The 243793-nt window shown below is 40.0% G+C and overlaps 16 protein-coding genes and 5 long non-coding RNA genes across 48 annotated transcripts; 9 read left to right on the plus strand and 12 right to left on the minus strand.

Annotated features, from left to right (window-relative positions):
* Window positions 1-7723: 7723 nt before the first annotated feature.
* On the minus strand, window positions 7724-49294 carry LOC116046302 (receptor activity-modifying protein 3-like). The gene is made up of 4 exons (XM_031294619.2): window positions 48842-49294; window positions 20713-20742; window positions 20142-20301; window positions 7724-9863 (listed from the first exon to the last, which is right to left on the minus strand). The coding sequence occupies exons 1-4, from the start codon at window positions 48891-48893 to the stop codon at window positions 9608-9610; spliced, it is 498 nt and encodes a 165-aa protein (XP_031150479.1). The 5' UTR covers window positions 48894-49294; the 3' UTR covers window positions 7724-9607.
* A 1875-nt stretch (window positions 49295-51169) lies between these two features.
* Window positions 51170-67025, plus strand: zmp:0000000991 (mucin-17). 2 transcript variants are annotated; one of them, XM_031294616.2, is made up of 5 exons: window positions 51170-51449; window positions 55004-55122; window positions 55298-55484; window positions 60514-60559; window positions 61278-67025. In XM_031294616.2, exons 1-5 carry the CDS (start codon window positions 51346-51348, stop codon window positions 66441-66443), a joined length of 5622 nt encoding a protein of 1873 aa, XP_031150476.1. In that variant the 5' UTR covers window positions 51170-51345; the 3' UTR covers window positions 66444-67025. The 2 variants fall into 2 exon arrangements, with proteins under 2 accessions (XP_031150476.1, XP_031150478.1); XM_031294618.2 differs by lacking the exon at window positions 55298-55484.
* A 2477-nt stretch (window positions 67026-69502) lies between these two features.
* LOC116046300 (myosin-6) lies at window positions 69503-83295 on the minus strand. The gene is made up of 39 exons (XM_031294615.2): window positions 83247-83295; window positions 83114-83160; window positions 82553-82761; window positions 82285-82428; window positions 82041-82197; window positions 81913-81940; window positions 81701-81806; window positions 81528-81620; window positions 81357-81420; window positions 81052-81150; window positions 80865-80968; window positions 80646-80784; window positions 80395-80513; window positions 80147-80296; window positions 79900-80070; window positions 79489-79798; window positions 79314-79384; window positions 79030-79235; window positions 77938-78061; window positions 77712-77848; window positions 77369-77624; window positions 77034-77276; window positions 76383-76559; window positions 76152-76297; window positions 75971-76061; window positions 75489-75878; window positions 74843-74969; window positions 74597-74715; window positions 74315-74511; window positions 73558-73741; window positions 73264-73429; window positions 73039-73163; window positions 72614-72922; window positions 71500-71703; window positions 70779-71075; window positions 70582-70686; window positions 70383-70478; window positions 70144-70278; window positions 69503-69625 (listed from the first exon to the last, which is right to left on the minus strand). Exons 3-39 carry the CDS (start codon window positions 82751-82753, stop codon window positions 69605-69607), a joined length of 5811 nt encoding a protein of 1936 aa, XP_031150475.1. The 5' UTR covers window positions 82754-82761; window positions 83114-83160; window positions 83247-83295; the 3' UTR covers window positions 69503-69604.
* Window positions 83296-99982: 16687 nt separating this feature from the next.
* Window positions 99983-116630, minus strand: slc22a17 (solute carrier family 22 member 17). 2 transcript variants are annotated; one of them, XM_031294585.2, is made up of 10 exons: window positions 116402-116630; window positions 114444-114983; window positions 109083-109186; window positions 107386-107540; window positions 106599-106764; window positions 105854-105978; window positions 104368-104473; window positions 103680-103903; window positions 102842-102953; window positions 99983-101975 (listed from the first exon to the last, which is right to left on the minus strand). In XM_031294585.2, exons 2-10 carry the CDS (start codon window positions 114918-114920, stop codon window positions 101699-101701), a joined length of 1746 nt encoding a protein of 581 aa, XP_031150445.1. In that variant the 5' UTR covers window positions 114921-114983; window positions 116402-116630; the 3' UTR covers window positions 99983-101698. The 2 variants fall into 2 exon arrangements, with proteins under 2 accessions (XP_031150445.1, XP_031150446.1); XM_031294586.2 differs by having other exon boundaries at window positions 114444-114999; window positions 116402-116614.
* A 5398-nt stretch (window positions 116631-122028) lies between these two features.
* On the minus strand, window positions 122029-125563 carry cebp1 (CCAAT/enhancer binding protein (C/EBP) 1). The gene is made up of 3 exons (XM_031294614.2): window positions 125443-125563; window positions 124305-124583; window positions 122029-124160 (listed from the first exon to the last, which is right to left on the minus strand). Exons 1-3 carry the CDS (start codon window positions 125443-125445, stop codon window positions 123855-123857), a joined length of 588 nt encoding a protein of 195 aa, XP_031150474.1. The 5' UTR covers window positions 125446-125563; the 3' UTR covers window positions 122029-123854.
* Window positions 125564-125986: 423 nt separating this feature from the next.
* On the plus strand, window positions 125987-129856 carry ngdn (neuroguidin, EIF4E binding protein). Of its 2 annotated transcripts, XR_004104099.2 has the most exons (12): window positions 125987-126086; window positions 126389-126448; window positions 126756-126827; window positions 127027-127164; window positions 127265-127349; window positions 127464-127516; window positions 127979-128090; window positions 128242-128416; window positions 128508-128661; window positions 129295-129358; window positions 129636-129705; window positions 129736-129856. XR_004104099.2 is itself a non-coding variant. In XM_031294591.2 (11 exons), exons 1-11 carry the CDS (start codon window positions 125997-125999, stop codon window positions 129653-129655), a joined length of 1023 nt encoding a protein of 340 aa, XP_031150451.1. In that variant the 5' UTR covers window positions 125987-125996; the 3' UTR covers window positions 129656-129856. The 2 variants fall into 2 exon arrangements, 1 of the variants encoding a protein (XP_031150451.1); XM_031294591.2 differs by having other exon boundaries at window positions 129636-129856.
* An 810-nt stretch (window positions 129857-130666) lies between these two features.
* pabpn1 (poly(A) binding protein, nuclear 1) lies at window positions 130667-148144 on the minus strand. 5 transcript variants are annotated; one of them, XM_035999664.1, is made up of 8 exons: window positions 147664-148144; window positions 143818-143926; window positions 142714-142781; window positions 140504-140610; window positions 139028-139115; window positions 136026-136177; window positions 130832-131056; window positions 130667-130793 (listed from the first exon to the last, which is right to left on the minus strand). In XM_035999664.1, exons 1-7 carry the CDS (start codon window positions 147796-147798, stop codon window positions 130861-130863), a joined length of 855 nt encoding a protein of 284 aa, XP_035855557.1. In that variant the 5' UTR covers window positions 147799-148144; the 3' UTR covers window positions 130667-130793; window positions 130832-130860. The 5 variants fall into 5 exon arrangements, with proteins under 5 accessions (XP_035855557.1, XP_035855561.1, XP_035855554.1 ...); XM_035999668.1 differs by having other exon boundaries at window positions 130667-130768; window positions 130812-131056; XM_035999661.1 differs by having other exon boundaries at window positions 130667-131056.
* On the plus strand, window positions 138828-139092 carry LOC116046299. The gene is made up of 2 exons (XR_004104101.1): window positions 138828-138942; window positions 139006-139092. It is a non-coding gene; the product is annotated as an uncharacterized LOC116046299 (long non-coding RNA).
* Window positions 148145-148535: 391 nt separating the features above from the next.
* Window positions 148536-168817, minus strand: zfhx2 (zinc finger homeobox 2). Of its 5 annotated transcripts, XM_031294580.2 has the most exons (7): window positions 168504-168817; window positions 166898-167057; window positions 166625-166782; window positions 159674-159832; window positions 158198-158258; window positions 153411-157582; window positions 148536-151633 (listed from the first exon to the last, which is right to left on the minus strand). In XM_031294580.2, the coding sequence occupies exons 1-7, from the start codon at window positions 168780-168782 to the stop codon at window positions 151211-151213; spliced, it is 5412 nt and encodes a 1803-aa protein (XP_031150440.2). In that variant the 5' UTR covers window positions 168783-168817; the 3' UTR covers window positions 148536-151210. The 5 variants fall into 5 exon arrangements, with proteins under 5 accessions (XP_031150440.2, XP_031150443.1, XP_031150442.1 ...); XM_031294583.2 differs by lacking the exons at window positions 166625-166782; window positions 166898-167057; window positions 168504-168817 and adding an exon at window positions 161955-162097; XM_031294582.2 differs by lacking the exons at window positions 166625-166782; window positions 166898-167057; window positions 168504-168817 and adding an exon at window positions 161387-161602.
* thtpa (thiamine triphosphatase) lies at window positions 161270-165622 on the plus strand. 14 transcript variants are annotated; one of them, XM_031294600.1, is made up of 5 exons: window positions 162740-162830; window positions 162865-162893; window positions 164193-164262; window positions 164530-165030; window positions 165154-165622. In XM_031294600.1, the coding sequence occupies exons 1-5, from the start codon at window positions 162779-162781 to the stop codon at window positions 165252-165254; spliced, it is 753 nt and encodes a 250-aa protein (XP_031150460.1). In that variant the 5' UTR covers window positions 162740-162778; the 3' UTR covers window positions 165255-165622. The 14 variants fall into 14 exon arrangements, with proteins under 14 accessions (XP_035855661.1, XP_031150464.1, XP_031150470.1 ...); XM_031294601.1 differs by having other exon boundaries at window positions 164533-165030; XM_031294605.1 differs by having other exon boundaries at window positions 162748-162830; window positions 162865-162898.
* Window positions 168392-179906, plus strand: dcaf11 (ddb1 and cul4 associated factor 11). 3 transcript variants are annotated; one of them, XM_031294588.2, is made up of 16 exons: window positions 168392-168482; window positions 170427-170661; window positions 171421-171548; window positions 172083-172201; window positions 172470-172534; window positions 172808-172908; window positions 173274-173420; window positions 174093-174147; window positions 174558-174626; window positions 174892-174949; window positions 175591-175776; window positions 176020-176173; window positions 176607-176759; window positions 177850-177956; window positions 178674-178742; window positions 178835-179906. In XM_031294588.2, the coding sequence occupies exons 2-16, from the start codon at window positions 170441-170443 to the stop codon at window positions 178853-178855; spliced, it is 1653 nt and encodes a 550-aa protein (XP_031150448.1). In that variant the 5' UTR covers window positions 168392-168482; window positions 170427-170440; the 3' UTR covers window positions 178856-179906. The 3 variants fall into 3 exon arrangements, with proteins under 3 accessions (XP_031150448.1, XP_031150447.1, XP_031150450.1); XM_031294587.2 differs by lacking the exon at window positions 168392-168482 and adding an exon at window positions 169848-170075; XM_031294590.2 differs by lacking the exon at window positions 168392-168482 and adding an exon at window positions 169848-170075 and having other exon boundaries at window positions 178674-179906.
* A 635-nt stretch (window positions 179907-180541) lies between these two features.
* LOC116046294 (fat storage-inducing transmembrane protein 1) lies at window positions 180542-184649 on the plus strand. The gene is made up of 2 exons (XM_031294593.2): window positions 180542-181730; window positions 182708-184649. Exons 1-2 carry the CDS (start codon window positions 181444-181446, stop codon window positions 183378-183380), a joined length of 960 nt encoding a protein of 319 aa, XP_031150453.1. The 5' UTR covers window positions 180542-181443; the 3' UTR covers window positions 183381-184649.
* On the minus strand, window positions 183565-190540 carry psme1 (proteasome activator subunit 1). The gene is made up of 12 exons (XM_031294599.2): window positions 190307-190540; window positions 190136-190181; window positions 189800-189832; window positions 189638-189700; window positions 189292-189393; window positions 187509-187575; window positions 186523-186620; window positions 186111-186179; window positions 185925-185992; window positions 185073-185127; window positions 184525-184611; window positions 183565-183799 (listed from the first exon to the last, which is right to left on the minus strand). The coding sequence occupies exons 2-12, from the start codon at window positions 190172-190174 to the stop codon at window positions 183719-183721; spliced, it is 762 nt and encodes a 253-aa protein (XP_031150459.1). The 5' UTR covers window positions 190175-190181; window positions 190307-190540; the 3' UTR covers window positions 183565-183718.
* Window positions 190541-194922: 4382 nt separating this feature from the next.
* Window positions 194923-205675, plus strand: pck2 (phosphoenolpyruvate carboxykinase 2 (mitochondrial)). Its single transcript, XM_031294566.2, has 11 exons — window positions 194923-195320; window positions 200676-200888; window positions 201007-201191; window positions 202025-202095; window positions 202347-202482; window positions 202596-202783; window positions 203131-203293; window positions 203402-203617; window positions 204630-204767; window positions 204873-204968; window positions 205118-205675. The coding sequence occupies exons 1-11, from the start codon at window positions 195289-195291 to the stop codon at window positions 205585-205587; spliced, it is 1908 nt and encodes a 635-aa protein (XP_031150426.1). The 5' UTR covers window positions 194923-195288; the 3' UTR covers window positions 205588-205675.
* Window positions 205676-206033: 358 nt separating this feature from the next.
* Window positions 206034-217573, minus strand: si:dkeyp-28d2.4 (sialic acid-binding Ig-like lectin 14). 2 transcript variants are annotated; one of them, XM_036006873.1, is made up of 8 exons: window positions 217389-217573; window positions 212006-212081; window positions 211413-211796; window positions 208839-209144; window positions 208485-208751; window positions 208219-208330; window positions 207963-208020; window positions 206034-207428 (listed from the first exon to the last, which is right to left on the minus strand). In XM_036006873.1, the coding sequence occupies exons 2-8, from the start codon at window positions 212079-212081 to the stop codon at window positions 207189-207191; spliced, it is 1443 nt and encodes a 480-aa protein (XP_035862766.1). In that variant the 5' UTR covers window positions 217389-217573; the 3' UTR covers window positions 206034-207188. The 2 variants fall into 2 exon arrangements, with proteins under 2 accessions (XP_035862766.1, XP_035862768.1); XM_036006875.1 differs by having other exon boundaries at window positions 207963-208002; window positions 217389-217572.
* Window positions 213238-215092, plus strand: LOC116046289. Its single transcript, XR_004104098.2, has 3 exons — window positions 213238-213344; window positions 214576-214658; window positions 214793-215092. It is a non-coding gene; the product is annotated as an uncharacterized LOC116046289 (long non-coding RNA).
* Window positions 217174-225271, plus strand: LOC118496217. The gene is made up of 2 exons (XR_004898723.1): window positions 217174-217237; window positions 225125-225271. It is a non-coding gene; the product is annotated as an uncharacterized LOC118496217 (long non-coding RNA).
* LOC116046288 lies at window positions 223325-224126 on the minus strand. Its single transcript, XR_004104097.1, has 3 exons — window positions 223972-224126; window positions 223682-223757; window positions 223325-223472 (listed from the first exon to the last, which is right to left on the minus strand). It is a non-coding gene; the product is annotated as an uncharacterized LOC116046288 (long non-coding RNA).
* On the minus strand, window positions 224767-229018 carry LOC116046286 (sialic acid-binding Ig-like lectin 7). Its single transcript, XM_031294577.2, has 8 exons — window positions 228804-229018; window positions 228587-228662; window positions 227994-228377; window positions 227407-227712; window positions 227068-227319; window positions 226773-226863; window positions 226106-226145; window positions 224767-225709 (listed from the first exon to the last, which is right to left on the minus strand). Exons 2-8 carry the CDS (start codon window positions 228660-228662, stop codon window positions 225653-225655), a joined length of 1206 nt encoding a protein of 401 aa, XP_031150437.1. The 5' UTR covers window positions 228804-229018; the 3' UTR covers window positions 224767-225652.
* Window positions 229019-238114: 9096 nt separating this feature from the next.
* On the minus strand, window positions 238115-240323 carry LOC116046329 (vascular cell adhesion protein 1-like). Its single transcript, XM_036006284.1, has 6 exons — window positions 240311-240323; window positions 239393-239599; window positions 239051-239305; window positions 238847-238928; window positions 238689-238728; window positions 238115-238579 (listed from the first exon to the last, which is right to left on the minus strand). The coding sequence occupies exons 1-6, from the start codon at window positions 240321-240323 to the stop codon at window positions 238334-238336; spliced, it is 843 nt and encodes a 280-aa protein (XP_035862177.1). The 3' UTR covers window positions 238115-238333.
* A 2174-nt stretch (window positions 240324-242497) lies between these two features.
* On the minus strand, window positions 242498-243461 carry LOC116046287. The gene is made up of 3 exons (XR_004104096.2): window positions 243332-243461; window positions 243081-243156; window positions 242498-242889 (listed from the first exon to the last, which is right to left on the minus strand). It is a non-coding gene; the product is annotated as an uncharacterized LOC116046287 (long non-coding RNA).
* Between the last annotated feature and the right edge of the window lie 332 nt (window positions 243462-243793).

A 243793-nucleotide genomic window follows, 5' to 3' on the forward strand; every position in this document is an offset into this window, starting at 1 on the left:
TTTTGGACATGTAATATTTTTTAATGTTGTTTATGACAATTTGTTTGTTATATGTCTATTGTTCATTTTATTGTTCTTGTTTTTTTTAGTTTTCTTCACATTTTTGTTACATGTTTGAAATAAATTAAATTAAAAAAAATATTGGGGGACGATGCTGTACAGGTACAGGACACACAGGCCTATATGTCTTAAATGTAATATTTTTTTTGTTTCAATTAATTTCTGAACAAATAGTTTGTTTTAAGTATCTGATGGCAGATGTCAATGAAATGGTGGAAGTTAAGAAAGTGAAAACCTGTGCTTTTTATTGGGGGCCAAATATTGTTGTTAGATGGCAGATTTTTGCCCACGAGTCACCTACCACTGCTCTACATCCTCACTAATATTATACAGTTTGTCGTAAATCTACATGGATATGCATCAAATAGATATGCTGATGTGTTTAAAATGAGACATGCATGTGCAAAACCGACAGACATTTTGACATATCTGTGCACTGGTGTGTGTAAGTTTGCAGTCAAGGGTGAGGACTGACATAATATTTTGGCTATACATTAAGCTGACATTTCATGTTCAATAGATATATATAAAAGATATATGAGTCTCAGTATTAACTTTGTCAGATGACGAAGGCTCCTCCTTGACTACAGCCAGTCCCCTCATTCTTATGCAGCATTTTAATCACATTTTATATAACAGGAACGAAGAACCATGTGCCATAGAGGGCCGACAGTCAGCAGTGCACCAGCTGATTTCACAGATTTTTTTCAGGTGGAGGGGATGAACTCATCAGTGAAATCACCTGCTGAGGTGATTGGTAGAAGAAAAACTAACTGATGGCTCTGCACAGCATATGGTTCAACATTCCTGAGTTGATTTACCCTGAGATGGGAAACTCTGAGTTTTCGGTTTCAGAACAGCTGATATGAGTTGGTTCAATCAACTCCGAGTATGTTCACGCGCGTGCACCACCACAATAAAAAGGCAGTATGAATGGAGCCATGATACTACGATTCACCATGGTAACAACCACAAACAAACGGGTCGGCGGAAATACTCATGCGCACAAACAATGAGTTTGAACATGTATTTCGTTAAAAAAGCAACAGAGAAAGAATTGTTGTGGGAGAATCACAGTTAAAGGACAGTTCCGGCGCAAAACGAACCTAGGGGTTATTAACTGTTGTGTACCTACTCTGTCGCTCTCTGGGACATGTTGTCATGCTAATCGAATGAGTTTGGAGCTTTAATGAGGCTACCGCGGACCGCTGGTTAGCTTACAATGCTAGTATGTAGGGCATGGGGACACTCAAATTAAATCGCTATTTAATACCACTAAAAAGGCTCGAAACATCACCACACTTGAACGTTAGCATAATTAGGGTCCCTAAATGTGAACCGAAGCATTGACAACGTTGTAAGTGTACAGATAGTTTATTAAAAAGATAGATTATAAAGACAGTCGCATTCATGTTTACTTGCGGGAGCCATCTTGAAAACCAGTCATGACTAGTCGAACGCCGTGCAACGTGGAATCTCCATAGACAGTATGGGAACTGACCCGTTCAGTTTATTTGACATTTTTGCACTGGCCTGGCGTTGAGCTTTGGGTCTCCCGGTGACCGTGTACTATGTGATGTCATTTCATTTGAACTGGCACGAGGGGGTCCCAGAGACCCGTGCTGCGGTCGAATGCGTTTGGACATGCTAATACAAAATGTAAATAAACTAACCAAGTCCCCATGACACGAAGGACAATACAAGGGTTAAGCATGTGTATGTATGAAAAAAAATACTAAGCAGAGATTCAGTAGTTTCAATATTGCAATGCTAGCAGAAAATAACCAACCAGAAATTGATATCAACCTTGAAAAGCCACAGTGCTTTGTGCCTTGCCAGCAGTTCAACCGTCACAACAGTGCAGCCCTGCGTGGAAGCATGGCACTCTCGCACTTCCTGCACCGCTTTTGGTAAAAAACGCCGGGTCAACCCACTTCCCTGTATTCTTCTGTCAACTCTGGGAAAAAAACTTTAATATCCTTCCTGCCTCCAAGACGCTGGCCATGGAGGCGGCCATCCTTGAGGGCAACTGCACTGCGATGTGTCCCCTTCACCGCAGAGTGAACTATTGTCTCCTCTGTTTGTGTCTCTAAACCCTGTTGTTTTGCCTCTCAGAAGAAATAAAAAAACTCTTGTTTCACTTCCTGGACAGTTTCAGATGGAATAAATATTGCCTGGTATCTTGCAGTTTCTTTGTTTAGATGGAGTCCATAATGATACTGTGATTGTTTTGTGGTCATTGGGTTTGTCTTTTCCGGCTTTGTGCCTTACAATACAGACTCGACTGCAATGTCAACATCATTGACCATCACCCACTGACAGTGATGACTGCATTGTTTGACTCTGAGTTTATTTACATGATGCAATGATAAGATTTGAAACTAAATGACTGTGGTTTTTCTGTATTGTTCAAAAGGTTTACACAGACACACAGCGAAGCAGTCATGGATTCAGCTGCCTGGCTGTTTGTATAGGTCAGGATAATATTGTCTTAATAAAAGAATGTCTGTGTCTGAATGCACGTACACACATGCTTGGCCGAGTTAACTCTCCCACGCCTTCAGTGTATTGAGGTGTTTTTTGACTGAAAAAAAGTCAATGTATTATTATATATTATATAAAATCACATTTTCTCTGGAGTGTGAAAGAAGTGGCACATTCTCTGTTTTCCACTTCATCGAAGAACAGGAGAAAAGCAAGACACAGCATTTAACTAAATAAGTAATAACTAAATAGTAATGCTTAATAATTAAGTAGTGTCTGATCACTACTTAATTTAATTCACTGTCTTTCTTCACATGCTGCATTGTAATTCTAGACGTACTGTAAAAAGACAATATCTTACATCTAAAATGTCAAAATGTTTTCTTGCATATAAATGTCTTAACCCTTGTGTTGTCTTCCCTTCAACCTTGAAAATCCTTCTGACATTTGTGATGCCTTTTTTTCACAATTTGTTTTTGCTTTTTCCAACGTTTTAAATTTAAAAATGTTTTCTTCTACACATTTTCAGCGCTTATTTCTACGTCCAATATTTTCCAGAGGTGTGGACTCGAGTCATGTGACTTGGACTCGAGTCAGACTCGAGTCATGAATTTGATGACTTCAGACTCGACTTGACAAAATGTACAAAGACTTGCAACTCGACTTGGACTTTAACATCAATGACTCGTGACTTCACTTGGACTTGCACCTTTTGACTCGAGAAGACTTGCTACTTCCCACTGGGGAAGAAAATGTTCACACGGCCGCGCCGCTCTCAGTTTATCTGCATCTGTGAAAAAAATATGCACCACCTGTAAGCATGCAGAGACCACACGCGCTGCCTGCACGACATCCAATCACTGTAGTCCCACGTTGTTTTGATTCGACAGCATCTAAGCAGGCACATTGCAAGACAACCAATGAAGCACAAGCAACAACGCGCCAGTTGGCAAAATGATACCGAAGATAGTTTCGTTTGGCTATAAAAATTACGAGGTAGTCGACAAAAAAAGAGTTGCAATTTGCAAAACATGCGGGTTACAACATTACAGACGGAGCTGCCACAACGTCCAACTTTGACACCTGAAGTTGCACAAAGAAAGGTAAGTTTTGAACGAATGCTAAGCACCTTATCGGATGTATGTACCGTAACATACTAGCTGCTGCATATTTACTGTCTCAACGACACAGTAAACGCACGTCTCCCTTGCTGGTTCATGCTTACAAAAATAGGGATTTTTGAACCCTGATTATATGAGGTACATGAGTGTAGCACACTCAGATGGAAAACCTCGCCAACATCATGTCAACGTCCGTTTTAAAGTAACGTTACCATAACACAGTCACAGTAGATCCACCATTAGCCTTCCCTTTTCATATCAGGGGTTGTATTCGCAGAGATGCAATAGATTATTATAGTTATAGTGTATAGTACAGCTCTTAACTAATGGGAATATTGTTTAGCTTATTTTTGGTTTAATTTGGTTTACTTTAGTTATTTAATTTATTCAGTTATTTTGTTTTGCTATACTTTTCATGCCAACTTGCCATGGCCCCCCTAGCACCCCCTCGCGGCACCCAGGGGTCCCCGTCCCCACTTTGAAAACCACTGCTATAAAGCATATGACTTCAGTTTCTTGAGAGAAAGGGCTTTCTTATGACTTTTGAAGCAGTGAAAATATTCTTAATATTGCATACACTGAAACTGAAATGACTTGAAATGACTCGAAACTAAAATGTTAGGACTTTGGACTCGACTTGAGACTTGTTGGCTTTGACTTGTGACTCGACTCGGGACTTGCCTCATCTTTGACTCGACTTGACTCGGGACTCGAGGGCAAAGACTTGAGACTTACTTGTGACTTGCATAACAATGACTTTGTCCCACCTCTGATATTTTCTGATATAAAACAAAAATTTAAAACGGGCCAATGTGAACCGAAGTCAACACAAGGGTTAAGCAACTCTCCCTTCATCTGTTGATGATTTAGTGGATAATTTAAATGCAAAACTACAATCAGCTATTGACCATATTTCCAGGTACAAAACAATTCCTCAAAAACAAAACAGTTTTTAAAGGGTAACTTTGTTTTTTTTTCAACCTGGACCCTATTTGCTACGGTGGCCGACGGGGGCAAACGCCCTGCAACTTAAGAAAACACATGCAAATAGACTAAACACAAGCATATTAAGAAAACAACTTCATTAATTTGACAACACATGCGCAGAAACGATGCAAAAAGAAAAGCACACAAACCCCGAAAAAAGAAGCGATGCAAAAAGAAAAGCAGACATTCCCGAAAACAAATGCAACAAAAAACCGCTGCAACCAGATTACTCAACAGAGGTTCTCCAGACCTCTAGGGGAGAGCTGAGTGGAACAGCTTGATTTTCAACTCCACGGGGAGAGAGCACTAGAGTTGGCTATGGCTGCAGCCTGGAGACCTCCCGTCTCATGCCTCCCGTCCATAGACTGTATATTAAATTCATACTATTATTATTAATAATATAATATAATATATTCAACTTTTCAAAATAAAAGCTTGCATCTGGTCCGCTATGTCTTCGTACTTTGGTGTTTTGGATGTTTGTGAACTAAACAGTACGGCAATCATGCTAACGAATACAATAACTTTTTAGCAGATGTCTTACTTACAACACGTTGGAGTTAGCAAAGCAGTTTTGTGTTTATATGTGCGGGCGGGATTTATTCAGTTTGGGTCCACGGCTGGCTTACTAAACAGGAAATCCTGTCTGTTGTTTTTTTTTTGTATTTCAAGAGTGAATTGCTCCACAATATGAATAGAGATTGATCACTTATTTTGTTGGTAACCGTTGTTGTATAATCACAATATTACACTTGTGGAGACCTACACTGCAGTGATGCACCTTTCGGACCTCAAAATTAAACCCTCTCATGTAATATGGCTTAAACAATTAAACGTCAACGTTAAACGCTGATGCAGTTTTAAATGTTTTATCACCACGAGTTTACAGACACGTCTCTGCTGATTGAGTATCACCTGTGACCTGAGCCGAGACACACCCACCAAACGAGAGAAAACAGATCTCAAACATAGACTTAATATTTACAGTCTATGATCTCAAAGCAGTTGCAAGCCGTTTCACAACGGTGCACAGCGTTCTGAGATTGAACGTGTCCCGGCTCTCTCTCTCTCTCTCTCTCTCTCTCTCTCTCTCCCCCCATGGGGTCGAAAATCAAGCTGTTTCACTCAGCACTCCCCTAGAGGACTGGAGAACCTCTGTTGAGTAATCTGGTTGCAGCATTTGTTTTGTTGCATTTGTTTTCGGGAATGTCTGCTTTTCTTTCTGCATCGCTTCTTTTTTCGGGGTTTGTGTGCTTGTCTATTTGCATTTGCATTTTTCTATATTTTGTATTATGTATTTGGTTGTGTTGTGTGTATTTGTAGTGTGTTTGCTGAATGCTGCGCATGTGTTGTCAAATTAATGAAGTTGTTTTCTTAATTTGCTTGTGTTTTGTCTATTTGCATGTGTTTTCTTAAGTTGCAGGGCGATTGCCCCTGTCGGCCACCATCATTTTCATGTTTTTGTGTGACACAAGTGATGGGAACAACAATCTTTGAAATTGGTCCAGTGTTAAGCAATATCGCTGCAGTTGGCAGTGGCTAAAAAAAGCTACAATGTAAGTTATTGGGCAGTTGCGCACCTTCAATTTACGTCCGCAAAAAGTGCTTGTTTTACCATTGACAAGCTCAGATTATTGTTCCAAGTGTCTGACAACATTGTGGAAAGGATCCCTTCAGCGGTCGACCTTTTTGTTAAAGATTAAGATCCTTTTTGTTAAACATGAACATCCCCGAAATCACTATCGCCAAACCCACCAGACTCCATTTAAATAAACAATACTTTTAGCATGTATAGAGCCAGCATATTTCCACATGTAAATGGGTAAATGAAGGGTTTTTTTCAACCAATCCAGAGTGGTGATTGTTGGACAGTGGAAAGACGAACCAAGACGACTTTTATTTTGTTTATTTTGTTTCTGTCAACTTTGAATGAAGTGTATTTTACAATGATAAAATTACTGTACCATTTACCCCTGGCATTTTGCTAATTGGCAGTTGGCAAACTTGTTCACTTAGTCGTTACGGGACAAGTTAACACAGATATATCTGTACCACAGTCTCCTGTCTCATTGTTGTTTAAAAGCTGTACCACTTTTGTGGAACAGTTTATACCCCGGCAGAGGGTTGAATAAAAGTAAGTAAAAAATAAAGTAAATAAAAGCCTGCTAATATAAGATCTCTACAATGTCTTCTTCCATTTTGGACTCCCTGATTCTCAGTTCGATGGGGTTATTAGTCAACAGAACCAAAGTTTAACAGGACAACTTAGGCCTTTGTCATTCTAATTGGTTCAAGTAGTGTGATGTTCAGAATAACTGAAAACACCCGTCAACCACCAGAGCCTTTAAAAATCTGTAAATATGACACTTCATCATCATATTGAAACCCCAATCTCATTTCAAATGTGTGTTTGTCATAGGAATTGTGAGGCATTTCACTTTTCTTCTGATAATGTTGCAGAACACAGTTAATATGTATGGCTTATATAAAGTTGAGAAATTCTTAATTTCACGCTCCTATGGCACAATGCAGATTGGATAGATCAGAGATTGGATGTGTCAGCAGCTTTGGGTATTAAGTGCCAGTTTTCCGTTGTATGGTCTGATCCTACACAGACACACACATCTCATATGACACATGACATGAATTAAAAAGAGGATTTCGATAACAAGGCAGGTTTTATATGTGAGCAGGGACCGCTCAGGTGGCAGCTTCTGGATGACTTCAGAGAGGACAAATTCCAGGCGGGATTGTTTCATGGAGGAAACACCTGTAGACCTTGTGATGAATCATGACACTTACTGAATGTGGAGCATGTGAGTGTTTGTTTTAGATGACTTTGCATAAGCTCATGACCCCTGTGCTGGGCTGAAGCTCCTTCAATAGTAGCTTACACAAAAACAATGCTACTGAAAAAACTCAGAGAGTCAAGTCTTTAATTAAAGCAGGGTCCAATCCAGCACATGAATGACAGACTCTGCCATTACTGTATAGACAGGTAGTTACAGAATGTCAATAAATTGAGTGCTTGAAAAGTGGGATTTTGTTTAATGAAAATCTTGAGAATTATAACTTTAACATCAGTACTTTATTCTTTAACTGACACCAGATAAGATGCGAGGCAGGTTACTTCCTCTACTGGCAGAATCTCTTTACTGCAGTGTTCCGTTTGAATCTTTGTGTCATAATGGTCAAATCTGACCAAATGTAAGAAGGGTAGTAAAGCCAGGTGGCATTGTTGGTTTACAAATATTGTAGAAATAAGTTAATGTCATAGTAATTTAATTCTTAAATATTGTGTTATTTTATGATGCAGAGAGTACCCAAATAAATCATTTTGGGAGTTTTCTAGCAATCTGACATATACTTTTATAGTTTGTTGCTGGCATCTAAGAGGTTTATGTGTTAAGTGTTAGGCAAGGTTTTTTTTTTTTGTTTTTTTTAAATCAAATCAAGAGATACACTTTTTTGGCTGAATCAAACAGAAGTCAACAGACAGCAGCTGCCTCGCAGAAACACTCACAGATATAGGCTTAGACACATTGCATCGCAAAAAATTGAGTAAACAAAAGGCCTGTTTTCTGTGTACTTGCTTTGTGCATGCAATGAAGGCGAGCAACCACTTATTTTAAGAGAGATTTAATCAGTTCCATAGACAAAAGTGTACAGGTGAGAGCTGACAAGCAGTGCTTGGTTCAGTTTGCCTTGTGGCTGTTGAGGACTGCTGTTCAGAGAACCAATGAAGTGCGTACAATAAAACAAAGCCTTTCCCCAAAGAAATTGACTTTAAAGCATCAGTGTGTATTTCTCACTTGTCTGGGTAACGCTGGAGAGGCAATGCAGAAACAGTAGACAGCACAAACAGAGAGCATGACTGTACAGTACGAGGTCTCAATGTCAGTTCATAGTTCTTTGTTTCCATTGAGAACCCCCTCTTTGTGAGTATTAACAGTAATTTATAGAACAGTATCTGATAAGTTACACAGTTATAAAACAGTCCCATGAGGCTCAGGTATTCACACAAGAAATTTAAGTCCCAAAATGAATCATAGTGTTGCCTGGTCTTTGGGTTGCACACCAGTGTATCCGTTCCAGTGGTGACAGTCCATTCAGTAACTCAACAGTAAGATCAAACTTGCAGAATCAATATTAAGTCTAGATTTGGCTTCTTTTAAAAAAAGAATGCACCAAGATTTAGTTAATTCTCCCTCTGGTCAATTTACCCAATAACTGATGTCGAATGACCACAGTCCTCTGTGTCTTGAAGGAATAGACATTTTGGGAAATATGCTTATTCGCTGTCTTGTCGGAAGTTAAATGAGATCATTGATACCACTCTCATGCACGTACACTAAATAAGAAGCTACAGTCAGCAGCTGGTTAGTATAGCTTAGCTTAAGGCTGGAAACAACGGGAAACAGCTAGTATGGCTCTGTCCAAAGGTAACAAAATCGACCTACAGTACTAGCACCTGTAAAGCTCACCAACTGACATGTTTTATCTTGTTTGTTTAATCCTTACTAAAAACCAAAGTGTAAAAGTGACACATTGTGATTTTTCACATCATGTTCCCCCTGTTTCCATTATTTATGCTAAGCTAAGATAACCAGCTGTTGGCTCCGGCTACATATTTTCAGTGCAAGAAAAATAAGTATTTCCCAAAAATGCAACTGTGAAGTTGAACAGTTGAACATGTTGAGTCAATGTCAGAACTGTGAAAAATCACATAACATATTAAAATATGAAAGAAAATGATACTTTGTACTACCAGGCACTACTTTCCTCATTTCCACAGAAGGTTAAGGTGGTTTGCGGCGCCACTTATAGGGTAATTTGACCAACCAACCAAAACCTCTGTGCACTCCTTTGTACAGTATAGTTTTAGTGGAGAGGTTGAGATCTTGAACTCCCTCCTTCATCCGCTCTTCTCCATCCTCTTCCGTCTTCCCCTCCTCCTAAGCCAGGTTATCACTCCTCTTGCTGCACCAGACCACCAGGGCGATCATGGCCAGTGTGAGGAAAACAGGGATGAGGATGAGGAGGGTTAGCGTGTCATCCGGCGGGTCCACCCATACCACCTGGTCCATGGTGCAGTTGGAGAAAAAGTGCTTGTGTATGCGGATAATGTAGCTCTCCACCAGCGGATTGGGCCAGTAGCAGCTGACCATCTGGGACTTTGTCTCTGTGCAGACGGTGAAGAGGTGGTACTCACTGTGGAGAAAAATAGGTGAAAAAAAGGGAAAAGATTAGAAGAAAATCACCACTGACTTCTGGTTTAGCTGTAGTATTCCCAAAGGATCAAATGTGTGATTTCTGACATTTGATCTTGTTTTTTGTAAGATTCCATCCTCCCAATGTATAAAGTACTGCATGCTATTAGAATGTCTTCAGTTCCTCTGCAGAGAGCTCAGGTATTTTATGTTGAATAAAGATCTTAATTATATCACCATCTCGGTCTCCTTGAAAAATTCATTGATCAGTATAATCGGCAACTATAAAAATCGACGACACTTTTTACTTTTAAGGTACTTATATGGAGATAGTTCAAGGGATAAAATTACTGAAATGCGTATCGCAGTGGAGGTGGACAGTTAGCCATCTATTAAGACTCAAATGATCTCACTTAATATACCTCAGGTTCTCTGAAGGGCACGCAATCATTTAAAACCCTATTGCGGGTTTAGCTAGTATTAATGAAAGCATTGGAGGTTTGGTACGTAATCCATCATTGTGACTGGGGATTTACTGCCTTTTACTTTTTTTGGCCTACTACTCTCCTCTATTTCAACAGGCATTCAGGACCGTTCAGAGCCTTCATGAAGCTTTCCAGGCTTAAAACTCTGCTTTGATACATTCATTCAGCCAGCCGTAATCCCTCTTTCTCCATCCTGAATTCTCAATCCCCCAGGTCCAGATTTGTTTCTCTTGACATCCAGGAGCCATTGGTATTCTCACCCGCAGAACAGTGAATTGAGCAACAGTTATATCGTCTCCATGTATGGTCACACTGGCTCCAAATCAGCTGATGAAAAGTCTTATTTACATCATTTGGACTTAATGCTCTAAACTGTGATAACTCAAGAAGCCACAGCTGGTAAAATGCATTTTAACATCATAGTTTTATATATCTGCTCTACAAAACTTAAAAATGCAGTAACTACATCACTGTAAACCCAGATTTAGTTGTAATTAAACTTTTTAGTGGTCACTACTTATTCTTTCATGTTTTGTTAAAAACTATATTCATTACTAAATGACATTAGTTGTTTGTAATAATAAGTATGCAGTGCACAGATCATATTAAGCAGAGAAAACTAAGGATGTTAAGTTTCTGTAGGGGAGGGGCGGGGTCATTTAAACTGTTCTGCGCTGAAGCAATGCAAAGGCTCATGGGAAGAAAGAAAATATGTTCTGAACGGATTCTGTACTAGTGAAAGTGTTTTTTAATAATGTTCTGTTAATGTTTTGGGTGAGCATTTATGTTATCTGGGTTTTAGTTTAGAATGGTTGATTAGTGTTCATGTTTATCTACATTTATTGTTGCACCATGACCGAGACCCGGGGGGAGACTGATGGGGTCTGGGCAGTGAGACAACATTCAGTTTTAACCACATGATTGCAAATCAATAATTTTGTCTCCTGAGTGAGACTATCCACATAGTACAATACATGGAAATATTCAATGTTTTATGGTGATTGTTTTCCTTTCTGCTTATTTGGACAAATAAATAAAATACATTATTCTTAAAGTTATACTGTCATAAAGGAATATATATATATATATATATATGAACAAGAAGTTACTTATTTAGTAGTGATAAATAGCCTAATGTTTTATATTTATGTTTCTTTACATATTTAACTTAACATGCTTATTTCAGACGTAAAAAAAAAAGAAGTAAGTTTACTGATAATTTTTAGCAATGACTACTAATGTAAACTTGATTTGTCTCCTGCATCAACTTACCACTCTGTGTTGATACAACTTGACCTGTTAAGTTTCACCTTATGTAAAAAGTAAGACAGTTTAAGGCCTCTGGTTTTTTTTTTTTTTTTTTTTTTTTGGGTGTGTGTGTGTGTGTGTGTGTGTGTGTGTGGTGGGGACTTTGCAGGGCCTATAAAACAAAGGTAAAACCTAAATGTAAAATGCTATATAACTTTAACATTATAACGTTTAACATATCGCATTTCGAGCCACCAGCCTCTGTACCTCACATAGAAGTTAGGCTCTGACGTCAGGCTGTAGCCATTGTTTTATAAGACCTTTGCTTAGGTGCTGCAAATCCAATACACCCAGCATATTCACATATTGTGTGTATGCTGTATGGGGCATATGCCAGTGATAAGAAAAGTGTTTTGCTGAGAAAAGCATCCTGTCAAATCTGAACTCAGCAATACTATATTATTGAAATAGCAGAAGCTTACATGTTTGTGTGGAAACAAAAAAGAAAGGTTTAGCACTAGATTAATGTTGTAAGATGCAAGAAAAAGGACAAAGTCATTTTAAGTTATTGATATGTTCTATCAAAAAAATTAAAAGTTGAATAGGGATTTTTCAATGTGCATGAACACATCAAATCTTTTCTGAACATGTGATTTATGAGAAAAAAGGCAGCCAAGGGAGAGTTTGGGGAATGAAGAAAATAAAAGGATGGAGAGAGAAATAAAAAATGGAACTATCAGAGCTTTCCGGCAGAAATGATCACTATGCAGCATGCAGGACTGTAGGGAATAACAGACTTTTGAAGTTACTCCCCAGATGTAATAAGCAGCTAACATGTTTTCAAGCTGTCATCCACACACAATAATCAGCTGGGAGGGCAAATAAATAGCTTAAGAAGGTTCACTGTTGATTTACAGACTGAAGGAAGAACTTGGTATTGAATACTTTATATAACGAGACTGTCCTCCCTGAAAAATGCTCTCATAGGCTGTTAAAACGTTTATAGTGGTGGATCCCTCTAGTCCATCCATCCATCCATCTTCGTCCGCTTATCCGGTATTGGGTCGCGGGGGTAGCAGCTCCAGCAGGGGACCCCAAACTTCCCTTTCCCGAGCCACATTAACCAGCTCCGACTGGGAGATCCCGAGGTGTTCCCATGCCAGGTTGGAGATATAATCCCTCCAACTAGTCCTGGGTCTTCCCCGAGGCCTCCTCCCAGCTGGACGTGCCTGGAACACCTCCCTAGGGAGGCGCCCAGGGGGCATCCTTACCAGATGCCCGAACCACTTTAACTGGCTCCTTTCGACGCGAAGGAGCAGCGGCTCTACTCCGAGCTCCTCACGGATGACTGAGCTTCTCACCCTATCTCTAAGGGAGACGCCAGCCACCCTCCTGAGGAAACCCATTTCGGCCGCTTGTACCCTGGATCTTGTTCTTTCAGTCATGACTCCCCTAGTGGCCTCCCGTAATTATTACTGGAGAAAAGCGAGAAGTAAGTTGACGAAGTATAAGAGCGCCAAATTCCGCATAAAGAGGACTTTCTCCCATAAGATCAGGATTTGTGTCCTGTTTGAAAAAACAAAGTAAATGTTTTTTTTATTTATTTACAGAACAAATGGAACTATGTTGCGTTCTGCATCACATGCTTAGCATTGAAGTTAAGTAACGTGACGGATGATTTTAACGCAAGCCACAATCTTTTTCTAAACTTAACTAGCCTAAGTAATTTTGGTGCCTAAACATAACCAAGCTGGGACCGTTTCACACTGTTAACAATATGTTTAAAACCGCTCCCGTTACATTCTGTCGTTATATGATATGAGGACGGAAAGCGCTCCTGTTGGTTCGTATTAGAGGGCAGGAATAAACAACCTATATTGTCGTCTGGTTTGGAGGACTTGTCGTAAATAACTGTGAACATGACCACAAACACATATCCAGCACATACATGTGATACTTTGGCAAATATACATCACATTTGTGCATGCAAAACAAATACACACACAGGCAGTTATGGGTACATACAGATGCTGATTATACTGTTTAGCTGAGAGCTTATCTTTTACGCCAATGTTTAGTGTCTAATATAAGCATTTTAATGCCAAAAAAACTATGTTTTCCTCAGAATGTCATTTCATACTCCCCCTGAGACATTAAATCTCCCAGTGAAGCCCACATTAATAAAACTGCTTGGGGGTTTGTAGCTCTGGAAGGCAAGATAACCCATCACAGGCTGACAAACCGCACGTTGCATATTTCTTAATGGTGTTATATATGTATAGTGTTATATTTGAATAATGCTGCCATTCACTTTATATATGCATCCATCTCACCCATTGCGCATTCACACAACAGTCACACACATTAACACACAATAGCATAACAATCCAATGCTGCTTCTATTCCTTGACAATTGTAGCGTTTTTCATCAGATAGTTTATCCTCTGAGACTGATGGCTCTGCTAACTTGTAAACCAGATTAAATGAATTAAAAAAAACTGTCAGGTAGTGAAATTCTTGCAAATGAGGCAAAGCGAAAATGTGCTTTGCTTTCTGTCTGAACACACCTTGAAACACTTGAATTAGACTTGCATTTTGTGTACCTTTGTGCAAAGCACCACATCATTGTAGAAGAGCACTCAAAGAGCGCAGACCTCTGCCAAGGAATGCTCTATCTCACAATGTTAGTGCAGTGTGAATTTTTCCAATTATTCTGACTCCACATGAATGCATCACAAACGCCCTATCTCGCAATGTGAACTAAAGTGAAAAGGTCCACTCCAAATTTGATGGGTTCTTTCTTGGTCCATGCTTGTCACCATCTCTCCCAGAGCAGCCCAGTCGCATGGCAGTTCGTGAAATGGTAACGTTCCAATTTCGTGGTGACCACCACGAAATAAAGTAGAAAATCGTTTCCCTGTACACGAATCAATAGATCAAAATAAAGTGACCATTTCACGAACTGCCCTGAGACCGGGTTGCCATGCTACACCCTTCCAGCCAGTTTCATTAAAATCTGTCGAAAATCGACAACAGAAGTCAATTGTTCAAGCAGCAATTACAACCCATATATACTGTATGTTTATAGTGTGTGGTAGAGCGAGTGAAAAAGTGATGGGGATTAGCTCCCCGAGCAAGTACCAACTCACTCTGGAGGCGTAGACAGAGATACAAAGTGTCATCCCTGTGGGAGAGGAGCAGGAAAAGTTAACCCTCTCCTTAATTTCATGTTGTTTATGGAGCAGGAGAACCTGGAAATGAGTAGGGGGAAATGCGACTTTACCAAGCCACGACCAAGAGGACCAATCACAGTTGTTGTGGTCTGCGTTGCCAAGACGTGTAGTTACATTTTTTGAGAGGTGCACGTCAGGCTATGGCGTAGAGCAGTGGTTCTCAACCTTTTCGAGTCGCAACCCCCAGAATTATAAGGTTGGTGTTCACGACCCCCTTACCCTCTTTGACAACGAGAGAAAGTGAGCTGCAAACCGGTGTAAACTGCTGTTTCTACATGCCTCCCCCTGCTGATTTTGAGTTATTATTGTAAATGCTCTCATTAATACAAATAATGTTTTGCTTTAAATACAGTTTAGTTTTAGTAGCTAGCGCCTAACCTTGTCCAAGTGCCCCAGGCTCTGTGGATTTTTGACATTTGTGCTTTTTCTCTTTCCCTGACCCGCCTTCAAACTCCTTTCTGTGTTCCAGGACCTACTGATTTACAAATGAAGCTCTAAATATAACATGAAATGCACCAAACTCACACAGTAATGTAAAAACCTTTACCCAGTCTAGAAGATGTTATTTCATTTTTTTCTCCCCAAGCATCTGGCGACCCCCAGAAATTATCTCGCGACCCCCTTGGGGGTCCTGACCCCCAGGTTGAGAACCACTGGCGTAGGGTACGGCATAGGGTCTGTATCTTTACGTACATACGTAAGTATCTATGGCGTCTATTTAACGCAGGACCGTAAATTGGGCTTAAGGAGGAATGTGGGGTGGTTGTATGGGTCAAGGAATTGTTGTATTACAGGTTAGGAATAAACAACCAATATTGTTGTATGGTTTGGAGGACTTTTCATTTTAACCATCAACCGTCCTCCATGGCTGGTTGGCTGATACAGTTGTTAGTAACATTCTCCTGCCAGTCTTGTGAACCACATGACCCTCATTGAGGCTTGCTAATCTTAATGGTCAATAAATTGTGATTAGAAGCAGTTGGAAAAAGCTGTGACGACTTTAGAGCAGCATCTGGTCCACACAGGGAATGACCATAATTCCTAATAGTGAATATATATTATTGAAGGTCCAGAGAGACAGACACCACTCTTCCCCTCTTCCTGTGTGCTCAACATCAAGGCTAGCTACTCCCAGAGCTGTAAACCGCTCAGGGCAGAAAATCAATATGTTATTAGAGGTAAATTATTGAAGTGCATGAATGTGCATACAGTCACACACAGCCTCTTTGTGGTCTGTTTATACCCTGTATTGTGTGGTCCGACAAGCTTGTACCGGCTCATTTCTAACAATAACAGTCATGTTGGCTGAGTGTTTGGCCAGCAGCTATACTGCAGGGAGGCATGGCTCATTTGTCAGAGAGAGGAAGCTTTGCGGGGGTCGTTGCTTGTTTAAACATGAGGCCCCTTGCTCTTCCAAGCCCTGTCCTTCTCACCACTCTCTGGTTCCTCTTGTGCCTTCGCTTTCTGTCTGTCTCCCTCGCCTCTTCCAGGCTCCAAAGAAAACTGCTTCTGAGAAAGTCACTATATCCTCCTCAGTACAGTAAATGAAGAATCGTTCACAAATATACCCAAATCAATCAGTCATCTCATAAAAATGTGGACTCTTGCAGGCAGAGTTCCTGAAAAAGCCACGCTATGCTTTGTTTCCTGCTACGTTTTGGCTATAAATCAATCTTTTGTTCTTACATCACATTTGATATGTCAGACAACTCTAACAGATCTGATTAGGATTAAAGATGGTTTGGCTCTTTGAAATCCCTTCATGGTTGGACCAGCTTCAGCAGAGCAGAAATTCGGGCCAGTGTTTGATTTGATTTGAATTCAAAGTGGCAGAAACAAAAAAAAGTTTTTTAGCAAGAAACGAAAACGAGTTGAATTCTTCTAGACTTGTTTATAGGTACAAAAACTAAATTGACAGTGGCAGAAACGAGAAAACAGGAGAAAGCTTTTTGTTTTTTCGTTACCTGGATTTTGACCGCAAGTGCTCTGTGTGACGCCTTCAAAATAACAATAATAATAAAAGTTCCCTACTGCCCTCTTCGCCAGTAGTTTGACAGCCTCACCTAATTATGAAAATCTTCGAATAAAGTATGACATTTGACAGCTACAGTAGCTGGGATAATAACGAAATGGGGCACTGAATTTGATGAATTTACTGTTTATCAGACCACAAATGAGACAAGAAGCTAGCACATTCTGCGGTACCGCTGCCTGTCTCCCCGCTGTTAGCTGCTGCTCAGCACTGGGTTTAACCTGTGTCAAATTTAACCTACAAAACAAAGACTTGGTCCCACCGCTGACAGCCATACCCATAGATGACGATCATCGATCATTGCGTAAATGCAAGTTTCAGTTGCTAACCGGCCCCACAGATGTTTACCCTGACTATAACGCCTAAAGTCAACCATCTGGCTTCAGGTGCTACATGTTTGGTTGACACTATTATTCTTGATGTGGCTAATTCAATTTCCTTTAATTTATAATCACTGAAATAAGTCAGTGTGTGAATGTGTGTGAATGTGTGTAATTGTATTAATAAAAAACACTGTGTGCCTGGAAATCAGCATGGAGCTCAGACAGATTTTCCTGGGAAGAAATAATGGGTAAAAAGAAAAACATGAGAAAGCATGACTCATGAAGGAAGCAGGTGGTTCTTCTTCCTAGAACCGTTTGAATTTTCCCCGCAAATCTATGTGTCAGATGATTATTTTTGACATTGATTTCAAGCTCTCATGTATATGTGTGCTCAAGTCTCATGGCTCTCTCCCTCCCCTTTCTGGCTGTGCAGTTAAAGGGAAAACAAGTTGAATGCGAGAGGTCAAAGGTGAGTGGAAGGAATGAGGTGAAAAGCTGGATAAAGATAGATACAGATGGGTGGTCAGGGCTCAGATGCTTCTTAAAAAACAGCTCTGGTTTTGAGAAGCAAACCTCCAGCTGTTCTCCCACCCAACCAGCTGCATGAGGCTCAGATAGATTACAGTCTTCTATCTCATCAAGTGCCACTGTGTACGACTGACAACCCCTTAACTAAAACTAAAAATATAGATCACTCAGACAAGAAGACAACAGTACTTAAGAAAAGATATGTGATAACGATAAGAGCTTAAAAATATGGGTGACTTTACAATGTCCAGATATCTTTTATCTTTCACAGCTTTCTACTGGTTGTTATACAAAATGACAAATTTGCTCTGTAGTAAGCCGGACTGGGCGACTAATGTACAGTAAGGAGACCATTTAATTTTACTCTTAAACTTTGTCACACTCCTACACTACTACCACACTACTATTCTCAACATCACCACTTCATTTTGGGCAAACAGGGAGAATTAATGGGCTCTTTCCTAATGCTTTTCTCTGTTGCAGGCCAATTTTCGAGTCTGAATAATAGCGCAGAACACCAGAACCTATTTTAGAATAAAGCAAACAGGTACGGTGATTCCCATGCTGTTGAGCTAAAATCTCTTTAGAACATAAAGAACTAGGAGTGTGTGTTGCTGCTAATAATCCATTATGGGAAGAAAAAAAATCAGATTAGGCAGTGAGAAATGCCTCAAAATTAAATTATAAGTGAGCTGATTCAGTGTTTGTGGGTGTCTAAATGAATGCCTCTGCTATATGTGATGCAGACAAATGCAGAGCTATGCAAGATATAGTAGGGATGTAAACGAATATGGAGACATTCTGATACACTGATTTGCCATCAATTGACACAATTTACTACTTCCTCTCATACTACTCTCTTTTTTTAAATCAGAAAAATGGCTTGGTTTATAAACATCAGAAACAGACTTTTTCTTTTCAGCACCACAGTAACCACTTGGTTGCTCTCTGTACAGGAAGTGCTAAGGGCCAAAGCAGCTTGACTTTCCATGATGCAACATGCAAAAAAACATCTGAATTGTAAATAGTTGTATTAAATATTCAGGAGGGTTATCTGCATAACTTTGGTGTTGCACATGTGCGATTTTCACCTCATGATCCAATAGTGAAGCCTGCACCTGAGCAAATTTACAGGAGACACACGGAAGATAGGGAGCGTCTCAAAGTACATGTGTTATGGCCGAGAGAGCTTTCCGATTTTTGCTATTGTTTTTTAAAGGTCCCATGGCATGAAAATTTCACTTTATGAGGTTTTTTAACATTAATATGTATTCCCCAGCCTGCCTATGGTCCCCCAGTGGCTAGAAATGGCGATAGGTGTAAACCGAGCCCTGGGTATCCTGCTCTGCCTTTGAGAAAATGAAAGCTCAGATGGGCCGATCTGGAATCTGCTCCTTAGGTTACCTCCCCTTTCTCTGCTTTGCCCGCCCAGAGAATTTGGCCCACCCATGAGAGAGAGACATCATGGCTTTCAAACGAGCAAAGTGGCAGTTGGTCAAGGCCATACCCCCACCCTCCACCTTGCCCCCCCCTCTCTCCTCTTTAATAGCTACAGACACAGAAATGGCACATCCTAAGGAAAGCTCATTGTGGGACTGGCTCTAGTGGCTGTAATTCTGCACCAAGGCTGAATTTCGGGAAAGAGACTTCAGATACAGTATTAGGGGAATACTAAGGTCTATATAAAAGAGACTTCAGATACAGTATTAGGGGACCACTAAGGTCTATATAAAAGAGACTTCAGATACAGTATTAGGGGACCACTAAGGCCTATATAAAAGAGACTTCAGATACAGTATTAGGGGACCACTAAGGTCTATATAAAAGAGACTTCAGATACAGTATTAGGGGACCACTAAGGTCTATATAAAAGAGACTTCAGATACAGTATTAGGGGACCACTAAGGTCTATATAAAAGAGACTTCAGATACAGTATTAGGGGACCACTAAGGTCTATATAAAAGCATCCAAAGAGCACCATGTCATGGGACCTTTAAAATTGACACTTTCATTACAACTTTTATTTTCATCCGGACCTCCTCCTATTGCATGCATTTTAATATGTAATATGGTCCAATGAGCTATCATGGCCCATCTTTTGTCAAAAGCTTTTCATCACTGACACTTCAAACCAACTTTATATTCTCCTCCAATTAGTTTATTAAAGAAAATCATACAGTATGGCCCAATGCAATGCTTGTGTTTTTTCACTGTTCTATTTACACTAGGCCTATTCATTACCAACTGGACCATTAACATGTACACAGCTCACTCAGCTAAGACTTACTTCGCTCTCTCTTTTTCTCTAAGTTGGCGTTAAATTAGAAATGATGCTTCATTATTTGATTGATTTAGGTACAGGGTTAAAATACTATATTGTTTTGTATATTTTGTTTGCAGCTAAACTATGTATATATATATGGTCGTACCTGATGAAGTGTGTGAGGTTACACCAGTAGTGTGGATCTATGTGACCCATGTCCCGCTTGAATTCCTCTCCACAGACCTCCACCTCCCACTTCAGACGGGACTCATTGCAGGGTTTCCTCGGCCGGGGAGGAGTGGGCTCTATGTTGAAACTGTCAGCGGCTGAAACGACAGAAAGAAGAAAACCATTTTGGGTCACATACCCTGCTTTGTGTTGCCTCTGATAAATAGTCATGACAGTGAAGTAACTGAAATAAAACATGACAAAGACAGAAGTCCATTGTCATTTGACTTGTATTCTTGTATTATTTATGAGCTGTGTACTGCATGCATTTTTGACATTTTTCATTTTTTCATAAAGTTCTGTCCTAAAGCTGCAACCTTTTCATACTGTCTATCATAAGTTAAATTTTCACACACTAGTTCTTGGATTAGTGGAAATGTCACTAATGTCTCACTCCCACAATCTTATTTTTCTTTGTTGTGTCCTGATGTTGCTCAGTTTTCCCAAGAGACTGACATAGTTCTATCTTATTTTATATGATGGATGGATGGATGGATGAAAATGCTTACCTGACAACCCTCTCATCATCCAGGCATTGACTGTAAAGAAACAAAATAAGAAGTTATTTAGAGTGAACGGATGGCTAAACAACTCACCACACCACACAGTTATTTCTTAATTTACATATTCTGTTACATAAATTACATTTCTGCATCTCTCTGTGACCTTTGGCCCTCTCATTTTACAGTTCGAAGAGATTATCGACTGATCGAGATCAACTTCACAATCTTTGTAGGGTATCAGATCCTCTACTAGAGCTGCATTAAACTAAATCTGTTGTGTTAAGTTACTGCAAATTCAAACTTCCTATTGCTCTTGTTTCACATTAAAAGCTTTGCATAGGCAAAGCATGGGAACTTTTATTGTTAGGCAACTGCAGCTTTGGCATTGTTTTACAACCGAAGGTAGTACCGACTGTTATTGCTCGCTATAATCTCGTGAAATAAACAAGCACTTTTTTCAGCACTTAATTCCCAGTGGATCAGTTTTAACCAATGCAGGATGTAATTGCACATGGGATAACAGCCACAGTGAACTGTTAGATGAGGAGTTGCAGACAACAGGTTCTTACTACAGAGAACCAGCATCTCATCAAGGTAAGCACCTTTTACCATGCCTTCCTGTTGGATGGAAAACTAAATGCACATGGCTTGGCAAGGCACAGGTTTCCCCAACCTATTGACCTGTTGCCTGGGATCCATTGCATTCTCAGCCATGCTACTGAAGCAGCAGAACGATTCCCATCATCCTCAGCTGTACTTTGTATTCAGTGCAGATTAATGTTTGCATGCTCAACTAAGATGGTGGACATGGTAAACGGTATAGCTGCTAAACATCAGCATGTTAGCACTGTTATTGTCAGCATGCTAGCATGCTGCATTTAGCTCAAAGCACAGCTGTCTCAGTATGGCTACAGCTAGCATAGCTGCTTATTCTAATGTCTTTCACATTCAAAGGTGCCTCCTCTCGGCTGGTTCTGGGAGGACATGAGGGACTTCACTTTATGCTTTGTTTTAACTTTCCCCCAAAACTGTGTGTTATAAATGTTCACAGTCAAATGTATTACAGTACAAAAAGGCTATGTTGCCTCAGCCCAATGTTCCCTCATTTCAATGAGATTTTACCCCCATCAAAATGAAAGCCCTATGTTCCCTCATTCCACATAGCATCCCCCCTTTTAGGTAGAGCTTTTGAAAAGTAATAGTGTGTTTGGACTACAGACAGCCAACAGACAAATAGAGCATGTTCACACACAACTGTATTATGTTTTGATTGATTGGAGCAGATTATTTGTGACAGAACCAAGATCATCTCACTGATGTGTATAAAATCCTTTTGTGTGACCATTGTCATAAATGAATGAGACAAACAAAATCAATACAAATCCATTATTTGTGACATGCACTGTGTTTTCATTTGCTGCTTACCCAGCAGAGGCAAAAAACAAATAAAGATGGAACGACAATGAAAAATGACAGCTGAAGAGGGGAATCCTCATACTCTCCAATACAAAAGTGCATCTATCATACAAACTTTTTATTCCCTTTCTCTCCCCACCTTGTTCTCTGATCCAAGTTACGAGTGTCCGAGTGTGACCAAAGCTAAACGTGCCACTGCACAGGAAGGTATATCTCTCTTTGAAGTGCCATGCTTACAAAGTGTGAAAGACACCCCGCCCCGTAGGACAAAGACAAAGACCAAATTAGCGTGCTAAATATAGAAACTTTCCTGTTTGAGCAAATGGGGATGTTTTGAGGTGGTGTGTTTGTGATGGGATAAAATAATTTTACCTTGTGTGTTTGTTTTTAATACTATAGATAGATAAAGTATTTCGGTAGATTCTAGCCCTTTTTCCATGTCGATGGTTTGGTTTGAATACCTTTGAAAGGAATAGTCTGACATGTTGTGAATTTTGCGTTTTCGTTGAGAGTTAGATGATATCAATCTTCTCATCTAACTCTCTGCCAAAAGCTAATACGTGTATTACCAAAATATCAAACTATTTCTTTAATATTATAGCACAAAACTTTGTACAAATGCGTGGTTCAGGTGGAAAATGTAGATGGTAGAAATCCTAATCAATTTTTTCTGTGATTAGGGTCCTTCAACTGGAACAACTTCTTTTTTGGAAACACATTTTAAGAGCACAGATCAAATAAACTTTTTGTTTTATGGCAAAGTCCAACCTCTCAGACAGGTCGAAGATGAGCTGAATGAAAATTAGGATTTCTTCCGTCAAATTCTGTCTGTGATGTCCATTGTTTAGCGCTGTATTTTACTTTTTGGTGTCTCCACTTTCCCTCAACCCGCCTCATCTACTTGTACTGTGACTTACGTTTTCCAAAAAGCCTTGGAAAACTTTTGAAAAACTGAACTGCACTCAAAGATTTGGCAAAAAAAAGAACAAGAATGAGGAAGAACGTCCAAGACACAGAATTCCTGGAAGTGCTGTTTCAGAACAAAAGTGGTGACAAGAGTCACCCTCAGCTTTTTTAGAATAGGATAAGAATCCCCGGAGCTATCAGAGGTCACAAAGTCTAATCCATATGCATAGTTAAAAAAAAAAATCTTATCTCAAAACATTTAATCCACTTCCTGTCATCTCTTCAAGGCAGACACAGACAGAAAATCATTTCTTAAGATCACAAGAAAATATGCCCTTTGTGTCTACTAATCAATGCATCAAATCAAATATAATGGCAAGTTAAGAGCACTCTTTGAAAATTCTCCATCTCAAAACTTGGCTTTCAGCCCTCTGGTTCCCATATGTCTCCTCTTGCATTTAATTTCTCCCGACAATAAGCCCACTGCAGGCCAGTCCAAAAATAACATCTCGTATATAACATCCAACATAAATACATCTTGAGTACATAAGCTCCTGTGCGGCAGGAATCAGCAAAGCCAAACATCCCACATGCACTCTTTGATAACAAACCACTTACGATAGCACAAGCTCTGCTACAACATTATGAAACAGATTATGTGTAGATATTGTACAGCTCATTACATATGGGTGCAACACTTGATAATATGTTCCCGGTTTATTTAAGTAATAAGCAATAGCAAGAACAGAGTTGCCAGTATTTTGTTATGCATAACATTCAAATTTTAACATTTGCACAACAAAGATCTTCAAAAGGTCATTCAGTTTCCAATATTTAATCCAGATATGTATACTTCACAGGGTGGAAAAGCTTCCCAATTAGGATCTCTATTGAAATCACTAACAATAATAATCACAATGATTAAATAAGATCAAAATGTCACACATGCCACTACAGTACAGATTAAGATAACCATTGTAATTGTAATGTAAATGCATGGTAGTCATTGATTTCACTAATTTAAACATTAACAGTAACTATGTTTCGGTCTAACATTACTGATTTACGATTTTACTATAAAGTGCATGACCAAACAGTTGTAGCTCCTCAGCGGACACTGATTGGTTCGGTCCGCTGCTGTTCGGACACAAACGCATATCTTGAAGCCTGACAGGGTGTGATATGTGATCCCGCGTGATCTGGTGATATTGCGAGAATCCAGCTGCTCTGCAAGGTAAGATCAACACAGAAGCTCTGGAAATGAGACAATATCCTTACCACAGCACGTCAGCACCTATGATGAATCAATGAACAACATGTTGTTCTTACAATTTGTTTTTTGTCCGTAACAAACAAACAAGATATAACTGAGCTTTAGAGCTGCTAGTAGATGGGTTTTGTTTTGGTGAAACCCTAGCCAGCTGTTTCCCTGTTTACAGTTTTTGTGCTAAGCTAAGCTAACCTGCTGCTGGCTGTAGCTTCATATTCAGTCTTCCCATTTAACTCTCTCTAACCCTAACCCAAACCTAATCCTCTAGGCAGGAAAGCAAAGTGTACTACCCAACATATCAATATGTTGCTTTAAGTCCCATAGTCACACACATTTGAGCTTAAACTTTAAATTATTTTTTTTATAAATATTTTAAAAATATCTTGCTGCCCTCTTCTGGAAACAACATTGATGAGGGCGGTGAGTTTTTAAGTTTATTGATCCCTAGTGGGGAAATTACAATTTACACTCTTTGTTAGAAATCACTACACACAGGCCTGAAATACACACACATGCTCAGGACCTATTCATGCACAAATGGAGAGATGTCAGAGTGAGTGGGCTGCCAGTGCTGGACCAGCGCCCTGAGCGGTTGGGGGGGTACGGTGCCTTGCTCAAGAGCACCTGGCAGTGCCCAGGAGTTGAACTGGCATCTCTCCAGCTACCAATCCACACTCTGTACTGGGACTTGATCCAGCAACCCTCCGGTTCCCAACCCAAGTCCCTACGGACTGAGCTACTGCCACCCCCCAGAGCTACTGCCACCCCCTGAGCTACTGCCACCCCCCTGAACCTGCAACTGTGAAGTTGCGTACCTTATAGTCTGGATCAACGGAAGTACATTTCCAGGATAATTGCCTGACATCGGGCTCGCAGCTTTGCCCCTCACCTTCCGTTCTCTGTGTGTTGCCGTTCTCAAAATCCATACAGAGATACATTGGTAAGAGCAAATTAAGTTTACCATGTATCCAGCTAATTTAAATAGCTCACGTTACTGTATTGTATGAACAGTTAATTTAATATAGAATATTTCTTTTCAGTGAGCAAATGTTCCACCAAATCAAGTTCCTTCCCAAGACGATTGTGATAGGTTTAACAAAATGCAAACAACCCAGAGTGTTTTTTTTCTCCTATCAGAGAATGTATGTGTGGTGTAGCCAGACCTTACTCCACAGCACTGTGAAGATAGGTCTGGAAATGCGAGACCACGTCTTACAACCAAAACAATTAGCGAGTGCAGCTTTAAAATGTACATACAGCAGTGTGCATATCTGTATAGTATCTGTTTATTTGGTCTAAAAGAACAGGGCTCAAAAACGGGGAATATCACCACAAATAACAGTATTCCATTGGCATTTCTTACATAGCTATTTAGAGAGGATGAATAGCAGCAATGCAGTTTATCGGTAGCTGCCTCTCCTATCACAAACACTTACAGGCTGTGAGTTGTAGATTGTAGTAATGTCTTTTCAATTTACTGAAACCACCAGTGTCCGCCAGTTTATCTGTAGCTGCCTCTACTATCATAAACACGTATAGGCTGTGAGTTGTAGATTGTAGTAATGTCTTTTCAATTTACTGAAACCACCAGTGTCCATTCGCAGTAACTCAATGTGAAAACCGTCTTTGAATTGCATGAGCTGAGCTGTGAGAGACAGATGTGTGACATCTTTGTTCTTCATATAGCGTTTTCACTTCTTGTAAAAAATGTAAATGAAACATTCAAAAAGTAATCAATTTAACATGAATTCATTCATTCACACTCATTAAGAACGGCAATTTAATCTTGGGCTTCTATAGACAACTGAAAAGGGTGGATGGATGGTTTTCGTAGTTGTTCATTCATCTGGCCGCTCTCACTTATTTTTATTCCATTTATCAGGTTCCTCTTGACTGAGGTTCAACTTCACAGTTATGCTAATGAAGCCTTTCCTGGCCACTACGGACGCTGCTGCTCATGGATCAAGCCCATACGATTATGAAAAAGGGAAAAGGTTTCACATCATAGGAAAATTAACATTTTAATAACTTATTTAACAACATCCTCTGCTCTGGCTTTGTTGTGTCAAAGGGATGCTTTAATTTGAAAGAACATGTTTCTTATAGAGCAATAACCACTTTTAAAAAGACAGACGTGAAACTGGCATAATTAAGTCTTATTTTGTTCTTTAATGTACTGTATAAAGGAAGCAATTACCCATAGGCTTACTGCAGGATATTAATTAGATTCTCTGCATGTGGGGGTTTAAAATTAGCAAGATGCTAAAAGGCTGCAATTATTGGCTTCCCTCAAGCTTCCATATCAAATCCACAAAAAAACAACTTCCACCTGAGCAGGAAGAATCATTAAATACTTCTCGATAAGGGCGAGCTTTAAACCAAGCAATCTTTTGCACTCAACTAGAACTGTCGAGTCAACTGTAATGCAGCCTTAGCACTACATGGTAACAGCATTACACATGTGAATTATGCAGGCCAAGCAGAGCTATTATTAACTAGGAGAAAAACTATATCAAGATGTTTGAAGATGTTACACACTGGTTGACAGCGTGCCAGTCATGTATTCCCAGTTGGCACACGGTCACGCTGTATCCCCTCAGGTTGTCTAGATAAATATAGATGAGAGGATAAGATTAAGGAAAGTAGATAATTTGCCAGCACTGTCCAAACAGATTTAAAACACAGGCACAGGGAGCAGGGCATGTTTAACAACCTCTACCTTATATCACAATGTCAGGTCTGCCCCATCATCGCCATCGCAACACGAGTGCTGAAGATGGTTCGTAATAACGGTCCGATTTGTTTAGAGAGAAAACATTTTTTTGCATTTGGCTGCACTTTTTCTGCAAATGTAATTGTGAGTTTAAACACTTCGGAAGATTGCATAATGCATTCCAAACAGGATATGAAGAAGGTCTTAGCCAAATCCGTATCTATGCCTACAGCAATAATGTGTCCTGTGTTCAAAATCTAATCTCAGAAATTAAAAAGGGAAATAAATCAGATGTCCTTTTGTCTCATTCTCTTCCTGCTGTGCCATCTGTCTTCTACTTCTACCAAATGAGGTCACTGAAAATCAGCTGAGGTTTCTACAGGCACATAGGAGAGAAAAGGGGAAAAAAAGAGAGGTGAGGGTGAGGAAGAGTGGAGGAAAGGGGGAGAGAAATGCACATTGGCTTCCTTAACATCCGAAAAACATGATCTATCAATAATTGATTTATATAGAAACTTAATTTTAAGCTTGGAAACAAGGTGGTTAATGTCTGATTTAAATGTAATTTCAAAGCTAAATGCTTATTATTTGAAACCATTTTAATTTTAACTCTTTGGGCAGTTGAGAGTTTAGTAGACATGGATTTGTCCACATTTAACACTAACACAAGTTTGGTTAATAATAGAATTGGGATAAATAAACATCAATAATACAAAATTATAACTCTAAAGAGTTCACCATAACCACAGTTTGACTACTTTGGTTATTATTATTATTATTATTATTATTATTATTATTATTATTACTAGGGTTTATAGTTTGAGAGTCTCAATATATTGTTAAAATTTGTCATAAAATCCAATGAAATTGGGGTAATGTTTATTTTTTGTTATATTTTCTTTTTCTTTTGAGGTTCCTGTAGTGTTAGCAGTGATGTGGCCATGCTGGTTCTACCCCTTTGTGTGTGTTTTCTAAAATGTTTATCTTCAAAACTTTCTCTACCAGCAATTTCATTAAATAAAGGTTTGTACCTACGTACTTATTTTATGTATTTTCAAACATATGTATTTGGGTTGGTTTTTTTTACCTTGATTTAATATAAGCTATAATCTAATGAATGAATGAAATCATGTCTCAAGATGCAGAAAAATGAGTCCATGCATTTGTTACTTTTAGGATGGATTACTGCAAATCCTTATTATCAGGTGGCTCCAATAAGTCCCTTAAGACTCTCCAGTTGATCCAGCTGATCAGTACATGTGAAAAGCGCATGTACTGACAAGTAGGAAAAGATATCCTATTTCTCCCATATTAGCTTCTCTGAACTGGCTCCCTGTAAAATCCAGAATTGAATTTAAAAAGAGATCATAGTACCCAATTGCCCCACCTGAACACTGCACTACCACAATGCAGAGTTACGTGTGGTTCCTTAGAGTCTCCAAAGGTAGAATGGGAGCCAGAGCCTTCAGCTACCTTTTCTCTGAGGCTATTTTTTTATTATTTTTTTTCATGCATTGCTAGGGTAATTGTGTCTATGTTAGGAGAACATAAGGAGAGCATGTGTTTTATAGTCATACATACGTTTTAGATATGCTTACTCAACCACTAACAGGACCAAAATTGAAATGAAATGACAAACGTACAATGACAAAATTATGTACAAATAATTTATTTACAGTATATATGCCATATATTTTTATATTAACAATAAACAATGTCAACAAACTATTTCAGTCAATCAGACATTGATTTCATGGCCTTCATTAACCCTAATGAGACAGCAGCATTGGTATATTTTCATTTACAAAGCCTTGTTGGGTAAAATCCCTTCATCTGCATAATGTCCTGTCACTCATCACCAACAGCTGTTATGATCTTTGCTCCACTAGATGGCGGCTCTACCAGGTACTCAGGATTCCCTCAGGACTTGGTAGAACAACCTTCTCCTAATTTGCACCTTGGTCATGGAATAATCTTCAGAACACACTACAGCGTATTGATTTGGTCTCCCTGGGAGAGCTTAAAGCTCTGATAAAACTGTGTACCTAAAGATTGCAATTGCTACTGGAATTTGTATTTGCAGTATGCATCTGTTGTCCCTTGTCTGTCTTTAATGTGCTCTAATACCGCAAAGCACGTTGAATCGACGAAGGATGACGAGTAGCGACCGTCCGTGACACACTCAGGTCCCCACGAACAGCACTCAGCCTTTCCGCTGATTTTGTCCAGTGGCCACTCGCAGTTTTGCAACAACAAAAAACTTGCGACCCAGAAAGTTGTTTTCCCATAGGCCATAATTGTAAAAGAGATGTCTGTAAAACTGCTGCCAGGACACTTCAAACTGCAAACAAGGGTGATTGTAACTCTTTACATAGAATATTTTTAAGCCATACGTTTTTAATCTTTCTAAAACTTTTCCAAAGCCCAGAAAAAGTACATCCTTCATAATGACGTCTGGAACGTACGGAAAGGGTGAGCGCTGTTCGTAGGGGGCTGCCATTCATGGGTTTGCTCGTTCACATACCCTGAAGCATTATGGGAGAAACATTACTGCGCATATTCAGTGAGTCGCATAACACGGAAGTAAACCTGGAAGCTTAGAAACTTTTTGGTGAACACTGAGCAACTCTCATAGGAATAAACAGGGCTCCTCCATAAACGTTGTATCCCGTTCTTATAATAATAAAAAAAATAATAATAATAACAATAATGCGCTCACTGCTTGAGAGGAACATGAATAATATGAATTGATGTATTGATGATGAGTATTGATCATATATATAACTTATATATAAATCGAAGCTTGTAATACTACAATCTTGCATTTTGAGAAGCCCTATTCTTTATATTTCTTCGTCTTAGTTTGCCCCTTGATTTAATTCAAGTGGTTTGTTCTGTACCTAAATATACTACAACCGTTTAAATGTATCTGTTCCCCTTTCACCTCGTTTATGTCTTTTGGGAACCAATATGTCTGACAAGTGGAATATATATGAAAGTATGTACATAGATGCCAGCTAGGAAATGTATAGCTTTAAAATGGAAGGCGTCCAAACCCCCAGCAATAGTCCACTGGTGGAATGAACTCTCAAGCTACTTTGTTTTGGACAGAATTTATTATAATAATAAAGACAGAACCTCAGACTTTTTGAAGATATGGCAGTCTCATAGAGATTTTGATTTTATACATTTTTACATTAATGTTAGGGATTACGATAAAAGTGTTATCTGAGTGCATTTATTATGTTGTTTGATTTGTGTGTTTTGTAGTTTTGTGTTATTTAGTTTGTTTTAGTTTAATATGTTTGTTTATGATTATGGAATTTTTGTCTGTGTCCTAGTGTGAATGATCTATAATATGAATAATGAGATATATGTTTGAAATATCTTTACACTGTTTATGTAAAATATAATAAAAAAAGTTCTATGGCTGTGTGTTTCATTAACTACAGTTCTTTCTGCCAGAGCCTTGGTCAGGGGCCCTGACAGGAGCTAACCTTACATACATACTGTTGGTCGTGGGAGGAAACCGGAGCACCTGGAGGAAACCCACACAAATACGTCGAGAACATGCAGGATCTCGAAGTATTCCAAAAGTAATCCAAAGTATTTTGAAAATATATTACCTAATTTGAGTAATCTAATGGAATACACTTTCCAATGGCATTTCAGGGCATGTCCTGCCTAAGGTCAATGACGTGGATAGGAGGAGCCGGGGATCAAACCATTAGTGGATGACCCACTCTACCCACAGAGCCACAGCTGCCCCATTAGCTAACCTGTATGTCTTTGGGCTGTGGGAGGAAACCGGAGCGCCCGAAGTAAACCCAAACATACACGTGGAGAAAGGAACCATAGATGGAAAATAGAAAATGTTTTTTGTCGGGGAGACACTACAGGCAAAAACATAATTTTTCATTTTGAGGTTTTGGCCTTTTTTGCTTTCAGACTAGTGGGAAAGAAACATCCAAAATACACAATGGTGTTTATTTTACTTCACTTTGACTATTTCTATTTAAATCATGTAGATTTCCATTAAATGCACCAAAAGGTAGCATTAGATAATGCCTCAAATGCATATTTTAAACAGAAAACTTTCAGAAGCCGTGTAATAAAACAAATATTTATCTTAATGTAAAAAAAATCAACTGAGGACGTTTCATGGTGATATCTATTAGTTAAAATATTTTCACTATTCACCTGTAGTTTCTCCCCTTAATTACGAATGGCAGATTTGAATTGCAGGTAGAACTCTAGCTTTAGCTTGGGTAAGCTGGATGGGGCCTGGTTTTTCTTCCACAACACAGGGTCTTATGGAGATGGGAGGGAGCAGGGCGATCTTGAACTCCTCTCTAGACTGACGCTCGGAGTTGATAAGGGCGAGTGGGAAGCAAGTGCTCCTTGATATAATCCGGGACACACCCATGTCCTTTAATTTGTCCTCAGAGGGGGAATGAGACTTTTTGGAAACAGGGGGTAAAGATTTGGTCCTTGATATATCGCCACACTCGTATCTGTCAGCCTCTTGTTCTCATCTTTCAGACTCTTGCTATCTTCCTGGTATGCCATGAGGACGCCCTGGGATGCCTTTAATTTTTCTTTAAGCTCTCTCTTATCCCACTGACACCTTTGCAACATCTTTATTGCGTCCTCCGGCCGCCGCGCCAACATGCGCTTCAGCTTCTTAATCTCCTCCTTCTTTTTCTCCAAAAGAAGCTTTTGATTTTTCCAACAGTGCGGGGACTGGCGTTGCGTATCTGTCATCTTCCTTAGGAGGAATGTGAGAAAACTATTCTTATCATCCGCCAGTGATCTGGCGATCAGCAGCCTCGCTTTTGTTTGCTCGTTTTCCAATTCCTGCTGAAGTTCCTTGTTCTCCTGCCTGAGACACTTAAGTTCAGTCTCATATTCTTTAAGTGTCTGCTCCAGCTCTTTCTTCTTATTTGCCTGGAGGTTGAGCTTTGTTTGCTGTTGCTCTACCAGAACATTGTTGTCCTGCAGCTCTTTTTCCAACTTGTCTTTTTCAGCCACAATCTTGGTCAATATCTTCTCTACCCGCTCCTCTTCCTCTTTAGCAGATTTCATACTGGTGTCCAGTGTCGACTTTGTTTCATCCAGCTGGCTCTTCACTCTTTTCAGCTCCTTCTTCATAGAAGCACATTGATTTTCCACCCTGTCCAACTCTTTGTTCTTTGCATTTATCTCAAAAGTCTTGTCTGTGATTATATTCTCCTTTTGTTTAATTTCATCGTTCTTCTGAGGTATAATTTCCAGAACCTCAATGTACCGTTTATGCTTAAGGTCTGTTTCAGCCTTGACATTACTCATTTGGATTGATTCCATTTTTAGCCTTGTCTCTAAATCACAGATGTCTTTTCTAAGTTGTAATATTTCCGGGTCTCTGGACTCAATGTGTTCTGTGATCTCATTCTGCTTTTCTATCAGTTTATTTTTCAGCTCAACGTAGCTGCTCAGTTGGTCTTCCAGTTGTTCTCTGATTTTAAACTGCTTATTTGCCTCCTTTGTGTGGTTTTCTGATTCCGGTTTTGATATTTTGCTGCATTTTATACATCTGGTTTTCCTGTTCCTTAGACAACTTTGTGAAATAGTCGCATTCACTTTGCAAACTCTTGATCTTAATTTTATTGTGAAAATGTTCTTCTTTGTAAAGGTTATTTAGTTTTTCGTGTTTTTCAAGTTCTTTCGCTTGTTTCTTAAATTTTTCTTGTTTTTTTTCGAGTTCTGCTTCAGTCAGGGTAAGCCTTTCCACTTCTTTTTGGTTAAACATATTCATTTTTTTATCTCACTGAACTTTGTGTATGTCTTTTTGAGTTCTTCACTATGTTTAAACAGTTCTATCAGTCGGTCTATTTCTTTGACGCCATAATGTTTAGATCCTTTCAGGGTATCCACCTCATGCTGCAATGCCCCCCTCTGTTGGGTCAGCTTTTTGTTCTTCTCAAGTGTGTCATTCAACTTTTTTAGTTTTATCTCCTGTTGTCGCCACTCCTTCTCTATTTGAAATTTGTTCTCAAACTGTTTTGTCACAATTTTGAGATGCTTAATTGTCAGCTCTGACTTTTTATTTTTACGATCCCTCTCTGTCTCTAAGAACATAAAGGCAGATTTGGCCTCCTGTAGATCTTTTCTTAAGTTGCCTTGACACAGGTCCGGGCACGCATTTTATCCCACCTTATGGGCTGTGGTTGCCGTAGGCCTATATTTTACCATCAAAATGAGTCGGGCTGTGATGGGGTACTGCCCTGCTATCGCTAGCTAGGTGGACAAATTCATTCACCCAGCTTGCTGTTTTATTCACTGCGGGTTGACACAACATTAGTCTATGTTGGAATTTTAAGCTCCGGTTGATTTGAGGACTATGGTTAACTGCTCCTCAGATCTCTGAAGCTAGCCTATCTGTCAAATCTGAGTTTTCTGTTGCACGACTAAAAAAACTTTTGAACGTACACGTTCCACCAAAACAACTTTCTTCCTGAGGCTATTTTGCTGCGGCTCCGTGCTGAGCTTAGCGTCTCCCATGACAATTGTGATTGGTTTAAAGAAATGGCAATAAACCAGAGCACGTTTTTCTCCCATCCCAGAATGCTGTGTGGACTAGCCAGACCCTCCTCCGCAGCGCTGTGCAGGAAGGTCTGGCAATGCGAGACTAACACATTAGCTGAGACGTTGTTAAGTGAGCCAACAGGCTATCAAGGCTGCTTTCGTAGCTGTTATAATTCACATTAAACTGAACATTCCTGTTGATGGTGAAGTGAGACACGGTGAATGGGACTTTTTGGGAATGTTTATGTTGACGTTTTTCTCCTCATTCATCTGGTTTTCTTCTTGCACAGGCGCTGCAGTTGAGACACCTGCAAACACGATGATGCAATGTAACTAATTTGCTGTTGTCTCTACGGCTGAAGTTACTGCGTAGCAATCATAGACTGTATACAAAGATGTAGCGATAGGCACTCACCAGATCTGCTGTCATTGCCTGGATTGGAGACAGGTTCTTGCTCCACGTTTCCCCACTTTTTGCCACAGCTCATAAATTAACCCTTCTTTCAGCGGATTGATGTCTGTCTTCCAGAGGGATCAGAACTGCGTCCATGGCGACACTCTGCTATGCATGGCAACGGTCTGTTATCCTTAGCAATGGTCTGTCATTCTTAGCAACGGTCTGTTATAAAGAATTAGCAGACCGCAGAATGCCGCCAGATTCAACCAAGCCGTGTAATAAATGTAAATATTATGTAGCATCCTTATTATGAGAAAGAAAAATAGCACCAGAGTTTATATTCATATAATTTAAAGGGCAGTTAAACACAGTTTGGCATTTAAGAATTTTAACTTATTGTTTTTTTTTTAGAATAGAATTGATTAATTCAGAAAATAACAATCTGCAATTGAATAACTGCAATATGTGAAACCAAACATCATGTTTTCAAAATTGTTTGTTGGTAGTAAAAACAAACTAGCCTTTTAATCAACCATCTTTTACAAATAAATAAAAATAGTTTTTGTTGTCCAAGCAGGCCAGAAGGAAGCAAAGGAATAGAACTGATATCTTGGTTTAAAATATTGGTCAAATCAAACCTTTGTGAGGCATTGTTTTGCAGATCTTTTGCAGAAATTTGACAAAGATGTCACAATAATAAGACAACCTAAAAGAAGCTGTTCCTTTTATGTCACACAGGAAAACATTCAATAATCACTTGAATATTCCTTAGAAAGAGGGTATTTTTTTTAAAGAAGTGTCTGCTTTTAAAAGGATAAAGTTCCATCTTTCTCATTTGTTTTCTCCTCTCCATCCAGTCAAACAATGACTGAGGTTATCCAACTGAGGTCACTGGCAGATAGCTTGCTTTTAAGACATATTTTAATTCCCCTGTAGATGAATAGAAAGCATTTTAACTACAGCAGGCAGAAGCAGACTCAAAGTGAATGTCAGGTGTTGAAATGTATGATGTGCGCATAGGGAGCAAGCCGATTTAACACAATTGTACTTCTGAAAAATGCTTCAAGCAACACGTTTCTGACCATTACCAGTGTTCAACTAATTGTGAGAATTGAGCATGATGAACAAACAAAATCAAATAATTATTATAGCCTCACACACATGTTAGCACAAGTATTTCCCACATTCTTTAGAGAGGATGTTGCTGCTTATCTCCCCTCCTCCTTCTTGAGGTAGTTTATTTTCTCTTTGGATGAAAAGGATGCCAACATGTAGGGATTTCCCATCAGTTTTGTGCTCTAAACCAATATTACCCGGCCTCCTCTGCTTTTATCTTATTAATTTATGATACCAATGCTAATGTATCAAAATCAATGTGTAATAGATCATTCGTGTTGGAATAAGACACGTAGCAGCTTTAGAAAGAAAGTTGGACAGGGATAAAACAAGCTGAAGGCAGAAGCTACAGCTTTGATTTCACAAGCTTCTCAGTGGATTGATCCTCCAGCAGTAATAACTTTTTGACAGAGAGACACTGATAGACTGTTAGTCATCCCATCTGACAGGACAGCAAGGAGAGGATGTTGTTGTGATAGAAACACTGACCTGGCCAGGTAGTGTAAGGTCACAGAGCATCCCTACAAATTGTTGTTTATGGGAGCGGATCTCTGCTGGTGCAAGGTTTAAAAAAAAAGAGGAGAAAACAAACTGCTGAGTTACAATATTGGCAAGGCTCTTGTGAGGTTTCAGTGTCTGAATATATTGTGTACAACAGCATCCCCCCTGTAAATTACGCCTATGGCCTCAACCAATAATAAGCTGTTCATGTAGACATATTGTATTTATGGTCCCTGCTCTAACTCATTTATACTATACCAATAAAGGTTTTTGAAGTCCGATATATTTGTACTGACAATGCTAATTAAATTTAGTGTCACTGATCAATAGCTTATACTTTTTCAACTTTTATCCAAAAATTACTATGTTCCATTGTTATCCCCCAAAATACATTTCTTCTCACGGTTGAAAAGCCTCTGAGGCAGCATTTAGGTTATTGCAGGTAACAAAACTCTTCAATGGCACAGACAAATAAAAACTTATGAGAGTGAAATTCTTTTTTCTGTGCTCCTGAAAGACCCTCCTTCATACAGAGGGTCTATAAGCAGCTCATATTAGATATTAAAGGGACAGTTTTCACCATTTCCATGCAGTAGAAAATAGTTCCAAATGGAACAGTTGACAGTGTGGATTGTGGATTTTCCTGAGTAACTAAGACGTTGTTTTTGGAAAAAGATAAGTATCAGCAACAAGAATATCTTACAAAGACTTATCTTACAAATATCTTACAAAGACTTAAAGCTGCATTTCTTTGGCTACTTGTGGGCAGTATAACAAGCTTTAAGTCCAAAGTTTGCTCTCCTTTTTTTTTTGGTCTCTACAAACTCCTGAAGAAAATACCTGGCTTTAAGCTGCTAAATGCTCCACTATGTTGCTAGTTGCTAACTAAGTCTGTCTGCTGTTAAGTGATGGGCAGATATCATACAGTGGGTTTATCTGAGCTTTTTTGGCTGAAAACAGTGGCCTGCTGCTGCTGGAAATAATACTGATAAGAGCAGTAACAGCGAACCAAAACACATAAGTTGCGGAACCTAAAACCAAAACATTAGCCAAAAAACGCCAAAGGCTCCTTAGAGCTGCGGGTAACAGCAAATTCTTTAAGGGTTTGTCATTACGAGCACCCATGTTGCAATAAACATAGTCATTTGATCCATTGGTTATATAAACATATTGATTACTGCACCTTTTAAGTTATAATGAGTGATTTAATCCATTGTATATTAATATTATACACTACTTGTACTTCTACATGACCTGATGAAGGCCTTAATGGCTGAAATGCATAGGCATGTTTTTATGACTTAACAGCCAAGTGGTATATAAGGCTTTTTAAATCATTAACCTCTTGAGTGCCTCAGATTTCCCAAACTGAAGAGCACCAGAGGGACTTTATACACACCTGAGAGCAGCACTCCATGCAGACTGTATTGTGACTGAATATTATACACTATTTACAAAAACAGCTATACTATGTTTTTGTGTTTTCTGGATTTTCTCTACCGTATATTCTCCTAACTTGGAATGGAGCCCAATAAGCTGTATTGTAAGCTAACAGGTGACAGAAAGGTTACTGGTGCAAACTCTTGGATCAGGTCAGAAAAAACGGTAGATGACACAATCACTGTTTCTTCTGTTCTGTATGTCTCTGTCTCTCATTATCCCTCTAACTACTCCTGCAATTTCTGAGCCAACTTTGTAGCAGTCAGTGGTGATGGTACAGTGGATATGACACATGCCTTTGGTGTGGGAGATCTGAGTTCAATTCCCACTGCGACACATCAACCAATGTGTCCCTGAGCAGGACACTTAACCCCTAGTTGCTCCAGAGGTGTGCTGCCTCTGACATATGTAGCAACTGTAAGTCGCTTTGGCTAAAATCTTCAGCTAGATGACATGTAATGTACATCTTCATCCACTAGACATTTCCAGTGGGTGGTATGAAATGGAGCAATAATGTTTTTTTATAGCAATATAGAGCAAGCTGTCTAATTGGCTCTGCTTTGACAAATAATTCAACACATGTTTGCCAGCAAATACTACAAGTTTACAGATTAGGAACAACATTTTAAAGATGGATCTGTCAGCTGTCAATGACCGAGAAGACTGCTGCTTAAACAGGACATAAATCTTCATTTCTGCTCAGTCAGCCACGACTACTAGCTGTCTGCTGCTGCTGCTGCTGCTGCTGCTCTGAAGCCGCCTTGATGAAAAGCTTCAGATGTTTACCACTTTTCTGAAAAGGCCCACAGCCACAGGAGAGACACATCTTCGTCTTAGTTTTAAAGTTATTTTCTCTCACAGACAAAAGCAATCACATCCCATTTATGAGAAAACTAAGAATGTAAACTATGTGATCCGTTTCTTTTCTCACACTGTGCTCATAAAAACAAGCGTGTGGGATTTACAGTGAGCAAATGCCACAGTGATTGACAGATGGGTGATTATTATTCAGCGGGCAGCTGATGAGCCAGGTGAGGCAAACCAAAATGAATTCAGAAACTCTGAATTATTATTGTGAAGGACAAGAGAGCAGTTTGGAGAAAAAGTAAAAAATAAATAAAACAAATAGGTAAATCTAGAGGGTGAATATTACATTAAAGGCACAATATTTCATTCTTATGTTCAGTACATGTTGCCCATGGATCCCTTTCAATCCAAAACTATCACTTCTTTACTTGAAGTACAAGAGAAAGCCAGGAGGACTTTCCCTCCCCTCGCCTGAGTGGAAGCATCCAGGCTGTTTCTGTCAGAGTGGAGTCTTCCATGTGGGAGGGGGGGGATCTAGGTGTCAAGGAGGAGGGAGAGTAACGAGAAACTGGAGAATGACCCAGATGTGCAAGAGAGAGGGGAACTCTGGGTACTTGGCAAACAAAAGCAGGAAGAGGGGGAGGAGAAGAGTTGGAGTACTGGATGACCATGACGAAGACAGAAAGAAATAAAATGCCCTGGTTGAGAAGATAAGATCCATGATGGGAGACTTTCTGGAGAGAAATGCAATTTTGTAACCTATTACACAGTTTGTAGGGTAGGACTGTAACAATTAATTTATAATTGTCTATAATCGCAATTGTTTTACGTAATTGCGGTTTCTTTGTTTAACCACAATTAATTGCTAATATTAGCTAATATCCGGAAAACTATTTAATACTGTACTATTGTCAATTTTATGTTAATTTAAGAAAAAAATGCAATGTTTTTATAATAATAAAGAGGCGTGGTTTACTTTATAGGCTGTGTACCTGTGTTATTACATTATCTGTGTCACATAACAGTGATATAACCAGAAGATGTATCCTGGAATTCATTCAAAACTTTATTTTGTAATAATGTTTTTTTTTTTTTATTTGACTGAAAGAGACAATTATATTGTTAATCGCAATTATTTCTGAGACAATTAATTGTACAGCAAAATTTGGAATTGTTACAGGCCTAATGTAGGACAGGTGGTGGAGCAGGTCAGCTTGTGATTGTGGGGTTTGACAGCATGCCGTGGGTAAATATAAGGGCATTTGGGATAACGGCTCTATATAAATGCAGTCCATTTACCATGTGGAGAGGAAAATTACAGCCAAGCTTCAGCGGAATAGGCCCCTGTGGAGATAATTCATCTGTCTGTGAGCTGTCATGGCTTGTTTGTGGAAATGCTGGAGTTGCTGCACTGAAAGGCTCCTGAACTTTTTGTCTATGGTGGAGCATCTAAACGAAATAGTGTCATTACAAATATTTTAAGCGTGTTTTTGTGCAAAAGTGTATTTATATGCATAAATGAGCAGTGCAGGCTGTTGGTGACAGATAAGAAGCGCGGATGTGATTATAACACTGTGTATTGTCGGAATCAGCACGCAACTCAGGCTTTTCATCAGTATTCCCCACACAATTCTCTTCAATTTCAGTTTCAAGTATATAATTCAAAAGCATAAAAGCCAAAAATGGCCCAAAGCCTCTCTGTTTTACCAACAAAAAAATTAGCTCCGCTGGAACGCTTGCTCCAACAAAAAGCAAACATTTGTCGTTTTGAATAACATCACGTGACGGCAGGCATTCATTATCCACTTTATAGGCTTTTTAGAAAAAACACCAAATGCTTCTGGTAGCAGTCACAGTTGCATAGCTACACAAAGACAACGCTGTAAATGTAGAGGTTGAATTGAAAGGGGCCTCAGATAAAAAAACTGTTTAAACTTGAACTTGGCTTAATGAGAAATGCAGGACACCTGATTACTTTTCTGCCTCCTTTGGCCAAAATGAAACATACAATTGATGCACTCTTCCTTAAATGTCCAAACTTGTAGAAACACAGCAGCTGTAAATACTATACCCCTGTGAGCGATGCAGCCCCCACACAGCCGATCAGTTATAAATATGTCAACTTGTTCTGGCCATTAATTACAGTCCTTTGGCACAATCTTTGTGATGAAAGCCAGAGTACAGCGGAGGAATGCATTATCACTGCGACTCTGAGCAAAGAATCTCATTAGGGATGTAACGGATATATGGATGGACATATAGACAGACACATGGAGGTTGAGACTACTGAGTTCTGATGGAAAACATGTCGGGATTATCAAACCCTTTCACATCTAATTACCCAACAACTATTTTCCTTAAAAAAAAAAAAAAAAGTATATTGCATAACAAGTAATTGAGCAAAAAAAATGATTTGTTTCTGTCAGTTGTTTGGCCAGCAGTGCCAAAGAGCTGTGCCTGGGAAGCAGTCTGTCAGGACAGTGCCAACAAGCTGTTCATCTGCCATCTGAGAGGGAGAGAAAAGACAGCAGATGAGGCAAAGAGGGAGACAGAGAGGGAGGACATTTGCTATGCAGAGACAGAGCCACTGTGGCAGAGTCATAAATTTAAATTGCCACACTGGGTCAGAGACTGTGAGGACACACGGGGGTGTTTAAAGGGCATTAATGAATCTAAGACCTTCCTTGACATCTTTGTTAGGGTCTAATACCAGAGAGAACAGCAACATCACTGGAGGAGCCTTTTGTGGAAGTGTCTTTGCTCTCTTTGCTCTTCACTAATTAAAAACTAACAAAATCAAAATCTGAATCATGCTAACTTGGCTGGTCGCTCACCACTGTGTGGCAGCTGTGGGTGTATTTCTCAGAGCAAAACACAAGACACCATAAAACTGACTGAAAAATGCAATCAATTACTCATTGCAATTACAGTATACTTATTACAAATGATTCAATAGCTAAAGTTATTAGTTTAATGTATTGTTACTTTCATTAATCAGCACAACTTTGTCAAAGGTGCCTTTAAACAACTCTAACGCCGCCACACCCACACATCCCATCTTCTGTATTCCACAGGAGTAGAAACGGACAGTGGCGGCACCAGAGATTTTCTTTTGCTGGTGCTATGGGGTTGCTCGACGTTTCAGTGAGGGTGCTCTAAAATTTTAGAGTTTCCCTTGACACACATGTAAACAATACACACACACGCGTGCACAGATACGCACCCACCTCCGCCACGGTTTACTAAGCGAGCGAACAAGAGGGAGAGAGAGATTGATTTATGTTTTTTAACGAAAGTTAAAACTAAAGTTGTCGATACAACAGCACCATAAAACTCTGATTAGCCCACCGAACATATTTCAAATACCAGCCAACAAGCCGGGTTTACACAATCATTACTGCAGCTTTCATACAGTAGCTTATATTTGCAGAAAAGTAATGCAGCAGGCCAAATACACCACAGACAGTCAACCACACACATAAACACACACGCACGCATCCTCACACAGTATTCATACTTGCACACATGGTAAAAATAATGTAGTCATATCTGTATATAACAGATAAAGTCTCCACAGGTTGACGTTTAGGGAGTAAAAAATGACACTTTGCTAATGTTACACTCACTTCGCTAATCCTCACGGCTACCAAATGTTGCGTTCTTCTTCTTCTGTGTAAATACGTTACTGCAGAATTAAGGTCAAAAGGGTCTGGGCAAGGTTCAGCCCATTCTCAGCCAGCCCATTTCCAAAGGACCAACGGACGCCGCTCAAATGCCTCTGGGCGCAATTGGATAGTCCTTCAACCAATCAGACCAACGATCGTAACAGCGCCAGCGGCATCAACGGGTTGCTGCGCTTCGGTGGCCGCCATGTTGAATGTAAACAAAAAGCTGCTTGTTGTCGCTGCGCTATCGTCATCATGTAAAGCCCGCCTCAACGGTTGTGATTGGTGCCTCGATTTAGAAAAATTGGAAATGGGCTTGAATGGGCTTTTGGCAAGACTGACTTGCAGAGCAAATCCCAAATTTGCCGGAAGTTCTTCAGGATTTTCCCAGGCTAGGTTTAACAAGCAGCCAGCCTAAAGTTTAGAGCTATTTACCGACCATCAACAGCTAGTTTAACGTCAGCTGCGGTGACTTCCCGTTGTTAGCTCTCTAGATGTGCTTCAATCATCACATTGAAGCTGCAGGGTGTACAAACCCCCCAAATCTGAACTAAACCAGCTCATTCCTGAATGTAATGTTATCAGTGAGTGGATAGTCTTGCATTGCCAGACCTTCCTCCACAGCGCTGCGGAGGAGGGTCTAGCTAGTCTACACAGCATTCCGGGATGGGAGAAAAACGTGCTCTGGTTTATTGGCATTTCTTTAAACCAATCACAATCGTCATGGGCGGCGCTAAGCAGCAGACAGAGCCACGGTGCCGCTGCAAAATAGCCTCGGGAAGGAACTTGTTTTGGTGGAACATGTTTTAGTCGTTCAACAGAAAACTCAGATTGGACAGATAGTCTAGCTAGCTGTCTGGATTTATCCTGCAGAGATTTGAGGAGCAGTTAACCATAGTCCTCCTAAATCCACCGTAGTTTAAAATTCCAACACAAAGAAAGCGGAAGGTAACGGACATCCGGCTGAAAGAGGGACATCCGCAGGGCTGGACTGGCCATCTGACATACCGGCCCATAAAGAACTCCTAGCGGCCCATTGGTTAATTTTTTTATTGGCACTGGCCTGACCCAATCAAATCCAAGAACCCCCTTCCCCACTCCGGGCCGCAAATTTGCGAATCCCACTAGGGCCACGCCTCCCGGCCCTGAGGCACGAGCTGTGATAGTTATGCTGGAAGTTTAGCATCCACGTTAAAATGGACAAACGACTACAAAGCGCAAGGGAGGTGCCGAGAAATTACGGGAGAAAAAGATTAAGAATCTACAGGCGGATTCCTCAAAATGTGCCAACATTTCTGACATGTTTGGGGCTGTAGTAGCTGCTTCAACATCAGCATTACCTGAAGTAGAGGAAGGAGGAGAGGTGGCTGGCTATACAGAGAAGCAGAAACAACATCATGACAGGGAAGAAGCCGATCCGGAGGAGAGTGACCATGACAGGGCCAGGGGAGCAAGTGAGGAAAAGATGGAAGAGAGAGTAAATGACGATGTGGTAAGGAGTAGGCAAATTAACAGGGACTCTCAGGAAGGGAGGGAGGCTGTGTGTGTGTGTGTGTGTGTGTGTGTGTGTGTGTGTGTGTGTGTGTGTGTGTGTGTGTGTGTGTGTGTGTGTGTGTGTGCCTCATGTCATAACGACAACAAGCAGTTTGGCTGTAACATTAAAGTTAGTGGCTGTCAGGTAACCTAACTGTTTAAGCTTACATTGATAATGCTAGCGGTTGGCCTGTTGGGTAGCTGAAAAGTCTGTGTGATGTATAAAATCAGTGTTGATACAAGCATCAGTGTTCCTTGAATTGCTTAATTAGCTTCTCTTGTATTGGTTCTCTTCTCCAGGGCATATACTACTCTCAGCTTTATTGTAGCTTTTGGGAAGGGTTATGGTTATGGTTATTGTATTCAGCAGACACTTTTGTCCAAAGCGACAAAATATGAATCTTACAATAGTTAAAATTAACAGAAAACTGTTTTTAAAGTTGCTAAGCCAATATTAAGCAAAATAGTAATAATAACAATAATGGCAATACCATATCAAATATCAATAATAGAAAAATAAACAAATACCATACAAATCATAACTCTAAGAATTAATAAATTATTTAAGTGTAAGATCAACAGATAAGTCTTGAGACCCCTCTTGAAGGATCCAAAACTATCACATGAACGCAGAACTCTAGGCAACTCATATCAGAGAATGCACGCATATTTTAAGAGGACTGTTTGCAGGGAATCTGTCTGACCAATCATGGGGGGTGTGGGCCGTCTGGGCCAAAAATGCCAGGGCCTATTTTTTGTCCCAGTCCAGCCCTGGACATCCGGTGGAATTTCCACCAGCACCGGAGCAATCCCGGAAGTGGAACGTCGTGGATATAGACTGGTGAGTAGATAACGTTGGCAAGAACTCACAACCCCCAAGCTACCATATGCAGACCAGTCTCATCTTTTTTATTCCACACATTATTTTTCCTTGTCAAAACCTAGCACCTACATTACCCACAATGGAACACTGCAACAGACAGTTCGGTCAGAGATTAAGGTGTATTATGCTAGTGCTATGCTAATGTGGCCTCGAGCAGCTAGCCTCAAGCAGAGATCAGGAGTGGGCTACAGAAGTCAGGTGAACTCTTTCTAGCTCCACACCCTGAGATTTTTTTTTTCTTTTCATTTTCAAACTTCTTCGTAGTCTTCAGCCCCAACCTAATAATTTTTCGTACAGTCCATTACTACTGCCAAACACTAGAAAATGACTGGTCGTTCATGTTCCAAAAAACTAAACACTGCACTGTACTAGCACCAAGAACCCTGCAAATGATCTTAATGCATATGAATTCATGAATAATCCTTGTAATGTGTTTACATTGGTCTTACAGCTATTGCAGACTATTGCACAAAGGACTCTCCTTAGTTACCAAAGCACTCTCAACCCTTGACATGAGTCTGGATTTGTTTCTGAATCTAAAAGGCTGCTTGAGTGTTAATTAAAGGTTAATCTCAGCATGCTTTAAAGTATCAACCAACAATTGATTGACACAGTGCGCAGTGGATTACTGCCTAACAGGCTGGTAAACTGGAACAGATGTGAGTCATTTTCTCATCTAATTTGTCTGACAGCTTCAATTCATTGGGCTACATTGTGTCTGCCGTAGTCATTTTAACTCATTTCAGTGAAAAATTACTTTTTGGCCTCACAGAAAAAATGTAAATTAAAGGTTTTCTGATCATTAAGCGTAGCCCTTTCCTTGTCCTAATTTCAGTCTATCATGTATCATTCATTTCAGTCATCACCTTTAATTCAATGCTCAGTTTAACAGTGCTCATTACCTATTCAATCATTTGACAGAAAACCACCTCTCTGTCAGATCTCCTACAGCCTACTCTTATATAAAGAGACATCTAACTATCCTCTGCCAACTCTGCCCTCTCGCTGCTCCTTTGAGGAGCCAGGACCAGTGGATGTCGTCTTGTGCAAATGAGATCCGATAATGAGTGCTTGGTTTGTCCTTTTGCTTCTTCCTTAGACCTGTCATACAAATAAATGTGTTTTATTTGCAGCATTTTTAAGCATGAATGGTGTAATAAGAGTGATTATTGAAGCCAACTGCTTTCACATAAATAATATATACTGTACATAGACTGCATAGCTTTTATTCTTGTGCATTAAGTGGAGTATCTTACTTATTTTCTCGAGGAATCGATTGATCGTTTGGTCAATAGTGAAGAAATGTCAATTATAATTAAATAGAGCCTAAATTGACATAATTAAATAGTTTGTTTTGTCCAACCAACAGTCCAAACCCCAAATATATTCAGTTTATTTCATAGAACATTAACTAAACAGCAAATGCTTATATTTGAGAAGCTGACACCAATCAGTATTTGGCATTTTTGCTTAAAAAACGAACAATCATCAAACATAGTTACTAATGTAATGTAACATTATTTGTGGTTTGCTTCAACATAAGATCAGATGAGATCTAATCTAAAGTAATGGAAGTACATGGTAGCTTCTAGTACCTTTTCACTGACATTTTTAAATAAGGAGGGGTCAGATAGAATAGTCATAACAGATAAGCAATAAATGAATAGGCACATAAAATGTCTGCAATCTGCAGACCATATGATGCTTAGTCGCACACACTCTGTCTCTTGGAGTCAGCAAGACCTCAGCATTAGACTTTGATATGAGGATGAGCGAAGAGAAAAAGTTCAAGACCCTTCTGGTGCATGAATCTTTAACAGGTAACTGAAAGATTAATAATGCTCTTAACATGCTTCCACCGCAGTTGAGCTATATGAAGAAAGATCAAATGTAAGACGGTCTGTGAATCAGCATCACATTTTATCTGCTACAGGCTTGTTACACCAAGCCTGTTTCCAATGGTTTGTACGCTATGAGTCTAGATATGTACTGTACAATCTACTGACTAGAATAATTCATACAGTATATATTCATTTGCTATTTAGCTGTTTCTTTGTGTTTGTAAGTTCAGTGAACACCAGAGACCAGGTGCTTTTAATCTAAATTTCTAACCCAGTGAGATGGCAGGTTTTCTAAATTCTGACTGGACATCCCTCCTCTGAGTTCATGTAACCTTTGACACTTTTCAAACACGTGTAACTGTGTAGTTTAAAACATAACAATGTGTTAGTCTGTCTTGCAATTCATTGCTCCATGTCTGTTTCTCCCAGCTCCAAGCCCATTTGTTCCTACAAAAGACATAAATCTCACAAATACATACTTTAAATTTGGAAATACATGATTTTAACTGCCATAGCCATGAATTTTATTTATCACAGGCTTCACAATCTGCACAGCATATGACACCATATGTCCTTAGACCCTAGATTTGGATAAGGAAAAACTTCCTCCCACCCTTAAAAAACTTTAAGGGAGAAAAAAATGGAAGATACCTAAGGAAGAGCATCAGAGGAGCGATTCCTCTTACAGAATAGACAGACATGAAATATATGTGGTGTGTACAGAATAGACCAACATTGCAAAATTACAGTTTGGACAATCAGGATGACCAAGTTATAGTTGGATTGCATATGTACATAAACATGAAGTAAGTAAAGAATAACAATTAATAACAAACAATTTATCACATGGATCTAAGGTCCATCCTATTTACTGGAGCTGTGAACAACATTTGCATTGCATAAGAACCTAATGGGACGGGAATGATTGTTCCAGGTATTAGTCAAAGGTGTTGCCCTGGAAACTGAGTTATTGTTTGAAAAAACTGCAGATTTTGATTGTAAATAAATGTTATTTGGCAAGTGACCATGGTATAAGCGGGTTAATGCCCACGAAGGTGTCCACTATCTGATAATATATGGACCTCGGCGGGCATTAACCCTCACGTATCATAAATTCATTGTTGGATTTGAGCTTTTTATGGGATTTGGTGACAATAAGAAAAATACCACACTTTTTCTTTAGGCTGAACAAATCAAAATGTGAACTTTTCGACTGATCACATTGTTAATGCAAGTTGCACTTTGGCAAAACCAGAATTTGTGTAGACACAATCTGCCCTTTATGTCTGACTGAAAACAACACCTCACATTCTTTCATTTCACAAATGATTTGCCGTAAACTTGAAAGCATTTCATTATTGGTTTGTGCAGGTGATAAACACCATGGTGTATAACAACATCCATGTGTAAATAAACAGCACAGCATATGGACATCAGCCATGTGCATTGAACTGAGCTCAACACAGTGACATCTCACCACAGGTCTATGAATAGCATCTTACTAAAAGAATTCACAAGATTGTTATTTTTCAGATGGCAGTGGAACGGAAGACCTCAAGGCATTTTCCCTCGCTGTGAGAGTGTATGAATAGCTGTTTATTGGGGTAAGCAGATGCTTCACAGTCAGTGGAAATCACTCTTTTTTTTGCAGTGCAGATGTGGACCTTATACTCTAGTTCCTGCTGCATCCACCACACTGGCCTTAGACTGAAAGTAACTAATCAGAACAATCTCTTTGAATGCACTGTATCTGGCCTTCACCTTCTTTCTTCCCAATGGGGATCTTTGAAAGCAGCAGCTGCAGGGACATTTGTAATTTTTGACTCTCAAAACATAGATGAGTCAGTTTGATCACACATAAATCTATTTTTCTCATGTATTCCTATCATTTTAATACTGACCAAACAGAATGCTTTAAGTCACAAAAGGACCATCTAAACTTGTTTTCTGCTAGGTCGCACAGTGCTGTAGGGCCACAGCTGTTGCATGGCAGAAATCCAGGGGAGTCCAGGCTTAAGGTATTGGGCCGGACATGGACTACATCCTACTATCTACTATGTGTATAACTCTTTAAACTGGAAATAAGACTTCTTAAAGTTTCTTGCATCCATGCTTTCGTTATTTATCCACCTTTAGGTTTCTGACTCCAGAGGCGCTTGGTATACAGCAACACTACTCTAGATAAGCACCAAAGTTGGAAGTCTTTCTGAACCCAAGACCTTGAAATTGAAAACCTACAGTATATCACCTGGCTAATGCATCCACATGGGAGGAAGCCAGGTAATTTCAACCGGCGTCAGACCAGGTGGCACCAAGACCAAATATCAGCTGAAGAACTGCTCACTAAGAGCACTCAGTCTAGTTAACCAGCTCCGGGAGAAAATCGCTGTGCTGCAAATCAGCTTAATATCTGAAATCCTGGTGTACCACATAGTACTGCCTCTATTTTACTTACACTACTACAGTTATAAGAGATACCAGGGCTTAGAAAAACAACAGCAGATTATCGAGATTCATGCTTTGCTTCATCTCAATCAATACCCAGCATCACTCCAGCATCTATATGACGCAGGACACATCCACAGCATCAATACAAACATCTAAATCATGACAACAGTTTACGTTTCATCGAGTGGATTGATCAGTCACACACTTGAAACATAATTTCATACATGATTTCATCCTTGTACCACCAGCTAATGAGCCAGATTCAGAACTTCCCATTGGCCACCATATAGGTCAGGTCTGTCCACTGGGGCGTGATGGTGCAGTACTATATATTTTCCCATCTCCTCATACTTCTTAACAATCCTTACTATGTGCACTTTGCAACATGACACACTCAGGCAGTGCTAAGAGATGCATAATGTGATAGATAGAAGTGTAGAAATGTACAGTGCATATAATAGCATTCCATTATTTACTGCTGTATCAGAAATGCCATTATAGCGGGGAAAGTGGGGGGAACTGCTCAAACAGCAGGGGCTTTTGTGTGATGACAGTTCTACCAATAATTACACACTCTCCAGGTTTCACGTGATGTGCTAATTGAACCAAATGAAATAAAAATCTAATGTACTCACCCAAAATCCCAACAACAAAAAGTTTCAGTACTGCGAACTCATTTGTATCCATCACGCTGTGAGAATCCAGTCGGACTTTAGATGAAACCTCAGCTGCAGCTCCGTGGAAATGTACATTTGAATCGAACCATTGTTAAAATCATCCCAAATGTGCAAGTCCGAGCTCCGTCATGCTGTCATGAATCAGGGGGAATTAGCGAAGGATTTGGAGGTGGTGTGGGGAGGGGAGGGGAGGGGGGGGAGAGAAAGCCAGAAGAAGAAGAAGAAGAAAAAAAAAACAAAAAAAAAAAAAAAAACAAGGAAAGAATTGTGATCCCAGATGGTAATTTCTGACTGTCCTCGCGATGATCGCGGCCACTTGTGTCTGCCGGCAGGAGTCAGAGCTCAGGACCACTGTCCTGCATCCACTGTGGGAGGATGTGGGAGGAGGAGATGGTTCCTCCAAAGCACTGACACTGGATTATGTTTACTGAGTGACTGCGCACACTGAACCTCTGCCATTCTCAGCATGAACTAGAGAATGTGAGATAGGGAACTATAGTGATACATGCAGAAGACCCAACAAGGATCCGGCAACAGCACAACATTTTTTTAAAAAACGTCTTTTGTTTTTCTTATAACAGACATCTAAACACATGCATAGCCTTCACAACTAAATAAATGACGTTGTCATACTTTTGCCAATAAACATCGCATTGTAAATCATAGTGAAATAAAAGCTAATACGCCCTAACTATGATTATGTAATGATGATCTATGATCATCTGGATTAAAATGAATCTGTCAGGTTGAATCATTGAACCGCTGTTGGTTGCAGTTTTTTTTCTGTAAAACAACACTGACCTCGTCTGGTTTCCTTTTACATTGCACCTCGACCAGACAGACAAGTAACATTATTCCAACAGCTCAGATCATTTAGGCCCACAGTAAATTAAGTCGGTAGGACTCTTTTTATCCACCTGATATATATACATGTATCTCTCAAATGTTTAGCCTGAAAAAAACGACTCTTATTAAAAGCTACATATCAATATTTGTATTTGTGAGTACTATTGAACATGCAGGTTAATATCTGGGGATTTGTGGAAAAGCCTAATATAACTGTAATTTGATTGTCCAAATTCAAGGTGGAACAATTGATTAAAGAATAGGTTCACTATTTTTCAAGTCTGTCTTAAAACAGTAGTGAGGTGCCTGTATGTACATTGAAAGAGTTTGTGATTGCTGTAATCTTTCCTCCTGTTCATACTGGCCATTAAGAGATCACCTGAAATGGAAGAGAATGGGGACACACTCCACTGTCCTCCTTCTGTGTAAATGTGTATTCCACAGTGGAGGCTTCAGCAGTCTGATTTAGACAAATCAAGTCAATATATTCCAAAGTTACAATACTTTTCAGTACAGAATTACATCTTTGTGTTACTATCCCTGAACCGCAGCTCAACAAGGAAACATTGTTCAGAAACACAAAGAGGGAATTTTGTACTCAGCCTGGGTCCCACTGTAAAATGTTCCTCCCTCATTACTCACTAACAAGGCTTCCTTGCAGATAAGTTAGAAAATTCCTTCTCTATGCCAGCAGAAATGAAAGTAACAGTCTGTCAAAACAGGAAGAGGGCACTGTTGTTCCTGCAGAAACTGAGCCAAAGCTGTCGAATCAAAGTCTGACGGACATAAAACATCATCTAGCTTATTTAAGCAACAGAGAAAACTGTTGTCATCTTGTCTAAATTTTGAGTGACACAAACTCTTTTCCTGGAATAATGCACCACTTGTCAAAAAAAGTGCAAACCTCTCTTTCAAGATGTATAAATAAACATGTTAGTCGAAAATATATACACACATTTCCTTATGGCACACAGGACAAAAGCCATCAAATAAAACTTATGCACTACTAATTATGGGGTTGAGGTCTGAGGAATTGTTTGAATCAATTGTTATAAAGAATCTGAAAGCACCCAAGGCCATATTTTTTATTTGTTTTGAGATTATACTTGGTGTGTGATGCATATCTGAAACAAGTAGACCTAGGCCTATTAGAGTCATGTTGTGTTTTCATGAATTAGCACATGTGCATCTTGTGATTTGGCCTATAAAGGAATTTGTATTGGCCAATTAAGGAGCGTGTATTGGCCAACAAAGGAGTGAGTATTTAAGGTGTTGCACAAAACAAATCTGCAAACTCAGAAATTAGCTCTTTGAAGCCGATTAAAAGCTTTTTTTTAAGAGACCGATCACCACAATGCAATTGTACTGGCCAATGCAGAACGGCACTATTAATCAGCTGAAGTGTCCTGCAAAGGAAATGACCGAGGGGGGAAGTTTTCTGGAAAGGAACGCAGCCGCTCACCTGTCTGATAGGAGGTGTTGAACTTTCACCTTCACAGTGACATTGGTATGCCATGCCTGTTCACAGGTCTGTTGCTGTTAAACACACGACATTTTTAGGATGCACTGTCCTGTCAGCCCCAATAATGAAGGCTTACTGAACCGGTTAAAATACGATGTCAAGTGACGCAGGAGAGCTGGAGCTCAGACTCCGAGTTGTAGGAGGAGACACAGCTACGCCTAACAGGACAGCAAGAGCAACACGGAATACAACTGCAAGGTAGGTAAACATGTATTTAAAGGGCATTTTACCAACGACTTTGTAGCTATCCTGTATTTATTGTGCTTCTTATCAACCTGTGAAATGTTGCTACGCACTTTTTATGTCTCTGTTTGCTTGCTGGAGAGACTTTTACGTCGCGATGCGAGCTGTTCACTTGCAGGGAGAGAAACCCACGCCGAACTGCGTGTAGAATCAGTATGTTTAATGTACCAACGCGTGTATGGAAACTCTCACAGTCAAACGAAAACGTCTCACGATGCATGTCCTAGTTTTGTTAAATTCGGCATTAAGCTTTTCCATTAATTTCAACGTTTTACATTTGGTTCACCGCTCGAAACTGACCACCATATGGTGACCGTGTTTGACAGCAAAAGGAGGCGGGAATAACTTGGGAAGAAAGTTGAAGGTGGACAAAAATATGTTAACAATGCATGCGATTTTGGATAAAGCTGCTAGCGATTTGTATCAAACCTTGTCCTCTCACAAGTTGGCATCTTTTTGACTAAGGTTTGGTGTGGCCCTTTTTCTAACCCCTATACGTCACACGTCTGTGCTAGTTTACTTCCAGAGATTGAATGTAGGAAATATCCAAGTAGATTCTGAACGCAAGTTTTGGACTGGCTACTGTAGCTATTTTGTAGGCCTATCATGTCTGAATGTATTATGTAGCCTATCCTTTCCTTTTTTATAGCTACCTAACATGCACACCTGAGCCTGCATTTGTATTGGTGTAGTGTCATAAACTAAACTAACACCAAACCATGTAAACCAGCATCATAGGTTGATGTATTTTAGTTCAGTCTCAGTGGCTTAGCAGGCGAGCTCATACATGCAGATCCAGGCCTGAAGTTTAACAAAGTTACTGCCATGGATACGCAATGCTGCTGTCTGTGCATGTCTGGAGTCCTTCCTCTGTTGATCTGCACATCCTCCTGCTAATACCCTTCAAACCTATCTACTATACCCATCTATAGGCTCAAAGATGAAAAGTTCACCTGGAAGTCTGACAGACACTGTAGGTGTGGCACAGCAAACAGAACAAGTCTCATTTTGTCCTGGCCACCTTTTGTTGCCACTCATGTAGTCATTGCAATGTCATTAAATTGTTTTTTGATGAATCTTAAAAAGAAGTTCAGAGTGTAAATTAATTGCGGTAGCTGGAACATTACATTCGTTTTGTGTTCAGTTGAGCACACACCCACACTTTAGTTCAGGCTGGATCCAGGTGGTTATGTAAGTGTTTGATGGCAGATATGGGCACACACCCACAGCGAGGCTGACCTCAAGTGAAGAATATACCAACATACACTGGGCATAACAGAGCAGCCCAAAGAGCCTTACAAAGATAACAATTATTCATCAGCTTGCAAACTATCAAAACAAACTCCGACATCGTTGACATTGTCCAGAAAACATGCACCCTACATGGCTGCGGTGTTGACTAGTGGATGCAATTTGTTTAACACAGGATTAGAGGTCAATAATCACTGAGATTGATTTCACTTTTAATGTAACATTATTTTAAACAACTAAGATTTAGATTAGATTTGATTTATTTTATGTATTATGTAAAATAGAGGAAAGCAAGAAATCCTCACATTTGAGTACGTGGAACTAAAGAAAGACTTACTCCATTAATTAATTATCAAAATTGTTGTTGATTTGATTTTATGCCGATCAACTCTCTTTGTGATTCCCAACTGGTAATACTTGTACTGCAGGAGTTCCTTCTGCAGTTTCTAGGAGTTGCCTGGAAAGCTTAATCAGTAACTCAATTTAAAAAAAAAAAAAAAAAAAAAATTGAAAAAAAGAAAATAGAGCTGAACTAATAATGTAAGCAAAAATGCCAAATTTAATTGGTTCTCTAATGTAAAAATGTGCTGTTGGTCAGACTTGGGTGATGTTTATCTGTCGTGTCGGATCAACTTTGCCCAGACTAAATGTTTCAAACAACAGTGAATTTGAATTCAATGATTGCATTTCTGCTCATTTAAAGATAGTGTAATGAAATGCTTAATTACTATTATTAACAGTTCAGTTTTTTTTTATTTTTTATCCCTCGCACAAAATAGTAGAATAAATTACAACAAAAATACTAAAATAAACAACAACAAAAAAAGCTTTCGCTATTGGCCCAATTGTTATTTGAAATGTTGGTAGGTTACCTACCGGTTTACAAGCACTAATATTGGTGGGATGTGATATTAATTCTTATGTTGCCTCAGGGAGAGGCAGGACTAACAACAAAACACTCCGTACCATCTACATGGAAGGCGTGTTGGCCTTGGCACTGAAGTAGCTGTTGAAGAGCATAAAGATCTCCCTCCCTCATCATAGTTATCCTTGCTTCTCTCTCATGCCATGGCATGTCAGGCTTTTATAATAGCCTAACATAGACTAAGCTCTAATGAGGCCAGCGAGTTGCCCCTGAAGGCAAGGCGGATAAGGAGAGGTAGACTTGGTCCTTGTTATTAAGAAAGGTCGAGAAAGAAAAATCAAAATGCTTCACTTTCACTTCACTTCGCATTGTTTCGCTCATGGAAGCAGACACATTTTATAATCGGACCACAAATTATTTGCTGTATCACGTTAGACATTAGACATGAAGACAAAATCTTGTTTTACCAGCCCCTTTCAAATGATAAAACAAACAGCAATAGATTGTTGGTCAGTTAACTGTCAATTTTCCACAGAAAAGAGAGAGAGAAGACCAAACAACAAAAAAAGTACTAATTATTATAATAATAAAAAAACGAAATAAAAAAAGTTATCCGGCACTGCACCAATGGTTACATAAAGACTCTTAAAAACTGCTGAATCAGATTTCAAAATAGAGAAAGGTATCCTGGAATGTACCGTGACAGACTGTTGCTGTCATTTCATTTGTCATGTCAAACAAACAAAGGTTGCACTGACCCGTACATTCATATTTAGACAATCACCTCATCTTTGTTCTGGTGTCATCATCGTGCTCAGCCGTTGGCTTAGTAGCGTGGGTTGAGCGTTGGGTTGCAGCAGTAAATGTGCATGTTTTAGTGACTATGTGAGTGGGTGTGTTAGTTCTGTTCTCTGGCTGTAAGAGAAAGTGTAAAGTGAGCAGAGTGGAATTGTTAAATAACTACTGCTACTATCAGTGCAGCACTAGAACTGATAAATAAGGGAAGCATGGCTGTTTGAATTTCGTTTTGATGAACCTTTAGCACTATTAACTCGTAACCTCGGGCTCTAGCAATATATTTTTCACTATTTTCTGACGTCTTTACAAAATGCATTTAGGGCTTACGGTGTAGCTGTGGAGCATATGCAAGCTTCTGGAAATACACCCTTAACTCCTTGTGTTGATCATAATGATGAAATGCCCTTTAGCAAGGCGCTTACTGCCCCAGCTGCTTCAGTGTGGCACTGTACCTTGGCCTGGTGGTTTAAGGGCTGGAACCAGCCAACCTTTTGCATTTTTGCATGAGTAAAAGTCTTAATTTATTAGTTGATCGTTATAATTAATGTAAATTAATTCCATCAACTTCTCCGGTGTTTTTTTTTTTTTTTTTCAGACAACAGCAGGATGAAACATACGATGAAAGGTTCAAGCAGGAAAATCACCGTGATGATGAAACCCCAAATGAACAGCAATGTCACCCATCAGCCATCAGACAGGAAGAAACACACAAAGGTGACATGCACACACACACACACACACACACACACACACCTTACACACACCAGCCAAATGCACATTTAATATATGCAAAGTACTGTATGTCTGTGCACTGCAGTAATCTACTTAGCTTTAGGGTTAGGGTTCTATTAGGGCCAGAACATAATCCCCACTTTTGAATCTATTACAGCACTAATATTGAAGGTGGACAGACTAAGAAAGGAAGAAGCTGGTCATTGTGGTGATTCAAAGGTCCAGACCCAGAAGCCCATTGGACCCAGATTCACCTCCTGCCTCCTTTTCAGACTTTCCAGAAACCCAGGCCTTGACAAACCAGAACTAAGACTCGAGAAGAATTCAGACCCCAGTCTGCACGGGTAAGCAAGGACAGGAATAGATTTACCCTGAGACAAGTGTTAATGAATTTCAGTGCTGATTTGTAATTTACATGATGTATTCATTAGCTGCTTGTTATCTTCTTTTTTACCTTTTATTTATTCAGGGAAGGTTCTCTGAGAGGAAGGCTCTCTTTTGCAGGAATGCCCTGATCACATTCACACAGTTACTGTACACCCAAATTTATACCTGGAAGCTGTTAAGGGTAGAGGTCGACTGATTTATCGGCCGGCCGATTAATCGGCCGATTTTGGCATTTTTTTAACATAATCGGCATCGGCCAATATCCCAGTATATCAAGCCGATTAATAGGCAGGCGCATCTGCGGGCAGCCTAGTGTTAAAAACATGAATAGGCGACATTTTTTACAGCGTACCCAGACCAGCTGCCTCCAGCCCCTCCCCTTGTGAAGTCTTGCCGTGTGTCTCGCTCAGCCACTTCAGGTTCAGACGCTACCGTTAGCAGTAGCATGTTGCTGGTGTTCTTACCTTGGGATTAACTGTACTAATAAAACCGTATAAAACACCGCGGCCACACCGATAAATGTCATTTATCAGAGTCTGGTTGTTACCCCTGTCCGTGGCAGTCTCATCCACTCCTATAACGGAGCTAACTGGAGCTAGCTAACCACTAACGGAGCTAACCGCTAACAGAGCTAATCGTTGCTAACAGAGCCTTCAGTTCTCCGTGCCTGTATCCATTAACTGCATCTATGGACTTGAGCACGAATAAAACCCTTAATTTTATTAAATTGGCTGGACGAGTTTTAAATTACAACTAAGAGTTGTTTGAATGATAGAAATGTGCTGAGATAAGATCCTAATGAGTGCAACAGGACATGTAACAGTAGGATCCCCAAAACACAGATCAAACACTTCAACAAATGAACAATGATCTAACAAACAAGGTGAACAAGAACTGACTTTAGAGAGCCCTAGTCTTATGTGATTCAACAGGAGTTAGGAGGAAATAGTGTTGAGATTAATAATAACATGTCACTTTCTGTGAAGCTTGCAGATTTGTATTCTCAGAAGTTTAATAAATGCTGCTAAGTGCACTAAACTTTATTTTTTTTCATTTAAAAGTTTGACAAAGTTTATTTTCTTCTTACCTGTTTCGTTTATTTAATATATTTTTCATACATTAGTATACAAGTGTAGATTGGTGAATTGTTCAATAAATGTTTTTGTTGAGAAATTCTGTGTATATTAGTATTACATTTTATCTTTCAAATAGAGGTTTAAAAACAAGCACATATCGGCCAAAATAAATCGGCAGCATTAATCGGCAATCGGCTGACCCTGATTTCTAAAGATCGGCATCGGCCAGAGAAAACCCATATCGGTTGACCTCTAGTTAAGGGCCTTGCTCAAGAGCACCTCAGTGGTGGTAATGAGGGAGGGGCAAGTGCTGCTCTTTCACTTTTCCCATCCAGATTTATCCTGTCTATTGAACCAACGACTTCCCGGTCACAAGCTCGCTACTCTAACCTTTAGGCCTCCACTGCCCCAAATCTTAAATGAGTTTTGCCATTCCCTAAACTTTCCCAACAATGGGGTGTTGGTAAGCTGTACAGACCAATGTCCCAGAAGCTGTTTCTGAGGTCTGGAATAGGTACACCTGGCACTAATGGTTGTTTTCAGAGTTACTGAAATCTTGAAACTCTCTTTGAAAAGTATTCAGATAAAAAAGAGAAAGTTCTCTGCGCTTCTGCAGACCACAACAATCCGGTGCAACCAAGGCAGGACAAAAACGGTATAAAGTAACAAAAAATAGCCGGTGCAGCACAGCTGTCTTCTTACTTGATAGAGTTACATCTTCATCAGAGTCCTGATGAAGATGTAACTCTACATCGAAACGTTAGTCACTGTTTTGCACCTTAAGTAATAAAACTATCAAGTAAGAAGACATCTGTGTTGCACCAGCTATTTTTTGTTACTTTATCTCTTTTGAAAAATCTTTCCCAGCATTTAGTCAAACATTAACTGAACCACTGAACCCTGTCTGCATATTTAAGATTGCGACACACTATCTGAAAGCGACCTCCTTGTATAAACAGGCAAGTGCACTTAATTTTGTGACCCCTATGAATGGATCGGACATGATTGCATTCATTGTGCATTTGTCTGTCTATGAATTAACGGTGTATTTGTTTGTGTTGTAACTTAACGCTACATGCCCTGGTATCCAGTATGGGAAGATAAGAAGCTTGTACCGCCGTTTCAGGAAGCCCGACTTTACCTTCCTTACCTACCTAATCACAAATCATTTACCTGTGGGCTGATTTTTTTTTTTGCGTGACTGTGCTTCCTCAATTTAGCAATGTAAGAAAACCAGAGGACAATATAGGTTAGAAATATTTAACTCTTTCTTTATAGATAATCTGATATGACATAATAATTGCTTTTGACATTGAGCGTGGTGGAGAAGGTGTATGAGCACCTTCCCTTGAGCATATTTGCATGCTTGTAATGCAATTTGTCCCAGAGATTACATAAACCTTATCAATAGAGGTCTTTGATCAAACTGGCTTTATTGGTTCAATAGAGAACACACCCTTTTAGTGTCTGCTATCCACCTGCAGTCTTTACATACCATCCAACATGACCTTATATAGACATCTTGCACTGAGTGTGATCTTGTGTGTGTACAGTACGCCCATGAGTGATCCGTGTGCTATCATGTCCAACATAAAAAATACCTTGTAAGTGTTTTCAGAAATACTTATGAGGTGTGACTTTAATGTGCACATGTGACGGTGAGAAAACAATTTATTAAAGAGAGAGTGACAAACGGGAGAAGAATGTTGACCATCCTGTTGATCAGCATTGCTGTGACTAATGTGAGACATCCAAGCCCTCAAACGTTTCACACAAAAACATTACAGTAGAGCACAGGAAGACTGAGTGGGCCCGTGTGAAATGTGATATATTTAAAGCAGAAGTAACAAGTTTATTCAAGTTTTATAGCTGAGATATTTTATTAGTTTTTACTGTTTATTACGTCTGCAATAAAATTATGAAACCGTTTATTTCCACTTCCCCAATCTCAATATCAAACATTGCACAATTCACATCAAAGGCTAAGATATAACACTGGCGTTCTTTCCTCTGGCTTATTTTTGAGTCTCAAACAAGTAAACTGTCCATTACATATCACTGAAAGTATTTTCCTGTAAACGCGTACAACAGTACAACATAAAACGATGAATGAAAGCAACACGTCATCTAGATAATGTGTCATATTTATTGCTTACAACCTTCATTTTTGTGAATTGCATTAAACGTCTAGCAATAACAAACCTTTATTCTGCAACAAATATGTAAACCATATTCATAATTTCAGGGTTTTTTCAAGGAAACAGTCTTCAGGATTCATATGTAGGGTTTATATGTAGGGTAACCGTATCATCTTTTGCATACCGAACAGTATGTCCAATCTACAGTTAAGTGACAGGTGTAATCATAACTAGTATGCCTAATAGTTAGGGCTGGGCGGTATATCGATATTTTTCAAGCGAGAATGGGATTAGACAATGCCGTTAATGTCGATATAGTTTAATGTTGGGTTACGCAACACCTTTCTTCTGTAAAGCCGTGCCTGTGTTTTTGTATCTCTCCCTCTCCACGCAACCCTGCCCCCACTCAAATACAGGCACTCACAGGCACTCCTGCAGCAGCTCGGTCCACACCGCTGACATTTGTTTACAGTTTTCTACAGTTTTTATTGTTATCAGCACAAGCAGCTGTATATTTTGTTAAGCATGAGAGTAAAACCTGTATTTGTACCAGTGTTCCCGCTGGGAATCTTCTGTTGTGGCGGCCGCCACAGCGAAAAACTCTGAAGAGCAGTAGTTACTGCAAGTAACTTCAGTTCTATGCGTAATATCGTGTGAAACGACGACTTCTGGACATGGGTGAGAGATGTGACCCATGGCCAGATTATCATAGTTCATTAAAATGCAGCGCATTGACAATACAGACAATACATACACTAGACGTATGTAATGCCTGTGACTGCCGGTGCGCATCCAACCCGTGCTGGACCCATTCATAATGAGACAGCTGTCACTTTGTGAGTAGAGCATCCACTCTGCAGTGTAGTTCATACACGTCACTGATAAACCAGAGAATAGTACAGTAACAATCAGCTTTATGGTCAAAGAAAGTTTTTCTATCATACACAGTCCATCGCACGCTCCCTCTCTTGTGTATGAGCTCTTTCTCTCCCTCCCTCTGTTACTGTTGTTGAAAACAACAGAAGGCGCTTTCTCTGAGATAGGCCTTTTTTATTTAATATAGGCTATTTATTTGATACATTTTTCATTTACATGTTTTTTTTTTTGTTTTTTTTTACAGCTCTATATTTTCAAACAGGAAAGGATACCCTGTCTTTGCATTTTATTTTGATAAGTGTGTTTTAATAAAAGTTCTTGTGACATCTCTTATGTGGCTTTTGAATTACAATTGAACATTTAGCCCACTTTGTAAAAAATACTGAGATATATATCGTGTATCTAGCCTGGTTGACACCATACCCTTCTCCGTTGTAACTGAGAGTGGGTCTGGGAAAGGTTCATTCGCAGCTCATTTCCAAAGGGGCTTCACCAACTGACACCACTCAAATGCCTCTGGGCGCATTTGATAGTCCTTCAATCAATCGGACCAATGATCCAGGTGACGTAGCAGCGACAGCGGTATCAACAGGTTGCTGCGCTTCGGTAACCGTCATGTTGAATGTAAACAACGGCCTCAACAGTTGTGATTGGTGTAAAACCCACCTCAACAGTTGTGATTGGTGCCTCGATTTGGAAAAATTGGAAATGGGCTTGAATGGGCTCTTGGCAAGACTGACTTGCAGACCAAATCTCAAATTTGCCGGAAGTTCGTCAGGGTTTTCCCAGGCTATCGTGCATCGCTGTTCAGCTGAAAAATACCGCAATATGAGTTCTGGTCCATATGGCCCAGCCCTACTAATAGTTTTCATATCTGCTCTCTCCTGTTCTGCCAGTTTAACTGAAACACAGAGGACTGAGACTGAGAACAGCAGCTGTCAGGTAAGAACACTTTTTGTCATGTTTTAGGGCAGATGCTGGAATCATTATAATATAGAATACCATCTGAAAACAATTGTTAAATTGCACCTTACATTCCCAGTCAATCCAAAATATTCCAAAATATTCCCAATCAATACAGTACTTACAGTAGTACAGCAGTTTAAAAGCCTTATGAAGAAGTTATCTGTGAAAACATTACAAGATAATAAGTGACATTGCATACTCTTGTAAACATCAGATTGATTATTATTTTAAGCGTTATACGGACAGGGTGTGTGTGCATTTGTGTGTGTGTCCTTGGAAATCTCACGTATTTCAAAATAACCTGTTTGTCAAGGCCTGAATCTCTTAAATAGCTCCATGTTAACTGACACTTTAGCAATGATCTGGCCTCCCCAGCACACAATTTGCAATTCCGATAGCAGGCCACTGTTGCTTTCTGAAAATGACAAACAGTATTTTACTTCAGCAGGCAAGTACTTTGCATTGGTATGATATGAAGTCACATATGAAAAGAGTTAGGCTTTTATGATAACATTACACACAGCTGGTATGTGGTTACAATATGAAAACATAGTGTGGATTAATGTGAGGTCATATGAATTGTTAGATGTAAAAATTAATTTTAAAACGTTAATTTATAATGAAGATTCCAGATGTTTGGCAAAAAAATAGTTTACAATATCTGGACACTTGCAGTATTTTTTTTTTTCAACAGGTTAATGGACAAACGACTACCAAGGACTTGAGTATAACTCACAGTTTCTCAAATAGAAAGTTTGGACCACATGAGTGTAATGGCTTGCACATACTTCCATGTGGGCCGCAACCAAGGACTGGCACTAGATCCGTTGAGTTAGAAGAAGATATAAAAGACCATAAAAAGCTTGGGAAACATACTGATCTTGTGGAATTATCCAACCCTACTGGAACCATGTTGTCTTCCACTGTGGTAACAGTTCTCGCACCACACTGGAGTAGCCGACTAAGACGGACCAAAAGACCTGAGGGAAATGGCAATTCGGAAGCCCAGGGGAATTTACAAGATGTGGGAAACCGTGCGCATGAACGCTTTCAGGAGACTGTGGACGGGTTATTGACAGATGGATCGCAGGCTCAATTAAGGGTGCCATTTCTGGGTACCAGGAGGAATACAGTGGGCTGGTCAACTAAGAGTGGTCCTGCAAGCTTGGACTATGACTCTAAGAGAAAAATGATCCAGACTGTCTCTTTGGATGTAAACTCTGGAAGGATGGACAATAGAAAAATGGATGCAGGCGCTTTAAGCCATGTACCAACAACTGCATCTCTCATGTCTCCCCTCTCCCTTGACCCAAATGAACAAAGGAGGAATCCACAAACTGGTCATCAAGGAGGACTTTCATCTCCAAGCTCAAAACCAACAACAAGCAGTCTGCTTCTGTCTTTAAGAAGATTCAACTCAAATGGTAGGAACTCTAATGCAACCTCCACCCTCTCTGAGATGAATCCTTCACCTCTGAGGAGTTCGCCAAGTGATCAAGATGGAAAACTATTCACAACACACCTATCTCAACCCTTTGTCAATAATAATGGGCAAAAGAGGTCAAAGCCCCTCCACTCTCCATCGTCCTTTTCCTATAGGGCAACTGAAACTGGGCCTATCAATACCCCATCATCCTCCAATCAAAGAGAAAGAAACAAATTGGAAACCCGCTTCTTTTCAGCTTCACCCATGAACAAAGACGCCCCCTTTTCCCAACAACCTCAAATGATGAATAGAACCCAGTCCGGTCTTTTATCTTCCAAACAGGCATTTCTAAGTAGACAACCATCAGAGAGGCAAGAGAACTGCAGGAGTTTGGAGAAGAGTACAAACATATTCTCAGAGAGCTCTGACTCCTCACACAGACATTCCCCATATGACCGTTCTGCCTTCCAAATGACCCATTCCCTTCCTAGAAGGACCACCCTGACATCTACTTCCTGGTGGAAACAGGTTACTCAGGAAGGCAGTTCCCCTCTAATCCTCAATGATACAATGAACTTCAAAGAAAAACCAAACACACCCTTCAATGATAACAGAGACTTGGCCTCTTCAAGTTCAACTGACAACAAAATGTTCAGTAGTCAAATCCCCGAAAACAGAGACAACAATAACACAACGGAGTCAGTTTGCAAGGGTAACATGAACCTTTTTATGCAGACACAGGGAGGAACTTACAACCTCAAACAAAGAAATGCTGAGGATTCACCTGACCACAAATCAGACAGGTTGTCAAACAGACTTGTCAAACAGCAGTATGGCTCAAATTTAAACAACAGAGAACCACAAAAGACTCATAGTTTGCCTGGTGTTTTGTCTTGTTCTAAAATTAGCAGAGCTACAGAGCAAACAACATTGACTCACCCTAAAGACCTTAGCAGGTATGATGTAAATAGTAGTTCACTTAAAGCAAATGTAACTGAAATACCACCTACTTTGCTAAATCCCAAGAGCTCAAATACACCCACTGAGAGCAGCAGCAAATACAATAATACTCACTGTACATCCAAAACCAACAGCACCCCCACATCTTCACACAACAAGGACTCTCAAAAGTTTACCAAACCACCTCTTTCACTTGCTACCACCAATACTCTTAATAGTCAAGCTCTTCCATCTAAAACTACCTCTGGTCTACCCCTAACCACAGACACTAAAACTAGTTCCTCCTTTAACTCTCATCCAGTTTCTTCACTGACCAATATTCATGCATCATCATATACTGGCTCTTCTTCAACACCCAAATTCACCAACACAGTCAATGTCACACCGCTTGGCTTTGAAAGAAGCTATGCTTCCGTTCATAGGCCTTTCCACCCTAAAACTGTGTCCAGCCTGATATCCACAGCCAATGCTTCCTCTAAAACAAACTACAGTACAGTATCCACCAGCTCTTTTCTACCTGGCATCCATCCTGCAGCCATAACTGCCCCCAGCCCATCCCTCCTTCCTCCTCCTGTCACTCCTGCCATTGCATATTCTCCAACCACTGTCACTGTTTCCTCTCCCTTAACCCCCCCTGCCACCCCGATCATTACCAGCCCCAACTACTCAGATTCTTCCAGTCCTAATGAGGGAAGGACACGCTCAACCAGCCCAGACAGCGACCCAAAGAAACGGCACCCCCATGTAGAGGGAAAGCGAGTGAGACGAGTAACATGGGAGGACTCAGTGGATCTGAAGCCGTCTGAGCCCATCGCAGTCGAGAAGCCAGAGCCATCTAAAGTCCAGACGAGCCCTGTATCTTCCTCCCGGTCCCTGCAAAGCGTCAAAGTTCCATCCATCTTTTCCTTTCTAAGATCAAGCAGTCCAAACACATATCCTCTTTGCTCCCCCAGCCCTAAGACCTCAAGCATACAGGTAGTGAAAGGCGGGAAGTATCGATCCTTATCATCTGACTCTGTTGATTTAGCATCCAGAGAGCGAGAGACATCTAAGCAAAGACCTAGTGACACTCTGATCTTTGACCAAGGAAGACAGGACTTATTCACATCCAGACAAGAGAGGACACTTTCAGTGGAGTCTAGCACAGTTCAGTGCCGTTCTTCACCTCCTCTCTCCCTCCCTCCGGATTTTTCAAGTGGTTATAAGCTTCGATATAGCTCCCCTCCTTACTCCACTCTCATGTCTACCAGGTCAACACAGGGAGAAACTAAGACAATAATACCCAGATCACCCCTCTTCCAAAGGTCTCAGTCAGATTATACCCCACGTCTTTCCATACGTACTGATCCAGTTGCAGCCATGGCCTTGCCCATGTCCAAACCCCCTCTGTCGCCAACCAGCCTGCCCCAGCCCCTGTCTTTGCATTTCCAAAACAAAACTGCCACCCAAGGAAGTGCAATGTGTGGAGTTTCAGAAACTGATCAAATCAACAATAATCACAGCAAGAACAGCCAAGATCGCCAGAATAGTCAGATATTACTTGTCGACAACAGACTTCATAAGGCACACACCGCTTCCTCAACATGTGTAACTGAGACACTGGTTTACAGTATTAAATCTAAAGTAGATACAGCTGCCCCAAGGAACACCACACCTAAACATTTGCAACATACTGCAAACACACCAGTTTCTGTGGAGACCAAGTTAAGTCAACAGTCACACAGATTGCAGAGTAAAGACGCTACAATAGAACCACATAGTCATTCAGATCAGAGCTCCAGTGGTAGCAGCCCAACAGAGAGTCAGCCCTCTGGGGAAAGGTCTAACAGAAGAATGAAGGAAACTGTACTGGGTAAAAGCCGATTTTTATCAGTAGAGGGCAACAATGAACAAAGCCCAAGGAGAAGCCGGTTTGCATTAAAAAAAAGTGTCAGCACACCAAACTCCAGCTTGTCAAGGTCCGAGTCAGATAGGGCCAGCAAGACTAACAAAATGGACCAGGTCCTTAACAGACTGAGACAAACATTCAGCACCAGACGTTCTGATGATGATATATTGTTTCCATGGAAATGGAAGCGAGCCCTCCAAACATCTTCTGTTAGTGGATCAAGTGACGTCAGTGATATCACTGTTGAGAGTAGCAAAATGCTAGAGCAGCAGGAGCAGGAGAAAGGGATGGTGCTGAGTGACAATGAAAGGGGAACCGAGGGTACAAATAGATGGACACAAAACAGATACGCTCTCATACCACCCTCAGCTGCTGGAAGCCCAATGGCAGGAGATGAGCTTTACACCTGGTCAGACATATCAACTCCAGAAACTGAGAAAGACGAGCAAAAGGCTTGTGCAGAACACATAAAAAGTCAAGACCAACCTCATTTGATAATCCACAGCCCAACAACGTACCAATTTGACTTTGACAATGGGACAGTTAATATACCAAAAAAACAGTTCCTCTCTTGTAGAGATCCCAGTACTGGTAGGGGTCCTAACCTCTGCGCTGATTATCCTACTCAGTTCAAGAAGTCTACATCAAGCCCCAGGAGCCCGTTCTCCCCCTTCTCTTCTCTTTCCCCTGTCTCCCCTGTCTCCCCATTTACCTCACCGGATGTTACAGATGACAGTGTCTTCTACAGCCCAAAGCTACTGCGTCGCGGAGAATCCCCGTCACCATGTGAGCCGGGAGAGGGACTCAGCCTGGGGTGTTCAAGAAGAAGCCGGGCATCCACTGGTCCTCCAAGTGCAGGACAAGGACAGGAGAAGGAATGTTTGGCATCCTCCTATGCAGACTTAAAGTATGGCATTGAGCCTGGGAGGTCTTTTTCTGTGAGTTCGGTACTGTCCAGTCGACCCTCAGGGCCTGGTCGCATCTCCACTGGATCCAGGTTCATGAGTGTGGGTGACCTCACTGAATCTGCCTTGACTTGTGGAGGCACTGGCAGAGACTTGGATCAGTGGTCTGTGACTCCTGATTGGACCACAGAATATGAGTACCAGCCCAGTAAGGACTGTCGAATGTCATATTTCCCCAATGACTCTGGTAAAATGAGATCAAGATCTCTTCCTCGATCACTGACCAGGCGCTTGGCAAATTGGAGCTCAGAAGTCTCTGCTTCTCTACCTGTAACTACCACAACCTCAAAGGCAGCACGCCTTTGGAGCCCTAACATGAACACTTGTCACTTTGCATGGGATACAGAGGGTCCTCCGACCCCTCCTCCAACGCCTCCCCTGTCACCAGTGTCCAGGCGCATGTCCAAACCTTCAAGCCCTTCCTCCCCTACCTTTCCCAGCTCATCAGGAGCACCACAGCCATTGGACAGCCAGTCCTCCAGAGGGCATCTGCCCTCCAGAGGTTATAAATCCAGCCTTAGCACCTTTGATGAGTCTTCAGACAGCAGCTCAGACACGACGACAGATGATGAATATTACTTAGAAACAGGTGAAGACGAAGAAAAAGAGACAGAATTGTGAAAGCAGACCAAATGCTTTAAATCCTCCCTTCTGTCAAGTCTCTGTAATCCTGGACTTTATTATCTACCAGCACAAAGATGAGCTAACATCTATTATGTAAAGTGACCTTCTCTGCTTGGCTCCTGTTTTTTGTACTCAGCTCTCTTATTGTCACAAAGGAGACGTGAGGTCTATGGTGACAGTTTTTTGCCTGCATGATTTCCTTCTCAAAAGCAGTGGTTGCTGTCATGTTAAAAAGACATTAAATGAGCAAGCATGGTATTATCAGCATAGGTTTAAAGAGTATAATATATGTATGTGCAGTATACTGTATATGGCTGCAGATCTGCAATCTGCATTGTTTAACATGTACAGTTTGGTTTTGTGTAGTTGTTTTAATGATCAAACTTCTGTGTAAAGTTAGAATTTCAACGTAGAGCTTATCTTTAGGTTTGCATTTCATCTTGCTATTTAACAATAAGTTAATGTTGATAAATGTGTTATAAAATATATATTATCATCGGTTTTCTTCTGTTTCAAGATTGAAATGAATTGTGGTAAATGTTGTAAGCAGATTTATTTTCTTAGTGTTGCTTTGAAAAAGTTTTTTTTTTTTTTTTGAAAAAGTTTATTTTTAAATTCTGAGAGGAAAAGTAATCATACTGTATGTTAACATTTAATGTCAAACAAAGTGCTTTAAACAGTGCTTGCTCTTATTTGTACAGTGGTAATCTAAAGTCTTAATATATCTATTTTGTAAATAAATGTAATATTTCCAACAATAAATGATAATTGATTTTTGTTTGGGTTTAATACTATTTTTTGCTTAACAAATTGGACACACGCTGCTGCTGCTGCTGCTGCTGCTGCTGCTGCTTGATGTCACATTGCTTGATGTCACATTATCCAGCCTTAACCACCATGTTTTCCCATCACAGTATTGACATGCTATGTGAAAAGGTATGCTGAGTATTGGCGTGACAAACAGAAAATGTGGTCCCCGAGGCCACATTCCAGTCTGCAGGGATGTTTTCAATTGCAATATTAATCACAATACTTTGCTGGATGCTATCTACTTTAAATAGCGTCTGTCATATTCAAGTGGGTGTTCCCTCCTCCCTTTTTGTTCTTAGCTGTGGTAACACAAACTGTTATGGTGATGGTTAGATCAAACATCCATTAAACTGGGTGGATTGAGTTGTAAAATTGTTGCTGCATGTGTACAGTATGCTTGTTGGCAGTGTTCTTTGTGTCCTTGTCTTTCTCTTCTCTATGATTTTCACCAGGGAGACGTTCTCACTGACACAATACAATCTGCTTCATATTATTAGCCATGACATCAACTGGAAAGGCATAACTGCTTCACATAATGTGTCATAGTGCAATGATTTTGAGTCTGTTTTTCCATCCTATGCCATCATAGGAAAAGTGCAGCACTGATTACACTGTGCAACGGTGCAACACTTCCTCTAGCCAGCAGCCTCATCCCCAGCCCTGGGTTCTTTGAGTAAAGACTTGTTAATGGCACTAAGAGAGGTAGACGGAGAGCTTATTTTGTATTTTCTACAGTGATAAAGACAATAAGCATGGTTTGGTCTGTGGTAATGTAGCCGTACATACTTGGCTTGTATACTGAATGTATGTAAAGCCCGCAGAAATATCTGAAGTTTTTCTTGTGAAAAATCTACTCAGTTAAATTGTTATATAACAAATCCACAACCTAAAAATAAATGACACAGACATTAATTAGTATTTTACCTCATTAGATAGAAACCATTTTGAAATGCTTTAAACGTTCTATTTTTATTAGAAAAAGTAAGATTTTATTATTATTTAGAAAAATACAACGTTTCGGTCTCAGACCTTCATCAGGTAAATACGTATGGAATCTACAAAATGCACATAACGGCACCGTCGACTTCAAGGCAGCACTGCGAACGTCGACTTCAAGACACCTAACCCTAACCCTAACCATTTCCTAATCCTAGTGCTGCCTGGAAGACGACGTTGGGAGCTTAAAACACCAAACACTGTTATGCTGCAGGCTTTGCAGTATGGAATCTACAAAATACACGTAACAGCAGTATCAGCTTTTACCTAACAACCTGCCTTTTTTCTCATGGAGTCGCCATGTATTTTTTCTTTTCTTTTGCGTTTGATGTTTTGTTTATTTTATAATTTCAGCATGTAATCAATTAATATGTCACAGTTAACTTCACTCCAGCCTTATTCCACTGTATTACTGTGTAATTACACTGTGATACTTGGTCACATCCTTGAACCAAATACTTAAAGTATAGAATTTGTTGCACACTAAGACATATATTTTAGATCTAATAATTAAATCTGACTATATTTTCAAAAATGATTTTGGATCTCTGAATTATGTTTTCAACCTGTTGATGCCTATTTACCACTTCACTGGACAGATATGCTACTCTTTAAAAATAAAATAGATTTAAAAACAAAAAGATTTGATTTCATTGATATCCATTTCTATTCTTCCTCCTTTTCCCATTATTATGGAGAAATGAATACCTGTGAGAGGATCTCTTTGACCATCTAGTGGTGGCTGAGTTTAGTTCACCTCAAGTGCTGGTTTACGTATTGACGATTATGTTTTTTAGTAAAATTGTCATGTGAACGTTTGCACTATGAAATATAATATTAACAATAAAAAACGGACTTATCATTCTGCCGATAGCTTGATTATAGAGTGAAATACTGTGAGCACCTTTTTGCAGGCGTTCTGAGATTAGATGTTAACACCCATCCAACATCTTTTTTTTCTTCCAAAACCTTCATCTAGTCTTTACCAACTCATGCTGCTTAATACATCATCAGTGGTCCCAACCACTTGCAGCTGTTTTGAGCACAAACAAGGAGCAAAGGTTGAACTGTTCCGCTCTTCTCATGTCGAAACATGAAAAGCAGCTCTGTGTTGTCAGGAGGTGCTGCATGAGTTCTTATGACAGATCGCAGTGCAGGCCTCTACCTTCCATTTTTTTCCCTTGTAGTGCAGTGATTTACTTCTTAGTCATTTATTTAAGTCTTTTTCAAATACAGCAAACATGAACAACTTGGTGCATTCATTTATTCTTTATTTTGCTCATGTTGCATGGAGAATAAAGTAACTAAAATACTACAATCAAACTGTGTCCTTGAAGAGCCAGTTGAAGACTTCATTCTTCATCATGTGCTTTCTGTATAGAAAAAATGTTAGATAATCAGAATTAATTCCTCATTAACAGTGGGGAAAGAAGTATTCAGATCCTTTAGTAAAAGTACTAATACCACACTATAAAAATACTCTGTTACATGTAAAAGTCCTGCATTGAAAATGTTACTTAAGTAAAAGTATGCAAGTATTATCAGGAAAATGTACTAAAGGTTTAAAAGAAAAACTGACTTTTAGGCCTATATATTGTTGGGTAGTTAACTTTTTGCATTTTGTTTGCAAAAATCTTAATTTGGAAAGTAACTAAAGCTGTCAGATGAATGTAGTAGAGTAAAGGTACAATCTTTCCCTCTGAAATTTAGCGGAGTAGAAGTAGAAAGTGGCATGAAAGGAAAAGACTCAAGTAAAGTACAAGTACCTCAACATTTGAAAGTACAGTACTTGAGTAAATGTGGTTAGTTACATTCCACCACTGCTCATTAAAGTTACTCTCTGCATTGCGTGATTCCAAGGTGTAGTTGTTGAATCTTAATGATTACTGACCTTAGCCCCAGTGTCACGGCTCTTTGCTCTCAGCTTGTTGACCTGAGACTCGGCGATGTCAGCCCTCTCCTCGGCTTCCTCCAGCTCATGCTGCAACTTGCGCAACTTGCCCACATTTGTATTGGACTGTTCCTCCTAAAGAATCAACATGAGAGTATTGACAATTGTTATGGAGCTGGCTCATAAAGAAGTAAATGGACCATATTTCAGTAAATGATGCTGCAGTCATTTTCACTTACAGCCTCCTCTGCAGTTCGCTTGTAGGATTTCACTTTCAGTTGCAGCTTATCCACCAGGTCCTGCAGACGGCTTAGATTCTTTTTGTCCTCCTCCGTCTGTTAAAATAGTACACAAGACATAGTGCTTGCTAAAGAATGACCTCTTATCTTTTGTTGAATGTTCATCACGGAGTCATTGTGTCTGCAGCGTGTAGCCTACCTGGTAAGTGAGCTCTTTGATGCGCCTCTCGTACTTGCGGATACCTTTCACTGCGTCACTGCTTCTCTTTTGCTCCAGATCCACCTCATTTTCCAACTCTCTCACCTTGAGGATGAGGATGAGAGAGGATGGATGAAGCTTTATTGTATTGTACACTGGTATTGTGAGGCAACACCGTGGCAGTTAGAAATACTCACCCTGGCCTCCAGCTTCTGGATCTGCTTCTTGCCACCTTTCATGGCTATTTGCTCGGCTTCGTCCAGCCGGTGCTGCAGGTCTTTGATGGTTTGTTCCATGTTTTTCTTCATACGCTCCAGGTGAGAGCTGGTGTCCTGTTCCTTCTTTAGCTCCTCTGCCATCATGGCCGCATCCGTAATGGCCTTCTTCGCCTTCTCCTCAGCATTTCTGCACTCCTGCACCGCCTCCTCCGCCTCAGACTGAAGCTGAGCCGTGTCGCTCTCAAGCTTCTTCTTCTGGTTCAGCAGGCTGGTGTTCTGCACCCAATCACAGTTTTACAATGAACACTTTCAGGAAAATTAGTATGCAACGTGAATAACATGACATGATGATTTTTATTTATTTATATTAGTCTGTTTAATTTATCAAACAAACACTGAATGCAAACCCAAAATTCCAATTCCTGAGTGAAAAGGAGAACGAAGATTAATCCTATATAATCTGCCCCCCTTTCACAAAACATACATTAAAGAGCCCCTATTATGCTTTTTTTTTATTTTTCCCATCTTTAAGTGTGTTATATAGTTGTTTTAATGTTTTGATTCATAGAGTACGAATAGAGCTTTCTCTCTCTCAGACAGCACTTTTTCTCAACTGCCTGAAAAGCCTCAACCACATTCCTGTTTGAAATTCCTCAATCAGTGACATCAATGTCAATCAATAAATAATGATTTGACATACCTGAGAGTGCAGCAGCTGAACTCTCTCACTGACATCCAGCAGCTCCTGCTCAGCCAGTTTACGGCTTCTCTCGGTCTGCTCCAGCGCAGACCTCAGCTCATCGAGCTCCGCCTGCAGCAGGCTGTTACGTCTCTCCACGATGGCAATGTTCTCCTTCAGATCTTCATTGGCACGGAGAGCCTCATCCAGCTGCAGCTGCGCGTCCTAGTCAGAAATAATTTCGAAAAATCTTTAAATGCTTTATTTCAATAATCAAACAAACGCCAGCACACTGTCTAAATTGCAAAAATAAATTTAATAGCTGACGACGTTTCGGTACTAGACCATCATCAGGCAAATGGTGCTACACCATCTGGTATGATATATTATTGTTACTATAGAGAGTGTTGTATTTCATCTTATCTTATCTTATCTCTATCGATAATCATGGAAATGAGAATGATTTTTTTGTAATTTTGCCTTATTTCATGTGGAAGTTGGTGATTGGTGCAGACAGTCACATATAATAGATGGCTTCTCAGTATCACAGTAACACCATTTGCCTGATAATGGTCTAGTACTGAAATGTCAGAAGCTATTACATTTATTTTTGCAAGTTAGACAGTGTGCCAAGGGACATGGGATTTTTTTTTCTTTCTGGTGTGCACAAGATACTTTCTGGTGCACACAGGAAACCAATCTGAGTAGCAGTCAGAATAGCTGCCAAGGAGGAGGTATTCATCTTCCTGAAAACGCAACGAAATGTAGCTGATAGTGTCATCAACAAAATTAAAGATGATAAGGCAACTGTTAACTAATTTCATGCTGTGAATGTGAAATATTAACTTTAGCCACATAACGTTAGCAGTACTTTCTTCTACTTAGCCTTAGATTGGTTTCTTGTGAGCATGAGATACTTTTGCGTGCGTGACAGGTAGTTTCTCATGCGCACCAGAACATTTCTCATGCGCACAAGAAAAATAAAATTGTCCCCTTAGTATGCGGGAGTTTCGTTGCAACTTTTGACCTACTCGTCCCCCTCCAATGCACCTGTCTCACGTTATAGATGTGCAAAGTATTTTTCTGTTCTGAATAATTCAAAGTAAAAAGAAAACGTGTATAGTCTCTATGGTACCTTCAGGTGAGAATGGATTCCCTTGAGCTGCTTCTGAGCCTCTGCAGCCTGCCTGTTGGCCAGGCTCAGCTGGATCTCCATCTCATTCAGGTCTCCCTCCATCTTCTTTTTCACCCTGAGAGCCTCATTTCTGCTGCGAGTCTCAGACTCCAGGGAGCTCTGCAGGGTGTCCACCATTTTCTGATAGTTGCGCTTGGCCTGTTCCATCTCCTCGTCCTTCTCGGCCAGCTTCCGCTCAATTTCCCCCTTCACCTGATTGAACTCCAGCTGAGCTCGGAGGATCTTACTCTCCTCATGCTCGAGGGAAGCCTGTCAAAAGCAACCAATCACTGTATATCTTTCAAAGCATCAGAAAGGTACATCCAGCGAATTAATCAATGGTAAGAAATGGCATATACATCAGACAATATTTAATGTTTCTTCACCTCAGCTTCCTCCAGAGCAGATTGTATCTCCGCCTTCTCCTGCTCCAGCTGTTTACGGATCTTCTCCAGCTCGTGGATGCTCTTTCCTCCCTCACCAAGTTGTTCAGTCAGGTCAGAGATTTCCCCTATTTTGTGCATAATCATTTATTTTACTACTCTCCCAGCCTCCCCCACTGTATTCAGTGTATGTTGAAGAAAAATCATGTTTTAATTATATCTCCCTACCTTGGAGATTCTTATTTTCTCTTTTCATGGTCTCCAGATGATCCAGAGATTCTTCATAAGAGTTCTTCAGTTTGAAGATCTCAGTGCTGAGAGAACGAGCTTCTTTCTGGGAACTTTCCAGCTCACTTTGAGACTCCTCATACTTCTGCTTCCACTCAGCAAGGACCTAAATTGTACATTCAATGATGTCATGCTATTAAATAATACACGCACTCAACTTGTACATTCAGAAATGAATTCTGTACTAGGATATGCTCAGCTGGAATGAGTCCCTGTCATTTCAGACGTTATTACCTTGTCAAAGTTTCTTTGTTTCTTGTCCAGAGCTGCAGCAGCAGCATTAGATCTCTCCACATCCACCATGAGATCTTCAATCTCACCCTGAAGCCTGTGTTTGGTTTTCTCCAGGGAGGACCCTTTAGCATTAGCAGCTTCAACAGCTTCTTCTGCATCCTGTAAGCGTTGAGCAAGCTTTTTCCTAAGAGCAAACATTAAAGTATCAAATCATTACCTCACAGATAAACAGTGGTTTATTATAAGTGCTAGTACCACACTGTAAAAAAATACTCTGTTACAAGTAAAAGTCCTGCATTGAAAATGCTATTTAAGTAAAAGTACATTAGTATCATCAGGAAAATTTACTTAAAGTATTAAAAGTAAAAGTCCTCACATTTTAGAAACCGGAAACAATCAAAACAGTTTTGTCAATCAACTACAGTAAGTGTTTAATCATTTTAGCTGTACTTGTAGACCTGTATAATGTTGGGTAGTTTAATTTATAATAAAACATCATAAGTTATAAACTAAATATTAATTTGTAAAGTAACTAAAGATGTCAGATTAATGTAGTGGAGTAAAAAGTACAATATTTTTTCTCTGAAATGTAGCGGAGTAGAAGTAGAAAATGGCATGAAAAGAAAAGACTCAAGTAAAATACAAGTACCTCAAATTTGTACTTACGTACAGCACTTGGGAAAAATGTACTTAGTTACAAATGGGCATCAGGGTCAATTTTAGGAACTGTGTCAAGATGGATCTACTGAATGCTTACTTTGCTTCTTCCAGCTCCTCCATTCTCTGGATGGCATCAGTTTCGTACTTGGTTCTCCACTGAGCCACCTCGGCGTTTGCCTTGGACATGCCGCGCTGGAGCTCAGCTTTGGCCTCCTGCTCCTCCTCAAACTGCTCCCTCAACAGATCACAGTCATGTCGGGAAGACTGCACTGCATGGGCGAGTGCATTCTTGGCCTTTGGTAAAGAAACATGAGGTCAATCCTTTTGCCAGTAGACATCGGGCACTGTGTTTTAAAAGCAGTACTTCTTAAAGAGCTACCTTGACTTCTTCCTCCAGTTGTCTCTTGAGGTCTTCAATCTGCTGAGTGTAAGACTGTTTTCCTCTAGTCAGCTGAGAGATCAAAGAGCCCTTCTCGTCCATCTGCCTGGCAAACTCACCTGTAAAATAAAGGTTTGTAAGCCCCGATATCAAGCTGCACTTATTGCTATTGTGATTGTGGGGTGGGTTGCTAAAGGGTGTGTATTAGTAACAGTAAAAACAGCATTTAAATGTGAGTGTGATTACCATTTTCTGTCTGAAGCTTTGCTTTTTGCATCGAGAAGTCATTAATGATACGCTGGCCTTCCTCTGATTTCGTCTTGTATTCGCTCATTTGATCCTCCAGAGTGCGACACATTTTCTCCGAGTTGGTCTGAGTTAAAGGAGACGTATTAATATGTAAATCATAGAATGTAGTCTACATGACCCAAGCATTATTTTCTGTATATTATGTCAATACAGTTTGACATTTCGCAAAATACTCTAGCCTACTTAAATGAGAAGATCAATACCACTTTCATGTCTGAGAATCTAACGCTCTGCAAGAAAGCGAACAAACATAATGTTACTTCCCAAAATGTCAAACTGTTCTTTTTGTCGTCTGTATGGTAAATATGGAGCTAAGTCAGCAACCAGTTATCTGAGTATAGCTTAGCACAAAGATTGCAAATAGTGGGAAAAAGCTAGCTTGCCTCTTCCCATAGATAAAACAATCTTGTCTCTATGTTAAGGCAAGTTAACCAGCTGCTGGCAGTAGCTACATACTGCACAGACATGACAGTGGCAGCAATCTTCTCATACTCTCAACTTTCAGCAAGAAAGAAAATACTGCATATTTCACAAAATGTTTAAGGATGCATTCGATGAAGACTTGTTTTTTTTTTTGTCTTACTTTAGCTTTGGCAATCTGCTCCATGTTGGACACCACGTCATCCAGCTCCAGTCTGAGCTCACTCTTTTCTTTCTCCAGCTTCTGTTTGACTCTTTGCAGGTTGTCAATCTGCTCTCCCAGGTCAGCCACGCTATCTGCGCTTTTCTTTCTGAGTGCAGCAGCAGTGGCTTCATGCTGTAGAGTGGCCTCTTCAAGGTCTCTGCGCATCTTCTGAAACTCGGCCTCCCTCTTCTTGTTCATCTCGATCTGGGCAGAGGTGGCTCCTCCGGCCTCTTCCAGCCTCTCACTGATCTCTTCCAGCTCTCTGGATAAGTCGGACCTCTGTTTCTCCACCTTAGCTCTGGCAGCTCGCTCTGCCTCCAGTTCTTCCTCCAGCTCTTCAATGCGAGCCTTGAGGAAATTCATCATGATGATTACAAAGTTTAAGTTGGAATTTACAAAATGAAGATAATGCTACAGATGAAACCTGTTTGTGCAGTTACCTGTAATTCCTTCAGTTTCTTCAGGAGTTGAGCACCAATGGCCTGTTCATCCTCAAGCTTACTTAGCTGCTGGCTGATTTCAAAGTCTTTCCTACATTTAATGACAAAATGGTTTGCATTAGTAATCAGCTGTTGTCGCACAATGGACATCGTGTTTGTGGTTGTAAAAGTTTAGTTTTACTTTTTGAGCTTTTCATCCAGCTGCTGCTTGTCATTCTCCAGATCCATCAAACTTTCTTGGGTTAACTTTAAGTCCCCTTCCAATTTTCTCTTGGCTCTTTCCAGATCCATCCGCACTTTCTTCTCTTGTTCCAATGATCCTTCAAGCTAACAGACAAACAATTCCAAACATTTTCCCTATAAATTGTGTCCCCAGAACTTGAGATTTAGTCCCAAATATCATTGTACTTACATCATCGACTTGCTGCTCCAGCTTGGTTTTGGCCTTGGTCAGACAGTTGACTTTGTCCTCTTCACTCTGCAGGTCGTCAAGCGTTTGCTGGTGAGCCTCCTGAAGAGCTTTCTTCTCTTTGGTCAACTTAGCAATAATTTCATCCAAAGCTGCCATCTCTTCAGTCATGTTTTTAACCTTAGAAAACAGTTGGTGTTAAGTCAAGAATAGAAACATTCTTTTCAATGAATTCATGTAAACACTCTTTAAACCTGCAATAACTTATTTTTTGGCCACTTGTGAACACAACATTGACATATTGGAAACTTTTAAGTTGATAGCGAACTTTTTAGCATATATTTCCCTATTTATGTATCAAGCAGACACAGAGCAAAATTAAAAAGAATTTAGAGCCGTGGTGATGGCCACCTGTCAAATGTAAGTCCATTATTCGCTCTGGTTTAGGTTTCTATTCTTTATATGCTCAATGCTCCATTCATTTTACCAGCTAGCTGGTAAAATGAATCAAAACAGTAAATTTGTGAGCTATAAAACCCAAACAATGAGCTAAAAAAAGCTAAAATCTCCTTAAGAGCTGAGAAGAATGGTGGTCAGGGGATAATTCTCTGTGGGTTTGGAACTGCAAACCTACAATTATAGCAAGTTCATTACCTTGTTCTCTGTGGCATGCTTTTCCTTTTCCACTTTAGCCAGAGTCAGCTCCAGATCATCGATGTCCTTCTTGAGTTCTGAACACTCATCCTCCAGCTTTCTCTTCTTGGAAGTCAGCTCTGAATTCATCTCCTCTTCATCTTCCAGTCTCTCTGTCAGCTCTTTGGTTTTAGCCTCAAACTGGATCTTACTCTTGATTAGACCCTCACAGCGCTCCTCAGCATCTGAAAGATTGTCTTGTTCCTGCAGACAGTAGATTTTACAATTGTTGTTACTATCACATTTCCGTAAGTACATTGCTATACGTTTTAGGTCAACGGAATGACTGATCTTACAGATTGAACTTGGAGCTGCAGGTCGTTCTTCTCTTGGAGAAGGGTGACCATTTTTTCCTCCAGCTCTTTCCTGCGGGCTTCAGATTTAGCATGAGCCTCTTTGAGCTTTATAAACTCCTCCTTCATGTTTGCCATCTCCTTCTCAGTCTCGGCTGATTTCAACAGAGGTTTGATCTTGAAGTACAACCTCATCCAGGGCCAATTCTTGACAACCATGAAGGCTCGCACATTCCACTGGATCACCAGTAAGGAATCCCTGTAGACAACATCAGTAAGCTTGAATCAATGTTTCTGTACCTTGTCTTTTGTTTTTTAGATTAAATGTTGAAAGTAATGCAACAACCTTCGTTCAACAATTTTCTGGAACTCAAGTCTGGCGAGCATTCCTCTGGCTCTCGCTTGAATTCCTGTGATGATGAGAGAGAGACGATCATCTCTCATCTCCTCAAGAAGACCAAGCAGACCAGCTTTGAAGAACACCTGAAATTGAAAGACAGTTTTCCGTAACCTCTCCCTGGCACTGATATTTATTCCAACATTGAACCCTCCTCTTTATAAACAGAACCAACCTTTGTGTGTCCCAGTTTATAATGATCATGGTCAATATCCAACGTGCCCAAAAGTTTTTCTGCTCCTTTCTTATTGTCAATGAACTGTCCTTCAGGGATAGCATTAGGGTTCAGGATGCGATATCTGAAGCAGTACAACCATGACATTATTACAATTATTGAATGAATTTGCACAAAAATTACAACATCAAATAAATGACATTACACAAGCTGAGCCACTCCAGATCAAGTTCCTAATCTGGTTGGTTTATGACATCCTACCCAGCCCGTCCGACCTTTTCTGCTGGGGTCTGGCAGACACGCCGGCATGCCCACTTTGTCAGGAAAAGTTGTTGTCCAAAGACCTTGCGGGAGGGGCACAACCGGTGGCGTCCAGGTGCTTAGGGGAACAGCAGATGCCACTTGCACAGGGATTATCAGCAGCAAACCAGCTCCACCCAACAAGTAAGTAAACTGGCTCTTTGGGGAAAACCTGCACACAACACTCAAGATCATCAAAGGGCGTCTTGCCACTGCTCAGGGCTGGAAGCTGAAGGTTGACCTAGAGAGGCAGCTGAAGTTCCCAGATGCAGAGACATGGTGTCCGAAACAGCAAAGCTTGGTGTCCTGTTGGAATTGACTGTCCTCTGGCAAAACTGGACAAGGGATTGGAGAGCCTTGGGTCAGTGTTGTCACTGGTCAAGACCACAACTGCAGGGATATCACTAAATTGCCTGTGCATTGTCTTATTTAGGCAGGAGAAAAAGCTCTGGCTGTCTGACACAAGTCTGGTATTGGTGATGACTTGCTCTCAGTTTAGGGGGTCTTGACTACAACACTGCCTTTGGTCCTTGGCCAAGGAGCTTGAAGTACCAGCCAACCTTGATGGGCACAGACAGAGATATCGGGAACATCACTGATGCCACAGAAAAGGCAACAAGATGGCTGTGGATCAAGACCTGTGGACTACACACACTACCTACACAAGTTAGGACCTGATTCATCCCGGCCTGGTCGCCTAGACACTGATGTTGAGTCCAAGTGCATTGCAAGAGTTGTGAAAGAGCAATAGAATTTTTGAAAGAGCAAAACATAAACAGTGATTTTTCTTGCCTTTGTTTGAAGTCTCCATACTGGATCCTGTTGGGGAATCCCTTCCTGCAGATCCTGATTCCTTCCAGCACACCGTTACAGCGCAGCTGGTGCATGACTAGAGGATTCTCCATCGCCCCAGGAGTCTTGGTCTCATTCGGGATGATGCAGCGCACAAAGTGGGGGTGAGTTGACTTGAGATTGGTCATCAGTTTGTTTAAGTTCTCCTGTAAATGAAGACAATAATATTAACAGTTTCCATATATCAAATGTAGGACATATACCAAACCTTAGACATATTTTACCCTGTGCAGTGCAGACACAGTCTGGAAGGAAGATCCTTTCTTCTTTGCTCCCTTTCCCTTGGCTGCTGCATCTTGGGTTGTATGAAAGATGTACATATAAACATGTTATGTTCTTCTTCATTGATATTCTGGATATTTCAAAGATAAACAATTAGTTTGGTCAAAGATCCCTTACCTGCATCTGTACCAGAATATCCAGCAAACAGAACAGACAGTAACTTCAGGTTGGACTTCTGAAACAGTCCAACCACGGTCTCATTCAGTGGGTCCTTGTTCTTCACCAGCCAGTTACCGATATTGTAATCAACAATACCAGCATAGTGAACCAGGGAGAAATGAGCCTCTGGTCTCCCCTTTATTACCCTCGGCTTCTGAAAGTTGGGACTTTTACCCAGATGATTGTCATACAGTTTGGCTGTAAATGTTGCGTCACTGGCTTTTGGAAACATGCACTCCTCTTCAAGGATGGACATGATGCCCATGGGCTGAAGGAAGAAATTGATTGCAATTAGTTCAATGTAAACCTGTCACAAAGAAAAGCTTACATTTGTTACAATTCTAAAATCCAATTAGAGTCTGCACCAACCTTCTCAATGAGTTCAATGCACGCTGCCAAGTCCATACCAAAGTCAATGAATACCCACACAATGCCCTCTTTCTTGTACTCTTCTTGTTCCAGAACAAACATGTGGTGGTTGAAGAACTGCTGCAGCTTCTCATTAGTATAGTTGATGCACAGTTGCTCAAAGGTGTTGAACTAGGAAGAGCATTCAATGAGAGAAGTTAGAGAAAGTAGATTTTATTCTCACACCAAAAAAACCTTTTATACTCACGTCAAAGATCTCAAATCCAGCAATGTCTAGCACACCGATGAAGTACTGGCGAGGTTGCTTGGTTTCCAGAGATTGGTTGATTCTTATCACCATCCACAAGAACATTTTCTCATACACTGACTTGGCCAGTGCACCAATAGAGTAGTTCACCTAGATAATTGCAGCAAAAACAATTACGTTAAAAGTTAAACTCATTTTATTCTTAACCCGTGATGGATTTAACTGCAGTGCCTGTATTTTCAACTTACTTGCTGCACACTTTGCCCTTTGGTGACCCACTCGTTGCCTACTTTCACTCTTGGGTGACACAGGCCCTTGATGAGGTCAGCAGAGTTCAAGCCCATCAGATATGCCACTTTGTCTGTATCTATAATGGATTTTGTGTAGAAGAAGCATTTACAACATTGCTTTGTGTCAAAAAGGCATGCATTGGTGGTAGTTATACTCGTTTTAATCGAATAAAAGTAAACTGTTCTTTATTGTCCTGATGATCCTTTACCCTCGGTGCCGTCAGGCTCTGCCTGCTCTTCCCTCTGTTTCTGTTTGAACTTCATGTTTCCATAATGCATGATGGCACCAGTCAGCTTGTAGATGCCATTCTTCTCCTCTTGTGTGAAGCCCAGGACATCAAAAGCATCCTTAAACAATGAAATTTAAATTTAAGTTAGTTTTTAACCTTTTTGTGTGGAGTTTTTAATGAGCACTATGTTACACTTACATCGGTAGCAATCAGCTCGTCTGAATCATCAATGGATTCTACAGTTGTCACTCCTTGGGAGATGAAGGCGTAGTCATAGGGGTTGTTGGTGATTAGCAGCATATCTGTCAAAGACAAAAGTGTCAGAGTTTGTGCATGTGGCGTTGCTGTGGGGTCAAATATATTCCATGTTTCATCCAGCACTTACCCAGCAGTTCTGGTTTCTTTTGGGACAGAATCTGGTAGAAGATATGGTAGTCTCGTTCAGCCTTGAGCTGAAAAGTGACACGGGATTTCTCCAGCAGATCTGACAAAAATGACAATGGGATGATATGTTATAGTTCACATTCTAGAGGATGGTCTTGACATAGTCTTAACGTAAAGTGTCCTGAGATAACTTCTGTTATGATTTGACACTATAAATAAAATTGAATAGAATTGAATTGAATTGAATTGAATAATCCCAGGGTACTGTACTGCACAATGGAGATGTTCATGTCACACTCTGCTTACATGTCTCAATGTCAGCAGAAGCCAACTTTCCAGTGGTACCAAAGTGGATTCGAATGAATTTGCCCTGGGAGAAGCAAGAAAAGGACAATTAGAAATCTGGGTTTGGGGCACTGTTGGGCACAATATTAAATTCAGTGCCTCTTTAATAAAATGAGTAATAAGGAAACTCACAAATCTGGATGAGTTGTCATTTCTGATGGTCTTAGCGTTTCCAAAGGCCTCCAGAGCAGGATTGGCCTGAATGATTTGATCCTCCAGGGTTCCCTGCAGATTTAAAATATGCAAAATTTAGGCCAGAAAACTTAATTTATAATACTTATCATAATATGTACAATCAGACCAACCTTTTTCTCCTGAGCAGCATCCTTCTTGCCAGAAACAGCTGCAATGCTGGCAAAGTACTGGATAACTCTCTTGGTGTTTACAGTCTTTCCTGCACCAGATTCTCCACTGCCAATGCAAACAAAGGTGAACTGAACACGTCATGAACACAAAACATAATCTATATAATCTGTTCTTTAATTGGAACAAGATTTTACTTTCATGAATTACTTACGTGATAAGGACAGATTGGTTTTCTCTGTCTGCAAGATTTAAGACAATGTTCTGTTATGTTTAAATGTTGGGTGGTATAAGAGATTACATAGCGCTGCATCAGAGACATATACAAAGAGCTGAATATACCTGACAGCATGTACTGGTAGGCATTGTCAGAGATGGAGTAGATGTGAGGAGGAGCTTCACTCCTCTTTTTTCCTCTGTAGGCGTTGACCACCGCCTGCTCGTACACTGGCAGCCGCTTGTAGGGGTTGACAGTCACACAGAACAGCCCTGAGTAGGTCTTTGGACAATGACATAAAAAAGAAGTCACTTTGGACTAAAGATTTCATAATGTGGAAAGATTGGTGGATTTGTAGTCATTACTCACGTAGATCATCCATGCTGCATAACGCTCTTTGAGGTTAAACAACACAGCAGGTTCATGGAGGAAGGTGAACATCGCCATGTCCTCAATTTTATCGAACTTAGGCGGGTTCTGAGGGTGGATATCTTCCTCCTTATGGGTTACAGTCTGAAATGATTTACCACAGGGAATATCTTAATTGAAATTGCTGTAAAAGTATCAGTTTACAGTGTCACAACCAATTTCCCTCTTACAATGACAATTAGTCGCTGTAAATATCTGACATACTTACTTTTCCAAACTCAGTTTCAACAGTGACTTTGGCACCGTCTCTGGTGGTGACTACGGCTTTAACATACTCCACCTCAGGGTCAGGCACAAAACACTCCCTCTTTATATCAAAAGCTCGAGTCTGGGCCTCCAGACGCTCCTTATCTGACTTTCTTAGAAAGGAAGCAGCGGGCCCAAACTCCGCCATGAGAGCGTCGCCCATCTTGAAAGCTGTGAACAAAGAACATGGTTTAATGACATGGTCCCTGGAGAAGCACTTGTGAAACCTATAGGGTGATTTGTTGTAAGTTTATGATTGAATGCATTTCTATCGAAAATGTGCAGGACATCACAGACATTATCGTAGTTAAGTTATACAGTAAGTAGAAAACCAAACAGAATCTAAAAGACGGTAGATACCTATAAACCATGATAACAAACATTTACAATGCAAGTATATCATGTCATCATATGTCCTTTTTTAAGCCAGGGGTTCAGAAACTACCAGCAGATGTCATTTTGAGTCTTATCATTTTCATATATTCATTTTATTTTGAAAAACAAACAGCATGAAACTATTTACCTTTTTACTTTTCCTCTGCCCCTTGATATATTTGGTGTGGTGTGTCTCTAAAAAGAAATAAAAAAAAAGTCAGATTGTATTTTCAATATGTGATGTGATAGTTGAGTCGTGTGTGAAATGTAGGTATACTTACTGCAGTTGCTGTGTTCGTGTTCTTACTCTTCTTTCTGAACCCCTCTTTATATTCATCCAGGAGGCAGAACTTTGAAACCCAGGCACCATATAAGGTAGGAGGAAAAAAACAAAGGAAGCTAATTAAAGGAAAGGGAGATCTATATTTGGACCTTAAGGTCATGTAACAATTGGCCAGTGAATTAAAACACATGAGCTGGTCTTGGATCAGCATCTATTGTTATTTTAGATATTTTAGATATTTGATGTATGCAAGTTGATCTTTTTTTATTATATTAAAGAACTTTCCAACACATTTAATTGCCAGAATTGTTTATGTTAATCTAATCCTGTCTGTTCCTCAAGAAATACATATGTTTTTGTGGTAATATTATTTACAAAGTTTGAGCGTCATTAAACATTGTCCTATGTCATTTATTTTTAACCTAAGACCGCTGCACGTGCGTCTGTCACTGTTAATACAGGCCCTGTCTGTCTTCTATTGTCCTGGAGGACAAAGATAAACGTGTGAATTTCTGACTTGGATTGCTTGTTCTGATCCTTGTTTGCCTCCCAGTGGACCTCAGCTGACCCTCCTCCATCTAGTGTAACAGATTGGGTATGACAGCTGCTTGCTTGCAAAGGTTTTAGCGCCCATACTGTAGTACATACATAATCCTATGGGCCTTACAGAATACTTATCACCTTCATTATCAATCAGAACAGGCCAATGCTTTCAATAACTGTCACATTAACGAGGAGATCCTTAAATCAGGCGTTTATTGAGTGGACCACCTGAAGACCTCTTCAAGAAGCACACGTGCCCTTTTGACTTCAACAACTTCACACGTTCAACTTGACAGTTGCTGGAGTTGTCTGCACCCAGGGTACCATTCCTCAGCACATCAAGAGGCGGCGTTGAGGCTTTCATTTCCAGTTGCTTGTGGTCTTCTGCTGTCAACACTTATGATGGAGCTTCATAAGCCTTCCTATATGAGGCGCTGGCTATTGTTCAAATTGTTTCTTAGACAGATCCATATCTGTCTAGGGTGGTGGTAATAGTTAACAGACATATTCTGGGTCATAGGTGTATTGTTTTTATTTCAATCTTGTTTTTTTTAGGTATATCATTTCTGTTACATTAGAGGTCAATAATTGTTTCATAATTAAGAATTGGGTTAAAGGAGCACTCCACTAATATTTTACATGAATATCTGTTTGCTGCTTACGAGGTGTATACACAGTCAAAGCCTGTGTTTAAAGGATGTTGATGTTGCTGAGAGCTATAGGAGAAGATCAATACTACTCGTGTACGCTATGTGCTATATGACTGATTAGCCTAGCTTTGCATGAAGACTGGAAACAAGTCAAAACAGCTTGTATGGATGAGATATAACATGTCAATTGAGTAAGTTGGGAGGTGCTGGTAGGTGGATTCTGTCACCTTTGGACAGAGCCAGGCTAGCTGCTTCCCCCTGATTCCAGTCTTTATGCTAAGCTAAGCTAACTGGCTGCTTTCTGTAGTCGTTTTAATGTGCAGTCATGATAGTGGTACCGATCTTATCATCTAACTACCCGGAATAAAGCAAATAAGTGTATTTCCGAAAATGTCTCTTTCATTTCAGGAAAGACGCCATTGAGTAACACTATGAGAAGTGTAGCAGTGTGACCCAAGCTAAGTTCGACAAGTGAGGATATCTCAGTCTCTACCACATTGATTTTGACCATTATTTTTTTCAAATCTTTCAAAAAAGTCCCCAAACTGCAATACTAAATTGCTGATATTATATATCATATATTATATCATATTCTCCTATTTACAGACTCCTGAGTATTTTAAAAGGTTTCCAACTCGTTGTCTTGAAAACAAACCCGAGTGTACTGAGAGGTGTTAATGGCACATTGTTTCTTTGCTTTTGTCCTTGAGCTCAGAGATCACCACATGACATTTACAAAGCCTGAGAAATGTCTTTGGCACACTGAGATGGATCGCAAAGGCACAGTGACACATTATATCAAACTTAGACCTCACTCTTAGTGGCTCTGTCTCACTCACACACAGCCAGAGCATACCAAATATGAAAGTGCTATTATAAAATACCCTTGCATCTTCAATAGATACATCCTGTCTATTCAAACTCTGTTTGACCAAAAGAAAAGCGATGTTTGGTGATCAGCTGCTGAAAATGTTTTCCCTGTTTCCTCCTTCCTGTGTGCTTGTACCATGAGCCAATTATTAGTAAAATAAAAAAAGCATATAATAGTAAACAACATGGAGCCTCTGAATCAATGAATTCTGAGAACATCTTCACTTTCTTATATTTTTCTTGTGTTTTTTTTTTTTTTTTTTCCATGCCATTGAGAGATATCACATTAAAAGTTCAGTGTGAACAACATAACAGTTGCAGCTGTTGTTCAGCAAGCAGGTCAACATACAATATATTGGCACTAAGTGCTTCATAATACTGAAACCCCACACTCCTTCTTGTCTGGCTTTGTTTCCTTCGATTCATCCTTGAGGACAAAGATAACCCTGTGAAATAGTTAAGGGATTTGTTCTGAGCTCAAGTGAATGCACTGTTGTTTGTCCTCAGCTGTGACTTTACCAGTGTGTGTGTGTGTGTGTGTGTGTGTGTGTGTGTGTGTGTGTGTGTGTGTGTGTGTGTGTGTGTGTGTGTGTGTGTGTGTGTTTGTGTGTTTGTATTCAATTCAAGAACAATTTTCTTTTCATGTGATTAAAATATTGAAGGCAAGCTAACAGTATTTGTGAGCTATGGTCAATTATGTTTCATCAAGTGTCATACTGTACGAGGTGAAGTTACCCGTCACAAGGAAAATGTACAGCTATCTTTTAGGTGATCATTTGGGAGGGGAATTCTTGGCAAAGTGTTGAGCTCCTTCAAGACCTTTGCACTAATCAACAAAAGCAACAGAAGGCTTTCTTCATTAGGCTTCAAAGGTGAAACAAACGTATCCCTGGCAACAACTCTAAACTCAGCTGTCTTGAGTTATTGCTGCTCTTAATTTGGGTTTTGTTCTATAACCAAGACACTTGTCTTAATACTTAATACTGCCCTCTTTTGACTGTAAGATAATATCATGTGCCCCCCGGACAGTGGTGGGATGTAACTAACTACATTTACTCAATACTGTCCTTGAGTACAATTTTGAGGTACTTGTACTTTACTTGAGTATTTTCATTTCATGCTAGTTTATTCATCCAGTACACTACATTTTAGAAGCCAATATTGTACTCTTTAGTCCACTACATTTTTTTACATTAGTTATAAATTATGTAATTTGCAGATTCAGATTATTAATATACGATACAATATACATCAACTAATGAATTATGATATAATATTATAAATTGAGCTAGCAAGCTGAATATAAAAAAATGTAAACTAGCCCCACCTTTACCAGTTGCAACATTTGTGATGCTTACACATTAATGCATCAATAATTATAATTCAGTGAGATATTATTCTAAAGGGCCATTCTGCATAATAATAACTTGCTTTCGATACTTTAAGGATATTTTCATGCCAGTACTTGTACTTGTACTTTTGCTCTAAGTAAGAATTTGAATGCAGGACTTTACAGTACGGTGTACAAGATGAACTTCTATGAATATATGGATTTTTTTTGGAAAGTGAGCTAATTGAATTCACAAGCAAACCAGATGTGCTGGGATAAAGCCTGACATATGGCGCGTCTATCTCTGCTTACTTTTTTTTGCAAGAGCACTGTCGCTGCATCCGAGACAATAGTGATTGGATTAAAGAAATTTGCAAAAAAGATGATAAGCAGGAGACCAGACCATCGCTGACAGGACTACACAATCTACAGTCAACACAAGGATCAAAGCAGTTATTTCTGCACTATGCCAATTGTAAAGCTGTCTACAAGGTGAAAATGTGTCTCAGACATAATAGGAGATGACAACTACTCTTCCAAGACCTCTGCATTGCATAACAAGACCTTTTCAACACTTGATGCCCCACACCTCAGGCCTGAACCCTGAGTGGTCTGATTAGCCTTCACATAGCTTTCCCACAGCTTTTATGCTGTCTCAGTCTCAGCTGTTGTATGAAGAGTTGGCCTCTGACATCGTCTTGATCTCCTGTCATTCTTTGTGTCAGCCACCTGATAAGTCTGTCTACCACGTTCTCACTCCCAACTCGTCACATACGCCCGCTTGGCCGGGACCCTTTGGTATCACTTTTAACCGTCCTGGGTACACCTTTGACGTAATACTGCAAAGGGTTAGGTTTAGGCAAGGCAACTACTTGGTTAGGTTACATACGTAACTTAAGTTAAAGTAAGTCAACGTTGACTTATGGTTTCACACGAGACGCAAACAGCGGTCTCCTAGGTTAAAAGTTCTGGGTTTGTTTCCCTCCACCCTGACCTCCACCCTACAGTGACTTTATTGCTCTTTAATACTACGTCATTTGACAGTGCCACGGTTGAAGCCCGTTGCTGGTCTCTGTATTTTTTTCCTAGGATGGCAAAGGCGTGACCCACCCTACTCTGCCTCTGATTGGCCTTCCCTGATCCTATTATCCCTTATCCTAACCAATCTTACTCCTTATGCTGAAACCTAATTAACTTAACCAACAAAGGCAACGTGTACTAGCCATTGTAGGGCGGTCATGACTTCAGCCATCCTAGTAATTTGGCATCCGGATCGTGTCTATGGTAACACATGGTTTGGGGATTGAGAACAGATTGGTCTACCACATGTTAGCAACCTTTTAACAAAAAAAGAACCAGACCTTATCTGAATCATTAAATGATTTATTTGAAAATCTGACAAGTAATACATGTTGAAACTGGAAGGAGGAGAGGAGAGAGGGTGATGTTGGATAGCTGGGAGCTTCAGGCTGGACTCTGCAGGGGTTGTCTCTGGAAGAGAGGCTTCTGTCCCCCATGGATCCCTAAAAAAGATGGAAAAGAAGAGAGGTGTCTGGAGAAACCTATAGTTGATGGGGATGAAGGTTGCACAAACTAAATCCTAACATACAAGCTGGAAAGATATTAAATGTTGAAATGTGATTTGAATATGTACAGTGTAACCTTTACTTGCTCATGTAGTAGGTAATAGTAAGTGTATTCATTCAAATCGCGCAAGATATTTCACGATGGCTTCTGAATTTTAACAAGCAGTCGTGATGCAAATAAGGTGCTGAGCTCAGCGCTGCAGGTCTTGAATTTATTATGCAAGTAAAGGTCAAGAGAGCTGTCAAGTGCTTTGGTGAAAGTGTGTAGTCTCTCTACAAGGTGATAATGTGGTCTTATGTGACTGGAGAAAGTACAGTGACCTGTGTACTATCTTGCCCTGCACTCCAACTTTCACAGTCCACACCTAGTGATTAGAACGCTGCTCTAACCTTGAGGGCATTATTTTGCTACCAGGGTGGAATATACCAATCTTTGTTGAAATTTTCATTCTCAGCTGCCTTACACTCGCCACAACATCTCTCCTGTTGTGGTGCTGTGTTCACAGACGAAGCCAAAATGGGCTACCTGACACCAACAGCCACTTCAATCAGACTGTTGTTGCACTGACACTCGAGAATGTGAAAATGTACGATGGGTGGAGTAGTGGTGTGTCCAGCCTGACCGGGGGACCCAAGAGGGGCACTGACTTATGCAGGGGTGTGTGTGTGTGTGTGTGTGTGTGTGTGTGTGTGTGTGTGTGTGTGTGTGTGTGTGTGTGTGTGTGTGTGTGTGTGTGTGTGTGTGTGTGTGTGTGTGTGTTCTTGTTTAACTATATTCGTGGGGTCCAAAAACCGGGAATACAGTATACTTGTGGGGTCCGGACAGCTTTGTGGGGCCAAAATGCTGGACCCCACAAGTTTAAAGGGCTGTTTGAGGGTTAAGACTTGGTTTTAGGATTAGGGTTAGAATTAGGTTATGGTTAGGGTGAGGGTAAGGGTTAAGGTTAGGCATTTAGTTGTGATGGTTAAGGTTAGGGTAAGGGGCTAGGGAATGCATTATGTCAATGACGGTTCCCCACAAAGATAGTGCCACGCACTATGTGTGTGTGTGTGTGTGTGTGTGTACGTGTGTGTGTGTGTGTGTGTGTGTGTGTGTGTGTGTGTGTGTGTGTGTGTGTGTGTGTGTGTGTGTGTGTGTGTGTGTGTGGTCAGATTCTTCCGTACAACTTTCGGTCGCCTATTACTTCTGCATACTTTCAGCTACAAAAACCATTCAAATATCAAAACATTGAGCTCTTTAAGACCATTTGTGCTGTATTCAACTTGTTTCTACCATCTTTTTACATTGAAAGTCAATGGAGCAATCTTCAAATCATCTTTAGGCTTCTTCCATTTTTAAATGTTTCTCCTCCCACATACTTTAAACTACAGACGTCATTCAAACAGTTATTGGAACATAATTCAGCTTGTTGATATATTTTATAGTTTTTGTGTTATCACTGTTCAAGTTTAGTAGTTCTTTCAGGCTTTTTCTGCATTTATAATGGGTGTGTATTGCATGACTTAGACTTTTTGTTCTTCCAGACTTTTTTTTCGATGTACTGCACAATTATGTTTTTATCACTGCTTTCGCCATTCTGTACAATGACTTTTAATCACTTTTATCAACATACTATACTATGACTTTTTACACTTTTTTCGACATACTCTCCTTTGACTTTTTTTTTCATACTATACTATGACTTTTTTATCACTTTTTCCGACATACTATACTATGATATAATTAACAATTAATAATTAATAATTATAATTAACAGTTGGTAGAGCAGGCGCACATATATAGAGCTTTATTCCTTGATGCAGAAAGTTCAGGGTTCGAGTCCGACCTGTGACGGTATCCTACATGTTTCATATCTGACCTCTCCTATCCATTAAGGCGGAAATCCAAATGATCTATGAAAAATAAGTCAAAGTATAGTTTGTAGAAAAAGTCATAGTATAGTATGTTGAAAAAAGACACAGTATGTTGAAAAAAAGTATTAAAAAGTCATAGTATACTATGTTGAAGTAAGTGATAAAAAGTCATAGTATACTATGTTGAAGTAAGTGATAAAAAGTCATAGTATACTGTGTTGAAGAAAGTAATAAAAAACTCTAAGTAAAGTATATTGACAAAAGTCATACTTTACTATAGTATGTTGAAAGAAGTAAAAGAAAGTTGTGTCAAATATGTTGAAAAGTCATAGTATAGTATGTGAAAAAAGTCATAGTATAGTATGTTGAAAAAAGTCATAGTATAGTATGTGAAAAAAGTCATAGTATAGTATGTGAAAAAAGTCATAGTATAGTATGTTGAGAGATGTCATAGTATATTATGTCGAAAAAAGTGATAAAAAAGTCATAGTATGTCGAAAAAGAGATAAAAAAGTTACAGTATAGTAAGTCAAAAATAGTCATAGTATAATATGTCCAAAAAAGTTATAGTATAGTATGTCAAAAAAAGTGATAAAAAGTCATAGTATAGTATGTTGAAGGAAGTCATAGTATAGTATGTCGAAAAAGAGATAGAAAAAGTTACAGTATAGTTTGTCAAATATAGTCATAGTATAGTATGTTGAAAAAAGTGATAAAAAAGTCATAGAATAGTGTGTCGAAAAATGTCATAAAAAGTCATAGTATAGTATGTCGAAAAAATGAAAAAAAGTCATAGTAGAGTATGTGGAAATAAGTGATTAAAAAGTCAAAGTATATGTGGCTGGTTAGCTCAGTTGGTAGAGCAGGCACACATATATAGAGGTTTATTCCTTGATATAGAAGAGATAAAAAGTTACAATATAGTATGTCAAAAATAGTCATAGTGTAGTATGTCAAAAAAAAGTGATAAAAAAGTCATAGTATAGTATGTTGAAGGAAGTCATAGTATAGTATTTTCAAAAAAGAAATAGAAAAAGTTACAGTATAGTTTGTCAAAAAATAATCATAGTATAGTATGTTGAAAAAAGTGATAAAAAAGTCATACTATAGTATGTTGAAAAAAAGTCATAAAAAGTCATAGTATAGTATATTGAAAAAAAAGTGATAAAAAAGTCATGGTATAGTATGTCGAAGGAAGTCATAGTATAGTATGTCGAAAAAGAGATAAAAAGTTACAGTATAGTATGTCAAAAATAGTCATAGTATTGTATGTCGAAAAAAGTCATAGTATAGTATGTTGAAAAAAAGTGATAAAATGTCATAGTATAGTATGTCTAAAAAAGTCATAGTATAGTATGTCGAAAAAGATTAAAAAGTCAAAGTATATGTGGCTGGTTAGCTCAGTTGGTAGAGCAGGTGCAATTATAGAGGTTTATTCCTTGACGTAGAAGAGAAAAAAAAGTTACAATATAGTATTTTAAAAATAGTCATAGTATAGTATGTCCAAAAAAGTAATATTATGTCAAAAAAGTGATAAAAAGTCATAGTATAGTATGTCGAAAAAGAAATAGAAAAAGTTACAGTATAGTTTGTCAAAAATAATCATAGTATAGTATGTCGAAAAAAGTGAAAAAAAAGTCATTGTATAGTATGTGGAAATAAGTGATTAAAAAGTCAAAATATATGTGGCTGGTTAGTTCAGTTGGTAGAGCAGGCGTACATATATAGAGGTTTAATCCTTGATGTAGAAGAGATTTTAGGACTTACTATCTTGTCACTTTTTTTTAATAATTTTTTTCGATATACTATACATGACTATTTTTGACATAATGCACTTTTTTCACTTTTTTCCATACTATACTTTGACTTTTTTATCACTTTTTTTGATATACTGTACTATGACTTTTTTTGACATACTATACTATGACTTTTTTCTACATACTATACTATGACTATTTTTGACATAATATACTGTAACTTTTTTATCACTTTTTCAACATACTATACTATGACTTTGTTCAACAAACTATACTATGACTTTTTTATCACTTTTTTCAACATAATATACTATGACTTTTTTTTACTCTTTTCGACATACAATGTCTTTTTTCGACATACTATGCTATGAATTTTTCATGACATTTTACAACAAACTATACTAGACAACATACTATATAATGACATTTTTCGACATACTCTTCTCTTTTTTATATATCACACAATAGCTATTTTCGACATACTATGCTATGACTTTTTTGACATATTATACTATGACTATTTATACTATGACTATTTTTTACATATTATACTATGACTATCTTTTACATACTACACTGTAACTTTTTTATATTTTTTTCAACAAACTATACTATGACTTTGTTAACAAACTATACTATGACTTTTTTTAAAGATTAATTTAAATTTTTGGGCCTCTAATTTTGACAGGACAGATGAAGACATGAAAGGGGAGAGACTGACATGCAGCCAAGGGTCGCAGGTCAGAGTCGAGCCCGTGCCCGCTGAGTTGAGGACTAAACCTCTATATATATGGGTACCTGCTCTACCAACTGAGCTATCTGGGCACCCGATAACATGACTTTTTGTTCACTGTTTTGACATACTATAGAATAGAATAACTTTTTTTGACATACTATACTATGACTTTTTATGACATCTTTTTGACATACTATACTGTGGCTTTATTATCACTTTTTTTGATATACTGTACGATGACTTTTTTCGTCATACTATACTATGACTTTTTATGACTTTTTCTCGACATGTATGACTTTTATCACTTTTTTTGACATATTCGATGACTTTTTCATCACTTTATTCGACAAACTATACTATGACTTTTTTTGACTTGTTTCGACATACTATACCAGTACTATGACTTTTTACGACATACTACACTATGACTTTATTTAGACATACTATATTATGACTATGTTCAACAAACTATACTATGACTTTTTTAATCACTTTTTTCAACATACTATACAATGAGTTTTTTTATCACTTTTTTCGACATACTATACTATGACTTTTTCAACATACTATACTGTAACTTTTTTTTAATCACTTTTTCAACATTCTATACTATGACATATTATTGCTTTTTTCGACATACTATACTGTGACTTTTTCATGACTTTTTACAAGAAACTGTACTAGACGACATACTATGCAGTGACTTTTTTATCACTTTTTTCAACATTCTATACTACGACTTGATTTTCACTTTTTTCGACATATGACTTTGTTCAAAATACTATAACATTTTCATCCCTTTTTTCGACATACTATACTATGACTTTGTTCAATATACTATACTATGACTTTTTAAAATACTTTTTTCACTTACTATACTATGACTTTTTTATATCTTTTTTAAACATACTATACTATGATGTTTTTTATCCTTTTTTTAAACATACTACCACATTTTTTAACTTTACCAGGGCACTTTCATGACACCGCACTTTTCCCCAGACATAAAAACATTTTTTTTTTTTTTTTTTTTTTTTATTAATATTTTTGACAGACAGTACAACTTATGTCACCATCACAACTAACAAGACATCGATATCATCCACTGTCCCGTTTTATGAATACAGAAAGAAGAAAAGACAAAAAAAAAAAAAAACAACAACAAAACAAAACAAAAAAACAAACAATAGAAAACAAAACAAACAACAACCACATATGCCTTACATTACATTATTCTACCAGTCAACCGCTATATTGGATTGGATCAGATTGTTATATTCAGACAGACAACCCATCTATTGCCATCAGGAAGGAGCCCCAAACCTGATTAAAGATATCCTCTCTCCCCATAACTCTGTAAGTGACTCGCTCATACGTAGCCATTCTTGTCATTTGTTCAGCCCATTCCCTAAAACAACACAGAGTAGATGACTTCCAGTGCCTCAAAATTATTCTACATCCTGTTGTAGTAGCTAGACGTATCCATAGTCTTTGTCTTCCGGTCAGAGTGTTATTGTCTGGCAGCAGACCCAGAATACACAGAGCTGGGGTCTTGGTGAGTTGTAGTCCGAATAGATCATTCAAGAGTGTAACAACCCCATCCCACAAATGTGCATTTTATTCACAAGAATACAACATGTGTACCAGAGTACCCACTTCCTTCTCACACCTCCAACATATGTTACTGTCCTTAAGTTTTAGTTTGGCCATTTTACTGGGGGTCCAGTGGTTTCTGTTAAGTAATTTGTACTGAATAAGCTGAGATTGAGCTTCACGAGAACAGTTATGCCAGGATGCAACCAGCTTCATCCATCTATCAGCTGAGATCTGTTCGCCCACATCTTTCTCCCAGCACAGTCTCAACCCTTCCAAGTGGGGTGGACGAGCCTCCCTGAAAATCTCATAAAATTTAGAGGCTCCACATTTTTTATGTTTAGTTACCTGGACTAACTCCTGAATCCTAGTCACGGGGTCAGGATTCTTCCCCCGAGTAGCTTTAATGCAGTGCCCAATTTGTAGGAATTTCCAAAAGTCCTCTTGTGTAAGGTTATATTCTTGCTTAATTTCATCAAATGACTTCAAACCATTTTCGCTAAGCAAGTCACAAAGCAAGTTTATTCCAGCTTTTGCCCATTTCTCCCACAAAATAGGTTTTTTGCCAATTAATATTTTTTTGTTATACCAAATAGAAGATTTAGGGGTAAGATGCGGGCTACATTTTATATGTTGATGAGCACTCATCCAGGTTTCCTGTACAAAAGTCAAAACTGGGTCCTTAAAGGGTACCGGTCTTCCCATCTGAGTAAGAAACGCCTCAAAGGAGGTTGGAGCCACTAGTTCCTCTTCTATTTTAACCCAGGAAGGCACCTGCTCCGGTGAATTATTTATCTTAGCTAACTGGGAGAGTGAAAAGGCATAATGATACCACTCTATTTTAGACAGTGATAAGCCTCCACTTTCTTTAACTGCATATAATTTTGATCGATTAAAGCTTGGCTTTTTGCCTGCCCATATATAGCTCTCCACGACAGTATTGTATAGTTTCAAGAGGCTAGGGGGGAAACTTAATGGAAGCATGTACAGAATATATTGGATTTTAGGGGAAATGATCATCTTGACCAAGTTAATCCTACCTAACAAAGATATATTCAATTTAGCCCAGTTTTGTAAGAGAGGTTGAATAGCCTGAATAACCGGAGAAATGTTAGATTGCATCATTTTGTCCAATCCTGGTGTCAATTTGATCCCTAAATAGGTCAGGCCTGCTGGCATCCACTTGTACTGCCATGATTCCCTAATGTCTGGAGGACATATTTTAGAGATAGGCATGGCCTCTGACTTAGCCCAGTTAATTGTGTAGCCAGAGATTTCTGAAAATGCGTCAATAATGGAAGAGATCTTGGATACTGCTGTGTTTGGGTTACTTGTGATCAAAAGAATGTCATCAGCGTACAAAAAAAGCTTATGTACTTCACGGCCCATTTGAACCCCTTTAATGTCTTTACTTTCCCTCAATGCAATTGCCAGTGGTTCCAGAAATAAGGCAAATATCAGCGGCGACAGGGGCGAACCCTGTCTGGTGCCTCGACTAAGTTTGAATGAAGGTGACATCACACCATTAGTAATAACTGTAGCCATCGGCTCTGTATATACTAGCTGTAGCCACTGCCTAAAGGATGGACCGAAGCCGAATTTCTCCAATGTATGAAAGAGGAAAGCAAATTCAACTTTATCGAAAGCCTTCTCCGCATCTAGGGAGAAGGCAACTATGGGGTCTATATCATTCCTGGTTTTCCACATTATGTGTAATATTCTGCGGAGATTGTCAGCTGAGCACCTATTTTTCACGAACCCAACCTGATCAGCATGTACCAGACTAGGAAGCACCCTTTCCAGCCTGGCAGCAAGCACCTTGGAGATAATTTTTTCATCAACGTTAATTAACGAGATTGGACGATAGTTTCCGCAAAATTGGGGGTCTTTCCCTTTTTTATGGAGTAAAGTTATAACAGCTGATCTCATACTCGCTGGGAGTTTACCCTTACGCAAAGCATCCTGGTAGACAGCTAACAATCTTGGGGCAAGATCTTCCACAAATTTCTTATAAAAATCAGACGGAAATCCATCATTGCCAGGAGCTTTGCCTAACCGAAGACTGTGAATTGCCTGTCTAACTTCTGCTAATGTAATTTCTCCTTCCAATAGGTTTCTTTGTTCCTCTGTTAGAGTTGGAATTTTAATGGTCGAAAAAAAATCCATCAATTTCCGTTCTTCAATGTTTCCTTGCGATGTATATAATTTTTGGTAAAATATTTGAAAAACTTCATTAATCGCTTTTTTATCTGTTATCAGCTTGTTATTGTGATCAAATATGGAAGGGATTAAGTTAGAGAATCCTACCAGCTCTCTCACCTTGTTCAAAATATTTTTGATTGGAACAAAATAGTGCATATTCAACATTTTTCTGTAGATTATTGTTTAACTCATATTTTAACTTAATTAACTTGTTCCAAATTTCCCTCTCAGGGTACATAAAAACATTTTTAAAAAAAACACACACAAAAATTGTACTAGATCATCAATACCAGTCAATAGCAAATTCAATATATTTTCAGATTGGCCATGATAACTCTGATAACTTATATGCCAGAGTTTTTACAGAAATAATTAGCTCAGAGTGAATGAAACCTACTATCGGGAATTTAAAAACACACAAAAAGCTGTAAACAGGAATAATGAATAAATTATCATAACAAGATTGAAACAGATGCATCAATCACAGCCCAGTTTTATCTTATGATTACTTAACCTTTTGTGTCCCTCTAAGTATGTGATACATAATACTTGCACTAATTATGTATTATTTCACCCACCTGAAACCCATCCACTATATCTGCAGATTGATGTGCATCACTACTGTACAGTGCCAGAAACAGGTTGTGGTAACAAAAATGTGGTGAAAATGTATCATAAATCAGGAGAAATACAGTTAATTGTGAAAGATGCAGTGAAAAATAGAGTCTCTTAGGAAACCGGGAGGTTGGCAAGTATGGGTTATCGATACACAGTAGGAAAATGTGCCAAAAATGAGATAAAAGTTTCTAAGAGGCATATCATTGGGTCCTGCAGTTGGCTGTACCGTCATAAATGTACTGTACCCTGTGACAGGCGCCATCATTCTCTAACCCCGAACTAACTTTAAGCTGCTTTCAAATCCTTCACTCACTAAATAAAGGGCTCAGCTGCCTTATATCAACATTTTATCTGCACAGGCTAAACTACAGTGGCTGGCCCAACTGGCTCCATATGGAGACGCCTCCCTGATGAAGCAGGGGCAGAGCCTGATTTCAGCTACGTCTGCATCAATGCATGCTGCTACCTCCAAGATCTCTTGCAGAACAGGGGGGGGGAATTACACCTGATCATAATGAGGTAAGCAATAAGGCTGTCTTTTTCTAGTTACTTATGTTATGTTTTATGTGGCCAGTTTAGTCTTTGGTTAATATTGTGCCCGGCTGTAATGTCTCCATCTTGTGGTTCGTACAGGTACAGTCCTCATTTACACTATCAGAAACAGATTTATTGCCACAGTTAGTTTTTACTTGCATGGAATTTGCCTTGGTGTGCTTGGCGTAGGGCAATATTATATCCATATCGATATATGAGTGTTGTCTTTTCCTGGTTTTAAAGGCTACATTACAGTACAGTGATGTCATTTTCTGAAATTACCAGACTGTTCTAGCTGTTCTATTATTTGCCTTTACCCACTTAGTCATTATATCCACATTACTGATGATTATTTATCTAAAATCTCATTGTGTAAATATTTTGTGAAAGCACCAATAGTCAACACTACAATGTTGTCACAATATCGATATCAAGGTATTTGGTAAAAAATATCATATTTGATTTTCTCCATACCGCCCAGCTCTAGTTTGGTGCATACAATGAACATATGAAAAGGGAATAAACAATAGAGAAAATTACTGCAACCATCAAGAACATAAAGTTACAGACAGAAATATACAATAACAAATATGTACAATATAACAGTTTTAGAGAAGATAAGAATGCTGTAGGGTTTTGTGAAGGGTATGCAAAAATATTGATCAGGGGGAGTTCACAGTATATATAATTCAATATGCGCACAATCATTGTCTGGCAGGTTGGAATCTTCAGCTGGCACAGGAAGTACATCCTCTTGTGGTTTGTTGGATGTTCAGCTTCCACTTGAGGTCCTGGGAGATGATGGAGCCCAGGAAGCGGAAGGACTTGTTCACTTTACGTAGAAATTTCGAAGAGGAGCTTGACACCACTGTGCTGTGGCCTGTCTCACAGCACCAGACATAAACTATTTACAGGATTTCACACTTGAAACAAACTTAACGTGTTTGTGTTTTGTCTGGTGTTTTCTCGGTTTCTGCACCTCAAACTGAATTTGATAACAGCTGCATTTTTTACGGTTAGAATAACAAATGAACTTAAACTTGATGTGCAGCACAGCAGGGTTGATCCTGTCCAGAAGTGTTGAGATTTGCTGAAAGGTTGCTAATGATGCTTAACTGGACTCGTCTTTTTTGCTGGTCGTTGTCTCCTTCCTTTGGTCCTTGAGGACAAAGATAACTTGCTGACATTCCCACCAAGTGCCTCTTTTTGATTTAGGTGGAGCTCGAGAGGTACATTTAGATCCGTAGGTTAAAAAGCAACACATGCCCTGCTCATATGCTACATGTCTGACCACTGCATTGCTTTTTATTTACAGGCTCACATTCATAGTTAATGTCACCTGTGTGCTTTTGGTTATATTTCAAGTCTCATTCTCATTCTATAAAAAAAAAAAAAAAAAAACAGTAACATTGTTTATAATCTGTGCTGTTATACTACTATTCTGTCATCCTCAGCTACTCTTGGTCTCTCTTTCTACTTCTTTGTTCTTGTTGAAACACCCGGACCAGTCTGAAAACCTCTTTATTTGAAGGTAAGACGTACAGTATACTGTATCTGATGTTTTAATACTTTTTTCTCAATTTGCATTCTGTGTCACTACTACGCCCTCTGTACTTCCTTTACAGCAAAGCTTTATAAGACAAGTTCCCTCCGTTCACTTTAAATCCTCTGATAATAATAATAATAATAATAATAAAGTGCAACTGTACTGTATGTGCATGGAAAAAGTATAAACATTGAATGTGTCCGTTATGAGCATTTGCTACCAATTATTCATAGATGGGTGGTCAGCTTCAGCTCCAGGTCAGCTGGCAGATCAGATTTTCACATAGCACCAGCGGGATTTCCAAAACAGATTAGAGAGATTTAACAGCAGTTCACACTGAGATACGACCGGCCTACAGCTTCAGTGTTACGTCACCATCACATTCAAAATATCAGCAGGAATAGTGCTACTGGCAGAAATGCCTGTATGCATTTGAAATACTCTGCTAAAAATGTATTGTATAGTGTTTAGGTTTAGGTTTCCATGCCTGTAGGTCCATAGAGACTGTATGTTACTTCTGGTCAACGATGGATTTTGTGCACCGTTTAAAGAACACTATGTGCTAAGATATGTAACATAATTACCTCCCTATTTTCAGTGGCATCATCTTCTCTGCATTTAACATTGCAGACAGAAGTTCACATGTAACAACTCTTTTGAAAAAAAAAAGTCCATGTCTTGTTTCTTTGACCAGTTTTATTTTACATTAAATCAGGCTATAGAGTTAACTGCATCACATTCATCATTGAACAGATCATCAGTGTTGTCAGACATAATACTACTCGAGCCAAGTTAATCGTAGTGATTATAATTATCAGTGTATACGTGTTAGGACTTGTTGAGTGCAACATACAGAGGGGATAAAAACTACCAAAGGCTGACAGAGGAAGAAGCCGTCAGCAGAAGTGAGTATCCTTTTTTTTTTTTTTTATTTCTTTAGTGAATCCTCAACGTCAGAGTCCAAATTAAACACCTCCCGCTTCCTCTTAATATCACGCACCCACGAAAACCTAAGAAAAATTTTTTTTTTTTAAGCACTTAAACCGACATGCTTAGGTAATTCTCCCTCATGACTGAACCATTATGCAACATGGCATCAACCAGCACACTCAAAATAAAGAAGCCATGAAGAAAAATATATCCTTGGTGCGTGTTTGAGGAGTCGGGGGGGTTAATTTGGAGCTCTGGGGCCCTCTTCAGCTCCCTTTCAAACCTCATGGAGCATAATCACCGGGCCCTTTCTCCAGCATCAATAAACATTCAGGCAAAATTACGGATGAGCTCTTTCAAAACTACCACATTTAAGTGCTGACAAAATATCTGTGTGCTGGTTATACAAGCCACCATTTAAACATTTACTGTAGTTTGTTTGTACCCGTCTATTCTCTTACAGCTGAGACTGGTCATCTAGAGAGGTATTGAGTAACTATATGCTTCTGAGGAAATACAGAAAAAACAAGCCCTTCAGTGCTTCCAAACATGCAAATAGGAATGTGACAGTTTACAGCTTCACTGTTATTTGATCAGAGACATTTCAACCCAATTTAACAATATTTAGCTTAATACTTTAAAACAATGCTAGGCCTCTGGATAATTGACTGATTTTGCTTATTAACAACATAAATAAGACATAAATATTGCTGGCTCCAGGCCAGATTCAGTAACTGGATTTAACAGTTTGAACATGAACCCTTCTGTTTGAAGGCCTTCTTCCCCCCCCCCTTTCTTTTTTTGCCTCTGATCCCAATATTGATACTAGTTTATTTACGCTCATAAAACTGTCCATACATTTTGTAGATTTGGGGCAAGTTAACCACCATCATCTTTAAAAAGAATCTTTCAAAGTGCTCTGCACCGCTTCTCCACTGCAAAGCATACTGTACTGTAGTTTTCAGCCACAGATGCCCTAAGAAGTTAAAGAAACTAAGTTTTATTTACAAGGCACCCACACTCCATCGAGTCTTGCAACAAATGTTCGAGAACTGTGGTCCGTCCCTGTTTGGAGTGCCACATGGGAGACTTTTACCACAAGAGTCACAGAAAAGAGGTATACAAAGCTGACTTTTCTTTGATTTTGCACATCTTCTTCGAGCACTTCTAGTGTTGTCGTACACAGCAAACACGACAAAAGACCTTCTATGCAGGTTAAGACAAATGCTAGGAATAATTTGCGACTACTCTCTGAGCCACGTCTGGTCTGGAGTGTCAGTAGTAAGCAGCGAACAGCTCTACGACAGACGCACAGGACGACGGCGTGCAGCAGGGTATGCTGGTGTGTCACATGGTGGGGGGAGAGAGATCACCTGCCGTCTGGTCAGGAGGAGATGAAGATGAAGACTGCCCTACGTGTGTCTGTGAACATCGTGTGTCACACATCTGAATGGCAGGAAATAGAGAATGGTGAAGACAAATGGCTCGACCCAACCGCCTGTGTTTGGAATGACTAGAGGATGATATGTTAGGAAGCTTAGACAGTCTAATCACGTTCATCACTGCCCTTCATCGTCCGTCCACAATCATCTGTGCAGCCCTCGTCTCTTTCTCCTCCTCTGCATGAGCATGATGGATGTAAATCTTCTGGCTGCAACGTGGGTGATTGAAGCACAGTCCGACCTCTCTTTCAGGGATCTTTTAGGTCTCTGGGTTGGGTGTGGCTAGCAGCGGCACATTGTCCCTCCTCCTCCTGCCCAGTGGGGGGCGTCTGTACTGCTCACCGTCGGCCAGCGTCTGAGGCAGCGGCTTCCTCTTGCTCTCAGGCAGCAGCAGTATGGACAGCACGGCCAGCAGGGCCAGAGAGGAGTAGACCACGTGGTGAAGGAAGTAACCATAGTGGTTCCTCAGGTCCATGAGCGGGGAGCTGAGGCGGCCCACGCAGCCCAGGGCCAGCACTGCACCCACACAACTGCCCCTGCAGACACACACAACTTCACATTGGACACATATACACACACACACACACACATCTACCACATATATGCTAGGATTTCATTTTTCAGATTCAAAAACAGAACTCCCATTGGGTGCAGTTTAGTGTGGTTTTATTTATTTTGTATTACAAGTAAAATAGCATTCATAAAGTTTCTTATTTTAATGGTCTAATAAAATATGTACAAAAAGGGTAAACATGCCTATTGTTGCTCTGTTGTCTGTGTATGAAATTGTGTATTTCAACATTTTGGGAAATGCACTAATTTTCTTTTTTATTAAGAGTTAGATGAGAAAATGTATAATACATGGTATATCTTGTTGGTAAAGTCCATACAGAACCAAAGTGTTAAAAATTGAGTTAGCTGTCGTGACGACATGAGTGGTATCATCTTCTCATCACACTCTCGAAAAGAAAGCGAATAAGCTTTTCCAAAAATGTCAAACTAATCCTTTAAGTATGAATATATTTATTTGAGAAATATTAGGTCTTACGCAGTACTATAAATGACCTTACGTGAGGCATTTTATTCCTTTGTTTTCAAAAGAAGATACACTAAGCTGTTATGTCATTTTAAGAGAGATCTCAGTTAATCAGGATTTTTTTTTCAGATTTCTGAAAATGTCTCGTCATTACTAATAGATATTGATGGACATTTCCTCTCTCCTTCCTCACGACTCTGCATTTTTAATGTCCTGATATGTTTTGGCAGCACTAATGGACTGAGCAGGCTCTTTTCGAAAAAAAAAACTAATATCAACACATTCCACATCTCAGTTTATTTTCACAAAACTGAATGAAGAAAGACTGCTTTAACTCTTAAATCAGTGTTGCGGTGTTAGTGTTACCTGATGACGGTGGGCATGATCTCTGCAGTGAAGAGGATGCAGAGGGAGGCGGTGGCCTGGGAGGAGAAGAGACCCAGCACTGAGAAAACTGTGATGGCCGTCTCACTGAGATCTAAAAGGGGAGGAGGAAGCACAAGCATCAGTAACTATGGACTACCTTGATGAAGTGCAGCATGTCGTTTTTTTTAATTTTCTGATGATATACCATGATGCCCTGTTGATTTCCAATGTAGAACTCTGAATCATCCGTTCCCATTAACAGTAGACCCAGAGAGCAGTGAGTAGCCTCTAAGAGGTCACCTAAACACCATCAGCGCCCAGTGCTGCTGCCCCCTCGGCCTTTTGATGCATGACTAAAGCACAGCGCCTGACACAGCTTTGACTTTGCTGCCACTGCAGTGTCCTACATAAACGGAATGCCATACTCATTTTCAGCCACAAGGGGGAGACTGAGACTGAGGCAACTGGGAGTGCGTTTCTACACCACGCTGTGGAAAGACAAAGCCACCTGGAATGTATTTTTCCATGAACAGAGCTGAGCGGTTTGCCTTTAATCTATTTCATAATGCATGAAGCACGAGCCTAACATGAAGTCAGTGGTGTACAGATGATCTAATATGACCACAAAGCTGAGCTTAACATCAAATAAACTAACTTTTACCTTAGTAAGGATTTGAGGAAGCAAGGCCTTTAATCCTCATTCAAGCCTCAAATAAAGTGCAATAACGTCTGGGGAGATGAAGGAGGACTGTGTCCACCTTTTGGGCAAAGACTTTTAATAGCGTCCTTCATCTGACTCTTTGGAGAAAACAATGTCCTACAACTAAAGCCTGCTTACACTCCATGAGTCCCAGGAGGATCAAAGAGGCCAGCCCCGTCATCGTCATGGAGAGGAGCAGGATGCCACGGCGGCCGCACCTGTCTACGGTCGCCCAGAGCAACAGCCAGGCCCCACCCCCGGCGCACACAGACAGCAGGTAGGTCCAATAGAAGCTGGGGGCCGTGCCTCTGACGTCTCCTCGGAAAGAGCTGTAACAGTGACTAATGCCGTGAGAGATGAATCTGAGGGAGGAATAAAGACAAAAGAAAAAAAAAGACAAAGAGTAAGCAGTCATTATAAGAGATTTTTAAATAGAAAATTGGTTCAGAGTGGAAGAACATACAAAAAAAAATAAATCTGTCAGAACACGTTTAGGATGAAATATGAGACAGCAGCCGGTTCCTGTGAATAAAGTGCTACGCAAACGCAAAGGGCTGACTCAAAACTGCAGCATTGCTAAAAGAATGTCAAGAGTGTGTGGGATGGTGGCCGGGTTGGTTCAGTGGTAGAGCAGGCGCACATATACTGAGAGGTTTATGCCTCGACGCAGAGGTCCAGGGTTCAAATCCGACCTGTGACGATTTCCTGCATGTCTTCCCCCCCTCTCTCTCCACTTTCTCACTTTACTGTCCTGTCAAAAATTAAAAGGTGGAAAATCCCCAAAAAAAAAAAAAAAAAAAAAAAGGAGTTGTGTGGGATGACTTACGAGGTGAAGCCGAGCACACACATGTTCTTCCAGATGTTCCTGCTGTGGAAGAGCTCAGGGAAGGACAGGTGGGGGCGTGAGGAGGGGGCTGGCTCTGAATCCAGCTCTGCAGCAGGTAAACAGGACAAAACAGGATTCTTTTTTTTTAATTATTATTATTATTATTATTATTATTCGCAGCTCAACAATAGTAAAATAATCGATAGGTCACTGTCAATTGTATTTATCTGAAAAGAGACATGTACAGGAGGTCAATGTTGTTGCAATTACTTTTGGTCAAATATAGGTTGTTTAAAAGCCACTTAGAACAGTGTAGCTACACCAGGCTTAAAGGAACACGCCGACTTATTTGGACTTTAGCTTATTCACAGTAACTCCCAGAGTTAGATAAGTCCATACATACCCTTCTCATCTCCGTGTGTGTTGTAACTCTGTCTGACGCCCCCAGCGCTAGCTAAGCCTAGCACAGATCCTGGAGGTAACCGGCTCCAACTACTGCTCCGAATAAGTGACAAAATAACACCAACATGTTCCTGTTTACATGTTGTGATTTGTATAGTCACAGGGTGTACAAATAACAAGGTCACTATGCTTTTACTATCTAGTAATTGTTGACTCCATTACTCCAACTCTGAGTGAACTCCAGCTCCTCACCACAGGGCTTCAGGTGCTGCTGGCAAATCACTCCGCCCATGTAGCAGAAGTAGCAGTGCTTCGACCTTTCTGAGAATATAGTTCCCAGTGTGTATATGGTTAGAAGACGGCTGTGTCTTATGTGACCTTGTTATTTGTACACGCTGTGACTATATAAATCACAACATGTAAACAGGAAAATGTTGGCATTATTTTGTCACTTATTCGGAGCAGTAGGCTAGTTGGAACCGGTTACCTCCAGGATCTGTGCTAGGCTTAGCTAGCGGTGGGGGCGTCAGACAGAGTTACAGCACACACGGAGATGAGAAGGGTATGTATGGACTTATCTAACGCTGGGGGATACGTTGAATAAGCTGAAGTCCCAATAAGTCGGCGTGTTCCTTTAATAAAAATAGATTCTATGGTAACACTTTAACCTCCGATTTAGCATTTATTACCATAATATAAACAGTTAATAAATTATTTATAACACTATGATGTTATTATATAAAGCTAATGTCCACAAAACAAACTTAACAAGAGCAAACGCCTTACTTCCTGGGAAACATGTTTGCATATAAACTGTTGCAGAGCCCAGTGAATATCCAGCTCAGATTATTTCGTAGCTGCAGCCCATAATCCTTTATTATAATTCCATGTATCTTTAATAAATCATGAATTGGAATTGAGCATCATTACCTGCTCTTGGTAGTGGTGTGTGATAGGTACTCATGTTTTGAAATGCACTGCAATGAGTAACCCATAAATAATGAGGTTATAAGATAACACACACACACACACACACACACACACACACACACACACACACACACACACACACACACACACACACCTGTGAAGCTCTCATCGTCCCTCACATCTCTGTTGGAGTTCCTTCTCTCGGTGAAGGAGTTCATGTCTGCAGATCTCTCTGACATCAGGAGCCAGCGAGGAGACTCTGGAAACACCCCGGGAATGCTGAAGGAGAGAAAAGAAATATGTCGGTTCCACTCTTCGATCTTTATTGACCTTCACCCAGCACCAAAACTATGGTGCTCATAATTTCTCCTTCAGCATGAAAAATAACCCATGAAAGTTAGCACAATTCTTTATATCTTAATCCAGCTTTTCTTACAAACCTGCAATTGATTTCTAGTAATCAATCTCTGTCAATTTGGTTTTGAATCTGCAATGAAGGCTTATCTTGTAACAGAGGTCTCAGAGTGACTGGGGACCTTAAACAAAGTAGTCCTGATGCATTCTGACATGAACTAAAAGGCTCAGTGTGACGAGGGGATAGGAATCAATACCATCCGACAAAGCTTTCAGCGAGTCAGTTGGCATCAAGACACTTTATCAAAAGACTATCAGGTTCCTTCACTCTCATGTCCCTGCAGTCTCACAGGAAAATAAATGCACGTGCATACTTGTGTATACTATACTTAGATATTCTAATATCTAAATATGAAAAGGAAATGTGGATGATGGAGTCCCACAAATGGGAATGAAAAAGCTAAAACTGAGAATTTAAACAGAAAGGGCTTAAAAACAAATAATCATACATGTACACTAGCAAACACACACACACACACACGTACCCGTAACTGAGGAAGAGTGTTAGCGGGGCGGCGCCGGCTCCCAGCAGGCCCCTCCAGGACTGGCAGCCCAGGGCGATGGCCAGCAGCAGCAGCTCTCCGGCTACAGTCATCAGCCCGGCCAGCATGGTTACCACCAGCCTCAGAGACGGTTCACACAGCTCCAGACCTGACAGGCAAACGCATCATCAATCCTGACAAATCCTTACCTGCTAAACAAGCATGTCAGCTAGGGCTGCACCATATACCGATTTTTTATCGTCATCGCGATATCAACTGGGCACAATAAACACATCGCGAAAGGTTGCGACATATCGCGAAAGACCCTCAGAGATTTTTTGTGTTAGTTGAAAGAAAACATCAGTAGAAAACTGCACTTTAAAATGTAACTTATTTTTTTAGTGATGCCTTTTATATTCAATTCAATAAAAGAATGCTGGTATTATTTGTTTTAAATTCAACAAGCAATTTGTTGTATTCTAGCAGAATAGTGAAAGCAACGGAAATGCAGAACTGAGTACACTCTAATATGTTTATTTTGAAGTTATATCGATATCGCGATATTCAGCAACGTTATATTACGCATATTTTCTTCATATCGTGTAGCCCTAATGTCAGCATTGTCATTGTGAACATGTTAGCATGCTGACGTTAGCATTTAGCTCAAAGCATTGCTCTGCCTGACTACATGTTAGAGACACCAACATGGCTGTTAATCCTGTTTGATGGACCTTTTTCTGCTAAAAACAAATACGGTGCGTCCCTATCCCTAAAATGTTGAAATACTCACGAGTGATGTACAGAATGAGGTAGACTCCCGCACTAGCTGCCGCCAAACAGAAACGCATGACGATGAAGATGGAGGGGTACGGAGAGACACACACCAGCACCCCAAACACCACCGACAGGGTCAGACAGGTCAGCAGAGTCTTGGACCTGCCCAGCCTGCAGGGAAACAGAGACACAGTATGTCCTGAAAACCACCTGACCGACACATCCTTACACCTGTAATATTACACCAAAAATCTATTACACTTGCAGTTTTTGATACGACTATACGACTACAATAAATAAAAAAATTGGGATATTGTTAATCTACCATTCCAAAAGTGCCTTTAGTCATTTTATCATTGAAAAGAAAAGACATTTAAATATATATCAAGATGAAAAAACATGAAACCAAGATGCACAATAGAAATACATGATCATGCAAGTAGGTTCTGATTATCCAAGAGCAAAAACACTACTTCACTAGTTTAAATATTAACAGCAAGAGGGTTGAGGTCGGAAAATAGGTCTACAGTGAATAGAAGAGATAAGATACAACAGAGAACCACAGTAGGAACGGCATCATAAACCATTAATGTTGCCAACACATTCCTAGCTTTATGCCATTTGCAAATAATTTAGACAAAATGACAAATTAAACCAGATCAAAATGTTTATGAATAAAACTAATTGCCCATAATTTTAAGGCCTGATTTCTGTCAAATTAAATTTACATTTTAAGATGAATTCTAAGGACCTGCAGACAACCTGTTCAAATATGATATTACCGAAATGTATCATCAAAACTGTCAAAAAGGAAGTTGTGCTGAATCACAAAGAAAGACATAAATAAAACATATAAATGCATCTTCAAAAGGTCTGAAGCATAACTCCTGTGATGTCACTAATTGTGACTTTCAGCTGCACACAACACTTTTGTTTCCAAACTGCAGATTAGCACTGTTCCCTTTTTGTCTTTGTACATTCCCTAGGTGGCAGCATTAATTCACTAGTCTTAACAAACAGATGCTATGCTCAATTGGTCAGCAAATGAATAAGGGTTGTTAGCTGATTAAACTGGCATTCTCTCCCTCGCAATTCCCCCCAAAATTACTGCTTCCCCGACAACACAGCAGACACAGGCTGGATCCATTATGTCAATTATTAGAGGTGCTTGGGTTGTGTTTAATGCAGACTGCAGAGCATGAGGTCCTAAGCACTAGGCATATGCAAAAACTCAAACTAACATTATAAGATTGAGGAACAAAGTGATTTAACACCACAGTTTGTGGCATGCCATGACAAGAACAGTAGCTAATTTAAATAGCTCACGTTACTGTAGTGTGTGAACAGTTGACTACATTTAATATTTTATATGGCGTTTTCTTTTTGCGAGGCGCAAATGTTCCAAACAAATTCCTTACTGATACTATTCTGCAGATACAGCGTCATTGCGTCCGGACCTTGGCGCCGCCCAAGACGATTGTGATTGGTTTAAAGAAATGCACCCAGAGCGTTTCTTTCTCCTATCCCAGAATGTGTCTGTGGTGTAGCCAGACCTAACTCCACAGCACTGTGGAGATAGGTCTGGCAATGCCAGACTATTGACACAGTGACCTATTAACAGAAATCGCCTTGGGTTGTATGTTTGGTCTTTTCTGCAGATGACTGTCTAAACCACACAGCTGCAAGAAACGCTGGTGTGCGTGCGTGCATTACCTGTCAGCAGCATAGCCCAGGCCGAGACAGCCAGTCAGGACGCCCAGGATGAAACACACCTCCTCCACTGGGACCAGCCAGTACTGACCACACACCAGGTCCCACTGGACAGCACAGACACAAGAGGGAGGAAGACAGATCTGTTAGTTATTATCAGTGCAGGTAATTGCAACAACATACATGTTGGAGAACAGGAAGTCATCAGGCAGACATCACCACACATATGGAGCAACAGGAGAATAGAAGCGATAGAAATCCAGATGTGCACACACTGGAATAATGTCTTATTAATATTCCAACCAACCAAAACTTAACTCAACATTTTGACCCCAGTGCCTACCCAAATGACCTATTAGAACTGCAACTAATAATTACTGTTATCATGAATTATTCTGACCATTATTTTTGATTTAATCGATTTGTGAATTAAACGTGAGCAAAGGATGAAAAGAAGAGTGCAAGGTGAGGTCCAAAACCTAAATACATTAAATCCTTTGTCTATTACAATGATAGAAAAGAGAAAATCATTACGTATGAGAAACTACCAACTGCTTGAATGGATGGATGTGTCTAGTTTTGAAGACAACAAAAGAAGTAGAGAGAGAAGTAGACGTTCTTTGCTTCCAAAGAGAGATTAAAAAGAGAGTTTGAAGTGTGTTGCCTTCCTATCGATATTTTTTAAAGCCCTAAGCCATAATGATTGCTAGCTTGACTTACTCATGAAGAAACATGTCTCTGGCAAATTAAATTGCTTACTTAATGAATTGACTAATTAATGAGTTACTTTGATTCAAAGGAAGCCCAGTTTAATTTATTCACAGAACAAACTAATATTATGATTCATATCCAATTACTTCACAGAGATGGTGCAAGATATTTAGTGTCTGGTCCTTCCTGGATGTATTAACACTTGTTCTTTTACTGTGCGGTTTTGTGTTTTAAAAAATAATGATGTGTACACTTGGATTACAAAAGGAGATTATTGGCTGAGAGAATGACGCAGTATAAATCCTTCAGGATCCTCAGACTATAAGATACAATACAAACACAGGAGGATGTAAACTTATAATATTACTGTGTATGTGGTGATAACAATGTATTACATTCAGTAGTAGTAGTACTGGCAGCAGTATCAGTAACAGTAGTAAATAGCAACAGTAGCAGTTACTGTGCCAATTTACATAATAATAGTGCATTAACATGGAAGGTGGGCCTATTTGTTTAAAAAAGACATATCTTCTCTCCGTTCTAATCAAATCAAGCCGAGCCACTGATTTGCATTAACAGCTGAGCTCTGCTAATGTTGCTGTGTGCTGGCTGCTAAAAGCAAAATGATTTTAACGATCTAGAGAGGGAGAGCAGAGGGCTGGTGATAAAAAAGGCCTTACATAATTGGAATACATGCACAGAAACATAAAAGCCTGTCACATAATATCAGCTATTGCTGAGGCACAGAGCCACAATAGTGCGCATCAGTCGGGTAAAGGGCAGCATAGCAACCCATAGTGCTCATTCGGGTGGAATACTTTGGACAACAGGAGGAGGGTAAAATGCAAACAAACGAGTTTGTAAAACTCCTCAGACTGGTTTTGGGAATGAGGCACCAATCAGGTACATCCCTCCGGGAAGGACTGAAACCTGCAACCATTTCTTCCTTTCACATTTCAGACTGAAGCCTGTTGCTATTGTGTGGTGATCTCAACTAAGACTTTGCTAATTCATATTTTGTTGTTATTTTCACTAAATTTTTGCCATCAGACAAACCCAGGACATGATATGTTTTAGATCAGAGCGAGGTTACAGATGTTTTAGGGTTACTTTTCAGCTTGAAAGCTACAAGAATCTTAATAGAGATAGAAGAACACACACACACACACACACACACACACACACACACACGATATAGTAATTTATTGAAAAAAAACAATTCAGAAACTGTCTCTTATGTTTAATCTGACAAATCAATAGTATTCCAATAAATGGAATACTGCCATAAAGTCCTGCTTATTAATTTGCTATATTGTCCCCATGGGTAATACACCCAGGTATATATCAAATATATATCTACTACTATATAAATGCTATGACAACATTATTGAGGGTTGACAAACATATGTAATTTCATGGTACTGTATATTATCATCATACTGCCCAGCCCTAATAATGACAGGAAGTGCCTGTGCATTAGCCCTTAGATCCACAGCATAGCGATGTTAAGTGGAGTTTGTCTCTAGTGAAGTGACAGTATTTATTGATCGTGGCGGAGACGAAGCTGATCAGATGCCCTCCTGCTTCCTGCTCAGTGGACTGCCAGCTAAGCAAAGCGAAGCAGCACTGGAGGAACAGATCGTCATGACAGCAAAAAAAAAAAAAATACTTTCTGAGCTTAACCTGACTTAAGAGCCAAAATATGTCAGTCTGCTTGTCTGCCCATGTCACTCTCAGTATGTAAAATGAGGAGTGGACGGACGAGACTGTAAGCATGCTACTTACTGTATGCCTATAAGAATGCTTATGTTGCACACATGCTTTTGCTAAATGCTTCCCTTGGCAGCGTTTATGTATCCTCAGCTCGCTGCAGTGATGTGGGTGGATTACCAGCGAACTGCCCTAATACCATGGACTGGAGGGCTGGGTGTGGCTCACACAAAACAGACACACAGGCCACAGAGTGACCAGCCTGAGTGGAAAACTGTGAGCAGCCGTCTAGGCTCTATTACTGCAATTCAATGTTTTTACTATGAAATCCAACTCTGAGAGGAAATGCATGTTTGTTTTCCCACTGGTCATGCAAGTAGCATACATAGTGACACATTAATGCACCAACACAGCATTTACCTGCGTATTTATCACATTGGCTACCTGTTGTAACAAATCAAATACATGTAGGACGTGGGTTGCTTTCATGAATATGTACAGCAAGAGCAGCTTTTTCCTACAGCTAGAAATTTGAGAATTAGACCTAAATCTATAATTGCATTGAGAAACACAAGCTCCACTGGCAACTTCAATAGATTGTTTTTCTCTCATTTGGAGCAATCCTTTGATTGTGTAGTTATGAGCATATGAGGAAAAGAAACCACCTGAAATTTTTGATACGGGGTTATTTTTCAAACCTGTCAATATTCCTGGTGTTTCTTTTAGGGGACACAATGCAATTCAAAGGCAAGATAATATCACAGTGACACAATAGTCCCTCTTCCACTGTAGCTTATATTTAACCTGCCTGCCTGCTGTTTATATATAAGACAAGAAGTTACAGTTTAAAGGTTAAAAGATACAAAGTTGTGCCCAGGTGGTTTAAATCCTCAGAGCAGGGAGGCACATGGTTTGACAGTTACTGAAATGCCCACAAGCAAGACATTTTAAAAGGTCCCATGGCATGAAAATGTCACTTTATGAGTTTTTTTAACATTAATATGAGTTCCCCCAGCCTGCCTATGGTCCCCCACTGGCTAGAAATGGCAATAGGTGTAAACTGAGCCCTGGGTATCCTGCTCTGCCTTTGAGAAAATGAAAGCTCAGATGGGTTGATCTGGAATCTGCTCCTTATGACTTCATAAGGAGGAAGGTTACCTCCCCTTTCTCTGCTTTGCCCGCCCAGAGAATTTGGCCCACCCATGAGAAAGAGAGAGACATCATGGCTTGCAAACAAGCAAAGCATGGTAGTTGGTCAAGACTACACCCCCACCCTCCACTGTGCCCCCCCCCCCTCCTCCTCAATAGCATTTAAAGCTACAGACACAGAAATGGCACATCCTAAGGAAAGCTCATTGTGGGACTGGCTCTAGTGGCTGTAATTCTGCACCAAGGCTGAATTTCGGGAAAGAGACTTCAGATACAGTATTAGGGGAATACTAAGGTCTATATAAAAGAGACTTCAGATACAGTATTAGGGGACCACTAAGGTCTATATAAAAGAGACTTCAGATACAGTATTAGGGGACCACTAAGGCCTATATAAAAGAGACTTCAGATACAGTATTAGGGGACCACTAAGGTCTATATAAAAGAGACTTCAGATACAGTATTAGGGGACCACTAAGGTCTATATAAAAGAGACTTCAGATACAGTATTAGGGGACCACTAAGGCCTATATAAAAGCATTCAAAAAGCAGTACGTCATAGGACCTTTAAGGGATCATTCCTATGTTTGTATATGTTCCCATTATGTACAAATCGCTGCCAATCATATTCCAAAGCATAATAATGGTGTACATTAATTTAAGTACAATCTTTTTCTATCTCAATACCAATCAGGTTGTGAGCAGAGATTGTTCTTCCTCTGATGTGTGTAAGGAAACTTTGACCTCTTCACATTCTCTGAAATCTCTCTCCAACGGCCCTTGACGTTGACAGTGACGTAGGTAAAACACATTTCTGAATGAGTCACCGAGCATTGTCCAACCTGGCGTCCCAGCCCTACTCTCACGGTTGAATGGAAGTCTAACTAACAACTTAAAAAGGGCATTGCAAGACTCAAGATGGACAGTTTTTAAAAAGTAAGAAAACTGATGCAGCAGTCCCATATATATTGTCTTCTTCCTTGTCAAAACCTGGCGCCCACATTACCCACAATGCCACCCGTCCGTCAGAGATTTGAGTTTGTTATGCCAGTGATTTTCAAAATGGGGTCCGTGGCACTTAGCCAGGGGGTCCATGAAAAGTTTTCAGATTCATTCATTTTAATTATTTGAGCCATTTCCCTGAAGCTGAGATGAGGAGCAAACTGCAGAAGTCTGGTAAACTCACTTCTTACTAACGCCACATAAAAGACAGGTGAGTGTATGAGAGACACTATACCTAAACAGAACTTTGTTTTTGTTTTTTTTATCTAATCATGTGTAATTCTGCGGTTTAGCAGTGGTGTGTATGGAACAACAGCGAACAACGCTGTCCTGGGATTAACCTCTGACATGATCAGTCTCATATGACTACCTCAAACGTTGGTACTATGCACATTCATCATCGTCTGCACCAAACAGGAGGTTTGTGTTGGAAAATGTTATCAGGATCTCCCGAATCTCTGACGTTGGGAGTTTTCTTGAATGCACCAACAAGGAAGAGTTTTCACAACAATTCCTGTCTCCACACAACCATAACAAAACATCACTTAAAAATAAAGGCAATTAAATACTATGTTGCATTATAAACTAGCAACATCCGAGGCTCTACAAGCCACCAGGAGAAGAGGCTGCATGCTCAGCAAGACCCTCCTGTGGATAACAACTGTTTCAGCATTTTAGGGCCCACAATCCATAAATGAATAAAAAGGTAACCCTCCCACAGAAAGCCAAAACAATAAACTAGACCAGGCCCATAATTAGAGAGTTCAAGAGTATCCCAGGCCGGAGCTTTACCTCAGTAACGATGTTGTTCCTCAGCCCTTCTGTGACGTTGTAGTCCCAGCCGGCCTCGCATTCCACTACTGCTGACTGGCTGCCGTTGACATACTGCTTACACTGGGACAGGCCCCCGCTGTCCCCGTGCCTCTGCCCCTTCTCCCAGGGCAGGGAGGCGTTCAGCACCTCGGGTGATGGTAATGGCCCCGGCAGGTGGCAGTGGTGGGGAGGGGAGAGGGTGATGAGGGGGTCGGAAGAGAGCAGGAAGGCCAGGAAGAGGTTGGGCAGGATGGAGAGAGCAATCAGAACCCTCTGCTTCTTCCTGCCCAGAGCCAGCACCATCACTTCCCCCGTGGGAGGTAGCGAGGGTGGGGCAGGCAGGGAGGAGGAAGAAGGGGCTGGAGAGGAGGGAACTGGTGAGGAGGGGAGGGATGGAGGGGGAGCAGGGCACGGGGAAGGGGAGACCAGAGGTGGAGAGTCGGGGGAAGTCATCATTGGGGGGTGGGGGTTGTCGTGATGGTTGTTCCCCAGACAGAGGGGAAGAGACGTAGGAGAGCTCTGTGGAAGACAAGAACTACACAGCATTATTATTTATAGTTTAAACACCCAACACGAGACAGACATGAAGCAGGCTAAATCTTAGAGATAATGAAAAACATAACCTTTCACAATACATTTCCACAGTATGAAAAGCACAGGTATAAATAAAGTAATAAATGACAGCTGAATAACACCCATCTGCTTCAGTTTCAGGGTCCTGGTATCGTGCATACTTACAGTATCAACATCTGAATATAGTTAGATATCAGACGTATAGCCATTACTTGGCAAATTTTACTTTGACGCGTATGTGTTCACCTTAAGTACCAGCCACGTGGTATTTCCTGCCTGCTGTTTTCCTGCTTTGTGGAGTGACACCAATGTGAAAGTTCACAGTAACGTTGCATTTTGACCGACTCCAACATTTCCAGAGTAAGAGGGGGACACACTGGGTCCTTTCACAATGAGACTACACTATTTTAAATACTGAGCAAATATCTGTCCATAGATTCCTACTGAACATAAGAAATACTGTAGCATACAGGAGCAGAGTATTTACATAATCCAATTCTGTCCATCCAAAGAGTTAATTTAGTACCAGGAGTATAAGATCATACCTATACGCTTAGATCCACTGAAGAGCTGAAATGATTGCATTCACTATTTTCTTACATTTTATAGGCCAAACAATAGATAAAGAAGATTATTGTTAGTTGTAGTTCTTATTCAGACCCACTGATCTGTTTTAATACTGTTTATAAAAAAAACACTACCAATTGGTTATAGGCCTGACATAAAGCTTTATTGGCTTTGTCATTTGACAAGACCCCCAAGTCATTGCACAATGAAGAGACTCCAGTCAAAAGAGGATTTTTGTTGTCAGTAGCCTTTAAGGGTACATGGGGAGACAGAAAACAAGTATAAATAACAGTAAAGTTAAAAAAAAAGGTTGTGGGTTAAACCTCAAACAGATGGATAGAAAACCCCTGAAAGGATGGGTGTTTTTAGAGAAGAGGGAGCCCTTCCCTTTTTTTTGTATTACAGGCTGCTCTCTGTGTTCCCAGTTGAGGGCTGGAATGTGAACAGCCTGTGCTTTCCTCAGCAGCCTCCTCTGTCGGTACACATGGTGCTCCTCAAGCAGCCAGCGTTGCCGTGTTTTCCTTGCACAGGGCCAGGAAGTCTTTCCAAAAAAAAAAAAAGGAATCCCACAGGGTTATATAAGAGCTTTTACACGAGGGGGGTAAAGCCAAGGACGTGGGGGGAATGTAACAGTATGGGACTGGCTGGCCTCTGTGGAAGTACTAACACAATAACAGAGAGAGCGACAGTGTGAGGAGAATAAAATTACACCTGCCCCGGGCAGACTGGCGAATCACACAGCTGCTGATATTACAACGTCTGCCTGGCTTCAAAACCAGACGCAAACTGTTACTCACCCGTTTAAAATGTTGTCCAATGTGAGCCAAAAAGCTACTGCCCGTAGTCTCTTCCAAACCTCCAAAACATAGCGGGGGGAGAGGGGAGACTGAGTAGGGAGTACCGCATTCACTGTCTTCTTTGCGCCTCGATGCTAGTCTGCTTTGTCTGTTATATGAAAAGACATTTCTGTCCCAGAGAAGTGTAGTCTCTAATAAACACCAGCGCTGCCTTTGACACAAGCAAGGACACTGGACTCCTGTTAGCCACTTTGAGGTGAGATGATGCTAATAGACTCCTCTCCTACCGTCGCTGGTTTTTAACGTTACTGTTTTGTCCATGTTTCTGCCTGCCGACATTACACAAAATGATTAAATAAGACATGATTGTGTCCGACATCATCTTAAAGGGAAACGCGTCGTCAGTCAGCCGCCGGTCGCTGACAAAGAGCGGGTGGAAAACTGCATTAGGAGAAGCTTGTTTATAGAGACGAGCAGTTCCGCCGGTGGCAGCACACTTCGATACCAGTCGGCTAAAATCGTCAAAGCGATGTCCCCTCGTCTCACTGCTTTCAAAGATCGTATATGATGAGGTGGTAGGTCACTCAGCAATAAATTCCTGTTTCCTTTATTAATTTAGGTACATATTAGTCTTGCTGTGCCACACCTTGCTTCCCAGCGCTGCGGAGGAGGGTCTGGCTACGCCACACAGCATTCCGTGCTGGGAGAAAAACATGCTCTGGTTTATAGGCATTTCTGCAGCCACGGTGCCGCTGCAAAATAGCCTCGGGAAGGAACTAGTTTTGGTGGAACATGTGTACGGTCCTGCAACAGAAAACTCAGATTGGACAGATAGTCTAACTATCTGTCTCAATTTACCCTGCAGAGATCTGAGGAGCAGTTAACCATAGTCCTCATAAATCCACCGTAGTTTAAAATTCCAACACAAAGAAAGCAGAAGGTGACAGACATCCGGCCAAAAAGAGTGAAATCCAGCGGCGCAATCCCGGAAGTGGAACGTTGTGGATATAGAGTTATTGACTGATTCCGATAAGCCAACATTGATTATTTTTCATTTAATATTATTGTATAAAAATGGTTGTTGATTTGAAGCATTAAAATGGATAAAAACACTCAAAGTTAATATAACTTTTAGGCTCTTTAAAACAACAAAGACTCCTCTGACTCTGTTTAGGTGAAAGTGGCGACATGCAGAATTAACTAATTAGGCCTAAATAATTGTAGGTAACATTTTAACCAAAAAATGTATGTATGCTACATTCAGCTATCTCTCCTCTTTCCATTTCCACAAATAAAAAATTATCACACCTGTTTTTTAAAAACTAGGCTATATTAGATTCAACGTATCTCACGTTATCTCATAAGCTGTTCCAAATTCTTGCCCTAATCACATTGTTGTATTATTGTCTCCTGCTGTTCTCTGGCTATATATTATTGGCTATAACGAGTATTATTAGATTTGTAATGTAAATTTATTATAATCAATTCTATATCATCTATCATTATCTAATCTAAACAATTTAAACGATTTGTTTCTCTTGAGCCCACCAGACTCACATTGTTTAGGACTATTGCTTAATGTGCAGAAAGCTTCTTATTGCTTACACTATGGAAATGCTACTGATCATGCCTTGTTAATGTTAATTATTAATATATCCTATTAGATTTGGCACACTTTTTATGTTGGTTGAGCATTACATTTTTGCTCCAAAGAATCCAGTAATCTTTACAAGTGTTTTTGTGAATTTTTGCTAAGAAACCTTCATTTTCTTTCTTTCTCTTTAGATTTAAGAATCTCAGCCATTTTTAGTTTATGATTTTCATTTTAATTTTGTTCAAAATTATGGGTGGCAGGAAAAGAGGTTTAGAAAGAAAAATGGTTATGTAGGAATACTGCAGTGGCTTTTGTATGTACGTTATGTAATATATATATTTATTATCATGTTAATGAGTGAATAACTAGCCCAAAAGACAGAACCAGTCTTGGGGAAAGTAAAATGTGCTCAGAAAGACAAACTATTTGCAGTAATAGGTTTGTGCGCGCAAGCCCCTGTATTTGCACTTATCCAAGAATATACAGCAAATGCCGTGATGGTATTTGGACAGCAGAAGAAGTACACAGATTCATGGGTAGAGTGAGACATCTGTTCTTTGTAAAATATCTCTACAGAAGGTCTGCATGTAGTTCTCTGCCACATGATGGAGCCATAAATCACAGGCCACCACAAGAGACAAGTCTAATAAAGCCTACACTGTACCTCCATGGTCCAGGCTCATATGGGCTTGTTCTCGTGAATATGCAATGATTAAAGGTGCCGTAGTTAGGATTGTGAAGATCCAGGACTTAGCCAAAAAATTTGAACATCAACAACTTCTCAGTCCCTCCCCCCTTTCCGCTAAAGCCCAAAACGTTCTCCTAAGCCCCTCCCCCCACAAGGGAGAATGAATGCGTGTGCATGAGCAGTGATTGACACACAGTTAGACACCCCTCCCCCCCTGGCCATGATTGGTGCATTTGAACAGGGAGATGTGGATTTTTGCAAATGGCACTACAGGCTGTAGGTGGTGCCAGAGGAGGCGGATTTTTTTTTTTTTTATTACCTGCTTCAAGTAGTTCTACTGGAACATAGGGTCAGTTTCAGCAAATATGACAGAAAGTTAGTTTTATAAGTCTTACCTAATGCACCTTTAACATGTCATTTTGATATTTGTGAGAAATGTCACATATTGTCTACTTGGAGAACATCTCTATTCCCTCATTTATTTTCGGCCATATGTATTACTCTTTTGTCCTTTGCATTTATTAGGCCTGCCAGGGCCATCGCTACTAATTTAGCACTATAGTTTTTTTTTAGATACTTTTCCTCTCTCCCAGTATACTATTCCTGGGCATAATATTTCCACCTTGTTTTTAGGTGGAATATAATGCCAGATTTGATGGACCTAGAATGACCTACAGTTGTAACATCCTATTTCATGTACAAATACATGACCATTGGTTTCAGCCATCCATTGGGTAATGACTGCTAAGTTACACTTGATGGCACTAACACAGTGTGTTCCACTGGTGTTGCAGCAGCCAATCGTGGAATGCTTTGGCTCTATCAGTCAACACAAACATTGCTGTACATTTAAATGTTGTTAGTCATCGAGTGTTTAAACCTTCAAGAGTGCTAAGAAAATACTTCTTTTTTTTCAAACAGAAAATCCCCATTACATCTTGTATGTAATGTTAGTGTCTGCTGTCATGACAATGTGTTTGTGTTACCCACACAGAATGACCATGATGGCTGCCACTTCCCCTAAATACAAAGATAGCATCTATGTATTACAGCTTATGAACATTTGTGGTAAATTATCTACTGTATCAGAAAGTTGGATCCTGAAAATCGCTATCTGCAAAAAAAGAACAATAAAAAGTGTCATGCTTTTTTAAGCAGATGAATCACCCTCAGTTAGTCAATCATGCCATGAAAAGCAATTTACACCACTGCAGAATCTCTATCACTGCAGGGCTCTTTCTTATTGATTATGTTGGTACCATCACTGGAAGGTTTTTTGAAGGTGTGGTGGGAACCTGAAAATGAGAATGCTAATCCTCTGACCGTAGAGTTGTACTGGGCTGCCTCTTAGTTGTGAACATGTGTGAGTGTGAAGTGCGGAAGTGTTGAAATAGAGTTAAAAAGTTTATGTTTCCCATATTTGGACTTAATCTTCTGCGGTTTGTATGTTGATATATTGAATCATTCTTTGCTCTGGAAACTGAAGTCCAATTAGCTTCTCAACTACTGCCATAAAAATACCTTTAATGAACAGGAGCTATATGATTGGAGCTGCTTCACTGGGGCTGTGGTGGGGTTCATGGTCTGCTGCTGTTGGGTAACTTAGTAGGGATTAGGTGAAATACAGTCTTTCTTCACTCTGTGGAGATGTTGCAGTCCTGGGACCACAGATTGCCCCACACGATGCTGTGGGACATTTCAACAGACACGGTCAAACAAGAAGTCATTGTGTGCCGCTCAACAAATGACAGGCTGTAAGTAGCCTGTGTCACACTTTCACTCTCCTTTGTAAATGAGGAGTTCATTAGCAAAATGACACAACTCTTATGTACATTTGGAGGATAAAGTCAGTATTTATAACTAATAATCATAAACAGTTGATTGAAGTGTTAGCATTTAGCTTTTTTAGAAGGAACCTTAGTTTGACTACTATTTTATTTCAATTTTGCCTTTTATTACAAACAAAACAAGAGAGAGAAAGACAAATTCAAAAAACATATATGCGTACATATATACATATCCATATCTCAATGACCATTGGGGATGGAAAAAAGAGAAAAGTGCATTTCTATAGCTCATATGTTCAATTCCACTGATTATTATTGACTTAATTCACACATATATGCAGCCACCCTACCAATCTCTAAAGATGGGCCCCCATGTCAAACATCTCACTATGCCAGTAGAATGTGGTGTGTTTGTAGCTTGTACGTTTACATATTCTGATTATCTGTGCAGAGCTGCACTGTGTAACACATAAACAACATGGACAATAAAAACATGGATGGCATTAGTTTTGGTACCTGTTGAATCAAACAGCACAGTTAACAGTGTGTGCTAAACAAAGTAGTGTTGTAATTATTATCAGTTCAGTTTAGTGAGTTGGAATATTGAATACGAACATTATTTTACAACACAGATAGCTCTAAAATCATGTTGTAAGTGTTGAGTTTTAGTCATACACTATAATGATGACAAATGGCACGCTTTCATTGTGTAAATAGGTATAACATTTGTATAAAAGAGAGGTGACCATCTGTATTCATGTTGCCACACCAGCAATAAAAAAAGCTAGGATTAGGTTCTGAAAATACTTATTTGCAATATTTTATTATTATAGTCAACATAGAAACTAGTTATGGAAAGGGAACTGAATGTGTGTTTCTTTATTTTGAATATCACAGTCATAAGTGTTCTGATCCTTGATCTTGGGAGCCAGATGCAAAGGAGTCCCAATGCTGTTTTTGGTTATATAGTGTTGAAAATATGTAACTATGTCACTAAATGTTACAAACTATTGTTTTGGGCAAATATTTCAAGATAAAAGACTAAATGTCTGGCTTGTTGCCCCCACCCCCTCCTCTCTTTCTCCTATCTCTATGTCCCTTCACTACCATCACAGCCACAGGAAGGCCCTGGCAGCCCGAAACACTGATACTATCTCTGTGCTCCTCATCTCCGTCCTCCACTATGTCGAAATCTTGCCCATCCCACAAAGGGAAACCGCTGGTGCACAACGGTCCATGGCATGACGTCCGTTTCTGTGGGTAGACACTTATGGTAAATAGTATGGCAGGTGCACGCCATGTTCCCTGATGAAGGATGCAGTGGAGAATTAAGGAGAATAATACTGAGATTATATCACACCATTTTCTATGAGAAAGATGTGTTGTTTAGGTGCAGTGAACTGTAATCAAAGCTTGTAAAGGTTATTTCAGGAAGCAGCTTTAATATCCAAAGACATATTTAAATATATGTCGATATTTTGTTATGTTAAATTAGGATAATTTGTCATATTTTTTGTATATCAGGGATTGGCAGATATAAAAGATGTTTCATCCAAACTCAAGCAATTATTTGTTTATTTAAAGAAATGTTTTTTTTAAAGTATTGCTTTAACAATGCATTACTATAAAATCACAAAACACATTCAACAACATTACAGGTGATTTAAAACTGCGTCAACAATATTTCAAGTAATCCCATACTCATTTAGTGACAAAAGATAGAGTAATATACAGAAAGAGAGACACTCAGATTTCATTGAATCCCCTACAAACCACAGGTGGTTGTGTAACCTTGTTGGGCAACAACACTTACAATCATCTCTGACAATGACAAGAAGTGTCAGGTATGATTAGGCAATGTTTGTTGAATCAAAACATATAACAAATCTGTCTAATGCGCAGAGTGGTTTTTTTTTGTAGTTTATGTAAGGATTATGCATGTATGTGCAGATGTCTTCAGGAACTTTCAGGAAAGTCTTTTTTGGAATTTGCTCAATTTAAGTAAATGCAGCTTTCGACCTTTGGGACTTTTTGTTGGGCCCATGTGTGCAGCATTAAGGATTTTTAGATCGATGGTGCATCAAGTTCTCCCTAAAAATCCTTAACCCAGCTCACCTAGCTGTTTCACAAATCTTGATATGCACAGACTCTGTCACTCGCATAAAGTTTCTGCTCTCCAGTCTCTTCACTCACATTTTAAAATATGCAATGATATCTACATTCATAAACACCACACATCTTCGTACTTTATATTGAGACTTCAAGGTCTCTTGTTCAGGTGCTTCATTCGTTTATTCAAAGGTCCAGTGTGCAGGGCCGTAGCCACAATTTAAAAAATACTGAGGTCATGAGGATGTTCCCTTCTCACCCAGAAGAGTCTGACCACATACCAAAAATTAAGTCTATCATTTAGAATTATTTGGATTTTAAAAAATGTATTCAGTTAAATGTTTTTTGTCTGTTATTTCCCACCATGAGATGCTGTTTTAAAGCCTACTCCACACTGCCAGGAATTTAATCGACCATTTGCTAAACCTCCGTCCCGACTTAACAACCAACTATAGCAACCTATCAAGTTGTGGATGCCTCCACATGCAGAAGGTATGCATATGGGGCTGTAGTGAAACACTGTATCTTAAAAGTTTGGAGGGTGGTGTGTCTTTTTTTAGCCTTTACAAAACCAAAACCACAAGAGCGTAACCTGCAAATGTTAGCATGTTTGGCTGCTTACTACCAACAGTAGAAACCTTTTTTTTTCAAGGCATGGGGTGAACTGCATTATTAAGTGGGGTTGCAGGTTACTGGTATGTAAGAAAAATATCTGTTAAGGCTTAAAACACCCACTTTGTTTAGAAAGAGTCAAATGGAAACATTAAAAAGTCAGCTGCAGATGGCGTTAACAACCGATTTACAGGGTTTTAGCGGAAGCTTTAGCTTACACTAGCTAGCTACAGCTGATAAAATCTGCTAGCTGTTGTCATTTCAGCCCCACCAAAGACCATGGTTATCTGTTAGAAATGAGAAGCTGCCTTTGATAACTTCTGTGTGAAATTGAAGACCCATTGTTAATGGTCAAAAATGACTGCAAATTTTGTGTCTTAAATCTAAAACCCTAGAAAAAAGACATGACATCAGTGTCCTCAATGGTAGCTACAGCCCTGCCAGTGTGTTATGCTTTCCCTCTTCACAATTTTACAATATGAAACTATAACTAACCCCTTTAACACTGAGCATTACACCCCCACAAAATGCTTCATTTTTCATGTGACTTTTTTTTACAAATAGTTGCTGATCTGAAAAATCAACAAGGAGACTTGGAGGCCTGCCCATAGACACTAATGATGAATCGGATGCCTACAATTAACACTAGGAACAAATTTGGTTCTAGATACTGGAGTCCCTTGCTACTCCCTCACCAGCCCCCTGCAGATGCCGCTGGGACATGATGTGTTTGAGAGTGTCCAGCTCCTGTGTCAGCTGCCCTATCCTCATCTGCAGCTTCTGGTTTTCATCCTGCAGCTGCATGGCCCTCTGCTGGGTCAGCAGGATCCTCCTGCGAGCCTTGTCCCGGCTCTTTCTCACAGCGACGTTGTTCCTCTCGCGTCGCAGCCGGTACTCTGCACTGTCCTTGCTGATGCTCCTCTTGTTTACTGGGGCCCGCAAAGTTGGCAGGAGGAAGGAGGAGAAATCCTGGAGGTCAGAAACGCAAGTTGAAGTTGTGGGGAAGCAGGATGAGAGTGGTTTTTAATGATTTTTTTCAGAAAATGTGTAGGAATGACTTCTTTATCTATTATCCACAAATGAAAAAGCTATCTCACACACATGAAGACACACCTGCTGAGTGTTGGCGTTGCTTTGGTGGTTTGTGTTCCCCGCACTCAAGGAGTTGCTGAGACAGGAAGACATGTACGGCATGTAAGACAGTCCCATCATCTGCTCAGACATTCTGTCATCACTGCCCCCTCTCACCAGTCCCTGAGACTGGCTGTATGCCATGTCCATCTGAGTCAGCTGATTGGTTGGTGTGTTCGGGTTCAGGGTGTGGGTGTGAGCCTGACCCGGGTATGCGTTTGCCCACTCCTGGATAACAGAGGACACCCTGGTATCTGACATCTGAAAGGTGGTCGGAAGCAGAAAAAGATTAGGTTTTTTCTTTTTTTTTCAAGCTTAAATTAGTTTGTTTTTATAATTAAACAGAAACACACAAAAAAAAACACATGTACAAAAGTAACTATACAGGGGAAAGATGCAAAACAAGAACACAACACATAAAAGGCAGAGCTATTAAACTATCCAACAACATAAAACATGGTTTAATTAGCTCCAATTCAGCAAAAGGCTGCTTACACGTTATCTTCCTGGTTTATGATAATCAAAAAATATACCCTAATTCAACTCCCTGAAAGGCCTTATATTCTGCTGTATATTGTGTACTTTTACTTTTGATACTTAAAGATCATTTTGCCAATAATACCTCTGTACTTTTACTAAAGTAAGAATGCAGGACTATTATTCCTAATGGGGTAATAGTAATTAATTAGAACAATACAAAATGAAACGTTAAAATGACAGATGTAGCTGTAGCTGTAGACAGCTGAAACAATGCGTCAATTCATTGAGATTGACAGAAATGTAATCAACAACATTTTTGATGTTCAATTAATCATTTAAGCAATTTCCCAAGGTGAAAAAGCAAAAAAAATTTGCTGGTTCCTGCCTCTCTGAAAACAAGCATAAAATATACATACTTGGGTTGTGATGTATACCTTTGTTATTCTTCTCAGATATTTACAGACCAAACGATTTACCAATTAATTGAGAAAATGATTTGCAGGTTAATTGACTATGACAGTAATTGTTAGATGGAGCCCAACATTAACGCAAACCATACCTATATATGTACAGCAAAGTAAAAAATAAACTGCAGACTATATTTTTTTTACAAAGTCTAATAAAGCTATGATCTACTTACCATGACTTAGCTCTTCACAAACTCTCTGAATATTCTGCAGGTTCCTCTGACAGTTTGACTGAAACTGGTCTGAAAGACAGGAGACAGACAGGTACCTCTGTCTGATCTCACCATCACTTCTTCCTACTCCTCCTTCTCCCCTCTCTCTCTCTCTCTCTCTCTGTCTCTCTCGCTCTCTCTCTCACACACACACGCACGCGCGCGCGCACACACACGCACGCACACACACACACACACACACACACACACACACACACACACACACAGAAATGACAGTAAAGAGACAAAGAAAAGGACAATGACAGAAAGCAGGGTAGTGTGATCGTATCTCCCATCATATCTACAGATTATGTAGCCTGTGGTTTCAGGGTTTTTTAGTAGCCTAATTTAAAACAAATTTTGATACAAGGAACTTCGGCAGCTTTGAGTACCGGGTTACAATAAATAAATAACTAACTCATTATTTCATAGCTTTCCGCTCTGTGTTGACAGTGCCACTCGCTTAATTTATAACATTACAGTACAGTACAACAGTTGTTTGTTAGTAGGCTACAATGCAACACTACCAAGCTCTGTATGACCAATGTTCCTCTGCGGCTTCCGTAGATTACATTGAAAACAAAATGGCTGCCCCTGTTGACAACGTGAGTGAAAGCTTAGCATGCTGCGAGCTGCAACTTTTATTTCATCTTTCTACAATGTATGCTAATATTATAGACAAATTCCGACGATGTAACGTGTACTCGGAAACTATATTTTATACGTGAGATTGATAAAAGCAAGTGATAATACTGGTTTTGTTTTTTAATGACTTAAGTTATCCTGCTAGCCACTAGCTAACTTACCTTTTTAGTAGCATTTCTACTACGTTACCCACATTTTGCGGTGTAGATACATGGCGTTAGCAGTTTTGCATTGTATTTCTGACATGTTTACTTTCTGACAGGCTTTAATTGAAAGTGATTTGCCTGCAGCTGTACAGCTGCTGAGGAATCTCACAGAACAGGTAAGAACGGTGTGTCTGTAATATTATTGTATTATCAGTGTTTGCAAGTAGAGATATGCTGAGTCCTTTGGAAAGTATTGAAACTATACGAACCCATTTACACGCACACTTAGATCTAATGGTTACATATTACAGAATAATATTCTTGTAATCCTGTTGTTGTTTTATGTATTGATGTTGATTGATTATGAAGTGGTGGTGTGTTCCTTCCACCATGGTGTTTAGATCACGGTCACTTTGATCACAGACAGCTTGTGTAGATCTGAGTTTCCCCAGCTGAAAAACAGTGTGTCGCTTTTCTCTTTAGGTGGCCTCAGTTACAAGTCATGTCCGTGACCTGATAACAAAAGTCAAAGATGGGGCATTTAAGACATCAAAGGTGAGTGGGGACTTGAACAGGACTGCCCCCAGGTTCACTGTATCTCTGTTGGTTGTTAGAAAATGTTCACACCACGTTTTCAGGCATGTGTAACTGACAACTGAAAAGGAATACAATGTAAAATAAACTTCTCCAAGTTGAAACAAACTAAGGAATTGTCTGGTCTGACTCCTCTCTCTCTCTCTCTCTCTCCCTGCAGGGTTTGTCATTCTTGGACCTTAGGTATCACCTGCTGCTCTTTTACCTTCAAGATCTCACTCACCTGATCAGCATCAAAACAGAAGGAGGCAAAATAAAAGACAGCGAAGCCTTGAATAGACTGGTCACAGTCAGAACGGTGAGATGATTGTAGAAACGGGCCGCTCATTTGTAGTCTTATCGATCCAGCTGACAAAGCATCATATTGCTTTGCTGATTGATTGTCTTCCTGTTTTAAGGTCCTGGAGAAGATGCGACCGATTGACCACAAACTGAAGTACCAGATTGATAAACTGGTGCGCACAGCTGTCACCGGCAGTTTAGGTAAAACTGATTTTGGAATTGGTTTGTGATGCATGCATCCACCAATGATCGGATTTCCTTCCCTCGATGTTTCACAGGCTGCGGTGTATAACGATGTCTTTTGTTTGATTTCAGCTGAGAACGACCCACTGCAGCTGCGTCCTAATCCTGAAAATCTCATCAGCAAAGTAAGGGCTGAATGCCATCGTGGTCATTTGAACTCTTTTTATTTGGGTGGTCCAGTTTATCACAAATGTTTTTAACAACCTCGTGGTATCATTAATAACGCAAGGGAAATTACACTTTTTTCACTCTGTTGTTAGAACACACATTACACACAGGCCTGAAATACACACACACACACACACACACACATGCACACATGCTCAGGACCTATACATGCACAAATGGAGAGATGTCAGAGTGAGGGGGCTGCGGCTGTCCATGGAGTTGGGGGTTCGGTGCCTTGCTCAAGGAAAACTGTAATCCTAGCACCATTGTATAAATGATTTATCGCTTCAGGACATTTAATTGGTCAGGCTACCATTGATTTTAATAATTAAGAAAATACATAATAAATACATTGTAAATACTGACCATGGAGTATTGTAACTCTCTGACTGACTTTCTTTATTTGCTTCATCGACCAGTTGAGTGAATCTGAGGAGTCTGAAGGTGAAGCTGAGAATAAGACGGATAAGAAAGCAGCCCACTCTAGTGGCAGGAAATATGTACCGCCAAAGATTGCCCCAGTTCATTATGGTAATGTCATTTGTCTTTTTAAACAGGATTTTGTTTCACCGCTTGTCATAAAAATACTAATCAATATTAGTTATAATACAGCTTTAATCGCTGTGGGTCATGTGCATCAAAATAAAGACCACAAATTCTCATCTCAACCCGTGTCCTCCAGACGGTGACATGACAGAAGCAGACAAGAAGAAGGCTCAGTCGGAGCGCCAGCGGCGAGCGGCCCTCAGAAGCTCTGTGATCCAGGAGCTGAGACAGCAGTACAGCGACGCTCCGGAGGAGATCCGGGACAGACGGGACTTCCAGAGCGATCGGGAGAGCCGCGAGGAGCTACACAGGTGTTTACTTTGTGTGAACAGGTAGACACATGAAGGGCAGATACGAGTTTCCAATCAGCAATAACGTTTTGTTTTTTTTTCTTCTTCAAAGGAAAAATTATGAAGAGTCCATGATGGTGCGTCTCAACATGCCACAACGGCAGAAGAATGCCAGAAAGAGAGGCGCGATGTCCATGACCGGCCAGCTGAGCGGCATCACACACTTCAGTGACATCACAGCACTGACAGGCGGCGAGGGGGGCCAGGTGAGCTCGCAGTGACATCTTTACACCAGGAAGGGCTCATATCGCACTCGCTGAGCTGCAGGACAGGCCTATGTTAAAAATCTGAATTTCTGGCCCAGACATGAAAATCTATTTAAATCCCTCTTCAGAGGAATTTATTGAGTTGAATTATTTATATTGAATATTATTGAATTAGGGCTGCCACCAGCACATGATTAATGCTGGACAGGACACTTGTGTTGTGTTTTGAAGAAGTCTGGCACGTTGGACCTGAAGTGCTCATACTTTTGTGTATCTTGGTGACTCAGTTGTCTGGTGCTGTGCTGGCAAGTTGCACTTTATGCCTACACAGGCTTGGCATGGCATCCTACTCTGTACTGTTTCCTGTGTCAATGAACTTACTGCTGGCATAAAAAGCACTGATTTAAAGCAATGGCTGGCCAGCCTTGTGCTGCTTGCAAATGTGGAAAATTCATTCAGCTAAATGTATTAGGAAAATCCATGTGCTATGTTTAGATTTTGTACTAGACAGCACGTGAAGCCACAAAACGCTGTTGCTAACAGGCTCATAACAGGAGCATTATGGCTCGTTTCTATTTCAACCACATTGTTAATGTGACTGCTGGTTCTAACACTTTGTTTTTATTGTTTAAGGATGGGGATAGTTGTCGCCCCAAGAAAAAGAAGAAACTCATGAAGAAGAAAACGAAAAGGAGAGGTGAGAACATTTAAATATAGCAGACAGTAAAATTGAATTTCCTTTCCATTTCTTTCAAAAAAAAATATAGAAACTTAAACTCATTTCTATTACAAACTATGTAATTGTTGGTGTAATTTTGTGAGTTTACAGAAAACTATTTTAGAACCAAATGTTAATAAAGTAAAGGTGTGATTTAAAAATACTGCTAAATTGAAACCTCAATCAAGGATATGAGCTGTTATTTACATTTGTAACCCTATTTCATGTGAATAATCACCCACGTCCTTCTCTGCAGCCTTTAAGAAGCACAGATAAGACCCGAAACACGTGTCCAATGTTAGAAGACCAAATGACGAATGGAGAGGATTTCTTACCAACAGCCGTCATTTTAGTTTATACTTCAGAGTTTAGCTGATTTTGTTACCAATAAGTCAGTTGTGCTGCAGTACAAAATTCCCCACCACCTCTGCATAGTGTATCAGTTTGTGGAATAAACATTTACTGTTGACTCCTGTATTTGTATGTCACATTTTATTTATCTCCTTTAGAGGGCAGTCAATCACCTCAGACCATCAATTGGGACAGGAATGGTGGAGTAATTTTCAAGATTCCTTGTGCCATCTAATTAACCCCTTGCTAAGAGCATATGCAGCCATTCAGTTCAATCTACATGATTTCTTGAGAAGCAGCCTGATGCTAATTTAAGACGTAATCACAACCTGGTGCAGCCAGCACACCAGCCAACTGACAATTCAAATACATGTTTAGCACACGTGTCACTGGGTTACATACAGTATGATGCAGAAGTTATTTATGCATTACTGTAGACATTTCACATCACAGTAGTAAAAACCAAGTAAATAAAATTAATGGCTGAATTTATATATATTTTAGGGAACCAATAAAATTGTATGTGGATACTATTAAAGCTTCACTTAACCAGAGCAGAGGAAGCAGGGCAGAACAAGTGAGAACAAACTCACACAAGACAGTCTCATTTTTACACAATGTCTTTATTTTTTTTATTTTTTTTTTTCCTAATTACAGACTCATGGGTTAAAAATAAAAATAAAAGCAAAACATTTGTTCAAACCCACTCCCTTTCAAAAAAAAAAAAGTCTCCACACAAACCCCACCCCTGACTTTCCCCACCCTAAAATAACCATTCCGCCCACTCCATTTATTAAATTAATAATCAAAGCTGTTAGTTCGTCAGCCTTCCTCAGACAAGCCGTGACTGCACTGCGCGTCAGAGAAAGGGAGTGCCTTAAGGTCCGCACTGTACACCCCAAAAAAATACCCTTGTCTCTGGTCCTGCCTTCCTCACTCGCACGCAAATTTGCCTGCCACTCAGTATATCTGTATATAAATCATGTGTTGGATTGGCTGCCTGGTAGATGCTGTGTGTATTGCAGTGTGCTGTGGTGTATGTTGAACAGGTGTGAGTGTGTGTGTGTGTGTGTGTGTGTGTGTGTGTGTGAGAGAGAGACCAAGTGTGTGAAAAGGGACTAAAAGCATCGTCAGCGTTTGCTGTTGTAGTAAATGCCCCCTGCGGCGGGCCTGTGGTCACCCTGCCCCCCTCCCCCGCCCCCCCACACGGACAGGATGGGGTGAGTGTGCATAGCGGGAGCAGAGAGAGAGAGAGACGCTGCGGAGACAGTGGGGGGGGCCTGTGCCACCTGGGGAGGGGTCGTCAGCCTCCACTGGTCCTGAAACCTGAAACGACAAGAAGTGGTCTAATATACAGAGAGAGGACCGGGGAGGGGAAGGAGGAGAGACGGGAGACAAGGAGCACAGAGGGAGAGCGGGGGGAAAAGGGGTGGGGGGGGATGGAGGGGGTTGCACGAAATAAAAACATTGATGCCTGTCAAAAGAATAAAACGAGCTGTGGCCATGCCTGAGTTGGAGGTGACAGGTATGGAGGAGAGACGGGGAGGTGGCAGCAGGAGGAACCCCGCCCACGAGAACAAAAAAAAAAAAAATATCTATGCATGTACAATCCCATCGAACACTGAAGGACCATCACTGTCCAGAGAAAGAAAAAAAATAAAGTCACAATCCATGGTGTGATGAGCCAAAGAGGGGAGGCAGGGGGAAGAAAAGCATGAGTTATAAAATGCAGCGAGGGTAGGGGTGAGAGGTAGAAAACGGCAGATACAAGAGGGGTTGAGGGAGAGGTGGGGAGGTAATGATATACTCCAAACCACAAACTTAAAACACAACAACAAATACTCTGGCTAGTGGAAGTTTACATATGTACGGTACATTAAACAAAACAAAAAAATAATAAACAGTATATTTTCTTGATGCTGTTTTCCTCCCATGTTTGTTTTCTTTTTTTTTTTTTTTTTTTTTTTCTCTTGTTTTGGTGGTGGTGGAGGGTGAGTGGGTGGGCTGTGTTGGTGATGGTGTGAAAGCAGGAGGTCACAGCCAGACCAAAGGAGACACATCTGCAGCCTGAGATACCACCATCTTCTCTCCCCCCCCCCCCCCTTCCCTCCCCTCAAAACCAACAAAAAACAAAGAAATCTGCCACTGTATTCTTTCCCCAATGGCCAACTTATACCTTACCAGGTGTGACTGCATCAACCTCCGCACACGCACTCACACACAATCGCACACTGCGGCCAGTCAGTCTCTCTGTCCAGGAGAAGGTTTTTTTTTTTTTGTTTTTTTTTGTCTTTTTTTCCCTCTTCTGGGGTTCTCTTCTTTTATTGTTGGGGAAGGGGAGGACTTTTTTCATTCTGTGTGGGTTTTTTTTTTTTTTTAAATGGGAACAGAGAGGGGAGAGGGTTGATAGTAAGGGAGTGTCGGGGAGGGAGGGGGGTGTTTAGTAAGGGGAATACCACGATGTTGTTCGCCCTCGGCCCCTGGAAAAGAGAGAGAAAAAGAGGGTGAGTTTTTTTTCTGGCTGGCTTAAAAAGACTGACACCAATTTCCTGGTGTGATATTATATAGTATATATATGTATGTATGTGTGTGTGTGTGTATATGTGTGTGTGATTGTGGCCAGAGAAAGGGTCTGCAAACTGAAGGGGGAAAGAATATATTTATATCAAAATGAATGACACAAATGACTATATCGACATACCATCTTAACGGTATTGGGCCTTTGATCTCACCCTGTGTTGTGGTACAACAAATCAGTCTGGAAGAATAGCCTACAGTGATGAAAGAAGCTGAAAGCAGCTTTGTCAAGAGAGGAAAAGGGTTTGACTTCCAGATATTGGAATAGTGATTAGTGTGTGGGTGTGAGGGGTCAGCGAAGGCACTCTCTCTCCCTCTTTCTCTCTCTCTCTCTCTGCGAGAGCCGCCTCTGGGGTCACTGTGGGGAAAGACCTTGAGGACAAACAGCACCACACATATACCCCCAGCAAGACACAGTGCACACACACACGACAATTTGGGGGACAGGACTTACAACTGCACCATTCTTATACACTCAAAACACTGCCCGACACGTATACAGAAGACAGGCAGCAGCAAACCTTCCACACATCATGTTCTCTTTCTCACATACACACATCATTCAGTGGCAACAAACAAAAAATGTCACACTGGGTCTGAAGCCAGTGGTTGTCAGGCTAGATGCTGAGGTCAGGCTGCAGTAATGAACCCTCGTTTCTGGAAGTGAATGCTGTAAAGGTGAATCTGGGTTGGAGTATGTGTATATGTGTATATGTATATATGTATGTGTGTGTGTGTGTGTGTGTGTGTGTGTGTGTGTGTGTGTGTGTGTGTGTGTGTGTGTGTGTGTGTGTGTGTGCGCGCGTGGGGGGGGAGGAGGGAGGGGGGGGAGGGGGTTCATGTACATGCAGGGACATACACTCTACATAGGCACAGAAAAGCCAAAAGGTTCTTCCACATCATGAGTACAGTATCATCTTCTGGCTCACATCAAAATCTTGGCTTTTCACCATGCTAACTTGGGAAGATGACAATAACGATGTTAATGGATGCAATACCGGAGAAAGTACTTTTTGCAGCCATAGGCCAATTTCTTAAGTGCATGTAAACATGGACGACTCTTTATTCACAGGCTTTTAGTCAGGGTGCAAGGATTTGAGGTGGTAGACAGAGGCCACTAGTTGGCTGTGTGGTCCTTTAATGCTATTAAATCCTGGCAGACAAGGCTGTACTTTAGCCTGCACAGAAAAACACTTGCTGTGGCCTTGAGTCTTAATTCTTATAAACAATGGTAAGCCCTGCGACACTTATACGTTAACGAAACGCATCTCTTGGACTGTGATTGCATGGCCACAGCCAAGCACTGCAATCTTCCCAAGCACACAATGGGTCATGCAAAGATTTTGTGTTTTTCTTCACCATGGATGTGTTCCAACGACAAGACAAGGCACGAGTGAAAAAAAAGTGTTATTTGGTTCAGATCATAGCCCGATTCTGTTCAACTGCAGCACAGACTTAAGTATGAATTTCTAATGTAGCAACCAGACAGCCCTTCTGCTCTCCTCTGCAAGAAGCGGTCAAGGCCATTTCAAGTGGAACAACGCTGCTCACTGCATGCTATTCTCTGTGGGTGATTAGAACACATTAACCAATGCTGTTAAATAATGGAAAGATGCACTATGTGGTTATCAGTTATACTCTATACAGGGTGTTTTCTATGATTATGAGTACAGTCACAGTCAAATTACTATTGGCAACAAAAATCATTTAATGACCTAGGAACTGCCAGGTTCCATCTGACTGACGTATTATTCAAGACCGTTAACCGTTTTGTTTTTTTTAGCACAGCCTTTTGATACGAGATGTCAAATCTTACTTCCATTACGTTCACATAACTGCAAATCAGTCAGACAGAACTTTAAAGTTCAACGATCACAATAAGTCTTACCTACGCATACAAACCAACAACTTACAGCCTTCAAAATAAAATGCAAATAATGCTTGGAGTCTTCCAGCTAGTCAACTACCCATTACTATCAGCACTTTCAGCTTCTGGACACTTTAATATCAACAACCCCTCAGCTTCTCCCCAACTCTTTGTGTGCCTTGTCCTGCAGCTCGGGCCAAATCCCAGTGAGTAAACTGGCAGGGTTCGGGTTTCTTGGTATGTGTGGGAGTACACAGAGTGATTAGAGAGATTCTGACCTTGAGGTTCAGACACTTTCTCACACAAAGGAATGAATAGGGATGTAACCCTTTCCTGTGGTTATTTTAAAAAGGCAGCCTTGCTGAAATGGGAATTCATTGCCCAAATACGAGTCAAAAGCAAGGGAAAACATGAAGATAAAAAATGTCCATGTAACTGCTGCACTCTCATCTGGAAAATGTTCTTTGTTAAACATTAAGTAGTAAGCAACGGCCTGAATGTACAGATGCTTTTCAGGGATAATCAAATCAGAATCTCTCAGTCTCAAAGCTCAGTGCATGTGTGGGGAAGTTGGCATGCTGAGCAAAGTGTTTGGCACCACACCTCCTTTGTCGTCTCAACAGAAAAAAAACAAGATGGCTCCACAGGGCTTACATGCAGTTACCAGTGAAATTCTTTGTAGCCTTGATTTCTTACTGCCTACAAGGGCTAGCCAGTTTACATTTAAAAAAAGGGACGGTACAGTAGATTATGTTGTTTAATGGTCCTCAAAAGAACCTCAGATTGTTTTTTTGTATCATATCATTTATAGACAAAGTGTAGCCAAGTGTTTTAATCACATGCTGTAAAAATTTGTTTGCAGTGGCCTTGCGGTAGAAACTAGACTACAAAAGACTCACAGGGCCCCACTGCAGAGCTCTGAATTGAAGCCTATCACAACACTACATAGAAAGCCAGCAGAATCCCAGTGCACAACACTCTGATCAACACCAGGCCTATTCTGTTGTTCAATATGGATCACAAAAATGCCAGCAATGAGATAGGTTTGGAACATGTAACTGATGGGATGGAGCATTAAGCAACTGCCACAAAGCTGCAACAGAGTAAAGAAATGCTACAAGTCACTGTACTGATCTCCACGCAGCTCAAAACAACTAATGCAGTGTGTATGTACAGCCTGGGAAGAACAAACTGATGTGCACCGAGTCAGTTTGCCTAAACTGAAATGGTTATATGTGATGTGGCACGCAATGAGCCCCCCAGTCCCACAACTGATGTGATTTCTTACCTGACCACATGGCATGTAACTGTGTTTCTATTAGTCTTTATTTCTCGATAAAGTCGATAGCATGATGAAATACGATTTAAGTTCTAACAAATCTTACTCATTTGTAATCAGGATTTGAGGAATTTTAAAAGTATTTTATTTTAAAAGTAATTTTCTAAAATATATATTATTTTTTACCTCCTATCCATTGACAATGCTCTGATTGCTCTGGCCCTTCTGTACTTCAATAATAATAATACATTGTATTTGTATTACACTTTACATTTACAGCAATCTCAAAGTGCTACAGAGCATATAATATAAATTAAAAAAAGATCAAGGTCAATAAATACTTTAAAAACTCTGACATCGTACTATCCTGCCAATTTAAGTCAAGAGTGAAAAAGCAATTTATTACTAACCCCCCCCCCCCTCTTTAAGAACAACTGATAATTCTGGCTGGTCATGATGGTCTGCCTAGTCTGTCCTGCCCTTTCCTTTCGGCAAACACTGAGTGAGGTGCAGTGCATGCAGGTGCAGTGTTCTCCCCCAGTGTCACAAGTGAGGCGTCGGCGTCAGCTCACCTGAAGGCCCGTCCTCTGCCTCTGGGTGGTGTGTAGCCGCTGTAGTAGCGTGCACGTGATGAGAAGCTTCCTCCCCGTGACCGGAACCGAGCCCGTGGAAAGCCGCGGTCTGTGGTGCTGATGCCTGGTCTGTTTGTTCTCTTAGCGCCAACCTGAGGAGTCGAGAATCAAGCAAGGGAGTTCCGTTAACTAAACTCCACCCATCTTGTGGCTTTCCTCCAAACAGATTTTCAGATTTCAACAAAACTGCTTAAATTTGTGCTCATTTTAGTGAGAGATGAAGTAGATCTCATTCCAAAAATGTTAAATAACATTAATAATAATTATAAATATATTTTATAATTGAAAGGAGACTTGAATATTTGTTATTCAAGTCTCCTTTCAATTATAAAATATATTTAGGTTGCTATGTATGATTTTAATTCAGTGGTTCTAATTAGAGCTGGGCAATATATCGATATTGTGATATGAGACTAGATATCATCTTAGATTTTGGATATCGTAATATGCCATAAGTGTTGTCTTTTCCTGGTTTTAAAGGCTGTATTACAGTAAAGTGATGTCATTTTCTGAACTCACCAGACTGTTGTAACTGTTCTATTATTTGCCTTTATCCACAGTCATTATATCCACATTATTGATGATTATTTATCAAAAATCTCATTCTGTAAATAATTTGTGAAAGCACCAATAGTCAACATTACAATATCGTTGCGGTATCAATATCGCGGTATTTGGTCAAAAATATCGTGATATTTGATTTTCTCCATATCGCCCAGCCCTAGTTCCAATCATGTGCCACATTGACAAAGGCATATAAAGCCTTTCCATTCAAACACCAGCCAGCCTCAAAAACTTAGCATTTTGATACATTTGTATACACTCATTTATGGTGTAAATGTCTTTATTTATGTAAAGGAAAACAAAGGGGGCAGGGGACAATTCAAAATATAAAAATACAATGGAATATAATGCAGTTAGGCTCTTAGGCATTTTGTATGGCTTTCAAATATTTAGGTTATCCCTGCTGTGTCAACACATGTATGATTCAGTCTTCCATCTTCTTCTGTATCTTTTTTTTGGGGGAAGTAACTTCTTTAAATGTGCATGTGGCTCCTATTTAAGTGAATAATACATTCATTCATTGTATCATTATTGCTCAGCTGATATGGTTGTATCCCAGTATAGTAGGAGTGTAACGGTGCATGTATTTGTACCAGACCGGAACAGGACTTTTGGAACGGTGCTAATGTACACCGAATGCAATCTTTAACAGAAATTATTAGGCTTGTTTTGCGTGAGGAACATACTTCAATTTCCTGTTACCACACAAATATATTAAGTGGCGGACCAGAAGTTTGTTTAGTCTCCGCCCTGCACTTTGAGCGCTTTACACACACATTGCACACAGTACACTTATCCCAGCCAAGCCTCTCGCTAGCTAGCATCATGGCCAATCTAGAGAAGCCAGAGCTTGAAGACCGTTATCATTAAGGTCTCCTGTTTGGAAACAACGGACAAAAACAAGTGGAATAGACGAAAGTAGTGTACCGACATTGCTCATTAGTGATCGGGTATGTTTCTGGCACTAACATACTTGAAACAGCACCACGCGAATGAATATCACTACTACAAGGAAAAAAAACGAGCATAGTGCTTTTGTAGCAGTAGTGTTTTTATAGCAGCGGATCTACGGTCATATTCAGTTGTTGAAAACACAGGTTTATTATTTTTTATATACATTTTCAGTGGTGGAATGTAATGATGTACATTTACTCAAGTACTATACTTACGTACAAATTTGAGGTACTTGTACTTTGCGCAAGTCTTTTCTTTTCATGCCAGTTTCTACTTCTACTCCACTACATTTCAGAGAGAAATATTGTACTTGTTACTCCACTACATTCATCTGACAGATTTAGTTACTAGTTACTTAACAAATTAAGATTTTTGCCCATAAAACACATGGTTTATAAAATACAATGTTTTATCATAAATTAAACTACCCAACAATATAGCGGCCTGCAAGTCCAGCTGAAATGATTAGTACATTAAAAAACAGAACAGTTTTGATTGTTTCCAGTTTGAGGATTTTTTATTTGCATTGAGTGCTTGTACTTTTAAGTACATTTTCCTGATGATACTTACATACTTTTACTTAAAGTGCTCATATTATGCTTTTTGGCTTATCCCCTTTCCTTTATTGGGTTATCTTTTTGTGCACATTATAGGGTTATAAAGTGAAAAAGCCCAAAGTCCACCCCAAAGGGACTTACCATCTCCAACAGAAAACACTGTTCACAAACTGCTCTATTGTAATCCAGCCTTTACTTCCGTGACGAATGTACTTTGTAACACATGTTATAATGCTCACCTAGCTGCTAGCGTGCCACGCCCTCATACTCTGCAACTGACTAGCTAGCTGTACTTACTGCGCATGCGCAACTCCCAACAAAGATGGAACAGAAGTGAGATGTCTCACTCTGTAGCTAAAACAGAGAGCTCAACACACAGGGTGAAAAGAGGAGCTGCAGCAATGTGCAGTACAACAAATATATGGTGTTTTCTGAAAATTAAACCACATAAACCTATTCTGGTACAACCTCTAAATACAAATATGAACCTGAAAATGACCACAATATGAGCACTTTAAGTAACATTTTCAATGCACTTAGTATTTTTTAAAGTGTGGTATTAGTACTTTTACTGAAGTAAAGGATCTGAATACTTCTTCCACCACTGTATATTTTATTTAAATCGTTTTGAAAATCTTTATTCATTGGAGAACTTATTGGTAGAGGCACCAAAAATTCCTCTATGCAGGAAAAACACACCGATCTTGTTTACACTTAAGAGAAAATGAAACCGTCACTTTAACCCAATTCTCATTTACTCTCACAATAGTGTCACTTTTCTTGTCTTTCTGACCGACGACTGCTGAAATCTCAACATTAGAAGCTCCCAGTTGAAAAAGTAATAGTTGAAATTTCAAAACGTCTTACCTTTATCTGCCTTCCTCTGAAAAGGGACTCGTCCAAAGCCATGGCTGTCCTAACAGACTCTTTGTCTGCAAACTCAATATAGGCAAACCTGAAGAAGAAAAGAAGCAATCAACTTGACGTGGAATATGTGTACTTCTGCTCAATCTTCACTTTGATTAATAAACTTGATTCTCAACACCAATCTGACATTTCACTCAGCTTTATACGGTACCTACATTCTTGTATAACACCATAAGGCCGCATTCAGACTGCCTGCATCGGCCGTTTGACAAAAACGCAGGTCTTTCCATTCAAAAAATAAAAAAAATAAACGGCAAAAAGTTGAGTCCGACTCAACTTTTGGAAAAAAGCAACCCCACGTCACACTGCGGTGGTCAGTCATGTAACCGGCGATCAGACTTGTCTGTGTATTTTAAACTATAGTTTGAGGCGGCGTGAGAGTCCCGTACAGTAAACAGGAACCATCGCTGCCTTTATCGCTGCCACAGAAAAGTCTTAAAACATTATGAGAGTATAAAACGGAACTCAAGCACTGAACTGCCTGGGAGTTTGTGTAATAGCTGAATGTTTCCTGCAACAACAAAGCACTCGCTATGTCTCGCTCGTCTTTTCTTTCTCTCCTGTGAAATAAAGCTGCCTTCAAGTGCGGTCGGAAACGTCAACCTATGAACGATCTGATGGAAAACAGTAACTGAAATATAAAAGTCTACCTGTGCTTTGTTGGGGAGGGGGGGGGGGGGGTTTAAGAATACAACAGGACGTCACACAAATGGGCCGTTTCATTGACACCCGTAAGGGAGGGGAAGAGAGAAGGAAGACAATGTGTGTAAACCCCGGCCAAGACCGGTTCTCATCCATATAGGATTCGGAACATCTCCAAGGTCTTGACCGTACACAAGCTCCTCACACAAAACAGGCCATGTGTAAAGGACTCTGATGGCCCCTTAGGTCACTTATCCAGGGTAATGCGCAAATCACACATTTCTTCACGTCTAACAAATGTCTTATCACACAACTAAAGAAGTACTCAAATGCAAACAAAAAGCAGCAACATGCAAAGCATGACAGCACCAGTATTTTGATTCTTTATAGACATACCACTAATGTAATTTAAGAGGATCACAAACATCTAAATGGTAAAAGGAAATCAATTTCCCTGAAGGTGAATAACTTAAGTTTGTATAAAGTTAAAAGCCATTTCTGGTGGGATTTAATGCAACTTTCTTTTACCTATACAGAAGATTCTACGCGGATAGCATTTGTATTTGCTTTTTTTTTTTTTTTTTTTAACAAAAACAATCACATTCAACCATCCAGCTTTAGTGAAACTCATTTGTATTCATTTGTCCATCCAGTTTGATTGTGTCTTGTTTCTATGACAAAAGTGTGACACTGTGGAATATTTGCCACACAAGATAGTAACTTGTCATCCACCCCTCCACTGCTTGATGAAAAAATACAGTATAATGATATTACCCTTTGGGATGCCCTGTGTATTTGTCACATAGGATGGTGACTCTGTTTACTGAACCGCAGCCATGAAAGTGAGCCTCCAGCTCTTCTGCCGTGGCACCATAGTCCACCTGAAGAAAGACAGGATAAAAGGTTACACACCGAGAGAGCTGAGATACGTGAGCATGTGCACTTAAAAATCAGGATTTCATTTTTTTAATCAGCTTATGCTTTAACATTTACACGTTTGTCTATTTGGCACATCCACACATCTTGGACCAAGTTAGTAATCAAAGTTAGATTTTTATGTCACTTTTAATTAGGCCTGCACGGTATTGGAAAAAATATTTATATAATATATTTTTTTCCCCCTGCGATATATATTACGATATGAAAAAAAGACTAATTTTTACCCCTACTTAGAAATACTAAATCATTCTCAACTACTGGGGTGATTTTGTAGGGGAGTGCATATACAAAGAAAATAAAAATGAAAAAGGAAATTTTCTTATGTGAACCAGTCTTTGTTGAACTTTAATGCTTTACAAAAACCAAAGCAAGTAAGCACTGTGATTACTCTTCTGAAGTGATTTTGGAGAGGGAAATTAGGACGAAATACACTGGTTGACTGACATGACACCATTGTATTCATATAATATCAATCCAGGCTAAAGTGAATGATATTAATAATGCATGCATGTTGCTTCCTCTAAATTTCAGGTTGTGGTCGACTAGCGGGGCCTGCTTTGGTTGTTTGATAAATTGATTAAAATTGATCATGATTGTTGGTTTGCTGTGCATGCAGAGCCTGCATGTGTATCCAAGAGCACTTAAATCAGTGGAAATTACGTTATGAAACAGACTGCTGTTGTAGATTAGTGTTACGTTTCCAGCGTCGCGGCTCCGAACCATAATGTTAGTTGGGACAGACGCCTTGTTTCTTTAGGCTATGTTAGCTTTAGCCTGGCTGCTAGCTGGTAGTTCTGCGGTGAAAAATGGCCGGGATATGTCGTGATTACATTGCATTAATCGGGTGATTTAGTTTGTCTCTGCAGCGAACATAAAACACTGACTACTGGAGCTTCACTACCCATGGAGAAGCATGTGCATCACTGTGTCAGCGGCCGCTTACGGTACTTTTCTACACACGGGAGAGCCTCACTTCCCATAACAAAGTTTTTGACGCAGCACTGGACTTACTTGCCGAAGAAGAGTCTATAATGTCCAAGGTCTGGACGTTTTTATGGTAAAAAAAAAAAAAAAAAGAAAAGTTGAGTGAGTGCAGTATGCAATACTTGCAAGGTTGAAGTAATGCAAGACGGACGCCATGTCAAATCCTTTAACACCACCAATTTGATCACTCCTATGAAAAACCGTCATCCAGCACATCACAAACAGTATCAGGAGGAAGCTACTAGCAAGCAGCCTAAACGCACACAGCGGCAGCTGCAGCCCACACGTTAGCAAATGTGCGGGGAAGAGAGAGAGAGAGAGAAAAAGAGAGTGGGAGGTTTGTGTGTCGTGTGTATAAAGTTAGCAGTAACGCTATAGCTGTGAACGTAGTGGTGCAGTCTGTGTACAGTTTCTGTCTGTGAATAAATGCTACTGCTCCTCAAAACCCAAGCCGAGTTCCCACGTCTTGCATGCTAGCTTCTGGTTTAAGTAAGTGAAGGGGATTAGCCAGGCCGGCACGTTTGTTTTATGTTCCTTAGGTATTGATTTATGATCCAAACTTTTCACAGCAACTTTCATTAAGTTATACAATTGCTACAAATTATAAAAAGTAGCCTAAAACTAACACACTTAGTTACTTCAAGTCTGCAGCTCAGAAAACATATGGAGCTTAGTTGTTAGACTTTTACTTAAAAATAAAATGTGGCACTAGCATATCATTTATGAAATTATTTACTAATTTTTCAGGGGTGAATGTTCACATTTGTAAAATGACAGCCTACATTTATGGTGGAATAAAATGCTGTTCGTCTCTGTATCTACAACAAATGAGAGTAATAGGGTAAAAGTACTACAGGAGAGACTTGGTGTTCTCTTAATAAAAAATAGATGTGTATATTTTATTATGGGCAAAAATTAGTTTGAAAATATCGGCATATTGAATGTCGGCCAAAATCCAATATCGGGCATTCCTATTATTTTTCTTTGACGTCACCTAAAAAGTTGCAACAAGAAACAAGACAATGTGGCCAAAATGGCATCTATATGAGACAATTACTCACGTTTCCGACATAAATAGATCTGCCATCTGCTTCCATCTTTTCCTCGATGGACATGATGACAGGGCCGACTGCACAGGGGAGGGGGAAAAAATGGATTGATATGAGCAACAAAATATTTCAACTGAAACCAAAATATTCCCAAACAGGTGTTGTTTAAACAGCATAGTGTAAAATAGACTACATCTACCAGTGTTTCCCATCATAGGTTTTACTTGGGCGCATCGCCCAGGTAGAGTGAGACCCGCCCAGGTAGATAATATTCAAAATTCAACATTTTTTTCCCCCCAATCAACAATGTATTTTTCACACTGCACACTCTGCGTGCATGACAACGTCAACGCTTTACTTCAGACTCAGAGGCTATCATTAATAGTAACTTGCTGGTGGTGGTCATGTGTCTGATAGACTGATGTGACCAAAAATCTTTGAATTTGGTCCAGAATTGACCGAGCTACAACGTAACCTAATGGGGCAATTGTGGAGCCTTGCTTTTTGTCCAATAAAAGTGTTTTGTTCAGATTGTTACTAAAAGTGTCTGACAACATTATCGATCTCAGGACAAGACTTTTTGTCCGAAGACAGCTGTGAGGAGAGTGAAACGCGAGGCGAGAAAAAAGGCATTGAGGTAGTCTGTTGTTTCGGAGTAGGCTACAGAAATGACAGGCTCCTGTTACCTAAAAGATTTTCAATGTAATGGCTCAATATTTAAAATGATTGACAGTGTGGATGAGGTCGATATAATTGGATGGCCGCCCGTATTCATTTGAGCCAGAGTAGGCCATAGTCTATGGATGAAGTATACGGATGAAGAGCGGACGAGGGGAGGGAGAGAGAGGCTGCAGCTAACGACCTCATCCACATTGTCGAAAGATAACAGAAACCCGATAATGTTGTCAGACACATTCAGTGACAAAAAAAAAACAATCTGAGCATGTCAGTACCAAAAAAAAAAAAAAAAAAAAGTTTGGCTTGATATCAAACCGGTTTGAAAATGTTTACATCGGCAAAAAACTACTAGGGGCCATTAGTTACAAGCAGCTTGTACACAAACACAGTGACGTCAACATACAACAAAGAAGAGGTCTCCCCCTCACAAAAACACACCTGGTGGGGGGCTGAGATTCATCTGTTTCTCCACCTCGTTCTGGAGCTCCTTCAGCTTCTCTGCCTCTTCCTCCATCTCTCTCACCCGGGCTTTGATTGCCTCCAGCTCCTGAAACACAGACACAAATCTCATTAGAGCCGTCAGTCCATCATGAGCACAATACAACTCACCGAAACATTAATCACAAGTGTTATAATCACACAATGTGGATGACAGTTACGCTATGCTAACAAGTGCTTACAAACTACCAAATCTAGCCATGAAAATGTAATCAACAAATGTGAAACACTAGGGAAGATGGCACAGTAGCAAGGAGATGACAAAACGGGTGTAAGTGACGGTGCTGTCATAACATGACCTCAATCTAAAAAGCAGCAAGTGTGTGCGTTGTTTCTAGGGTTGAAACGATTCCTCGAGTAACTCGAATAATTCGATTACTAAAAATCCGCCTCGAAGCTTCGTTTATCAAGGTTACCAACGTTGTATAGCTCACGGTGTTTCCGCACGGATGACCATTACTGTCGCCAACGGGCTGACGCCAGTGTAAATAGTGAATAGTTAGTGTTACTAACTGGGGATTTCCACCGCATGCAGAACGTCTGCGGACCGGCTCCGCTGCGTACTCCGCCGTCCTTCAATACCCACCAGGTCCGGATTTGTTGCGCCACGGCTGCGGCCATAACTGACAGCTGTAGTCACGAGGACCCACGACATCTCGCAAAAAAACAGATTGTTTCCATCCAGAGGAGTAGAGGGGAAACAACTCTGTGCTGTGTTTTCAAGGTGTAGTGCAGGGAAATATGATCCGCCGTGAGCACGGTGTATTTTATTTTGAAAATTAAACGGATATTTCATTTTGTTTCTATGCTCGACTTCCTGTCCCGCACTATTATCCCCTGTGCTGAACTGCTGCGGAGCTCTCCGGCGTCCGGCAAAAATAGAAGCTCTGTGTTTCTGCTCCGGAGGGCTGCGGATCGCCAGAGTCGGAACGCAGCCGTTCTGCAGTCAGTGGAAATGTACACATTGACTTTAATGGAAACCTAATGACTCCGCTGCCGTTCCGGAGCGGATCCGCAGACGTTCCGCAACCGGTGGAAATTGGGGGTAAGAGAAGAGACAGGCTGGAGAAAACGACAGCAAGCGTCCAAAGTTTGGAATCAGTTCAAATGTAATTAAAACGAAAAATCGAACTAGCTTACCACAATAATAGCACAACGTCAATGCTTAAGCATCTCAACAGAAAACATCGAGTCTAACTTAATCATCCAACAATCTACTAGCATAAGTGTAACAGAGTTGTGTGACATTGTAATCAAATATATAAATGAAAATAGGTTGAGTATAACTAATATTTACATATAGGCCTATATACAGATCAGTCTCCGGTATAAACTTGTAGTTCTGAAAGTTAAGTTCCACAACTCAAGGTAATATTTATGTATGTTTAATTTACGCCTTAGTTTGAGGTTGTTATTGCATTTCAGAAAATGTTTTCTTTCAAAACAATGTAATATGGCACTTAATGTTTATTTTTTGAGAGATGATATTGTAAGCAATGTAGGCAATAACAATGTTGCTTTTTTCCGAAAATTAAACCAAACTATTGTATATTCTTGCTCTTCAATAAAACAAAAGTATTTTTATCCGATTACTCGATCAATCGATGGAATAATCGGTAGAATACTCAATTACTAAAATAACCGCTAGCTGCATCCCTAGTTGTTTCTGCCCAAATCAAAAAACCCACACATTTTGACTACGTCCATCTAAAAATGTACTGTCTGACTGGCCCTGACCCTTCACTCTAGTGGCAATGCCTCTAATCCTCCACATTATTTCTTTTACCATACAGCCTTAATCGGGCAGTACAGTAGCTGCCTCCTACAGCTTAAAACCAAAGTGATGAATCAGTATGGCACGCTCAGTTCATGTTTCCTGTCACTTCTCAATGACTATAAAGCCCATGTTCAAAGACAGCATTAAATGGATACAACACACAATCCAAATAACGAGTAAAACCATTTGTAAACACAAGTAGCCATAACTAATTTCAAGACATTTGTTTTGTTGTTTACCATGTACATACACAAATGTGAATGTGGTTATTTCTATTTTATAAATACAATAGTTCTAACTGACATCACCACGGGCTCATGCACCCACATAAGCATTTGCTATTAATTTATTTTGACAATGAACATGTGAATAAATAATTTGTGTATTAATCAATAAGGGAATTGATTTGCTGCAGCTCCACTACAACTGAAATTCAATTTAGACCTTTTGGGAAGTAACTGGAAATGCATTTGGGGCGGTGCCGATGATCAGGTCTGAGGACAGAAGACATAGTGAAGCCCACTATCACTGCCAAAAAATTAAATATTCCTATAGTGAATAGAGAGCTGGCTGTGTCCCCACGTGGGAGCGGACCCTCCTGTCTGACAGTGGTGCACTGCAGCACAGTGGGAGTCATTCCAGCTTCACCCAGGGCTGGTGCCTGTGCTGAAAGGATTTGAAATGTAAAGGCTCTTTGTACAACTGGGTGCAGTGACACAGACAGACCATATTAAATTCAGGTCCTCTCACCAGAGGGGGGGGGGAATGCACGGTGACACACTGCATGTGATGATAATGGCCCCATCATTTCTCAGCCCTCCAACCTTTATCTGCATGAATCATAGTCGATGTCGAGATCATGGAAGTGGTGAAAGCAATCCACGTTTACAGCAAGATTATTAAAAAATATGCCATCCGACACTGACACTATTTTTGTCGCATATTCAGTGCAAGCTTTTTCACTCCCCTCCCTTCTCCGATTCTCCTTGCTCTGGCAAAACATTGAAGGATGCAAACCCAGCCCCTCAAATACCGCAACCCCCTCCTCCTGCGTTGTATGCCGCGCTCTCACTGCCCAACTGACAGCACTACAACCTAAAAACCCACCTGGACATGCTGCATAGACATCAGGGAATATGAGTGAGTGTGCAGGTGCTGGAAAATGAAAATTGGGCCCACTAATGCTGATTGTGCATCTTGAACCATCATAAAGCTAATGCAAATCCTATGTTCCACTGATGCGCGATACCAACCGTCGTCCAAAATAAGACAAAGATAATCAGGTGCATGTCTGCCATCTCCACCCTAGCTTTGTTAAACCAGCTAGCTTGCTAGCACGTCAGTGTCCTGCTGTGGCATGCTATTAGTCTAGCTAGCAGGCAAATAGTATTTTAAGGTTTTATCTCGTGACTAGTGATTACGGCTGTCCACCGGTCATTTTAGCTGCAGCACTTGATGCTGGTGCGTGCGATAAGCTAATGTTAGCCTGCTGATGCTCGGTCATTTTTTTAGGCTCACACCGGTGCCTGAAATGCAGCAGCAGCCAGCATAATGGTGAAGGTAAATTGAATAAAATATGCAATTACCGTAAGTAGGTCGCCTTCTCAAACAGGTAGACTCGCAGAACTGCGGCTAATGGCGGCGGCCTGTCCTACCCTCGCCCCTGACTGTCTCCTGCATCTCTGTCTCGCATTTTTGAGACGAGGATTTCCGCCCCCCCCAACAGCTCGAGCTGCTCCCTGGCGCAGAGAAACTTGCGCCGCTGTTGCGCCAAGATGGCTGCCGACACCACGCATGTCACCACCCATTTATACTGCACTGCGTGAACCACAATGGCGGTTAATATCGACCTGGCAATAGCAGTAACGCACACAGCATGTGTGCCCGAGATTTCTGGAAAACTATCAAGACATTTCTTGCCTGCTATCCCTAACGTTACTCCGCTTCGGTCATAACGTGTCCTGGTATGCATGTGGGCTCTCACAGCTGAAACAATGCCCTTCACTTACCGGGTCTTCAATTGCGGCCTCTCCCTCTTCTAACCCCGGTTCTTCGTCACCGACACCCGGGTCTTCCAGCTCGGGATGTCCGGGGTCTGAATCTAGTAGGGATTCCTCCGCCAGTCCGTTACCGAACTCCGCCATCGCCCTGTTCCAACTGTACCGACGCGCCTCGTGGCCAAACCAACGTTGCAGGCCCCTACTCACGCACAAGGGGGTAGAGTGAGCGGGGCGGTGAAAAGAAAAAAACGGCGGAAAACGCCGCTTAGTAAAGTTAAAATGGGGAATAAAATGCTAGCTACAGTTCAAGCCACTACTCAAACAGCATACCACGATGAACAAGAACTGCTGTTTTACTCAATACCTTAAAGCAATGGTCCTAATTTACGACAGATAACCTAGTTTATTTACTTAAATTAGTATATAAAAAAGGCGAGGACTCTACGCGAGAGCGGCGGCTTCCCTTCAGTTCAGAAATGGAAGCCGGGGGCGGAGTCATGTATCACTGCGGGCGTAAAACTCTCAATCCTATTCGTCAGAGGATGATTCTAGACAAACCTCTTTGGTATTTAGCGCGCTCCTATTGGATAATCGCGCAGGACTTTCCGGTTCGCCAATCGCATGTGTGCTTTTAATTGGATTACGATTCTGTCAATCATATCCCTGTCAGAGGTAAGTAAACTGGCAAAGCCAATTGATCGGCAAATGAATTCCAGGCACACGAGTGTGTCACATACATTTCCTCCTCCAGTGTGACCTGAGCGACGTTTATTTAAAATATGCCACTCAGGTAAAACCGCAGCTTTGTATAATGTTTACATCAAGAATTTAAATCCTTGTCACACACAAATTAGTACAAATGCCCTGCAATCAGACAGATATGCTTTGTTGTTCAACTGATTTTATTTCTTTTTCTGTATATCAAAGAAAGCATAATGGAGACCAAACACAAAAAGGCAGGTACAAGTGAGGAGGAAAATAAGCTTAATCAAAAATCTAACAATTCATAACACTGCCACTAGTATTGTTCAATATTCATAGGAATACCATACTGTTTTTGAGCAGAGGTGGCATTTAAAATCATTATGGATCAATAATAATCAAAAACAGTGATGGGTAGTAATGATAAATCGTATAAGTAGTAGTACAGTTATAACAATAGTGATAATCAAAGTGACAATGAAACATAAATGAATAAAAAGCAGATCTCCATAAAAACCTATCTAGTTTGGACAGTGCAACACCGTGTGTGTGTGTGTGTGCGCGTGGGTGTGTAATCCCAGTCTTGAAGATCAAGCACTCCAGTCCTTGCTTTACACACAAGATACAGTTTCAAACAGGAGTACAAATTATTACTCATGAAAGGACATTTCACCCTCCTTGTTTCAAAAACCACACCAAGTGACTTCTTAATGTCGTGTTAATGGCTGTGTTCATTTGAAATGTCTGTAGCTTGTGCAAAAATTGTGGACAAGTGCAAGTGCCGTGGGATGTCCTTTACAGTTTGCATTTACGAACACCTCTCCTGCTCTCTGTCGACCTCAAGATTGCTTTTTGGTTTTTGAATGACAGAAAGCAAAGGGAGGATTACTTTGGAATATCAGTTCTTTTTTTTAATATATTTCTTTACAAAAGATGTTTTAGTTTTGCATTTTTGTTAAAACTATCAATAGTAACATTAATATACAACTTAAATTGAAGGAAAACATCTTTAGTATGTTATGTGTCCTTCAACACAGCACCATCTTCTTAGCTCTCAGTCAACACATTTAATGTTTCCCAATTTGCTTTCAAGATTTGAGTATCCATTAGTCCCTTAAGGATACTAGTAATACCCAACTTTCTCCCTTGTCAATGTTTCCAGATATGAGAGCTCATTTCACAGCACGTACATTACCAGAATTAGTAACTTTGTATCAAAACTGAACAAAACAAGGAGGAAAAAGTATGGGAAACAGCCCATTTCAAGCCCTGTTCTCTTAAAAATTTCTACAGGCTTGGCTTTTGACCTAAATAAAAATCTGTTACATCAGTTTTTTTTTTTTTTAATTGCTTCTATTGGCATTTGTATAAATATTAAAGTAAATAAAATGCCTGTCCTGTTTTTTCCTGCACAGTATTCATGGCAAAGAAAACCGTAATTTTTTACGAAATCGGGTCTGACCCTCCGTGCCAGGTGAGGATGAAATTAATTCACTAACATTATACAAGAGCTTGAATTTATATACCTGGTGGGGTTTCTTCTTAAGGCTGTCATACTTCTAACACACCCACAGTAGGTGAAAACATTTATTCCTCTTCCTCCCCCCAACAGGTTTGAAGAGCTGCATTTCAAAATGAGATATACACCATTTGGAGGGAAAGTGAAATCCACAGGATCAAAAGGAATTTGTTGTAAAAACAAGATAGTTGGTAATTATGTAATTATAGTCCTTGGCCAAGAGAATGCTGACAACTTTACAGGCAGGATTTGTTATGTTCTAGGTACAGAATATGACATTCAGAGGTTTCCCCTAAAGATGGATATAAAAGCATTTTGGAACAGAGCTCTCCTTCATTTACATACCCAGGTCTGCTTCTTGCACACTATTATGCTCACACTTAAAGCATGTTTCATTAGACTAGCAAAAATCAATTTATTTGTGATTTATATTAAGGCATCCAACATGCATTAATGTATCTTTCCATAAAAAGACACTTGCATTAGAATGCTTAAAAACATATCAAACAATGTAAAATGTGTCAAAGTGCGGTATGCCAAGATTCTACTTTCCTCAGCCTCTCTTTTTGCCCTGTCTTTTTGGATTGTCGTGAAAACTATGAACATGTAAATGGGGACAATTCAACAGCCCTATTCTCTCTAAAAGTACCTCTTTTTTTATCCCAAATGAGTGGACACAACACTCTTCAGATCACACTCCTGTAGCAAATAAAAAAAGGTGACGGCCAATACCAGTTCTTTCTCACCCAATGGTTAAGTCCAGTCATATTATATCCAAGCAATTTTTGCCCTAGAAGTGAAAGTAGGCATGATACAAACAATTCCACAGGAGAAAACAGTTATTTGTGTGATTATTTCATGTTATAATCCCAAAATGTTTCCGGGCCTACCGACAAATGGCCACTTCCAAAGAGGAAACACTTTTGCATCAGTCTTTAGGGTAGCACAGTTCAAGCGAGGCACGTTGAGTGCCTTTACAAATTATAGGAAGGTAATATATAACCACAGGCTTAGGACCAAAAATGTTTGGATAAAGTGTGTGAGGATTGAGGGAGACTTGAGATGTGTTCACCACTTATCAGACAGCAACTGAGTGAGTGCTAAGCAGCATGGAAATAGTCTGCTGTTGTACTGGAATCCAGGTGAACTCTATAGATTAACGGATTTCGAGTCAGTGAAGGTTGAGCGAGGAATAGCGGGTGCAGGGGGAGCCAACTTCAAAAACTTAAGAATATTAGCTTTCGAGGATTAGTGCTCAAATTTGTATATTAAAATCTGAGGAGCCCAAATGGGTCCAAGAATAGTCAGTGTGCAGACCAATCCTGATCTGAGTCTTTAGCTGTTGCTGGTGGCCGTCGGTGGAGGCGACTCGATAACCATCTCCCCAGAACTGGTTACCAGAGTGGAGTGAGGGACCTGTGAGCCCGGCACAACACTGCCAGGTCCACCGTTACCCGTTCCGTTCTTGTTGACGAGCGTCGTCGGCTGGCCAAAGTTAGTGGTTCTCAGGGTTGCCAGATGACGCGGGGAGAAGACGTGGGCCCTCGCTGCAGCCCGGGATTCAAAGGAGATGTTGCAGGCATCACAGCGGCCCGTCAGGGTCTCCTTTGGCACTGGCTGACCGGCCATTGGGGAAGCTTGAGGCTCAGTAACGGTCAGCTGAACAGGTTTGGGCAGGATGGGACGATTGGCTTTGAGAGCGTTGTACTGCAGGTAGCTTCCTGAACTCATGTCCACCTTTCCACCTGACAGTGGAGACTGGGAATGGGAAGTTGGGGGGGGGGTGATAGACAGGACCAGAGAGGGAATAAGTTTAATGTCGTATCATTTAAAGTTCAAATTTTGTTACAGGTTTGACTGAACCATCTGACTAATATTCAAGCCCTCTATACAATTGCTATATGCAAATCTGTATTTTGGACAGCAATATTTTGTTTTGATTATATTTGTTTTTATAAAACCTGTGTTCTTGATCAATAGTTTGAATGCTGAATGTCTGCTGCAGTGTGTTCCGGGCTCAGACACATTTAGCTTTCGAAGGAAAAAGAATGACTTAATAGTGCAGATTCTGTCACTGTAGTTGAAATCAATTTCACAATATTTTTCGGACAGAGATTTTGTATCACAATATGGCAAATGTATGCCAAATCGCATTAAATAATGAACTGTGCCCCACTGCTATGCATGTGTAGAACAAAAACAACAAGTTATTTAAATTATAGTTTGCTTGAAATAATTTCATTTCATTAAATTTGGTAAAACCTTAAAACAATAAGTGCACCATAATTAGGTTTGGTTACCTTTTTTCTGAACTTTACTCTGTGTAATAAAAACATTTATTTCAGTGGAAAAAAAACATGACAAAAACTTGTCAATTTCACCATTTTGTTATTTATTTAGAAATTTTACACACTAGACAAACTAAATCCCTTTCCCACCTCCCTCTCCCCTCCCAAACCTGTCGCTACAACCGATTAAAATCAAATCATATCATTAGGGGTGGGACAAAATATCGATACCGCTCTATATCGTTGTCCTTCGTGCGATACGAGAATCAACAAATGGCGCCAAATAGATATTTTAATTAATAAAATAAGGTGCTCTAAATAGATTTTCCTGTTCCCAGCGTCGCTACTTCATGGCTCCTCGAGGTGGCGCTCAACACATGAATAAAGGAAACATAACAAGTTAACTAATTGTGCTTAGGCTTATTATGCAAGTTGCTGCATAGCACTAAAATGCCCCCAGGTTTATTTTAAGGAAGCTGGTAAACACTGAGATTTTTCCAGATTTAAATAAAAAAAAAAAAAAAAGAAATTCTGAAATCTTCCAGGTTTATATAAAACAAGTTAAATGTGTCCGGATAGACACAAAAACAAGTTTGTCCTTCTTTAAAAGTTTAAGCACTAATGTCAAAGTTCGTATGCAAAGAAAAGTTTAGGCTTTTAAAAAGTATGAGCATAAAATGTATACAGGTTTTACAGACACAGGTTGGCTTTGTACTAAAGCACTAGAATTAGCATTTTTATGTGCTTTTTATAAAGAAATGTTTTGTTTGTGATAATGTTTCATTGTTGCTGTATAGTTCTGTAATTTTAATTTACAGACTGAAAAACTTGCAGAATTGTGCTGTTTTTCCAAGGGTGGACTTCCGTCTACACTGCAGCTCTGAGCACGAGCCCCGCTCTCTGTCAAACATGCAGAGGAGAGGACAGAGAAGCTAGCAATTACGCGCTCAGAAATTTGGCACCAATTGATATAACGTGAATCGGTACTCAGTAGTACCGAAGTAATGTGGTCGGTACTCTAAAAAAGTACAGAGTTCGGTACCAAACCCTAACCACAATATGATTCCACTTAAAGTCAATATATGATATTGAATTATTGCCCAGCCCTAGAATAAAATGTGCAAAGAAGCAATGTGATTCCAAACAAAGAAAGGTTTTCTCTTCTCAGTGACCTACCTTGCTGTGAATTGCATTAGCCTTTCTTACTGTATGAACAATAATATGATTTTGTACCAAAGACTCCTTACCATTTTCTCTTGCTGCAGCCTCCAGCGCTTCTCCTTGGCTCTGGTGTTTTGGAACCAGATCTGCACCACCTTGAGTGGCAGGTTGAGCTCGGTGCCGATTGCCTCGCACTCCATGGCGTTAGGGTGGGCACAGGTCTCGTAACAGGACTGCAGAATGGACAGCTGTAGGCAGGACAGGTGTGTGCGTGGCCTACGGCTGGATGAGTGGGGCAGAAAGCTGCTTTCTGTCGGGCTTGATTTAGCTACAACCGGGGTGGAGGGGCTGGCCACTTTGGCAGAGCTGGGGGTATTCGGGCTAACTGGTGCAATGCTGGGGGTGGGAGGAGGGGGGATGGTACGAGGAGACGTGTGTGTTGGAAGAGCCAATTGTTCTCTTGATAGAGTGTTGATCTTAATGGGGACCTTGGGGGTCCAGTAGTTGAGCCCATTCTGTTTTTGTGGCACCACTGTTGTGGCAGGAGGCCTGTTGTGGATAGGAGTTGTGGGCAGCTTGGGAACCATGCGGTTAGTGACCCCTAGTCCAGGACCCATCTCATTTTCACTGTCTTTCTCCTCATCAGTCTTTTCTTCCTCGCTTTCCTCTTCTAGCTTACGTTTCTGGGCCGGTCGTGGGGCGATAGGGATTGGATCCTTGGGTGGTGCTAAAAGAACAGGCGTGTTGACTTTGGGTGCAACTTTGACCATAGTGACGTTGCTGGTGGTTTCAAGCTTGGTCTTTGGCACTGCAGTAGTACTGCTGCTCACAGGAGAGACATTGGTAGAGGAAACAACCTCCTTGGGCTTGATAGGAACTGGGGCTATTTTTTTCACCACGGCCGGTTTTCCCAGATCCTTTACAGGCTCTCTCTCTGTCTTAATGAGGGTGCGCACAATTGGAGCAGTTGTGATGCACCCAGTATTATTTGGAGCAGGCTTGTTGGAGAAAATGGGTTTGGAAAGAGGCCAGGTAAATTTGATGAGAGGTTTTCCAACTGCTGCCAGGGTCCCATCACTGATGAATCGGACCTCACCCTTTCGTTCCCTCGCCCTCATGTTCTGGAACCAAATCTGAACAACCTTCTTTGGAAGGTGCACCCACTCTGAAATCTGTTCAAACTCATGTTTCCCAGGATTTGGGTCTTTGAAGTAGCAGCCATACAGAATGTCAAGTTGTTCAGCTTGAATGATGGTCCTTGAACGTCTCATATCCCGATACCTTTTTCCTTTGGACTTCCTCTGCTGCTGCTCCTGCTCCCTTTCCTTCTCCCTCTCCCTTTCCAATAGTGTGGCATTCATTTTCTCTGCTGCCCTCATGTAAATACTAGACTTTGTCATGTTGTTGCAGTTCACCAGACTCATACTGCTGTTGGAAGAGGACATGGAAGTAATGGGTTCAGGCTTCACCTGCACTACTACCAGACCTTTGGATGTGGGCCTCAAGCCAAGCCCATCCAGCAACTGTCCCTTCTGTGCTGCAATTTTATCAGCCAGAGATGATGAGGAAGAAGCAGATTTTGAGTTGTTTTTCCCCATGCTGAGATCCAGAGCGGACTCACAGTCACCACCATTGGACAGGTAGTGGGAAGATTGGCTGTGGGAGGAGAGAGACTGCGAGAGAAGAGAGCTGGAGAAGCGTGTGATGGTTGGCGGGTTAGGAAAGATGGGTACTTTGCTCCCATCAACCACGGTAGGAGTAAGAGAGAGGACATAGGGGCTAAGGAACTGAGTAGAAAAAGGAGCAAGGGACAGGGGAAGTGAGTGCAGAGCACTGGTTGGAATCTCAGCGTGGGACTGTGAACTCGGAGGATCCCCTTGGGCGTCCAACTCTAGATCCACATCTGGGTCCTGCCTCTCCTTCTTCACCTCCACCTCATCACGCTCAAACTCCCCTTTTCGCTTTTTCCTCTTGGCCCTCTGAGCCCCTCCGCCCTCCTCGTCTTCATACTCATCCTCTGCATCAGATAGGAACACAGTTGTGGAGCGCAAGACCTTTCCTCCAGCTGATCCCTTATCACCATGAACTTCCCACTGTGCTTCATCTTTAGCAGGGCTCTCAGGACCCTCCCTCAAAGACCCATTCTGACTTTCCTCATCAGACACAATGACAGAGGTGTAGACCTCATTTTCTGAGTCAGAAGTGAGACAGGAATCTCCCTGACCCTCCCTCCCCAAATCTTTCTGTCTGCGTTTCCCTCTTGTACTAGACAAATCTATTGCCTGACTACCTGACGCTTCAACATCATCGTCACCTTCTGCTATAATCAGTGAGCTTTCCTCGTCATCATAGTCATTGTCAGAACTTTGGGCATGCCCTGTAAATCCTGCCAAGCGTCGCAGGTGTTCCAACTCTGTCGCCCTCTGCCTCTGTTTTGCATGTCGAGCTTGGCTCAACCACCTGCGCACCTCTTCCTCAGAAAGTCCAACCTCTCTGCCCAGCGCCTCACAGTCCTCATGGGGAGGACTTGCAGCATCAGCCTCACTACGTGACTCAAAGAACGCCCAGAGAACCTCCGACTGGAACTCGGACAGCACTGGAAGGTCTGGATAAATGGATCCCATTGCATTACAATGGGGTCGAGTTTGGTTGTTAGTTAAGGCATTTGTGCTCGGACTGGATTTTGGAGTGCCAAGAGAGCCACAAGGGCTAGTGCCTGATTGTGATTTTTGAGGAGTAGAATCGGGGCTAAGTGTAAGGTTTAAATTTAAAGGACTGAGGCTTGAGTTGCTGGGCACAGACGCAGAAGGCGAGAGGTTCTTGTTGCGGAGGCTCTTGTCTGTGCCCGCTGGGGAGAGACAGAGGCTAGCTGCTTTATCACCTTCCAGGTCCAACTGATTAGTCAAGCTGTCTCCATCTGTTGTGCTATCTCCAAGTGCCTTCCCATTGTCTCCATTATTCTCAACCTTCGCTTTGCTTTCTATGTTAGGAAACTGTGCAGAATATTTACTGTCATCCTCAAGTTTATCTGTTTTAATGTTCTCTGTAGTCCAGTTATTCCTGTCCTTGATCTGATCCGAGAACTTCTCTTCAACGGTCTCATCACTGCCCTGCCTTTCCTGTTCTCTCTCACACTTTGTAGTCTGTTTTCGCTCTTCCAGGCAAGGCTGTATGTTTGTGGGAACTCCTGCAGAGGGCCACTGGTTCTGTAAGCTGTTAAGTCTTTGGGTTAGGAGGGCTTGCTGGGCTGTGCTGAGACCTACGAATGGCACACACTGGGTTAGGAGCTGGCCTTGCTGGTTATCTTGGTGCTGCTGGGTTTGGGCTTGGAGCCCATTCAAGATCAAGGGCATGACCATTTGAGGCTGAGGCACGAGCTGAGGCACGGCGGCACCAGGAGCAGCACTAGCCGCGAACAGGGAGGGGAGGAGGGAGTGCGAGAGGGTGCTGGGACTAGATGTGAGGAGGGTGAGAAAGGCTGAGACCGCCTGAGCTGAGGCCACGGGGGAGGTGAGGAGGGAGGGAGCCACTTGTGAAGTTTGAATCTGCTCTCCGTCCTTTGAAGTAGTCACCATCACAGTCCCAGGAGCAGCACAGTTGGTGGTGGTAACTAACTGACTGGTTCCACTTCCAGATGTGGTCACGACAGTGTTTAGAGCACTGGTGGCGGTACCTCCCAAACTAGCAGCATCAACTGCGCTGTTTGCAGCATGTGCGACAATTCCAGCATTCCTGCTGCGGGTCTGGTGCAAGACAGATTTCATATGGCTCTCAAGGGTGATGGCATGATTATAAGAGACTCGACATGTAGCACACTGGTAGGGTTTGTTTGATATATATGGCCGAGGCAGGACAGGAACTGAGGGGGGATCAATGTCCCCACCTTGTTTTGCAGAGCCTGATGTCATCCTCTGAATGTGGGATGCAGAGTTGTAATGAACTTTCAAGGCAGTTTTGCCGGGAAAAGTTTCCAGGCAGGCATTGCATTTGAATGACTGGGTGTTATTGTCAGCTGGCACACCATTTTTACCAACTGACTTTTCACTAGCGTCTGGGATTTCTATGTTTTCAGTTGCTCCTGTAAGTTGATTTCCCTCCTCTTCTGGCTCTGGCTCAGCTTTACCTCCCTCCCGTTCCATTATTCTCGCTTTCTCCATCTCTTTGTCTCCAAGCGTCTGGGTAGCGTCTGAACTCTCACTAGATTGGCAGGGATCTGAACGGACGTCTTCAGCGTGCTTCAGTTGTGAAGATTCAGCACCTGATTAAATAAAAAACACAGATTAACTTTTATGTTCTCGTACATGGAGGTCTAACTGATAACAGCAGTGCACATTTGCATACTGAATGTAATGTGTTTATCAGCCCATAATCAACCTTTTTACCCACCTGCAGGACACCCCACATCAGGGGCAATTTCCCCACTGTAAATGCCTCTCTTTGTTTTTCCTATATATCTATCTAATAAAGCGAGACGTATCTGTATGTATGTATATCCGTGTTTGGGGGTGTGGTTGGTGGGAATTAATCGGGTTAATTAAGTCTACTGCTAATTTACAAATAACAGTACAGTCACCAAAATACCCCCCGCGTTCCTTCTGCAAGTTATTCTGGGGTACAATTTGGTTTTGAAGAATTCTACAAGCAGCAATACCAAAGGCCAAGCAATCGGCCCGTTCTAAAACAGGCACATTTACTAGGCAGGCACTGCTACTGTAGTAGCTTTTATTTGGTCACAACACAATTCCAGTGCAACTTCTCCAGTGTTATATAGGAACATGAAGAAAAGCATGCATGTGTGTCATTAAAGTGCTATATTTTGTGACCTACTTCTCACGATTTAAATAATATTTTAGAATATTTTTTTCACACTCACCTAAAGATTTTAGAGAACTTTTGTCCTTTTCTCCTCCGCTGGCACACTGTTTTAGAACAGCCTGTTAAAAGAAAAAGGAGCGTGTCAGCTAATTCCCATAGCAAACTTAACTCTGCAACAGCTCCTTTCAGAAGAGCTGAATGCGATGTAGCTTTTGAGCTGCACAACATTTGGGCATGACTCATTGATGTGTGGTTGTATTACACATAGCAAGCTTTGCTAGCCTTTAATTTACAAATTACCCTAAAAGGCATAAATTAGGCAGTCTGATCAATTCATCCACTAATAAAAATTCTTCCATTTCTTAGCACACTAAACTGTCATAGACCTATACAAATAGTGTGTTCATTGAGGTGCTTGTTTTTTTCTAATTTGATCTCTACTCAGCAAATACCTTCACACTGACATATTTGGTAACTGGTTAGTCCAAACTATTAAATATTCAAAACTATCAAAATAATGAACACTTACACTTAAGTGCTGACTGCCAAATGTCAACCTGCACCAACAAGTCGTGAACCGAAAAACAACAGCCTTAGTCACAATTCACGCCACTAATTACTAATGTAAGGCACTGATGTTAGCTTTCATGCTAAACAATGACAACGACACTAGCTTAAAGTGATGCGGAGACATCGAACCGCACATAACTTTATCTATGGATTCATAACTATGAATTTATTGTACAAAGACACTGTAGTTCCAGGCTGGATTAAAAGCTTATGGAAGGCCTACGATCGCACGGAAGAACTTCTTGAAATGGTGCATCATTCTGCTTCTAAACAAAAAAACATTAAGTCTCCACACTGTATTCATTTGGAGATATTGAATGTGACATATAATGTACCGGACCATTTGTTTTTAGAAATCAGTGTATTTTACTTTTAAATACCAGCTGAAGAAAACACTAAGATATGAATTCTGATAAGCGCTTACCTATGTAACATATATAACATGTTCTAAACTAGTAATAAATGCTATTACCCAGTAATTACATATGGAAATGTCAAAGGATAAACATTTTTGTTTAATTACACTTCCCAATGCATACATGTAACCTGTCTACTTTCTACTTTTTTGGTAATGGTGCAAGGGTGACACATCCGGGGGATTTATAAAGTTATCCATAAGGGACCTTTTCTCATATACCATAACATATATACGACATAGGGCGGACTAAGTAACAGAAAGAAATTATAATACAGTAACGCAGCAATGAATACTAAAGCTCTTGTGTTTTTATGAGTCATTTATAATGTTGGAAGTTATGATTACGGTTCCTCTTTGCTAATGCAGTTCTACTTGCCACATCACATACTTTGCATTTACTGCAGAGCTACAGCACTGCAAGGTGTTTGATATTTTGTCCAACCACTGTATATCAGTGGGCTCATTAAACATTACACACATAATTGATGTACTACCCAAAATGAATCAACTTCTACCCTTCAGGGAGTGTAGCCTGGCCATACTTACAATGTCCAGCAGTTTGTCGACACAAGATGGAAGCACGCTGTGTTGCTCAGTGAGATGTAGAGACAGGGAAGATCTGTCTGTTTGCCCTTTTTGGCACAGGGGGCACAGCCACTCTGCCACTCCATTGCTTTCAGTGCTCACTGTCTCTCCAGACTCCTCCTAACAAACAAAAAATAGATTTTAGATAATCCTACTCGTTCTGGAGCTGTTATTATTTCACACAAATGCAGAATAGAAAAAAAGAGAAAGGAAAATGTGATGTAAGGAAGTCATTTCACCAGATCAAGAGAGGAGCTGCACCCACCAAGATAAAAGTATACCTTTACTTGTTGGTTGTACACCTTAGCTTGGTGACCAGCACTTATCATGCATTTTCTGTGTTTAACTACTTGAACCCACAATCAGAAGCCAGTGACCATACCCTTCAAAAGGCATGTGTGTCCTTTTTAGTAGTAAAACTAATCCCAGATCATTCACAGGTCTCTGAAGTTCCATTCAACATTAACTATATTTAGTAGGGACCTTCCCAACATGTTGTCTGCAAAAATGCCATTATTTAAATTACACCCTTGCAATTTAAAAGGACTATCCATCCATCCATTTTTTTTCAGTAAGTTGTACATTGCTCTGTTGAAAACTCCAGTCAAAAAATCCATCGTTTCATACTTCTTTGCAATCAAACTTTCAACAAACTGATCCGATATCACATGTGCACATGAAATGTTTTAAATGCAGAATATTTAAACTCAATCAAAATCATAGCATGCACTTCTTGACATTTTACAATGATCAAATATACAGTCCCCCCCCTCAATTTTGACCAATACAAGGAAAGTTGCCAGTACATTAAATATGATCTGAAATCATACTGCATACACTCGACGTGTATGACCAAATAACGTTGCTCCCACGCAGTTTTAAGAAGTCATAATAGATTACTAGTCTGGATGTTTACCACACAGCTTTGATGTATTTTTCTGCAAGCATTCATGATCCAAGATGCAACCAAGACTGCAAACCATGCCCATGAGGAGAAATACCAACACAGCTACAATCCTGACTTCCTCGTCAAGCCAATTAGCAAGCTAGCAGGCTTATATGACCAGATATTTCGACAAGTCTTTATCTGCAGAGTATATCATGTTTAAAATATCCTCGTCCCGAGTTTCATAATGAAAAGCCAAGATATAAGCAGATTGACGTATCTCTGCTCATAGTTGGCTAATTAATGAGCAGTCTAATTAGCTATGCCGAACAGAGACGAATCAATTAGCTAGCAAGCTAGGTTGTGAATCCCCCCCCCCTGTAACGTCGCATTACAGTCGTGTTTCTGGAAATGCTCGTTAGCTGTTAAGTTTACTGAAAATAACCCCGCAGTGATAGCCAGACACTGCTCCGAAACTGCAAAAGACAGGGCATGCGTATGCATAATCTCGTTGCTGGCTCTCGGTTAAGGCTGAACGGTCATTAAATTAATCAACAAAAGGGGGTTGAGCTAATAACAGTCGTGTCACTTTGCTAGCTAGCCTGTTAGCAGGCAGAGATAATTAACCGCTCCTCAAACTGTCTCCAACTGGCTAGTCTCTCCGCTCCCTACAAACTCTGCCTGGTCCAGGTGGGAACTGCAGCTTACACCGACCGAGTTCACCAAGGGTAGAAAATACTCTCACTAGGCATTAGATCACGAACCTCGGCCTCGAGTTATTTCCTTACCCCTCTGATTGTGGGCTGCCAATCGGGCATGTAGTGTTGCACCGCCCGCCGCCTGCTGCTCAACAGGGCAAATTGAGGCCTAGCCGGACTAAAGCCATTTAATTAATGAACGTGGGCTCCGTTTACAGATGTGTTAGAAAACACTCGCACCCCCTCCTCCCTCGCCGCCCAGCAGACCCCCTTTTGACGCGTCCTACCGTTCAAATCCATACCTTTAATACTCACGGTCCAACACATGGCCATTTAAACTACCATTTTAACAGCTTCAAGCCGTAATTGGCGAAAAAATTAAACGCTAAAAAGCTACTTGAAGCGGAGTACGTGCGCCGCTGTCGCCTCGACGATGGGGGTGGTGTAGGGAGAGCAGGCGAAAGAGAGACGAGAGGCAGAAAAAGTTTGGGATTTAATGTTGGATTTCTATAAGGGATCGGATTAGTATAGGGCACAATCCGTCGTTTGCTCGATCCTCTATTAGTCGCAGGCCACTATCCCCGCACAAATCAGCACAATTAACCGATCGCGAATGGCGTTTAATTAAGTTCAGAGCAATTAGCTAATGCGTTTTTACCTGCATGGTCGCCGCTCCAGCACGCACACACACACACACACGCTTCCTCTGTGGCTCCTCAGAAGTGAAAAGTTTTCTTGCCTGCCCCCTCTCTCTCTCTCTCTTTCTCCCTCTCTCTCTCTCTCTCTCTCTCTCTCTCTCCTGTTCTCCCCCTCCCTTCATTCGCCCTATCCCTCTCTCCTTCCCCTCTTCCCTCTAGTAAACAGACCACAGCTCCCCCCAAGGCTGATTGCTGACATTCAGAAGGGGCAGACACGGCTATCAAATCCCTTATGTAACCCCGCAGATATTAGAGATTATTAATGTATGCTGAAACGTCTATTCCAATATTGAACATTAAACATAAGAAAAGAAAAAAATGCACGGTATATAATTGTCTATACAAGTATGTCGATGCCTAGATTACATGGAAACCCCTTTAATGTGAATCCCTTCCGCGTTTTTGCATTAAAAGGTGAATAAAAAACGAGTCCCCATTCTGCCAACTTGGATTGTCACAAAGAGTGTGACGAGTTAATTAAGGCTGAATAATAGAGACATGACCGCAAAGGCTCTACTCAGCACCGTGCGCGCGAATTATGACACGCTTTCAATCAAATGATAGGTGTGGCGCACATAGTCGAGTATGTGGAATAAATATTTATGAAGCAGAGGGGATTAAAACTGCACCATCTGTATGCCCCTGCGTTACTGGGACAGGAAGTGATGTCCCTGAATACAGTGATAGGTGTCTTTAATTGCGCCTGTGCAAAATAAAATCCGCTGACGTGTAGGGGCCGGACATCCACGACCATGGTAGGGGTTGCTCCGGGCTGCTCGGATTAATGTGTCGCTCACGTTTTGAAGCCGAATTATTTGGATATAAGGACTTGACTTGTGGAGGCGTGTGAGAGTGCATTTCGCTACGTCGGTGGTGACTTTTTACAACTCTGTGGTTCAGTTAGGTGATTTTGACTTGTAGTTCATGTGTTATGAGTCAGCAGCAGTTGCTTGGGCTGAATTTTTCGTTACTGAAATAATGACACATGGGGCTGCTACTGCTATTACTGTATAGTCGTTGGTTCAACAATAACAGTTAACAGTTTTGAGTATTTACAGACAGTTTACAATTTTACAATAAGGGCTTGAAAATAAAATAATAGGCTACTAAACAGAATAACTATAACATTTGCAAAACCAACCAAGCTAAAAATGTGACAACCCTGAGTAGAGTAAATAATGGTTAAATGCAGTGGTGGGAGAAGTAAGCAGATCTTTTACTTCAGTAATAATAACACAATGTAAAACTACTCTATTCCTCGTAAAGTACTATAGTAGCAGTAGTAAAAGTACAGAAGGAGTTTATATTATTATTATTATTATTATTATTATTATTATTATATAAATACTACATGCAATTGTTATATTATTATTATTATTGTATAAATATTACATGCAATTGTTAGATTATTATTATTATTACTGGTGCATTATTGTGTAAGATGCATTTTAATGTAGCAGGTTGAAGTGAATCTAATTGTAATTTATATAATTGATGGTAGTTTTATTCATAATAATGCATCATATTTTTTATTTTGTATGTACAATTGTAATCTGCAGATCAACTTGTAACTAAAACTGTTTAATTAATCAAGTATAGTAGAAAGTACAATATCCCCTCTCAACCGTCGTTGAGAGGGGATATAGTCGTTAACTAAAAAAGTATAAAAATGGATGAACTCAAGTAAAGTACCTCAAAACTGTACTGTACTTACTGCATAGAACTTAATTAATGTACTTTTCCACCATTGGTTAATGTAAAATAATTTTTTTTAAAAGTATAAAAGAGCATTTTAGGCCCCTAACCCCACAGGACAGATGAAGACATGAAAGGGGAGAGAGAGGGGGAACGACATGCAGCAAAGGGCCGCAGGTTGGAGTTGAACCTGCGGCCGCAGGCGCCGAGGAGCAAACCCCTATACATGTGCGCCTGCTCCACCAGCCGAGCCAACCCGGCCACGATGTTGACATCTTGACTAGGCGTTACAATAAGGGATCCCTGTTACTGTGTTTAAGAGTTAAACTTTGTAAAGTGTAATATATGGCCAATGCCTTCTTACTCTCTTCTTATATAAAAACCAACACCTGCCTATTAGGTTACTTACTAAAAAGATTAATATCAGTCTTAAAGCTTGCCATATTTAGCTGGATTTGTAATCATACACTGTTGTTGGTGTTGCTCTTACTATGTCGTTTCAGATGAGCGTGGAAGTGGAAAGAAAATTTGTGTGCAATGCCGACACTCTGAAAACACTGGAGAAGATCGGGGGTACGGCTTTAATTTGTCTAACACATTTACGCATGGGTACATTTAGAGCTGAGGCGTTTAACTGATGCTGTGATCCACATCAACTTCTGAAGGACTTAATTTAATGACACTAATTGCTGTGGTTTACTCTGTAATTGAAGTAACACTGGCCATGTGTCTCTTGATAATGATGAAGTTCAATTGTCTGTATCGGTCTCGTTAGTATTTTTTATATTTATTTATCTATTTATATCATCTATCTCTCTTCATCCCACTTCTTTTACCCAGCAGTGTGTCTTTGCCAGCGTCAGTTTTGTGACCAGTACTTTGACACCCCCAAGTTTGAGCTGACTTTGAGAGACTTGTGGCTGCGTAAACGTAAAGAATGCTGGGAGCTTAAGTGCCCAACCGCAGTCAACGGGACAAAAGAGACGTCTGGAGAACAATCTAAAGCGGCAGCATTGTGTTCCCGCTACAAGGAGATAACCAATCTACCTGAAATTCAACTGAGAGTGAAAGAGGTTCTGAAAGATGTTTGTGATGACAGAGAGACAGAGACAAGCCGCTCACAGGAGGATGAGTCCTGGCTGAGCAAAATGAATCTGGTGTGCTTTGCAGAGTTTACAACAGTGCGGAGGTCATTCACTGTAGAGGAGGAGGAGGGGGTGCAGATAGATCTTGACCAAGCTGACTTTGGCTACAGTGTGGGAGAGATAGAGGTCCTAGTTCCAGAGGGAGGAGATGTGCAGTCTGCCTTAGAGAAGATCGAAAGAATGGCTGGAATGCTGGGTAAGCTCAAACCTGTCAAACTGCCCGACCCTTCATATAAATATAACACGTTTGGTATCATTAACTATATTCATCAAGTATATCATATGCCATTCTATAAATATTTGTTCTACTTCTTCACAGGTCTAACTGGAGATCAGCGAGTTGAGGGAAAAATGAATGTTTACCTTAAAAGAAATTACCCAGAGCACTATGCAAAACTACTGAGTGAACATGTTCTGTAGGACATTATTATGCACAGTCTGTAACACTTGCGCCCAAATAGATTTTAAGATGTACATAGTCATATCTGTAAAATAAGGTATTGTTTATTAGAAAGCCTCATTTTGATTAAAATGTTGTTTTTTTTAACTTAAAGACTCACTGTATCAGCACTGTAGATACCTTAATATCTCATATTTCCTGAATTAGAAACTTTAGAAAACAGAAATAGGCCTTTGAAATTAACATTTGCAGTGTGATTAATGGCAGTGTCCTAATACACCCCATGCAACAGTTATGTTTTTATCTGGCTGTATTAAGGAGTGTGTGAGAGGAGGTGTGAATACTGGAAATAAACGGTGTGCCATACTGTCGATTTACCATTACTGATCATCGTTTTGTACTGTGTTTTATTGAAAAAGACAGATGATTAGACATATTAGACACTTCCAGATAAGGAGCTGGTGACTCTGTGTTTCACCTTCAGCGCAGTGGATTTTTCTTGTTGTCTATAAACAGATGATTTAGGCGTGCAAATATGGTGGCCCCAAGTCTTGCATCATCAAGCCTCCCCCATACTCTAAGTTTCTGCAGCTCTCACTCAGTGCTAGTTTCCCAAAAAATTCGAAAAATCTTGAACATTTGTTCACATTTCAATAATTTGAACTACAAAATGGGTTAAATTGGACTAATATATCAGCTTTACGTTATAAAAACATGAAGGACTTCTCCGTTGAATTATAGCATATGTTAGGTTTGAAATCGAATAAAGATCAGCAAAGTGTTCAATGTAAGAATGATCAAAATAACCTGTTTTGCGCTGAATTAAAATTAAGTAACTTCAGCATTGCAAGTAACAAAGGTGTCCCCTTATTTTGAACTTTTTTGGCCACTCTCTCTACTGTGCAAAAATGTGCTTATGGATATCTTGTATGTAGGATGGGTAATAATGAAACCATTCAATTGATTCTGCATGATTGTGCCAGTGTCATGCCTAATACCTATCCTTTTTGTTTGTACAACAAGAGATGTATCCTGTAATCTAGTTAAAATGAGAGAATAATAGTTAAATTAAGAAAACCTTCTTTTCTTTTTTTACAATAGCAATAGTTGTTTTCTCATTTCTCAAACGGTGATGCCACTGTTATGCTGCAGAAATAGATGGGAGCACTAAATGAACCGGTTTCATTTTTGCAGCATGCTCTTGTTAAGCGAGATAGAATAAAGTATGCAGACACTGCAGGATTTTGTCTACTGCTGGGTTTTCATCTATAGAAAAAAAGACTCCGTCAGTTCATTCAAATCCTCTCGCTCATCCATTTCTGCAGTGCTGTGACCACAACATTACTTGATTCCTCCATGAGAGAGAGACTTGTAACAAAAAATGAGTTACCACTGTCACACATTGATCATCATCTTCGATTTCAGGCTGTGACCAATCAGTCGGGGGTGACGGAGGGGGTTTCTGAGAGCTTGAAATTAGCCCTCCGACGGATTGCTCTGCTGGTCTTGTCTCTACTGTACCAACAGCAGCACCTGTTGTCTGGACACCTGTGATGCGCACACACAATAACAGATTGCATACAATATAGAGTAATGTGATACATGGGTAAGGGTAGGCATTTTTAAACAGAGAGCAATTATCAGTCATTTGAGAGACACACACCCAGGCTTCTCCTGTACGTCAATGTGCGCTGTGACAGCTGGGTCCCCAAAGTCCTCGTCCTGATCGCAGGAAGACTACACTGGAGGCCAACTTCATGCACGACCACTGAGTTACACTGACAGGCCACATCTGCTCTTTTTAAACAAAATGCAGCTGCTCCCTTTATAAAAGACAAAAACAAAAAATTCAATTTTGCATGACGTTTACAGGAAACAGTAATTACAAGTAATACATACAGCATGAATGAATAAAGATATTACCAAGATGATATTCTAACACTTTTAACCTTTTGAGACCACATCACGTTAATCTTTTAAACCAAGCCTGTGTTCACCTATTTAACCCACCTTCAGCTTTGTTTTGGTATAACAGGCTGCACAGACACAGTATGTATGATTTTGAAAGCAATACAGTGCAGCCTTCATATAAACCTGTTGCTGGTAATCGTTTACAAATTATTAACGTAGAAGTGTCATGGCATTTACAAAGTGTGTACTTAGTGGGTAAACAGCCAGATCTTAAGGAATTATTAGACCAATAAGAATAGGTGAGTCAACTTTTGTCTATGTGTTCAGGGTTTAATATGCCATATTGTTTTTTAGCAAATTTATTTGGCAAAGTCAATACATACGGCCTGGGGTAAACAATAAGACAAATAAGAAACAAGGCATACATACCATATAGGTACATTAAAAGACAAAAAAAGTTAAGGAAAATAGACACGCCATTTCAATATTGGTGTAGGATTGTGTTAATCTCTCTCTCTCTCTCTCTCTCTCTCTCTCTCTCTCTCTCTCTCTCTCTCTCTCTATATATATATATATATATATATATATATATATATATATATATAATTATCTTTATTTAAAGAACACAAGTACATTAACACAACAACTGTCCATATCAGAGGTGCATAATAAAAGAATTATATAATTATATATATGTATATATAATCACCTTTTAATTTTATATATATAAAAAGTATAGAAAACGTAATACAAATTCAAACCAATGTATCATCTTCCGTGTGATACATTGGTTTGAATTTGTATTACGTATAACAAAATTGGTCTTAATTGCCTTCTTGTTTTTAGGTGTGTGCCATATTAATGGTGTTCTTGATAAAAAAAAATGTCCAACGTTTGGCTTGGAGTCCGTCCATTTCTTTTGTGAATGTGGAATTTTCCTAATTATGAAATTAACTGTACGCTGTTAATCAATGGTCTATTACGTCACAACCAACGGCCTTGCGTAAGAGTTACGTCCTACGCTCCTCTTGCAGGGTTGCAGTTCAAAGCATCATGCTCCAAGCATACAGCCACAGCTCCCTAGCTGCATAAGTCACTTCAAAACAATAATTTAACAGACGAAAAAATCACAACCAAAGTATCCTCATTTAAACACAGCTAGGAGACGAACGTTCGGTTGCTTTATAACGCTGTGCTATATGCACCGGAGGTAAATACACAGTAGCCTAACTTAGTTGACTTCACCAGGCAGTGTTAGCTAACACCATAGGCTAACACTTTGAAAAGCCCACCCACCTCAAGCGATGAACTGCACGGAGAAATCTTTATAAACTTCGGTCAGTAAAATGAATACTCACATGCTTAAGCCCTGTTGGGCTCCCAGGATAAATGGAGGGCACTGCGTCAGCCTTCAGAACCAACTTTTTGGCAAAACCCATGGACCTTTGAAAGAGATTCACGAAACAGTCGTTACTAAAATGTGCACCGCATATACGGATTTTCACTGTATTTGAAGGTCTGAAGCGTTGTCTATAAATGAAGTCCATCCATATCTGCTTCAGCAGAGGATCCCTTGGCAAATAGTGAATGGAAGCTCCTGGTTCTGGTTTGCACCCTAAAACAGCACAGTCGGACATATTTAAAGCAATTTCCAAAGTGGCCACCCCACCAAAGCTAACTGCTTTCATCCAAAGTACCTTTACTCTGTGCGGAACACTTGTGGGCACTTGTGTAATATGCATACAGTGTTTACATATTGAACCATGATTGGCTTCACGTTTTGTGATGTCACACATATCTGCATGCGGACATCGTAGCCTAACCTATTTCTAAAGCAGAGAAACACCAACATTAGCAATAGTGTAGGCTTATCACTATCAGTCGCCTGCACTTGCAGTCAAACATCGAAGAGGACGTAAGGATATGACATGATTTGAGTAAAGCGGGCCTTAAAAAAAACAATTTTGAACACAGACACAGGTGATTTCAGTTATTCTGCTCAGGTTGAAGGTGGACTGGAGCTTAGATGGGAATTTATTAGGTCACAAATCTTTTCTACCAATAAGAATGATGCTGTCATTTGTCCTTCCCTAACATGTGCATCAAAGCTAGGAGACTATCACACACACAAACCCACACAGTCCTGGGAAGAGGTCTAATCAACCAAATTAACTACCTGTGTGTTGGTGTTCAGGGCCTTTGATGTTGTGAGCCTTCGTCCATCAGCATTATTTAATGACTGGAATGGTAATAAAGGTAATGATTTACAGGTTTACACAAGAATATGCACCATGTACACACACTGTCACCACAAAAATAAATAGCTTAAAACTAGATTTTGACACAGGAACCCTTTTCAAGTTAGAGCCAGGGTGAGGTATTAATGCAGGATGTGTCATGATAAGGCATATTCCAGTTGTTATGCTGCAGTGGAGTATATTCCAAATTTTGGAGAAAAATAATCCAAATATTTACAAACAACTGTGGCTGGTGAGAGTGTGTATTTGTTTTTATTGTTTTGTGTAAAGCATGTTTTACATTGGTTTTAGTTTTTTTTTTATACGTATATGTATATAGTTAATAATAGCCATAGTTAATTGTTAAATAATAGCTAGCTGTTTTGAACTGTGTGTTATAATTTTCAGTCAGCGGAGCTGGTAGGAGCGATAGCGCGGCTGATCACGTGACGGTGAAAGGGCAGGGGCACGCGCAAGGTTTTTACACACTTTTGTAAACAACATGGCGATTCAGGGACTGGCCCCGCTAGCCACTGATTAAACACTGGGCTGTCAAACTGCAGCTGTTTTGCGTTATAAATGTAAACGTTAGACCTTGCGGAAGTTACGCGTCGTGCACATTGTTAAATTCGCACCGAAACGACAAAGAGCTGCAACGACGAGCTGTCAAGAAGAGCGCTTGACAGTCAAACGGTAGCTAATGTTACTGTTAACGTTAACGTTAAGTCGTTAGCATTCTTAGCTAGCTCAACAAAATCAACCTCTGCATCTTAATCATGATGAGCTATAACGTACAGAACAAATATGCTGGTCGATTTCTTTGCAGAACATGTGGTTTGTTGATTTGCAGAAGTGGAAGTATAATGATTTGAGCTATAATGAATTGAATTGATGTCAGTTTAGCTAATGCAGCCACCTAACTTCTGTTTTACCATTCGCTTTATCTTCATCTGTCAACACACACACACTGCATTGGTGTTTACCTGGCTTCCCCCAGGTAAACCTAAAACTGTTATTGAATTTCCAAATGATTCTCCCTGCCAGGCCCCCTTCAGTCTATGGGCTCTCAGTCCAGTTCTGGGATGTCTGGTGGAAGGGGCTCTTCCAGTGGCAACCCAGCTGATCAGCCTGAAGGAGCAGAATCAAACCAGAGCAGCAGCAGCAGCAGCAGCAGCAGCAGCCGAGGCCGCAGGACGGCTGACAGGCAGCAGGGAGACAGACAGCCAGCATCAGAGGAGGACGTTGACTTAGCTGAAGTGCTGGCTTACCTACTAAGGAGGTACATTTGGTGGATTTTGTAGTTTAACATACTGGCACTGATATTAAAACAACAAATTCCTTGTGAACGTTTCACTTCTGGGCCCAGTTTGTTGCTTTGTGATGTATTGTTTTATCCATGTGAACAATGTCTCCAACATCAAACATAACAATTCTTTTTTTGTGTCAATACAAGCTTACAGTGTTTTACCTTCCTTTCAAGAGAGCTGGCATAGCATTACAATCCAGTGCTGCCTGATACAGCTAAGAGGTGGTTGGCAATTCCCCATCCTTATTCCTGTTTAATTTGAATGCTGTTAAATTCTGGGAAATGTTTGAATATTCCTCATGTTAACAACCACTTCTAATAAAAAAATAAAAATAAATGTCAGCGCTTGTTGTAACTAATCTATGACAGTGGCAGGTCCTCTAGTAATAAGACAGAGGAAAAGTTAGAACTAGAAAGTACTGGGATCCGGAAAAGTTGGAATGACAAAGTAGCATTCTGATCCCCCATCTGTTGTGTAGTGGAGCTGCTCAGTGGAAAAAAACATTACAAGACTATAGCTTTACCCATAGCACAGTAGACCTGATGTAGGCTGGTGTCTCACCATTGGGCTGCAGCTGGACTACTTTGTTTTCTGCATTAATATTTCAAGTATTAGTAAAGTAAGATGATGATCTCTCTTCTTCACTGTAGAGGTTCAAATTCAATCAATCATTTATCAACATTTGGATTGATTGATTGATTGTTGAACTAATGTGGTGTTTGTGCGTGCAGGGGCCAGGTCCGACTGGTCCATGGCAGTGGAGCCACAGGGCTGCAGCTGGTCCAGTCCTACTCTGACTCTGATGAGGACAGCGACGGCGCCTGGGAGGGTCGGCTGGGGAACCGCTACAATCCACCAGGTAACTTACCCTGGAAATCCAGTCAAATCTAGTCAATTGTGATGTTTAGGGCTTTACTTAATATGTTGAAAAAAGAGGACCAAAACTCTACCAATTTTGGACAGAGGAAAAATGTATGGGTATGATCAGCTGGCGATAAGCTGCATCGGTCACAGATATTATCAGTACCTGGGAATAAACGGCTTAGCCTAGCTTTTGTAAAATGAATTTTATGTAGGACCTTAAATTGAATAAAGCTTAGACGTGCACAAGAAGATGAGGAATTGATTCTAATTAGAGCCCTTTCCTACCATTTGTCCATCAAATTAAACTTAAGCTCTCCTTCCCACTTGCCCCTGACCTCCATAAGAGAGACCGGACTCCCCGATGATATAGATTCGTATAAAGCTGAGATCGAACCATGTTTCTTAGTCATCGAGAGCACCACATCAACCCAAGAATCCGTTGGGAGAAGGGGAAACACATTCTGAAAGTTTGATGTCCGATAGTAATTAATATGAAAACTTGTTTTTATTTTGTGCGTTATTTTCCTAGTGGACGCCCAACCCGACACACATGAAGTGGACCAAAGTGAGATCCGAACTCAGATCATGCTGGCCACCGGCTCCTCTACCCTGAAAGGCCGACACAGTTTCACCCACATGCTAACAGAGGTCAGACTGCAGACATACAAACTCAAAGCAGCAGTAGACTAAAATGCAATTGGCACATTTCTAGCACTAAGAATGTAGCAAGATGATGATAATGATGATTACTTTTCAGCAGTTTCAGCCACACATTTCTGAAATAATTAAGAGCTCTACTTCAACTACTACTCAACGTAGATTATTTTGTCACTTTTTTCTTCCAGCTACTTTAATTCACAATTAATGTTGACCAGTTTGATGTTTTCTTTTCTGATAAACTCTTTGCTTTTTTCAGAGGGAACAAGGCAGATGTAGAGGCTCTAGTTTTTCACATGGAGAGTGCAGTCGTATCCGCACACAGTAAGTTCTATTCTATTTTACACATTTCCAATATTTCTCAACAAATTACCAGAAGGTGAGGAAGAGAAACAATTAAAAATGTATTTCATCAGAATCAGAAAAGTGGCACATAAAAACAAAACAAAAAAACGGTCTTGATGAAACATAGACTCTTGTTGTATTCCATGTGACTGATTGCTGTATTGCTGATTTGTTGTGAAAACCTACAATACACTAAACGTGAGTCCTCATGCTGTTGTCTGTTGAATGATATTGACCCTTCATCCTTCGCAGTTTTCTGCCAAACTATGTATCCCACAAGGATACGTACCAGCAGAAAGCCTTCTGTGGAGTGTACAGCGAGGATGGCAACATGTTCCTCTCTGCCTGCCAAGGTAAATAACCCGAGATCCAACATGAGAACCCAGAGGAACGGAATCAGATCTGATAATGATCCCTAGTGTTTGTTTGACCACCAAATTGTCAGGGCCATTTGGGTTATGTTGTGTCATGTCATATACAGAATGTGGTCATTGACAGACAAGTATCGTTGACTTTTGAATTCCTTTTTTTACATCTATTGATGCAAACAACAACTATCAAACATCACATCTGTTTGAAACAGAAGAATTATTAGAAAATACCAATTCTAGTAGCACTATGTCATATTCATTCTATGTCATATACAGACACGTCATGTGATAACAGCCACTCATTATCTGATTACAATATTTTTTTTTTCTTCTGTTGCTCGCTGCAGACCAGAACGTCCGCCTGTACGACACCACAAGGGGGCGCTTTCACCTACGCCGAACAGTGAAGGCTCGGGATGTGGGCTGGAGTGTTCTGGACGTCTGCTTCACCCCTGACGCACAAAATGTACTCTACTCCAGCTGGTCTGACTACAGTAAGGCTAATGGACCTGTAAGATACAATATCATGCAATCAGTCAGTGATGCTAATTAGTGTAGGGTTTTTGTTTACAAGAGGCACAGCCAGTGATCCCCCAAGAACCATCCATGTTATCCTGATTCAAATTTTACTGATGCTGCTGTGGCATCAAAAGAAATCTGACTCGAGTCCCTGTAACTTTACAATAGCATGTTGCAGGTATTCAATCTAAATGTCGTAATATGATTTTTTTTGTGTGTACCAATTCAGAAAACATGCTCTATCGCCCTCTACCCATAAATCATTGTGTTATGGCTTTGTTTCTTATCGTAGGGCTGCCGCTTGATAATTATTTTGGTCAATATTATCACCATAATTTAACACGATTACTCATTGACTTTGGAAACATCAAGCATTTATTGAACTTTTTGAAGGATTTTCTTGAACTTTTTTGAACTGATTCTTTTCTCTTTTTTTTTTTTTTTTAAATTAAGAAAAGTAACAATATATATCTGACCATGTAGTTGGTGCGACTGAACCAAATATTCTCAAGAATTGAATTTCTTTTCTTTTTTTTAATTTCAGTCTGCAAATTGGATAATCAATTGTCCTAAATACTAAAAAAACAAATAGTTTCTATATGGTGTTTTATTCATATGTTCTCTGTCTCTGTGTGTCTTTTCCACAGTTCATATGTGCAGTATAGATGGGGACAGTGAAAACCACACCGCCCTGGACCTCAAGTTAGTGTTTCCCTCATAGTAACTTATAACATTACGGAGCAGGTAATCTGTCATTCCCTACCAGCCAGCCCTCCTATCCCTTCATTACCACCTGGATGAATGATGCTGTCAGAATTTGTCACTTCAACATCCATCCTCTCGGTCTCTCTCTCTCTCTGTGTGTGTGTGTGTGTGTGTGTGTGTGTGTGTGTGTGTGTGTGTACTGGAGAGATCATTATTTCAACAATGCACCATCATTAAACTCACAGCACTCCTAACAATGGCATTATTTAAGAGGCGATGCGTGCCTTCATCAAGTTATTTGGTGTGGGATGATGACATATAGTAGGCAGTGTTGTTGTGATCCAATAATGGTGCTACTGCTGCGTTGTCACCCTACTTGTGTGTGTGTGTGCTGTTGTGCTTTGTAGTCCAGATGAGAGGAGGTTCTGTGTGTTCTCACTGGCTGCGTCCACAGATGGCAACGAGATCCTGGGAGGGTGAGTAAAGTTTGCTTTTATATTTCAAGGCAGTGACTGACAGAGTGGAAACGGGACTGACGTCTCTTTCAGAACTGTGAATTAAGTTAGCTCTTCTGGAATGGTGGAATTGGAAATACACGTGTTCTTCTTAAAGCTGGTTTTGTGAATATTTAAATTATGAGGATAAAACACCTTTATTTACTATAAAAGCACACTCAGACCAGCGAGATCAGTCACATTTAACCACTTAATTAGAATGTGTCTCTCTCCTCTCTGCTTTCAGAGCAAATGATGGCTGCCTTTACGTTTTTGATCTCGAGCAGAATAAACGAACGCTGAAGGTTAGTGTGTCTTGAGTGCGTTTGCCGTTTGTGTTTTGCTCGTGGGCCGGCTTGTAGCTGTTTCTGTGTCACATCCACCCCGGTCTGTCTGTGCCTCATGCTGCGATCAAGGTGAGCCAGACATTAGCCGACCTGAAAGTGTGCCGGCACACAAAGTTTCACGCCGCCCTGCCGTCTGTAATGTAGCAGCAGAGAGTTCATCAATGGGACAGGGGGGGTTAAACCCTCCCCCTCCTCCTCCTTCTCCCACAACCCCCCTCTGCGTAGAAGTCAGTAGCTGGCCTCTACCATCTGCTTCAACACTGTCTTATGCTTTTTCTCATTCTGTCCCTCTTATTACCTCTGCATCAGTGTGCCTGTGCTTAATCTCCCGACTTGTTCCTTTAGCCCATTTTTGCTATTTTTTTTTTTTCCAGAGATAAATCTGGTGGTGGTCTATGATTTTATAGACCAAAACTAACATCACGACTTTGTGGTACACACAACACAGACATGCAAAGCACACAGACAAAAGGCACTTTCACACAAGCATGCGAAAAGAAGAGAAGAAATCACCCAATCTTACCACACACAATCACTGGCTTGCACACACTCCTCAATGAAAACACTGCCTCTCTTTCTTCTGCGTCTCCCCTCGTCAGATTGATGCCCACGAGGATGATGTGAACGCGGTGGCGTTCGCCGACAGCTCGTCCCAGCTGCTCTTCTCCGGCAGCGACGACGCGGTGTGCAAGGTGTGGGACAGACGGACGCTGCGGGAGGACAGACCGCAGCCTGTCGGACAGCTGGCCGGTCACCGAGACGGCATCACCTTCATCCACAGCAAGGTGGGGGGGGGGGAAGAGAGGAATACTGCTGGTATTTTATCAATCTGTCAAAGACAAGTTCCCCAAAGCCTCATGGATAGTTGGATTCGACTGCTGACTGGTTGGAAGTTGATTAATTAAATGCTAACATTAGCCAATTGTAATGGGTCTTTATTCCAGTACAGTACAGTCTAAGCCTGATGTTTGTTTTCTTTTACTTTTCTAAAATGTGGTCCTCCTCCCCTTGCATGGTGACTGTGTCAGGGTGACGCACGCTATCTGATCAGCAACTCCAAGGACCAGTCCATCAAGCTCTGGGACGTCCGGAAGTTCTCGCCCAAAGAGGGGTTGGCAGCTTCCCGCCTCGCTGTCACCCAACAGAACTGGGATTACCGCTGGCAGCAGGTTCCCCAGAGAGGTGAGGGAGGAGGGGCGGACACTGGGAGATGAATGAGGAAGGAGAGGAGAAGGGAAGCTAGAAGAGGGGAGGTCTCATGTAGGAAGAAAAGAGGAGGAAATGAAGATGAAATTACGTTCTAAAGAAAGGGAGAGAGGGCCAATGACAGTGGGGTGAAACGTGAGTGTGTATGCGTGGTGAGAGTAAGGGGATATGACTATTAAAACCACGCATTGAGAAATGAGCGATTACTATTACAAGTCAAAGAGGAGGGAGGGCACAGAGGAGAGGTGAAGTGTGGGAACTCTGATAATGAGATATGGAGAACAGAGGGGAAGGGAAAAACCTGAAAATAAAAGAAATATCTTATAGATGTTTAGGATGTAAATGAACTCTGTATGTCCTGGTAAATTGTAGCAATCAGGTAAATTATGAAATTGTGTGTCCCTTTCAGCCCTGAAGAGACACAAGCTGACAGGCGACACCTCGGTGATGACCTACCGCGGTCACGGCGTTCTGCACACCCTCGTCCGCTGCCGTTTCTCTCCAGAGTTCAGCACTGGACAGAGGTTCATCTACTCCGGCTGCTCTACCGGCAAAATCATCAGTGAGTGTCACTGTGTGTGTGTGTGTGTGTGTGTGTGTGTGTGTGTGTGTGTGTGTGTGTGTGTATATATATATATATATATATATATATATATATATATATATATATACATACACACGCCCTTTTACAGTCACCGTTCCCGACCTGTCGCGCGACAATGTGCCATCAAAATGACGTAGATCTCGCTGGCGCGCCAGGATTTAAAGTGCGCGACCAGAGGTCGTGCACAACTCTATTTCTTTCAGCGGCGCACGACAAAGCGGAAACAGGAAGCATGGACGAGTTCGAGGGCAAGCTTTGCGAGCAAGTGCACCTCTACAGGCCGCTCACCATATTTATGTCTGGCGTTATTCAAAGGACGAACATTCCACCTTCTTTTTCTTCGTTTCTTTGCAAGCAGGTTCAAAAGCAGCTGTTCTTCCTCATCCATTGACTCCAATATCATCTTAGCCACTGTTGACATTGACGTCAATGCTGCTGCTGCCAGTTCTGCTTCTAGTCCGTAGAAATAGCAAAGTCGGCAGCCTTTCCTCAGTTGCGACACCTCCGTTCAGGAGAAGACTGCAACTAGTGTTGCGACCACCACGCGCAAGTATAAACAGTTTCGGCGCTCCCATGACATCACACTGTTGCGCAACAGGTCGGGAATGGCCAGTATACCGCTCGCCTTACTGTGCTTGTGTTGTTTTGTGCCTTCCACCCTAGGTGTCTGCCTCATATTGTGTAACTGCCTTGTAATGTGTCCGCACCAATTAACTCAGCTCTTTGTGTAGTTATTTTTACATGGAGAATCAATGCAGTTCTGATGTGTACGACAGTGATTAAAGGATATACAGTATGATATGTATGTATGATAAAAAAAAAAAAATTGCAGCTGCACTTTCATATGGCTCTTTGTAGTTTGGCTTATTTGAAGCTAATGTACTTGCACTTACTTCCTGTTGTCCGGAGTTTGGACCTTCAAGGTTGAAAGCACTTAATTGGAAGTCGCTTTGGATAAAAGCGTCCGCTAAATGTAATGTAATGTAATGATATTCAATACCTGCCTACAAGTTGCTAAATATGTTGAATTCTTTGTGTGTCTGTCCAGTTTATGACGTCCTGACGGGCAGCGTGGTCTCCAGACTGTCGGGCCATGACGCGTGTGTGAGGGACGTCAGCTGGCACCCGTACGAGGACAACATCGTCAGCAGCTCCGTGAGTGCTGTTAATGTAAACTGTTCAGCTGGAGTCGATGTGTAAATGTTTGTGATCATAAATAATACATTCAAAATGTTACAGAAAAATGTAGAACCGTTTTTATTGAGGGGAATTAAATCAGACACTAAGTGTTTCCTCCAGTCATGGAGTACCATGGAATTAAGAGACGTCAGAGACTTCTGGTAATAGCAGAGAATCAAATGGATCGTTTACAGAAATATATGACTGTATTTTTATATCTTGTTTCCAATGTATATTGCATTAAATTGTACTTTTTAGCAGTTTCTCACACAGGTGAAGAGAAAACCAGACTATTCATAGCTAGAAGAACATTAAATCTGAAATCTTAATGTCCTACGTTTCCCAATGTTGTCGCAGTCTACAGGGGTAAGAAATAAGGTGTCGAAACTGCAACAAAGTCTAAAAATGGCAACAAATATGAGAAAGCATTTTTAGCCAAGTAAGTGTCTGAAAAGTACTGCAAAGACAGGAAGTTTAAATTAAGTGTGAACCTATTTTAAATAAAAGAATATGTCACGGATTTCATCTTTAATGAATACAGAAGAAATAACTATTTTAAGTAAGGTTAAGAAAAGTCACAAGAATAATTGGGAACTTTAAATCGGAGCTACTGTGGGAAGCCAGTCGCAGGTGCTAACATGAAACGCATTTTGGCTCTGATCCGTCTCCTCATCCGGCTTTGTTTCTCCACAGTGGGACGGAGCGGTGCGAATGTGGGAGCACAGACAGACCCATCCGCTAGAGGAGGAGAGGGAGCGGGAGAAAGTCTGACAACAGGAGAAAGACCTTTTAGACAGCGAGAGAAGAAGAGAGACAAAGGAAAAAGATGTCGGAGGAAGTGACATCACCGCAGAAGGGGGCAGGGCCGGCCCTAACACAGGAAGGCAATACGCTCAGAAGGACTGGGAGAGACTTAAATATCTTTTAAATTCAATGCTGGATATTAATGATTACAGTTATAGCGTGGTTGTGAAGGGTTCATTTGGATGGCATTATAGCCTTACGTTGTCAAGTGCAGTGGGACGGCCTACTTTTGTTTTTGCCTCACTGTCAACAGGCCAAAGCTTTTGAATTTGGCCTGAAACACTTGTGCTGTAGCTCGAAACGCTAAGCACGGCACTTACTTAATGAGCTATTGAAATTTATTGGTAAGATAGTTATTTAGAAATCAATATTGGATATTGCAGGGAGAAACTGACAGTTATGATTCTGTATAAATGTATAGTATTTGAATGGTTCGTGCATTCAGGGAGTGTATTCAGATAGTTGTCAGTGTGCCGATTTGGACTTTCACCCTTGCTGTTATGAATAACATGAGCTGTGTCCTATTTGAGGGGCCGTCACGTTCAAAGTTCACATTTAAAGAATAAATATATTGTAATATTCCAGTACATTAATTACCAATTGCCCTAAATCATGACTCCTAAACATGCAACATGTGTCCACCACTTGGTCAGCTGTTCGTGGTCAACTTCCTATGTCGGGGAAAAATTCCAAAAGCATACCAAAACGACCAGGACGCCCCAAACACGCTGTTAGTTTTACTGTCAAACTCACAATGATTTTATATGTGAAAACCTCTTTAGATCGCTTCACGACAACCCCTGTATTCAGACACAGCGTTAGTCTGAGGTCTTCTTAATGATCCTGGGTCAACACTCAACTCTGTAAACACAAGCCCTGAGTCAATTAAAAAAAAGAGTAATTGTGTTGGCCAATATAAACCTCGGATCTGTTTATAAGATTTGAATGTGTGTGATAATATGTTGAGGTCAAGACTTAGTGAAGGGACAGGGGATGTGTGCGTGGATCAAAACTTACACACTGATCTGTATATGCAATTTTCAGGTGTTTATATCAAAGCCCATATTTCACTCTCGGACCGTTGTTTTTACAGTAACAATTAAACCTTTCAATGTATCGCAACTAAAGCTTTTCACTGAGTATTTGCTGCTGGTATTGAGAAGAAATGACTGTTTTGAAAGATCAGGCTTTAAACGTGCAAAAGTGGGGCGCGGAGAAAATGCAGCAATTTCATATCCTGTTAACGGGGAACTAAATGGACATAAGGGTACATTTGCACTTATCTAAAATATCGTCACTGAAAAGACATTACAAGAAAAGTTTGATTTTCCAGTAGCAGGTAACAGACAACTGACTATTACCTGCTACAGAAACCATAGCAGAGGCGCTTGAAGGGCATTGTAATGACAGCAATGCAGTTAAGTGGTCTAAAATTAGACCGATTCTTTGGCATGCCTGGTTTCATTTACACTTGGTGTTCCTACTTAATAGAATACCTAATACAACAACACAGCGGTGCTAATAATATATCGACTACAGTAGCAGTTTCAATGAAAAGGAAAAGATCTCAAGATCATTTATCAGGAAGAGGAGGCCACAATTTAGGAAAACTTGGCTAAATCCAGCATTTAAATAACTTAAGAAGATGCCAAAGCTTCTCCTCTTACATGTTATTATGTTGTGTTATTTATTTTTTTTAGCACACAGATAGTCTGTGTAACGTTATTTGTTTTCTTTAAGTGTAAGGATAGTCCTTACACTTAAAGAAAACAAATAACGTTTCACATATGGACTCCAGCTTCTTATTACTTCAGTTAGTATGGATTCAGAGTCTATAAAAGTAGTAGGACTGGATGTCCTGGCTTGGGAAAACAGTTCTAGTAGGTTTTACTGAGCATAAATCCCACGGAAAGACTAAATTTACTCAATTTGGCTCTGGGGTTGAAGAGGTTTAAGAGGCTCTGGCCTGAGGACTGGGCCTGGAAATAAAGAAGACAAAGTGCTGTGAGAAAGGCAGCTGTTCATGGCGCCAAATGCAGACTGGCAACAGTTTATAACTTCAATTAGTTTTGGCTCCAACAGCTGATTCTAAGAATGGAGAGACTAAAGGAGAACCAAAGAAGGAGCCAAGCGATCTATTTTATGTCAGAATGATTCTTTCCGCGGGAATAGACAAGACTTTTTTGATGCTAAATATAATTGCAGCACACCATTAAGTCTGATTGCAAAGAAATTGTTTTAAGCCATCGTGCAAAATTTGGGTTTTATGTTGATGTTTTTGTATCATCAGTTGCCATCCAATTGGACTAAATTCTTGAGGCATTGGATCATTGCTTTGAGAAGGGGGTCAGTAACAGCAGCAGCCATTACCATGTCCACACTCCGAGTCTGTGTTGTGGAGGGGGAGGGCTTCTGAGGGTGAAGGGGACAGAGGGGTTGTATTTTTATAAAGCATGTGCTATCCTGCACGCCTGACAGTGATAAAGTAGAAAGGCTCCCAGAGTAGAACTGGTGTGCCTTTTAAAGACAAAAGAAAGTGAGGCAGGATCTACCACAGGGCTCTAATTGGACACAAAGAGAGAAGAAGAGGAAAACATAGTTAGAATTCAAACTAAAACTACAAAAGGTATAATCAGGAAGACAAACGGAGAATAGGAACATGGAGGTTAAGACTGGAAACTCCTCTAATGGCTTCACACCAGAGATCAACTTGGAGAAGTTACACAAGATGGCTGCAGAGGTGATACTGCTGGGGAAATTCATCCTCAGACTCCTGGATGCTGCTCTGGTGTTTGTAACCAACGTACTGGCCAGGTTTTTAGGAAGCAAGCTGGTCAGACGGCATTTCCACCTGATGCTGTCTGCTTTGGTTCTGTTTGGTCCTGTGCTGAGTTTCTGGGTGTCAAAGTACAGCATCTTCGCTAACAGCAACCACTACCTGTACAGGTATAGTTGTGTTTCTGCTTTTGAATGGAAATCTCAAATTTATAACCTGTTGCTACTGCTGGAAATGAAACAAAATGGCTGCATGATTTTCAGTTGGACCTGCATTATAAATGCATGTATAATTTGTTATAATGAGCAACCAGCAATTATAGAGTATTATGAGACTTGACCTTATAATTCATTATAAAAATGCTTTATAATGTGTTATGATTATTGTGATAAAGCATTATGAATATTTATGAGTGCTTATATCTATACTGATCTGATATAAGCAGATTATAACACATAAGTGTGTTTATGATGCATTATAGGGACAGGCTTCATAGAAAGTGTAAACAAAATAGGATTTACACATTCTTTGTCTTACAAATGGAAAGTTGAATTTATGAGCAATAAAATGCACCTGTGCTCCATTTAGCACACTCAGGGGTTTTGCTGTTACAGCCTTACTTGGTCTGGTACGACCAGCTTATTAGCTGATTCCTCTCTACTTGTGCTGCCATGATTTAGCATGTACCTGTATCCTGACAGTGTCACTTGCCGTCATTGTTCAGTTTAGGTTCTATTATACCTATCAATAGTATGTTTACGGTACCTATCAAGCTGCACATTTCAAAGTACAGGAGTAAGTTAATACAAGTTTTTACATGAACTGAATGCCCATTAAGGCTTTTGTGAGGTTATTTAGTGCGCTTTGATGTCATTATTACTCATGTGTGAAGGCATTAGGGGAGCCATCATTCATCCTCTGTCAGAACACGTTTGTGTGGATTCGAATAGATCAACATACTTGCTACACTTGTATTTACCATCAACTATAACCATGTAGTGTTGAACTACTCTGTCTACCATGTAAAGTTCCAGTAGATCTGATTAGGATGAGGCAAAAAAAGCTGTGTTTTTTATTACATTATTGTATTGTGTTTTGAGGATTTACACAGTGACTTTTCATGTAACACTGATGTCTGCTCTTGTAGGAAGTTCCTCAAGTCCACTTGGGGTTGGACCTGCATCTTCACAGCTTCCTTCATGCTTCTCCTCTCCCTCTCAGCCCGTCACTCCCCCTCTCTCCTCCTCCGCCACCTCTCCCGGATAGGGGTGGTGGGGTTGCTGTGGTGGGGCTGTCGGCGTCTCCTGACACTGCTGGAGGATGCCGCAGGAAACTGTTACGAACCTATGATCCCTGCCCAGGATATCCAAGGCACCGCGTCCTCGCTACAGCCCCTGCTGCTCCTGCATGAAGACCAGACCAAGGCCTCCTGCCTCAGAGACAACATGGTGTGGAGAGGTTACGAAGTATCGCAGGACGTCCTCATCATCTGCTTGTGTTGCCTGCTGCTTGTGGAGGAAGTGTCTGTCTTTGGTCTTTACCTGGCCCAAGCAAAGCCTCTGCCGTGGTCCCATGATGCCCCTTTAAGGTTCATCTTCCTCCTGTGTGTGGTTCTACTTGCCTTGTGGATGTTCTTGCTACTGTGTTTGCTTGCACACTTCCCCAAGTTCCCCTCACAGCATCTAGGAGGAGCTCTAGGCTACCTGGGATGGAGAGGACTCTATCAGGGCTGGTACAGACTCACACCGAGTTGGGGCTGTCCTGGTTTGCCGGGAGAGGGACTTATTACCACCACAGACAAGGACACACAGCCTCAGTAGTGTGAAACCCCTCAGATTTTGGGGATGTGGAAAAATCTTGAAAGCTTAGGCTCAAGTTTTGGAAAGTGAAAATGGCTTCTCATTAGGGTTGTGAAGAGAATCTAGGTACAGTATATCACCTGTAAAAACCCAACACCACTACAACTTTAAATTCTCATTTGGACAAAAGAAGAGTAGACAGAAGTATCTGAATCGTGTTGCTTTATTTTGTAATCTCAACCAAAATGAATACACAGTAAGAAAAAGAAGACATTTTTGTCAGAGTGGGTGTATTGTTACATGAGTGTCATACTACACTAGTTGTATCTTGTTAGAAAGCCTGCGAGTGTGCTGGAGTCTCAGTAGATGAGAGCCTTGCCGTCTCCTCTGGGCTTCTTAATCTTATCATAGTTCTTGTTAATGATGTCAAACAGCACAGCCTGCGGGGGGAGAGATACAGAGAGAGACATCAGTGGAAATGAAGTGCGAGAAAGATATAAGAAAGATCAACGGCATGTGAGAGAGAGAGAGAGAGAGAGAGAGAGAGAGAGAGAGAGAGAGAGAGAGAGAGAGAGAGAGAGAGAGAGAGAGAGAGAGAGAGAGAGAGAGAGAGAGAGAGAGAGAGAGAGAGAGAGAGAGAGAGAGAGAGAGAGAGAGAGAGAGGCCCAGATCCAGAGCCGTGATCGTGTCAAACAACTCCTTTCATCATGTCCTGTACTGCCTTGTCCATTAACAGCATCAAACACAGGTGGACAATAGCCAGAGGAAGGAGACAAACAGTGATTAATGGATAGGAGATGGAGTGCCAATCAATTTAACACAAGCACAGCAATTAATTTAATTACCCTCCTATTAGGAAGGAATGGATTCCATTTAGCTATAGTCCCTGCTGCTGTGACACGACTGGAATATTTTAAATATGTGTGAGTAGTTGTATTCAAAGTACAGTGCATGGTTACGGCAGATGGTATATTACGTTTGATACACAAAAACAGATTTACAATTTTTAGAAGACACGTGCGCAGACTATAATCCAGTCAAATTGCATTATCAGTTGCGTGTTGACAACTTTTTTACAATTTGATTTTGACCCAAGCTCAGATTTTTCTATACGCATATATGAAATACAACTTAACCAGTAAACAACGGGGCGTAGGTATCTTACATATGTGTTGCAGATGTCCAGGACCACGAGGCGGAGCTCATAGTACTGATACTGGTCCAGCTCGTGAACCAGCTGTCTGTAGTCTCCCTGCGGCAGAAAGCACACAGCACAGAGTTCACATGCAATAAAAACATCCAGTACATGGCACATCCAGTGTGTACCCAATTTACACAGAGCAGAACGTTGTCAACAAGTCATTATTTTACACACACAAATAGAGCATACAGTGTGCAGGTGGCACACAATTATTTTTTTTTAAAAAGATTTTGGGGGCATTTTAGGCCGTTATTTGTATAGGACAGCTTAAATTTGAAAGGGGAGAAAGAAGGGGAATGACATGCAGCAAGGGACGCAGGTCGGAGTCGAACCCGCGGCTGCTGCGTTGAGGAGTAAACCTCTATACATGGGCGCCCGCTCTACCAGGTGAGCTAACCAGGCGCCCACTCATTTCTTTCATCTTAATTTATTCTATTACTATTAGTACACAGAAACACACATACGTGTATTACAGTGTACCGCTGTGACAACAGACAACATGAGATACTGACCACGTGGGATTGTTTGGAAGCTTTGGCCACAGCATCACCTCTCTCACTGTAATACCTACCAAACACAAGAAAGAGAAGGTACTTCATTCATTTATAACGGTCATAAACTGGATATATTATTGCCCAACTATCTTTAAAATCACCCTGAGTGCCTCACTAAATGTCCAAATATCTGTTATAATTGTGATATACGAAACCCCCGGTCCAATTTTAATTAAAGCAAGAGTGCAACTTTAGCTGATCAGCAGCTACTGTGGCTACAAGTGACAGTTATGGGAGAGTGCTAAATGCTAAGGCCTCATGAATAGAAAAATGCATTTTTCCAGTGTTAACCCTGTGTCCCTATGATAAATGGTCATGTATCTATTGTTCAAATATTTGTAAAAAGAAATATTTGTAAAATATTTGTCAAGTGGTGTCAAGGTGGTATTTGTGAAATATTTGTGAAAACAATTCAATTTTGAGTATTTCCACATTATAATCACAGTCTGTTCCCTTCCTGTCAAACGGTTTCAAAGCTTTGATGACTCATCCTTCACTCGGGGGCGTTTACTAATTTTATGTCCAATGAAAACGTTTTTTCAAGTTTTGACGTTCCGCCCCCATGACTATAAATCCTGCAGGTTACCCGACCGGCGAATGTAAGCGCTTTTCTAGCTTTTTGACACGTTACATTCAGCCTACTAAAAAAAGTAGTTTGGCAGTTAGTTAGAATGCTAAGCTAAAGCATTCACACCCACACAGATGAAAGAGATGACGCACCTTATTAGTGTGATTGCATCTTCAGTTCAAATTTCACCATTCAAAATAATAACAACAATCTACCACAATTTAGCCGGTTTGGGCTCTTACTTTGAAATCTGAGTTTGGAACCCCTCGATCTTGGTGCGTGTGTTGGTCAGCAGCTCAAACACTTTCTCCTGTTGGACAAACACAGATATTAAACCTAACTGGACACACAAGTGTTCAAACATCTTTTCAAGACACAACATAAAGAATCAAGTCTATTGCTTCACCAAGCCATCGCCGGTTACCAACCTGGACAGCCACTCCAAAGTTGTTACCATCTTCAATTCTAGGGATTTGGAGTTGCACCCACATTGACACCTGCCAGGGAAATCTGAATGTATTAATATCTAGTGTGACATATCAGTTTGTCATATTGTTCACAGTTATCCTTGTTATTTAAGCTCTGAGACAGCCCCATTTAAAAACACACTCAAAAGAGGGAAGATCATTTGTCACAACTACTTATGTTGAAACATGGCATGTGAGCTCCTGTCTTTGTCACTTTAAAAGCAAGCTTTGTTACATTAAATCATAAGCACTCACAGGCGTATTCCTTACATACTTTATGTTGTGCAGTGGATACGTAAAAGGTAATAACCACATTTAGACTAACTCATTTCTTGGTCTAAAAGGAAGTGAAGAGATGAATTGAGAGACTGACTGTGTTGAGCTTCTCCTTCAGTGTCTGGATCTGAGGCTTGACCTCCTGCAGGAGACTCTCCACTCGCTCGTTGCTGCAGATGGGACCACAAGGAGGCCCTGGTGGACAAAACATCCCCAAACAGTGCTTCACTTAGTACAATATATCAGAACATTCTGGTTCAGTTGGGCTTTTTGAACGTGAATAGAAAAAAATCCATGAACAATCAAAACTGGTTAACTGTTAATAATTATTTCTGGTGAATCAATCGGTAAACCACGGCATACGTGGCTTTGTGTTAAAGGTGCAGTAGGTAAGACTTATAAAATTAACTTTCATATTTGCTGAAAGTGACCCTATGTTCCAGTAGAACTACATGAAGCAGGTAATCCGGCTCCTCTGGCACCACCTACAGCCTGAAGTGCGATTTGCAAAAATCCACCGCACCCTGTTCAGATGCACCAATCAGGGCCGGGGGGGGGGGGGGGGGGGGGGGGTCTTACTGCGTGTCAATCACTGCTCATGCACACTCATTCATTCTCCCTTGTGGGGGGAGGGGCTTAGGAGACCGTTTTGGGCTTTAGTGGGAAGGGGGGAGGGCCTGAGTAGTTGTTGATGTTCAAATATTTTGGCTAAGTCCTGGATCTTCCCAATCCTACCTACGGCACCTTTAAAGTTGGACTCAATATGTTTAAATGTTCAACTATTCCATGTATTAAGAATCACTATTAGAATAGTTGACCTCTTGCAATGAGATTTGAGAAATTAAACTTTGCAAATCACAGTCCTGGCATAGAAACATTTTTACACACCAGCTTCCATTCATATTTTCTTCAGTCTACCACCTTCACCTCATTAAAGAAATGCTCATGTGCAGAAAACTGCAATCAAAGAGGAATGAAATAACAAACAGGGGTATACTTGTTTAATAGTGACTGGGTTGTACAGTGTTTGACAACCACTGCAGTATGTTTTATTATGTATTACTTCGTCACCATCATCTCTACCTGAATCTTCATCCTCTTTATCGCTGTCCTTGTCTTTCTTCCCCTCCTTCCCCTCCTTTGCCTCCTTCTGCAACATAAGAACAGAAGGCAGCAGGTCAAAGAGTTTTCACTGCCTATTAATCTCTAAGACAGCTCTCCCACATGCTTTTTTTTTCCTTGGCTAAATGGAGATGTCAAATGTTGGATTTTTTTTTCTTTGTATTAGAAATGTGACCTAGTTCCAGCAGTCCCTGCTCCCTGCACACATCCTCTGAATGAATGCACTCCAAACTGCCTCAGGTTGGTTCCCCAGAGTTGCTGTATGTAAATATTCTTTCAACCCATTTCCCCCCACATAAAACTACCGACACTGGCAGCGTTGCACTTTTCCCCCCTCTGAATCCATGTGTGCAATGTGATAGCAACTGCTAAAACAGAAGGGACATCTGTCAAAATAAGGGATACAATAAAGGCTGAAAAAAAAAAAAAAAAAAAAAAAAAAAAAAAAAAAATTATATATATATATATATATATATATATATATATATATATATATATATATATATATATATATATATATATATATGCTTTAGTGCCAATGGATTTTGTGCTGCATAGAACACCTGCAGGATACTTCTATCCCTTCTTTTGAGTACTAGTCTAATAAAAAAATAATCTGAATAGGATTGGCCAATGGCAATTAAAACACTTTTCTTTTTAGAGATCACCCAAAATAAAAGGTCCCCTCTCTGCCAATTTGTAAGGCAGTTTTTGGAAATTGCACAGCAATTGGTTGCCATGGTAACAAAGGACTCAGCTTCAGTGTTGTGTCTTCATATTATACTGTATTAAAACGCTAAGTATAAAGCCCTGACTGAGGATCTCAGTTGAGAGGCTTAATGCAGTGCTGCTAAAGAAATTCAATGGTTAGTTGGTAAATAAAATACTTAACTAAGACTCCTTATCATAAAGCCTATTACATGCATCAAATATGGCACAGCACTCCACCCTCTGAAATGTATTTAGAAATTGCCTCTTAACAAATAGCAGGTAATTAAATTAAACTAAAATTAAACCTAGTGGCAATTACTATACTCAAACAAAGACATGTCTTAATCCTCTAATACAGGGGTCTTCAATGTTTTTAGGCCAAGGACCCTTAGCTAAAATAGAGAGAGAGCAGGGACCCCCTACTACATACATTGTATAAATGATGTTGCATATTGAACTTGACTTGGATGGATGAAAATGGATGGATCAACGTTCATATATTATTTATACATCGTGTAGAGCTGGGTGATATGGAGAAAATCAAATATCACCATATTTTTGACCAAAAGGTATGAAACACATGGGTATCAGGTTATATGCAAATATGCTAAAAAGGTGAATTTAAGAAGATATGTAAAAATCGAGAAAATGCCCTTAGACCTCAAAGAGTTGATGTGTAGAACATACATGTGGAAGGCACAGTGTATCCTTAAGCTTAACTGTATCTGTGGATGGCTACCATAATGGCTACCTTACATAGTAAGCGTATCATCAATGTTGTGCAAATTAAATGTATTTATTTATTGTTTAAACGAATAGGCCGATTTATCTTTGTTAATATGTTGGATTAATGTTAAGATATATTTTCAATTTTTTTTTTTTATTAAAAAAAATAAACAATAATTTGGCAGCCCCACTGCAGTAACTCTGAGGACCCCCTAGGGGTGACGGACCCAACCAGCATGGCCCCTTCGTTGGAGTTACATGCATTTCTCAGACCCCAGGCCTCAAACCTACGTAGAGCTGGGCCTACCTCCTCCTTCTTCTTGCGTTTTGCCTCCTCTTTAACTGGGTCTGGTATTGGGATGTCCAGCGGAGCTTTCAGGGATGCCAGGTCTTCACAGCTGAAAGATGTCTGACAGAAAACATAAATGTCCTGTTACTTCTGACAACTTTTCATATATCGACACACCCTTATACACGTCATGGACTCTCAAACAGCCCATGATTTGACATCATTTCATCTAAAACAAAAAACGTCATTATAAAATAGTTTTATTGTGAAGGAGAAAGAACAGGAAGTCATATAATATAGTCATCTGTTGTTGAAGAAACCCCCCAAGGACCCCTGATTGGCTGATACAGTCACAGATTAATACCTTCAACAGCATCTGCAGCTCTTCAATCTTCTGAGGGAAATATTTGGAAACCAGCTCTTCGGCCTGTTATTAAAACAAAAATAATAATGATGTAAGACTCTATATCATTGGGAAAAACTAATTAATGTGACAGCTGGGAGTTTAGTTACTTGGATAAATTACCTCCTTGGTGAGTTTTTGGCAGAAATCATCCACCTGCAATACAGAGATAAATATGATTTAGTTATCATCGTTTTCCTTTATATTTCGACAATTTCGAACATGAAGGATCTTTGGTAAAAACTGGTCCTGTTCACACAGCTTAAAAGGCCATTTTGCAGCTATTACATGATGCTCACCTCATATGACCCAGCTGTATGTCTAGTTATCAGGACAAACACTTTTCTGAACACCTGCTAGCGCCACGGACACACCAACCGACAGTTTGAAGGGAAAGTGGGTTTAAAATGTCGCTGCATAAGTTAGCACTTTTGAAATCATGCTAGCAGTAGTGCTCACCTGTTTCTTCGACTCGAGATGAATACCCAGAGAAGCCATGTCGTCTCTGTAAGTTAGAAAAGATACTTAGAGATTATAAAAGCGTTTAAACTTCAACGAAGCTGTGATAACGAATAATAAGCTTTTTATTTGTGTAATTCAATGCCGTGCACGACACGGAACAATACTCACAGTTAGTCAGCATAAAAAGCGAAAATGAAAGTACATTTAGAGACAGTTACGTACTTTCCCCAGGTCCATGTCAAATGATTCCGTTGCATTGTGGGACCTGTAGTTTTTAGGAAGCTTCTGGAATTTAATTTCCCGTAACAAGAGCCACCGATGAGAAATGTTCTAGATAGCCTCGAAGCACAAACCTACTCACAGAAAACACTGTGTATGAAATGGCATGCTATTTCTTTAATTGTCGGTTATTGTTATCTGTTTTTGTTGTATACAGTGGTAAAGAAGGGTATGGTATCCCCAGGGCCGAAAAAGACTCAAAGCAAAAAAAAAAAAAAAAAAAAAGCTCATCCTCCTCAAATTTAAAAACACAATTTTGTATTTCCAAAGAAACAAAAGAAAAATCAACTTATGTAAAAAAAAAAAAAAAAAAAGTATTATGAAAAAATCAACGCATTTTGACATGTTTGTGCTTAGTGTAGTGTGCACAAACACCTGTTTTCCATCTATCATATGAAGCCCTTTTCCACAAGTTGTCACACATATAGTAGCTTAAATGCAATGGTTTTCATTAAATGTTTTTCTTCTGTAAGTTCTGACTGTGTCCACTAGATGATGCTGCTGTTCTAAATGGAGTACATCAAAGTGCTCTGTGGCAAACTACAGATAACAGATAATGTTAACAGTATCAGAGTAAACCTGTGAAGGTAAGCTCTACGCCATTTGTTGTGTGTGTGTGTGTGTGTGTGTTTTAAACATCTAAATCATATGCTTACATAAAAGGGTGTATGAACCAGTTAGCCTCAAAGACACAAAGATTCTTCTGTAAAATATATTAAAAATGATTGAACTGTAAAATGGAATAGAGCTTTTCTCTGTTAAAGTATTTAAATCACAATGTTGTATTTAATACAAAACAAAAGGCATAAACGGTCTAGTGAAAGTTATACAAAGACAAATCTCCACTGGTCTTTGCAATGAAACAATCCCACCACTTCATCTCAGTATTGGTCACTATAAACCTGAGGCCAAAGTGTGTCTGCTATTGCGACCATGCATGCATTCCAGTGATGTTGGGTCGGATCTGCTGTTGTACATCTGCTGCTGTGTGGGCTCTTTCATCAGGAGCTGTGTGGACCGAGCCGGGGGTGGTTGACCCAATCAGGTTAAAGCCCAATACAAATACAGGATCCTGAGTGGACAGAAAGGATGCCACAGCCTCCCATTGTAAACACAATCCAGGTTACATGCCATCATTATGCCAACATACTCTGTGTTTTACCAGATTCAGACTTTAACAAGTGAAGTCTGAATGTCTAATCACATCAGTAGATGAACAGACCCCACACAGATTAAATCACTTGGCTGAAAAATAGGTGATAGCTTGCTATTGAATCACTCTACTGACCCTCAACAGTTTTTGAGTAGAATGATAGTAGTTTCCTTTTACAGACTGCTGCATAAATCTTTGTAATGTCTGTAGTGTGTAGGATCAATGAGACACGATAAGCCATCACTCATCAGACATGCGGTATTTTTCGAAATTGGATCCAAAGGGCAAAGGGTGCACTTGTTTACAGTGCGTGGCCCATTAGTTATTGACTCTTTGATTTGATTGAGTGAGTGATTACAACTCAATGCAGAATATGTTATTCAGTTCAGGGAGGCTGTTGAGAAATACTGCGGACAAAGGTCGTGTTTCTGAACAGAAGTGGGGCAGGGAGAGATGGGAGGAGGTAAAGAGGGAGTACTTTAGGATTTGTGACCATGCTAGTGACAGTAAATGATCTCTTGGTACAGTGTTACTACAGGACTTCAACATCCCTCCACGGTTACACTCTGACCATATTAACTCAATCCATTATGACAGTATGAAGGATACAGCATGTGTGGTTTCATGTCTAAAATGCTCCCTTGCACTGAAATGTGAACACTCACACAATATTTATCACACACTGTAAACTTATTTTATATTACTGTATGTGTACTTCTTGAATATATTTTTAATTGATCATGGGTTAAGATCTATATGAAGTTGCTTGCGACAAATTGTGGCTGCTATTTCATCTGAAACACAGCAAGAAAACGTAATTAATATTCCTCATTAAGATCTACATGGTTATGGCAAGCCACAGTTTAGCTTGTTAGAAATACAGACAGCTTGCATTGCACAAGTCTCTGACTAAAAATAATTGCTAATAAAGCTAATATGGCCTTTGAAAATAGCTGATGGGAAAATGTAAAAAAGACATTGGGTTAAGAAATACAAATTCAAGGACACCTACAGTCAGCATCTGAACATAAAAGACTTAAGACTATGTAGGCCTTGGTAGAATCTGTTTCTAATTGCCTGGTACTTTTACTACAGTATTTTTGGTGCACTTTATATGTCCATCATCTTTTAAATGGAAACCATACAGTGTTCACCATTTTTTTGCTGTAATAAGAGAAATCAAAAGTATTGCCTATTAACTGAGGCTGGAACATTTGTTATCCAGCTGCCTGATTATTCAGCAGATCATTGACAGGGAAATAATGATTCTGAGGTCAGTTCCACCTTTCTTTTCTCCAAAAATGTGCACTTTTTTTCTGACATAATGTAAACTTAATGCCAGATTTGAACTTTGAGATCATTAATACACCAGAGGATAAAACTTATGATCATTGACATATTATCACATTTACTTATTGATTTAGTTATTGTGTCACATTGCATCAAGTCCTTTCTTTGTGTGTGTCATTTCATTTATGTTGTTAAATTGTGGCTGTTAAAACCAGGATGAAATATCTTAATAGGATGAAACTTGACGTCAAACAGCTACAGATGCAACAATTGTGACCTTTAACAGACAAATACGATTTTTAAAAGCCACACCTGTGCACACACAAAAAAATAACAGCACTCAAATGTCTGCCACATAGTAAAATGATTAAAGCATGTTGCAACTTTGAATGGCTTCTTTTAGTTTTTGCCAGTTGCTGGATTTCTGAAAGTTCCCTTTCATAACCATGGACTGCAGTTGTGGCTGTAGCTGAATGTGTGTGTTCTCCATGTGCTTTGGGAGTCTGTCTATCAGAGAACATGAGACATGAGTTATGTGTTATCACTCTTTATTTTGTATCTATAATCCTATGTCCAGACCCCACCCCTATACTTCCCCCCTCTCTCTCACAGCTCGTACAGTATATCTGTTTGGATGTATGTAACCCCCTCTCCCGGTTCCCAGAGAGAGAAACATTAACAGGAAAGTCACAATTTAAAAACCAGACACACTGTACTGTTAAAGTGTAGTCCTCCCACTGACTCATGTCTGAACTGTATAACGCAAACAGCAGGCTTATCAATGTTGTAAAAGTGATAATTGCAATATTATTCTAGAGGATTTACTATAAACCGTCAGTGGGCAACTTTACAGCCTCTAATGGCAGCAAGAGAGAACTGCTTGAAATTTGAGCTCTAGTACTCAAAAATTATGGAACATGATGTCCAAAATCGCAGAGTCCTAGATTCACATTTCATTTGGAGTTGGAGGAAGGGAAGATTGTCAGCTATTTGCTTAAAGATGGCCAGTTTTCGTTTGTTTTTATTCGTTGTTTAATCGTTTGACAGAAAAATAACTGGCAACTATTTTGTATTCCAGCTTCTCAGATAGATAGATAGATAGATAGATAGATATATGTAAAAAGTATTTTGTGGCTCTGAAGAGAGCTTTTGGAACAACAATCCTGATCATGTTATCTTGGAGTGGGCTCAGATAGCTCAATTTTTAACAGTCTACGTCACAAATGTATGGAGCTTGATCCATTCCAGGAACTAAATGTCTAAATATCTCAGCGTCTGCAGCTTTATATTTTCTCTTATAAATCCACCAACTTTATGAAAGCAAATCACTGAAGTGCCCATTTAAGTTATACTGAAAAGTGACTGCAACTTCCAACTCACCTTTTTCTTCTTTACTTAGCACAGAACAAACAGTACAGAATCAAAACATTACATCAGTAGCAATAATACATATATTTAAACAGTAATATTAGTGATTGGAATAAATGCAAATGCAAGATTTACATACAAAACCATAATTTAAACCACATTTTACAAAGTATGGATTGGATTTAGGATTTGAGGTCTGCATATATTTAACAAACTACAGTACAGCTTTAGGGAAGATTTGTGAATAAAGAATTTTGCAACAAAATAACTTACAACTAACCTGGATAATTTCATAGGCTACTCACTTGTTGCATTGGGTAACCATAGCTGAATAACATTGCTTTGCATTGAAGTGTAAAGACCTATAACGAGTTGTTGTATAACTGTAATTTCCCACTGGGGATCAATAAAAAGTATAAAATGAAAACGAAAATGAAGCTGAAACCTCTTTTTGGGGGGTGGGGGGATTTAAATGTGAACACTAACCATCTAGAGTCCCATTATGTGTCCCCGGTGAGATAAATCTATTTCCGTAGCGTTTCTCGTATATCCGGGTGGTGCCTTCTGCTCGATGGTGCAGCAACTCTGGAAACTTGCGTCAGCCGGGACACCCACCAGCCGGTCGGTTCGTGTTTTTTACATTGACATATATAAAAGGTTTTGGAGGTGAAAGAACACAGAAATATGGACACAACCTGCGAAGAAGTAAACTAAATTTTAAAGCAAAGCTCATCCTCCTCGAAGGCGGTGTGAGCCGGTGCCTAGTGTCATAACGTCACTTTTTAAAGCAGTAAACAAAAGTGCAAGGCGTTTGGGGACAGATATTATCTGTTCACGGTGGTCGTACACGTGCAGCAGCAACAGGACGGCGTCCAGTAAACATCAAGGTGTATCCGTGTGAATGTCCACGTTGAGCAAAGTGCAAAGTCTCCTCAGTGCTCAGATATGAGCTGCGACCACCTCTAACCACTACTGCTCCTCACTTTACCTCCGCAGCTAACTTAAATGTGCCTTTTTACACTTTTATTTTTTATAAGCTAGTTTTATTTTTGCACCGAAAATGTCCTGCATGTTGCTTGGAGTCATACGAAGGTGAGTAATTGTGACTTTCTTTCTCTGTGTCTCTCTCTCTCCCCCCATTTAAAATCGTGTTTTAGCTTAGACAATACATTTCATTTTACCTAACATAGCTAGGCTAACTAATGTTTAGAGAGCCGGCTATATGCTACACAAAATGGCTAAATTGTTTAGCCATTCATTTAAAATATGCAAATGTGTTTAAGTTTAATTAGTGAATGTCAATTAATGTAGCTGTTTTTTTTAATTTTTATTTCATACACATACAGAACGTATGTGATTTTTCTTTCTCAATGTCCCCCCCCCTCTCCCCCCATTTAAAATCTGTTTTAGCTTCGTGAACAATACATTTCATTGTACCTAATATAGCTAGGCTAGCTTGTTTAGAGAGTCGGCTATATGCTACACAAAATGGCTAAATTGTTTTGCCATTCATTTAAAATATGCAAATGTGTTTTAAGTTTAATTAGTGAATGTCATATTTATTTCATACACATACAGAACGTATTGTGGACAACATCCTGTCCTGCCTATTTAATACGAACCTCCTTTGGGATCGTTAACACAACTTTTTCTAAAGCAGAAACTTTTTTTCAAGTACAAGCTTACATAACAACATTGCATCCATTTTGACCACTTGTCAAAACAAAACTGAATACACAATTTAAAGATTTAAAAGTCATAATGGAATAAGACCTGTGGCACTATAGCATTATTGCTTTCTTTATTTTCTGTGCTGACTGCTGCCAGAAACTTGTTCGAATTGATCTCAGAAAAAGCTTTAACTCACATGACATTGAGCGAAAACTTCTGTATAGTTCTTTATAGATTAAACAACACTCCACAGCAGTACGTATCTGATTTAAAAAAAGGGCCGTCTTTCTGCATTTCTGCCTTCTCTGTCCACTTTTCCTCTCCAGGCTTTGTGATGACACCCCATCACACAGGGACTCTGGAGTCAATGTGAGCACTCCATGGCATTGTGTGTTGGCTTTTATTTTGTCATTAAGGATGCATGCGAGTGACTCGCACCATGGTTGGACATGTGAGCTAGTCACAGGGAGGCCCATGTTGCTGTGCTTTTTGTTTGTATTTCTGCTTGAGAGATAGGTAATGCATGGAGTTATCACTCCTCTATTTGCCTGAGTGTCCTGGAGCATGTTCCCGTGTATTTTTCCCTGGGTACTCACTGTACCATGTGTGAGGATAATGTATGCAACACGTGTGCATGTTCTAAGTGATTCTCTGGCTTGTCTCTGCTTCATGTGTAGACTTTGCCCTATTGACCAGGGTCAGTGTGTCTGAATGGGGAGTGCAGGCATGTCTGGCTGTGGTGTGTGAGGATTGGCTTGTTGACTTGGAGGTGTGTCGGGAGGATAAGTTGCCCAACTGGAAGCTAGAGGCAACCAGGGGAATGGATACCAGATCAGGGTTATCTGTTCCTTGACATAACTCGTTCCCCTTTATGGACAACATCCCTTATTTCAAAATTTGCACCCTTAAAAATAGAGAGTGATGTTCCCTGTTTCAATGCTGCAGAGTAGTTGCATTTAAAACGATTTCTTAAACACTGATGTCTAGATACATCTGTGCTAAATTTATTAAAGGGGGGCATGCTTCTCCTTAATCAGTTATGGGGGATGGGGTGAGGAATGTGGAGGAAGAGAGGATGAATGACTGTGGGGGGGAATTGGGAGCAAAGGCTGTCAGTGTGAAAATGCATCTTTTTTTAATGCAATGGAGGAGAACCAAAGCTGTTAATCCCATCCTATTGCTTTTACCCTTTCTTCTCTTAAAGTACTCATATTATGCGTTTTAGCTTTTCTCCTTTCTTTTTTGTGTTATATATCTTTTTTTGTGCATGTAATAGGTTTATAAAGTGAAAAAGCCCAAAGTCCACCCCAAAGGGACTTACCATCTCCAAAAGAAAACACTGTTAACAAACTGCTCCAAACAGCTCTATTGTAGTCCAGCCTTTACTTCCGTGACAAACGTGCATTGCTTTGTAACACACGTTATAATGCTCGCCTAGCTGCTAGCATGCCACGCCCTCATACTCTGCTTCTGACTGGCTAGTAGTCCTTACCTAGCTACTGCGCATGTGCGACTCCCAACAAAGATGGAATAGAAGTGAGATGTCTCACTCTGTAGCTAAAACAGAGAGCTCAACACACAGGGTGAAAAGAGGAGCTGCAGCAATGTGCAGTACAACAAAAATATGGTGTTTTTTGAAAATTAAACCATGTAAACCTATTCTGATATAACCTCTAAATACAATTATGAACCTGAAAATTAGCATAATATGAGCACTTTAAGTCAGCCACCGCCCATGCTTCAGCAAGCAAATGAATAATCAACAAACGCTTTCTTTTCATTTCAAATTCAGTCCAACTCACCTTGTTTGTTAATCACATTGGAGATAATATTCAGCTCCACCTAAATGGTTACAGTAATCAGTGGCATAATGGGGTGGATCATTGGAAGCACATGTAATTGATTTACTGCGTGGGGAGCAGAGACTGAAGTTCTGTAGAGCTGATTTAAGAGACTGGTTCATCTAATATCACAGCTAGGACTGACAAAGTGCCTTTTATTGGTCTTCTGTTGCTAAAGGCCAATCTAGGGTGTTGTGATACAGTAGCACTATTGTTCTTTCCTTTCAGCTGATCATTCATCTGTTCTGTCAAAAACTCTAAAGATCCTCTGAGAACAGACCGTTTATGCCACATGCCAGCCATGTTTCTTTTACGGAGAAGAGAAATTAAAGTGTTAAAAGTGCGTTTGATGCAGGTTTTGCTCTAGCACCACCATAATGTTGACGTTTGTGGTTTTAAGTAAAATGTCTCGATGGCCATTTGGTGGATTGCCATTTGAAATGTAGACATTAATTTCTACTTTCTGGTCATTTTGTACTTCCATCTTTACAACAAAATGCACTCTGCTTTACTTTCTTATCTTTGAGTGGTGTTCAATTATAGCATCTTTTTAGGAGAATATTAACTGTAAATAAAAATGGAGATTTTTTTTTAAACTTCCAAAAATGCAGTTGGGTCTTTTTGTTTTGTTTGCCATAAGTAGTGTTTAGTGACAAGTATTCCCTTCAGGCAACATACACATCAACAACCTCCATCATTCAGGTAGAGTAGCCCGACTGGCTAAACCTGGGGTAGCTTATTGCTTTGAGCGCATGGTAATAACTAAGGGTGGCTCAGATGAACATTTTTCCCCATTCAGATCTCTTATCTCATCCTGAGTATGGTGGGTGAACAGGAAGAGGATCCAGTCCAGAGACACTTAGATAAGAAAGCTGACTTGAAACTGCAGGCTAAAAGTAATGGAGACATGTCTCCCCTATCCCTAGTGGTAATGATGTTGTTGGCGACTACGAAAGCTACAGCCATCCCCAATTCAAGATAGATATTAAAAACTGATGAATGTAGCCAATCTATCTCTCGCTGTATGCCGAGTCTGCATTTTCAGCACAAACTGTAGTCTGTTCATGATTAATTGCCACCACATCAATGGTTAAGCAACTGTTACGGGTTAATGTCACCTGTGCAGAGGGAGTTTGAACCCTGAGGCTTGCATTAGACTGCTCTCAGCTCTTTGCCCTCTCACTGGCTGCATGTTATCGTCTTTCTCACTGTGAGCTTCTCCACGTTCTTGCTGCCCGTGCCCTTTGTACGTTCCAACCAGATTTACTTGTGGGGTCTGCATGCACTAGTAGATAAGTGTTTGTGCGTGCCCGTGTGATGCACGTATAATGGCGCACTCAGTGCAGCCAATTTGGAGCCGCGTGCCTGCACTTGACAGGATGACCCCATTGTACTTGAAACAACAAAGGATGTGATTTGTATTCAGGGTCAAATTAACCATTGATGTGGGTCAATTTATGGTTGAAACTAATTTTAGAGCACTTGGGCTACAATGTTTATTTACATTTCCTCTGGGCTTCTCATTTGAAGCTACAGGGTTTCATATTTTTGACCGTTTTAAAGCGGTCATCTGGGGTCACCCACGTTGTCCACAGACAGAAAACAAAGTACATACGCACATTGTCTGTCTGTTCTATTGTCTGACAGACACACACACACACACACACACACACACACACACACACACACACACACACACACACACACACACACACACACACACACACACACACACACACGCACGCTTGTGTTTTAACAGCTTGCAACACTGCTGCCCTCTCAGTGACTTGCGTTTGTGAATAACATGCTACTAACAAACAATAGGCCGGCCCCCTGCATGCCTCTCTTTATGTGGAGAAGTCTATTTGAGGCTCTCAGGTTGCACTAATACCTGCAGCAATGGCATCTCGCTATTGCTGCTATCGCATGAAAAGCACACAACTCCAATTTGGGGCCTTATTTAAATTTGTGTTAAAAGTGTTTGTGCTCCGTCATGCTCTTCCGACTCTGTGTAATGTTCCGGCTCTTCCATGTAATCCTTTGGATTACATATTAAAAGTAAAAAATGTAGACCTGCAAAGATTAGTTGATTAGTCGTCAACTATTACATTAATCGGCAACTATTTTGAAATGAGCTTTTTAAATGTGAATATTTTCTACTTTCTTTACTCCTCTATGACAGTCAACTGAATATCTTAGAGTTGTGGACAAAACTTGGAAGATGTCATCTTACATCTACCAAACAACTAATCGATTAATCGAGAAAATATTCGACAGATTAATCAACAATGAAAATAATCATTAATCGCAGCTGTAAAAACATTAAACAGCAGTGAATAAAGACCAGAACAATCACAAAGATAATGCAGACCAAAAAAAATGCCAACTCTGACGTGCAATTAACCAAGTAAGAGACTGAACTCGTCTAAACCCAGTGAACCCAGTGCCTTCACTTGAGCCAATAAGAACACTCTCTCAGCACTATATCCTGGTCAGAGTTGGGTCATCCAGTGAATCTGCACTCATACTGTGTATCTCCCTTCTTTAATAATGTTAGCCTCCTGTAAATGATTGAATAAGATCTGACAGAAGGCTATGTGTTCTCCAGTTTGGCTGTTTCTGACTCAGGGTAGCTTGTTGGAAGTCTGTCTGTAAACTCCACAATGCAATGTAGAGAAGTGAACAGCAGGGTCTGTTGAGGTCTGAGGCCACTGTAGCGTTACGTAGAAGATAGATCACATGGATGGCCAATATCCTACACATGACAAGCCAAAGAAACACTGTTGATATTCTCGACATATCAAAAAATGGCATAATTTGTTATATACTGTATATGAGTAACTGTACATTTAATCAGTGTAGTTTGAATGTTCTTTGGGTTGCAAGTAAATGGTCATAAACGTAAGGAATTTCTTAAATGCCCGTTCTCTTTCAGGCATGGTGGTGTTGGGGCAAGTGTCGGGGTTCGCTCCCTGGCCTCCATCCCCTCGTTGCCCCCGGCGGTGGCTGAGTTTGTGAAGGGAGCCGTGGATGAGTGTAAGCCCACCAGTGTGCATGTGGTGACGGGGACGCCGGAGGAAGCAGCCAACATCCTGGCAGGTCTGGAGAAGGACGGGATGGTCAAGAGACTTCACAAATATGAGAACTGGTAAGGACTTTAACTTCTGTATACTTGCATACATACACAAATGCTTGCATTTGATGGTGTATTGCTTTAATGCAACGAAGTGCTCGCATTGCGCTCTGATTCCTGCTCTGTTTTTCAGTTGGTTGGCCCGTACAGACCCAAAGGACGTGGCTCGGGTGGAAAGCAAGACTGTGATTGTTACCAAGAGCCAAAGGGACACCATCCCCATCCCTGCTGGAGGGGTGAAGAGCCAGCTGGGCAGCTGGATGAGTGAGTCTGACTGGCAGAAAGCCAGACAGGAGCGTTTCCCGGGCTGCATGGCAGGTACGTCAGTGGATGGAAAGATGTTGTTTTGCCAGGAGATGTGTGTTTTCAATTTCCCTTTGAGACTCTTGAAGGATATGTATGTAATATGAACATGTGTGAACCTAGGGCTGCAACTAACGATTATTTTCCTAGTCGATTAATCTGTCGATTATTTTCTCGATTAATCGATTAGTTGTTTGATCTATAAAAATGTCAAAACATGGTGAAAAATGTGGATCAGTGTTTCCCAAAGCCTAAGATGACGTCCTCAAATGTCTTGTTTTGTCCAAAACTCAAAGATATTTAGTTTACTGTCACAAAGGAGAGAAGAAACTAGAAGATATTCACATTTAACAAGCTGGAATCAGAGAAATCTTATTTTTTTTAATAAAAAAAATGACTCAGACGATTAATCGATTATCAAAATAGTTGGCGATTAATTTAATGGTTGACAACTAATCGATTAATCGATTCATCGTTGCACCTCTGTGAATCCTTGAGGTCTAACAAATACTGCATTGTTTACATCCATGTTTACCTTCCAGCAGTCTTCACTGTCATGTTGGTATATTGCTGCACTTTTTTGCACGTTGCTCCCGGCAACTTTCGATCAGCTGAACATCACCCGTGTTTTTGTGCGAGTTACAAGCAAATCAGGGACCCGCTCTGAAAAACATTGTTCCATAATGCTACTAGTTAACTAGTGGATAAAAACTTCACGGGGTACCTTTTTTTAAAAATAGATAAACAGACCATTATATCTCTGGCCTAATGTAACCACCTTCTCAACATTTGTATGTTGCCCGTAGTAGAAAAAGTGTTGTTCATGCTTCTCTGTGTCCTCTCTGTAGGTCGGACCATGTATGTGATTCCCTTCAGTATGGGTCCTGTGGGCTCGACTCTGTCTAAATATGGTGTCCAGGTACTGACTGTGCTCCTCAACACTTGATACTCTAATATCAACTTGATACTATTAAAAAGCATGCCATAAAGCAATACAGCTGCTGTGTGGTACCTATTAATGTTTTGCTCCATTTCTGTAAATTGCTGTGATTTATTACAGTAGTTTATCACACAGTATATTCTAATCAATTGCTGTAGCATTTATGGTTATTACACACTGAAGGTTTCAGGTTGTAGATCAGTGTGACAAACATTTTGTTCTGCTTGTAGGTGACAGACTCGCCCTATGTTGTGGCCAGTATGGGGATCATGACACGCATGGGCACTCCTGTCCTGAAGAAGCTGGCTGAAGGAGCAGAGTTTGTCCGCTGTCAGCACTCTTTGGGACGGCCTTTACCACTCAAGGGTACAAATTCTATGAGCCTGAAACAAGTTGTTTTCATGTTTTGTATTGCTTCAAGCTTGAAAGATCTTACAAATCCCCCCTATCTGGTATTTCCCTCCGCGTCTCCGCTCCAGCCCCTCTGGTCAACTCATGGCCCTGTAACCCCGAGAAGGTGCTGATATCTCACCTGCCGGACTCCAGGCAGATCATGTCCTTCGGCAGTGGCTATGGAGGAAACTCTCTCCTGGGGAAGAAGTGCTTCGCCCTCCGCATTGCCTCCCGCATCGCCAAGGATGAAGGCTGGCTGGCCGAACACATGCTGGTGAGTGTGTAACATTGCTGCCTAAAGCCTGCGCCACATGCTTCATGCATAATTCTCAGTAGCAGAGAACTTAGGAAGATGCTCATTTGCTTATCAGTCATCTTTTTTCATTTTTTCATCTGTTTTTGATTTCTCAATCAAATTATAGGACTTTCTTTTAACACTTGAGATTAATAGTTTTTGTGTGCATTGTCCCTGAAACAATACATTAAATAGAAAATAACATTTATTTCCGTAGAACAGAGGTTGTTTTTTCAAAAGTGCTTGCCAATGATGCTCTGTCATTTTGAGTGATGACTATCCGTGAAAGGTTGAGTAAAAATGATATTCACCACTCCCCTCCTCAGATCCTGGGTATTACTAACCCTCAGGGCGTGAAGCGTTACGTAGCGGCGGCCTTCCCCAGTGCCTGTGGTAAAACCAACTTGGCCATGATGAAACCGTCTCTGCCCGGCTGGAAGGTTGAGTGTGTGGGCGACGACATTGCGTGGATGAAGTTCGACAGCCAAGGTGAGAGGGAGGAGGATGTCTCACGCACACAGAATCACCCTGTGACTCCATTGGCGGTGTAGTAACTCCTCATGTTACTAAGACTTTTTTTGTTTGACGTGTCTGCAGGGAAACTGCGAGCCATCAACCCGGAGAACGGTTTCTTTGGTGTTGCTCCCGGCACCTCAGAAAAGACCAACCCCTACGCCATGGCCACCATCGCCAAAAACACGGTGTTCACCAACGTAGGCGAGACCAGCGATGGAGGAGTGTGGTGGGAGGGCCTCAACCCCCCCGCAGCTGGGGTCACACTCACAGACTGGCACGGCAAATCCTGGCAGATAGGTAACATGAGCCCTGGCTGCCCAGGCTTTTATAGAGACATCACTCCAAAGTATCCTGTAGTTCTACAGAAGATCAATTGGTTTTACAACTTTGTTCCTAATGAACAACAATAAATATTCAGCAGGTTTACTGACCTAGTTTTAGCCTCAATCAATGGTTTGTTTCTTTGCCAATATCAGAAGTTCTTATTATTGATAGGCTTCACACGGAGCAGGCCTGGCTCGTATACAACTTTAACAATTAGTCAGTGATCCACCATAGTGTGTTTTGCTATGTCTTTTATCACAGGCTTTCTGGATAAATCAAACTTACATTTGATGAGTGAACTGAAAAGCCACAGTGTATACAGTACCATCTAGTGGTATGCCAAAGCAATGCAATGTCTTTTATAAATGGAGAGACCTATAGATCAGACACAGTGTAGTGTATATCCTCGGCGTTCCACTTCTGGGATTGCTCCATTGCCGACGGAAATCCCGCCGGATTTTACTCATTTAGGCTGGATATCCGTTACCTTTCGCTTTTTTTGTGTTGGCATTCTAAACGCCGGTGGATTTATGAGGACTATGGTGAACTGCTCCTCAGATCTCTGCAGGGTAAATCCAGACAGCTAGCTAGACTGTCTGTCCAATCTTTCTGTTCCACGACTAAAACAATTTTTGAACGTACCCATGTTCCACCAAAACAAGTTCCTTCACAAGGCAATTTTGCAGAGGCACCGTGGCTCCGTACGACGCTTAGCTCTGCCCAAGACGATTGTGATTGGTTTAAAGACATGCCAATAAACCAGAGCACGTTTTTCATCCATCCCAGAATGCTGTGTGGACTAGCCGGACCCTCCTCTGCATCGCTGTGGAGGAAGGTCTGACAAAGCAAGACTAGACACAGTGTGAATCATATTCAGATGTAGGCGTTAACATAATTCTTCTATTTTCTTCTTTTAAATGACTGTGACATTAAATAACATAACATAATATGTAGAATAAACTGTTGTTTCCTCTTTGTAAAAAAGGAAGCTCGACTCAGTGTGCCCACCCCAATTCCCGCTTCTGTGCCCCGGCGGCTCAGTGTCCCATCATCGACCCCCAGTGGGAGAGTGAGGAGGGCGTTCCCATCGACGCCATTATCTTCGGTGGCAGGAGGCCAGAGGGTTGGTGCTGTTTAATTTTTATTTGGGGGGGTAGGTATGTAGTTTGTACTACATACCTACATAAGAAGTAGCTGTGCATTAAATGTGAAATGTTGAATTTGTCAGGAGTCCCACTGGTCTACGAGTCTTTCAACTGGCAACACGGAGTCTTTGTTGGAGCCTCCATGAGGTCTGAGGCTACAGCAGCTGCTGAGCATAAAGGTACACACTCACATACCTCATTCTTCTCTGTATCTTCTCATGTAAATACATTAGTTATTCGGTTGATAAGGTGTTAAGACAATATGAAGTTACTCCTACTAAAGCCAACTTTTTATCAGAATTACAAAGTATTACATATTTTCCTGCAGGCAAGATGATTATGCACGACCCCTTTGCCATGCGTCCGTTCTTCGGTTACAACTTTGGCGACTACCTCGCTCACTGGCTGAGCATGGAGAGCCGAAAGGCCCCCACTCATCTGCCCAAGATCTTCCACGTCAACTGGTTCAGAAAGGACCCCGCGAGCGGCACCTTCCTCTGGCCCGGCTTTGGCGAAAACGCCCGCGCACTGGAGTGGATCTTCAAGCGCTGCGGCCGGGAGGGGGAGGACGAGGCAGCCAAGAAGAGCATTATCGGCTGGGTGCCAGTAGATGGCGCCATCGACACTAAAGGTCTGAGCGGCAAGGTGGATATGGGTGCCCTGTTCGACGTGCCCAAGTCTTTCTGGCAGAAGGAGACGAAGGAGCTGAGAGCCTACTTCACTCAGCAGGTCGGTGCTGATCTGCCAGCTCAGGTGGAGGCTGAGCTGAAGGCACTGGAGGACAGAGTGCACAAATAAAAACCCTACTGACAGGAAGTGTATCAGGAAACGGAGAGGTAATAACTGATGACTGGATTCAGGTCATTAGGGTGCAAGAGATAAAAAAGCTAATAATCTACAATGCAATAACTTTGGACACAACTTAACATTAATGCTGCAGCTGTGAGGGAGGGGCGCTGGGCTGGTGGTAGGAGGGAGGTTTGACTCAACATGAAGGTTAGATTTCTGTGACGTTGTCAAACTTGTCATGTAGAGAAGCTAATGTCACTACCTCCATTCACTGACAAGACCTGGCATGGCACAATCAACAAGGCCTAGTGGTGCCTTTGAGACATTTGTCTGCTCTGGTGTCTAGGCTGCTGACGTTTACAAGCTAAAGGCCAAAGATCTTTTCTGGCAAAATTCTGACTGAAAATAGATTGAGTTTTAACATTTAGCACCAGGTCTTTTAATACACTATTGACTCATGAAAATGTCATGAAATGCCCTTTTTTATTTTTTATTGAGCTTCATATTCCATTAAATAAATATCAGAAGTCCATTAACTACTCAAAACATGGTAGCAGATTTCCTGTGAGAATTACTATGCAGAAGTCATCTAGCTGCTTTTGTATTGTTTGTGATTATTGTATGATTTCAGGTGATGTTTACACACAATATGTGAAATGTTGGACCAATAAATGCAACTGAGATTAATTAGGTATTTTTAGAAAGTTGTATGCAATGGTTTTTATTACAGTGCAATGAATAAATCTCTTCAAATTCAGAAACTGTCTCATGTTCATTTAATACAAATAGAAATGTGGAATACAAAATATGTAAGAAACACAATAGATAAGTACATGATATTAAAAATTGTAAAATGTCACATTTAAATAGAATATTTACTTTTAGTATGTGCACAGAGCTGCTTCTTGTGTCAAGTTCATTCTCATGTCGTCATTTAGAAAGTTCCTCATTTCGAGCTCTGGGACTTGTATCTGCACCGATCTCATTTTCTTGTCCAAGTGCCAGTATCTTTTTCTACATTATCTGATGTAAACAAAAATAATCTTGTACAAGTAAAAAAAATAAGGTGTATTATGAATCCAACCCAAATGGATCACAAAACAGCACTCATTTTTGGGATACAAAATATGTAAGAAACACAATAGATAAGTAAATGAGATGAAACATGCATAGTTAAAAATCTGTAAAGTATTACATTTACATTACACAAACATTTCAAACTTAAATATAATCTTTACATTGTTAATGTGTACAGAACTGCTTCTGGTGTCAGGTTCACTATAATTCATTTACATGTCATTTATAATAGTTCCCTGTTTTGAGGTTTGGGACTTGCATCTGCACCGAACTGATAATGCAGATTACCAATCACATGACAACACCTGAGGTCAGTCACAAATATGAATTATAGTAAATATGACTGGGAGAACTATCTGAGCTGCAGAGTGTGGAGGCTTTGAGTTCCCATTAATGTAACTGGGCAATAAAGATGTCTTTTTATTGTCCAGTTTTCGGTGTCTTTCTATAATAACTAACATTATACAACTTATTGGATGAGTAAAACAAAGGTATGTAATGAATCCAACCCAAATGTTTTCACAAAACGGCACTCATTTTTTCTTCACTTGAGCGTAGAGATCCTCTGGGCCGTCAGCAGTCTGTGTTAGGCTGTTTGCTGTCTGGGACACTTTGACCTGTGCATACAGCGTGTCCTGCTGCTGTCCTCTGTCCTGCTCTGAGGACGAGGACGGTTCAGGTCTATGCCTGGAGAAGTCCATCTCTCCATAATGGATGTCTTCTTCTGTTTTGCTGGCTGGCATTTGGAGACTCATCTCTTCACCTCTTTGACTCTGAGTAATGTATCAAACAAGAAATGTTGTGAGCTGCTGGATCCTTCCACATTAAAGAATGACATCACAGCACTGATGAAGGTGTTAAATGACCCACTGTGTCACTGCTTAGAGAAAATACATCATATGTGTGAAGAATACAAAGGGCCCTTTGACTTTTAGGAAACAGTGCATCGGGTCAGAACCAAACTCTGTGAATCTGCTTCTAGTCTACCATGCTGTAAACAGATTAAACCAACATCCTGGTAATTATCAAATGTGCTCTAACATTAGCCATTTCAGATCTTAACTGCAAACCACTTCTTCACTTCTGCTGTGTGTGGGTTGTACAGTTTTGGAGGATGATTTCTTACAGTTTCCAACCACAGTGTCTCAGGTTCTTGCGTTTCTTAATATTGAACCTCTTAAAGATTGTCCACTTAGTGTTAGTACCGATGCTTTCACATATCTTAGAGGACACAGTTACTGTAAAGGAAGTAAAATATCCACAACACACAGTTCAGTACTGTACACTGAAGTTTAGTATTTTCCCACCTGAGGCTGCTGTGGAGTTTGATGTTTCGTCTTAAACCACCTGGAAGACATTAGAGAGCTGTCAGATTAATTATACTGTGATAACAGACAGTGTGCTGCCAACAGACAGTATAAGGACTGATGGGAGACAGATATTTGATAGATTGGTGATTAAACTAAAGTCACAGATCAGGTTGTCTAAACAACAAACAGGATCAGTAAAAACGTCAGGGCCAGAAACTGCATTGTGTCAGCTACTTTCTGCTTTCATACTTACCAAACGCAGACAGCAAGGCAGATGATGATGATGATGATGATGATGATGATGATGACGATGATGATGATCCCTCCAACAGCTGAAACCCATATTAGAGAGCTATCAGAGTTATCTGGTCATAGAAAACAAAACCAAATGGCTCAAAGAAAACAAAAAAAAGTGCTTTAAACGGAACTAACAAAAATCCAAAACAAAGTAAGCTAAAACAGAAAAGAGAGGAGAGCAGATTATATAAATAAACAGATTCAGTTCAGTTCTACATTTACCTGCACTCTTCAAATTAATCCAAGATGACGTCTGATTACCGAGATCATTTGTGGCCACACAGTAATAATCTTCTATATCTGTCCCATTGGTCACTTTGACTCTGTAAAAGTCTCCTTCAGCTACACTGATGGCTCCATCTTTGCTGTTGTTGAACCAGCTGAAGCTGGCGGGAGGCTTGGCTCTGCTGGAGCAGGTCAGGTTCACCCAGCTACCTGCTGACACCAAACCTGATGGACTGATGGACACTGAGGTGTCCTTGGGAGCATCTGAGGAAAATGTGAGATTAACTTTATTCATTCAAATCAGCACATGATGAGCTGACAGGATCCAATAACAAACACTGGTTGTCTTACATGAAACACTGAGAGTCTTTCTCTCCTCTGCTGTCTTGACTTCTCTTCCTTCATTCACAGGATATGTGGCAGAACAGCTGATGGTGAATCCATCATGTGTGTCTGACAGAGTGATGGTCTTCTGGATTTTAGTTGTGAAGGTGTGATCTGTGTTCTCCTCTATGTTGTTGTGAGGGTCTTGTTGGAGATTCCAGGTGAGTTTAGGAGGGGAGTGTGGACAGGGAGTGGAAGCTGAGCAGCTTATAGTGACAGACTCCTTCTCCTTCAGATCACCTGAGATCTCAATTCTGGGCCTCGGGGGGGAATCTGGAGTTTAAAATTAAACACAAATAGTACACTGAGGGACTGTTCGTTATTTAATTAAGGGGCCACCAGAGGAGTTTTATGGCCTCTAACCTAAAAAGACTTGACCCTCCTCTCGTCAGTAATAATTTTTCTATGACACTCCAAAATGATTTGAAAAAGATGAATGACCCTCCCCTTGCGTGCAAGTTTGCACTTGGCAAAGAAGTATTGATACTATTTGATTTTTACAGCCATGACTTTAAGTATTAACCTCTGCATTCTCATCTTACACATCACACTCCTCTGTTATGGTGTGGTGGCCATTTCAGTAGATTTACTCACTAACATTGTTGTGGAAACACAATAAGCATGGAAACTAAATGCACACTTCATTCATTACTGCATTACTTCAAATACTAAGTTACTCCTCTAGTAAACTAGTATTCATATGAAATAAAACAATAAAACATTGAAACCATTCAGCAAAGGACGCTGGGATATAACCAATTCAACACTGGTTGCTATGGACTCATCACTAGGCTTCGTCATTGTATATTTTAGCACATAAGGTAAAGCTGCCGAAGCTGAACGTTATATTCCAAAACACATATGTTTATTTTTAAAGCAGATTTTAAGTTACATTGTAACAATTTAACAATTCGCCCTTATGAAATCCAATCGCGGCACGGCTGTTTTGGAATGCAATAGACAGACGCTTAAATTACAACTAAAATGTAACGGTGAACAATCAGTGTTGGACCTACAGTCTGTTGAGATGCCTCTCCAAAACTCACCATAAAACTTTCAGACACGTTAAGAAAAGAGATCCGTATTTTGCCTTAATCCAATGACACGGAAAAAAAGTAATCCACAGCGATCAGTAGATCCACAAACAGTCACGGTCACATTCAGCAGCCAGCTCCAAACAGGTGAACGAGGCCTCTCCACTTCACCGTTTAAACAAAGTGTAATAAACGTATAAAAGTCCAAATCTACACAAAACCCGCAATCAATTAGTAAGCTGACATCGCATTTATATACATGGCATTTAGGAAACCTTTATTGCAAGGTTGGCACGGTAAGATGTCCAGACTAGTGCAACAGTAACTTTCGTTTTTTTGCGTCCTGCTGCTGCCATCGTCAGCCAGGTAATACTTTTTTTTACTAAAGCAGTATATGAAATCAGATGTATTACCTATCACCAGGGTTCAACATTAGCACCGTTTATCAGCCAAATGCTGGTGAAATATACACGTGGCTGGTAGATTTGCTTCAATCACCAGCCAAAAAACCTGATAGTAATCTATTGAGTGGCTGGTGATATTTGAACATTCACTAGCCATTTGGCTGGTGGATGAAAAAGTTAATTTTGAAGCCTGCCTATTACCATTTAGTTGTTTTGGGTTATTTAAGATATTTATAAAATATCTGGTCATGCCAGATGTAATTATTCCACTCATTTTTTAAACAATGCAATTACCTGTTTGAGCCATCAGGGGTGGCAGTGCTCCTCCTGCCCCCCCCCAGCAAACTCCACGTATGCGGTCAGACCATCTGCTAGGAGGCCGAGACTAAGAGCTACATGGATAAATATGCACCAAACAAGCCACTTTGAAAATTTTCTCTTTTCATGAATAAAAAAGTTGGGTGACCCCCCCCCACCCAGACTAAAAAATGTTGGATGACCCCCCCTCAGCATAAAATAAAAAGACATGACCCTATTTTCCTCCGGTGGTCCATTCCATAAATACCGAACGGTCCCTAAGAAATACATAAGAAATGTTTCACCATCAGTGTTTAAATCCCAAAGCTGGTACAGAAACTGACACTTTGTATTGAAACTATATAAAGAATAAATAATAGTTTGAACTGCTCTTTAATATCCCAAAATGTGACCATTTCAATGCAAACTGATCAGAATTTGAATTCATGGCAAAGTGAAAAAGGAAGGAAAATCTGTGGTTTAAAAACAGACATTATTTGTAAACTAAAGAAAAAGATAAGAAATGACTAACCTACTGTACTTCCTTTTAAACTGTGTTTAAATGCCAAAGCTGACCATGTTATATTGAAAGTACATACAGTAACAGTTTGTGCTGCATTTCAGTATCCCAAAATGTAACCATGTTAATGTCAAACTGTAACAACAGACTCAGTGTTAAATGAGAATTAATGGGGAAGTGAAATATGTAAAAGAGTGCTGTTTAGAGTAAAAGGTAAAATCAGATGCAGTTTTGGCCTAAACAATAACATTATAGACATGACAGATAAAAAACACAACTCTCTTACCTTTAACTGTTATTTGAAGAGGATCACAAGCAGCTGTTGCCAGATATGGCCCGTCCTCAATTCTGAAGTAGTATCTGTCTGTGTAACTTGTGATTAAACTGGAAAATAAAGTGGTGCAGTTTTTCTGACTCAGGTCTCCAGTAATCTTCATTGGATAGATATTATTCACCATGCTACTGTTGAAAATCACATTGTTTGGATGTAGAGCAAAGCTTTTGTCATTTTTAATCCACACTCCGAAGGTTGTTCTTGTATTGCTGAAGTCCGTATCTGGTTTAGCTCTAAAGTTACATGGGATTAGCAGACAAGATCCACTCAGTGCTTCCATCTGCTTTGGTGCAGTAATGACTATGGATATCTCTTTAGAACAACCAGCCAGAGCACCTGTGAAACAGACTCATGATGAACAAATTGTGGAGCAAAATCTGCATTAAGAGATAGTTAATGAAACACAAACTACAATTCAGCAGCAGCATGTTAGCTCCTTTTTCCTTTTAACAATGTCAGTATAAAACATTTCACTTTGCAGTCAGAACATGAACAGTTGGAAAAAGGAACGTCTCCAAATAAAAGTGACTGAACAAACAGCTCACCTGAAACAAAGAAGACACTCAGCAACATGTTGGCTGTCACCATTTTCACAGACTGGACTGCAACGACACTCATCATCTGGATTTGACAAAAGGTTGCTTTTCAATATTTTAATCAAAGCATCTTTTAACGATTTAACATACAATTCACTTGTACATTCTAAGAATCTTTTTTATAACTAATTCAAAAAATCAAATAAACAGTAAAGTGGTACGGTCCGTGTACGTTTTGATAGTTTGTTTTTTCGTTTGAACCACAAAACAAAATAAGGAGAAACCACCTGTTTTTCGTTTGTAGTTTCAAACCAAAAACAAAGAAACGGTAAAAAAAAAAGAGCCGTTCTCCCGTTTTTGGTTTCTGAATCCAAAAACGAAAAACGACTAAACCAAATTCAAATAACGGTCCGATTTTGTTTTTTTTGAAATTCCTTTTTTCATTTCTCCGTTTGAATATCTACATTAAAAGAAAGACAAGTTGGCCAAGTGACGTAGTAGTAGTGAAGTAATAGTAAATATGGCCTATAAAAATAAAAGCCATGCTATTAGAACGGTCATAATTTGCAGCACTAACGTTATACCAGAGTAACGTTAGAAGAAAAAAAAAATCAATCAATAAATAAATAGGCTTATATTAACCTGGACCGAAAGAAATCTGTTAGCAACAGTAGTTTATTACAGTGATTTAATATCGTGCCTATCCAGTATACATCACCAGTCACGTTTAATGAGCGCATTGTTTGGTTCAATACAGTTGGTAATAGTTAACCTAAGAACTTATTGTGTGTGCAGAGTTGTTACTGTTATATTATATAATTAAATTAATATAATGGAAAAGCTACAGAAAAGTGTTGGGCCCATGGTGGGGCTATCATTGGATACCGCCTGATGCATTTTGTTTTTCTAGCACCTCATATTCATTCAAGTAGTCTTCTTTGAAATGTGTACCTTGACAATGTTTTGTTTACATTCCAGATTGATTATAAATGCTAGTTGTTGTCAGCAATTACTAGGCATATTGGTAATATTAAGCAGAATAGCCTACACTCTTAGAAATCGCTGTATATTTAGCAGCACAGTAGGCTACTGTAAAAATCTATAGTGCAATACCACATTTCTTCATTACAGTAAAATACTTCATTTTATGTTGCATTGTGGGTAATTTTGATGAAGCGGGAATATTTTACAGTATATTTTAGGCTTGCTGTAACCTGGCTGTAATATGCCATGGCACAGCATTGCTGTAAAAAACGACTCCTGATGTCAGTTACTCAGACAGAACACCAAACTGGCCCCCAGATACTGAAGGAGAAGCCTTGCTAGCGGGGGATGTTTGGAAGTTTTGGTAAGTTTGGTTTATTTTATGTATTTCATGCTAACTTTTATCATAATGTTTCATGATTATACGCTCAAGTGTAACGTTACCACAACATCGTTCTTTTTTTTTATAGTGTGGGGTGCACTGGGCATCCTAAAGTTGCGATATCCTCACACAGAGTAATTTTCTAGCTAACCTTGTGACTTTAGTGTGGATAGCAAGTGGCTATCCTCTGAACATATTGTAGCCTACAGTTAATTGCATATCTTGTTTTTTTTTCTCTGAACAAAATACCCTTACATTTGTTCACACTAACTTACTTGTTACAGTTAACGTTACGTTAACATTAGTCTAGCTAGTAAGTACGTGTTCTGCCCATTACTTTCCAGACTCCGTTAATATATTGCTCAATTTAAAAGATCTGGGTTCCCCTTGACACATATAGCTAGCTAATACTCCTATTTTATAACGTATGACTTTGTATGACTCCTAAAGAAAGGCTTTTCATTTCAGCTTGTATTTAACTTAAACAGCTATTCTGTAAACTACCTTTAAACTAAAGTGAGATGAAAAAAACCTAGCTAGCTAACGTTACTGTTTGACATCCCGAAACAACGCCAGTTAGAATGTCCACGGAGCTTTTATAACTTATTATTTCATTAAATTAGAGTTCTGCTTCGTGAAACATGATGCCGATTTGATCAGAATAACTTAGTGAATTACGAAAAGTCTGTTTGATAATTTTATTTACAGAAATGACTGACAACGAGGCAAATAAAATCTTCAACTCGTTCACTGTCTGAGGCAAACGTCCATTAATATATCATTAAATTAAACAGAGCCGAGCTTTACCAGTAAACGTCTACTCCTTCTTAAAGATCATTTATCTTTTCTTACGACTCATAAACATTCACTAACTATTTCGGCGATCATGATTTAACATAATTTGGTTTTAACTTTAACTCCATGTAAAGAGATTAATGATGTTTCCCAGGTAACGTTAACGTTCGTCTGCTTAACGTCGCAGTTTACACATTTTTGAGTTCTACAGAGTCAATCATGACGCCGAATTTAACGGTAGCAGAATAACCAACTTATTAAGACATGGTATTTTTTGTCAGGTAACAAACATCAGTACCTATTGTCTCATAACCAATAATGACATCCAAAGTGAACCCACATTCATCACTATAGTCTACTCATGTTTCCTGGGACACTGTAACAACTCTTTGCTTAATGTTGTTTTATCATGATGCAGGTCACTGCAACCCAAGCAGACATTGAGGTACATCAGATGACCATATTTACCTTCATACAGACACCCCCACCCTCATTATGACGGTAAGTAAAATACAATCCCTTTATAATGGAATCCAGTCAGTTCCTTCCATTTGTGCAACACAATAGTAATAATATATGTGTATGATTTCAGAATAAAATACTGTAGGTAACAGGTTTTTTTTTATTATTTTCAGGTGGATCTATTGAGGGAATTTTCATCATGAGAGCTGGACAGCAGTGAAACATTTGCAGCTGCCTGCTGCTGCTCTTTGTGGAAACATGTTGAAGGATATCAACACTATCACATTTGACTGAAAGTTGCTGCAGCTCTCTGGGCTGAACTTGCAGGAAAAATGTGAATGTCGTCGAAGACAGGAAAATGTTGAAAATTTTAAAAATGTTTAAATAAAATTATTTTTTAAATTAAGAACAATGTTTGGATTGCCTTTTGATTTGTATTTGTTATTCTGAAGTATACCTTATTAGTAGTACAATATTAGTAGCTGGAGATTATTATATAATATTATTTATAATAGTAATGATCAATAATATAGTAATAATTAACAGTAATGTATCAATATTAATAAAACTACATATTACAGTACAATAGCATCAAATTACAAAATACCATAAAAATATAGTAAAATACTGTTTGTGCTTTTACAGTATTGTTATATATACTGTAAATTGCATTACAGTACAGCTGCAGTAGTTTGCTGTAAAATCGATTTACAGTAACTTACTGGCAACCATGCTACCTGTAATTTACTGTAAATATACAAAAATTGTTTACACTTAACAACTGCCATCATTATGTATTGCTACAGGACCACACTACAGAGAACACCTCCTAAAGTTTGGATAATATTTATGGAATATCATTTATGGAATTGCATTTTTACTTTTACATACACACATTTTTCAGATAAAGTTCATGCAGTGATGCACAGTTCACTTCTCCATCATCTATTGCTACGATATCTGTCATTGCACAGTCCAAATGATATACTGAGGTGTAGTCAGAGGAGTGAAAGCAAACAAATGTTGATTGCTTATGCTGCTTAAGACACATAGGTGTACAGACACATTCTCATTTCTTAATTTTATGCCATTCTAAAACATTTTTATGTTAACATTTAAGCTTTCATGAAATATAAAGACAGTGCTGCAAGTCTGATCATAAGTAAGGACAGTCAAAGTGTGGACAGATGAGGTCACCACCCAGGAGAGCCTTGAGGATTATACATCATCAGTGTGACATCTTACATCAGCAAATGTGTTGATGATGTGGTGATCACCTGACTGGAAACATCACAAACTGGTATGGGATGTGCACGGCCCAGGACCGGAGGGCTGCAGCGGGAGATTAAAACTGCTCAGAAGATCATTGGTACCCATCTCCCGAGCATCAGTGATGTCGGTGAGGTGAGGTGAGGTGCCTACGCAGAGCCCAAAGGATACTAAAGGACAGTACCCACCCAGCCACAGCCTGTTCACCCTGCTGCCTTCTGGGAAGAGATATAGAAGTTTCTGCTGCCGCACCACCAGACTGCAGAGCAGCTTTTCCCCCAAGCTATCAGACTCTTAAACTCTAGTTCATCCTCAGCACTGCTCCACATTAATTTGATTTTAAATAAAATCAAAATCAAAAACCAAATGAAATGAACAACAATAAATACATCTGTATCAGTAATCTTGATTTAAAACAGTTACCAAAGACACCATACAGTCAGTCATTTAAATACTGCCACCTGCTGGTAGAAAGGGGGAACATTACGGTGGAAACCACATTAAATGTTCATTTAATTATATAATATAGTGCTTACAGTAACAACTCTGCACACACAATAAGTTCTTAGGTTAACTATTACCAACTGGATTGAACCAAACAATGCGCTCATTAAACGTGACTGGTGATGTATACTGGATAGGCACGATATTAAATCACTGTAATAAACTACTGTTGCTAACAGATTTCTTCCGGTCCAGGTTTATATAAGCCTATTTATTTATTGATTGATTTTTTTCTTCTAACGTTACTCTGGTATAACGTTAGTGCTGCATATTATGACCGTTCTAACAGCTTGGCTTTTATTTTTATAGGCCATATTTACTATTACTTCCGGGTCACTTGGCCAACTTGTCTTTCTTTTAATGTAGATATTCAAACGGAGAAATGAAAAAAGGAATTAAAAAAACCAAAATCGGACCGTTATTTGAATTTGGTTTAGTCGTTTTTCGTTTTTGGATTCAGAAACCAAAAACGGGAGAACGGCTCTTTTTTTTTTTACCGTTTCTTTGTTTTTGGTTTGAAACTACAAACGAAAAACAGGTGGTTTCTCCTTATTTTGTTTTGTGGTTCAAACGAAAAAACAAACTATCAAAACGTACACGGACCTGGTACAACATTAAGGCAAGGCAAAGCAAAACAAGACAAGTAACAACAATACAAAAACAATGGCAAGAACACCACCAGGCTGACCGCATCAAAGCATCTTTTAAATAAAGAATTCATGTTCTGTTAAAGCCATCTCAGATTCATACATTCAAACCAGGAACTCCACCAAAACTCTATAAATCACATTTAAATAGAATCTATACTTTTAATAATATGTGCACAGAACTGCTTCTTGTGTCAAGTTCACTCTCATGTCGTCATTTAGAAAGTTCCTCATTTCGAGGAACTCAACCAAAACCAACAAATAAAAGTGGAGTTCATGAAAATCAGCTAAATAAAAACTCTGTGGGTTAAAAAGTTCAAACATAAAAAGCAGTAACATTTGACCTTACCAAACGAGCCCGCAGCTGAAACAGAGAAACAATCAGTCCCAATGTGTGAGTTTCAGCAGAACTGCAACAGAACCAGTACCAGACTTCCCTGCTAAGCTGTTGTGATAGAAAAGCAAACAGACTTGCTGTTTGAAGCTAGATATGAAGTGACTGAAACACTGCAGAAATACAACAAGTCTTCATCCTTCCTCTTCACACCCTGGGAGTGAGGAAGTCAGCTTTTGTGGCATCTTGACCTCATCATGGTGAAAAAACTTATTTATTCTCAAAGACCATTTTTTCACATGACTCACTAAAAGCCTGTATGCCTTGTAATGTAAGAGCAGTTGTTGCTACAGTGTGTTGCAGCCCTAACCCTGACTGCTGTACATATATTACAATAGTGACAATTAACTACAGAGTACACGGAGGACAGTTCCAGGAAATAAAGACTTGGATTATTCTAGATTTGTGCACTTTTTGCAGCGAACAACTGTAAAAAGTGCATCATGCTCATGTCGTATCATAAGAAAGGTGAGTAGAAACATATGTCCATGTCGTTTATTTTACACTGAAGTTTGGATTTTTAGTATTCATAGAAATACAGTAGTACTTTAATAATCAATGCCCTTACTGACACTGAAATATGAAAAAAAAAACTAATTGGAGACTAAATTATCAAAACATTTTTAAATTTGCCAAATTACCTATTTCCTCTGCACTTAAAAGTTCTCAGCTCTTTGTTCATATAGAAGTCCATTAACTACTCAAAACATGGTAGCAGATTTCCTGTGAGAATTACTATGCAGAAGTCATCTAGCTGCTTTTGTATTGTTTGTGATTACATTGTATGATTTCAGGTGATGTTTACACACAATATGTGAACTGTTGGACCAATAAATGCGACTGAGATTAATAGGTATTTTTAGAAGTTGTATGTCAAGGTTTTTATTACAGTGCAATAAATAAATATCCACAAATACAGAAACTGTCTCATGTTCATTTAATACAAATAGAAATGTGGGATACAAAATATTTAAGAAAGACAATAGATAAGTACATGATATTAAACACTCCCTGTTAAAAAAAATAAAAAATATCACATTTAAATAGAATCTTTACTTTTTTTTACTGCTTCTTGTGTCAAGTTCATTCTCATGTTGTCATTTAGAAAGTTCCTCATTTCGAGGTTGCTTGGACCAAAAAACCAAAAACCAAAACCCAACAAATAAAAGTGGAGTTCATGAAAAGCAGCAAAATAAGAAACTCTCTGGGTTTCACACACACATTTTGATCATTTATTTTTGTCCACATGAAGAAAAATAGCACAGGGACACAAATAATACCGATGCAATACAATACATACACAAACTCATGGACCAGTGACAGCCCATTTTGTCTCCTTAATCTCCAGACCTGACCATTCAAGAAAGGAATCTGTCCTGGCGAGCATGTTTGTAATTATACTCTCATCTCTGGAGGCTATCTCACACACACACACACACACACACACACACACACACACACACACACACACACACACACACACACACACACACACCATTTTAAGGCCCTCCTGCTTGTTTAAGGTTAGGGTGGTTATCTATTGGCTGAGGAGTAGCCTTTCTCCTGACATCATTTCATGTCCTTTTCCCTGTCAACAAGTCACATGAAATATGTAAAAAAAAAAAAAAAATGAACCTAGGAGTTAATAACATATGTGTTACCCAGTCAACCATTCTCTGAGACATGTTTTCATGCTAATCGAATGTGTATTTAGCTTGAAACAAGCTAACGCGGTCGTTCGACTAATCGTGACTGTTTTCCAAGATGGCGCCCGCATGTAAACATGAACGCTACTGTCTTTATAATCTATCTTTTTAATAAACTGTCTGTACACTTACAAAGTTCTCAATGCTTTGGTTTACATGTAGCGACCCTCATTATGCTACCGTTGAAGTGTGGTGCTATTTTGAGCCTTGTTAGTGGTATAGAAAGAGCAATTTACCCTTTCCCCCGAAAGGTAGCTTTAGCAGCTAATCACAGTAAAATGATACCTTTTCATACAAAAAGATAAATAAATAACCGTTGAGTTGAGGATTTATTGTTCTGGAATTATTGTGCAAAGTCTTTGAGAAGACACTTTAGTTTCAGGCTGAAATACAAAGCTTCTGGAAGGCCTAGGATCACACAGAGGCCCTCTTTGGAAAGCACTAGTTTTTACTTTTCAGGCTAAACAAAGAGAAGGACGCTAGCTTGAAGCATTAGGAGATATCTAACATTACATAACATGATTTATGGATTCATAATAATGTAATTATTGAACAAAGACACTGTAGTTCCAGGCTGCACTAAAAAGCTTTTGGAAGGTCTTCGATCACACAGAAGACCTTGTTGAAACGGCACATTTCTGTAATGAAAAAAAAAGAAGTAAGTCTCTATACTGTATTGATCTGGAGATATTGAGTATGACATAATTTGATGTTGTGTAGGGGGGGGGAGGGGTAGAAAATATAAAAACATGGACTTAATGTATTGCACAAATGTAGTTATGACAAACAGTAGATATAACCCCCCCACACCTCCCCGATGTTTATAATGTGGATCTGCATGTCAACTATCGATCAACACAAGGGAAGATTTTCCTACAGCTGAAATCCCTCAAGGTATTATTTTGGGGTCGAAAATTAGAGTGATCCAGGTAGATTAAGGTCTGGATGATCTACGTGCGGAATTACTCATTTTCAAACATGCAACTAACTGTATAGTACATTCAGATCAGGAAACATTCTCTAATGTGGTAACTGACTGAGCTGGTAAAGTTACATTTACTGGATCAGGGAAGGTATTTGTTTTTGGTTCTGTCAAATGTTCATCAGAAATAAAATTTGAAAAGGCGTTATGCTCTTTTTGCAGCACACACTTTAATAGGGGATTATTTTTAATTTCACATTAACATGGGCAACTAAACAGACGGAAAGTGTTCTATGTCAAAGAATAAATAGTCAATAAATAAACACTAAACACAATTCTAGACTGAAGACATTTTGTTGCAGAAAGCTGTGTGTTGCTACAGTCGCTATGACGATCCTGCAGAAGAACTTGTTAACAAAACCCAGCCAACAAAGTTCTCCTTTTTTTACTTCTAGTTCTCAGCTGTTTCTTAACACTCTGGTCCATCAGCCACACACAGATATAGTTGTATTTTCATTTACAGTATCAAAACATCAAATACTGTAAATATACTGTTTAAGTGGAAATTAAAGATAGAACTGTGAGTTATGAGGTGTCTAAGTCTCCTTGTAGAACTGAAAGAACATCTAATAATACAACGTCTGATGCCTCCATGTTTTCTAAAGTATTATCAACCACAGCCTATTTCACACATGTACAGTAGGTGCCAGTGTTCATGCTGATCTGTATCACTGCTGCTCTGCATTACAGCTCTGATGAGACAACTTGATTAAAATACTTTGTTCACTTGAAATGCTTTTGATGTTTTTAATTCAGCAGTCATCTACACATGTACATAAAAACAAAAATGAAACAAGTGACCAAAATCCACAGTTTTTGCTTCCACATCCCCTGAAATATCTTTTAACTGTTCTGTTGTCTTAATGATATATTTGTACAGGCAAAGAAAACTGAAGCAAAGAAAAATAACTATAATAATGCAATAAATCAGTACAATCTTACACAAACTAATGATGAAGCTACAGTATATTATATTTATGTCATCTTCTGTCCTCTTTGCGCTCTGTCCTTTGTTCATCTTACCAATATTCAGAAAAGTAAAGCCATTTAATATTTAAGAATGGGAGGAATAAGAAATAGAGAAATATTCCATTCATGGTGATCATGATGTCTTCCTCTTCTCTTCATGATGCTTGAATCTCAATCACTCTGTTGACGTAGTCTTCTTCTCCTGCGTCCTGTGGAAATATAACAACACAGAGAGAGTGGTGTTAGAGCTCTGCAGTCAGTTTACTGCAGCTCAAAGAGAAATGCCAGCAACACAAGACATTGTGTTGTTGAAAGAATAATGGAGCTGTAGCTTACCTTCACTGGTTTGTTCAGCATCGTAATCTCAACCAGCTGAAAGAAAAGGAGATGGAATGAATAAACATTCAGAAAAGTTCAACTTTAACCATTTCAGACAGACCAACAAGTCTTTAGCTGCAAATGATCATATCACAGAAAAGTTTGTCTCACCACTCTAAGATGATGAGTGTACTGTAGAGCGTTATGATTCCCAGGATCTTCACTGTAACGTAGACATCAACCCCAAACTCTGGATTATCTGGAACAAGACAGCATGGTCACCTTCTCCTTAATGGAAAATGGTTCTGTTCTAAAATATTATGAACTTGAATTCCTTCTGTGAACCTCAAATGTAAACAGTTTTATTAAGTTTCATTGAATACAAATGCAATAAAAAGGGGATTTACAGGGCACTTAAAAATAGAAAAACATAGTTACACTGGAGCAGAAAAGAAGAACAAGTACAAAGAGAGGAGAGCAGATTAGATTGAAATAAGAAGATTTAATACAGTTCTACATTTACCTGGTCTATTTATCCATGATGCCGTCTGATTACCGAGATCATTTGTGGCCACACAGTAATAATCTTCTATATCTGTCACATTGGTCACTTTGACTCTGTAAAAGTCTCCTTCAGCTACACTGATGGCTCCATCTTTGCTGTTCTTGAACCAGCTGAAGCTGGCGGGAGGCTTGGCTCTGCTGGAGCAGGTCAGGTTCACCCAGCTACCTGCTGACACCAAACCTGATGGACTGATGGACACTGAGGTGTTCTTGGGAGCATCTGAGGAAAATGTGAGATTAACTTTATTCATTCAAATCAGCACATGATGAGCTGACAGGATCCAATAACAAACACTGGTTGTCTTACATGAAACATTGAGAGTCTTTCTCTCGTCTGCTGTCTTGACTTCTCTTCCTTCATTCACAGGATATGTGGCAGAACAGCTGATGGTGAATCCATCATGTGTGTCTGACAGAGTGATGGTCTTCTGGATTTTAGTTGTGAAGGTGTGATCTGTGTTCTCCTCTATGTTGTTGTGAGGGTCTTGTTGGAGATTCCAGGTGAGTTTAGGAGGGGAGTGTGGACAGGGAGTGGAAGCTGAGCAGCTTATAGTGACAGACTCCTTCTCCTTCAGATCACCTGAGATCTTAATTCTGGGCCTCGGGGGGGGAATCTGGAGTTTAAAATTAAACACAAATAGTACACTAAGAAATACGTAAGAAATGTTTCACCATAGGTGTTTAAATCCCAAAGCTGATACAGAAACTGACACTTTGTATTGAAACTACATAAAGAATAAAGAATAGTTTGAACTGCTCTTTAATATCCCAAAATGTAACCATTTCAATGTCAAACTGATCAGAATTTGAATTCATGGCAAAGTGAAAAAGGAAGGAAAATCTGTGGTTTAAAAACAGACATTATTTGTAAACTAAAGAAAAAGATAAGAAATGACTAACCTACTGTACTTCCTTTAAAACCGTGTTTAAATGCCAAAGCTGACCATGTTATATTGAAAGTACATACAGTAACAGTTTGTGCTGCATTTCAGTATCCCAAAATGTAACCATGTTAATGTCAAACTGTAACAACAGACCCAGTGTTAAATCAGAATTCATGACAAAGTGAAATATGTAAAAGTGTGCTGTTTAGAGTAAAAGGTAAAATCAGATGCAGTTTTGGCCTAAACAATAACATTATAGACATGACAGATAAAAAACACAACTCTCTTACCTTTAACTGTTATTTGAAGAGGATCACAAGAAGCTGTTGCCAGATATGGCCCGTCCTCAAGTTTTTCTGACTCAGGTCTCCAGTAATACTCATTGGATAGATATTATTCACCATGCTACTGTTGAAAATCATATTGTTTGGATGTAGAGCAAAGCTTTTGTCATTTTTAATTCACACTCTGAAGGTTGTTCTTGTTCTGTTGAATTCCTGATCTGATTTAGCACTAAAGTTACATGGGATTAGCAGACAAGATCCACTCAGTGCTTCCATCTGCTTTGGTGCAGTAATGAATAGGTCTGGATTGTCAGAACAAGCAGCCAGAGCATCTGTGAAACAGACTCATGATGAACAAATTGTGGAGCAAAATCTGCATTAAGAGATAGTTAATGAAACACAAACTACAATTCAGCAGCAGCATGTTAGCTCCTTTTTCCTTTTAACAATGTCAGTATAAAACATTTCACTTTGCAGTCAGGACATGAACAGTTGGAAAAAGGAACGTCTCCAAATAAAAGTGACTGAACAAACAGCTCACCTGAAACAAAGAAGACACTCAGCAACATGTTGGCTGTCACCATTTTCACAGACTGGACTGCAACGACACTCATCATCTGGATTTGACAAAAAGTTACTTTTCAATATTTTAATCAAAGCATCTTTTAAACAAAGAATTCATGTTCTGTTAAAGCCATTTCAGATTCACACATTCAAACCAGGAACTCAACCAACACCAACAAATAAAAGTGGAGTTCATGAAAATCAGCTAAATAAAAACTCTGTGGGTTAAAAAGTTCAAACATAAAAAGCAGTAACATTTGACCTTACCAAACGAGCCCGCAGCTGAAACAGAGAAACAATCAGTCCCAATGTGTGAGTTTCAGCAGAACTGCAACAGAACCAGTACCAGACTTCCCTGCTAAGCTGTTGTGATAGAAAAGCAAACAGACTTGCTGTTTGAAGTTAGATATGAAGTGACTGAAACACTGGGAAATACAAGTCTTCATCCTTCCTCTTCACACCCTGGGAGTGAGGAAGTCAGCTTTTGTGGCATCTTGACCTCATCATGGTGAAAAAACTTATTTATTCTCAAAGACTATTTTTTCACATGACTCACTGAAAGCCTGTATGCCTTGTAATGTAAGAGCAGTTGTTGCTACACTGTGTTGTGGCCGTAACCCTGACTGCTGTACATATATTACAATAGTGACAATTAACTACAGAGTACACGGAGGACAGTTCCAGGAAATAAAGACTTGGATTATTCTAGATTTGTGCACTTCTTGCAGCAAACAACTGTAAAAACTGCATCATGCTCATGTCATATCACAAGAAAGGTGAGTAGAAACATATGTCCATGTCGTTTATGTTACACTGAAGTTAGGATTTTTAGGATTCATAAGTACAGTAGTACTTTAATAATCAATGCCCTTACTGACACTGAAATATGAAAAAAAACTAATTGGAGACTAAATTATCAAAACATTTTTAAATTTGCAAAATTACCTATTTCCTCTGCACTTCAAAGTTCTCAGCTCTTTGTTCATATAGAAGTCCATTAACTACTCAAAACATGGTAGCAGATTTCCTGTGAGAATTACTATGCATACATTATCTAGCTGCTTTTGTATTGTTTGTGATTACATTGTATGATTTCAGGTGATGTTTACACACAATATGTGAACTGTTGGACCAATAAATGCGACTGAGATTAATAGGTATTTTTAGAAGTTGTATGTCAAGGTTTTTATTACAGTGCAATAAATAAATATCCACAAATACAGAAACTGTCTCATGTTCATTTAATACAAATAGAAATGTGGGATACAAAATATTTAAGAAACAATATTTAAGAAACAATAGATAACACAATAGATAAGTACATGATATTAAACACTCGTTAAAAAAAAAATTGTAAAATAGCACTTTAAATATAATCTACTTTTAATAATATGTGCACAGAACTGCTTCTTGTGTCAAGTTCATTCTCATGTCGTCATTTAGAAAGTTCCTCATTTCGAGCTCTGGGACTTGTATCTGCACCGATCTCATTTTCTTGTCCAAGTGCCAGTATCTTTTTCTACATTATCTGATGTAAACAAAAATAATCTTGTACAAGTAAAAAAAATAAGGTGTATTATGAATCCAACCCAAATGGATCACTAAACAGCACTCATTTTTTCTTCACTTGAGCGTAGAGATCCTCTGGGCCGTCAGCAGTCTGTGTTAGGCTGTTTGCTGTCTGGGACACATTGACCTGTGCATACAGCGTGTCCTGCTGCTGTCCTCTGTCCTGCTTTGAGGATGAGGACAGTTCAGGTCTCTGCCTGGAGAAGTCCCATCTCTCCATAATGGATGTCTTCTTCTGTTTTGCTGGCTGGCATTTGGAGACTCATCTCCTCACCTCTTTGACTCGGTGAATAATGTATCAAACGTGAGAAGAAATGTTGGGAGCTGGATCCTTCCACATTAATGACAGACTAAATGGCAGTTCGGACAATTTTAAAAACTAGTTTCTGCCCACATCCCAGCTGCCTGGCATGTCCAGAACTTCAGCTCCTTGACTCTGCAAATAATATTAAAACAAGAAATGTTATGAACTGCCGGATCCTTCCACATTTAAAAATTACAGACTAAATGGCAGTTTAGACTAATTTAAACCTTTGGTAATTTGATGTAAATTGTGCTATTTGTGAAATTTTATGTTTACGCTTCCCAGTTTACGTAGTTATTAAATACAACTTATCAAGTGTGAGGTCTGATGTGTGGACTAGCGATCACTCTTAGCTGCTACTCTTCCAACATTTGGTTGTTAGGAAGTCAACGTTCGCTTGGTTCACTGGTTACTTAACACACCTGGCAGTTGCTTAGTCTAAACATATAGCAACTAATCTCCATTTATGAGATCAATGCCTTTACTTATCTCAGAAAGTCACTGTGAGAAGACGTAATATTTTCCCACCTGAGGCTGTTGTGGAGTTTGATGTTTCGTCTTACACCACCTGGAAGACATAAGAGCTGTCAGAATAATTACACAGACAGCATGCTGAAGTTCTATCAAAGTTAGAGCAGCAGCAACAACATGGATCATACTTATGTTGTAGGGCTGCATGATTAATTGTTATAAAATCGCGATCTCGATTCACCCTGTTCACGATTTCATTTTTAAATAACTTCGATTTTTTTGATTAAAATTTTTTTTTTTAAATTTTACGACTTTGATTCTCATTTAATTTTACGAGCCGACTGCATCACTAACGCTACTACTTTCTTCTGTGAGTTTTAAACATGGACTGTATAAAATAGGTTTTAAAGTGCTGCAGTGCTCTCCCTTCTCTTCATTGAAGCCTCTGTTTACAGGGTCGTGGCGATGATCAATGTGCTATAGGTGCCAAAATAAATCTATGTTTGGTACTGCCAGTTAGTTTTGTTTTGTCGTGGTTCATGTGTGCAGTAAACATTACACTTCGTGAGAAAAACATTTGTGGCAGAGAATCGTGATTATAAATTCTAAACTAAAAAAAAATCGTGATTCATATCTTCCCCCGAATCGTGCAGGCCTATTATGTTGCCTTCTTGGAGTTTTAGAGCCAACCACTGTTTCAGATGTTTTCAGTTGTGATACTTACCGAACGCATACAGAAAGGCAGATGATGATGATGATGATGAGGATGATCCCTCCAAGAGCTGAAGCCCATATTAGAGAGCTATCAGAGTTCTCTGGTCATAGAAAAACAAAAACAAGTGACTCAAAGAAAACAAAGGTTGAATGTGGACATTCATAACAATACAGATGTAATGATTATTTGTACAGTCATTTCATAAAAATGCAGTAAAAAGTGCTTTGCAGGACAAAGTAAGCTAAAACAGGAAAGACAGGAGAGAAGATTAGATATAAATGAGCAGCTGCAGTTCTAAATTTACCTGCACTCCTCAAATTAATCCAAGATGACGTCTGATTACCGAGAACATTTGTGGCCACACAGCGATAATCGTCTGTCACACTGACGCTGTAAAACTTCCCTTTAGCTACACGGATGGCTCTATCTGTGCTGTTCTTGAACCAGCTGAAGCTGGCGGGAGGCTTGGCTCTGCTGGAGCAGGTCAGGTTCACCCAGCTACCTGCTGACACCAAACCTGATGGACTGATGGACACTGTGGTGTTCTTGGGAGCATCTGAGGAAAATGTGAGATTAACTTTATTCATTAAAATCAGCACATGATGAGCTGACAGGATCCAATAACAAACACTGGTTGTCTTACATGAAACACTGAGAGTCTTTCTCTCCTCTGCTGTCTTGACTTCTCTTCCTTCATTCACAGGATATGTGGCAGAACAGCTGATGGTGAATCCATCATGTGTGTCTGACAGAGTGATGTTCTTCTGGATTTTAGTTGTGAAGGTGTGATCTGTGTTCTCCTCTATGTTGTTGTGAGGGTCTTGTTGGAGATTCCAGGTGAGTTTAGGAGGGGAGTGTGGACAGGGAGTGGAAGCTGAGCAGCTTATAGTGACAGACTCCTTCTCCTTCAGATCACCTGAGATCACAATTCTGGGCCTTGGAGCAGAACCTGAAGTTTTAAAAACAGACAATTTGTACACTAAGACATACGTAAGAAATTACTCACTTTACGTGTTTAAAGGCCAAAAGTGACATGTATTGAAACTGCACAATATATAAAGTAACAGTTTGTGCAGCATTTCAGTATCCTAAAATGTAACCATTTTAATGTCAAAACTGTAACAGACTGTCAAATCAGAATTTAAATTCATGGCAAAATGAAAAAGCGTGCCATTTAGAATAAAAGGTGAACAACAATATAGACTGACTGATAAAATACAACTCTCTTACCTCTAACTGTTATTTGAAGAGGATCACACTCAGCTGTTGATCTGAATGGCCAGTTCTCAATTCTGAAGTAGTATGTGTCCGTATGCTTAGTGATTAAACTCGAAAATAAAGTGGTGCAGTTTTTCTGACTCAGGTCTCCGGTAATCTTCATTGGATACAAATTGTGCTCCCAGCTACTGTTAAAAATAACATTTTTGGGATTTTTGACAAAATCTTTTGAACTTTTAATCCACACTCCGGAGGTTTTTCTTGCGCTTTTGAATTCCTCATCTGGTTTAGCTCTAAAGTGACATGGGATTCGCAGACAAGATCCACTCAGTGCTTCCATCTGCTTTGGTGCAGTAATGAATAGGTCTGGATTGTAAGGACAACCAGCCAGAGCACCTGTGAAACAGACTCACGATGAACAAATTGTGGAGCAAAATCTGCATTAAGAGATAGTTAATGAAACACAAACTACAATTCAGCAGCAGCATGTTAGCTCCTTTTTCCTTTTAACAATGTCAGTATAAAAGATTTCACTTTGCAGTCAGGACATGAACAGTTGGAAAAAGGAACGTCTCCAAATAAAAGTGACTGAACAAACAGCTCACCTGAAACAAAGAAGACACTCAGCAACATGTTGGCTGTCACCATTTTCACAGACTGGACTGCAATGACACTCATCATCTGGATTTGACAAAAAGTTATTTTTCAATATTTTATCAAAGCATCTTTTAAACAAAGCATTCAGGATCTGTTAAAAAGTTAAATAAGAAACTCTCTGGGTTAAAAAGTTCAAACATAAAAAGCAGTAACATTTGACCTTACCAAACAAGCCCGCAGCTGAAACAGAGAAACAATCAGTCCCAATGTGTGAGTTTCAGCAGAACTGCAACAGAACCAGTACCAGACTTCCCTGCTAAGCTGTTGTGATAGAAAAGCAAACAGACTTGCTGTTTGAAGTTAGATATGAAGTGACTGAAACACTGGGAAATCACAGGAAATTGTAACCCTCCCTCTTCACACCCTGGGAGTGAGGAAGTCAGCTTCTGAAGCAGCTTGAACTCATCATGCTAATGAGTCAATTATTCTCAAAGATTTTTTTTTTCTTCACATGACTCACTGCAACCCTGTAGTGCCCCATCAATTTATAGACATAATTTTTTTCAGGACCACCTGGGCTATCAGGAAATGTATGCTGCAGGAATGTCACATAAATGTACATATTATTATATGACTAGAAAGACAAAAGAAAAAAACTAAATGGAAATTGAATCTCACAGAGAACAATAACTTATAAGACTGTTTGCTTTAGAAAACTGTCCTCCCAACTCTTGGCAATGTGAGCAATCAACACAAATAAAAAACTATTTCGATTTTTTTCCAACTGTGTACAATGGTGTGCAACAGGCTTTGTTTTCTCTCGTTCGGTGGGGGTGTCTCTTGTTTAACATCTTCTTGAGTCTCTGTTAGTGTTGTTGCACCTGTTATGGCAGGACAAATAACAGCTTTATCATCCTTATTGGTAGAAAGAATTTGTCACCTAATAAGTTCCCATCAAAGCTCCCGCCCACCTTCAACCTGAGCAGAGTCTAGTCAGCCGGAGAAACTGATAACACCTGTGTGGGGGTTCAGACAGACACACACACAGACACACACACACACACACACACACACACACACACACACACACACACACACACACACACACACACACACACACACACACACACACACACTCACACTCCATTTTAAGGCCCTCCTGCTTGTTTAAGGTTAGGGTGGTTATCTATTAGCTGAGGAGTAGCCTTTCTCCTGACATCACTTCATGTCCTTTTCCCTGTCAATAAGTCACATGACAGATGTAAAAAAAATAAATAAATAAATAAAATCTAATAATCCATGCTCAATGCACAACAGGCGCACGCCTTACAATACTTTCCAAATGCGCAAATGAGAACCTTGGCATTATTTATTCCAACTATGCTGTTATTATTTAAGCTTGTTTGTTCCACGTAAATTACACTGTAAACCCAGCTTTAGTTGTAATTAAACGTATTAGTGGTCACTACTTATTCTTTCATGTGTTGTTAAAAACCATATTCATTACTAAATCACATTAGTTGTTTGTAATAATCATCTTAAGCAGGGGCGATTCTAGGATCAGACCTTTAGGGGGGCTCAGCTCCCTAATGAGAATGTGACACGGATACAGTGTCACAGTGTTTATTGTTGCACCATGACCGAGACCCGGGGGGAGACTAATGGGGTCTGGGCAGTGAGGTAAAGTATGGTCAAACAGATCTATGCAGAGTACGTTGGAGAATACAATCTATACATTGTCATCCTTTCTCTTATACTGCAACTAATGTATAGAATACATTGTTCTTAAAACTATTCTGTAACAAAGAAAAAAACATATTTATCTGGATATTTAGTACAGCATGATATTTCATATTTATTATGTTTCAGCAAAAGTAAAGTAAATTTAGTAATGATTTTTAGTGAGGACTACTAATGTAAACTTGATTTGTCTATTGCAGCAACTTACCACTCTGTGATAATACAACTTGACCTGTTAAGTTTCACCTTTTGTTAAACTTTAATGCAACGGGTTCCCACCATGGATGTATTAAGAGTTTCCACGTACATTTTAACGGTGTACCAAAGATGAAGAAGATAGTCAGGAAGACCGCCTCTGATTGGTCGACACACTTAACCTGACAACATTCTGGGAGTCAAGATGGTCGGTACGACCATAGACTGTATATAAGAATGGACCAACAGATCCCGTTGCTCTGGACGGAGACCAGTGAAGGCCGTTAGAAGCACTTTTCCGGTGAGCACAGAGCGTTACTGCGCAGCCTCCAACTGAGAGAAACGACGTAAATGTGCCGTGAGCAACCTGTCTGAAAGTTGTAAGTCTTGCCAAGAGAAATCTCAATCATTCCCAATCTTGCAGAGACGGAGAGCGTAGGTATATGTAAGGAGATAACAAGGACACAGGCTAATTATTGCTAACTAAAATGCTAGTTAACATTAGTAATTACACTTAAACAGCTAATGTAAGTCGAAACTGCCTGCGAGCTTCTCCTCTACTATATGGTAATTCCTCTACTATGCGACAGTGAGTCGCATGGTTATGACACAATCATTAGCCTATTTTTACAAAAACCTATTTTTACAAAAACATGCTACGGAGCCATAACGTGAGGTACAAGGTAATGGAGCCTTTTCTACATTGTTGTGTTTCTTTACAAATAAACAATGGACAAATAGAGTCTTTAAACGCTTCAGATGTAAAGTTATTTGCTGTCAAAGTGGCGCCAAAATGAATGGCAGTCAATGGAATGCTAACAGGGGGTGATCGCTTTGTAGCATTAAAATGGCGCCATAGGAGGTTCGCGGTCCGAGGAGAGGCTTACCCCCTTGGGTACGACGGAGCATTAAGGTCGTGACACACCAACCAGACGGCCGACCCTCGGCAGAAAAATAATACGTCTCCCCGTAATACGTCTCCATAACAGCAGGCGGCGCTAATCTGTATTGTCACCCAAAAATGAAAACCTGCAGCAGATTGGGTGAACGCGTCACATGAGTCTGGTTTCTCCGGAAATTCTCTGGAATTATTGTGCAAAGTCTTCGAGAAGACATAGCATAGCATACATTTATAGCTCTTTGGCCAATCCCATTAAAAGGATAATACATTCAAATTGGAATCTTATCAAGAGTGATCCTGTGCTTAGAGAGGTGTTTTCTGCACCTCCAAAAATTAGCTTTAAGAGGGCTCCCACACTACGCCATTAGTTAGGTTAGTACCAAGTCATCTTCCTGCCAAAAAACAGATTACTTGGCTTCACAGACAGTTAAAAGGTACTTACAAATGTGGGTCTTGCAATCATTGTTCCAACATTAAAGAATGCAAACAATTCTGTGATTTCAAGACAAACAAGATGTATAACATAAAAGCATTCATTAATTGTAACACTACTTTTGTGGTATATAAGTTATCATGTAAATGTGGATGCTTCTACGTAGGCCGGACTAAGAGACGTCTCAAAGACAGAGTATCCGAGCACAAAAATGCCATTAGAAAAGCCAATTTGGATTTCCAAAACACTTCCAAAATGTGCACAACAGTAATCCAGAAGGCCTAATGGTTGAGGGTTTAGAAACGATCAAAAAGAACATTCGGGGTGGTGACCGATTAAAATTACTTTTACAGAGAGAAACATTTTATATATACACTTTACAGGCCACAGTGTACCCTGGGTTGAATGAAGAAATATATTTCACTCCTTTCCTCTGATCATTTTCTCTGTATATATTTGTTTGGGCTTAACTTGCAATGTAGCTACCTAGTGGACTCTCTCTGTATGTGGATAATTACTATGTATAGCCACTTAGTGAACTGTTCTTTGTTTTGTTTATTTTGTTTTTTTGTTCTTTTGCATGTGCACATTTACAGCCAGCCCCCTAGTGGATTGTTTTGGCATGTTTTTATGTGGTAACTCATCATGTCACTCCAATTAGCCTACACAAAAGGGAGTTTGTCTGGGAAGCACACCCTTCTATGCCGCTATGCGTGGGTTGCTTCTCCCTATGTCTTTTAAAATTTCTGTTATGAAATAGCCAGTAAAATAAAGGCTTTTTAAATAATTTTGAAGAAGAGTGCCTTGGATTTTCCCTTTTTCTTTTCTACACTTAATTGAATTCCCGACCCCAAAGAGCACCTTCAAACATTTGACTGAACTTCCTGAGCACCCTGGACTTTTGTGTCTTTCCTCAAGAAGACACTTTAGTTTCAGGCTGAAATACAAAGCTTCTGGAAGGCCTAGGATCACACAGAGGCCCTCTTTGGAAAGCACCAGTTTTTACTTTTCAGGCTAAACAAAGTGAATGACGCTAGCTTGAAGCATTAGGAGATTTCATTATTTATTTTGGGGTCGAAAATTTGAGTGATCCATGTAGATAAAGGTCTGGATGATCTACGTGCGGAATTACTCATTTCAAACATGCACCTATTATAACTATTGTGGTAACTGACTAAGCTGGTGAAGTTACATTTACTGGATCAGGGAAGGTATTTGTGTTTGGTTCTGTCAAATGTTCATCAGAAATAAAATTTGTGCTTTTTTGCAGCACACACTTTAATAGGGGATTCTTTTTAATTTCACATTAACATGGGCAACTAAACAGTCGGAAAATGTTCTATGTCAAAGAATAAATAGTCAATAAATAAACACTAAACACAATTCTAGACTTAAGACATTTTGTTGCAGAAAGCTGTGTGTTGCTACAGTCGCTATGACGATCCTGCAGAAGAACTTGTTAACAAAACCCAGCCAACAAAGTTCTCCTTTTCTTACTTCTAGTTCTCAGCTTTTTGTCAACGCTCTGGTCCATCAGCCACACACAGATATAGTTGTATTTTCATTTACAGTATCAAAACATCAAATACTGTAAATATACTGTTTAAGTGGAAATTAAAGATAGAACTGTGAGTTATGAGGTGTCTAAGTCTCCTTGTAGAACTGAAATAACATCTAATAATACAACGTCTGATGCCTCCATGTTTTCTAAAGTGTTATCAACCACAGCCTATTTCACACATGTACAGTAGGTGCCAGTGTTCATGCTGATCTGTATCACTGCTGCTCTGCATTACAGCTCTGATGAGACAACTTGATTAAAATACTTTGTTCACTTGAAATGCTTTTGATGTTTTTAATTCAGCAGTCATCTACACATGTACATAAAAACAAAAATGAAACAAGTGACCAAAATCCACAGTTTTTGCTTCCACATCCCCTGAAATATCTTTTAACTGTTCTGTTGTCTTAATGATACATTTGTACAGGCAAAGAAAACTGAAGCAAAGAAAAATAACTATAATAATGCAATAAATCAGCACAATCTTACACAAACTAATGATGAAGCTACAGTATATTATATTTATGTTATCTTCTGTCCTCTTTGCACTCTGTCCTTTGTTCATCTTACCAATATTCAGAAAAGTAAAGCCATTTAATATGTAAGATTGGGAGGAATAAGAAATAGAGAAATATTCCATCCATGGTGATCATGATGTCTTCCTCTTCTCCTTCATGATGCTTGAATCTCAATCACTCTGTTGACGTAGTCTTCTTCTCCTGCGTCCTGTGGAAATATAACAACACAGAGAGAGTGGTGTTAGAGCTCTGCAGTCAGTTTACTGCAGCTCAAAGAGAAATGCCAGCAACACAAGACGAGATGGGAGTGAGAATATGTTGGTTGTTGAAAGAATAATGATTCAAGATTCAAAATCCTTCATTAATCCCACAATGGGGAAATTCACACTGTTGCAGCAGCAAGGGATAAGAGGAAAAGTGGAAAAGTAGAAGACACACGTTAACACACAGTAATAAATATAATTAAAGAAAGTAAATAGTAAATAGTAAAATGTATCTACAGTAATTGCACATGTCACATGTTTTATTGTATGTTTTATCAGCCCTGGTGTGTGTGTTTTGTCCATGTGGTCTACTGAGAGCAGTGCTGATTGTACAGTCTGACAGCAGCAGGCAGGAAAGACCTGCGGTATCTCTCTGTGACGCAGCGCGGGTGCAGCAGCCTGTCACTGAAGGAGCTGTTCAGTACTAACAGAGTGTCCTACATGGGGTGGGAGGAGTCGTCCATCATGGAGGATAATTTAGCCACTATCCTCCTGTCTCCCAACTCCTCCACGGCATCAAGGGGGGCAACCAGGAACAGAGCTGGCCTTCTTAATCAGCCTGTCCAGTCTTTTCCTGTCTGCCACTGCAATGCCACTGCCCCAGCAGACCACTCCATAGAGAATGGCTGATGTAGCTGTAGCTTACCTTCACTGGTTTGTTGCAGCATCGTGATCTCAACTAAGATGATGAGTGTACTGTAGAGCGTTATGATTCCCAAGATCTTCACTGTAACATAGACATCAACCCCAAACTCTGGATTATCTGGAACAAGACAGCATGGTCACCTTCTCCTTAATGGAAAATGGTTCTGTTCTAAAAGTTTATGAACTTAAATTCCTTCTGTGAGCCTCAAATGTAAACAGTTTTATTAAGTTTATTTGTACAGCATCCTTTCATAAAGGTGCATTCAAACGTGTTTAACAGGGTACTCAAAGAAGAAACAGAAAAGAGAGAGCAGACTATTTTGAAATAGTAATTCAGAAAGATGCTTTTCAATAATCAAAGCATTTTTTAAACAAAGCAGGAACTCAACCAAAACCAACAAATAAAAGTGGAGTTCATGAGAAGCAGCAAAATAAGAAACTCTGTGGGTTAAAAAGTTCAAACATAAAAAGCAGTAACATTTGACCTTACCAAACGAGCCCGCAGCTGAAACAGAGAAACAATCAGTCCCAATGTGTGAGTTTCAGCAGAACTGCAACAGAACCAGTACCAGACTTCCCTGCTAAGCTGTTGTGATAGAAAAGCAAACAGACTTGCTGTTTGAAGCTAGATATGAAGTGACTGAAACACTGCAGAAATACAACAAGTCTTCACCCTTCCTCTTCACACCCTGTGAGTGAGGAAGTCAGCTTTTGTGGCAGATTGAGCTCATCAGGTTGAAAATAAGTTATTTATTCTAAAGATTATTTTTCACATGACTCACTGAAAGCCTTTTTCCTTTGTTTTCTTTTGTAGTACATGCTACGTTAATCATAATAATGACATTGAAAAATAGAAATATGAGCTTCACGTATTGACACATGAAGTTAAGATGAACAGTAGTTATAAAATTCAGACATGAAAAAGAGGGTGTTTCATTACCAGTTACTTCTGTTATTACAAAGGAGTATGATTTGAGACCATCAGTTCAGATAGCCAGTGTTTTATTAGACACATATGAAAGAATAGTGCATTCAGATCAGGGAACATTGTCTTTTGTGGTAACAGACACAGCTGGAGAAGCTTTTAAATAGAGGATTATCATTTTATAACTTATTATTTATATTATTTGAGGTGTTCCATGTCAAAGAATAAATATTCAATAAATGGACAAAAACCTATTCTGGACTGATGAAGACATTTTGCTGCAGAGAGCTGTGTGAGTTGCTATGACAATCCTGTACAAGGACTTGTTGAGCAAACCCGGCCAACCAACTTTCCCTGTTTGCTTGTAGTTCTGAGCGTTTTCTCAACACTCTGGTCATGATGACATCCCACCACTTCGTCTTTGTAACAGGGGCAGGAACCAAATGCAGATAGTTCAGGCAGACAGGAAGAGTTCAGGGATTAATTGGCCAAAAGAAAATACAAACACTGACTGACATTGATAGCAAGTCTGAACGGTAATAACTGAGGATCCACAGGTGATCAGGAATGGAGCAGGTATGAGCTACAGGCAGACAGGTACAGGATGAGTGCACAGGTTCAGGTGGCTAGAAAACAAGGGCACGAAGCAACACTGACAATCCGGCGGGGAATGAGTATGTGACTGGGACAGGTGGGAGAGTCTGAAGCTTACAGTCTATGATCTGAAGACATCTGGTGGATGGATGGAGAATGGCAATGCAGAGGACTGGGGAAGTGAGAAGTGGCTGGAGACAGGGACCTACACATGTATCTAAACACAAATGATAGAAAAAATGATAACAATTCATACTCTCTGCTTCCTTGTCGACTGAAATATCTAGTTTTGATTGTTCTTCTGTGGAAAATATTTGTTTGCATACAAAGTAAACACCATTTTAGCTTTAGTGTGTAACTTTGTTATATTAATGAACGTCTGTTACATTCAAGCCATTGCCGAATAAGCTGATACAAAGCTAACTAAGCCCAGCAGCACGGTGGCCCAATGGTTAGCACTGTAGCCGGGTGCTCTGGTTTCCCCCAGCATTAAAATCATGTTCCCCTCCCTCGCTACCAAGCTGATGTGTGGTGAGTGTCTGGCGTCGTAAGCCTCCGTGCATTGGTGGTGGTAGAGAGTAGTCCCCCCCCCGAAGCGCTTTGAGTGTCTATGATAAAGCGCTATATAAATGTAATGAATTATTATAATTATTATTGTCAGATTTACAAGTTGATTCATATATTTGAGTTAACTTATAAAAATGTATTTTATAATATTTATACACTTAACTATTTACATATTTGTGTTTAAACATTCAGTACTTAGCATGTTTACATGTCTAATTATTTACATCAGCAGTTAAGAATCTACCTCTGTGGATTTCCTCACATTTACCTGAGTCTACGTTCTGGTTGCGTCTGATTGGTTAGTTCAGCTACATGTGATTAAGTAAAACAAGGAAGTGTTGTCGTTGTGGAGCTGATGAAGTGTGAAGAACAGTAAAGTGCTGCATAACAACGTTATCCAGCCGTTCCTTCTTATTTAGAGTGATACAACCACCATATATCGAACCCTCAGGTTACATTATTATCAGCTCCACAATACTCTCTCTCTCTCTGTATTTCTCAGTATATCTATGTTCAGGAGATTGTGTTGTCTGGGGACTTTCGCGCACAGAAGCTTGAGTGAAGATAATGAAGAGTCCATCATGTTTCATTAATCCTCCGTGTCCTACTTGGCTACTAGTAACTGTGTGGAGGAGGGGTGGGGGTGGTGCGCGATCACGGAAGGCTTGTATGATGTGGATGCACCGACTGTGTTGTTGTCATTACTAAGAATTCCTCATGGGGGAGACATAAACTATGCACTATAGCTCTAAGGGGAAGAAAAATAATGACAAAATGGAAAGTTGGCAAAAAAACAAATAAAGCGTATTTGTTTGTGTTATCCTCCATAAAGGAACATGAGAAAACATCTGTCCTTGTTGCACCGCTGGCAGAAAGAAGTATTTCATGTTAAGAAAGATTTATATTGAAATGTCCATCTTGTGGTCATCTCGCCAATCTTTTACAAAAAAATATTATTTAATATGTACAGGCCTGGACAAAGTTGTGATCCACCACAATTGGTATTGAAGAAACTTGCTGAAGTGTAGAGTAGTGAAGATATGTAATATTTCTTTAGGGAGGATTGACCTGCATCACTAACAGCCTAACACCAGGGTCGATAAAAAAAATAAATCCTTTTTTAATCCAAAATGATTCCCTTACTGAAATTGAATAAACAAAATTCATACTCAAAGACATGTCAGGTCATAGTTCATTATTTAAAGCTTTGGGACTTTTATTTGCACACAACTGACATAAATACCAAATCACACACAAACAGCTGTGTGAGTTCAGCACACACGTATATGAACATGTTAATAACTGCAGGATGGGAAGGTTTAGTGGCTCTCCATTGAACTGTAGGCAGCGAAGAGAACATTAAGGCACATGGAATTGTACAGGAATGTATTTTCTGTCTTTTAACAACAGCACTCATTTTTTCTTCACTTGAGCATAGAGATCCTCTGGGCCGTCAGCAGTCTGTGTTCGGCTGTTTGCTGTCTGGGACACTTTGACCTGTGCATACAGCGTGTCCTGCTGCTGTCCTCTGTCCTGCTCCGAGGACGAGGACAGTTCAGGTCTCCGCCTGGAGAAGTCCATCTCTCCATAATGCATGTCTTCTTCTTCTTGTGTTTTTCTTGCTGGCTCTTTAACAGTCAGCTCTTCAGCTGTTTGACTCTGTAATAAAAAAAAACAAAAAAAAACAGGAAGTGTTGTGAGGTGAACCTTAATAATCAATAATTCACAACACAGCGGTATTGTACGGGGAGGTTTAGTTTGTTCTCACCTGAGTCTGTTGTGCAGTTGGATGTGTCGACTTTAAGCGCCTAGAGGACATTCGATTAATCATACTGTGTTTAGGTTCAATATACAGTGTGCCAGTAAAATGTAAAATGAGTGCCATTAACTGAGTCAAGACATTTGTCTTTAATTTGTGATACTTACCAAACACAGACAGCCAGGCAGAGGAGTATGACGATCCCAATGATTCCTCCTAGAATTGGTCCCAATTGAGAGCTAACTTCACCTAAAGACAGGACAACAAAACCAACGTCAGTGACTAAAAGATGTACAACATCAACAACACAAGATGTAAAACATGTAACAATATTAATGCAGCATTGTGGAGGTTCCACCTTTTGCATTTACCTTTAAAATTAAGATGGATTATTGATGTTTCATTACCAAGATCATTGGTGGCAACACAGTAATACACTCTTCCATCTGTCACATTGAAGCTGTAAAAGTCTCCTTCAGCTACACTGATGGCTCCGTCTTTGCTGTTCTTGAACCAGCTGAAGCTGGCGGGAGGCTTGGCTCTGCTGGAGCAGGTCAGGTTCACCCAGCTACCTGCTGACACCAAACCTGATGGACTGATGGACACTGAGGTGTTCTTGGGAGCATCTGAGGAAAATGTGAGATTAACTTTATTCATTAAAATCAGCACATGATGAGCTGACAGGATCCAATAACAAACACTGGTTGTCTTACATGAAACATTGAGAGTCTTTCTCTCCTCTGCTGTCTTGACTTCTCTTCCTTCATTCACAGGATATGTGGCAGAACAGTTGATGGTAAATCCATCATGTGTGTCTGACAGAGTGATGTTCTTCTGGATTTTAGTTGTGAAGGTGTGATCTGTGTTCTCCTCTATGTTGTTGTGAGGGTCTTGTTGGAGATTCCAGGTGAGTTTAGTTTCTGTAGGGGAGGGGCGGTGTCATTTGAACTGTTTGGTTGCGATGCAAAGGCTCATGGGAAAAAAATGTTCTGAACGGTTTCTGTCCCAGTGAAAGTGTGTTATAATAATGTTCTGTTATTGTTTTGGGTGAGCATTTATGTAATCTGGGTTTTAGTTTAGAATGGTTGATTTAGTGTTCATGTTTATCTACATTTATTGTTGACCGAGACCCGGGGGGGGGGGGACTAATGGGGTCTGGGCAGCAAGAAGAATCCAGTGGCATATACACAGATTGGGCACTAGTAAATCTGTCTCCTACGTGAAACTTACCACGCAGTACAATACATTGGAAAATTACAATGTGCATATGGATAGTATTTTGTTATTAGTTTTGGATCAAATTAATTGAATATGTTGTTCTTAAAGTCACACTGTCATAAAGGAAAAACAATATTTATACGAATAAATTATTTTTCTAGTTGATAAGTTGCCTAATGTTTTATATTTGTCATGTTTCTTTGCATGTTTAAAGCTATGGGGCGTAGTTCCTGTCTCCTCATTAGGGATTCAAAGTAATGACAACAAAACTGTCGGCGCGTCCACATGGTACAAACCTTTCGTGATCATGTACCACCCCCACCCCTCCTCCACGCAGTTGCTAGTAGCCGAGGAGGACACTCAGGTCATTATCTTCGCTTGATTTTTGTTTTGATTCTACGCTCAAAAGTCACCAGACGACACCATGTTCTGAACATAGCTATACTGAAAAGTACAGAGAGAGTTGTGTGGAGCTGATAGTCTTAATTAGTTTTGTATCAACTCATTTGGCAATAGCTTGAATGTAACGGACGTTCTTTAATATTAAAAAGTTACGTGCTAAATCTTCAACTTAACATGCTTATTTTAGACAACAAGACTCCAAAAAATAATGTATGTTTACTGATGATTTTTAGTGATGACTACTAATGTAAACTTGATTTGTCTACTGCACATGTGTCAAACTCAAGGCCCGTGGGCCAAATCCGGCCCCTTGCAGATTTAGATCCGGCCCATATATCAATTTGGGTTCACAATAAATTTTGGCCTGCCTAGTTGTGCGCCAAACTAAAAACACAGGAAAGTGTTTTTTAAACTGCAATTCCCTGACATTGAAAGCAGAATATGGCAGATTTGCTGACTCTGAGAAACAGGTTGTTGTTAAAAAAAATTATCATTGTTTTTGCTTGATTTGCTAAATTCTATGATGGCTAAGGAACTCTTTTGATGACTTTTGTAGGGCTTTATGTCAACAAAAAGCATACAAAAATGTCGGAAAAAGCAACAAATTTACAAAAAGGTGACAAATGTCTGAGAAAGCCACAAAAAAGTTGGAACAAAAACAACAAAAATGAGGAAAAAAACTACCAAAATGTAAAAAAAAAAAAAAGTAACAAAAGCACGTCAATAAACTCTACATGTCTGGCCCTCGGTGTGATTCTCTTTTTCCAGTGTGGCTCTCAGTGAAAATGAGTTTGACACCCCTGATCTACTGCATCAACTTACCACTCTGTGTTACAACTTGACCTGATAAGTTTCACCTTGTGTAAAAACTAAGACGGTTTAAGGCAACGGGTTTCCACGCAAATGTTTTAGTCAAGGCAACTAATTGAGATAACAGTGTAGTTACTCTACAGATTGAGATTTTACATACACACATATGATAAGAGTATATATCTAGTATATTTTTTGGCTTGGGATCCCTTATTAAAAGCATTGTTTGTTCGGGGCGTCTTGTCATGGTTCTGATGTTTGAATTGTTGGCTCCACCAAAACGTCATTTCCCCTCTCAACTTCTCACATGGTTTCATTTCAATGAAGCAAAACTCTCCAATATTTCACAATAAAATAAAGATGAAAGAAAAGTCCAAAATGTGAACACAGATTTGTGTCGCATACATTTCTTTTTTTTCCCATTATCATCACAACCCCTTAGATTTATCTTTTGACCCTTTGTAAGGAGTAACATAAACAGTAAACTTAGAAAAATGAATGTAATGTTGCCCATCACTGATGGTAAATAGTCCAAATAGCATGGCAAACACATGGAACTTGCCCTTCTCAAGTGTCAAATGCAAAGTTTGGCATTTACAGGCAACTTTCTCATGGGACTATTATTAATGTATGTACTGTATATTACAGTCACATGCAAACCAATGACTCTGATCACAGACTGGTTTCTGATACTGTTGATCATCCTACAGCAGATATCAGTGGTGGAAGAAGTATTCAGATCCTTTACTAAGATAAAAGTACTAATACCACACTGTAAAGATACTCTGTTAGAAGTAAAAGCCCTGCATTGAAAATATTACTAAGTAAAGTATGTAAGTATCATCAGGAAAATGTCCTTAAAGTATTAAAAGTAAAAGAACTAAATGCAGAAAAATCCACACATTTTAGAAACTGGAAACGATCCAAACAGATCTGTTAATCACCTAAGTGTTTAATCGGCTAATCATTTCAGATGGACTGGTAGGCCTGTATCATGTTGGGTAGTTTTATTTATAATAAAACATCATATTTTATAAACTAAATGATTTTTGTGTGCAAAAATCTTAATTTGTAAAGTAACTAAAGCTGTCAGATGAATGTTGTGGAGTAAAAAGTACAATATTTCTCTCTGAAATGTAGCAGTAGTAGAAGTAGAAAGTGGCATAAAAAAAAAACTCAAGTAAAGTACAAGTACCTCAACATTTGGACTAAAGTACAGTACTTGAATAAATGTACTTAGGTACATTCTACCACTGGCAGATATTTACGTTCACATTGAAGGTTAGGTTCACTGTGTTTGCTGTTTACACCAAAACTGCAACTGATTTTTTTCTATCTATCTATTCCATCAGTCTATATAATATAGACTGATGGATAAAAAACAAAACTCTCTTACCGTTAACTGTAATTCGAAGAGAATCACAAACAGCTGTTGCCAGAAATGGCCTGTTCTCAATTCTGAAGAAGTATGTGTCTGTGTAACTTGTGATTAAACTGGAAAACAAGGTGGTGCATTGTTTCTGACTCAGGTCTCCGGTAATCTTCATTGGATAGATATTATTCACCCTGCTGCTGTTGAAAATCACATTGTCTGTTTTGTCGCTAAAATGTAAATCATTTATAATCCACACTCCAAAGGTTGTTGTTGGGCTGTCGAAGTCCTGATCTGGTTTAGCACTAAAGTTACATGGGATTAGCAGACAAGATCCATTCAGTGCTTCCATGTTCTTTGGTGCAGTAATGAATAGGGATGTCTCTTTAGAACAACCAGCCAGAGCACCTGTGAAACAGACTCATGATGAACAAATTGTGGAGCAAAATCTGCATGAAACACAAACTACAATTCAGCAGCAGCATGTTAGCTCCTTTTTCCTTTTAACAATGTCAATGTAAAACATTTCACTTTGCAGTCAGAACATGAACAGTTGGAAAAAGGAACGTCTCCAAATAAAAGTGACTGAACAAACTCACTTGAAACAAAGAAGACACTCAGCAACATGTTGGCGGTCACCATTTTCACAGACTGGACTGCAATGACACTCATCATCTGGATTTACAAACACAATAATGCAGTATCTTTTATGAAGCATTCAACACGATCTGTACAACCACAATTTACTGTGTGTTAAGTAACTGAGCGTCACAAGTCTGTAAACTGCAAATGAGTTAAACTCTCTGGGTTAGATAAGAAGTAAAACCAGCAAATAATGTTGTCTTCTTACCAAAGAAGCCCAAATCAAAAAGAGAAGGGCAATCAGATCCTTTGGTTGGCAGTTCCTACGTGAAAATGGTTAAGTGCATAAATGTTAACAGTTCAACCAACTTCCCTTTATAGCTGTCGTAATTCAAAACCAAGTCAATGATTTAAGAACACAGTGCAAGTGCAGTTGGCTTTTATATCAGAGAAATTGAAGAAGTTCTCAGTGAGTCTATATGCTCTACAATCTTTATATGTTACACAATTCTCAATAATAATGATAATAATAGTAATTCATGATAGTGAAGTGAATTTAAACATAAATGAACTACCACAGTGTTGTTGCTGACTTGTGTACAGTGACTGTGACTTGACTGATCACATTGGTCTTTATCATTGTTGCTCTGGAGGACTGGACTGATGAGAGAACCTCAGATGCTTTTATTTGTGTTATTACAACATTATCATTAAATAAATTACATCATGT

Source organism: Sander lucioperca, chromosome 1 (assembly GCF_008315115.2).
Source record: "Sander lucioperca isolate FBNREF2018 chromosome 1, SLUC_FBN_1.2, whole genome shotgun sequence".
Lineage (NCBI taxonomy): Eukaryota > Metazoa > Chordata > Actinopteri > Perciformes > Percidae > Sander > Sander lucioperca.

Coding starts and splice junctions, on each gene's coding strand:
- LOC116046302 (XM_031294619.2), bottom strand. CDS start 48,893: ATGGATACAAATGAGTTCGCAGTACTGAAACTTTTTGTTGTTGGGATT. Junction 20,302..20,712: donor GATGATGAGAGGGTTGTCAG/GTAAGCATTTTC, acceptor CTGTCGTTTCAG/CCGCTGACAGTTTCAACATA. Junction 9,864..20,141: donor AACCTCACACACTTCATCAG/GTACGACCATAT, acceptor TTTTCTCCACAG/TGAGTACCACCTCTTCACCG.
- zmp:0000000991 (XM_031294616.2), top strand. CDS start 51,346: ATGTCAAGTGACGCAGGAGAGCTGGAGCTCAGACTCCGAGTTGTAGGA. Junction 51,450..55,003: donor ACACGGAATACAACTGCAAG/GTAGGTAAACAT, acceptor TTTTTTTTTCAG/ACAACAGCAGGATGAAACAT. Junction 55,123..55,297: donor ACAGGAAGAAACACACAAAG/GTGACATGCACA, acceptor AATCTATTACAG/CACTAATATTGAAGGTGGAC.
- LOC116046300 (XM_031294615.2), bottom strand. CDS start 82,753: ATGGGCGACGCTCTCATGGCGGAGTTTGGGCCCGCTGCTTCCTTTCTA. Junction 81,151..81,356: donor TTCTGCTGACATTGAGACAT/GTAAGCAGAGTG, acceptor CATTTTTGTCAG/ATCTGCTGGAGAAATCCCGT. Junction 80,071..80,146: donor CTGGATTTGAGATCTTTGAC/GTGAGTATAAAA, acceptor TGCTCTTCCTAG/TTCAACACCTTTGAGCAACT.
- slc22a17 (XM_031294585.2), bottom strand. CDS start 114,920: ATGATGACTTCCCCCGACTCTCCACCTCTGGTCTCCCCTTCCCCGTGC. Junction 106,765..107,385: donor CCTCATTCTGTACATCACTC/GTGAGTATTTCA, acceptor TTTGCCTGTCAG/GTCTGGAGCTGTGTGAACCG. Junction 101,976..102,841: donor ATCATGCCCACCGTCATCAG/GTAACACTAACA, acceptor GTGTGTCTGCAG/GGGCAGTTGTGTGGGTGCAG.
- cebp1 (XM_031294614.2), bottom strand. Junction 124,161..124,304: donor GCAACGCCAACACTCAGCAG/GTGTGTCTTCAT, acceptor TCTGACCTCCAG/GATTTCTCCTCCTTCCTCCT.
- ngdn (XM_031294591.2), top strand. CDS start 125,997: ATGCAACACTACCAAGCTCTGTATGACCAATGTTCCTCTGCGGCTTCC. Junction 126,087..126,388: donor TGGCTGCCCCTGTTGACAAC/GTGAGTGAAAGC, acceptor ACTTTCTGACAG/GCTTTAATTGAAAGTGATTT. Junction 127,350..127,463: donor AGCTGTCACCGGCAGTTTAG/GTAAAACTGATT, acceptor GTTTGATTTCAG/CTGAGAACGACCCACTGCAG.
- pabpn1 (XM_035999664.1), bottom strand. CDS start 147,798: ATGGCGGAGTTCGGTAACGGACTGGCGGAGGAATCCCTACTAGATTCA. Junction 143,927..147,663: donor AGGCCGCAATTGAAGACCCG/GTAAGTGAAGGG, acceptor TCTGTGTTTCAG/GAGCTGGAGGCAATCAAAGC. Junction 136,178..139,027: donor TCAGAGGAAGGCAGATAAAG/GTAAGACGTTTT, acceptor TCGACTCCTCAG/GTTGGCGCTAAGAGAACAAA.
- thtpa (XM_031294600.1), top strand. CDS start 162,779: ATGTGTCGCTCACGTTTTGAAGCCGAATTATTTGGATATAAGGACTTG. Junction 164,263..164,529: donor AACACTGGAGAAGATCGGGG/GTACGGCTTTAA, acceptor TCTTTTACCCAG/CAGTGTGTCTTTGCCAGCGT. Junction 165,031..165,153: donor AAGAATGGCTGGAATGCTGG/GTAAGCTCAAAC, acceptor ACTTCTTCACAG/GTCTAACTGGAGATCAGCGA.
- zfhx2 (XM_031294580.2), bottom strand. CDS start 168,782: ATGTCCGACTGTGCTGTTTTAGGGTGCAAACCAGAACCAGGAGCTTCC. Junction 166,783..166,897: donor GACGTACAGGAGAAGCCTGG/GTGTGTGTCTCT, acceptor TGCGCATCACAG/GTGTCCAGACAACAGGTGCT. Junction 151,634..153,410: donor GGCTGCAGCAAGAGAAAATG/GTAAGGAGTCTT, acceptor TCCCATTCCCAG/TCTCCACTGTCAGGTGGAAA.
- dcaf11 (XM_031294588.2), top strand. CDS start 170,441: ATGGGCTCTCAGTCCAGTTCTGGGATGTCTGGTGGAAGGGGCTCTTCC. Junction 174,148..174,557: donor CACACCGCCCTGGACCTCAA/GTTAGTGTTTCC, acceptor TGTGCTTTGTAG/TCCAGATGAGAGGAGGTTCT. Junction 176,760..177,849: donor CTCTACCGGCAAAATCATCA/GTGAGTGTCACT, acceptor GTGTCTGTCCAG/TTTATGACGTCCTGACGGGC.
- LOC116046294 (XM_031294593.2), top strand. CDS start 181,444: ATGGAGGTTAAGACTGGAAACTCCTCTAATGGCTTCACACCAGAGATC. Junction 181,731..182,707: donor AGCAACCACTACCTGTACAG/GTATAGTTGTGT, acceptor CTGCTCTTGTAG/GAAGTTCCTCAAGTCCACTT.
- psme1 (XM_031294599.2), bottom strand. CDS start 190,174: ATGGCTTCTCTGGGTATTCATCTCGAGTCGAAGAAACAG. Junction 187,576..189,291: donor AACGCAAGAAGAAGGAGGAG/GTAGGCCCAGCT, acceptor CTTATGTTGCAG/AAGGAGGCAAAGGAGGGGAA. Junction 185,128..185,924: donor TTCCAAACTCAGATTTCAAA/GTAAGAGCCCAA, acceptor TGTGTTTGGTAG/GTATTACAGTGAGAGAGGTG.
- pck2 (XM_031294566.2), top strand. CDS start 195,289: ATGTCCTGCATGTTGCTTGGAGTCATACGAAG. Junction 202,483..202,595: donor ACGGCCTTTACCACTCAAGG/GTACAAATTCTA, acceptor TCTCCGCTCCAG/CCCCTCTGGTCAACTCATGG. Junction 204,969..205,117: donor AGCAGCTGCTGAGCATAAAG/GTACACACTCAC, acceptor ATTTTCCTGCAG/GCAAGATGATTATGCACGAC.
- si:dkeyp-28d2.4 (XM_036006873.1), bottom strand. CDS start 212,081: ATGATGAGTGTCGTTGCAGTCCAGTCTGTGAAAATGGTGACAGCCAAC. Junction 208,752..208,838: donor AAAGACTCTCAGTGTTTCAT/GTAAGACAACCA, acceptor CATTTTCCTCAG/ATGCTCCCAAGGACACCTCA. Junction 208,021..208,218: donor TGCCTTGCTGTCTGCGTTTG/GTAAGTATGAAA, acceptor TTAATCTGACAG/CTCTCTAATGTCTTCCAGGT.
- LOC116046286 (XM_031294577.2), bottom strand. CDS start 228,662: ATGATGAGTGTCATTGCAGTCCAGTCTGTGAAAATGGTGACAGCCAAC. Junction 227,320..227,406: donor AAAGACTCTCAGTGTTTCAT/GTAAGACAACCA, acceptor CATTTTCCTCAG/ATGCTCCCAAGAACACCACA. Junction 225,710..226,105: donor AAACTCCACAACAGCCTCAG/GTGGGAAAATAT, acceptor TATTATTTGCAG/AGTCAAGGAGCTGAAGTTCT.
- LOC116046329 (XM_036006284.1), bottom strand. Junction 239,306..239,392: donor AAAGACTCTCAATGTTTCAT/GTAAGACAACCA, acceptor CATTTTCCTCAG/ATGCTCCCAAGAACACCTCA. Junction 238,729..238,846: donor TGCCTGGCTGTCTGTGTTTG/GTAAGTATCACA, acceptor AATGTCCTCTAG/GCGCTTAAAGTCGACACATC.